The sequence below is a fragment of the Dipodomys spectabilis genome, unplaced genomic scaffold, assembly GCF_019054845.1.
Source record: "Dipodomys spectabilis isolate Male_0828 unplaced genomic scaffold, ASM1905484v1 ptg000436l, whole genome shotgun sequence".
Lineage (NCBI taxonomy): Eukaryota > Metazoa > Chordata > Mammalia > Rodentia > Heteromyidae > Dipodomys > Dipodomys spectabilis.
In genome coordinates this window covers 3,490,781-3,739,538 of record NW_024871113.1, presented here as the reverse complement: position 1 = coordinate 3,739,538, position 248,758 = coordinate 3,490,781, and the positions used below count along the sequence as shown (strand labels likewise).

General features: G+C 42.4%; 1 protein-coding gene, 1 non-coding gene and 1 pseudogene across 4 annotated transcripts; 1 reads left to right on the top strand and 2 right to left on the bottom strand.

The window, feature by feature from the left end:
- Window positions 1–14,338: 14,338 nt before the first annotated feature.
- Aff1 (AF4/FMR2 family member 1) lies at window positions 14,339–230,016 on the bottom strand. 3 transcript variants are annotated; one of them, XM_042668359.1, is made up of 21 exons: window positions 229,804–230,016; window positions 213,570–213,656; window positions 113,858–113,978; window positions 112,637–113,563; window positions 77,375–77,419; window positions 67,974–68,060; window positions 66,741–66,777; window positions 63,238–63,289; window positions 48,889–48,943; window positions 48,724–48,761; window positions 46,014–46,167; window positions 41,114–42,043; window positions 30,820–30,917; window positions 29,253–29,529; window positions 28,253–28,344; window positions 27,867–27,927; window positions 24,474–24,610; window positions 23,798–23,869; window positions 23,283–23,420; window positions 20,095–20,318; window positions 14,339–19,169 (listed from the first exon to the last, which is right to left on the bottom strand). In XM_042668359.1, exons 2-21 carry the CDS (start codon window positions 213,617–213,619, stop codon window positions 19,048–19,050), a joined length of 3,717 nt encoding a protein of 1,238 aa, XP_042524293.1. In that variant the 5' UTR covers window positions 213,620–213,656; window positions 229,804–230,016; the 3' UTR covers window positions 14,339–19,047. The 3 variants fall into 3 exon arrangements, with proteins under 3 accessions (XP_042524293.1, XP_042524294.1, XP_042524295.1); XM_042668360.1 differs by having other exon boundaries at window positions 77,375–77,416; XM_042668361.1 differs by lacking the exons at window positions 213,570–213,656; window positions 229,804–230,016 and adding an exon at window positions 156,295–156,817.
- Trnaa-ugc lies at window positions 123,464–123,538 on the bottom strand. Its single transcript has one exon. It is a non-coding gene; the product is annotated as a tRNA-Ala (tRNA).
- Window positions 186,478–186,576, top strand: LOC122097885 (annotated as a pseudogene).
- Window positions 230,017–248,758: the final 18,742 nt, after the last annotated feature.

Below are 248,758 nucleotides of genomic sequence, written 5' to 3'. Positions count from 1 at the left end.
CAGGCTGGCTTTGAACCGGGATCCTCAGATCTCAGCCTCCTGAGTAGCTAGGATTACAGATGTTAGCCACCGGCGCCTGGCTTGTAAGCAAAACTTTTTATTTGGGAGATTTCTAAATGTGAACCCTTTTTAAATAGTAAATACTTTACTGTCCCAAAGTCATAATTGCTTATAGTTTCTTACAAAAATAAGTCTTGCCATAGCCAGGCACAGGTGGCTCATACCTATAATCCTAGCCATGGGAACAAAAGCTTAGGGATGGCACCCAAGCCCATAGTTCAAGCCTCAGGACCAGCAAAAAAAAGAAGTCTAGCTAGAAACCAATTTCTCACACCTGTAATCTTAGTTACATTAGATGCTGAGATCCCAGAATTGTAGTTCGAAGCTAATGCTGAGATCTCAGAATTGCATTTTGAAGCCAGCCTCGGCAAAGAAACAAACTACCAGTAAAACGAAGTGGAGCTGTGGCTCAAATGGTAGAGTACTATCCTTGTGGAAAAGAAGCTCAGGGACAGTGCTGAGGCTTTGAGCTCAAGCCCCAGAATGGGCACATAGACACAAAATGTTTCAAGAGACAGTTTGGGACCTGGGATGTAATTCAGTATGTTTGTATGTTTGCATAAGGCTCAAAGTTGCTTTGATCCTTAGCAGTCCCCCAAAAAAGTGTTCATAATTAAGTCTATTACACCTAGAGCTGATTTGTGCATCATATAAAACATTTCATTATAATCTCTGCATCATGTATTTATCAACTCATTCTTCCCTCGGAGACTTAAGCCACATAGCAAATTTACAGGTTTCTGTTCTATTTCATTGGCCATTTTGCCTAAGCAAAAGCTACATAGCACATTATTTTAATTGCTGTAATTGGACTATGTGTCTTGTTATTTGGTAGGACTGGTTTCTTTATTTTTCTTACAAAGTATTCTTGGCCTTTTGCTTTTTTATTAAATTACAAATCAGTTTTCTTAGGGATAGTAGGCAAACAACTCAAGAAGATTGATTTATGTTCTTTCCCTTTTTTTAGTCTTTTTTCTTCCTTTTTTTAGAATCAATTACATTAATTGTAGATTAATTAGGGCATACCAACAGTTCTGCAGTTGAATCTTGGTTTTGCTATTATATGTGTTAAAATTTATATATATATGAAATATTTAGTTATGCAAAGGAGTTGCCATTCAACAAGGCAATCTGCAATGCATCTTGGTCGGTGTCACCCCTTGAACATTCTCACCCCTATGTGTTGAACTTTAAGAAACACTTTTTTCATATGTTTTTCTACTTTAGTCTGGTGATATGTTGAATTATGTTTAACCATCATATTTAACTATTGAGTTATCTACATTGGTGGAGTAGACCAAACTTGGGATCATTAAGTACAGCCCACCTGTCTTGCAGATTCATTACACATGCTTTTGACAAAGCATGCTCAAAATAGAAAAAATTTCAAAAAATATTTAAATTCCCACATGCACGTTATTCATGTCAGTTGAAGTGGAGAAGTTCTTGGTCCTGTGTTATTGTAATTTGGGGAGAGGGGGCCGGTACTGGTATTTGAGTTCCGCTTCAGTGCTTGTTAGGCAGGTACTCTGCCTACCCCTTAAGGCACACCATAGCACTCTGATTTAGATATTTTTGAATAGGGTCTCATGTTTATTCCAGGCCCTGTCTGAACCTTGATTCTCCTGTTTTAGACTTGACAAGTAGCTAGGATGACAGGTATGCACCATCATATTCAACCATTGGTTGAGATGGGGGTCTCACTAACTTTCTGTCTAGGCTAGCCTCAAACCACAATCTTAACAATCTCTGCCTCCAAGAATAGCTAGAATTATATGTGTAATTATTTTGTATTATTTTCACATTTGTGTGCTTTTTTAATTCTGTTACTAAGAGAGTTTTGTCCTAGCAGCAGAGAGTTGACTGGACCCAGGAACTTGTAGTCTGAAAAGACCTTGCCTCAGGCCTGCTGTTCTCACCTGCTGCTGAAGACTCAGCCTCCCCATTCACCTGCTGCTCTCCCATTGGTTTCCTGAGCTTCTCAGTGACTCCTTTTACTCAGTGGTTCACTTACCTGGCTGTTGGAGTTCGTAACTGCGCAGGTTTTATACTTGCTCAATTTGGTGGCTCCTGGGATATCTCAAACCTAGTTAGGTTCATATTTTGTACATTCAGAGTTTTGTGTCTTCCTTGCACCAGCTGCGTTTGGGGGAGAGGACATGAGTGGGCTAAGGGAATTCTGAGTTTTGCTAGTACCATTACTATTGTTTCAGAGCCTTAAAGAAGGCTTGATTCCTCTTTTCCCTTTTTTGCCCTTGCACAGGATAACCTTGAACACTTCAGCACATATTTAATTCAGCAATCTAAAGGTAGAGCCGTCCTAAACCTCAGAAGACCTGTGAACACTCCATTCACCTTTCTTCAGTATGGTAGTTGTTTCAATCCACATTTAAACTGTTTGGGGTTTTCTTATGAGCCCATTTCCTTCTAAGGATGTATTTCCAAGGTTATATTTATCTTCAATTGTTTCTGTTGTCTGTTAATGTCCTGACTTTACTGGCCTTCTTAATGGCCTTGCTAGGTACAGTTCTAGTTAATAGTTCTTTCAGTATTTGAACATTTTTCTTCCACTGTCATCTGGTGTCTGTTTCCTTCCCATGGAATCTCCTTTTCTTCCACCTTTGCTGCTTCTAAGTTATTTTAAAAAGCTGTTGCAACTTCACTATTGCATCTCTCAGTAGGGAGTCCTGCTGGTTAGTATATATTGTGATTCATATATTTGTAGGATGTCTTTCTCCTCTAAGTATTTCAGCTGTGAACTCTGGATCTTCTGTCTCCTTTTCCTGGAGACTTCAAATTCTTTATTTATGGTCACTTTTTAAGTCTGTTTGTTATTCATGTTATATCACTGAATTTTTTAAAAATCTCAGTGACCGTATTTATTATTTCCAAATTTTATTCTTGGTTGTGGTTACTTTTTTTTTTTTTTTGCCACCATTGGGCTTGAACTCAGGACCTGGGTGCTGTCCCTGAGCTGTTTTTTGCTCAAGGTTAGTGGCTTTACCACTTTGAGCCACATCTCTACTTCTAATTTTTTCCTGTGGTTAATTGGAGTTAAGTCTTACAGACTTTATTGCCCAGGCTGGTTGTGAACTGTGATCCCCAGATCTCAGCCTTCTAATTATCTAGGATTACAGGCATGAGTGCCTAGCACCCAGCTGTGATTACTTTGTGTGTGTGTGTTGTGTGTGTGCATGCATGCCAGTACTTGAACTGCCAGGAGCTTGAACTCAGGGTCTGGCATGCTGTCCCAGAGTGTTTATTTTCAATGCTAGCACTCTACCATTTGAACCACAGCTCTACTGCTGGCTTCTTTGTTTACTAATTGAAAGTTAGAGTGACAGATTTTCCTGCCCATGCTAGCTTTGAACAACAGTTCTCAGCTTTCTGACTAACTAGGATTATAGGCATGAGCCTCCAGCTCCTGGCCTGTGCTTGCCATTTTTGATTGTCTTTGCCTAATTCTGTTTTGTAGTAGGTTGTTTTTATGCATCTATACACATACACATTTTATACATAGTTTTGGGGTTTTTCTTTAATCCTTAAATAGTGATTCTGATATCTTACATCGCTGAAAACCTAAATCTATCTGCTAAATTTTTTTCTCAATGAGAGCCATTCATGCTGGGTATCAGGTGATTTTTACTTTGTGAAGTATATTTAATTGAATCTGTGGGAATGTAGAGGTTATAATTGGGAATATTCTGTACTTCAGACACATTTTATATTTGCTTCTCTGGGCCAGAGAACACAACTGACCTTAGACATTCTGTCCTCTTGGCTCCTCCCTTTGCTGTGTGGGCTCAGAGTTCAGTCTCCCAGTCCTAGATAGACTATAATGAGATTTGTCTTGAGGGCAACTTTGCTTTCCTGTTGGCTTATTACCATTCCCGCTCAGGTCTGGCTCACATATTGTCCCTTGGGGTTTTCTTTGCTTGCTGATTGTCCAGTAAAACATTTAATAGGATACTGTTTCTAATTTTGAAACTAAAAGTAATGGGAGGTCTCTTAGACCATCTTGTCTTTCAACATCCCACAACCAGAACATCACCCTATACAGAAGGAGGCCAGAGAAAAGGCTATGTTGATGATTCATTTACATTGTGCACCACTCAATTCCTTTCTGAAAATTATCTGTTGACTAACAAATAAGTTTGTGGTCATAGATTTATGATGCGTGAAGTGTCTTGAACTAAAAACAAAGTGTTTATAAAAGACTGATGAAATTGTTACTTGGTATAGACATGCCCATCACTGCAGTCTCTTTTTCCATGATTGTTTCAAGCATCTAAAAATTTAAAAAATTTGAAACTAGTCACTTAGTACATTGATGTGTTACCCCTTCAAAAATAGGACTCCAAAGTACTTATATAGATTCAGAAAATAAAGACATTATACCAGAAACTATAATTTTCTTTTTAGAGCAGATGTTTCTACTTAATGTAACAAATGTAATGACCTTTTGCCAAAAAGTATAAAATTCTTACCTGACCATAAATTCTTTGATTTCCCTGTCCCTGTTGATTTACAAACTGATTTTTCCCTGTCTGGAAACAAGAGCTTAGACTAAGACACAGTGGCTGTTTGTACTGGGCACTGCTGTTTTCCTTTCCATGTTCCTTCATGTTTCAGCACTGAGTGTATGCAGTGCTAAATCAGTGTGGTTTGGGGTTAGCTATGAGGTGGAATTATTTACATAAAATCCATTCCTTATCAGTGCAGTGATTCAGTACATTTATAGAATGGTGCCCATCACTCTCTAATCCAGATTTACTGCATTTATAGCCCCTTCAAAATTCCCAAGAGCCTTTTTCACAGTCGGCTCCCCTTCTCATTAAATTATCCAGCGTAACCACTGAGTTGTTCTTCCCGTGTTTGTCCTTTGTGGGTATTTCATATAAATTGAATCATACTGGTGTTCCTTTGCACCTTGCTTCTTTCATTTGGTGTGATATTTGAGGTTGACCTCACCTATGCTGGCACTGAGAGGTGTTGTCATGTGTCTACACCACAACTTCATCATTCCCCAGTGATGGCTATTTGGATTGTTCTATGTGTGGCAATTGTGTGCGGTGCTGTGAATGTTCATAAGCATATCTTAGTGGGCACATGTTTCCACTTATCATGGGTGGGTTCATATATGTGGAATTGCTAGTGTTGATGACAACTTGATTTTAACTTTTTAGAAACACCTAAACTACTATCCAAAGTGACTATCATATTCTCATCCCAACATAAAAATAAAATTTCCCAGATTCTATTCATTCCCTTTACTTTTTAGATTATATCCATTCTACTGGGTTTGAAATGTCAGTGGTTAAAAACTACTTTAAAATAGCATTTTTTGCTAAAGGAAATGGCTGCCCCCTAGTGTCTAATTCTGCACATTACGCTTCCCTTGGGCAAGTGGCACTAATGAGAAGCCTAAAGCTCAAAATGAGCTTGTTAAAATGTACACACACACACACACACACACACATGCACATATATATATACACACATACATATATTGATGAGGTGCTTGCACTCTTTGCATACTTAAGTGCAACGTGAGCCCAGTTTTAAAGTGATTTCCTCCTTAGTAGTACTAGTATTCAGGATCTTGGCATGTTGGGTGTCCCTTTAAAATGAAAACCAAGTTTATTTTATCTGATTTCATCCAAGGTCTTTGGACCTGTAAAATGGCCATGGCCTGTGAAGATGAGGAGAAAAGGGTGAAGCTGGCTCTGTCGACTGAAATCTACTACCTCCTTTCAAACTAGAGCCAGAGGAGTAATTTTTTACTAATAGAGTGGATATAATGAATTGCACACAAATGGAGAGAGAGGCTGGTGGCTCCTTGGTATTTTCAGGTAACACTTTGTAAATATGTCTGTAGAGGGTTGTTAAATTTTAGGAGACTGGGTCTTAGCTGCCCAGGCTCCAGGGCTCTATTGAATAGAACACACTGCACATATAAAAAAAAGTAGTGAGGTGGTTGGGCTAAAGGCTGCACATTGGTAAGGAAAGATGTGGCTTTAGGATATTAGGCTAGTGTGACTAAATAGTGACTTAATTAAAGACCCACGAACATTTTCATTAAAATAGACCACAGAAGTGATGCTACATATTTAGAAATAGGAGCAAAATTTCCTCTAAGTCTTAGGCCATAGACTTGCAAATACTTAACTACATTTTACTGTCTGGACATATGTCTGTACAGGTGCTTATTACACTGTCACTCACATACCCATTGCTGATTTACTGCTTCAGTCAGTGAGGCAGGCGTGTAGCCACATCCTCCATTGGTGTGAGACCATGCTGGTACTCTGGTGCTTCACTTCACAGTGAATATGGTCCAGCATAATTATTTTATCTCTGGTGCAGACAGAATAGAAGGAAGGAAGCTTACACAATTTCAGAGTAATCACTGGAATGAAGAAGGAAACTGAAATACTCTGGGATTAAAATAATGATTTCAAAACATTCAGAGCCTTTAAAAGCTGTCATGAGGCCAAAATAAATAGTGAAATTTAATATAGGTACCTGAGAGGTGGGTTGCTATGGTGTCTGGATTGGCCTTGAACTCCTGGGTTCAACCTGAGTAGCTTGGAATACAGGTGTGCATTACCACATATGGTTTAATAGGGACATTTGGAAATGTTTCAGAGCAGTCTATTACTTATATGGAAAATAACATTTAACTCTTCCTAGAGAAACTACCTTAAAATAAAAGGTGTATGGAGCCGGGTGCCGGTGGCTCAAACCTGTAATCCTAGCTACTCAGGAGGCTGAGATCTGAGGACCACGGTTCAAAGCCAGCCCAAGTAGGAAACTCCATGAGACTCTTATCTCTGATATACCTCTAGAAAACTGGAAGTGGTGCTGTAGCTCAAGTGTAGAGCACTCTGCCTTGAGTTGGAGCAGGGAAGGTGGCTCAGTGGTAGAGCGCTTGCCTTGCATGCCTGAGGCCCTGGGTTTGATTCCTCAGCACCACATAAGCAAAAAGAAAAAAGCTGGAAGTGGCGTTGTGGCTCAAGTGGTAGAGCGCTAGCCTTGAGCTGAAGAGCTAAGGGACAGCGCCCAGGCCCAGAGTTCAGGCCCCATGACCGGACCCAAAAAAACAATACAAAAATAAAGTAAAAAAAATAAAGTTTATGACAATACTCAAGTTTGAACTCAGACTCTCACTCATATGTATGGCTTTCTTGGTCACTGCTGACACTCTACCACTTGAACCGTGCCTCTTAGCCCATCATTTTTTTTTTTTTTTTTGTCGATTGTGGGGCCTGAACTCTGGGTCTGGGTGCTACAACTTAAGTCACAGTGCCACTTCTGGCTTTTTCTGCTTATGTGGTGCTAAGGAACCCAGAGCCTTATGCATGCAAGGAAAGCACTCTACCACTGAGCCACCTTCCCAGCCCTATCATTTTGTTATTTTGAAGATGGAATCTCCAAAATCCTGCCAAGGCTGGCTTTGAACTGCAGTCCTCTAGGATCAGCTTCTTGAGCAGCTACGAATATGGGTATAAGCCATCAGTGCCTAGCTTGCTCTTTGGACTTTAACCAGAAAATATTTTATTACTATTTTCACTTCATAGGTCTTAGGATATCATGCTTCAACTCCTTTACTACAAGCATCCAGGTAACATACAGAAGGTAGAAGATGGGTATTCAGTCCTTTTTATTTTGGTTTCTAATTTATGTTTTTTTGTATGGTGTGAGGGCCAAGATGTCCATCTTCAGGATAATCAGCTTCTGAACTGAGGCTTTCATCTGTCCATCTTGAAACCTCTCAAATTTGGAAAAAGCTGGGGGGATTTTCAGTGTTGCCTGTTTAGTGACCATTTCCTATTTATCCTTTGAGACTTTTTCCTGTGTGTGAATGTGTGCATGCACGTGCGCCGCATGCATGCGTGTGTGTGTGCTGGGCATGGGTGCTATCCCTGAGCTCCTTTTCTCCAAGGCTAGTGCTCTACCACTTGAGCCACAGCACACTTCTGGCTTGTGTTGTGATTAATTGGAGATAAGAGTCTCACAGACTTTCATGCCCATTCCACGATCCTCAGATCTCAGCCTCCTGGGTAGCTAAGATTACAGGCATGAACCACTGGTGCCTACCTTTTTACTTTTGTGTCTGTGTGCGCCTGTCCTGGGGGTTTTGCTCAAGGCTAGTGCTCTTCCACTTGAATCACAGTGCCACTTCCAGTTGTTGGTTTTTTTTTTTTGTAGCTTAATGGAAAAAGTCTAACAGACTTTCTTGCCTGTGCTGGCTTTGTGGATCCTCAGATCTCAGCCTCCTAAGTAGCTAGGATTACAGGCATGAACCACTGGCACCCAGCTGCTCCATGATTTTCAAATCTTTTTTTCTTTTACTGGTACTGGTTTTTATGTTTGCCTAGCAAGCACTTATCACTTGTTATGTTCATTTTATTTTTTTTTATTTTTTCGGTCATGGGGCCTGAACTCTGGGCCTTGGTGCTGTCCCTCAGCTCTTCATCTCAAAGCTAGCGCTCTACCACTTGAGCCAGAGTGCCACTTCCAGCTTTTTCTGATTATGTGTCACTAAGGAATTGAACCCAGAGCCTTATGCATGCAAGGCAGGCACTCTACCACTGAGCCACCTTCCCAGCCCTAGGCTCATTTTTATTAAGGTTTATTTCACCAAAATTTACCTTTCTGTTAAGCTTGAGTCAAGTGTACTGCTGTCATCACTAGAGTGGGGAAGTTGAGGAAATCACAGGTGACATGTAAAGCATATAGGACAATGTGTTAGAATTTCCCAGTGACTACAGATTCTCAGTTCTCTTCCATCTCCAGTTTACAAAATCTAATGTCAACTCAATCCATAATCATCTAAAACCAGTAAAATGTCAACACTGACAGTAAAGTTGATAAAACTCCCGTTTCCTCTAGCTCTCACAAACAAAACTACTTCATAACTTGAAGTCACCCAGATCTGTATCCCAATATGGGCATATTTTATCTTGCAGTTATATTTGCGTGTGCTGGTGCAGGGGCTTGAACTCAGGGCCTGTGTGTTGTTCCTCAGCTTTTTTGTTTATACTATTTGAGCTACAGCTCTGCTTAGGCTTTTTGGTAGTTAATTGCAGATCCACATTTTACAGACTTTACCACCTAGGCTGGATTCGCATGATCTTCAGATATCAACCTCCTGAGAAGCTAGAATTAGACATATGAGCCACCCAATGCCAAGTTCAAGCTATAAAGCATGCCCAGGACTAATTTGGAAGATAGTTTCAAAAGTCTAAATAATACAAACACATACTTTCCTCTTCCATATTCTTGTTTTTTTGGTCAGTGTTGTACTGTGGGGAATTAGGACAAATATCCAGCCAGAACTACCCCACAGGGTGTTGTTCACTTTAGAATGCCATGTATGTTAAAGAGAAATGGCTGGAAGTAGAGACATAGGAGACATTGCTATTTGAATGGGAAAACAAAAGTGACTTGTTACCTGGGTAGAGAAGACATGAGGCTTTATGCTTACTTCTGAAGCATGCTATAAAGGAAGCCACACTATATTGAGTAAATGTAACTAAAACTCACATATAAGAAACCACTTTGCCCACTTTTCCTCTTTATTCAAAATAATTATTAATAGGACCATCTTCAACAATCAGGGCTATTGGTGGTGAGATTTGGTGCACCTGATCATAGAGATAACCATTATGAAATTTCTATGTAGTAGATTTCAAAATGACCAGTGTTAAAACAGGCCCTGGTGGCTCGTGACAGCAATCCTAGCTACTCAGGAGGCTGAGGCCTGAGGATTGTGGTTCAAAGCCAGCCCAGGCAGGACAGTCTATGAGGCTCTTATCTCCAATTAACTGCCCAAAAGCTAGAAGTGGAACTGTGCCTCCAGTAGTAGGGCACTAGCCTTGAGCAGAAAAACTCAGGGATATCACTGAGGCCCTGAGTTCACACCCCAGGACCCTCACAAAACAAAAGATATCTATTTTATCCAGAATGAATGCCATTCACTTGGTGGAGCTTCAGATAAACTTTTGGGCCAGCAACACACATGAAGACTCTATTATTGGCATGTTACTTCCTGTAGGGTTGAGAGAAAAGCTTGAGGGGAACGGTTGTTAGCAGCTCACAGGTGAGCGACATCCTCTGACGTGAAGAAGAGCCATTTCTAATGGGTTGCTGACAGTATTTAGGCAAACTTTTTTTTTTTTTTTTTGGGTCCGGTCATGGGGCCTGAACTCTGGGCCTGGGCGCTGTCCCTCAGCTCTTCAGCTCAAGGCTAGCGCTCTACCACTTGAACCACAGTGCCACTTCCGGCTTTTTTCTTTTTGCTTATGTGGTGCTGAGGAATCGAACCCAGGGCCTTGAGCATGCAAGGCAAGCGCTCTACCACTGAGCCACCTTCCCAGCCCCTAGGCAAACTTTTTTTAAAACTTTGTTTTAGCTTTTTTTTTTTTGGTCATGGTGCTTGAACTTGGGTCCAGCTTCACTTCTGCTTTTTAAAAAAATTTTAATTTATTGTAAAGATACTGTACAGTGGGGTTACATTACATAAGCAAGGGAATGAGTGCTTCTCCACCATGTGAGGTGGGGCAGCATGTCGGTAATACAATAAACATCTCTTCCTGCCTGAAAGAAAAAGACAATGAGTACAGAAACCAGCATTTCAAGAAATGGCCAGGGGCTGAGAATTACCTAGAATGTGTGAAGCCCTGGGTTCAACTCTCAGCATGAAAGAACCAAATGGCTAATAAGTCTGTGACCAAATAATAAACTTCATTAGAGAAATGCACATTGAAGTAGCATGAGATTGCTTTTTACACTGCACCCATAGTTAAGGTGGTTTGGTCATATATATATATAATTTTTTTTTTTTTTAATGGAGTCAGGCATGGTGGTGGCACACTATTCCAGCACTCAGGAGGCTGAGGTGAGGGTATCCTGACTTGAGGCCAACCAGGGCCACATGGTGAATTGAAGGCTAGATTGGGCTACATAATGAGACTACCTCAACCACAAAACAAGTTGAAATTCTTGTTGAAGACAACGTCCATGGGTACTGTTCAGAAAACCAGAGATTGCACCAGACCATGCCAGTACAGCAGCACTGTAGGAGTCCTGTGGCCAGCCTTTTGGGTACCAGGTCACATTGCACAAGGGGTTTGTTTGAAGATGGGAGGGCAAGCAGAGCCACTTTCCCATACTCCCTTCTATTGTGTGCATTTGACTTTGCCCATTAACCATGTAGAGAATTAACTATGTACACGGACACCTGGTTTTGCTTTTGGGAGTGTGTATTGCAAAGGCACTGGAGACACACCAACCCGTAATTGCTGCTTCTACTTATACATGAAATAAGGTGAAGGAGATGTTTGGGCTGGACCCAGTAACAGAGAAGGGTGATTTAAAGCACTTATCCAGGGCACACACCATGGCTTTTTGCATCTAAAATAGAACTATCTATTTGGAAAGTATTTCAAGACCCACCCTCTAGTCTGTTAGAAGACCTCCATTATCAGAGCCTTGGTGTCTCACTGAAGGCTTACTTGAGCTGAGTGTGGTCTACCAGGAAGCCACAAATGCTGAAAGAGCCCAGTTCTTAAGACCAGACAGTACAATTAGCTAATCACAACCAACAGCAGATTAACGTCGATTCTACTATGGTAAAACTTCACTGGGCTCTAAAGTTGTTTGGAATAGATTGGAAGAATTGAAGCACCACTTGGATGATGTGAAAAGTAGCCTGGACTGTGACAGTATGCTCCAGCACCTGGCAGATGCTAAATGTCTTCAGCTAATGTGAGCTCCCAAAGTGCCTCTCCTCACTGATAAAGCTCCGAAACTCCAAAGCAACTATAGGCTCATGCCTACAGTCCTAGCTGTCAGGATAAGGGCTAAGATTAGAGTGACTCAGAGTCATCCTGGGCAGCTAAATCCTAAGCTACCTCCCTTTAACTAGCAAAGGGCTGGACCCTAGAGGTGTGGTTCAAGTGGTAGAACACCAGTTATGATTCTAAAAATGTGAGTACAAGATCCTGCGTTCAAGCCCCACTATAGCATGTGTGTGCACACACATATGAGAAAGACACAGGGGACTGAGATCACTTACCAGCCACCTCCCAGAATGGCTGTTGCTTGGTGTTAGACTGTGCCTTGCACTGTCTGGGAAACAGTGGTTGAGATACCGAAAGCAGAAAATCATAACACTGGCAGAAGTCTGCCTACTTAGTTTTAAAAACTGTCAAAAAGTATAAAAACAAAACAAGAGAATGTGGAGAGAAATAAAACATGAATATCTTTAATACATATAAGGAAACAATGTCCTTGCTTAGCCCTCATGGATCATCTGGTCTGTTGAACCTGCTTAGCACCCCTGTCCTCCATTACTCAGAGCACATTCCCTCTGATCTCAGTGAAAACTTCATTCATCAGGAGTTCTGAACAGTCTCTAATACAGGGGGCCACAACCCAAGTCCTGCAAGCAACAATGCATGAGGAAAAAATAGTTACCTAAGAGTGTAAGAAGTGGGGCTGGGGGCTGGGAAGGTGGCTTCGTGGTGGAGGGCTTGCCTTGCATGCATGAGGCCCTGCGTTCGATTCCTCAGCACCACATAAGCAGAAAAAGCTGGAAGTGGTGCTGTGGCTCAGGTGGTAGAGTGCTAGCCTTGGGCTGAAGAGCTCAGGGACAGCACCCAGGCCCAGAATTCAGACTCCACGACTGACAAAAAAAAAAAAAAATGGGGCTGGGAGGGTGGCTCAGCCAAAAAAAAAAAAAGTGTAAGAAGTGTAAGCACACAGGACTCCATTTCCCACTGTCAGGTTCTGTTTTTCCATCTTCCAAACAATACCCAGCAATGGTGGGGTTTGAGAACAGATCCACTGGATCCAACTTTTCTCTAGGACAAAATGATGGAAAATACACCTGCTCTCAGCTCCTAATGAAGTTATTTGATTCAAGTTAGGATCACAAAATAGGTTCTAAAAATATGGAAAGGTCGGGCTGAGAAGTTGGCTCAGTGGTAGAGCGTTTGCCTTGCAAGCATGAGGCCCTGGGTTCGATTCCTCAGCACCACATAAGCAAAAAGAAAAAAGCCGGAAGTGGCGCTGTGGCTCAAGTGGTAGAGTGCTAGCCTTGAGCTGAAGAGCTGAGGGACAGTGCCCAGGCCCAGAGTTCAGGCCCCACGACCAGACCCAAAAAAAAAAAAAAAATATGGAAAGGTTTTTGGAAAAACATATAAAAGAGTTCTAGCTGGGCCCTGGCACCTCACACCTGTACTCTTAGCTAGGGAAGAGACCGATCTGGGATTGCAGTTCAGAGCTAGCCTGGGCAGGAAAGTCCATGAGACTATCTCCAATTAACCACCAGAAAACCAGAAGTGGTGCTTGGCAAAAAAAAAGCTCAGGACATTGCTCAAGCCCTGTGTTCAAACCCCAGGACCAGCACCAAAATAACAAAATAATAAATCAAGTACCTTTGGATGGGATAAAGTATGGTGTCCCTGGGGAGGATTCTGGCCAAATATAACCCAATTTCTAGTTGTGACTTTCTGTTTTTAGGAATGAGTTAATGGACACTTCAGTGAAACCAGTGCACAATAGCAGACATTACAAGGGGAGAGAGGAAGTGCTCAATAGACTAAACAGACAATGAACAAAATTAGTGGAGTCCATGTTTAAAAAAAAAAAAAGCTCCAAGACAGTTTGAAGGAAACTTCTGAAATTTTGAATATGGACTATTTAACACTGAAAACTTTTATTAGCTGCTGTAACGGTATTTTAGTTACCATTTACTTTCTCTGGAAAAGCGTCCAGAGATGCATGCTCAAATTTTTTAGGAGAGAGAAATACATCTGCCGCAGAGGAAACAAAGACCAGTTAGTCTTTAGATTCCTTTCAATACAAACCTGCTTACTTAGCAAAGAGGTTGAAAGCAGGTGAACTTGGTCACTGATACACACACCTGGTAGTCAACATTAGGACAGGCCACACTGGTGACATTAGACTAGCTTGTGTATGACTATAATCTTAAAATAGACCAAGCAGGGTAAGTGACCTCATCATATTACTTCCCCTACTTTGGTAATGAACACATTCTGGGAATGAGAGCACATGAGACCATGTTTAATGCGTAGACAGCAATTTCATATAGAGAAAAAAAATTTTTTCCAGATCTTCACAACATAGCCCAGGCTGCCTCAGCCTCCAGAGTGCTGATATATCAAGCTTGCACACAACTCCATATCTGGCTTTACATAGCCATTTTAATAATTATTCAAACTACGAAAAAGTACAGACTCACCCCCAATGATTTCTCTAAATTTTTATTTTTTTTTTTTACAGCTCGATCCTCTTGTGAAAAGGAAAGAATTTGAAGATGAACAATTACACTTTTTAAAAACAGCATTTACTCCTCATTACAGAGAACAAACAAAAGATTTGTGGCACATTTATCTTTGGAAATATCTTTTGCAAATATCTTTTTCCTCTAGAAAAAACTTCAATTCTCTCACAGATCATGTCTGTCTCTTTCAGAGGACTATACAAGGCAGCTAAATTTTCACAAAAGCTCCAAGTTGCAGTTCCATTGCTGAAGTAGAAAAAAAAATCCGTGGAGTTCCCCTTGCTGTGTTGCACGTCTTCCCATTGAAAGCATCCCTGCTTCCTATCGTACATACAAAATCACTGCTCTGACAGCAGTGGCTGGCACATTATTCTACAGTAATCAAAGAAAAATTCACTCAAGACCAACCAGTGATTTTCATTTATCCACTGGACCACTTCTTTTTTTAAACAATTTTAACAATACCAAGATTTGACTTTTCTCTAACATTGTAAGAAAGCAAAAAATATATAATATAATAAAATATATAATGGTAATAAATAAAAAAAAAAGGCAACTCTACTCGGGTATCATCCAAATCACAATCACATTCAGGAAAAACAAAAAAACAAGATTTGGGACCACACATACACTCACACATAACACACCCAGCAAGAACAGTGTATACTCAGCATCTGAGGGGAGGCTGTGAGTGATCCTAACAATACATGCCATGGCCTGAACAAAAGGCAAACTTAATACTGCCTGTAATGAGCATTGCTTAAACATCTACTTTTAAGCAAAGCAAGTTTTATCTTTGTTCGGCCATTGCTGCTGCACCATGCAGCTCAGCCAGCCTTGCTGTGGGCGGTCTTATTTCCTTATCCTTCCAGGCCAATATATTAACATACAGACTCCCAAGAAGCACTAGGTTTCTTTCCTGCCCTCCGAGGCTCCCCAGCAGGTAGAGAAACATGAGTGCTTCTCTGCCCATCACAATAGCTAGTGATGTCTGATACACAGTGGAACAGAATATAGTGTGAATTCCCATGGGACCAGAAACGTGCAGCCACCTGAAAAGTGGTAGATGGTTCTTGTTAATGCTTCATAAATAACTAAGGAACATGGCCAGAAGAGGGATGTGCATTCTCAGTCACCAAGAAGCCAAAATAACTAGATTGCACATTGAAGGCTCCATGGCAGAAATACTACTTGCAGTGTTCAAAGGAAAACCCCAATCCATGCGCTTCTGCCATTACATACTTCCCTCCAACAAGACAACCACAAAGGCATAGAAAAATACGTTATTTACATCTACTATTTCCAAATGGGAACAAAACAACTGAAAAGGATGAAGAGAAAAAATAACACCGTGATTGATGCTGGCATCTCCCCACAGATGTAATGCACCCCTCACTTGTGTTTCCAAAAGCTTCAAGGAGTCTTTCATGATCTAAATATGGCTAATCAGTGGCAGAGTATAACAAATGAAATGGTAAATTTTCCAAGATGCTTTGTAGTGTTGGGAAAAATTAAAAGACAATCAAAAGCCATGAGAAAAAATTTAAATATCCAACTCATTTACCTCAGGATGCACAAATATGCTTCAAATTCCACAAAAGTAGATTTAAGATCCATGTAACAGTCCTTGAAGATGTGGCAAAACTTAGCATTATTTCAAAATTAGGTTTGATCAATCAAATGCACCTTAATCAACTCTTCCATGCATTTGTGTCTACCTCTCTTTTGTGTACATCCAAGATAACGGTTGTGAAGAAACAAGAGTTTTGTTTTTTCAAAAGTTTCCATGCAGGAATCACAGTAAGATTAAACTGCTCTTATGTAAGGTACACCTAATTAAGGCAAATATTTTCAACCCTAAGTGGGTTGAGTTGGTTTCTAAACATCCTGAGTTCTAGAATTAGAATAAGGGAGATAAAGATGGCCCAATTTGTCCAGAACACTTAGTTACACATATCTGCTAAAACATCTACAAAATAAAGGGCATTTTGTTTAAGAAAAAAAAAGTCAAATGTTTTTCTCATTATGCGTTTTATATTACCATCCTATTGTAATTCATTTCTAATAACTGTTCAGTGGGCTCTCCCATCCCCATCCCAAGGCCACCCTGTGGCCTATATGGGTGATATGCTGTTTCAGTAAAATGTTTTTCATTATTTAGAAAGGCTCTTAAATTCATTGATTCACATTTTAACGATCTCCCAGAGCAGAAACATTTGACACTTTTCAAAGACAATGTTCTATTTCCTATTATAGGCAGACACACTCCTCTGTAGTGGCAAAGACAACATTTGCACTTTATTTTCACTTCTTAAGGATACTTTTCTGTCTCATTGTGAAGTGTGTACTATCATTGTTACAGAACTTCACATATCCAAAGGCTTAATTTTATGATCTAATCTCTCAAATTATCTGTATCCGTGCAAATGTTGCCTTTGTAAGCATGCAGTGGAAAAGTGCAAATGTTTAAAAATTCCTTCAGATTTCTATATACAACTGTAAAGCATAAAGACCTTCAGAATAGTACACATTTTACCAGCAACTACGTTTTACGTATTCCATTACAAAGACAGTCATTAGCAATTATCTTTTAGGTAAATGAATATTGCAGTAAGAACTAGAAATATCCAATGTCCAAAGCAGTACAAGCTAATATACCCAAATTCATTGATTTTCCAAAGAATAAATATATTTTTAATAGAGTTTGGAAGGGAGAGAAGAAAAACCCCACAAAGGCAGTCACTGAACAAGCAACCTGTTCTTTTCAAATTGGCTGAGAAATCTGGGGAATGTTTTCAGTCAAGGGTACACTGGCTATCAGCTCAGAAAGAACTCAGCACATAGCGCAAAGCCCTCATAACTGCCATACAGCTTGTTTCAGGAGCCATGAGCAGATGGTAAGAAAGGCATATGCTGCAGCCATCATATAGGCCTTAGGCTAGCTGCTTGCCCCTCTATAGGATGCACAACAAAACTACCAAGGCCAATTACTGTTCACATCAGTGTTCATGTTTTAAAACTAGCTGTTTAGAGAGAGTAGCTGCTTTTCAGGATCACATATGAAGGTCTTCTGCTCAGATATTAACACTCTGTGGGTAAAGCCAGTGGTACAGAAGAGCCAGAGGGACATTGCCACACAGAGTTCCCACTGTGACAAGTGAGCTCACTCCCATGTCTAGGGTCCTCCTAGTCAATCTACCAACGGTGTTCTCACATTCATCACAGGGGCTGCATGTGGCTTCACAAATAACTGTGAAATGAAACACAAAGGTAACAATGTGTAGAGGTGCAGAGGCAACAGGAGAAAAAGACCGATTAGGAATAACTCTAACTCTTCGATTTTAATACATGTTCAAGTTCTACATAAAAAAGGGATATAAAGCACTGGCTTTTAAAAACACTGAACTCAAACGAGTATTCTAATAATAACCTTCTAAGTTTCAAGGAAAAACTGTGCTTATGGGCCTGTGGGAATTCTTTGTTCTTTCATTTTAGTTCTTTCAAATAGATTTTGGTTTAATGTAGATAGCAGGGTGACAGCTTATAGAAAGGCCACAGTTCCTCTTCAACTTAATCAAATCGAGTTGGCCAACAACACTCTGAAGTGAAGGCATGTAGTGGCAATGTTTTCAAAGTCAAATTTATACTCCAAATCTTCACATCTGGTCAGGAAATTAACTTCCTCATGACAATCAAGACACTGGAAAGTTTCATTTTGTTATAAATATAATCTGTAACAGAAAAATATAGCCTAAGAAGATTTCATTTTTCTTTGTTCATTGACAAAATTCTGAGTTCATTAGAATAGTTACCATGCAGCTACAAACCACCCATCAGCACCTTGAATTCCAGCTCAGTTAAACAAAAATTAAAAACCACTTTAGCGATCTGGTCAGGTATAAATGTTGGTTCCCTCCTCCCCCAAGGTGGGCTGTTTAGAGCATCATTGATGTTGTTAGTTATGTGCCTTCCTGGAGTAGGGTAGGAATGGAAGCGCCAGTCCTTTTGGGGTATGAGATGCTCCCAAATGTGGCTGCTCCTCCTCCAGTGCTCCACTTGGGCTGCCTTTCAGCACAGTAAAAGAAATCTTCACGGGGGAAAATGTGTTTAGGGAGTGGGGGCCAGGAGTCACCTTCAGTTGTATAAATACCAATCCTTAGAATCAAAGCCACTGTTCAACAGCAGGACGCGGGGTATAGTGGAGTCCTTCACAACTTATATTTTACAGATGGCCATTAGAATTCATGAAGCAATCTTTCCCCAAAAACGTTTTTAAAAAATCATCCACAAAACCCTTCACCACAAATCATTTTTTAAAAAAAATTCCTTTTGGAAATGGATTAGTATGGCTACTGAGATGAAAAGAACTTGCTTTCAGAGTTGAAATTGCTTCTCCTCATTTCATTTGCAACTTGTATTCTGTGGGGTAAACAAAACACCCAAACAAAACAAAACAAAAGCACAGAAATGTCTCTAGACCATCCATATGCCCATTAGGGCACACTGCACTTCCATCCTTTACTCCGGAAAAGCAACATCATCTCTGGGGCTGGCCTCCATCTCTGCTTCCCTACTGGAGTTTGATGCCGTCTAATGAGACAAATGTCTATGCTGATTTTGAGGCTTCCAATGTGCAAAACAGTTTCCAAGGCATTGTGTCAGCTGGGCTCACGTTAAGGTGTTTTGGTTACTTGTTTCAGCCGCTGCAAACCCTGTCTTGTATAGTGTACCAGGTCCACTAAACTGCTATTGAGGGCCAAGATACATACTTTGGTGCTCAGTTGAGCAAAGAATTCTGAAGGGGGAGAAAAAAAAAGGAAAGGAAGAAAAAGAATGAATGTAAATACATATGCACATATAAAATAGATGTTATAACCCCTCCAAATCCTACAGTTCACCTATCACAGCATACACACACACACAAAACTATAAAACTACACACACACACACACACACACACACACACACACACATCTCACAGACTAATGTAGCTGTCAATTCTAGAAGGGGAGAAACCAGCTTGGCTTTAGAGCTGGCACTTTTTATTACCCAATTTATACATTTGAATCGACTATGAATAAACAAGGGAAAATGCTGATTGAATGATGTTAAAAGCATAATTATTTTGCTAACAAAAATCTAAGAGGCTGTACAGAAATTGAGAGGCTACAGCTAGCTGGCTGCCTTCTCTACAGCTGGAAAAGAACTGAAATGAATGGCCTTCACTAGGCACTCATTTGTGCAAGCTGCCACTGGCACCAGCGGAACTCCAGGGACCTTAACTGCTCCTCAGCCTTGGGTTTCTCCAGGGCCTTCTTTCCCAGCATGTCTCAAGAGAGTTTACTGAGCCTATTTGCTGCCTTGTGGTTCCAGCTATTCTTCTTAGGGTAAACTGCAAACAAACTCAGCATGAGGATTCTGCTACTTCCTATCTCCAATGTGCTGAGCCTAGGAACAGCCAATGCTTTGCCTGGGCTGCAATGATGACAGCAGAACTTGTGAGCAGGCAAGGTGCAAAAGCCACTTCCATTTTGGTTTTGCTCAGATCTAGACACAGAGCTCAAGGAAGAACAACAGCTACGCTAGGAGGCAGAAATGAGAGGAGTAAGCAGCTCTTCATGTCCTTGTCTTCAAAAAATTGAACATGAGACAGAGACAGAGTGCAGTACTCCCTCCCAGTCTCCGAGTCTGTGCACCTCCCTGGTGAGAGAGCCCTTTACCTTTATTCTTCCTCAAAAGAACCTCGGCCTGTTCCCACAGATCAAAGGCGGTAAGGACGTGGGATGTGATGTTCACATAGGAGGAGGTCATGTTCTGGATGGAGACTGGGGTACTGATGGCGGCAGTCACTCCGCTGCTCCCCATACTGCCAGCGCTTGACTGGGACCCTACAGAGCTGGCAGGAGAAGGCATTGGAGAGAGAGGGGATGGGGTGCCTGTGCTTCTGCAAGGCGGGGGGGGGGGGGGGAGTGGGGGGGGAGAGACAAGAGAGAGAGAGAGAGAGAGAGAGAGAACACTGGTTAATCACTTTATTGTCTCCTGCCTCTAGAGTTATGGTCTAAGCCACAGTGCTTCAGTGTACTACTGGCAGAATGATAATCTTTGACTCCCAAAAGGTGAGAGGTATCTCTGTGGACCAGCCTGCTATCCATTGTGCATTCCACTTTCTCTGCGGGAATCCCTCCTCTTCCCCTGCCCGTATCCCATGTACTGCTAGCCACACTGTATTTCACTGTGGGCTTTTTGGGGGGTGGTTGTTGTTTGTGTGGAGTGCGGGGGGTCTGCTACGTCAGCTAGGAGCTCTGCCACTGAGCTACACGGCCAGCCCTGCGGCTCAGCCCTTCACCTGCTATCAGAGTGCTCACTCTCGCCTGGCGCTCTCGCCACCATGGAGATAGCATGGCTTCCTTTCAGACACCACTGCAACTTCTCTCTTTCTCGACTTAACCTCCTTTTCCTGAGTCACAGCACCACAACAGAGGCCAAGCCCTACTAATTCTGACTTACTAGCATTTAACATGTGTTTTCTTAAATTTGTATTAAGTATGCGTACAAAGAAATTCCCATCCCATAAATCAGATTATGAGGACAATGTTTCTTGATCAATGTCACCCCTTCGTTCTCCCCTATTATTCCTCCTCTCATTTCCACCCTCATTTTTTACATAATGTACATCAAATAGAATGACTACACTTGCTCACATTTGCTCCCTCCACTCATGTGGATTCTTGATTAATTCCCAAATAAACGAACAGATACAGAATACAGTAGGAGGAAGTGGACACAAGAATATATCAGGAAACTTCATTTCTCTCTACTCTGCCCTTGGCTTAGTATCTAGTCATCAGATACCTCATGTGGCTCATGTAGAAAAACAAGGAAATCACTTAGACATAAAAAGCAAATGGGGCTGGGAAGGTGGCTCAGTGGTAGAGCGCTTGCCTTGCATGCCTGAGGCCCTGGGTTTGATTCCTAGGCACCACATAAGCAGAATAAGCAGGAAGTGGTGTTGTGGCTCAAGTGGTAGAGCACTAGCCTGAGCTAACGAGCTGAGGGAGGGGCTGGGAAGGTGGCTCAGTGGTAGAGCGCTTGCTTTGCACACATGAGGCCCTGGGTTTGATTCCTCAGCACCACATAAGCAGAAAAAAAAAGCCAGAAGTGGCACTGTGGCTCAAGTGGTAGAGCGCTAGCCTTGAGCTGAAGAGCTGAGGGACAGCACCCAGGCCCAGAGTTCAGGCCCCACGACTGAAGAAAAAAAAAAAAGCAAATGGTATTAGAATGATGTAGCAGCAGCCTCATGATGCATCTGCTTTGTGAGCGAGCTCTGACAGTCCTGAAGCATGCCCAGCAGAGTGCACATTTTCAGGGACAAGAGAGAAGTATTTCTGAGGGGAGCACTCGTCTCTGCCTTGGCTCCTGCTACATGCCCAGGAGCTACCAGGGTTCATGTGAAGAGGTGCTCCAGCTGGACAAGTGGTTGGCTTATCTACGACAATGTGACTTGTGAACAGGCAGTGTGCCTGGTGAAGTTTTCAGCAGTAACAAATTCCTTCTCAGTCAGTACGTTTTCAAGAAGCCATATGGGAGTGTCTTCTTTCGAATTGCTGGAAAGGGGACAGTCTTCTAAGTGATGCTCTGAAAAATGGTAAAACCTTTCAGAACTGGGGAACTTCCCAAGCAATATGATCAAATTCAAACAAAGCAAGAAACCTGAACTGGTGGTGGTGAATAATCCCAGCACTTGAGAGGCTAGCAAAGGAGAATCATTAAGTTTGGGCCCTACCTCTCTACCCCAAGCCAAAGGGACTACACAGTTTCAAATACAGAGATGGAGAGGAGACAAAGGAGGGAGAGAGGGAGACAGTACACATACAACACTACATATAGTTTTATTATGGTATACGGCTGTTTTATCATCATCAGCAGCAGCAGCAGCATTTATGGGTAGAACTGGGAATGGAATTCAGGGCCTCAGAAATGCTAGGCAAACACTCTCTCCAAGTCACATTCATAGCCCTTGTTATTAATCTCTTATTGGGCTTCATTTATAAACTCTTACGAGTATGTATAGGAAAAACATAGTATATATATGGGTCTGGTACTATCTGTGATTTCAAGCACCCACTGAGGGTCTTGAATTGTGTCATCAGTGGGTAAGCACTGTACTTGTTTGGGGGAGTGGGGGGAGGTCAGTCATGGGGCTTGAACTCAGGGCCTGGGCACTGTCCCTGAGCTCTTTTGCTCAAGGCTAGCACTCTACCACTTTGAGCCACAGTGCCCCTTCCAGTTTTCTGGTGGTTTACTGGAGGTAAGAGTCTCTCAGGGGATTTGCTTTAGAAAAAGAAAACAGGACAGTAAGGGAAGGAGTAACATTGTCCAAAAAGAAAGTGTACTCATTCCCTGATTTATGTAACTGGAACCACCCTGTACATCACCTTTATAATAATAATAAAAATGAAATAATAATAAAAAAAAGAGAGTCTCTCAGGGACTTTTCTGCCCAGGCTTCGAACCATGATCCTCAAATTTTAGCCTCCTGAGTGGTTAGGATTACAGGTGTGAGCTACCAGCACCCAGCTCTTATTTTTTTTTTTTTTTAACAGAAAGAAAAATCTCTTTACATTTCCTAAAGTTCATTTCCACATTGTGTTGTGTGACAGAGGCACGGAGACTCTTCCTCTAAGAGTATCCCCCACACTATATACCTTTGATGTCGTCCAGTCAGCCAAAAGCTTGATTCCTAACTAGTTCTCAAAAAGCAAAAATATGCTAAGGACTTCAGTGAAGGAGCAAGTAAGCAAAAAGATAAAGCATATGAATTTTGAAAATCTAACATCAGCAGCTGCCAAAGCAGTAAATGGTGAGATGCATTTGTTTTGTAGATGAATGAAATTAGACTTATCATTACCTTGCAACGCATGGAGAAGGTGCCTGTGTCACTTTGGAAGAACTCTTGAAGTGTTCATTAAGTGTACGAGAATACTTTATTGCTATGTCTTTTTTACAGCGAAACATGGCCATGTTCAGGAGAGACTGGCAACGCATGCTGTGAACAAAAATACAAGTTACAGTGACCCACGTGGCTTCATGGAAAGGACTCTGCCACACAGAAAGGAGCCAATTATCCCTCAAAAGTACAATGGAGTACCCAGGAGAGGAAAGGTACTGGACTGCAGGACGCAGACTGGAAAACACAAATGTATGCGGATAGGATTTATGTCACAAGACCATTGCAGTCACTGAGTCCGCAGTGAAGCAGCAGCAGACGCCATGCGGCCCTAATCACAACCAACCCACCACCAAGAGACTCACATGCCTCTCATCACAATTTTTACATTAAGAAGAAAGCAAATTTCAAACTCGTGTTTCACATCCAGAGAAACACTGACTTGGTGCTATTTAGACAAAGAAAAATGTACACACCATAAAACAGCAAATATTTTCTCTTGTGTTGGCATGGTGGCATCAGAGAAGAATTTTAACGACATCACGAATCTAAGGAGGGGTGTAAAGATACATGAGGTTAAACAAAGGCAGTCACAGATCCCAGCCCGCGTACCTTGTCATGCCAGCGCTGGGCACTGACTCTTCCTGCAGTTCTAAGACTGGGTGCAGCCCAGAAAACAGGGACGCGTTAGAGCAACAACGAGACCATTCAGAAAACCCAGGCCCTGTGTCCTGTCTGCCTCCTCATACCGGTGCCACAGTGTCCTCACGGTCCCCTGCACCGTGAGGTAAACACACACCTGAGCAACAGCGATAAGAAAGCTGAACTGGAAAGGCCAATCTCTCCCTCCAAGGCCTGGCATTTCTCAGCACACCTTGGCAAGATGAGAGAGTGGGACCCAGTCATTCTGTGTTTCATCTAGATCAGATCACAATTTCACCTAGGAAAAAAAGAGTTCTTGGGCAACAACAACAACAACAAAAAGTGCTGGGAACTGAACCCAGGGACTCATGAGTGGCATGTGTGCAATACCACTGGACTGCACCCCTACCCCTGGTAACTTTTCCAAGACTCCCCTTTCTAAACTGTCTGCACTCTAAGGTTCCAGGGGCACAGACAGTCAAGGTGAGGAGAGGAACCCCTCACACTTACTTAATAAGATCCACAGTGTCTGAGTACACCGTGTAAGCTGACTTCGATGCCGGCATTTCTGACTCCATGGCAATTCCACACTCAATGAAGGACAGGATGGCTTCCAAGTACTTAAAGGCCTTTCCAACCTTGTCTGTCTGTAAAAGAACACAGTTATTGTCAGGTTTAAGGCAGGCTTTAGTTTCTCACCCTTGTTCTTTACTGTAACTTGAACTTTGCTGTCTTAGTTTTCTTGTGGTCAAAGAGGAGAATGAACCAGCTGAAAGTGGTAAGAACCAAGGCCAGCTTTTTTTTTTTTTTTTGGGTCCAGTCGTGGGGCCTGAACTCTGGGCCTGGGCGCTGTCCCTCAGCTCTTCAGGTCAAGGCTAGCACTCTACCACTTGAGCCACAGCACCACTTCCAGCTTTTTTCTTTTTGCTTATGTGGTGCTGAGGAATCGAACGCAGGGCCTCATGCATGCAAGGCAAGCGCTCTACCACTGAGCCACCTTCCCAGCCCCAGCCAGTCAGCTTTGAACACAAAAAATGTGTTTCAGCAAAAGTTCATTGAGAGAAAAGAAAACAATTTGGTATTACAACTATTTTTTGAAAACTTCATGGAGCGTACATGTCCAAACTAAGGTATGAAGTACACAGGCTTGCATTAGTGTGCGGTCACTCATTATGTAACTTTCTTGAGAAACAGGAAGTGATGAGGGCTTTCTTATAAGTAGAAAGCATTTATTATGGTTTATAAGCACCTAAAATGATCTCACAGTAATCTTGTATGCATTTGAGAATCCAACAGATTAATCTTCTTTGGCGCCTTGGTTTGGTATTCAAGGCTGTTGTCTGGGCCAACAGGGGCAAAAATCTCAAAGTCCCTTAAAGGAAATGGAGAAATCTAAGTGAAATCACCTTGCACTCAAATACCCGTTTGGTGGCTTAGCCCTATCCTCGATGATTGGCACAGAACCAGTCAGACTAATGAGAGATTGTGGTGAATGACACTTTCTCTCTCCACGTGACATGCACACCACGCATGAAAGCAGCTCGTTAACACTTGCCAGATTGGAATTTCTTTCTAGCTTGACATGTTCAGGAAGAATGAAGACAGTCAAGATGTACATGGAATACAGGAAGACAGTGACATGTTGGCAGAGGGCTTAGCGCTGCTAATTATTCTCAGTCAACTACACTATATATGGTTCTTACGCCTTACCAGTAGATGCATTCATATGCACATATGCATGCATGTGTATAGGTGTGCACACTCATATTTATGTACACCTATATTTATATGTATACACATACCATTTTGACCTTCATTTAAAAATCCTTCCCAAGGTGGCTCAGTGGTAGAGCGCTTGCCTTGCATGCATGAGGCCCTGGGTTCGATTCCTCAGCACCACATAAGCAAAAAAAGAAAAAAGCCGGAAGTGGCGCTGTGGCTCAAGTGGTAGAGCGCTGGCCTTGAGCTGAAGAGCTGAGGGACAGCGCCCAGGCCCAGAGTTCAGGCCCCACGACTGGACCCCAAAAAAAATAAAATAAAAATTCTTCCCAAAGAGACCAGACTCAGAAGATGAGTGATAAAAAAAAAAAAAAAAAAAAAGCCAGATTCACATGCCTTAGCTAATCAGCAATACAGGACAGACTCATTGCTTCACTGATGGGAATCTAATTCTCAAAAAGGTGCTTATTTTTTTTTTCATGTGCTTTTTTGAAACTTTCTCATGAAATTTCCAAAATTAACATTGGCTGAAGGGCAGAAGCAAAGCAAAGCAGAGGATCATAGCGCAACTAGTCAACAATACTACTTCCTTCAGTATCTCACCAAGCTAAAAATGAGATTGTGCCTGGCACAACTCTCCTGAAATGCTGTGAAGTAGCAGCGCGGCAGGCTCCCTGCTCCATATGAGCACGAGCTTGTGTGACACTTGCCCTCTACACTCAGCCAGGCCCTCTGCTCTCTGGAACGCCAAGAGCACAGCTTTGAGACATTATGCAATGGAGAGAAATGACGTAGTGTGATTATACAGGTTATTGGTTGGCCTGGCAGAAGATGGGAACAAAATGGGATGTAATTACCTATTACGATGGAATGCGAGCGGCATACTGTAGGACTAACGAAAGTGCCCCGGGACACATGGCCACCTTGTGAAAAAAGACCTGCCTATACATAGATCGGAAACAAATCTCCCTAGAGTACTACTGTGAATTGAATAATGAGGGAATCTAATGTTGAAAATACCCCGTGTTGGGTTAAGTTTTAGATAACTGGCGGTGGCACTGGTTACTCTCTTCCAAAACTTGAAAGAGACACACGGGCCCAGTCACAATGTTGGCGGTACAAGGAGACAGTAGAGAGCACCATGGTTTGGCGTGGGTCATCCCAACATGCTTGTTCTGGACTTGCTAAGAGCACAAAAAGAGAAACAGGTCATTTTGCCTGTTAGAAGGTAACAGTGTGCCCCTTCCTAGTGTTGGACAAGAGCTGAATGTCTGTGGCTGAGGTGGATGGACAGCAGGACAATATCCTGACACCTGCCATGGCAGCCTCAACCCGATCCCCAAGGGCCCGGCGAGCACAGGTAGGCTTGAATGCCAGAGGGCAGGGCCACCAGGTGCTTGTGTCCTGAGACCAGGGTGCCACACACTGCTCCAGGGAGGGAGGGGTTTGTTCACAGTGTGTTTAGGTTTCTAAACACACTCAGGGGAAAAAGAAAAGCTTTAATCATTGAGAGATGGTTTTAAATATGATAAACATGATCTCTATAAACTGCAGCAGGGATATAAAAACATATTAACCATGTATATAACTTAACCCCAAACCTTCCAGAAAGTTCAAAGGCCAGCGAGTAAGGAGAACTCACATGTGCAGGGCTTGTGTACCAGCAATACAATCAGTACCTTTACCTTAAATTTTCTGTCCTTGGTCAACTATTCCTTCAGGACCAGTCAAGGTTTTGAGATAACCTTGGAATGTAAAAAGGCTTCCCAGAATTTACTGTTCACATCCAAAGAATTAATTCAGCGGGACAAAAAAGCACCCATATATGAACTCTCCACCAGGCAGGCCCATGTTCACTCCTTAGGAAATGTCACTAGGCACTACATACATTTCCCCATGATCAGATTCAGTCAATGGAGCCACAGTATTCCACCAATACCCTTTACCCCACAGTCAGCAGATCTTGCTCACACCTCAGCCAATAGTGGGTCCAAACAACCCTCCCTCCTACTGTCCCTGAACCCAGATCTTCCAGACACCCATCCAACTCTCCCTCTTGCTGACCCTGAACCTGCGCGTGTGTGCGTGCGTGTGTGCGTGCGTGCGTGCGTGCGTGCGTGCGTGCGTGTGTGTGTGTGTGTGTGTGTGTGTATTTCTACCAAGGGGACAAAAGCCAAGACTCACCATAGACTCTGCTTTGTACTTCAACTTTTTTGCTTCCTTCATGTGAAAATCAGCTTGCTGTCTGAAAAAGAAAAGCAGGGGGTCATGTGAACCTCAAGTAGCAGGACAGAGCGGGGTAACTACAGAAGACTCGGTGAAAGAAGATGGCAGGGGGAAGAGCGCAAGTACAGAATGAAACCAGGGAAGTGGCGCTGTGGCTCCAGTGGTAGAGCGCTCGCCTTGAGCTGAAGAGCTGAGGGACAGCGCCCAGGCCCAGAGTTCAAGCCCCACGACCGACAAAAATAAAAAACAAAACAAAACAAAAAAAAAAAACAGAATGAAACCAGACAATGGGACCATGTCCAGGGAAGGATGGAGGGTGAGAACAGAAGCATCTGAACTCTTACTTGTCAAACTTGACTTGAGGCTTCCCTGGTTTAGAGTTGCCATTTGGCAAAGAAGGCACTGGAAAAGGATTTGAAGTATCTCCAGAAAATCCCTTAAAAAAAAAAATAATATGTATTATATGTCCTAAAAGTTAACACACGCCCTTTTTTCATTTGTTTCATAGACAGTCTTTTGGTACAGCCTAGCAGGACTTGAACTCTTGACTTTCCTGCCCCAGTTTGCTCAGTGTTTGGAGTTGCAGGCATGTCAGCATACCTGACATCCCTCTTAACAGCCCAAAATTGAAGAAAAAGAGCAAATCAAACACTACAGTTTAGGAAGTGGCGCTGTGGCTCAAACTGTAGAGCACTCATCTTGAGCTGAAGAGCACAGGGACAGCACCCAAGCCCAGAGTTCAATCCCCACAACTGACCAAAAAACAAAAACAAAACAAAAACAAACACTACAGTTTAGCTTGGTTGAGCAAGCTAAAGGACCTGAAGCTGTAGAGTATGCTGATACTGGGGACTTAATTAGAGTGAAGACAACAATGTACACAAACAGAACTCAATGAAAAGCATAAAATCATCTTTTAGTCAACATACCCCCCCCCCATTAAGTGGGAAAGGGTAATTGATTTGTTTGAGAAATAAGAGGGTTTTTTTCCTCTGATATACAGTAAATGAAAGTATTTGAGATCTAAAAAAAAAGGGCTAACCATTTCTTATTGTTAAACATCTGATAAAAAGGAAGCAATAAAAAAATTATATATACATATTTCCACTTCTGAATCACTTTCAGAATTGACCCCTAGACTTTTGTGCAATATTAACTGCCATTCAATAAGCACATCTTAAAAAAAAAAGTGAGAGAAAAGAAATGGGAGCCATAAGCTCCAAAGTAAAACTGATGAACAAATAGACGGCTGTAGAGTGCATCACTGGGGAGAGTTAACTTGATGGAGTTGGAAAAGACACAGCAACGCATTCCATTTTCACACAGGCTGATCCTGCTACTTACTTTGTGTTCCGTGGAGCTTCCGGAGCCCCTCCCTTGGACTTTTCTGTGCTTGGGAATGGAAGAATCTTTATGGTTGTTCTTACTACTACTGGCACTTTTGGGAGGGTCCTGACCACAGCTGTCTGCTTCCTGCCTTGACCTCTTGTGTGCAGGCTTGGCTGGCTTCTGGGAGGAGGAGGAGGAGGAGGAAGAGGAGGAGGAAGAGGAAGTAGAGGAAGACACAGGTGGAGGAGGAAGCATTTCCTTTTTTGAAGGCTCTGAGGAAGGCCTGGGTGTCCTGGAGTAAAACATCATACAAAATTAAGTTGAAGAGGACCACAAACGACATGGCTTTGTTTGGTTATAAACATCTAAATTAAGGCAGGAAAGATCATGCTGTCCCAGAGCATAAAACTGTCGTAGAAAGGCTGAATTTTAGGGACTTTTGCATGTCTGACAAATCTAGCCCTATCCACTGGTAATAAATGAAGTTGTATAGCTTCTCACTAAGCTAGCAGAGTCTGCCAGAAGTCCCAACTTTTTTTCTTTTCTTTTTTTTTTTTTTTTTCCAGTCGTGGGGCCTGAACTCTGGGCCTGGGCGCTGTCCCTCAGCTCTTCAGCTCAAGGCGAGCCCTCTACCACTTGAGCCACAGCGCCACTTCCTGCTTATTCTACTTATGTGGTGCTGAGGAATCGAACCCAGGGCCTCATGCATGCAAGGCAAGCGCTCTACCACTGAGCCACCTTCCCAGCTCCAGGTCCCAACTTTTGATAACCATGTACCTCTCTTATTCAATTGTTCCTCAGTCCACACCTTGTCCTGACAAACAGGCAAGGTCAACGGCCACCTTCACATCTGATGCCTCCCTTCCCCCCCCCCCGCCCCCATGTCTGGGGGCTCCTGCATTTATGAACTATGCACTTGTTTTTGTTTTGGCAAGCTCCTGGATGCGCATGCCAGAGTAAATAAGTTACACTTTATAATCATACCTTCTTGGCACTACAACTTTCACCTGCCATCCCTCTCCCTAATAAGATGCGAAAAGGCAGTCAGGTGTTGTGGGTCACGCCTATAATCCCAGCTACACAGATGGTTGAGATCTGAGAATCATGGTTCAAAACTAGCCTGGGCAAACAAATTTACCAGACTTATTTATATCTCCAATTAACCAGCAAAAGAGCAGAAGTAAAGGTGTGACTCAAGTGGTAGAGCAGCAGCCATGAGCAAAAAACGCTGACTGAGAGCATGGGGCCGAGAGCCCAAGTGCCAAAGCCACAGAAAGGCTTGACAGACTCTTCCTCATCTCTAAAAAGAGCACTGGACCTTTACTAAAAATTGATTAATTCAGGTGTTTAGGAAACTTCCCTTAGTGAAAATGCTTCTGATATATTGACTTTCTATCAAAGGATCCGTTGATAAGATCTGGGGTGGGTTGGGGGGAGGGGAGGGGAAGAGACTTATAGGAAACAAATGTTACATATCCTCAGAATGAGCCAGAGCAATCCATTAATCCATTGCTCCCACCAGAAGGAAACGCTTTCCTTTGCTGAGACCCAAGAAGACCTGGTTACCTTTCTTTATACTCACTTTGTTTTAGAAGACTCTTTGTGAGAAGATGAAGACTGTGATTTGACTTCTTTCTCCAACTTGATTTTTTTGTTCTCATAATCTCTTTCTGTGTAACCCTGTTATTGTGGTACAACAAGCAAAGCAAGGTATTACAGATGTACAGATAAAACTGAACAGGCAGACAGTAATTCCACTTTTCAAGACATGTATGCTCACAGAGCAACCTTGTGAGTACTTTGAGGTCACGTGTGACACTCAAAAGGTGATGCGGTGTGCAGTGAAACAGATGGTACATGAAGAAAGATTATTCCTCCGCCAAGTGCCAGGGACTCATGCCTGGAACCCTAGCGACTCGGGAGGCAGAGAGCTGAGGATCACAGGTCAAAGCCAGACCTGGGTAGGAAGTCCATGAGACTCTATGTCCAATGAACCACCAAAAGGATGGAAGTACAGCTGTGGCTCACGTGGTAGAGCACTAGCCTTGAGCTAGTGCTTTTTTAAGCCTAGGGCCAGCACCCAGGCTCTGAGTTCAAACACCAGGACTGGCACCAAAAGAAGAGGGGGGGGGGGAGAAGAAGAAGAGGAAGATGAGGAAGGAGGAAGGAGGAGGAAGAAGAGGAAGAGGAGGAGGGAAGGGAAAGGGAGGGGAGGGGAAAGGGAGGGAAGGAAGAGAGGCAGGCTATTCCTCCTGCCTAGAAAAGGGATTAATATATGAAGCAGTAGCTATAGCAAGAACAGTAGGCTTTATCTTGCCATGATATTTTCTAAATATTGAAGAATCAATACTTTAAGGCCCTGTACCAAAACAAACCAATCAATAAAACATGCACATTCACTGGGAATGGTGCATCTCTGTAATCCTAGCACACAGGAGGTTGAGGAAGGAGGATGGAGAATTGGAGGACAGCCTTGGCTACACAGTGAGACTGTCTCAAATCACAAAAAACAGGATCAGAACAAAACAAAAATGATGCATATTCATCTTAACAGACACAGGGGTAACTATGAGGTCTCCCCCTACTTTTTTCAAAAGACCCATCTGCTTATATCCACTCATGTATTGTTTGTGTAACATTCAGAGAGAAATGTTTTTTAACAGTACCCTTATTTGTCATTAGAAGAGATGTTTGGGGCTGGGAATATGACTTAGTGGTAGAGCGCTTGCCTAGCATGCATGAAGTCCTGGGTTGATTCCTCAGTACCACATAAACAGAAAAAGCCCAAAGTGGTGCCGTGGCTCAAGGGGTAGAGTGCTAGCCTTGAGCAAAAGAAGCTCAGAGACAATTCCCAGGCCCTGAGTTAAAGCCCCAGGACTGGTGAAAAGAAATAGAAATAGAAATAGAGAAAGAAAAGGAGAAGAAAGGGAGAAGGAGAAGGAGAGGGAGAGGAGAAGGATGTTTTAAGTCTAGTTCCACTAAAGAAAAGAAGAAGGGAAGAAGAGGAGGGAGGAGGATCAGGGAAGGAGAGGAGGAAGGAGAAGGAAAAGATGAGGAGGAGGGAGGAGGAGAAGGAAGAAAAAAAAGAGGAGGAAGACAACTATAGAAATCAAACAAAGCAATCCTCAAGACAAAAGCCTTTTCTGTGTCAAACATGGGGACTTCACACAGGGACTTGGTTGGTGCAGGAGTAACTAAGGAAGGAGGCGCTCTATCCCTCCAGCAAGCAGCAGCCAAAGGAATGGAGCCCTTCAATTCACTGGCCTGCCCAGTAAGAAATAAGCCCCCAACTGTGAGTTCACTGACTAAGAATCTGGGACACACTTGTCAATCTAGGACAATCACCAACCAACTCTGGATCCTCCTAAGCCACAAGAGAAAAACTATTCATCAAATGCATCCAATTAACTGACAGGGGGAGGTCTCAGTTTTCTCCACAGTGTTTTCTTCTTTCCTGAATGTCTCCAAGAAAAGATTAATAAATGAAGGTGTGTAGGTTCAAGGTCTATCCAGACAACAATAAACAGCCTGACCTGCTCAAAAGAATAAGAAATAGAAAATTTAAAAATCCCTCCCTCCTCCTTGCTCCTGCAAAACCCCTCCAACCAGCCTTGCGTAGACTCTTCTGGAAAAGTGCTTCTGTTCACTCGTGTGCCTTCCTGCTTCAACCTCAATTTACCCATGGTGGCTCAAAAAGCTACCCTGAAGTACTCTGAAGTTTTAGAAGGTGAATGTGTTTAGGTGTTTTAGAAGGAGAATGTGATTTTACATAGATTAAATCGGGCTGGGAAGGTGGCTCAGTGGTAGAGCGCTTGCCTTGCATGCATGAGGCCCTGGGTTCAATTCCTCAGCACCACATAAGCAAAAAGAAAAGAGCCAGAAGTGGCGCTGTGGCTCAAGTGGTAGAGCGCTAGCCTTGAGCTGAAGAGCTGAGGGACAGCGTCCAGGCTCAGAGTTCAGGCCCCACAACCGGACCCCCCCAAAAAAAAAAAAAAATACATAGATTAAATCTTTTGCTCTGTGTGTGTGTGGGGGGGGGGGGGGAGGAGGCGGGGGGGGGGAGGAGGGGGAGGGAGGGGGAGGCCACCCTGGGGTTTGAACTGAAGGCATTGCACTAGCATGATTGTTGTTCTACCACGTCAGCCACACCTCCAACTCCCCATTGCTTAAAATTTTAAGTGACATCTTTTGAGGCAGTAGATAAAATATACAACTGCTATTAAAACTGTCACTAGTTTCATTTCCCTTTGTAAAATAATTTAATCTGTGCTGTGTGCTGGTAGCTCACACCGGTTGAGGTCTGAGGATCGGGGGTTCAAAGCCCAAAGCCAGCTCAAGCAAGAGAACGGAAATTCTTATATCCAACTATAAAAAGAAATAGAACTGTGGCTCAAGTGATAGAGATCTAGCCTTGTGCAAAAAAAAAAAAAAAAATCTCAGGGACAGTACCCAGGCCCTGAGTTCAAGCCCCTGGAGAGGCTCACCACACACAATGTTTTTTTTAAAAATATGACTACTAGGAAATTTACAATCACACATTACTCAGTTACTCATGAGCAACTGCTCTTATACACTGCAGAAGATGATCTGAGAACTGGACTCTAAATTTCCAATTAGTAAATGCAAAGAAGTCACCACAACTACAGGTAGATAAGATAAAAGCAGTTACTCAGAAATGTAACTATTCACCTGTGAGACCGCTGGAAGGAGCTGATAAGGAGACAGAGTATGTGAGATAAGAAGCCCTAACCCTGACTAAAATGCCTTTAGTTCCACACTGATTCTCCTAGGATCACAGGCCAGAGGCAGAAAGAATCCTGGAAAGGGGGGAGAGGGGGGAGAGCGGGAAGGGGGGGAGACTTGGGAAGAGATAGGAGAAAATGAGGGATGGGGTAACACTGTTCAAAAAGAAATGTACTCATTATCTTACTATGTAATTGTAACCCCTCTGTACATCACCTTTACGATAAAATTTTTAAAAAAACAACTCCTGGAGCAGAATTCAGAAGCTAACAGTACTGGCATGAGCTAAGAGCCACACACTGCCAACAGGCCCTGCTTGGAATACAAGCCTACTACAGTGTAGAGAGAAAGACTTATTAGCAATGAGGCTGTATGCACCCAGGGCAGGTCTAGAAACTCTATCAATTAGGAGCCTATTTATGCCTAGGTACCCTGTCACAAAACCCTAGGGAATTCTCTTAAAGGTTGCATAGCTGGTCTATCAAGCAGGGCAAGAAGGTAGGAAATTATCTTTAGGCAAAGTCAGAATCTGCTAAAGGACAGATACCAATTTGTACAAGTGGTAGTAAAGCACTGTTTTAAATGGAAGGTAATTTCCTCTGACACAAAGTTCTCAAGACAAAACCAAACACAGACCACACAAAAAAGTTACTTCTGCAAGAAAACACCAAAAGTCCAGGGGTAAAATATCAATAAATTTTTGTTTGTGTGTTTTTCTGTTGTTTAGGACATGCTAGTTTTGACTATAAACCAAAGCGGCAGATCTTATAAACCACACCCATGAAAATAAGATTTGTGGAGAATCAGTGTTCACCAAGTTGGGAATCTGGCTTGTGCCTAGCTATGGGACTTGAGAGAAGAGCTAACAAACAAGAAATCACCACACTTGAACTTCACCCAGGGTGACCATTTAATCACACTGCCCTTTACAGCTTACTGGAACAATTAGCTGCATGTGGGTATTTAACAACTCTCAGGCAGACACTACTCTATAACTAGTTGAAAGGAAGCCATTAAACTCCATAAAGCAAAAGCCCTTTCTGCGATTCTGCCAGTGCTGAGCTCATGCCCGCAGGCCTCATACACTGAAGCACTTGGAACTTTGTCCTCTTCTGCCAGGGTCAGTCCCAGAGCACTCAGCATGTGTCAGCTGGCTCAAAAACTAAGCCACATAGCTGAAGGCCACGGCTGAGCTCCCTGGAAGCAGGCCTCCTATGGCCTTCAGTGGATGGACCGGAGAGTCACTAAATGGTGGCAGGCAACCCTGACTGTTAAAGAGTTGAAAAGTAATTCCTAGACCAAGGCTTGAAAAACAGGAAGTAAGATGTTTTTTAGGTTTTCCTAACATAGGAGCCACAAGAAAATCAGATACAAGCAACCTGCTCTCTTCAGGATGGGAGAAAGAAGTCCCTTTGCATTTTTAGTTTATTTTTTGTATGTGGGTGCTGGTCCTGGGGCTTGAGTTCAGGGCTTGGGCACCGTCCCTGAGCTTTTTTGCTCCACCACTTGAGGCACATCTCTAAGCTCCACTTCCAGTGTTTTTCTGTGGTTAGTTGGAGGTAGGAGACTCACGGACTTTCCTGCCCAGGCTGGCTTCAAGCTGTGATCCTCACTCAGTCTCGGGCATGAGCCGGCACCTAGCTCACTGGTGTTTCATCCTCAGGTCACCCCACCTCCAACCCCTATTTCAGGGAACCCATTCAAAGGTTTGTGACTCAGAAACTCTTTGTTCCATAAGTTCTCATCGGTGCCTGCTTCTACCACAATGGCAGCTTCCTGCTGCCAAATGGGCCCAATCGTCTTTTTCAACCTGTTGGGTCAGGCCGCCTCAGGTGAGCTGCCAAGTTCTACTCCACCTATATGGCCAAGGAAAAGGAAAACAAAACAAAACAGGCAAGAACCAAGACCATAAAAGGAAGGGATGGGGCCAAGTGGCGCCACCACCTCCAGCCTGGCTGTATGCTGCCCGCACCTGGCTCATTGTAGGAGCACTGTAAGTAGGAGCGAAACATGAAGGTAGCTTTTTCCAGAACGAATACTAATTTGGGGCCATGGAGTTTTGAACTGATGGAAAGATGCCAGGAGTGCGGCTGTAATGGGGGAAGTCTGGAATATCTGAAAGAGACCCTGAAATGGGTGGGGGGAAGGGGGGAAATCACTGGACTGGGCTGGGAAGAGGTGATGCGCTAGACTCACTTTCACACCATGCCTTTCTGTATCTCCTCTATAAAAGGTGGGGCTGAACAGGGGCTGTTGAGGCTCTTAGACCACTTAAAAACCGAGGTGCTAGGATAGTCTCTCAAATGGAAGCCAACAGGCTCGGCATTGCATGAAATAGAGGATAAAATGGAGGAGTAGCTAGTACTTTGGGAAATTCAGGCAATTACCTTTAAAGGCGATGCAACAAGAAAAGAATGTAGGGATGTGAAGCACACACCCCGGCACAGGGGTCAGGGACACACTGGGCAGACAGGTCACGCACACTGAGGTAAGTACTACAGAGAGGGAAAATGAATCCACCTTTCCCTGCTGGGTGAGGGCAGACAGGTATGGAGATGACTTAAAACAGTATCCGCTACCGCAGGCACACGGTGTGATGCTTTTCCTAAGGCAACGGACTGGCATGCGGCCAAGGATCGATGTGGGTTTAGTAAATTATATGGGGTAAGTTTTTAAAGCCTTGATTTTAAGGACAACAATTTCTGGGTGTTGATCTAAAAAAAAACAAAAAAAAAAAACCAAGTCAAAATAAAAGGTAGTTCAATTGTGGATGGAAGGGCAAGATAGAACCAACCATCTCAAAGAATAAAAATGCACTTTTTCCTACCACATACAACTTCCCTTTCTTCTGCAAAACTCATAAATGGCACTGATATTTTTTCCTAAAATATGTTAAAAGTTTCTTGGTTAGTAAAGAGATTACTTAATTACTTACATACTTGAATGAACTCCCTTATTGATTGTTTGCTTGTTTAAATAATCTCTAGGAGAGACTATCCACTTATTTGAGCCAGACATAGTGTCACACGTCTATAATACAGTCCTAGTACTCAAGAGGCTTGAGGCAGAAGGATCACAAGTTTAAGGCCAACCTGAGTTATATAGCTATAGTGTATTTCAAATAAGCAACAAACACAGATCATCTACTTATTGGAAAAGGCAATCTATTAGGTAATAGGCTAGAATGGGCTATTATCTTCAAAAATGGCTAGAAGCCAGTAAGACCCACACTGGAGCTCACTGCCTGTTTAGGTGCAATTTTTACAATGCTCCTAATTGCACTGACAGATCAGACAACTGTGTATGCTATGTGAACTATGATTATACATAGTACATTCAAATATATATTATGGCTTTCATAATATACTACAGTTCTCAAATTTTTCTTCCAGATATGGAAAGCATAAACCTTGTTTAACAATTGTGCAAAAAAATGTAAATTAGTATTTATTTATTTGTTGTTGGTTGTGGGGCTTGAACTCTGGGCCTGGGTGCTGACCCTCAGCTCTTTAGCTCAAGGTGAGTGGTCTACCACTTGTGACACAGCACCACTTCCAGTTTTCTGGTATTTATTGGAGATAAGAGTCTCATGAGCTTTCCACCTGGGCTGGCTTTTTGACCCTCAGTCCTCAGATCTCAGCCTCCTGAGTACCTAGAATTATAGGTGTGAGCCACCAGCACCTTTGCTAAATTAGCATTTAAATTCTAAGCTCTAAACAGATAGTTAAAATTTAGTAGTCTATATCAGGAATCCTATGTACTTCACAATTTCTCACTTTTCCTAACCCATTGCTTTAATTTTGTTTTAACGTGTACCCAATGGCTTTATCTTAGCTGTTAATCACCATTAAGTCTCTTTCCTTTGGTCTTGTTTGGTTTTTGCATTATGGAGGATAAACCTCTCAGAGCTAACACATGCAAGGCAAGTATTCAACCACTTGAATTATATCCTTAGTTTCTACCATTAACTTGTTCTGACTACTTTCATGTGGCTTGCGAAAACCCTGGAAATATTTGCTAAATTTTATACCAGGAGATGAGCAGGCTCTAAAGGACCTTTAAACAAAAACACTAATTTTCAACTGTGTCCCGTCTCCGATGGTCTAAGTACATCTTACCTTTCTCTACTGTTCACCCTAAAACTAACTTTTTTTAAATTCCAAAATCCTAATCTGAGGGGAGCTCCCTAGCTTAGAAAAGGAAGGCCACAGGGGCTGGGCTGCCCACTGGAGCTGCTGCACTAGTCCAAGGGCTAGAGTCTGGAAAGCTGAGGGTCAGGATACAAGCCCAGGGAGGACAGAGATGAATAGTTCGTGCAGTAACATCTCCCACCAAGAACCCAACAGGAAGTAATAAAGCCAAAGGACAAGTGATTCTCAGAAAAAAGTGAGCAGCTTTTTATACTTATTATCTTCCTAAGTAAGGGCTGCTAACTGATGATGTACTTGGAGCAAAGAATTCTCGGCTGTGTGGGTCCAAGCTGGCAGCATGCAACGCACCTGGGGAATTTCTGCAGAATTTCCACAGAAGTAGCAATGTATGAAGAAGGTGGTTTTGCTCCCCTGGGCCCAGTCCCACTAGGCTTTAGGATTTGCCTACCCAATTCCAAAGTTACCAGTGTGAGGAGGGCACCCTGTCATCTGCACTAATTTTTCCCCAAAAGACAATAAAGAAGCTAGGGTTTAGAAGCAGACCAGATCTCTAAGCAGCTTGCTAGACCAGTCATGCACTCAATTGAAGATAAGGGGATCATTGCTTCTCCATGCTTGAAACACAGAGATGATGAGCTGTCCTCAGGAAGCTCAGCCAAGTCTGGGGTTGGCTTCAAGGAGGTACATTTCTTACAGCCAAGGAGGAGAGCTAGAAGTTTTCCTTTCTGGAGCTTTAAGTAAGACTTCTTGATCTGCACAGAGGCCGACTGATCTGGGAACTTGCTGAAAGATTTTCCAGCTTCAAACATTTCTACCTGGTAAGCCAGCATTTTGGAAGAGAATAATTTGCCACACAGCGAATGTAGAAATTAGCACTGGAGACCACAAAAGACCATGGCACTCCGGAGAAACAGGCTTTCCCCGGATGAGTGCACTCTTGGTTTTCTAAGGGACCTAAGTCCTACAATTTCCTCCAGAATTCTGTACCACACACACACACACACACACACACACACACACACTCTCTCTCTCTCTCTCTCTCTCTCTCTCTCTCTCTCTCTCTCTCTCTCTCTCTCTCTCTTTAAAACTTTAAAAAAGCTTTCTGGCACGCAGCCTTACCCTTTCTAGTTGAAACAGCCCCACAGTGAGCACTTGACCCGCCCCATTCCACTTGCCTGTGGCAGATGTGGTGGCAACCGCCCTCATGTCTCAAGCAACAAGGTTCTGGAGAAAGCAATCACCCTTTGCAGTTTGGTAAAGTCATGTTATATTTTTAACCTAGTGGATTAATCAGTCAGGTCTCAGACATGACAGCAGGCTTCATGATCTTTTTTCCTCTGTTATTCTTAGCTCAACTTCCACAGCTGAGTAAGACGTTTTTCATGCACTTAGAAGAAGAGTGTTAAGAATTATATTCCTTCTCAGCAGGAAGGAGTTGGCCTTTCTTGTGACTTTGTCTACTGGCTTGGGAATGACCTTGGGGGAAACATAGGTCTTTCCTCTTCTCAAAGAAGTTAAAAAAAAAAAAATCCAGCTCAATGAATCAGAAGAAGGGAAAGAAGAATATTCTCCCAAACAGCTGTATGTCAAAGGAACAGATTAGAGTCTTAAATAATGCAGGAATCCCTTGCATCCATTCCTCAAATGAAACTTCCAAAATCCCTATCAAATGACAAATTTTCAATACTTTACAATGTACTCTGTCAGGTTATCTTATTCCAAAAGATACCCTAACCAGATGTTTAATAGTTCTAACACAGGTTAGGCACTCCCGAGTTATTTTTAAAATATGGAAATAATACTGGTATTTAGAGGCTCATACTAGAAGAATAAGTTTTTATAGAGAGAAGTTTTTTGTCAGTAATTCCATATACTAATACAACATTTCAACTTATGTAAAATCTTAAGTTCTAGGGCCAAAGTAACTGGTGTTTAAGAGTGTTATCTGAAAACATAATCTCACAATGATGCCAGGCACTAGCATCTTTCACCTGTTATCCTAGCTACTCAGGAGGCTGAGATCTGAGGATGAAGGTTCAAAGCCAACCCAAGCAAAAAAAGTCCATGAGATCCTTATCTCCAATTATCCAGCAAAAAGCTGAGTAACTAGCCTTGAGTGAAAAAAGCTACATGGGAGAGTTAGGCCCTGAATTGAAACCCAGTATCAGAGAGAGGAGAGAAGAAGAGAAGAGAAGAGAAGAGAAGAGAAGAGAAGAGAAGAGAAGAGAAGAGAAGAGAAGAGAAGAGAAGAGAAGAGAAGAGAAGAGAAGAGAAGAGAAGAGAAGAGAAGAGAAGAGAAGAGAAGAGGAAGAGGAAGAGGAAGAGGAAGAGGAAGAGGAAGAGGGAGAAGAGAAGAGAAGAGAAAAGAAAATGAAAGGAAAGGATGGGCTGGGAACGTGGCTTAGAGGTAGAGTGCTTGCCTAGCATGCATGAAGCCCCGGATTTGATTCCTCAGTACTACATAAACAGAAAAAGCTGGAAGTGGCACCGTGGCTCAAGTAGTAGAGTGCTAACCTTGAGAAAAAAAAAAAAAAGCTCAGGGAACCGGGCGCTGGTGGCTCACGCCTGTAATCCTAGCTACTCAGGAGGCTGAGATCTGAGGATCTCGGTTCAAAGCCAGTCTAGGCAGGAAAGACCATGAGACTTTTTATCTCCAATAAAACCACCAGAAAACCGGAAGTAGCGATGTAGCTCAAGTGGTAGAGTGCTAGCCTTGAGCTGAAGAGCTGAGGGACAGGGCCCAGGCCCCGGGGGGTGGGGAAAGAATGCTAAAAGCAGCTATGTTCTTCAATGACTGATGGAGACTCCTGATCTAGGATGGAAACATCAAAGGGCAGACAAAGAGGAACTCTGGGAGGAGGACCAAGGCACATCTCATGAGAGAAAGCATTTCCAGTCCTTTGTGACAATTTGAATTGAGTTTAAGAGATGCTCGGGGTGCAAGCCGCATGTGAAGGGGGATGGCCTCCTTCACGTACTTACTTTTCTCTTTTTGGCCACCTTGCTGGCGTCTTCTGAACCTCTCTTCTCAGACTCGCACTTCTTCCCTGTGGACGGCTGCTTCTCCTCTGCTTTCCTTGGGCGGCTACCCTTGCCTGGTAGTTGGGGTATCCGAGTGAGAAGGTTTAGGGTTATCTTTACCACCAGGCTTTGTGGGGCAGGAGTGTCCCTGAGCGGTGAGAGCAATCTGGTGTCACTCAAAGGCAACAGCAGTCTGTCTTTGCGGCCATCTGTCTGGACCACCACTGCCTGTCGGCAACCACTAGTCCTGCTGCCACTGCTGCCACTGTGGGGTAGGCCCTGGCTCTGAGTCAGGGGGGCCAGAGCAAAGTGCTCCGGGGTTCGAGGCCCCGCACTGTCCTTAGGAGGCGCGGGGCCTGAGAGGGCCTTGGAGGGGGTTGGGGGACAGTTCTTGTGCTTCTTCTTCTCGCTGGCAGCAGGTGCAGTGAGCTTGGTGTCCCTGCTCCCCCCGGTGCGGGGCCTTCCTTTCGTCTTCACCTTGGGCTTGTCTTTGGAAGTCTGCTCTTTTGTGCTGTATGAAAGGCCTGGCTCACTGTCTAGCTGCAAGCTGGCTCTGCAATCAACCTGCCCCGAGGTCTTGACAGGTTTCTTGGGTTGTTTGGTTCCAACAGTTTGTCTTGGAGGATCGTGTTGTGCAGGAGACTTCTGACAAGTCCTCTTCCCAGCATGGGGGCCCTCGGGGGCAAGCCGGGGAGCCTTGGTGGAGGTCTTGGGAGGAGGGTCTTTGGATTCAGAATGCTCCTGGCCCGTGCTACTGTCACTACTTCCCTTGCTGTCCAGATGCCGGTGTGGGGACTCTGTGCTTCCTAGACCCTCAGGGGGCACCGCCGGCTGACTGACTTTGGTCAGCCAGTTGTCCAGCTGCCATTTGTTTGTTGTTGGAGGCTCAGGCTACAAATAAGGAAATAAAGAAAAAAAAATGTTATCGAATCGATGATGATATAATTATACAGGGCTGTCCCTTAGGACAGGCACCATTCCAAACCTAAGAACGGCGATCCTCAGATCTCAAGCCTCCTTAGTAACTAGGATTACAGGCATGAGCCACCAGCACCCAGCTAGCTTTAGTGATTCTAAAACATGACAAACATTTATAAGTGACAAACTTCTTAGTGTATCACAGACATATTCTGATTTTCAGACTTTATACTACACAGCCAAGTGAACTCACTTTAGCCAAGGTAGGATCATATGTTAGAACAATGACCACCTGATTTCTCTTTCTGCTTTCCTTCTCCTGTTCTTTGGATACTATATCTCCTTACAGCTTCCTACACTTATACCCACTCTACTTCTCTGCTGTTATTTGAATTTCAGGTCAGGGAGAGAGAGAAGAGAATCACTATTATGTATCAAGGCATTCTGTTGATAAATCTACATGCAATAGTTTAACAGGGCAAGGTGATTATTAAGGTTAGAGAAAAGACAAGCACATATACTTGTCAATCCTGAGTTCCTACAGAGAATCAATGGAATGTGCCATCAGTGGTGAAGGAATTCCAGAAGGCAGTTAAGATACAGTAAGACTGATCTGGGCAGGAACTGAGCCCTTCGTGCCCTACCTTTCACCCACTAGCTATGCTTACAACTGCAGCTCGAAACTGACTAGCATCTTGAAAGAGTGTTCCTGTGTGAACCCAGAAGTCATTCCTGTTGTCATGTGTCTCTGCTCCCCTCACTCAAATCAGGGCAGTATTGAGATCCATTTAGCAATCCCTAAAGAAACGTCCTGGTTACAGAAATAACACATTTTCTTCCACACAGTCTTACGTGTCGAAAGGGAGACCTATGGCCCAGTTTCAGGGTAAAACTGAGTTGGGGGAAGAAGACAAGAAAAAAGGGAAGAGCAATCATTTCTGTGTACCAAACAAAGCTGCGAAAATGAACAGATCCCTTGGATACTGAGAGGGGGCTGATATTTGGATAAGGGATTAATCAGGTAAGTGCCAGAGAGGATTAAGGCTCTTTTTCCCTCTGCTCTTTTCATTCTCCTCAGAGCTGGCACAACTCACACACTGTAAATCAGAAGGATGAAAAGAGTAAATCAGTAATTTTTTTAAAGCATTTTACTGTTTCGACTACATGTCCCTTTACTTCTCTTAATTGTAAATCTGAAAAAGTTCATTTTAAATGAATTATGGTTCTAACAAAGAACTTCTGAGTCATAGGCAATATATGCCTGGTTTTAGAATAAAATTTCATGGTTGTTTGCAATTAAAAATAATTTTTAAAGAAAATGAAAGGCATTAAAGGGGAATTAAAAGGACATAAAGTTAAAACTCAGAATCATAGTGAATATAGAATTTATACTCTAACGGACTTCCAACAAATGTAGGAATAACAAGTGTGTGTGTGTGGGGGTGGGGGTGGGGGAAGCAGATGTGAAAAAAGATCAGATTTTAAAGTTAAGTGCCACCATCTGAATTCTCATATTTCTACTCTTTACAAACAAGAAAAAAGACAGGCAGGGCCTGGGAAGGTGGCTCGGTGGTAGAGTGCTTGCCTTGCATGCATGAGGCCCTAGGTTTGATTCCTCAGCACCACATAAGCAGAAAAAGCCAGAAGTGGGGCTGAGGCTCAAGTGGTAGAGCGCTACAGTTGAAGAGCTGAGGGACAGCGCCCAGGCCCAGAGTTCAGGCCCCACTACCAACAAAAAAAAAAAAAAAAGAAAAAGAAAAAAAAAGAAAAAAGACAAGAATTTAAATCAAATAGTTTATCAAAAGCTCTAAGAGTTGAAGAAGCAATTAACACAAAAGTAGTTTACTTCCAAACACTGGATAATGAATACATGAGAAAGCTGAGCAAACTCATAAACATCCTAGAACAGTAAGGCATTTTCTGAACTTTACTTGTAAGTAGTTGGGTGGCAATGTGTCCTACTTATCTTGAAAAGCTAAGATCTACATTTTGTCTCCCATTAGAAAACCGACACTGAAGTGGAACCCCTGATGGCTGGTCCCAAGTTCAGTGGCAGCTCTGTGGCATGTGCATGGTGTCCCAGGGCTCAGCGTCCCTCAAACATGTCATTCAATGACATAAGTAAAAATAAGCATAAAAGCAACTTTCCTAGCATTAAAAAAAAAAAAAGTAGGGCTGGGGACTGGTGGCTCATGCCTGGTGCTAGCTGTGAGTGAAAAAGCCAAGTGAAACCAAGAGGCCCAGAGTTTCAAGCTCTAGTACTGGGAATGAACAACGGCAAAAGCATTCTCCTTCACATCTACTTTTTTTTCTTTCTTTTTTTTGGGCTGGGACTGGAGCTTGAATTCAGGGCCTGTACTCAGCATTTTTACTCAAGGCTGGCACTCTACCATTTGAGCCACAGCTGTACTTCAGGCATTTTTAGTGGTAAATTGGAGAGAAGACTTTCACAGACTTCCCTGCCTGAGGTAGGTTTGAACTGTGGTCCTCAGATCTCAGCCTCCTGAGTAGCTAGGATTATAGGTGGGAGCCATCAGCACCCAGCAACATGTACAATTTTCTTTTTAATATATTATAGTTTCTTTTTGGTCAAAAGCCTTGTTGTATAGCTCAAGCTGGCCTTGAGTTCCTCCTCTATCTCTAGAGTGCTGAGATTACTGCAGCACAACATCCTATCTGGCTTTGCTCTAATAATTTCTTGATAAGGGGATATAAATTTCATTATTATAAATACCAGATTAAAGTTGTTTTCAAGTTTCAATTATTCAGCCAATCCACCCTATCATTTTGCATTTAAATTATATTTTTATACCAATAGTCTATTAAGCATGAGTTTTCTTATTGAAGATGGTTCTGAGAACCATTAACACTGAATAACACAAACAAGTTGTCTGCATAGTGTATTCACCCTCCTTTTCCCCAAGACACAGAAATTATTTCAGTAGAAATTAGTATCCCACAAGAAACAAAGACCCCAAAAAACAGAGTTGCTTCTAAATAATGATATATTTCCTCAATGTCCCTTGTCCCCAGACAAACCCAGAAACCTCTCTACATGATGTCAGATGTTTCTAGCCAATGTTCTAGTAGAATCAGCATCTTTCTAAACTGCTGAAATGAATACAGAAATACTAATGACAGTCTCGCCTTAACTGTGCATAGGGTTTTCCCTAGATGTGCTGTGTGATGGTTTTGTTCATCAAAACCAAAACAAGTGTGCCTTCCCACTTCACTAGTGACCTTCCCATGCATGACTTTTATACTGCTACCAGGTTCTGAGGGCACGTGGCCAGCGTGTTAACTGTTACAACTTCTGTGCTCAGCCATCCAGTTCATCACACAAATTTTCTACATACATTTAGTGCTTGAGGTTTCTGTCTCATTGGTTTGTTCATCTTTACCATGTCTCTTGCTGAGAAGCATGGCTATTTCACCTTTACATGGGCAGAAGGGAGCCAAGAATCAACCTTGGCAAAAATCACTTGTCATCAATTTAATGCAACGCTTTTAATGACTCAATAACAGGACTCCCCATTGACTTATTTGTAGTTCACATTCCTTCCCTTGACTAAACCAGGCCTTTCCTTAATTCATGCATTCCTGAAATTTCACAAAGAAATTTCATTAATATTAAAACCAAAAACAAGTTCTCTTTTTCAAAAGAAAGGAGAAGAAAATGGTGTGCAAGCATTCTTAATAAACTGCACTAGTCGCCATCGACAAGAAGCTATGGTTTTAACCAGGGAGAAGATGTATCTCCAAATCTCCAAATATTTGGTAAGCTATTAGCAAACAAACCAGGCACTCCACAGCACCTGGGAGCAGGGAAGTGTCGCCTAAGGGCTGGGTTTCAGAGTCGGGGCCACCTGCACCTCAGGAGCACTCCCCCCTGACAACCAGCATGCCCGCCTGCCATCTTGGATGGACCTTGGGGACACAGTACCTCTGGAGCGGGGGTTTCGAGGGGCTCATTCTCGCTGTCACTGGAGCTGGACTCGCTCTCTGAATCTGAGGAGCTGTCCGAGTCACTGGTGCTCTCTGACTCAGCACTGCTGGAGCGCACCGATGCCACTGGCTCGGGGAGCGACTGTGGAGCACTGTGAAGCAATCAGGGACAAGATTAGAAGACCCCTGCCCGTTCCTGCCTTTTTCGGAAGGAAGCCTCGCTAGTACCTGATTACTGGCAGAGAGGGGGGTAAAAGTGGTTTAAGAGAAAGTGACAAGTCCTTACAAGAGCACATCTGGAAAACAGAAGAGACTTGTTGCACTTACCTCCTGAAGAGCAGGTCAAGCTACACAAAATGTAACTAGAGGCTGGGGGCCTGACATCCAAGGTCAGTAACCAAGGCCAACACAGCTGTCTAGGCCTACATGTGTGTCAGACCAAGAGATGGACATGGCCTAGAAAGGCTAAAATATGGACTACTGGTGCTTTAAGTTATCTGACTCCTCATACATAGCCAAAAGAAATCAAGGTATAAAAAAAAAAACCTTCCAAGTGCAAATCTCCCTGTTTTCTCTGCCTTAGAACTGTGTGCTAGGGAGATACCACTGAGGAGGAAGATGAACTCATGTACACTTCTTGGTGGAATTATAAATAAGCCATACTTTATGAATGGTTGGAGATAAACTGTTCCAAAAATGGACCAATAACTCTAGGCAAATGAGAAAACATACAGACCACTACTAAACACATGGAATTGCAGTCACATGCAATCCTAAAAGCTTGCCTGAGATGCTCTTAGTTACAGCAGCATATCATTAACTATAATCTTGAAAGCTTCCAAATCTATTTGAAAATAATAGTTTCAAAACAAATTCTTTTTTGGGGGGGCAAAGAGGGGGGCCTGTCGTGGGGCTTGAACTCAGAGCCTAGGCACTGTCCCTGAGCTCTTTGCTCTAGCACTCTACCACTTTGAGCCACAGCACCACTTCCAGTGTTTGAGTGGCTACTGGAGATAAGAGTCTCACAGACTTTCCTGCCCAGGCTGAGTTTGAACTGTGATCCTCAGATCTCAGCCTCCAGAATAGCTATAATTATAGGCGTGAGCCACTGGTGCCCAGCTCAAAACAAATGCTTATTGAGAACTCAGAATAAAAAATAGTAAACAAGTAAAAGCACTAATTGAGGTGACTTTAAAACAAACATATTGTACCAATCCCAGTCTACCCATACAGAATGCTGTGTCAGCTCTGGCTCCTTGTCCACATTTCCTGTTTGTACTGTCTGTCCACACTGCCCACCTGTGGCAACTGAACCCAGTGGCTGCAGAGGGAAACACATTTCAAGGAAACTGCCACCCTGGGGGTTTTCTTTTGCTTTTCCTCCACTTTTACATTAGACTAATTTTTCCTGTTGTGAGTAAATATGACTCACTAGAAATGCTAACAAAACTGGATATAAATAAACAAGCAACTTTATGAACCCACAAGTCTGTGTAATTACATGGGCCTCTTCCACCATTAACTACAATCCCAACCATATTAGGCATGCTTTTATTGTTGATCTTGTCTCTGAATGCTTGAATTCCTATCAAGGGAGTAAAGTAATTGAATTCATGAAGGGCAGGAACTTGTCACCTTAAATCCCTGCATTTAGTAACAGGAGAAAATACTGAAAAAATAGTTCAAATAGGTCTCATTAAAAAAAAAAATTAAACTATCATATTTTCTAAAATATGGCTGGCTCACACTGGAAAAAGTGTTATTTCTCACTAAATTTAAATATACCACAGACCATTTTTTAACACAGTTGTAATAATATGAAAATAGGTATAACTAAGAACATAAATAATGCTGGTTATACAAGACTGATGATAAACCATCTTAAATGTATTTTTAAATTCTAAAACAATTTTTTTGTTGTCGGTCTGGGGCTTGAACTCTGGGCTTGAGTGCTGTCCCTCAGCTCTTCAGCTCAAGGTTAACGCTCTACCACTTGAGCCACAGCGTCACTTCTGGCCATTTCTGTTTATGTGGTGCTAAGGAATTGAACCGAGGGCCTCATGCATGCGAGGCAAGCACTATACCACTGTGTCACCTTCCCAGCCCCTAAAACAATTTTTTTAGACAGGGTCTGTCTGTGTAGTTCAGGCTGGCTTTAAAAACCCGTGATCCTTCTGGGTCAGCCTCCCTAGTGCTGGGATTATAGGCATGTGCTACCACACCCAGCCCAAGAATTTTAACAACTAGTTGTGGCTGGGTATGGAGACTCTTCTACTTTAATAGTGTTAATAACAACTATCTTTTTAGCTTCCAAAATATTAAGCTAGCACTTTCTTTTAACTGTGATCCTCCATTTTCATATCCCTAAAGAAGCTATATGTATATTATATATACATAAATTTTATATATATATACATATATTTATTTATTTATTTATTTTTGCCAGTCCTGGGGCTTGAACTCAGGGCCTGGGCACTGTCCCTGAGCATCTCTTGCTACAGGCTAGCACTCTACCACTTGACCCACAGTGCCACTTCTGGCTTTTTCTGTTTATGTGGTACTGAGCTTCATGCATGCAAGGCAAGCACTCTACCATTAAGCCACATTCCCAGCTGGAAACTAAAAATTTTAAAGCAAGGCCTTATCTTCTTACTGAGTAAAACTATATTAATTTTCTACTCAGAGAAGGAGAAACCCACAGACAGTACCTTGGAGGTGCAGCTGAGGAAGGTAGCTTCTCTGTGGTCTATGAATTCACAAAAAGGGGAGAAGACCCAGAAAGAAGAACAAAAATATTTAGGTTAGAATATGCAACTCAGGTATGTGCCTGAGATTTAAAAGGTTCTTGCTATCACCAGATACACAAAACTTACCTGTTCATTCTCACTGTCCTCACTGTCACTCAGCTGAAGGTCATCTTCCAGCATGCTGAAATGGGCAGGGACAGAGTAGAGAATTTCAGATAACTCTGTGTGTATCCTGTGCCTGTGGGCTTGCCAGTAGAGTGGCTATAACGAAGGCCTTTTGCTGTTGCTTAGCTTTTCTGGCTTAGCTTTTCTGCTCAAGGCTGGCATTCTACCATCTGAACCACACCTCCACTTCAGGCATTAGGCTGATAAACTGGAAATAAGAGTCTCCCAGAAGTGGCCTAGGCCATTTCAAACCGGAATCCTCAGATCTTAGCCCCCAGAGTGGCTAAGATTTATATCAGTGAGTCACCAGCCTCAGGCCTTCTAATTACTCATGTATTTGTTGTGTGTGCTGGTCTTTGGGGCTTGAATTCCGGGTTTGGGCTCCTACACTCAACTTTTTTGCTCAAGGCTGGCACTCTGCCACCTGAGCCACGGCTCCACTTCCAGCTTTTTGGTCTTTAAATGGAGATTAAGAATCTCATGACTATTCCTACCCAGGATGGCTTGGAACAATGGTCCTCAGATTTCAGTGTTCCCCTCTCCAACCCCCCAATGGCTAGGATTACCACAGGGACCCAGCCTAATTACTTTTTAAGCATATAAACAGAAATTATGCCTAATGATGCAAGGGAGCAACAGAATAAGAACTAGTTTTCTTCACAAATTTCATAATTTCAAGACAAAAACTGCTTCAATCCAAGCCCTTTCCCATCTTGAAGCCCTGTCTTCCACAGGTCTCCATGATGAAGAGAAATGACTAGAGCAAGTGTTCCTTCCGGCTCTGCAGCTCAGCTCTCCACCCCTTATCAGTGAGGACAGGGTCCAAGTCAACAAAGCAAATAACCTGAGAGAGAACAAGGAGCTAGAACCAAGGGGAAAGAGGGAGATAAAAAAGGAAAGGGAGGGAAGGTGGAAGGGGGAAACTGAGAGGAGTAACATCTACAATACATTCAAACTCAAATTATTTTGTTTCATAGTGTCTAACAGAGGGAGAATGATAAAATATTGAGTGAATGTTGTGATCATTTGGATAGAAAAAGTGCTATAAAAGAATTAAATGCAAAATGAGATATAAGAAATTATCAAGGCAAGCCGGGCCCTGGTAGCTCATGCCTGTAAGCCTAGCTACTCAGGAGACTGAGATTTGAGGATCGTAGTTCAAAGCCAGCCCAACCCAAGCAGGAAAGTCCTTGAAACTCTTATCTCCAATAAACTATTAGAAAACCAGAAGTGTCGCTGTGGCTCAAACAGTAGAGAGCTTGCCTTGAGCTGAAGAGTGCAGGGACAGTGCCCAAGCCCAGAGTTCAATTTATGAATATTGAAGATGCAAAAAAAAAACCTTCTTTTATCTTCTTTGGAATATCTACTTCAACACTAGTCACTTGGAAGGGATGGCAATAGAAACCTTATTGTTCTCCTCCTTGTTAAAAATAAGTCACTTATTTTCTCAAACTCACATTAAGACATTTCTACCAGGGCCAGTGGCTCATGCCATAATCCAAATTGCTACGTAGGAGGCTGAAATCTGAGTCCAGCCAACGGGCAAAGTCCATGAGACTCTTAAAACCAATTAACTACAAAAAAAAAAAGGAAGTGGAGGTGTGGCTCAAGTGGTACAGTACAAGCCTTGAGAAGAAAAAACTAAGGGACAATGAACAGGCCCTGAGTTCAAGTCTCAGTACCAGCATCACACACACACACACACACACACACACACACACACACACACACACACACACACACACACACACACACACACACACACACACACACCTCTAGGCATGCTAACTTATAACACTTTATTATTGAAATTAAACCTTCTTCAAATCTGACTTTTTCTCACATTTGAACATTTCTCTCCTTGGAATATCAATAGATGAATCACTAGTTGCTCCCTCTCACTTCCCCTAAATTTTAGAGGACCTTTTGAGGAAATGCTACAAGTAAAACTGAAAGAGGTATGGGGGTGGAAGGAGTACCTATTTGAATATTACTGATATTCCCCCAAAGGAAATTATATTACAATTTAAAAATCATTTAGTATATTTAAAAATGCCTCTTTAATAATCTGACGACCAACAGTTCTTATGCAAACCCATTACCTACTACTAAAGTAAGTAGGCAGTTATTTGGGGGAGCCTTGTTAAAAATCATTATATTTAAGCTGGGCATTGGTAGCTCATACCTGTACTCTTAGCTACTCAGGAGGCTAAGATCTGAAGATCACAGTTCAAAGCCAGCTGGGCAGAAGAGTCTGAGATGCTGAACTCCAATTAACCACTAGAAAACTGGAAGTGGCACTGTGGCTCTAAATGGTAGAGCTCTAGCTCTCAGTAAAAGAGTTCAGGAACAGCCCAGGCCCTGAGTTCAAGACCCATGGCATGCGCACATGTGCGCACACATGCGCGCACGCACACACACACACACACACATACACACACACACGATCACTATATTTTGTAATAAAAGTGATGAAACTTGGCTTTTCTATAAATGATCATCTACATGATGATCATGAATAGCAGTAACCCTGCCAAATAACTATCTCACTAATAAACATACTTTAAAAAATCCTGTGATTGAGATTCTAAAACAGACCAAAACTTTTAGCTACTTGTAATGTAGACTTTGCTCAATATTTATCAAATAGAAGCTAAGTTATATTTTAGAAACTATACCCTTGAGTCACAGACTTGGTACTTAGCCATCAATAAGGAATGAAAGAACATGTCAATTCACACATTTCCTCCTTTCCATGGTAGCTTGGCTGAGGAACATACCCGTAAGATAAAAAGTGAGGTGAATCTACTATCAGCCACAGACAACAAAACTGCATAAATGGACCCCTTGAGTCTTAGTCACTGTATTTGTTCTGTAACAAATGATTATGTAATCTCACCACACCTACTACCCAGAGGATTAAAAGTCCTTTCATGCTTTCTCCTAGCTACTGAATAACCCTAACTTCCATGAAGATACTCTCCTGAAGTGAATCTGAAACAGAGTTCTGAGTTTCAATTTCTCTTGCTCTTTGGGAATAAAAGGTACCATAAAAAAAAACACTTTTTTTTCCTTCAGAAAATTATGTACACAATAATAAAATAAGCCTCCAAGTACAACAGTTCTTCTAGACCCAAAAGGTAGGGACAGTGCTCTGTCAGGGAAGCTTGCAAAAGGTTTATGTACAAAGAATGCCAAAAGAAATGATAAGCCATGCAAGCTGTGCAGGACACTTATGCTAAGTATTTCACCCAAATAATTTGTGAGAACAATTTACTTGATAGAGAATGAAGTTTATCTCAAATCTCAGCACACATAGGTATAACTGTCAGTGTCTGCGGACCCAACCAATGTTCACCACAAAACATTCCAGAGGTGGGTTCAACATCACTGGAGGGGATTCAATGTAACAGAAGGTACTAGGAGGCGGGCAGCAGGAGGGGACCCAGAAGAAACCAAGCTTATAATAAGAAACACCCATTGCATCTACTGCTGTGATTCCTTCTGAGGCTGGGCACATATGACCAGTGAAGGCCGGGTTCTTTTCTGGTCTTTGAGTATGAAGGGTGAGTATGCAGGCCAGCACCTCGGCATCAGTTTACACTCAGTAATGTTCTCACCCACCAAACTTAGGTAAAAGGACAGGAGCCAGGGCAGGGTACCCTGCCTAGCAACCATGAATTCCTTAAGGGGCCAAGGGGCTTTCACCTTCATATTCTCTAATGAGAACTTAGCAGGTCCTGTAGAGCTGGCTGAGTCAACAGCAGCCACTTTGCTAAATATATAACCATCCAGCAGACTATTGCCCACAGCAGGCACTCCTACTCTCAAAACCAGCCAAAAGACATGCCAGGATCACAAATCTGGCACCTGCTGGAGCTGCATCTCATACCAAATCCCCTTGCCCTGGCTAATATATGACACCGTGGACCATGGTTAGAAAATCTAAAGGACATGATAAAAATCTAAGTTCCAAAACCCACCCTGAGAAAGGCCACTATTGAAATAGAACAACTGTGTTATAGAAATAAAATGAGTATGCTACTTTAGTCTTTTAAGAAAATACTTTAAACCTTACATTCTCTAACTGGCCAAATACCTAAGTTAATTTCCAAATTCCAAGGTGAGGCAAGTATTTCAGAGCCTGTGGTACTGTACAACTGCTATGGCACTGTTCAAAAGAAATCAAAACTGCTTGGGTAAAGCAGGTCTTTGAACTACCACGTAGGTTTAACCACATTTTGCATAACTAGCTAGGCAGGCATGTCACTGAAAGGTTGCAAATGAGCCCAAACTGCACGGATGCATTCTGCAAGCTGCCTGTCATCCTGCCAAGCCTGGAGAACCACACACAGGTTCTAGCAGGCCTGCTCCCATGAGTCAGCCCCTTGTGACAAGCTTTTCATTCTCATCCATTTCTTAGCACTGGGATTTTTCTGAAATTTCTGCTGCCAGGATTCCATCACATCTCAGTTGAAAATCCCAAAATTTTAAATAGACTTACTTCTTGGTATTACCTTTCTTACAGTCATTTTATTTGAGAAAGAGTAAGCAAGGCCAAGGCCACAGTAGTTATTTGTAATTAATAAGTCATGACCGTGTATCAGCTATACTTAAAATGGTAAGAAAACTAATACTTTTCAGAAACCACTAATAAGTAGGTGAGTACGTATAGTTACACAATCTCTACACTTACAGTTGATTTAAGGGATGGGTAATGAGAATGTTGAAAGGAGAAGAAGAGTGAGATACAACGCATAGCTATAATTCCTCAAATTTATACTCTATCTAGTTGTTTTGTTTTGTTGTGCTGGTATTGGGACTTGAACTCTGGGCCTCACGCTTGTTTTTGTTCTGCTTAAAGATATCTTTGTGTGACATATTAACTGAAGTATGGTATATGCATGAATATTCTTATGAAAGTAGACATCCTATTACTAGATTAATAGCCTAGCAGCCCAGAGGGTAAAATCAGAGCATATCATATTTATTCTACAATCACATATCACTGAGACTTGCAGGGACCCTTTAGACTGTTCCTGAAATATAAGCTCCTCCAAAATAATCCTCAGGAAAAGAATTACTCCTGGAATTTTCAAATGCCTTCCACGGGTGTCATCTACAAAGGTCTTCCCTTTCCATCAGTTTGTATGACGTATACAGGGTATAAGCCATTAAATTGGTAAGTGGTCTCCGCTTTCCTCTCTTCCTTCAGGTGACACATCAAGTGGTAGGTCCTAGAGATCTCTCTTGCCTGATCTCGTCTCTGAAGCATACCCTACCTGAAATCCCTCCTCTCCCCACCTTGTCACAGTGTCACCTTGTTCCTTACTAATGCATGCTGAAGACAGGGACCCGGTCTTCCTGACTACACTCAGTACCCAAAGCTACTTTGGGTACTGAATGGCTGAACGAAGGCTATTACTGTAAATATTTCCCAAGTCACGTAAAGTCAAGGCCAGCGAATGTTTGTATACTGGGGGTTAAAAGTAGGTTAAGTAGTAAAAAGAATAATTTCTCTATTGCGGTGCATAAGCCGAAACTCGTTTACTTAACACTTACTTATTACATAATAGGCACTTGACAAATGTTTTAACTTTCATCTAAGACCAAGTACAGTAGTAAAATATATTACTACCCTAGAGAGGGTTCCTGAAGTACTTTAAGCAATGGCTCCGTGCTTCCAGTAAGGAGAGCTCCCGGTGAATTCTCTGAATGAGAGCACAAGCACTTTAACAGTATTTAAAAAATTGTTTAAAATCTGCATCATATCATAGATTCTTCAGAATATCATTTCAATTTATATTTAATACAATGTTATATAAATGGTATAGTATAAGTCATCACAGAATACCATTTACTAATGATAAAATATCCCAGAGTTAAACAGACTACACCAAGACTAATGCTACCATGACCTGAAGTCATGGTGTCCTGTCAGCACTCATGGGAAAGGAAGAGTAAGTTGAGTGTGTTTGTGTTGTATGTGTGTGCGTGCACGCACGCACAAATGTGTGTTGGTCCCACAGGCTGAACTCAGGGCCTGGGTGCTGTCTCAAGGCTAGCACTCACACACTTGAGCCACAGCTCCGTTTCCAGCTTTTGGTGCTTAATGGTAAACAAAGAGTTTCACAGACTTTCTTGCCTGCCTAAACTGGTTTCCTGAATAGCTAGGAATACAGGTGTGAGCCATCAGCACCAGGTGATTCCAGCACTTAAAAAATAAAAAATAAGCCGGGCGCTGGTGGCTCACGCCTGTAATCCTAGATACTCAGGAGGCTGAGATCTGAGGATTGCGGTTCAAAGCCAGCCCGGGCAGGAGAGACCATGAGACTCCTATCTCCAATAAACCACCAGAAAACTGGAAGTGGCACTGTAGCTCAAGAGGTAGAGCGCTCGCTTTGAGCTGGAGAGCTGAGGGACAGCGCCCAGGCCCAGAGTTCAAGCCCCACGACCGACCAAAAACATAAATAAATAAATAAAAATAAAATAAAATTAAAAAACGGCTTTGTTTTACATATAAAGAAATTCGTTAACACTCAGTCTAACAAATTCACTTTTCTACTATTCTCCTTTATTATATATCTTTACTTTTCCTCCTGAGAATAAAACACTTCTGTATATAGCTTACCAAAACAATTACACACACCCATAACCCTGGGTTCCTGATCTTTTCAAAATAATGTATCTCCTTTTCTCTTGCAACATTTTTCCCGCAACATCTAGGAAAATTGAGGACATTTAAGAATGCTCTGTGGCTCACACCAATTCTCCTCCAACTCTTCAATGAAATTGAAAGAGAAAGCTCACTACCGAACACATTCTATGAAGCCATCATAACCCTCATCCCAAAACCAGGTAGGGACTCATCAAAGAAAGAGAACTATAGACCCATTTCTTTGATGAACATTGATGCGAAACTTCTCAACAAAATTTTGGCCAATCGACTTCAACAATTCATCCAAAAAATCATACACCACGATCAAACAGGATTCATTTCAGGGATGCAAAGCTGGTTCAATATACGCAAATCAATTAATATTATTCATCACATCAACAGGAGCAAGAATAAGAACCACATGGTTATCTCAATAGACGCAGAAAAAGCATTTGACAAGATCCAACACCCCTTTATGATGAAGGTTTTGGAAAAATTAGGAATCCATGGAACATTCCTCAATACAATAAAGGCTGTATATGACAAACCTACAGCCAGCATTATACTCAATGGTGAAAAACTAAAGCCATTTCCTCTTAACTCAGGAACAAGACAAGGATGCCCACTCTCTCCACTTCTCTTCAATCTAGTATTAGAATGCCTAGCTACAGCAATAAGACAAGATGCAGACATAAAGGGGATCCAAATAGGGAAAGAAGAAATAAAACTCTCCCTCTTTGCAGATGACATGATCTTGTATTTAAAGAATCCCATAGACTCCACTCCCAAATTACTCAAGCTGATTCAAAACTTTGGCAAAGTAGCAGGTTATAAAATTAACCCCCAAAAATCAATGGCTTTTCTGTATGCCAACAATGAGAAAAGTGTGGCTGAAATTAGGAAAGCAACTCCATTTGTAATAGCCTCACAAAAAATAAAATACCTAGGAATTAACTTAACTAAAGAAGTGAAGGACCTCTATGATGAAAACTTTAAAATCTTGAAAAAGGAAATCAACACAGAACTTAAAAAATGGCAAAACCTCCCATGCTCCTGGATTGGAAAGATTAACATCGTGAAAATGGCAATACTGCCCAAGGCTATCTACAAATTCAACGCAATACCTATCAAAATTCCACCCTCATTCTTCAAGGAAATAGAAGAGGCAATCCAAAAATTCATATGGAACAATAAAAGACCCCGAATAGCAAAAACGCTCCTCAACGGAAAGAATACTGCTGGAGGAATATCAATACCAAATTTCAAACTCTACTATAAAGCCATAGTAATCAAAACAGCTTGGTATTGGCATAAGAACAGACCTCAGGACCAATGGAATAGAATTGAAAACCCAGAAATGAACCTACAGACCTATAGCCATCTAATCTTCGATAAGGGAGCTAAAACAATAGAATGGAAGACAGACAGCCTCTTCAGTAAATGGTGCTGGCAAAACTGGTTAACTACATGTAGAAAACTAAAGCTAGATCCTTATATATCACCCTGCACCAGAATCAACTCCAAATGGATCAAAGACCTTGAACTCAAAGCAGACACTCTGAAAACATTACAGAAAACATTACAGACCTAGGAGAAACCCTAGGTCTCCTTGGCTCAGGCCCAAATTTTCTGAATAGAGACCCGGAAACACAACAAATCAAAGAAAGGTTGGACAAATGGGATTGTATAAGGTTGCAGAGCTTCTGCAGGGCAAATGACATAGCTAGCAAGATCAATAGAAAGCCCACGGACTGGGAGAAGATCTTTACTAGCCATACAACGGACAAGGGTCTCATATCTAAAATATACTTGGAACTCAAAAAATTAAACCACCCAACAACAAATCCTCAAAGAAACAACTGCCCAATAAGTAAGTGGGCGAAAGACTTAAAGAGAAGCTTCTCTGAAGAAGAAAGAAGGATGGCCAATAGACACATGAAGAAATGTTCAACATCCCTAGCCATAAAAGAAATGCAAATCAAAACAACATTGAGATATCACCTCACTCCAGTTAGAACAGCAAAAATCAAGAACTCTAACAACAACAGATGCTGGAGGGGATGTGGACAGAAAGGAACCTTACTTCATTGTTGGTGGGAATGTAAACTTGTTCAACCACTTTGGAAAGCAGTATGGAGGTTCCTCAAAAGACTCCACATAGAGCTCCCCAACGACCCAGCAATCCCACTTTTGGGCATTTACCCAAATGATCACAAACAAGGCCACACTAAAGCTACCAGCACAACTATGTTTATTGCAGCATTATTTACCATAGCTAAGACATGGAACCAACCCAGATGCCCCTCAGTAGATGAATGGATCAAGAAGATGTGGTATATATACACAATGGAATTCTATGCCTCCATCAGAAAGAATGACATTTCCCCATTTGTTAGGAAATGGAAAGGCTTGGAAAAAATTATATTAAGTGAAGTAAGCCAGGCCCAAAGAAACATAGGTCCCATGGTTTCCCTCATTTGCAATATCTAGTATAGGTATGAGTGAAGCGGAAAAAGTCAGATAATGTGATGTTAGGAAAACAAAACCTCAAATATGTATTTTAATGTTTTTGTTTCTTTCATGCATGTGTTTCTAATGCATTTATAAGATTATTTCTTTGTTGCTTTGTATGTCCCTCCCCCACAGTGTAACCCCTGCTTTCACTATATTTGATGTCAGTATAACATGTGGAGGAGACGGGGACAAACAAGTCGTTTAAGGATTCAGGTGGACCTGTTGCAACAATGAGAAGCACAAAATGTCATGTCAAAACCAGCTTTACAATGTCGGTGGGGGGGGGCGAGGGGGGGTATGATTGGGTGGGAGGGAGGGGGGAGGCTGGGAAGGGAGGTGAAGGGTAAACAAAGGAGGAGGATGCAATGCTTGGTAAGAAATGTATGCATTATCCTGCCCATGTAATTGTAACCCCTCTGTACAGTATGTTCTCAAATAAAATAAAATAAAATTTAAAAAAAAAAAAAAAAAAAGAATGCTCTGTGATGAAGGACTAATGTAGATCTACAAATATATAAATGAAATAAATGACCCGCACAAATGTTTGCTCCTTGTTTTCAAAACTGTGAGTGATGGCTGAGCTACACCTCAGTAGTAAAAAATTATAAGCTTTAAATCTGAGGTGATTCTTACTATTTCTTTTTTTTTTTTTGGGTCCGGTCGTGGGGCCTGAACTCTGGGCCTGGGCGCTGTCCCTCAGCTCTTCAGCTCAAGGCTAGTGCTCTACCACTGGAGCCACAGTGCCCCTTCCGGCTTTTTTCTTTTTGCTTACTATTTCTTTTAGTAATATTTGGCAGTAAACATCTGGGGAATGGCTCAATGTTAAGCGTGCCTACTTAGGAAGCACAGGTCCTGAATTCAAACTCCAGTCTGGCCAAAACATGCAAAACCCCTCAGTACTTTCAGTTACAGCTTTCAGTGAAATAAGGTTTCAGAGTAAATAACTTCAAATAGAAGCTAACATTTAAAGAGAAAAAAAAATCCTTAAATATAATTTAAATTAACGGACACAAAGAAACCATTGTCTTTAGACCTAATTCTGAACGACACTGAGGGGCTGAGGGTTAAGACAGTGGTTGTTTGGATCCTCCATACTAACAGCACCACCACCAGTAACAACAGCAAAAGATACTTCAGCCACCACATTCTGATGTGATTCTTTTATATTACAATAAATTCATAGAAATGGTAATCAAGTTCTTTACCAAAATATTTTAAAGCCAAAATTTTTCTAAAGATGAAAACTCAGGTTCATAAAAAAAAAAAAAAAGTATCAGACGATCTCTGGCTATATTAGCTTTCTGTCTTTCCTTCTTGTCCAACTCCAAGAACCATCATAATCCCAGCCTTCACCTTCAGCTATTTCCTCTTTCTAAACCAACTTTCCACAAAAGTAAAATCTTAGGTGCTCACTACAACTAATTTTGGTCCCTTATTCTAAGTAAATGTCAATGATTTCAGTGTTTCAGTGGCAGATACATAGATAGATAGATAGATAGATAGATAGATAGATAGATAGATAGACAGACAGACAGACAGACACACATGCAGTCATAAAACTGGCATAAGGGGGAACATCAGCTACACAAAAGTATTAACACATCAACTCTTCTGAGAGGAGACAACTGCAGAAAGCTGGATATGGAGACACAAGACCTGTCTACCTCAAAGAAAGGGCATGCTAACTGCAGGAAGTAGAAACATTTTGTACTTTGTTGACATCTATACAGATCTATACCTTAGAAAGGAAGAGAATTCCAAAGCTAAGCTTGTTCTTAGACAAGCATGCCCTTACTTCACCTTGGGGAAATAGCACCAGCACTCTAGCTAATCAGTTACATGCAAAGCTTCCGAGTGATCCAATATTGCAAAAATAACCAGAGATTAAAACAAAGATCAAGTTCAATGAATTCATCATATATTTCTCCATCTATGCCTTCTAACCCTTTACTACCCTCACCCAAGTCTGAACAGAGGTATGATATAACACAAGCTGTCTGTTGCATATTCTTTACTGCAGGGCTCTGCTTCATCCTTTGCATGTACTAACTTTCCTTTTCTATGGATTAAGAACTCTGAAAGAAAAAGGTGTTAAGACCTAGATTGATTTTCTAAGCCAAAGTAGAAATGAATCTATAGTTTAACAATAACTGTTCACATGCAAAGTACATTATATTATCTCCCTGGCACTCCTGCCATGCAAATGGTTCAAATGCATAGCAAAGAACCCAAATGCAGGGCTGGGAAGGTGGCTGAGTGATAGAGCGCTTGCCTTGCATGCCTGAGGCCCTGGGTTCGATTCCTCAGCACCACATAAGCAAAAAGAAAAAAGCCAGAAGTGGTGCTGTGGCTCAAGTGGTAGAACGCTAGCCTTGAGCTGAAGAGCTGAGGGACAGCACCCAGGCCCAGAGTTCAGGCCCCACAACCATACCCAAAAAAAAAAAAAAGAACCCAAATGCTGACACCAGATCAAACTAACCATGAGTACTAAGAGACTTGTTATACTAAATCTGAAATAGTAATTGTGCATTATAAATTAACTGGGATGGCACTTTCAGCTAATGCTATTAAAAATTCATGAGAGTAATTCCTTTTTTCCCCAAGGTAGATTTCATTTTGGAACCTATCAATACCACCAATCCCATCCCTAAAAATCACACAAAGTATCGCCTCAGAGATACTTTCTCTCCTCACCTCCCTGAGTCCCCAATTGCACTCCTCCCTCAAGTCTCCTAGGACCACCACAACCCTCTTTCCTACATGATTTTATATACTAGTTAATTTCATATAATGGTTAATTAGCAAGTTATAAAGAAAATACAAAAAAGGCACGAGTGGCTCACACCTGTAACCCTAGCTACTCAAAGAGAAGCTGAGATCTGAAGATCATGGTTCAAAGTCAGCTGGAGCAGGGAAAGTCCAAAACACTTATCTCCCAATAACCACCAGAAAACTGGAAGTAGAGCTGTGGCTCCAAGTGGTAGAGTGATAGCTTTGAGCAGAAAAGCTCAGGGACAGTGCCCAGGCCCTGAGTTTAAGCCCCATGACCAACAATAAGAAAGAAAAAAAGAGGGGGACAGGGAGGAGATGAAACAGGCAATAAAAGAAGTGAATTTCATCAAGGCATATTGTATGCATGTACAGGGGAGTGTCCTTGTACAACTATTATATACTAATACTAGTAGCAGCAGCTCTAATCATATAGCTGCTCTAGTAATATAGCTGCTGAAACAGAGAAAGGAAAGAGAACAGACATAAGGATTTTTTTCACATAAAATTCATCTACAGGTATCACAAATAAAATATATTCTGATCACAAGCAAACACTCCCCAGTGGCTCATTCCTGTGACTCCTTGGAAGTAACTCAGTGTAACTCCCTCCTAACTACTTGGGAGGCAAGATTAAGGTTTGAGGCCAGCCAGGAAAAAAGAAAAGAAAAAAGAAAGAAAGCTGACAGTACTCAGTGCTGGTAACTCACACCTAAAATCCTAGCTACTCAGGAAGCAAAGATCTGAAGATCCCCATTCAAAACCAGCCCAAGCAGATAAATGTGAGAGACACATCTCCAATTAACCAGTAAAAACATAAAAGTACTGGAGGCATAGTTCCCATGGTAAGCAAAAAAGCCGAGCGAGAGCATGAGGCTATAAACTTAAACTCCAGGCAAAGTATACTCTTAACTTGCATGTGTATATGGGCACGCATGCACATGCGCACGTGTGTGCGTACACGCACACACATACACACACACACACACAAGTTCAGAAGACTCAGTCTCAGTGGAAAGAATTGATATGGTGGAGCACGTCTGTCATCCCAGTTACAATGAGAAGTTTAAAGCAGGAACCACGACTCTGTCTCAAAAATAATCAGTCAGAAAAAAAAAAAAAAAAAGGTTGGCAGGCACCAGTGGCGCATGCCTGTAATCCTAGCTACTAAGGAAGCTTAGATCTGAGGATCACTGTTCAAAGCCAGCTCGGGCAGGAAACTCTGTGAGATTCTTATCTCCGATAAACCACTAGAAAACCAGAAGTGGCGCTGTGGCTCAAGTGGTAGAGCACTCGCCTTGAGCTGAAGAACTGAGAGACAGCGTCCAGGCCCAGAGTTCAAGTCCCATGACCAACAAAAACAAAACAAAAAAAAACAAAAAACAAAAAAAGGTTGGAGATACGATGTAGATTCAGAATATCCGCTTAGCAAGTGTGAAGTCCGAGTTCAAACCCCAGCACCACCCCTGCCCCAAACAAGTCTCATTGCATTGTTTCTGGCTCATTTTGCTCTTCCAAATTCCATCAAGGAGCTGGCAGTTGGGAGCAAAGACTTAACCCAGTTCTACATTCAACCATGGCTAGAATATGTAATTATTTAGCTCAGCTATACAGTTTTTAAACCAATCCAAAGCAAATGCTCACTTTCCAAAAGATATAAAACAGAAAAAAATGCTTAAAAGTAGAAACTGAACCTAAAGTCCTGGAGCCCCTAGAATCCTCTATTAGCAACTCAGTGTGTTAGTGATTAGCTAGAGGGGCGTGAAAGGCCTCCAAAGATAATAGCCCTGTAACAGATAGGGTAGTAAGAAGGCAAAGAAAGAGAAGTTGAACATTAAAGAAAAAAACATTAATAAGTTGGGTCAAAATGCTGAATCAAAAATCTATAATACGTTTTTTTTTAAAAAATCCTCAAAAAGATCCAAACCTATCTAGACTTGCCTGGTCTTAATAAAGAACAGGTGGGCAATAGGACTACCTCCTTATTAGTAAAACCAGGCCAAAAAAAACCCAGCAGGAAACCTTAAATTGAGCACAGCTCCCAAAATTTATTTCCAAAAGCTAAAGCTCTTTAAAACTGAAATTTTAAAAGCCAAAGCCCTCTATTTTCCACAGTTAAGATATGTAAATAACAACTCAAAACTTTTCTTTCCAGAAAACCTCTTAGCACAATCTCTTATGGTACATAAACCTTCAACAGGAGAACTTGATCCAAATATAAACGGGTCATTTCCTCCCTGTACAATGCAGTAGTATTTTATGAATGCCATTAATTGAAAGCAGGAAAAAAAAAATCTAAGCAATGGATTTACATGGGAAATACCAACGTCATATTATAAGCTTTTAATAGACAAAAGCATTTTACTTACGATGTTCCTTGCTGAGAATTAGGGTGGGTTTTTGAAGGCGTATCATATTGTTCTGTGGGGAAGGAGACAATGTCAGAGCAGCATAATGACACACATTTATGAGATCATTAGCTTAAGTTCCCCTTTTATCGCTTCCTTCCTTTTCCCTAAACACTCAGTATATGTTCTGTCAACCAGTGTTGCACACTGCTGTTGATGTAATCTCACTGTTATAACATTTATGGTGCTTTCAAGTACAAGGTCTGTTTAGATATACCAAAACAAATTAACAACAAACAATCTTTTAAAACACTAAACCCATCTTGAAGGTAATGTTTGCTAGCCTCTTAAGTTGCCGGGAACTGTCTCAGCATGGAGACTTTCTTGTTCTTGATGACAGTTGACGGGCTCATACTGAAGTGCTAGGACACGGCTGCTGCATTAGTCACCCTCTCCTGGCTTGACTCCCACATCCATCAGCAATTGGCCAACGCTCCCTCTTCACAGCCTCCATCTCACCTGTGCTCTCCCTTTCTCAATCCCTCATGACCCAATTCACTCACTCAGCACCTATTTACAGACTGCCTAGTAGAGTCCATGTGCAAGGCATCCAGTCCGGTCCTCAGTACAGTGGTAGTTGACTGAGGGACATGAAACAAACTCATAAATATCTATCATCCTTGGCAGTATGACGTAAGTACACAGATCAATTGCATACCCAGGAAAACCACAGAATGGTCAGTCTGTTGGTTATGAACAAAGGCAGAAATAGAATACAATGGATTCTGTCACAGGGGACAGGTGGGTTTCTGATGGAAAGCCTGCAAGAGGCCCTCAGGCAGAGGGGAAGAGCAAAGATACAAGTGGGAGGAGTTAAAAGCACTCACGTTTGGAAAGGGTAGCTGTGTGGTTGTGTGGTGGGCAGAAGTGGGAAGTGGGAGAGTCAGGCTCAGAGAGCCCTAAACCCAGGATGGGAAGCTTGGGGACACCTTCAATGATTGAAACAGACACAGGCTATAGAGGGCCTATGAAGATGATTACAGTGATGCTACCCTATGTAACACAGAAGAGAGCAAATTTGAAATGTGAACTGTGGAGCAACACACCAGTTGGCAAGCAGTTACATGTGTCTAGACATAAGGTCAAGGAAACTAGAAATAGAACCAAAGTGGAAAGAAATATGGGTCCTTCTTAGGCGGGTTCATTCATCCCACAACTGTCATGTGGAGAGCCCTGCATATTTGCAATTGGTCTCTTTATCCTCAGGGTGGCAGCAGTTCTTATGTGATATTTCCAATTGCCTCCTCCTGTTGAGACAGCTAGAACCAGGGCTATAGTTTAATCAAAGGGTAGAAGTCCTTCTTCTAACCATTACCAGGAACTACACATAATCACTGTGACTGGGTTCCAGGTTCCAAAAATTCTCAATATTCTCAGGTAGCCATGTTTTTGCAGCAAACATAGGCAAGAAAGTGAGTACATGCTCAAATCTCTACCTATCTATCCTTCAGGCTCCAAAACTAGTTCTATGCATGTGAGCATACTCCACTCTGCATTCACCGCTCCATTCAGCCCTCATTCTTTCTTCATCCAACCAACTAGATCTCCCTTTTCAGAACTTAAAAAACCACGTTCTCACAGGCATCAAGCTCCCAAAACACTAAGAAATAAAGGGGCAGCACTGTGAAAGATCTGGTGCAAGCAGCTGGTAATAGGAGTCCTGTCAGGTTCCTATCAGGGTCTTATCATCAAAGTAACAAGGAAGTGGCTTTACATACTGCACAGGCCAACAGGGTGGTCCATTCCCAGCTTAGAATGGGCTTATGAGTTTGTCTTAAACTGACAGTTTGTTAGCATAGAGAGCCGCTTATTCTAAAGCAAGAGCTAGCAATCCCAGGAGTCATCCACTAGAAGATTTGCATGCGTGGCAGCCCCAAAGCAGCCCTACATATCCATACCTGGCACTCCAACTTCACCCCCTACTAGTCATGTGTTTGAATTAGTGGCCAAAATGCCAACAAAAGGAGACTCACCACTGGGTGCCAGTGTCCCACGCCTATAATCCTAGCTACTAAGGAGACTGAGATCTGAGAATTGAAGTTCAAAGCCACCCAGGGCAGAAAAGTCTGTGAGACTATTATCTCCAATGAATTACCAAAAAAGCCAGAAGTGGAACAGTGGTTCAAGTGGTAGAGCTGTAGCTTTGAGCAAAAGCAGCTCAGGACCAGTGCCCAGGCACAGTGTCCAGCAGCAGGGAAGATTGACCCTGAGATTGTATTGATTTACACTATTCTAAAGGAAGATTTTCCTTTCCTCGATTTTCTAATCTTTTCCCCTCCCCTCACATCCTTAAGATTCAAGCTAAAATCATCAAGAGGAAAAACAAATGTGAAGGAAAAGTATCATGGCGGGGAAATAAATCTGAAGGTAGAAGCAGTTCTTCAGAGATCTGCGAGCTCCCCTTCCCCCTTCTCCCAGCATGCATACAGACACACCATGCACCCAGCTGTTGGCCTCTTCATCCTTTGAAGATTAACACTTCATTCCTGTAGCAATTACCACATCCTGCTGCAGGTTATTTCCACCTGTGCAAGTATCTTATCCCACTTAAGATATTCTGCGGATCTAATTAATTGCAGCTATCCAAGTGATATTTGTAAGGCTGACATGCCTTGCATCGGTCAGAAAACGAAGAATTTCTTGATTTGAGGAATTATTGTTGAACAGAAAAGCTGGACCCAATTATTTCCCTCTAAGTTTTCAAGTATTTTCAATTCTTCAAGCAGGGATCAATAATTACATGGCCAAGAGAGATGGAGGAGCTAGAGAAGCTGTGTGCTGTATTCTTTACAAAAATGTTTGGTTTTAAAATTAGAGAAATCACACAAAAAAGTTTCCAATTTTTTTTTTCTTGCCAGTCTTAGGGCTTGAACTCAGGGTCTAGGTACTGTCCCTGAGCTTCTTTTGCTCAAAGCTAACATTCCACCCACTGAGCCACAGCACCCCTTCCGGCTTTTTTGTTTGTTTATGTGATACTGAGGAACCCAGGGCTTCATGTATGCTAGGCAAGCACTCTACCACTAAGCCACGATCCCAGCCCCCAACTTATTCTTTCTTGGATTATTTTATTTTGTTTTGGGGAATAGTGTCATTTCACTATGTACCCCAGATCTTGAACCTGCCTTCTAGGTGCTAGAATTATAGGGGTATGCTACTGCCAAGCTATGCCAGTCTATTCCTATATACAATTCCTGGGTGCAATATTTTGGGAGCCACATTCAAGAAATAATATGTAAATAATATCTAATTTTGCTTCTTTAATGTTTTGCTAGAACATTTTCATTAACTCTTTGCAACAATCCGAAATAACACCTAAAGACCAAGTTTTTGGCTTTCTTTTCTGTTCTTTCAATATAGGACAGCCTCCTCTCTGCTGGAGCAATTACTTCTGAGGTTTTACGTTAAATCACTAAAAATTATGCTTTGTTCTTCAATGGAATAAACTATTCTAGTCGTTTACTTACTCTGATTTTGGATTGCAGAACAGATGTGCTGAGAATCCTAGGGAGAAAAAAATAACAACTCTGGTGATTAAGATATTAAAGTTTTCCTAAGGGCAAAATCACGGTGCTTTTAACATTGAAAAGATAGTCATATATCAGCTTTCAATACATATTTTTTAAAAGACAGATAGTAGAAGCAATATCCATAGACTCTACAATTATTACTTTACTATATGACACATAACTATTCATCTCTCTATTTAATAATCAATCTTCAATGCATAAACACTGATTTTTACATATAGCTTTATTTTTTTCTGTTCTTTCCTAGTTTATTTTTCAGAGTTTAAAGGTTATGTCAGAGTTTAAAGTTTTATTCCAAATAAATTGCCTTTCTATCAAAGTATCATTATAAAATAAGTAAAATCTACCTTGTGGAAAAATGGGTGTATATAGATAGAATGTTGTGAATAATATCATGAAAAAGAACAACTACAGATGTATATAGATACATAGTAGGCTGTACAGAACACACCTAAACTACATCAATATCCTGAAGGTTACTGGAAAATACAAGACAAAAAAAGAAAATCTGGCTGTATTTTAATGCACCGTTCACAAGCACTGTAGCATATGAGTCAGCATTCATTTGTGTCTCATGAAAACCAGCACTTATGTCACTGATTACAACAAGCTTAAGAAAATTCAGGAAGCTAAGATACATGTGTGTATGCACAAGCATGCATGTGTATGTGCGTGTATGTGTATGTATGTGCAAGCTCCACAGGAAGAACCCTCAAATGAGCTGATGTAGCTGGGCTTAGCTCATGCCTGTAATACTACTGCTCAGGAGGCTGAGATCAAAGTCTGTGAGACTCTTTTATCTCCAATAAATGAAGAAAGCAGCAGCAGAAACAGCCAGAAGTAAAGCTGTGCTCAATAGTAGAGCTCAAGTCTTAGGAGCAAAAGAAGCTCAGGGATAGCACCCAGGCCGAGTTCAAGCCCCTAGACTAAGGGGGAAAAATGTTGTACCAGGGAATCCTGACTGCTTTTATAAGCTGCAAATCCCTGTGCAAATCTAAGATGCTGTTACTAGTAAGTTGGAGGATAAGCTTAACAGCATTATGAAATACTCCAGAAGCTAAATTATGATTTTAACCTTATCTCTAAAGATTCCATCAACATTCTACCAACAGCGCTCACAGCATACCTCACCCTTTTCATTAAGGTGAATGCTGTGCCTGTCATACTTACCTTTGTGGGGAAAGGAAATTTGGATGGCTCTGCTGTACTAGGTGTATGTATTGCTGTCAAAGGAGGAGGCCACGAATGGGTCATTTCCTAGAAAGAGATTTGAAAAGGGAGGAAGAAATAAATTACAACTAGCACTTTTTTTAATCTTAGTTAACTTTTTGATCTTAGTGTAAAGTGGATTGATGATTGAAAGTTATTTACTTAAAAAGTTACTTAAAAAAATCCTACTGGAGGAGAGATACTTGAACTTATAGGCACAGGCAGGAACTTCCTGAACAGTCTCAGGCTCACAACAAATTGGAGAGAGACTTGACAAATGGGACTACCTTAAAATAAAAAGTTTCTGCACAGCTAAAGCTATAGCAACCAAGCTAGAAAGACAACCGAGAAAAATATTTACCAGCAATAAATCAGACAAGGGGTTAATATCCAGTAAATACAGGGAACTCAAGAAACTAATCCCTCCTAAACCTAACAAACCAATTACTAAATAGGCAAGGGAACTAAAGAGGACTTCTCAGAAGAAGAGATAAAAATGGCAAAGAAACACATGAGGAAATGTTCACCATCCCTGGTTGTGAAGGAAATGAAAGTAAAGACAACACCTTACCCCAGTCAGAATGTCCCACATCCACAAGTCAGCCAATGATAAATGCTGGAGGGGATGCTGAGAAAGAGGAACCCTATTACACTGCTGGTGGGAATGTACACTTATACAACCACTTTGGAAAGCAGTCTGGAGGGTCCTCAGAAAGCTAAATATTGACCTCCCCTATGACTCAGTCATACCACTTCTAGACGTCTATCCTGAACAACAGGAACCAGTATACAAGGACATGTGCACCTCCATGTTTATTGCAGCACTGTTCACAATAGCCAGGATATGGAAACAACCCAGATGTCCCACCACAGATGAATGGGTCCAAAAATTGTGGTATCTATACACAATGGAATATTATGCTGCCATTAGAAAGGTCAAAATAATGGCATTTGCAGGGAAATGGATGGAGCTAGAAGCAATCATATTGAGCGAGGTAAGCCCAGAGCAAAGAGATAAACGGCAACTGGTCTCCCTGATAAGTGGATGCTAAATCCAAAATGTAAGGTGATACAACAAAATTAACAAGACATAAGAAACAAAGGACTTCCACTCATCTGGTCGAATCACTAATCAATAACCCCATGCAGCTGATCACATGTATGGTATATATGTGTACACCGGAGGGAAACCAGGAGGATGACACAGAACTTGAAGGAATCAGGGAAAAAAATACAACAGCAGGAACCATCAGCTGCACTGGACACTGATCAAAATGAACTACGCAACTCAATGGCAGTGATGGGAGGGAAGGAACAAGTGGGAAAGAGGGAACAGCTGATGCTATGTAAAACAAAAGAAATGTACATATCACCCAATGTGGAAGAAATAACTGTATTGCTAAGCTCATAGAACTCATAAATGTTATAGACCATGATAGACAATTTGCCCCAGAAAGAAGAATGTGTTTGTGACTTTAACTAAGCATCACTATCCCACAATACTGTGAAATTTGGGAAATTATGTAACCACTTAATCACTATTAAAAAAAAATCTGAAAAAAAAATCCTACTGGAATGGGTTATGTTTAAAAATTGAGTCTCTCAAATGTAACAAAACTTGGTAGAATGCTTGCCTTGCATGCAGAAGCCCTGGGTTCAATTCCTCAGTACCACATAAGCAGAAAAAGCTGGAAGTAGGGGCTGGGAAGGTGGTTCAGTGGTAGAGCACTTGCCTTGCATGAGGCCCTGGGTTTGATTGCTCAGCACCACATAAGCAAAAAGAAAAAAGCCGGAAGTGGTGCTGTGGCTCAAGTGGCAGAGCGCTAGCCTTGAGCTGAAGAGCTGAGGGACAGGGCCCACGCCCAGAGTTCAGGCCCCACAACTGTTGTGACCAAAAAACAAAACAAAACAATACAAAAAATGAGTTTGAAGAATAAGAAGATGAAAGGGGAATGGACTCGGCCCTGCACATGTCAAAATGCTTGTAGACAGTAATGGGTGCTGGAGGCCTGCAGTACAGGAAGAGCCTCCGTCCATGCTTTCTTCCTCCCTCGGCTTCTTTACTGCACTTCCTGGAATTATTGAAGTTCAAAGAAGAACTTTCCTGTTTTACTTAAGCAAACAAGTAATTCAGGCCACTTGTTCCACTTGGGAGGGTTTTAATGGCTTTGACCCTTCCCTGATACATACTATTAGCACATAAGAACTTTTGAGGGAGGAGGCCTTAACAATTACCTTCTTTTTCCATGAAGTTTGATTTTTTTTACTCACTGTTTCCTTGGTTGAAGGGCAAGATTCTAAAAATTACAAATTAAGGGTATGTCTAATTGCAAATACATGTAAGCATACACACACACACACACACACACACATCTGAAAAGGGCTATCACAGCACGAAGATTCACTTTTTCAGATGGAGAAACTCCCAACATTTTTGCAGATGAGAAAATAGAGGCTCAAAACAAGGAAGCAGGAGGCTGAGCAGACGGCAGGTTATAGACACCTCTGTCTTTTCAGCGTTGCAAAAGAATTGCCTTGCCACATGCATCACACCTGGCTGGCAAACGGTCGACTAGCAAGCTAGGGTGCTCAGACTGAGTATAATATGCTATTCCACTTGTGTATCACAACCTCGATCCTACCCTTCATTCTTTCCAAAGTGCTGGTTACTTTCTCTGCTTCTACAGAAATGCCCAGTGATCTTTGCATCCCCTGGAGATAGTATGTGAGCAAAGGCTTCCACCTCCAGCCTTCATACTTCCTCTCCTGCCTTTCCCCCTGCCACGTGGTGGGTGCCTACAACCCCAGGATAAAACCAAAGGGACTGCATACAGCGATGAGCCTATGTAACTGGTGCTGGCTTTGAGGCAGTTTACTGAATGACTTTCTGCAATCTGCAGCAGCAGTTCTATACTAAACCATACCACAGTCAGAGGTCCTAATTGCAATCCTAACGGAATCAGCTGAGACAGCCTAAATTTTGGGTCTCAGTTCTCAAAGTACAGAAATGGCAGCTCAGGTAAAGTACTTAGATACCTGGCACTAAATATATGGGAAAGTTACAATGTTTTAAGGGGATATTTGGGTCTTTAAGATAGGGTCTTGCATGGAGCTGGGAAGGTGGCTCAGTGGTAGAGTGCTTGCCTTGCATGCATGAAGCCCTGGGTTCGATTCCTCAGCATCACATAGCAGAAAAAGCTGGAAGTAGCACTGTGGCTCAAATGGTAGAGCGCTAGCCTTGAGCTGAAGAGCTCAGGGACAGTGCCCAGGCCCAGAGTTCAGGCCCAAACCGACAAAACAAACAAACAAACAAACAAACAAAAAAAGATAGGGTCTTGCAGTATAGCCTAGCCTGTTCTTAAACTCATGATCCTTCTGTCTCAGCTTCTCAAATAGTGGCATTCTAGGCATGTGCTGGAAACATTACAACTTTTGATTCAAAGTGTAGTTTCAAAAGAATTTCTATACTATGCCAAAGAAAGCTCCCTGGTGTTCTATTTATTTGACAATACTTTAAGGTATAGGACCAGTAAACTGTTAATTTTTTTTAAAGAGCTGACATATATAATTGGGTTTGAAAACAGCATCCTTACGTTTTCCCCAAGAATCCTAATGGGATATGTGGCTTTTAGAAACCAATTAGTTCCAAATACCATCCATCCTTACTCTCAATGCCTAAGGCTGTCCCAACAATTAAATTGGGCACTTGAAAAGTGCCTAAATTCTTTCAACCCTAAGTGGTTCCCTGGTCGTCTGAAAGAATTTATGTACTCCACTAAATGCTTTCCTTCCTAGAAGGATTTGGGTATTCAGAGAATTAGGGCTATTACTACAGAAAGGAGGTTACTCAGGTAGTAAATGACTGATCACATGTGCAAAGCCAAATCATATGTCACCGGCACCAGTCCCCAACCCCTTCTAGGTCCCATAGCTGCTGCGCACCCCTGCTCATTTCCCTGTAGATGTGGTCTAGTTCTAGCTGTTCCTCTGAACATGCTCTTCGCCCACCACCATCCATTCCCTGTCCCGTCCTCTGTTCACTGGACTGTCAGATTGTTCACAGCCCATATTATCATCACAATATTGTAATTTTGCCTTTCCTGTCACAATCTCCATGAGTTCTTGCTGCCTCAATTCTTCACAGACAGCCCAGACCTAGAAAAGGTATCTGAAGGTTTAATGGATATTTGCAGACTGAACAAATAATAATGCTACCCCGGTCACTATAAAGGCATTGTTGGAATGTTGCACTGAAGTAGTGTCTACTTACACTGCCTTCATTGCCGGACAGCCTGCTGAGAAGACTCCAGCTGTTTCCATATGCTTTGCTGAAGGTAAGTTGTCCACAGCCCCTCCCCTCCGCCCTCCCCCCCAGTTCACAACTATTTCCTGGTTGCTAGTAAAGTCTGTCTGCCATCTGCTTACCTGGTCAGCCTGCAGGAGTAACAAGCCAGCACTTCTCCATTAGAACATTTCCACCCTAAATACTATCCACAGAGAAACAAACAACATGGACTATGACTGGTTTTTCACTGCTACTGCTATCACCCATCTGTGTTTGGACTCCTAGTGACCTTTGTGAATTGGTGGTACAAGATAAGATCAAGAACGTTTAGACAGACGACACTGTCTGGAACATAGGACTTGTTAAAAACAGAAGGGGAAAGATCTCACTTTTTCATCTACAAGAAGGCCCAGGCCTTTTCAGTCCTGGGCATGCTGTTTGCTGGGCAGTTCCTGATTACCACATGACAATATGCCCTCTTTGCTTTCATTAACTACTCTCATGCATCCCAATGGGCAAGAACTCATTAAAGTGATGCCTGATGAGAGGTAACGGGTTGGGGAACTAAGCATAAAACGCTTATCTGATGCTATAATGCATGCCTTCTACAGAGGGCATGTCTTATATTAGCATACATCAAAACCTAAGTGATATATTTAAACACGCAGATGACAACAAATCCATATTGTTGAAGTTGCTTTTGAAATAGAAACAAACGTTACACAAATTCAGAGAATAATGCTAAGACCATAATTTAAAATTTAGTCATTGATTATTTTTATGACTGTCTAAACTAAAGAATTTCAGAAGTAGAATGAAAAAGATATAAAAATTAGGGGGTTGGGAAGGTGGCTAAGTGGTAGAGTGCTTGCCTTGCATGCACGAGGCCCTGGGTTCGATTCCTCAGCACCACATAAACAGAAAAAGCTGGAGGTGATGCTATGGCTCAAGTAGTAGAGCACTAGTCTTGAGCTGAAGAGCTGAGGGACAGCGCCCAGGCTCAAAGTTCAGGCCACACGACCAATAAAAAAAAAATTAAAATTAAAAAGTTAATTAAAAACTGTAACAGAGATGTTTATCTTGAATTTGAAGTCTTAATGATCTCTACATGTAACTTATTTAGATAGTCACAAAAGAAAGAACAGGCTGTAAAACAAAGATGATGGAGGCTGAAGGTATTGCTACAGTAGTAAAAAGCCTAGGAGGATAGGAGGGAACGGGGAGAGGGTTTAGCTGTAGGGAGGCAGAGAGACACCGAAGAAAAAAGGTGGATGCATTTTCCGAAAATCTGGTGAAATACTAGCAATACTAAAAATCTGGCAAGTGAAATGTACTGTATCTAGTTCTTTCTTCTTATTTCATTTTTCTTTTTCCATTGGTTTATCCCTGGCAATCTCTGTGTTTGATTCTGGTACCCTCCATCTTGTATATGCAATTATCTGATTGGGGGAAGGGAAAGGAAATAACAAAATGCTGAAAGAAGTACAAAAGAAGACCCATGGCAACAATGATACTTACAGGACACTATGTTGGAAATGAACTTTAGGGAAGGGATAGTGGGAGAACAATGGAGTGGGGGTAACAATGTTCAATGAGAAATGTACCTTACTCATGTAAATGTAACCCCTCTGTACAGCATCTTTTTTTTTTTTGTTGGTCATGGGGCCTGAACTCTGGGCCTGGGCGCTGTCCCTCAGCTCTTCAGCTCAAGGCTAATGCTCTACCACTTGAGCCATAGCACCACTTCCGGCTTTTTTCTGCTTATGTGGTGCTGAGGAATCGAACCCAGGGCCTCATGCCTGCAAGGCAAGCACTCTACCACTGAGCCACCTTCCAGCCCTGTACAGCATCTTTACAATAAAATTTTTTTAAAAGAATTCCCAAAGCAACTTGAAAAAAATATTTGACAAGTACAAAGCTAAGCAGTATAGTAACCAATACACTGATGGTTACAGGCACCGTCATCACATAATACTGTATAATGAAAGAACTAATGGGGAAAAAATTGGGTAAATGTTTATTTTGAAGGGAAAAAATTATCAGTAGAGGCACATGTCATTTCTCTATCTTCTACTACTTAAAAAATATATATCAAACTTCACTGTAAGCTAGTAGCTCACGCCTGTAATTCTAGCTACTCAGGATACTGAGATCTGAGGATGGTATTCAAAGCCAGCCCGGGCTTTGAACCACCAGAAAATGAACCACCAGAAAACCAGAAGTGGTGCTGTGGCTCAAGTGACAGAGCACTTGCCTTGAGCTGAAGAGCTGAGGGGCAGCACCCAGGCCCAGAGTTCAAGCCCCACAACCAACCAAAAAAAAAAAAAAAAAAAAAGACATAGAAGCAAATTATAAACCATAGACAAAGGATGAGAATTACACAAAGCCCTCAAATTATTTCAATTACAGTATCTCAGCAATAAAATTAAGCTCCAGATTTCCTACAAATTAAAGCCAAGATAGACAACAGTTACACAAAAAGAAAACACATCATCTCAAGGGGAGAATTTCTTTATCTCGGAACTGAAATCTCGAAAATTCTACAAGTTATCTTGGTTAGGAAAAAAATTCCTGAATAAGCCAATAACATATTCAATGATATATTTATAGAAGTATAAAAACCTCATGATCAGGAAGGAAGAGAGTCAGAAGGGGAAAATATAGGAGAAAATGAGGGAGAGGGTAACACTGTTTAAAAAGAAATGTATTTATTACCTTAGATAACTTTGACCCCTTTGTATATCACTTTTACAATAAAACTTAAATTAAAACAAACCTCATGAACAGACTCAGTAATAACAAAAACTAGCCCTTTAATAGTGCAGCACCTACCATACATGTTATATATGTGTGTTCTTTTGGTGTGCTCATGAGCCCTTTCGTCCAAATGTAAACTTTGTCTTGTCTAGTTAAGGAGAAACTTTTTAAACAACCAAAAAAAAAAAAAAAAAAAGGCCTTTGCCAGATGTCAGTGGCTCACGCCTATAAGCCCAGCTACTCAAGAAGCTGAGATCTGAGGATCAAGGTTCAAAGCCAGGCTGGGCAGGAAAGACTCCGAGACTCTTATCTCTAATTAATCAACAGAAAACTGGAAGTAGAGCTCTGGCTCAAAGTGGTAAAGTGCTAGCCTTGGCCACAAAAGCTTAGAAACACCACCCAAACCCGGAGTCCAAGCCCCAAGAATGAACAACAACAAAACACACACACACACACACACACACACACACACACACACACACACACACACACACACACACACACACACACACACACACACACACACACACACACACACACACACACACACACACACACACACACACACACCACAAAAACAAAAAATCCAAAAAAACAAAACAAAAAAAGAGCCCTTTAATAAAGATAAGTTCAAAATACCTATTTCCTTCCCACTTTTTCTCCCCCAAGTAACCAATGAACATTGTATTTTTAATTTTTATTTATTTGTTGGTCCAGGGGCTAGAAATCAGGACCTGGGCACTGTCCTTGAGCTTTCTGCTCAAGGCTAACTCTCTATCACTTTGACTCATAGCTCCACTTCTGGTCTTCTGGTGATTAATTGGAGATAAGAGTCTCACTGATTTTCCTTCCTGGCTGATTTGAACCTCTATCATCAGATCTCAGCCTGCTGATGACCATGCAAGTGGCAGAATATTGTTTATTAAGTAATATTCCAATTACCATCATGGGGCAGGAGCTATTAACTAACAGGGTTAAGCTGAAGTTCTCTGCCCCAACCTCAGATTTATATGTTCAAATTAGTCCAGTAAAACTTAAGGGTATTACAAGAAAATAGAGAATAGGGCATATCCCAAGGGGTAGATGACCAAAAAAAAAAAAAATCAGGAAGCACTTAAGCAGCTTCAGTAATGGCTCTAACAATTTCCTCACTAAGATTAGTACATACTGGGACTTCTGTCTTTTGACAGGAATTAATGCAAATAATCACACACTCAATCCCATAACCACGCAACCAGGGTTTCCACTGTTATCATTCATACTTCAAACATACTATCAAATCTCCCACAACTAGTCAGTCCCCACAGTGCTCTAGGGTTCCCACAAAGGACAACCAGAAAAACTTGAGGCATATCATGAAACTCTGGTCCAAATGCCTTACAGAGTTCGTTAACTTCATTTTAATTAAGAAAATTTGGCCAGGTGCTAGTTTCTCTGGCCTATAATTCTAGCTACTTGAAAGGATGAGATCTGGGGATCAAGGTTTGATGTGAGCTGAGGCAGGAAAGCCCATGAGCTTATCCCCAATTAATTACCAAAAGGCAAGAACTAGAACTATGCCTCAAGTGGTAGGGTAGAGAGGAGAGAGAGGAGAGGGAGGGAGGGAGGGAGGGAGGGAGGGAGGGAGGGAGGGAGGGAGGGAAGGAAGGAAGGAAGGAAGGAAGGAAGGAAGGAAGGAAGGAAGGAAGGAAGGAAGGAAGGAAGGAAGGAAGGAAGGAAGGAAGGAAGGAAGGAAATCTGATAAAGAATTCAGGAAGAAAATCTGATGAAGAATTCAGTACTTAGCTGACCACTGGTGGCTCATACCTGTAATCCTATCTACTCAGGAGGCTGAGATCTGAGATCACAGTTTGAAGTCAGCCTGGGCAGGAAAGTCTGTGAGACTCTTATCTCCAATAAACTACTTCAAAAAAGCTGCAAGTAGTGCTGTGGCTCAAGCAGTAATGCGTTAGCTTTCTGCAAAGGAAGCTTAGGTATAGCACCCAGGTCTAGAGTTCTAGCCCCAGAGTGAGAAAAGAGAGGGACAGGGTGAGAGGAGAGAGAGAGGTGGAGAGAGGAGAGGGGGGGAGGGGAGGGGAGAGGTGGAGAGAGGAGAGAGAGAGGTGGAGAGAGGGGAGAGAGAGGTGGAGAGAGGGGAGAGGGGGGAGGGGAGGGGAGAGGTGGGGAGGGGAGGGGAGGGGAGGAGAGGAGAGGAATTCAGTAATGTTCTAATTTCCCTTTGTTACTGAAGGGAGCTAAGAACAGCAATTGTCCACTGAAGGGAATGTACACAGACATAAGTTTACTCATTTCAAATGGTAAATAGCAATAATGAACTCACCTTCAGAATTTCTTCAACACAATGAACTTCACTGGAGTATGTCTGCTGAAAGAGAAAAGGAGGAATGGTTAGTTTAAAAACAAACAAACAAAAACCAGAAAAAACAAGAGTTAGGAGTGGTAGTAACGGTGCAGGTATTACCACATGGCTGGCTCAGCTTACCTCAAGGCCTGCCTTTTAGGATCTGAGCACTAGTAAATGTATTCTGGGATGAATAAAACCAAAACAAAGTTACCAGATTTAATCTTGGGGAAAACATGAGGGAAACAGTGAACTAGAGAGCACAGCAGACTAAGTATGACTTTGAGGTCAAAGTTATCAATGGAAAATGTGTATATTAAAGAGATAGTAGGGGGTTGGCAGCATGGCTCAGTTGGTAGAGAGCTAGCCTATGAGCCAAAGTATCAAGTATTGAGTTTGAGTTCTAGCCTTGGACCTTAAAAAGAAAGAACAAAAGAAAAGAAACACTGAGAGCTAGAAACATAGCTGAGTGATAGACCACTTGTCTAACTGCACAAGGTCCTGGGGAGAGGAAAAGTGGAAAGGAGAGAAAGGAAGAAAGGAAGGGGTAAAATGAGAGAGAAGGAAATATATATGAAGTGTCACAGCTGGCCCCCAGTTGCTCACAACTGTAATCCTAGCTACTCAGGAGGCTGAGATCTGAGGGCAGTGGTTGGAAGACAGCCCAGGCAGACTCTTACCTCCAACTTATCACGGAAAAGCTGGTAGTGGAGCTGTGACTTAAGTAGCAGACGGTTAGCCTTCAGCAAAAGTTGTTCAGGGATAGTGCCCAGGCCCTGAGTTCAAGTACTAGAACCAGCACAAAATAGGAAGTGTATAGTCGGCAACCTCACAACATCTGACTGTTAAGCCCCATTAAATGACCACACATGGCGAACATCTGAACACATTAGTGGATCCACCAGGAAGAAGACCAAAGTCCAGTCAGGGAGGTTTCTCACTGTTCTTACTTTTTTCTTCTTCTTCTTTTTAAAAAATCTAACCTGCCAAAATCCATTTTAAAGTTTCAGGCACCTCTCATCCCACTTTTGTCAGCATGGTGACAATTATGTGATACAAAGTTCCATGGGACTAGAAGTTAAGGGGTGAAGTTATTAGTTCCCTGAAGGGAAGACGCGCTAGTTATTTATGCCTCCTCTGGCTAACCAGAGGGCGGCGGCCATTGCTGCTGGCATTCCCACCACAGGCAGTGTTGGGAGTGTCAGTGCAGAATCTACACTTTTTTGGGGGGTGCAATACAGAAAAGTTAAATCTGAAGCAATAATTTTCCTAGAGATGTGAAACATATTTCAGGACTCATAATTTTAAATGGAATAGCAGTTTTTGCTGGGGATCCATTCCTGAGGCATGTACCCTGGGCACAGTCTAGCAAGTGCTACACAATGCACACTGCCCTTCCTGTCCAGGCCACTGCCAATGCCACCACCACTGCAAGGCAGAAAGCACAGCTTTTCCTCTCCCACTAGTCCAATGCCTACTGCATAGCTAGCTAGTAGCTGGAAAGGACTCTTTCCCCTCTTCTTGGCCCCAATTTACATGTAATTTAATACAAAATTGATTGGTAATCTAGAATCCACCAGTTCCCCTCATTCTAATTTAAGGAAAAATGAAAAGAGGTATACACATTCACACTGCCCTGTGATGAAATTTAATGGACATGTCAAAATTAAAGTACCATTTGAACTACCTCGGTGTATGTTCAAATCGGTATTCAGGTCCTTTGATATTTGTGAGGTACGGCCAGATAGTTTGGAAGTACTAGCCAAACAGAACCAAGGGCAAACACAACATTTGCTGTGCCCACTGGAGTCATCCTTAGACATTATGAATGTAAGTCTTTTGCTTTCTAAAAACAACTACTTTAGTTTTTATACCAAAGGTTGAATAACAACTGTATTTAACATTAATGTTCTGTTTTGGCAGCAATGTCAGATACAGAAAGGAGTAATTTCACTTATGGGTAAAATATACACAATATAGTTTCAATATTTGTATATGCATTAGTAGAAAGAAATAACAATTAGAAGTTGAAGGTGAGGTCAGGTATGGTGGTATAGTCCTGTAATCCTAGCACTTAGGCTACCCTGACTAACTAAAGAGCAAGATCCTTTCTCAAAACAAACAAAAAAGTTAAAGCCAGGTACTATTGGCTCATTCATGTAATCCTAGCTACTCAGGAGTCTGAGACCTGAGGATTGTGGTTCAAAGCCAGCCCAGGTAGGAAAGTCCACAAGATTCTTATCTCCAATTAATTATTGAAAAAGCCAGAAATGAGTGGTGCTGTGGCTAAAAAACAAAAAACAAAAACAAAAACAGAAAACCGGTATAACCCCTGCTTTCACTATATATGATGTTGGTATATGTGGAGGGGAAGGAAAAACAAATTGTTAAAACAGGGATACAGGAGGACCCATTGCAACAATGAGATGTACAAGTCGTTATGTCGAAAACGAACTTTACAACTTTGGTGGGGAGGATGGGGGATGGGAGGACAGGGGAGAGGGGGGAAGGAGACAAAGGGATGGGAAGGGGAAACAAAGGAGGAGGCTACAATGCTTGATAAGAAATGTGCTCATTATCTTACCCATGTAATTGAAACCCCTCTGTACAGTATTTTCACAATAAAAATATATTTTAAAAAAACCAACCAACCAACCAAACAAACAAACAAAAAAAACCACTTCAAGGACAGAATGCAGTACTAGAGTTCAAGCCCCGGAACTGGCACTTTAAAAAAAAAAATCCCCAATCAACACTGTCATGGCAAATCACTGGAAAAGATCAAACTCCCAACAGGGGGATCAAGTTAGCATGTTATGCAGACTTCCAGAAAAACTGCTAAAACTTGGGCTGGGAATGAGGCTTAGCGGTAGAGTGCTTGCGTAGCATGTATGAAGCCCTGGGTGCTGTGGCTGAAGTGGTAGAGCGCTCGCCTTGAACAAAAGAAGCTCGGGGTCAGCGCCCAGGCCCTGAGTTCAAGCCCCAAGACTGGCGTGTGCACACACACACACACACACACACACACACACACACACACACACACACACACACACACACACACACACACACACACACACACACACACACACACACACACACACACACACACACACACACACACACACACACACACACACACACACACACACACACACACACACACCCTCTGCTAAAACCCCAAAAGGAATTCTCACAGACCCTTCAGCTAGCTTTCCTACCACAAGTACCCTGAACTGCTGATGTAAGTTACAGAGGTAAAGTTGACACTATCTCTCCTGGAGCCCTTCCATGTGCTCCCACTAGCCTTTGAACCTGTATATAAAAGGTTATAAGAGACTGTACAGTATGAGCTCATTTTAGGTTCCATGTATCCAAGATTCACATCTCCACTTAAAAAAAAAAAAGATCTTTCATAAGGAGTGTTAGAGAATCGGCCATGAACAAGCCAGCCCCGTGGGGGTGTGCCCTGAGTTCAAGCTAAATAAATAAATAAGTAAAATAGGTCTTTCAGGTGTGTTTGCAGAAAAAGATCTGTAAGGACAAGTGGCCTTGTTAATAAAGTACAATGTGGCACCTCCAAGTCTGCCTGCGGAGGGAAGCTTTCCCAAAGGGGAGGGGCAGTTGGAAAACCAGTCCTTCTAATCCTTTACTTAAAACTATCACTAAGCAGACCCAGGCTCTCCCTTTAACTCTGTGACCAAACAAATGAACAAGTGGTCCTAGCTAGTACTCCGCAACACAGCTGAGACTCAACTTCAATTCTTTTAAAAATACTTCAGATGAAAAATGGGGGAGGGGAGGAGAATGGAAAGAGGGAGAATATAACACAAGGGTAATTTGTTCAACATACATTGTACTTTGGAATCATCATAATAAAAACTAATGTGTTTTTTAAAAAAGAGAGAGAGAGATGTTAAAAGGCAACAGTCAAGCCTGGCACTGGTGGCTCATGCCTGTAATCCTAGCAACTCAGGAGTGGAGATCTGAGGATAGTGGTTTGAAGGCAGCCTGAGCAGAAAAGTCAGTGAGACACTTATCTCCAATTAACCACCAGAAAAACTGTAAGTGGAGCTGTACCTCAAAGGAGTAAAGTGCTAGCCTTGAGCACAAAAGCTCAGGGACAGTATCTAGGTCCTGAGTTGGAGCCCCACGACTGGAAATAAAATAAAAAAGGCAACAGTCAACATTTATATTACTACATGATAATGGAGGACATAATTTCCTGGTCCTTTGATGTCTAGTTCTTCAGACAGACCTTACTTGCCTCCTATCCTTAGTATCAAGACTCCCCTCCGATCTGTCTATGATTGTCTCAAACAATTTCCTATGTAGAGACCAATGTCCTCGTGGAGACTTCTTCCCATAATTCTACTCAATAAAGGAAAATGACAGCAGCTACTTATTGAATGTGTACTGCCCTTGACATTACATTGAACTTGTTAGTACTGTTATTTCCTCAGTTGGATACCACTGATCATAAAAATTGATCCCTAGGTTGGCAGGAGAAATGCTGCTACACTAAATGAATCCACTAACTCTAAAATACATCTCTATTAAAGAAACATTAAAGTGAAATAAAAATGCCTTAGGGCATATTGTATCATGCCCTATTTTATTCTCCAGTCTACCTTTCTGGTAGGCACTATCCCAGTTTTTCAAACAGGGAGACTGGAATTGCACATCTGAATCACCCAAAAGCTGGGAAGTAGCCAGGCCTGGTTTCCTAATCCCGTCAAACTGGCTTTCCAAAAACCTCAACATTCTTGCAAGAGACAACAGTTCAAGATTTTAGGAGGGTTGTGATTCCCTTCTAAGGAGCAATGGTTTTCACTTGCTTCTACAAAGAGGCATTGAGTGTCCACATACGTCTCTTAGTGATCCAAGTATTTCACACCAGAAGCAGCAGCAAGGCTGGCTTTAGTCTGATCTCTCACTCCTCTTGGAGCAACACAGGGTAATAAGAAAACTCACTGATATAAAAATAAAATGTTCATGTCTTCTAAGGAGGACACAGTCTGTTTACTAAACTAAAAAGAGCTGGACAGAAGAAATATACCTTACTACTGAGACTGGAAGACTATTACAATGCTGTTTTATATCTCTCAAGTTTCAACAGAGCAGCACTTTTCTAACAATGCTATTCTCAAAAAGGCTTAGTTATCACCAACCAGGAAATGCACTGAAGAGGGAAGCCAGCAGCTGCTGGATTCTCAACCTGGCTCTGCTCGAACTCTGGCTCTGCAGTCTTGGCTAATGCTCAACCACTTTGGGACTACTTCCTTGCTGCGATAAGGGTAATATTGCTAAATCTCACCACTTTGGAGGGTTGGTTTGAAGGACAAATGTGAAAACATGGAGCTTTAAAAAAACACTTACATGGCACCAACATGGAATAACAGTGCCAACATTAATTATGAAGATAGCCTTGCAAGAAATCACAGTAGGTTCTCTGTAAAGTTTATTTTTTAAAATGTATTAACCTACCCAAATGTCCTTTTTTGGTTTTTTGATTTTTAGTATCCCTTGCTGGTTGGTTATCTACCGTATTGGCTTGATAAGTAATACTTTCCCTTACCTGGAACCTTTTACCCTCTTCTACCTCTCACCAGGACTTCAGGTTGCAGATGTAAAACTATCTTAAGGAAGAAAACACGTCTTGCCTCATGGTTCCTTGAGACCATTCAGGTGCAAGAGCTATCTGCACTCTGTCGCATACTTTCTGCTTCTTCTAGGCTACAGGTTCCATACACAACATTCACGCAGGGGTCTGTTCTTCCTCCCTGCTTCACCAACCACATGCTGCATGCCACACCACTTATGAACATTTGCTGGTAGTTTTTAGTTTCCAACCTTGGAATCTGAAATTAAGCTTCTAATTTAGATCATTAGAGGCGATTAAAGGGCTGACTTCAGTAGAGTATCTGCCTAGGAAGGATGGAGCCCTGAGTTCAAACTCTAATACTACCCCCCCCACACACACACAAGATTTAGAAACTCAGGTACTACAGTCTGTTTGAATCAGAAATCAACATCTCAACAAACTATGGGGACATAAAGCATATCAGGGATAAAAGCAAGTTGTTTTAGATTATTTTCTGCTCAAAAACATTGAACTACAGGGAAAACTATTTCTCCTATCCAATTGGCAAAAAAGCAAAAGACAACACTGCATGTACAAGGCACAGGACGGGGAGAGGTATTTGAATAATGAGAGAGGAAGAGGACAAAATGGTGCTCTAAATAACATCAACTCAGCACTAGCTTTCAAATTCTAATCGTAATTGCTCTTTAACTTTGAGCATGGATTCCTACATGTTGGAAATAACATGCACAAAATTTCACTTCAGAAGCTGGGCGCCAGTGGCTCACACTTATAATCTCAGGAGGCTGAGATCTGAGGATCATGGTTCAAAGCCAGCCCAGGCAGGAAAGTCTATGAGACTCTTATCTCCAATTAATCACTAGAAAACCAGAAGTGGTGCAGTGGTTCAAGTGGTAGAGCGCTCACCTTGATCTGAAGAGCTCAGGAACAGCACCCAGGCCCAGAGTACAAGCCCCACCACTGACCACCCCCACACACAAAAAAAATTCACTTCAGTTTGCCAACAGCAAGCTACTAGAAACAATGTAAATGTCCATCCGTAATTAATAGCTAAGAAACCTATAGTACACAGCCCTACAAAGACACACTGGGTAACTATGACATAGCGGAGGACATTCTCTGAGTACTGATTTGAAGGTACTCTCCACGATCTATGAAGTAGGAGGAAAATAACTAGGGTGCATGAAGACTTGTTTACCATATATAAAATACCATTGAGGATAATGCAGAAGAAATCCAGAATATCAATTTCTTCTAGGAAGAACTGCATAGGTGTTTGGGGAATGGAGTAGGGGGAAGATTTCCACTATGTATCCTTTTTATTTTTAAATTCTGAAACATTAGATATGTTACCTAGTCATCAAAGCACACAAATATTAAAACAAATAAAGCATAAGTTTTTCTTAAAGTATGGCTGAATGATCTCAGGTATTTATTGATTACTTTCTATTATCTTTCCTCAACAACTTCCTTCTTCCAAATGCATGCATATAATTAGTCTGCCCCTAACTTGTCCCTGAATCCCTGTTTACAGACTCCTAGACAACCGTGCATATAGACTATAAAGTGCTGGTGGCAAGCCTGACGCAGAGCAAGCTCTTACTCCTCAAGCTTCAATACCAAGTCCTTGAAAAAGAAGAATTTTTGGTTCTATTTTTATCAGCTGAACTTAAATAATAACAGGGAGGAGGAGGCAAAGTGATGGAGGGGGTAACTCTGATCAAGGCATATATGGACATATCAAAATGAAACCCTTTGTACAACTAATGCTAACAAAAAGGGGTGGGGGGAGGGACACAAGGGCTGGAAGCATAGCTTAAGGGATAGAGCAAAAGCCTAGAAAGCATGAGGCCCGGAATTCAAACCCCAGTACTTGAACAGAACCCTCTCAAAGGATTGTGGTAAGAAAGAAGACAATGAATGTTAAGGTTAGTGGTACACAAATAAATGTATGCAATTATATGCGTACTCAACTTTTTTTTTTTCTTTTCTTTTTCCCCCTTCTGATCGTGGAGCTTGAATTCTAGGCTTGGGTGCTATCCCTGAGCTCTTCAGCTCAAGGTGAGCACTCTACCACTTCTGGTTTTCTGGTGCTTTACTGGAGATAAGAGTCTCGTGGACTTTCCTGCCTTGGCTGCCTTTGAACCACGATCCTCAGATCTCAGCCTCCTGAGTAGCTAGGATTACAGGCGTGAGCCACCAGCACCTGGCCATACCTCATCATTTCTAGGAAAGATTACAGGAGGAGACCAAAAGGCCTGGCTGAACAAGGATTTGACTTAACATTAATTCTGTTTTGTGAATACTCAGAAAATTGCCTAAACAGCTAATTCTGTTCCAAGAACATGTTCTAGCTGCCTGGGTGTGCCTATGTGGGCTGGAAAGGGTACAAAAGTATGAGCAGGATTACTTTCAAAAGCACCATGCCTTTGGGCAGCCGTCTAATGTCTACTTCCATACCCAGAATGTTAAGAGGAGGATTTTGTTGTTTTTTTTTTTTAAAGCATCCCTGGTTAGATGTATAGGAAATTAAACCAAGAACAACAAAATCAAAAGGCCAAACCATGCTAGCGACTGTTAACATGGAAGAAGGGACACTGGACTTGAAAATGAGGTAAAATTTGCATTTAAATAAAGGTTAAAGTTTCCCTTGAAAAACTAGTCATCGCCCTTCATCTTCCAGTTACTCTCAAAAAGTGGAGTGTTTTGAACAGCTTGTTTTTTGAGTGGTAGGGATAGAATCCAGGACCTCAAGTAAGCTAAGCACAGGCTCTAACTATGAACCACATCTCCAGCCACAGATCATTTCTTACAAGTGAGAAACTTCAATATGTAGTTAAGAATTATTCGTGTTACCAGAACAACTCTAACTTTATACATCAACAGGTGGAAAATCTAACATATTTAATAGCAGGCTAACTGCAGGGATCTCTATAGTTCTCTAAATTTTTCAGGAGGAGAAATGTTAACAAGAAAAGATTATTCAAAATGAAGAGCAGGAATAATGGAACACTTTATGATCTCAGCATTCAGAGGCTGAGAAAGGAGGATGGCAAAAAGCCAAAATATGAGTCTTTACCATTGTCTACTTGTAGAACAAAAAATATTTGTCTATTTCTCTAAACTTTAACCCAATTATATTAAAATACATTCTTGCCAAAACTTAAAAACAGGACAAAACATAAAGTACATATTTTTAAGCAGTAAAACCTATTTTAACTACTAACCTCTCAACCACCACTAAGTCAGATATTTTCATTTACAAGAGTAGTGGCCTAACTATAGGAGCATGTGAATTCCTTAGAGACACAAACACCAGGTCCTTGGGATGGGACTGGGAAGGGGAAACTGGATAGGATAAAGGTCTCCTTGAGGTAAAGATACTCTCCAGGAGCAAAGCCTGGAGAGAATGCTAGGTGAAAGGAAGAACTCAAGTCTCCAGTGTGCTAGCGCTCTAGTTCTTGTAATAAATGAGTGTCTGAACCCCATTTTTGGGAGGGGCGTTGTAAGCTTGCTCTCTTATAGATAAACTGTTTCCAGTTTTCTGCCAACTTAAGCAAAAACAGGCTAATATGAAGAAAAACAAATCCCAAGGTATTACTGACACAGAAACTTATAGAAATAAATCTTTTGAAATAACAGACTTTATAAATCAATATGAATAATTAGAGAATTGATTATGCCTTTCCAGTCAGTCACTTTGATCACTCAAGTAATTTGCTGTAATTAGTGTCATGAAGATAATTTATTTTTAAACACATACAAAAATTTTGTAAAAGCTCAGTTTGGATTTACTAAGCTACTTGAAACATTCTGAAATTTCTGTTTTGATCTCTGTTGAGAAGGCATCTTCTGTAATTAAGAAAGACTGGATTCTAGTTCTTCAGATCTGGCTTAAATAACTAAAAATGGAATCAGTAAGTAGCTGTTCTCTAGATACAGAACTGTTGTGAACACTACGGGAGGAGTACAAAGAATGCTGCTTTCACTACTTTGTCTCTTCCATATCCTGAAAAGTTTCTATACAGACACATGAGGCAAGGCCTTCTTAAAAACATTATTTAGCAATGATGCATCATCATATGCAGAAATGTTTCCATACCCATTATTTATGATAACATGTTAGCTAACTTTCAAATGAAGAAGAGGAATGGGTCTGCCTGGGATGTGGTTAAATTCTCATAGAAACAAAGTACTTGGATGAACACCAAATGATTAAAACAAGCTAATAGTATTTGAGGATGAGTTTATGTCTAATCTCAGTTACACCCAGATTTCCTAACTACTGACAGAACTCAGTCACTGCCCATGTAACAAAATCAGAAATTCCCACTGGCAAGGCTGGAAAACTCAGTGCCTTTGATGAAAGACCACATGAGGTCCACGAAGCCCATTATGGGCATAGCTTGGGGAGAGGGGCGCTCCACATTCCATCCCAGTGATAATAAACTGATTTTTTTCAACAGATCCAAACTCTAGGTAGAACCTTTTCCTTCTACAACTAAGTCTATGTATTAAAACACCTTCATTTTTTAAAATAAAAACCGAGTGTCACTTGAACTAGAATGGATCACTGCAGAAGAGTGAGAACCTGCAGCATGATGTGTTGTTAACATGCTAACTCTTTGCCAGCTGCCCTGTGTATGTGTGTATACACACACCTGTACACACATGCACATGTGCATATGTACACACACATATGCACACGCGCACACACACATTCACTGGCTCTCTGGCTTGTCCTGTCTCACAAATCATATTAGCAGATGATTCTGATCTAAAACAACACTACTAAATTACTTTGCCAACCATGTCAGAATTTATAGAGACATAAACTTGTATGACTGCTCCCTTTAAGTATACATGTCTATCAAATTTAAGTGGCAAACAATGCTCAGGTCCATGTCTAATTCTATGTTTCACAGGCTGCCTGGACATTTTTTTTTTTAATAGCTGATTATAAGCACCCGGAAGGTGGAAGAAAGTGGGTGGCAGAGACTTTCCATCAGTTTCTGGATGAGATTGAAAGGAACTTAAGTCATAGGAATAATATAACTCATTTAATCCACGCTTTGTTGGAAAAGACATGAAGATTTTATCCTGGGCTTACTCCAGAAGTAATCTCAACAGTCTCCTCTGGGTGAGGTGTTGGTTGTCTCTCTCCTGGCATTGATTTTTTTTTTTTTAAGTGAGATTAGGTGATTATATAAATCTTACAGATTTCACAGTATTATGGAATAGTGATACTTAAAGTCACAAACACATTTTAACCTTCACAAGGCAAATTGTCATTATCATGGTCTATAAGGTTTGTGAACTCTATTTTTAAAAATCCAGCAGAAAAATAGAGCAGAAAATTACTTAAGTGGTAGGCTACAGGCATAAATGCTCTGAGGAAACCAAGCTCAAACTACCTTGGGGATTACTGATAGTATAAAAAACACAAGAAGAAAAGGAGGAGGAGGAGGAGGAGGAGGAGGAAGAGGAGGAGGAGGAGGAGGAAGAAAAAGAAGAAGAAATGAATAGTTTCTCTCTTCCTCCCCTCCTTTTCTCCCTCTGTATGCTAGGTAACAAGTAAGTTGCTAGGCTATAGAAAGATCCATTGTGAGAATGTACAATACATTTACTATCAGAATTTTATGAATGATTATAAACCATTTGTTTAATCCTATCACATCTAATTTTTTTTTTTGGGGGGGGGGGGGGGGGGTCGGGTCGTGGGGCCTGAACTCTGGGCCTGGGCGCTGTCCCTCAGCTCTTCAGCTCAAGGCTAGCACTCCACCACTTGAGCAACAGCGCCACTTCTGGTTTTTTCTGCTAGGTGCTGAGAAATCGAACCCAGGGCCTCATGCACGCAAGCAAGGACTCTACCACTGAGCCACCTTCCTAGCCCTGGAACATCTAAATTTAAAGGTCTATTCTACTCCTTATAATTCAAAGGTAGATACAAAGTCAGGTGCAGTGCTATAATCCCAGTTACTCTGGAAGATAGATCAGTAGGATTAGCAAAACTACACAGAGACTTTGTCTCAAGAAAAAGGGAGAGAGAGGAGGGAAGAGAAGAAAGAGATTTAAAATAAGTTTTACAGCAAGTCTCAAGAGGACATTCTTTTCCTGTACTATCTTGGTATACACATTTGTTCTGGACTACAGACATGATGAATGAGGCTTCTAGCTGTGGAAATCATCTTGATAAAAGTAAATATAAAGTTTCAAATCAATACTGTTCAACAGGCACCAGTATTTTTGTAATAAATACCAAAGGCAAGGTAGATCAAGAGCTAGTCCTACCTTTGTTTCAAGTAGGTATTTAATATGTGACAAGGAGAAAATTGTAAAATAAATGTATTAAAATTCCTAGTGAATGTAAAATATTTATAATATATACTGCAACTCTAAACGTTGAGGAACAACAGGTTTGTCCCCATTTTTCAAATTTGAAGGAATCCAGGTCTCTTCTTGAACATCTGTCTTTACATATTTCTATTTTTGGTTCTCTTCCGCCAAGGACATACATATATACACAGACACTGAGAAGTTTAAAGGGAACTCAGCCTCCATGTGTTATTAAGCTCACGGTAACTCATTCCTTTTACATCCCAATATTTTTACATTTACCACCTTTCTCATTTCGCCTACTTCTTCTATTCTTTTCTTGAATACTGAGTCTAGGTGCTGGAGAAGAGGTAATTTGGAAAATAGGCAAACATTCTAAATATCTCTGGCTATGTGGCACCCTGGCACACAGCCCATGGAAAAGTACTGTGAAGCCCACTGCACTCATTTCCTGACATCATCACCATGCTATCATCTGAGGGGGTGGGAACAGGCACCATTTAAAAGCAAATACTAATAGTGCTTTCATGGGCTGGGAATGTGGCTCAGTGGTAGAGTGTTGGCTTAGTGCATGAAGCCTCCGGTTCTACTCCTCAGTACCACATAACCAGAAGAAAGCCTGCAGTGGAACTGTGGCTCAAGTGGTACAGCACTAGCCTTGAGCCAAAGAAGCTCAGAGACAGTGCCCTGGCCCTAAGCTCAAGCTCCATGAAAGGCAAAAAAATTTAAAAAATAAGAGTCCTTTCGTTTTGGGCTTCATTAACTGGTATACTGTTAACATTCTCCAGAAAATATGAACTGTATTATGTATACAGTCACAATAGTTTTTTTGTTTGGGTTTGTTTGTTTGTCTTATTGTTTTTTACCAAGCTATACTGGAGTAAGCAATAGATTAAATGAAGCTGAAAATATTTAGATTGAGTCCTGGGCAGGTAAACCTCACTTTATTATTTCTCTTAGGTAAATCTTTTCAGAGACATCTCATTATCACATAAGCATTTCCTTAATAAACTTTCTTAATAAATAAAACTCGTGTGTGTGTGTGTGTGTGTGCACTGATCCTGAGCTTGAACCATAGCTCCACTTCCAACTTTTATGATCACTAACTTGACATAAAAGTCTCAGAATTTCCTGCTCAGGCTGGCTTAGAATCATGATACTCAGATCTCAGCCTCCTGAGTAGCTAGGCTTACAGGTGTGAAGCACTGGTACACTTATACCCAGCATTCCAAAGCGTTTTGTATGTAGAATGAAGTACACCAGTTTCTTATGGACTTAACTGGAACTTTGTCTTTAAAAATGCTTTATGAGGAGCTTTAAAATCATTAGGAAACTGTTGCTTCCTGTATCTGCTGGTAACAGGTCCTCCAATTCACTTTATGACATAGTTCCTTCTGAAAGAAACCAAGTTTTAACCAAAAGATTTTCAATTCAGGTAAGAAGAATTTATGTCATAATAACTTGGGGGGGTCTTTTTTTAATGCTTTTTGGCTAATTTTATTACAGCTTAATCTTAAACAAATTCTGTCTTCTGAAAAGAAAAACTGGAGCACTGCCATGTTTTTTTAAGCTTTTTTTCAAACATAAACGTATATCCCAGAAAGACTCAGTTATGTTATCACAAACACTGCTAGTAATAAGCCAGTGAGAACCACAGAGCTAGGAAACAATGAGAGTTCTCTAGCACACCTGCCTATACTTTAGTCAGATTGTCTTATGTTCCTAGACTTCATAAAACCAATACTAATTGTACATTAAAAGTAGGCTAGGAGGTTCCCCAATCTCCTAAAGTCCACTTAAATTCTACTTGCTGCTGGGAGAAAAGAAAAGAAAAGCAGTAAGATTTTGGGAGGAGGGGAAGAGAGGGAAGGAAGGGAAGGAAAGAAATAAAGAAGGAAGGAAGGAAGGAAGGAAGGAAGGAAGGAAGGAAGGAAGGAAGGAAGGAAGGAAGGAAGGAAGGAAGGAAGGAAGGAAGGAAGGAAGGAAGGAAAGAAGGAAAGAAGGAAAGAAGGAAAGAAGGAAGGGAGAGACGGAGGGGGGGAGGAAGGAAGGAAGGGGGAGAGAGAGAGAGAGAGAGGGAGGGAGGGAGGGAGGGAGCAGGGGGGAAGGGGAGCAGGGGGGAAGAGGAGCAGGGGGGAGGGAAAAGGGGAAGGGAGGGAGGGAAAGAAAGGAGAACACATACATATGCATTCATGCTTTGGCTTTTAAACTATCATTATCTTCCCTTTGTAGTTTATATCAACATTTACCAGGTCACTGAAAATTTCAGAGCCAGACTTGAAAGATTAAAAACAAAACCAGAAAATCTTGGTGGTAAGAAATTACCGTGTATAGACTTGATTTCTATAAAGAATATTGTCAAAAATAAATCGTAATTTTTCTACAAATAGAAAATTATGGTCTGTCTTTCTCTCCTGTTACTGCCATTATTATCTCATAAAGGAGGGAGGATCCATAAACCAGACCAACACCACACAAATCCCAAGAGGTATTATTCTGTCTCTAATGGCTGCCAAAAAAAAAAAAAAAAAAAAAGCCACAAACACCACACCACCTGTCTGTTACCTACCAAGAGTACACAAAGGGAGGGGACATGGGAGGGGCTGAATACCTATAGCTAGAAATCTTATTTACCTTGTTTATAAAGTCATACACCCAGCAGCACTAAACCACAGAGGTTACTCTGAATCCTGCTTCTCTGATGTTCACCCCTTAACGGAGGCAGCAAGAGGCGAGGTGAGGAGACAAAATGGACCCAGAGATTTCCTTTTGAGGCCTCACACTCTTGTCTCATTTCCCTACCCTTTGTCTTCCCACCTGAGCCTGAGGCTGTGTACTTACTGTGGGGCAGCTGCACACTGGGGTACTTACCTCTGTGAACATGTCTTACTGCCTTCCTACATGGCCAAAAGGCTTCCCTGTTTCCACACATCTCCTTGGCAGCCCTACTCGGTGCCACTAGGTCACTGTCATTTGTGCTGGTGGTGGCAGTGGTGGCTCTGACAGGGAAGAACTCTCCATGTCTTCTCTGGTACTGAGCCCTAAGAAGCAGCAAGTGCTCCCAGGCACAACTCCCCTGGCTCTGCTCCTAAAAACGCTCTCTCAAGTACACCGTTGCTTAGCAATATTTGCCTTCCCCCTGTACATTTGAAATTGGCAACATCTGTCCCTTTGGCAATTTTGACTTGTACATAGTTTCAAAACATAAGGCTTTATGAAGTGGGCAGGCTCTTTACTCCCTGCCTCCCTGCCAAACTAGGGGTGTGAGCCTCCATCCACAATGCTTTACTCACCACTTTGCTTTCAGGCCCACAGAAATTTCTACAGAATTTGAGACAGCTGGTGGCACCTAAGCAAAATATTCAGGCCACCAGCGGGAGTTCCTATCAAACTACCCTAACTAAGCTGTGTGTCTGCATAATTACACCTGAGATCTGTCTAAAATAAAGATCCCACTTCAGTGGAAATTTCCTTCAGAACTTATTTGCTCAAACGGCATCATGTGTATACAAATATCATTAGTAACATACAATTTCAGGCAATTTGTGGAGTATTCAGAGCTTTCTTCCTTCCCTCCACTTTTGGTTTGATGATGGTGCTAAGAATTGAACCCAGGGCCTCATCTTAGGCAATCCTAGATGATCCATTCCCAGCCAATCTCTCTCCCACCTCCACCCCTCTGCCACACACACTAAAATTCTAAACCTAGAGGAGAAAAATGTAATTTAACTAATTTCAGTACTATGGATTTCACAAAAATAATTTTAATGGGTCTGTTCCTTTATATTACTTATTCCCAATGTAGTCATCTTAACAGTTTACTGAGGTTTACCTATTAACACTGAAGTTACTTATAGCACTGTAACCTCATACAGAAAAAAGACTACATGAAATTAAAACTATTATGAGTAGTAATCTAGTTCTACTTAATTTTACTTCTTTCCTAGCACATTGACAGAAATAAAATTTAAAGTAATAAAAAGTATTACAAAAAACAGTCCACTAAGAATTGAACTATGCTCGGTGCCTTTAAACTTGGCATGAGGACATTTTTCATTCCTTTAAACAAATCGAGCTATAATTTTCTTTTTAGCTTAAGCCAAACCAATTGTGACATATTGGAAACACATGTTTTGAAAGAAATTCTGTAGGAACTGAGTCGCAACTACAAAGAGTAGGGCTGACCTTTCTGTTCTCATCAAGACTCTGTCCAAACACTTACAGATGCAGAAATGACTGGACAATACTGAAAATACCCTGCCACTGAAAATTCATCCTGCAGTTCCTTGATGTTGGGTGTAACAATGTCCCTGAAATTCCACAGCCTGCATAAATTTGAAATCTTAATTAAACATGAACATGAATTCAACACTAGAATTCTCACTTCTCACTACGTCCACCACTCACTACTTGCTACATGCAATCTGCAATCCTTGGAAAGTTAGGCTTTGTATGGGCAAACTAGGAGCAGATTTTTCAAACAGGTCTCTAGAAATCTCAGGTATTTGTCAAGGTCACTTGGCAGCAGCTCTGAACGTTCAGCGCAGGGCTGAAGCAAGACTGTCAGATATGCCAGCTACCAGGCATGCTTCTCTTGAGGACAAACTATGTGTTTGTTGCACTGAAACAGCTTAAACATAGTGCTTGTACACACAGATATAGTCCTAGTGTATGATGAGCATTCACATTTTTATCACTACCTTACTATGACACGAAAGGGTTGGTTTTTCCTTTCGTTTTTTCCATTCTCCTAAATGTTCACACTTTCTCCCAACATCCTCCTCTACGTTAAATAGCCAGTCATTGCAGCTCTGAAGAGGCCATCATCTACCTGACATCTCTGACAGCAGTATGCTTCTAATAAAGCCTGAATTAATTTCTGTGGAAGAAGCACTGTAATTTTGGAGGCTGAAATTCTGGGCTCTAGGGGGATGAAGAGGAAGAAAGCCAGGGCAGGGGCTGTGGAGCTGTCCACTAAGCAAGTGCTGATAAACCCTGAAGTTGTTAAACTGAGAATGCCTCCAAAGACCCCTCATCTTAAGCCATTCATTCATCAAGAGAAAAGAACTAAGATCCTTCCCTAGGAAGAGCTCCAGGGCTAGGAGACAAAGGCAAAACTAATCAAGACAGCATTATCCTTTTTGAAGGAGTAGAGGTTGAGAAGGGGGGGAGAGGAGAGGGTTTTAACTCATGGCCTTGCACTTATTTGGTTTGCTTGCTGTGTTGGTGCTCTACTACTTGAACCATGTCTTCAGTGAGGATTTTTGCCACTTGTTTTGGAGCCAGAGTCTAGTAAGCTTTTCTGCCTCGTCTGGCCTTAAATCATGATCCTTTAGATTCCATCTGTTGAGGATTACAGGAGTGAAGCACTGGTATTCAGCTGCACCATCCTTCTCGGTGTAGTTTTGCAGTCTATAAAGGGCCACTAGGAAGCAAATGTGTTTACTCAGCTAATTACCAGAGTATTTCTATACTCTGAGGCTTTTTTTAAGTTCTACTCTTCAGGATAACTGTTATGCGCCAAACAATAATAAATAAAAATTATTGTGTCTACAAGCAAGGGAGACTTCAATGTAATTCCTTTTTGACAAGGTCATCTATACCTGATGACAGTAATAAAATAGGGTGACTGAGACCTACTCTATGCTGACATCCTGAAGGAAGTGTTTATGGCTCTCGTATATCCTCAGCATTGAAAACATTCATATAGACTACAGCCCATCTCCTTTGAGTCCACATAACTAACAACCTGCTGGAATTGCCACAAATAAATTTAAAACTGTTATTATAGAAACCTTTTAAAAAATAGTCCTCACTCAAGAAAAATTCCTACAGTACAGTTATTAGTGGCAGCAGCTGTCAGTATAAAAACAAGCATTAAAGGTGGTACACAGAAGAAAGGAAAAAGAAAACTAGAAACAAAATTTAATTCTGAACCAACCAAAGGTTTTCAAGCATAAAGAAGCCCTCCAGGGCTGGGAAGTTGGCTAAGTGGTAGAGTGTTTGCCTCACATGCATGAGGTCCTGGGTTCGATTCCTCAGCACCACATAAGCAGAAAAAAAGCCAGAAAAGTCTCTGTGGCTCAAGTGGTAGGGGGCTAGCCTTGAGCTGAGGGACAGTGCCCAGACCCAGAGTTCAGCCCGTAAGACCAGCAAAAAGAAAAAAAAAGAAACCCTCCATTAGTGAGTTGTTTTAAATCAGCTCTGGGCCTGAACTTAGAAATTTTAAGACACTGTCTCAACTCTAACTTGAACTTAAGGTATTGATCCAGCCTTTCCTCCCTCCAAAACAGAAGAAGAGTCCAAAACAATTAAGCTCAATCTCAGCCATTTCCGTAATGCTTCCTAAGAAATATTTGTGAAAACCTACATTGGATATTTTACCATATACTTTTTTCTAATTCATACTAAGATACATAAAGATTGGTGTTTCTAACCTCATGTACAAATCAAATGGATGCTTTGGGACATCTGTTGATGTTTTATATTTTATAGTAAAGGTGTAGTATCCTATTCCATTTGCCTATACAACAAACACTGCCTATCTTCCACCTGAGACTATGGATGCACTCATAAGTAATGTAAAAAGGTACCTATGTTGAGACAGATCCCAAACTACAGACTGAACACCTTACTGTCTTCAGGTTAGTATTGTAAGTTTGTTCCAAGTTTATTGTGAAACCCAAATACAACTCAAAGTTCTTTACTGATTGAAACTGGCCCATGAACTTCTCACAATGACTAATTTTGAAAACCTAACAATACAACAAGTACACGATACTTTCTCAAAGACATAAAGTATTTAAATCCTTTTGTAAATGAGCACCATTACTTTAAAATTAATCTATGACACAGAATTTCACTACTTTGTAACTGAAAAATACTGTCACACCAACCCAAAACAGTAGAATACTTCCCAGGATTCTAGTCACTTCTAACTATAGTAAATACAGACAACTTGAAGGTAGATTGTAAACTATTTTCTCAGTGTAAATTTTCTTTTACTGTCATACATGTCAAAATAATGTGGCAGCTAACCAGCACAACTGTTTATTGCAGCATTATTTACCATAGCTAAGATATGGAACCAACCCAGATGCCCCTCAGTAGATGAGTGGATCAAGAAAATGTGGTATATATACACAATGGAATTGTATGCCTCCACCAGAAAGAATGACATTGCCCCATTTGTTAGGAAATGGAAAGACTTGGAAAAAATTATATTAAGTGAAGTAAGCCAGGCACAAAGAAACATAGGTCCCATGGTTTCCCTTATTTACAATAACTAGTATATATCTGAGACAAGCAGAAAAGGTCAGGTAAGATGGTGTTAAGCAAAATGAACCCCAAGATAAGGACACAAGTGGTTTTTTTCTTCCTTGCTATTATTTCTATTGTATTTATAAGGTACCACGTGATTTTTTTGTTATTTTGTCCCTTCCCCATGGTATAACCCCTGTCACTGTATTTGATTTTGGTATAATTTGGGGAGCAGAAGGGAAAAAACAAATTATTTAAATAGGGATACAGGTTGACCCACTGCAACAATGAGATGTATAAGACGCTATATCGAAAAAACGAATTTTACAACTTTGGCAGTTGGGGGGATAATGGGAGGAGTAGATGGGAGGGAAGGGATGATAGGGGAAAAACAGGAGGAGGCGACAATGCTCAATAAAAAAAATATACTCATTACCTTGCTCATGTGATTGTAACTCTTCTGTACAGTATTTTCACAATAAAAAACTTATTAAAAAAAAGATGAAGAATGTGGCAGCTATAGCCTACAGTCAAACATAGCCTGTTTACTTTTTACAAAAGCCCTGGAGTTTAGGTAACATAGCACTTAAATGTAAAGAAAATGGGGACTGGGAAGGTGGCTCAGTGGTAGAGCGCTTGCTTAGCATGCATGAGGCCCTGGGTTCAATTCCTCAGCACCACATAAACAGAAAAAGCCGGAAATGGCACTATGGCTCAAGTGGTAGAGCGCTAATCTTGAGCTGAAGAGCTGAGGTACAGCGCCTAGGCCCAGAGTTCAAGCCCCATGACCAATCAAAAAAAAAAAAATTTTTTTAAAGACTAGTAACAAACCCCTTCCCTCATTACACATACAGGAAAATAAATTTTAGTTAATGACAAGGAGGACACCGGTCTACTCCATGGCTTTCGATAAAACCATGTTAAGTGCAACATACATCTATCAGTTAACTTTGTTAGTGTTTAGGGGTTTGTTTTCCTTTAACTAAAATATGAGCAAGTTCCTAAATCATAAATTTAAGCACTTATAGGAAAAATATCTGCATGTATTTAAAAATAAGGTCATAAGCAGAATTAGTCCTACTTTACATAATTTCTTTTTGAAATTTGAAAACTAATCATAGTTGACTTTACACTAGTTAATATTAAAAACTTTGCATTAAACACCTTTCTGAAAAGCTATCTCTAAGGCTTACATCACAGAAAGAGAATGCTAGCAGGTGACATAAAGTGTAGCAAGCAGGTGATAAGAAGGATCCAATGAAGAAACAGAAGAATCTGTGCCCTCTAAGAGGTCAACCAGCTACCACTTCGTGAAGAATCTAAATCCTACATTAACAATACTTATAAGTCTTCAGTGAACACCAAAAATTAAAATAAAAATAAAAAACTCAGATGTTGATTAAAGTACACTTTTTTTTCTTTCTGTTCTTTGGTCCAAGACTGGGAGTCAAACATTTTACTGACTGGTGCTTTCAACCCGAGCCACTTCTCCAACCCCAGAACACTATTTTTTTTTTTTTTTTTTGGGGGGGGGTCTGGTCATAGGGCCTGAACTCTGGGCCTGGGCGCTGTCCCTCAGCTCTTCAGCTCAAGGCTAGTGCTCTACCACTTGAGCCACAGCGTCACTTCCGGCTTTTTTCTTTTTGCTTATGTGGTGCTGAGGAATCGAACCCAGGGCCTCAGGCATGCAAGGCAAGCCTCTACCACTGAGCCACCTTCCCAGCCCCTAGAACACTAATTTTTAAATGTGGCAATTAAATACAACTTTCAAAACAGAGCCCCCATCTGGACTGAATTTCCAATGTTGGCTTTAATCCTACCTTCACAATGGAAAATGAGGCAATGTGATTGGGAGATATATACATTTTTAAAGGAATAATCTCAGCCAGCCAGCCAGCCATCGGTAGCTCAAGCCTTTAACCCTAGCCTGAAATCTGAGGCTTGAAGTTCAAAGCCAGCCCAGGCAGGCAAGTCTATAAAGACTTTTATCTCCAATTAACCACCAAAAAGCCAGAAGTAGAAGTATAACTCAATGGTTGAGTGCTAGAGAAAAACCTAAGTAACAGTACTAAGAACCTGAGTTCAAGCTCAATCCTAGCACATAAAAATAAAATAAAAAATATATTTTTATGTTAAACACAGCCCCAGCTTTGTACGGCACACATGCTGTGGTCATCTTCAATTTGAGGAGTCTGTAAACAGGTCCACGGCTTAGTGGACAAATCATGAAGCAGGCAGCCTCATCAGGTTACTGCTTTGGTCTCTGCCATGAGCCACATGACTCTTGCCAAGGCCGGCTTTGGCAGATTGGCAATGCAGCCTGACAGATCATCAAGTAAGCAAAACAAACCACAAGCAGTTACTTCACATGACTTGTGTGGAATAAATGCGTGAACTGCAGATGAGTCATGACATAATGAAAGACTGGGCTCAGAACAATGCACCAGTGTTTTCCCTTGTCTTAGCAACTGGTGCAGGAGAACCTTGAGTGAATATAGTGAGATAAGGGACACTGTTCTACCTTTTATTGCAAGATCATTAATCTTACTAGAAAATGAAGTCCAGGTGGCAGTTAGGCCTTTTCAGACTCATAGTTCTAATTCCCTAAGGTGATAGCTAGTGATACCCCATAGTGGTGAACAGTAGATGCCCCAGGCAGTATAGTTGGCTCGTTCATAGAAAAAGTGATTCACTCAGAGGCAAAACATGTATGACTGAATTCTTTCCTACAATTTTTATATGCAGAACTTATAAAGTATGCACCAAAGGAAATCCCAGGTCTTAAGTATAGTGGAAAGCAGCTCTATACACAACAGGTACATTAAACATCATTACTTTCCAGTTTTTGACAGCATATAAAACCATCTCATTAATCTCTAGACTTCATACTGCAAAGTGCAGCATCTATGAATTGAAAATTCTACTACGAACTGCAGATGAGTAGGTTAGACTGCTTATTTTCAAACTCACAGGAATGCCTAAGATGACCTAAGAAATACTTTGGTTAAAAGTGGTAAAAAAAACAATCCTTCAAAAATGCATTGAACTAAGAGCCAGTTCCCCAGCCAAGGGCCCTGAGGAGAAAAGTCAGTCCCATGCTGTGTTGTTCCTCTCTATCCAGCCAAACAGTTAAGACAGATTATCTTTCACACTCTAATCAAATGTGAATTGGGTTAGGAAATCTTCAAGTTGAGCTCAATGTGGCAAAAATTCCAGTTTGGACTGAGCCTTCTCTTGTGCTCACATGAAGGAGACAAAACTGATTTCTGCACTCAGAATGTCCACCATCTGCAGGAAGATGGGGGCACCGAACAACAAATAACAGAAGGCAAGGGAGAAGGAGTGTGAGCAATCTTAGGCTAACTCGATGCGATTTTCATTTACTAAAATCACTGTCTCATGGAACAGAATGGCAGATAATTTGAAGAGAAGCAGAAGTTGTCATAATTCCAGAGAAATGATAAAGATCTGAATGAAGATGGAATGTGGGGGGGTTGTCTTCTATGGCCATCTATAAAGTGGGTGTCAGAAAGGGGCTTAGATGGACACCCAGGAGGCAACAGGCAACTATGGAAAGTTTCATACAGAACACACTAAATCTGAGGGCAGGTGGTAAGAAAATCTAGAACGCAGAAGACTTTTTAGCATCTGGGGCTAGAAACTGCCATGTGTGGTCACCTGCATTTCAGCAATAGAAACTGCAAGGGAAGGGGAAGTCACCAGCAGAAAGGCTACAGAATTAACCCTCTTCTTCCTTCCTGTCTCTTTCTAGTGCTGGGGTTTGAATTCAGGGCAGTAAGTTTGCTAGGTGGGAATTCTACCACTTGAGTTATGTCTCCAGTCCTGCTTTTTGCTGCTTATTTAGGAGATGGAAGTCTAGTTAACTTTTCTACCTGGGCCAGTCTTGAACCACAGTTTCAGATCTCAGCCTCCTGAACGGCTAGGATATACAGTTATGATAATTGGTTTGATAATGGCACTACTAGAGCCTGACCATTTATTTTTAATGCTTAAAATCAAATGGAGGTGTGTATGAACTTTACTCATCTATGATATCCTAACTAGGAATTCATAGTCTCTTTGCTTTGATCCATCTGTGTGTGGTTCTTTTATCAGTTTACTAACATGCTCACTACTTCATCTCAATTCCAGCATCACCAATGTCCTCTGCCAAAACCGTTTTCTTTTAAGTCCCAGTTCGGATTTCAACGGTAACTGTGCCCACCACATTCTTGTGGACTCCATGTAGAAGGCATTGTTCTAAGCATTTCCTATGAGCATCCTCGGCCTAGTGCCCCTAGCTCAAGGATGACTAAACTGCAGCACTGTACAATCAAGCCCCTTGCCTGAAGTCTCACTAAATTAGAACCCCAGGCTATACTGTCAGGTATACTCTGTCTGTGAGGAAGCCCATTCATTTCTTTTTTATTCCCGATTTTGTTCTTGCCTAAATTTCTCAATAAATAACTAAACAACTTCAAAACTGGTCCCATCTGGCTCCACGGGCTCGTTCCCTCACTTCTCTACGTTGCTTGTACCTCAATTTCCTGAAGCCAACACTCTTCTTTTACATCTTTTCTTTCTCTAAACTTTTAGCTTAGAGAGTGCTTTCACCAACACTCAAAGTGCTTCACAAGTCAATTCTCTAAATAAATTTTTTTTTAAGTATAGTTTCTTCTTCTCAAAGACAGCAGTTAATGCAGATGCTGTAGCTAACGGTACGATCTACTGGGATCTAGACAGCTTGGGTCTTGCTAGATTCCATGTCCAGCAGTGACACCTCACAAAGTTTGACTAAATGACCCCTGTGCCTTTCCGAGTCTCGCAAGATGGTAGATGCCTACCACATATACTGCACTTCCCATTGTTTGTACCACAAAGAGAATGGGGTCCATGGGTACACGGCCATCATCCTGTCCTACTACTATTAATGTATTGTACCACATTATCTTTTTCATACTGACTGCATTTGTTTACATGCTGTATCATAATCAACTTACTGTGCATGTGGGTTCCCTTTATCTAATCTATACCCAAATAGTTAACCATAAAGGCAGAAACCTAAAATGTGAGCATATGAATGGTCTACAACTAAATTAATTATTCCTGACATGAAAAGTTTTGTGTGGGGGCTGGGAAGGTGGTTCAGTGGTAGAGCGCTTGCCTTCCATGCCTGAGGCCCTGGGTTCGATTCCTCAGCACCACATAAAAAAAAGTCGGAAGTGGCGCTGTGGCTCAAGGGGTAGAGCGCCAGCCTTGAGCTGAAGAGCAGAGGGACAGTGCCCAGGCCCAGAGTTCAGACCCCACAACCAGACCCAAAAAAAAAAGAAAAGTTTTGTGTGTTTCTTTTAACATTTGGTAACAATGTCCAGATTATTTGAAGATAGGAAAAAGAATTCTTTCTTAAGCTCTCATGTTCTCAAGCATGAAAAAATGTTGGAAGTAATAACAAATTCTAAACCTACCATAGGAGTCTGTAAAACAACAAAACTCTTTAAACTTCAACAGCAAATACTTGCTTTGAGGTAGAGTATTTTAAAACGTGAGCTGTAGTTATAGCCCCCAAACACAAAGTAATGGCGAGGTAATTTTAAATACTCTGGTGTGATCAGTACACACAGTAAACTTAAATTGAAACAGCATGCTGTACTTCATGAATATGGACAATTATTACATACTAATCAAAAATTTTAAGAAATGTTTAAAGAAACGGAAATTGATTTTATTATTACACATTGTATATTTTGAATGATTAGTTATCTTATGAATGTGCATAATTAAAAACAATATTGTTTTAAAAATAAAAGCAGCTCTGAAAAGAATCCATAAAGCTTAAGGTGGTAAGAATGACTGAGCTGGCTGCCAGTGGCTCACACTTGTAATTCTCAGGAGGCTGAGATCTGAGGATCATAGTTCAAAGCCAGCCCAGGCTGGAAAGTCTGTGAGACTCTTGTCTCCAAAAAACTCAGAAAAAGCCAGAAGTGGCACTATAGCTCAAGTGGTAGAGTGCTAACCTTGAGCACAAAGAAGCTCAGGGACAGAGCCCAGGCCCACCCAAAAAAAAAAAAAAAAGTCTAAGAAATATAATAGAATGAAATGTAAATACAATAGAATGCTTTCCTTCTTTAAATCATGCAGTTAATTTCAAAGCTCCAAATTTTGCATAATGTGAATTCTTGGAATTCTATTATTTGTAAATTGGAATTAGAAGAAAAAAAAAAAACTAAGGTGGTTTATCTAAAGGACAGAACTGGAAATTGGACCTCTAATTACTTAAATACTGAGGCCCTTAGATTAAAACATTAAAACCCAAACGCTTCAGCCAAAGGGATTAAGGAGATTAAAGTGGGCTTGACAAATCACCACGGAGTTAAGGGGAAATGCAGAGGGAAAATAGGCCGAGCTTAACTAGGGAATGCAATGAGGGCAATAGAAAGCTTGAGATGTGTGAACTCTGAACTTCTATGAGGGAAAAAGCTCATCAATCTGGTGGTTTTGACAATAAAAGAGAGTAACAAATCAATGTGAAAACAGCTGCTAAGAGAATGCTTGGAAAATGTGCACCAGCAGTAAAATTAACCTTGGCAAATATGGACTTTCAAATACTGTAGCTCTTGGCAACTAGAGAAATATGAGACTGAAAAAAGTAAGTCTGTTATGATAACAAGAATCAGGATTCCTCTCTTAGGAGGAATTCTGTCATCCCACCAAAACTGCCCAAATCAAACCGACTAACTCAGCCATCAATGGGACACTGCCCCTTCACCGTATCCCACACCCTCCCTCCAATATCTCTGCCTTTCTGTCCCTGAAAACTATCAGTTGGCTCAAAATAAAACACAATTAATCTAGAGAAGCGCTAAAATGACTTGGGTGGCTTTGGGAGAGCGTGCGGTCCAGGCAAATTCCAAAGCATTGCATGTCAGTGTCTTGGCAGACACTCTGCTTGAGAGACCCAGGGGGATCCAATATCCATCCACAAACATCTCAAGTGTGAAAACAACCAGGAGGAACAGGAATTGCTTATCCTGGTACCGAATGTACTTCTGGCATTTTAGAGAAGGAACAGAAAGTTAAAAAACAATTCCAATTAATACCACCCAAAAAAAAAAGACTCCCAGTTTCAATTTTATGCCTGCCTCTTGAGTTCCTATACACAATTCCATTTTTCATGCTAAGTTATTTCCAGCAATTTTAGAACTTTTCAAAATGGTTTTGCTCACATTACTTATTTCCTTCAGAGTTAAAAGTGTGTTTTCTTGTTGTTGTTGTTGAATTTTGCTGGGTTCAGGAACTTAAGGGTGGAAGTGTTAGTCAGCCCAAACTGAAAGTTTCTGAGGAAACCCAAAACCTCATTCTCTATAGTTTGTAAGTACTGGCTCAGAGGAAAACACAGTATACATGCAAGCAAAATGACCTGCAGGCCTAATCCAGTCTCAGGCTGCTTGTTGGCTGCTTCTATTCAGAAGGTCTGCAGGTCACTAGCTATTTTCAAGCTTCTATATTTAGATATTGGCAGATCTAAAACCCAGCTAGTTTCTAGAAGATCCAAGTCCCTCACTCTTAGCTATTCACTGACAAGGGCTGATTAGTCCTGAGCTCAGGCACCCAAATCATCAGGGAGCTGTGGACTCAGATCCGCTTCCTGCTTTTGTAGTTATTTCCTGAGGTCATGCCCTCTGCCCAAGCTTACAGAGCTCTAGCTTATGAATCTAATCAAAATTTGTTGCACAGGTTCAGGAATCCTTATCCTAAATACTTCGCCAAATTTATATGGATATACAAAGATTACCAAATTTACTTAGGGAACAACGAAATTCCCCTCTGTACAACAAATAGAAGCTAATAAAAAGCATTTTGAGTTCATTTATTGTTTCCTTTTAGTGCACTGGAGTTTTGACTGCAGTCCATCATAGGAAGTCAGGGGTGAGATTTTCCTGATACCTATGTCATGCCCATGCTCAGAACGTTCTGGACTTCAGAATATTAAATTTTCAAATTAGAGATGTCCCACTGGTAATTGTTGCTATAATAAAAATATTTTTAGAAAATGGAACTTCTAAAGCTGGGTAAGAACCTTCTAGCCCACTTCCCACAAACTTACAGCAGAAGATATCAAACGGGAGCTGGATTACTGGGAGGACACCCTGGAAATCCCATGCTTTCTTCCCCTGAGACCACTCTGATGTTCTTCCCCACTCCAAATGAGCCGTTTGCCTGGGACCCACCCACAGCCAACTTCCTTGGGTCCATTGGCTTCTGGAACAGTTTCACTTCTAGTCTATGAAACAAACTGTATGAGCATCAGACAGATGTGTCTCAACCTGCCTAACTAAGATATGGCCTGGGAATTTTTATTTCTAATAACTCCTATTTTTAGCAGGCTTTTCCAAATGATTCTACAGTAATGTGCTGGTTGGGTTCCGAATAAATGAAAATTCCTTCTGCTCTAAAGGGCTGCATTCACACCCTGGGAGGACATCTTACAATGGTCTCTGTAGATAATGTGGCACAAGTCTGAGACTCACACTGCTCCCTCTGCCTAGAGACAGCTTAACTTCCATCACCCCTAACATTGTCACCCAGTTCTCTCAGATGTCATTCCGAATTGGAGTCCTTCGCTGAGCTATTTGGTTCTGAGCCACAAGCTCACTACCATTCTTAACCACAGCCTGTAGTTTGCCTTTGAGCATTTGTCAAACTTCTCAGACAATCATTATGTGTGTGTGTGTTAATGGAATGCCAGTTTCAAACTGCACTGTTAAAGTCCAAGAGCTGCACAGTCATCTGCTGATTTTTTCACACCTTTGTAGTCCCAGCCCCAGCACTAGACACAAGGTATTTGGGTTAAAAGTTTCCAAAGTCAAGGGGCATGTGAGAGTTAGCTGCTTAAATATGCCTTGAGGGTCCCCAATAAAGTGTCCATCAGGTATCTTCACAACCAAAAGTGGGTCTCCTCAACCTTCAAATCACTTCATAATAGGAAAGTCCCACTTGTGAGGTTTAAAATACCAGGGGAACTAACTCTGAAAGTAGGAACTGAGTATTCATATGAAGGAAAGTGAATGGCTATCAGACATTTTTCCTTTGTGGGCTAAATCACAGTGGGTTAAGCCTCTGAAATGAATAACTCTAATAATAATAATAACAATAACAACAACAACAATAATAACAATAGAAAATGGAAGGCTCAGCTTCAGGGCCTAACGGCCAAACCAGTCCTATAGTGAATTCCCAGTTATGAGTTGTACTGCATTCTGACCTTTCTTCATAAAACCATAAGAGCCTTCAAGAAAAAGTGTGATTGCCTTTTGGCCACAAGTCCCGGTTAGAACTCAAAGACAGATGTATCTGAAGGAGGAATGAAGGAGAGCCATAAAAGGATGTTTGGGTGCACCTGCCGAGTCCCAAAGTTTTAATTGCTACTATATATAAATAAATCGTGAGCTTATTTTATCCAGGCTTGACATTTTCCCAGATTTGGGCTTCTATACATGACTGCCAACTTGTCATCACTACCTGAATATATAACAGCATGTAACTTTCACTAGAGACCTTGGTTTTCCTGGCCAGGACAATCTCAGTAGCTGATGTCAACGCATCCATCACTCTTACCTTTCAAGTAAAAAACCCACAAGCCATCTTTGATGCGTGATTTCCTCTTCCCCCCAGCTATTCCTACCTGTGGTCATCACAAAGCTCTATCCTTTGCCTGCCAAATAAAGCCAGTGTGCGTCTCACCAAGGGCAATGCTACCTCCCTGCTCCAAGCCACTTTATCTCCTACCTCCATTCTTCATCCAGGAGCCAGAATGATGACTTCCCAAAATGAAAGTGGATGTGTCGCTCGCTGCTTAAGATCGTCTAATAACTTCTATTCATACTTGAATCATCCACCATCTTACCTGACCTACAAAGCCCTACATGGTCTCACTTTTGCCCATACTCTCATGTCATCTCACATTCCCCCCAGCCCCCACACCCTCAGTAATCTAGCTATATTTCCTTCTCTTCTGTTTTTAATAAAGTTATTCCTTTCCCCAAATGCAGCTTTGGTACTACTTGTTTTCTGACCTGAAATGTATCGCCTCTGCTATATCCTGCCTCTTTTGTGAGGCAGAGGGTAAGCCTTTTAAGGAGGCTACCTCTGGTTCTCCTCATTCTCATCACCTTCCTCTCCTACAGCACTCTTGTTAGAGCCTATCATTTCTGTTTACGTATCAATTATCAATGCCTCTTACTAAAACCAGAGGGCTGTAAGACAGACCTTGTCTATCACCATGACTGGTCAGAGTGCCCCCACTGGCACACAGTGGGGGTTCATATCATTGGCTTAAACAAATAAAAACAGAAGAAAAAAAAAAAAAAGATGAAGGGGGGAAATGTGGAACCAAGAAACACATATAAGAATGGACACTAGGGCTGGGAAGGTGGCTCAGTGGTAGAGCGCTTGCCTTGCATGCCTGAGGCCCTGGGTTTGATTCCTCAGCACCACATAAGCAAAAAGAGAAAAGCCGGAAGTGGCGCTGTGGCTCAGTGGTAGAATGCTAGCCTTGAGCTGAAGAGCTGAGGGACAGCGTCCAGGCCCAGAGCTCAGGCCCCACGACCGGAACCAAAAAAAAAAAAAAAAAAAAGAATGGAAACTATAGTCCCCTAGGCTAGGCTGCCTAAATGACAAAGTCCAACACACATGTTAGATGTTTCATGGCGCAGTATACAGTGCTCCCCTACCATGTTTGACAAAAGCAACCAAAGCTAGCACCAGACAGACTGTCAGGCAGAAAGACCAAAGAATTGGAAGCTCTAACTCTGGCCCTGATATTAACTAACTTTTAGCAAAATGAAGTGAATTCATCCTCTTAGATCTTATTTTTTAGAAGGTTTGTTCTTATCGTCAAAATGAGATTTCAAATTCAGCATACAATTTGGTATGTTAATCTCTTATTGTTTGTATGTAATATGGGACATCAACCTAGGGCCTTGTACATTTGAGGCAAACACTCTTATGACAGAGCCACAGCCACCCCACCCCCAGCCCTTGGTGCTGTGAGAAGGGTTGCCCTGTGTAGTTCAAAATTACCTAGAACTCAAGAACTTCCTTAGCCCGGCATCAGTGGCTCATGCCTGTAATCCTAGCTACTCAGGAGGCTGAGTTCTGAGGATCATGGTTCAAAGCCCAGGCAAGAAAGTCCATGAGGGGCTGGGAAGGTGGCTCAGTGGTAGAGCGCTTGCCTTGCATGCATGAGGCCCTGGGTTTGATTCCTCAGCACCACATAAACAGAAAAAACCGGAAGTGGCGCTGTGACTCAAGTGGTAGAGCGCTAACCTTGAGCTGAAGAGCTGAGGGACAGCGCCCAGGCCCAGAGTTCAGGCCTCACGACTGGACCAAAAAAAAAAAAAAAAAAAAGTTCGTGAGACTCTTATCTCCAATTAATCACCAGAAAACTGGAAGTGGTGCTGTGGCTCATGTGGTAGAGTGCTTGCCTTGAGCTGAAGATCGCAGGGACAGTGCCCAGGCCCATCGTTCAAGACCAACGACCAACAAGAAAGAACTTCCTGCCTAAATCTCCCAGGTGTTGAGAGTAGTGGCATTTACGACCATATCTGGCCCACTTCTCTTCTTTAATAAGACCTATCTAACATAGGTTGAGCCTAAAACCTGTGTCTAGGCACTCCTCCCTCTTCCATTCTCAAGACCAATCCACCCAGGTGCATAGCTTTTCTCTTTCATTTGTTCTCTCTAGTCAAAGACTAAGATGTAAAATAACCTTAGCCTTCCAGTTGGGTAGGTCCATCTCTGATCTGGCAACTCCAGTGCTGGAAATATCACCATGAAACTTCACAGTCCTGCCTGGCTCTTCTTGGCAAGATCACTGCCCACTGCTATACATTTTCCGACTGACAGAGACAGACCTCTACAGGGAAAGCTGAGTTCAGTTTTCTGATCTAAGCCTCTATTTAGTAAGAATGGTAACCTTTTAATTATTTTTTCTGGTAGGATCTTAAGGAAGGAGAATGCTTTAACTATAAGAATGATAATCCCAGAAAAGAATATCTTTTTTTTTTTTTAAAGTACTAACTACAACATGAAACTAAATACCTTCCAGGAAGTAAAACAACACAGAGCAGTATATAAGAAATCTACTTACGTGGCTTGACCAAAAGACGAGGCAACTAATTTGGGTTCACTTTTTAAAATATTTTGTCATGGAAGCAACAAAATAAATCACAAAGCCCCTAGAGCTAAGAAAGAGAGGGTAAAAACAACAACAACAAATTTTTAAGCCTTAGGACTAATGAAGCAAATGACTACTGCCCCAATACTAAAAGCACTCACAATACGGCTCAATCTCTGCTTCAATACTCGAAATTCAGAGGCTGGAAGGTGGCTCAGTGGAGCACTTGCCTTGCATGCATGAGGCCCTGGGTTCAATTCCTCAGCACCACATAAGCAGAAAAAGCCAGAAGTGGCGCTGTGGTTCAAGAGTGCTAGCCTGAGCTAAAGAGCTGAAGGGTAGCACCCAGGCCCAGACAGAGTTCAGGCCCCATGACTGAAAACAAAACAAACAAACAAAAAAAACCCCACAATATTCAAAGTTCACCTGCTCTTGAGATAATTCATTGCTTTCCTTATCTCCGGTTTCTTTGAGTTCATCAAAATGTAAAAATAAGTGATTTTTAAGTTTCCCATTAAAAAAAAAAAAAAAAAATTCTGGCCAGCTGTCACTGGCTCATGCTTGTAATCCCAGCTAGTCAAAAAGCTAAGACCTGGAGGATCATTGCACAAAGTCAGTTCAAGCAGAGTGGTCTGAAGACAGCCCAGGTAGAAAAGTCTATGAGAACTCATCTCCAGTTCATTAGTAAAGCGCAAGGCTGAATGAATGACCCAAGTAGTAATGCACCAGCTGTAAGCAAGCAAGAACAATACCTCTGAATTCAAGCCCCAGAAGCAGCCCCTCCCCTAAGAAAAGTCTTAAATACCCATTTTGTTATATGTAATCAAAAAATTAATGCTAAATCTGTGAAACACAAGAACTTTGTTAAAATAGCACAATCTAATTCAATACCTAGCCAGAAAATAAATAAACATAGCCAGAATGCACTAATATCCAGATGCCTCCTGCTTTCTTCCAAGCTTCTGGCTCCTCTTCTCCCTCACAAGAGTCCCCCAGAGTCCTCTAGATGTCTGCCTGACCATCAACTTCATGCTCTGGATCACCAGCCCCACCATAGGGTCTGAGGCAGTTGGCATCACAGATGCCATTGGCATGAAGCTCTAGCAGGAGCCAGAGTGAGCTGTCATACTACAGAGAAAGCTGACTGCAGATGATACATTTACATCTACATAATGGTTAATAGAAGATTCTTCGGTGCCAAGAAAAACCCATTTGCCAACCACCAAATCTATGGTGGACCTTGTGCATTTCAAATGTCAACTCCTCAGAAAATGTGCAAGATTCACCTAACAGAGTCCTGTGTTTGCAATGCCTAATAAAAAGCAGAAACTTTCAGACCTGGGATAAATCTTGACTCAGTTGCTGACTCCTGCTCCCAGCCCCAAGAAAGCAGGAATCTAACCAAGAGCCTCTGCTCTTGAACTGTCTGCTAGGAAACCTGCTGGATGAATTCACACAGGTTCATAGTCAATGCACCTAACACCAGATGGTTTCCATTGAATTACTCTCTAATGGTTTCAGGGATGCAGACTCCTTATTCCAGTAAACTAATGCCTGGGGACAGCACCAATACTTCTTTGGCATCATTTCCCCAAATGTAAGCATATGTTTGGGCATTTGGTAGACTATGTAAGTACTTGCTGATGCATCCTGAAATTGTTTGAAAGCATTTTTTTTCAGTCTTTTAGGTTTTCAAAGAAAAATGTTTATTTTCTTACATGTGTGTGTGTGTGTGTGTGTGTGTGTGAGTGAGTAAGAGAGAGAGAGAGAGAGAGAGAAGTAGGAAGACACAATAAACATAATTTGAAAAATAAAGCAAAGGAATTCCCATTAAGTTCTTCAATGTCTGAATTATAAGATTATAAAGTAAGCTAACAGGCTATATCACAGCACAAATGCTCAAAAAACAGCCCACTGAGTTGATCCCTTTTAAGATGAAGTCAGAGGCCTAGAGTTCTGCCATCTGGACCAGTTCTCCCATTTGCTTAACTCTTCCTTTCTGATTTTTCCTCGGTCCCCAAATAAAAGTCACTTTCTAGAAGACATCAGAGGCTCAAGAGATATCCAACAATAGAACTCCAAGTATCTCCTCTAAACCAAAAGCTGACAGTTACTAGGAACCTTCAAGATCAAGACTAACTTTCCAGTCAAAGATCTTAAAACCTTATTTAAAAAAAAAAATTTAAGACAAAGGAATTTTACCTTCTCCCATTATGTAAAACAAATCTGAGTGACTCGATGGAGATGCAAATTATGTTTATATAATTTGTGGGTCAAACCACAGTCTTTTACAGACAGGTTCTTAACATCTACTTCATTAGAAAACTAAGATGGGAGGATAAATTGTGCAGAATTTCTAGATCAGCCTCGACAACATAGCAACACCCCATCTCAAATAATTAAATTCAATTCACACACAAAATTCTTTTCCAACACTTTACTTTCATCTGTTAACCTTAATTTTACAGTAGCTACTATCACTTAGAAGTTTCAGTGACAGGGGGCTAGGAATGGTAGGTAGAGTGTTTGCCTAGCATGCATGAAGCACTGGGTTCCATCCCTCAGTACCACATAAACAGAAAAGGCTGGAAGTGGCACTGTGGCTCAAGTGTTAGAGTGTTAGCCTTGAGCAAAAGAAAGAAGCTCAGGTCTAATAACAGGATATGTGCTCCAATTCTCCTTTCAAACACAACTCAGTCAGTTATCAAGAAAGCTAGAAAAGGAAATTATTTTTTCTTAGTTAAGAAAAAAAAAAAAAATATTTTTGGTTACTTTTAAACCCCAGAGTTGAATAACATTCTGTCAACATGTGACTCACTCTCAAATGACATGTCACCATACACCCACTCTTCTTTTTCAAATGGTAAATAAAGCATACTGCAACACAACTTCAGTTTAAAAGTTTCTTACCATTTACAAGCAACAAACCTTTAAAAAAAACACTTTCAACATTTGGACATCTTGATTTTACTTGACTCAGAAGAAACTGAGTGAACTAAGGTGCTTATTAATGCAAAACTTTTCCTTTACATTGTTTTTTAAAAAAGCAAAAGGAGAAAGTACTAGAAATAATTCTTAATCTTCCATTGGGGTTGTAAACTATACACAAGACAAATAGTACTCCTAGAATCTCTAGATTATACGTGTTAAATATGGCTCAATAAAAGGCTTTTGAGGTTTTGTGTTTCATTTTGTTTGGGGGGGGGGGGGGGTTGTGGTTGTTTTTGATGATACAAGGTTCTGAAATCAGGGCACTGTGCCTTGCTGAGCAGCATTCTACCACTTAAACCACATCTCCAGCACTCAGTAAGAATTGTATGTGTCCAGTACTAATTCCTAAACTCAGGGTTTAGGCACTACTGTCCCTGAGCTCTTTTTCTCAAGGATAGCACTCTACCACTTTGAGCCACAGCTCCACTTCTGGTTTTCTGGTAGTTAATTGGAGATAAGAGTCTCATGGATTTTCCTGCCCAGGTAGGCTTTGAACCATGATCTTCAGATCTCAGCCTAAGTATTACAGGCATGAGCCACCAGTACCCGGCTTAACAAGACTTCTTTAAACCCTTTTGCAAACTACATTTCAAGCTGGATTGATTCTAACACTTCAAAGGGTTAGGCAGGAGGCTCTCCAGTCCATGGCTAGCCTGAGCCATCTTGATTTCATTAGATTTCATCCTTCCATTAGAAAGAACATCTCCTACCAAAAAGAAAAGTCTTATTTCAGTATCTAATCCACATGCTACCTGAGTTTTTCATGGATGAGCAGGCTCCTAAGCCAAAGCATACACCATCCCAACATTACAGACTTACCTCCCCACTCAATTCTCTTCACATTGGGAAATGCCCTATGTCAGAAATCCCAACTCACCTCCACTGACTGGGAAGGCATCTTCAGTCTGGTGAGCTTGGTTTTGGCAGGCACTTTTAAGTCTGTTTTTTCAAAGGTCTGCTGACGATAGTCTTCTGGCAGCGATTTCAGCTTGGGAGACTCACTCAGTGGAGCCTGGTCCTGGCCATCCATGGGCCGGACATATGCAGTGGGCTTCTGCTGCATTGCAAGACTTTTTGATGGTAGAGAGGGGGGTGGAAATGTCTGAGAAGCTGGCTGGGGAGTGGCGACTCCAAGGCTGGCAACCGCTACTAGATTGTCTTGAGGGGTCTCTTTCTCACAAACCTTCACTGCCAGGTCCTTGGGAGACTTGGCTGGGCAGAAGCTTTTACTGCTGTTGCTACTGCTATGAACCTTGTTGCTTGCTGGCATCCTGGGAAGAGCTTGCAGGTTGGAATGTACAGGTGACAAAGGGGGCACTGGGGAAGGCAAAGATGAGATTAGGGGGGAAAGTTCCCTTTCTGGAGCTGAGTCTGTCATCAAAGTACAATGGCCTCCATCAGGTCTATGGTCACCTTTTGTGAGATGACTAGAGCTGTATCCCTCCTGACCAAGGCAAGCATGGGCCAGGTGCTGGCTTTCCGGTGGCCCATAACTTTTGGCATGGAGATTTGGCAATGGTTCCATTCTTGGCTTCACCATCTTTGGATTGTGGCTAATGTTACTAACAGAAAGTGGTCCAGAGGCAGGAGTGTGAATGGGCTGGTGGTGGACACGTGTGTGGAAGGAGTTGGATGGAATGCTGCTCCCCTTGTCAGGAAATAAAGGGTATCTTGACTTCCCCAACCTATCTTCAGAAGCAACCAAACCCCGAGGATGGGATTTGGAGCTAAGGAACTCCTTCATTTCTTCATAGTTTCCCAACATGTTCTGTATTCGGCTTGACAGCTCATCACCTTTTGCTTTCTAAAAAACAAAAAGGGCACTAGAGTCAGAGAACGGAAGAAAAAAAAAATCTAAGAAGAATAATTACTTTTTAAAAATCGATTACACTATTAAGGAGAAGGAACCTCTCAACTTAATGTGTAGCACACAGTTTAATGGGGTTTTTTTTCCCCTCCAAAAAAAATCACTGTGATAAGTTATTTCCACAGTTGTAATGCTTATCTGAAATTGGTCATGAATGAAATAGAATCATTTCATCACAGAGCACAATACAGTGATAAATCAGACTTGCATCTTCTGGTATAGAGTGAATACCTTGTAGGGCTCTCCAAAAAGGGGAATCTTTTCAGGAAATGCCTCTTTCTCTTGGTGAATTTCCTGGTTGCGTCTTTCCTTCTCCTTAATTCGAAGCAGGTTTCTGTCTTCATTGTACAAGCTGTTTCAGATGCCACAAAGGAACGAAAACAACAAAATTCATCAGTATCCAAGTTTTGTTGTGCACATGTACTAGTGTGGAGGAGGCAAGGCTGGGGACTGGGAAGTAGTGATGACAGGAAGCATAAAGAAAGCATCAGCCCCTTAACCTAGTCCTAGACAGCAGCATCAGATGGCTGTGGCTCCAGCCTGGGGTCTCGGCTCCAGAAGCCCACACTCACTCTGGGCCACAGCATTGTGGTCTAACACTGACTCCAAGTTGAATGGTCTTTTACAGGCTATGTGGCATCATATTTTTACCTCCAGCTTGCAAAATACGGGGTAGAGAAAGAAACTTTTCATCTGAAGGAGTCAACAGGATGTGAACTTTAAAAAGACTTTTCCTGGATCAGTATTGTACACTTTGGAAGATTAAAATCTTCCAAAAAGACAACCGAGCACCTAAAACACCATTTATTTTATTCTCAGCCTTCTCAGCGGGAATATCTTGGCATGCAAATCCAAAAAGATGATTTTTTATTTTTCATCTCAAATGTCAAGGATGAGACTATCCAATTATAGATGTCAGCTCTCTCCCTACTGAGAATGTTCTACAATCGGATTGCCCTACTTAAGCCACACAAAAATGTATCCTAGATTACAGACCTGGCACAAGAGGGGTTAAAATGCATTGGCTAAGAAACAAATTGGAGACAGATGTGGAAAGACAGGGGCTTTTTAACTAGCACATAAACTAAAAGTGAGCTTGCCTCATTGTCACCTCATAGGCCACCCCATTAGACCCTCACATGTGATCTCCAATGAATAACGAAACTAAGAACTGTAAAAAAGACTTCCGTCATCACAGACTGGCTTCTAGGCAATCTTCTGCCTCTTCGTTCTCAATGCTATTTGAAAGAACAGGAAAACATTCAGTTGCCTTCACTGTGTGAAGCTTTACAAACCCTGGCCCTGGTGTCAGCTGCCCTCCTCACCCTTCTCCTGGCCTCTCTACACTTCCATAGCCTCTCCTCTATCCTTTCACAGGAGCCTGCCATCAGCTACCTGTCCCTTATCTTCTACCTCAGCTTTCCCCAGGAAAGCCTGTAATCCTAGCTACTCAGGAGCCTGAGATCTAATAATTGTGTTTTAAAGCTAGCTCGGGCAGAAAAATCTAGAAACAGTCAGAAAAGGCTGGAAGTGGTGTTGTAGCTCAAGTGGCAACTTTGAGCACAAAGAGGCTCAGAGGCAGTACCCAGTCACTGAGTTTAAGCCCCAGGACTGGCAATAATAATAATAGTAGTAGTAGTAATAGTAATAGTAATAATAATATTTTTTAAAGTATCTGCTAGCCAGGCACTAGTGGTGTACATTTGTCACCTAGCTACTCAGGAGGTTGAGATCTAAGGATTGCAGCTTGAAGCCAGCCAAAGCAGAGAAGTCAATGAGACTCTCCTCTCCAATTAATCACCAAAAAGCTGGAAGTAAAGCTGTGGCTCAAGTGATCATGCACTAGCCTTGAGCAAAAAATGCTCAGGGACAGCACCCAGGAGCTGAGTTTAAGCTCCAGGAATGGCATTTATACACATACACACACTCTTTATTAGATGACAAATAACCATCTCAGATTTTATAAGAACTCACAACTACCAAGGAAGCAATTTACTATTTGTAAACATACTGAAAAAGAAGATACTAAAGATGAAACTGGAACATTCTCTGAAAGTCATATATTTTAGACAATTAGACTTTCTTCTTCTGGGTGGCAGTAGCACAAAGAACCTGACCACTCAAGAATTCCTTGCAATTATTTCATAGTGTTGCTTATTCCTCTTGTTGGTTCAAAAGGCCACATACCATTTGCATACAACCACAGAAGCCACATAAGAACACTGGTTAGGAAATAATTTGCTTTTGCCTTCAAAAAAACTTGTCTTCTTGCCATTTGGGGGCCAGGTTTCAGAGAGGATTGGAGCCTGCAATGATGCTCTGCACAAAGGAACTCCTCTCTCCCTTCTTAGGAAGGCCCCAGGTATGCAAGCTTAGCTTCAGTCAAGCAAGATCTCACCACAGGAAGTCTCCCCTTTCTGGTACCACTAGTTACAGCCATGCCTCCTCTTGTCTCCTAACCCCATGGCTATATCTGTTTTCAGTCTTTGGCTCTGCTTCATAAGGGAGAGTTCTGGTCACTTCAGAACAATCTCACTTTTGTCCCAAAACAAAGACCTGAAAACAAAGCTGAGGATGAAAGCGTGAGCAGTAGCACCTCAAATAACTGGTTTGGGGGAGAGGGGGTTCTTGTATAATTTCTCATCAATTCCATGATCAGTTATCCTCACACAAAATTACAATGGTTTAAAATTACTAAAATATTTATAAATTGCTCAGCTCAGGCTTAGCTCAGCAGCAGATAGACTTCACCATGCTTCTGAGTTTTCATTCTAAATTAATGAAAACTGCTACAGAAATAACAAGAAACCCCCAATTAGACTATTCTTTCATAAAATTCCTAACATAGGCTTATTATATGTGATTCTAAAATCAAAGAGCCTCCCATGGAAAACAAATCCTCTTAAATTAAGGATTCTGGTTAATCAGGGCTTTACTTCCATTTGTTTCAAAAAAAAAAAAAATTTAAAGCCATACTAGGAATTTATTGGCAGGCATATGCAGTACTGTATCACTAGAGACTATGAGATTGATGTTTTTAATTCACCACCACTCTTCAACTGAAAAGCCTGTACACATTGTGGTGAGTAAAAATGTGAATAAATGACACTGTTAGATGAGTCTCATGGGGTCAGACATTGTTCGAGATTCATCTCCCCAATTCCCTCACCCTGGCTCCTGCAGTACAGAGGAAGGCTAAAGTCTGACAGACGCCCACAGGAGGCTATGTGCCCTGGCCCTGGCCTGATCCTTGCTCCACTCCCTTTCTCCTTAGAAGGAAGTCTTTTGCCAGTCATACTGGGTAGATCTCAAGCTTGCGATGACTTGGAGAATGCATTATTAAATGTTCCCAAGCACATTTTTTTCCAGGGATACTTTTTCATTTTGCAATTAGAGAAAAGGTAAATTTTAACAATAAATAAATCAATCAATAAGCAATTCACAGCATGAGCAAACCTTTGTGCATTGTTTTCAAACCAAGATCACAATGAGCAAGGAGGGGAGGGGATGGATGGAAAATATTTTGAATGAGGGGATTTTCAGGAAATGGCAAATGTCTTACACAATTTGCCATCTCTGTAATTACCTTTGAGTAATTACAAGGTTACAACTATCACTTTAATTAAGGGTAGTCCCCTCTTTCCATAGATAAACAGTTTCATTCTCATACAACCAGGACAATGTCACCCCAAAATCAGCCTAGTTAGAGGTTCTCAGTGACCCCATCTGCATGTAACAGGGAGTTACCAGCGCTCTCAGCTAATGTCTACACAGTACTTTGCATTTTGCTGGAAGGTTCTCAAACTTCGGTGCACATCAGAGTGACATGAAGGGCTTGTTAAAAGAGTTTCCATTCAACAGACCTGAGGCAAGGCCTGAGATGTATAGGGTGAACAAGGTTTTGGGTGTTTCTAAGGGGTAAAGGGAATACATTCTTTAGAGGGGCTTCTGGACAGCAGCAGCCAGGCTGAGGTCCACCCTCATTGTATTTGGTGGGTACTTGAGCAGTACTGACCAGCCCATACCACACCACTCTCCATTTAGCTTTCCTAAGACTCCAATGTTGTTGTTTGTCTCTCTTCCGAGTGGAAAAAATGAGGCTCAGAGATCTGACTTACTCATAATGGCAGATCTGAACATTCAAAGGCCTGGCAACAAAGCTATATTCTCAAATCAGTTCTCCCAGCCAGGCTTCCAGACTGTGTTAAATAAGGTAAGGATGACAAAAACAAACAAAAACAGCATGATAACTTATAATCACTCAGAATTGCTTAGCCTCAAGGAGGTACCCAACAATGGGTATTATCCTTGCCAGCAGAGAAATCTCAGTTGTCTAGTTCAGTGTAGCCATAGGTATGTCCTTCAGTACACACCTAAAGACCTTTGAACCCCTGCACCATGCCTATAATCTTAGCTACCCAGGAGGCTGAGATCTGAAGATCATGGTTCAAAGCCAGCCTGAGCAGAAAAATCCCACTCAAAAACCGGAAGTGGTGCTATGGCTCAAGTGGTAGACCCCTAGCCTTGAGCACAAAGAGGTCAGGGACACCACCTAGGCCCTAAGTTCAAGCCCCACAACCAACAGTGAACAGCATGGAGCTGTTCTTCAACTTTAAAAAACTGCACTATCACAAGACACTATGTTGAAAAACGAACTTTACAATTTGGGGGTGGGGCGAAGATAGTTGTAGAGGTGGGAAGGAAGGGATGGTAGGGAATAAACAAAAGAGGAGGCAACAATGCTTGATAGGAAATGTACTCATTATCTTGCTCATGTAACTGTAACCCCTCTGTACAGTATTTTTACAATTAAAAATGTATTTTAAAAAAAAGATGTTAAGCAAAATAAACCCCAAGATAGGGACACAAGTGGTTTTTCTTTCTTGCTATTGTTTTTAACATATTTATAATGTACTGTGTGATTTTTTTTCTTTTTTATGTTCTTCCCCCATGGTATAACCCCTGTTTTCACTGTATTTGATCCCAGTGCCCTGCATCTTGTATATACATTTTTACAATTGGGGGAGGAGAAGGGAAATAACAAAATGCTTAAATAAGGATACAGGTTGACCCATCGTTACAATGAGATGTATAAGATACTATGTTGAAAATGAACTTTACAACTTGTGGGGGGAGGAGGTGTGAAGGGAAGGGATGGTAGGGAAAAAACAAAGGAGGAGGTAACAATGCTCAATAACTGTAACCCCTCTGTACAGTATTTCTACAATAAAAATATATATAAAATAAAAACTGCACTAGGCTGGGAATGTGGCTTAGTGGTAGAGTGCTTGCCGAGCATGCATAAAGCCCTGGGTTTGATTTCTCAATACCACAAACAAAAAGGCCGGAAGTGGCGCTGTGGCTCAAATGGTACGGTGCTAGCCTTGAACAAAAAGAAGTTCAGGGATAGTGCCCAGGCCCTGAGTTCAAGCCCCAGGACTGCTTTAAAAAAAAAAAAAAAGACTGCATTACAATTCTTATTTTAGATGCTTTTTTTTTAATTTACAGATTTAGGTCACTGGCCTGTAACAACCTCTGGGCTCACAAGTCCTTTCTAATGTGTTAAGACAAATTTTCACACTAATTTCTCTCAAGGACAGGCTATGAATAATCTTGCACCAAAGTAACCATAATATGGCCAATATAAGGTTCACTACATTTACTTCTGGCTGGCTGACCTAAGCCATGTTCTTAGAGCCTTGCTGCCAACTTTCTGGTCAGTTCCAGAGGCCCCACCTGGGGAGAAAAAAACATGAAGTCATGTGGTGGTTGGAAGTAGCCAGCCACCCTCAAAAAATGCACACAGTGCTGAAGTGTGGGGAGCATGCAAAGTTGATCAGTTCACAGATAATGCAGCAGTTACCAGCAGTCTGTGGAAACATCTTCAGATACAAAATAACTTCAGCAGCCACATTCTGGCAGATCATACGCTGCTATCTCTTTAGTCTTTTATCTCTGAGATCCACCAAGATGTGGCAAACAAAAAGATCTTTAAAAGAATAAGTCAAAATACCTCTATCACCACATTTCTTTTTTTGTTGTTTTTTTTTTAAGGTAAATAAACAACTAGAAAGACCATGGAAGAAACTAGACCTCAACCTCCAGAGCCTGGGTGAGAACTGTCACTGCTTTTGAAGACTCTCTCTGCAGAACAAACACAAGCCAGCTGAGGAGATTGTGCCACCGATGGTCTCACTGACAAAACTCACACTCCAACTCAACATAGAAGCCTGATTGAAGCTTCTGCAAACAGAAAAAGTGTCAGGGTGCTCTCACTTTCAGAGGTGGTAAAAATCCTGAGGAAGTCAGACCTGCTTGCATTCCTAAGTACTGTCGTCTGCCACTGCAGCCTGTCAGGACACATTTACTTTGCTGGTAGTATTGGGTGGCACCAAATATGTTATGGAGGTGTTTAAATATTATGATAAAATAAAAAAAAAAAACAATCAATCTGTATGAACTAGTAAGAGTGATGTCTTTTTCTCTCTCCCTTGCAACAAGGAAACAGCATAAGTAGATGAAGAAAAATATTAAGAGGAAGTCCCAAGTTGGACTGGAGACAGGGCACAGCATGCCTGCTCTGGTATCATCTGGCTGAAGCACCTTCACCCAGGCTGGAGCCTATGGGCCCTGCTGCTAAACTAGGTTAGTCATGCAGGACCGCTGAATGCCATTCGTGCTTCCATGGCAACTCAGGCCTGGCCCTGCACAGCTGACTACCCATTTATCACCCCTGACTGGTCACTTCACGTCTATGCTACCAACTCCCTTAAAATTTTAATTCTGTCCTGCAGGGCTGATGGCAATCTCTCCTATAGATTTATCTTTGTAAGCATGAAAAAGACATATGGCCTGAAGGAAAGGGGAAATCCTAAAATCAACAGTGCATATTAACTCTGGAAAACATCAAGTCTTCTTGGCATTTGAGAAGCACTATGCTGATTTGAAGTTGAGCCACCCAAAGCTTAGAAAATGGAACTACATATGTACCACAGAGTCAGAGGCAAAAAGACAGTCAGATGCTTTTGGTTCTTGCTTGCTAGATAAGTGACTCTTTGACTCTGGAAAGCACGTGTGCTAAAGTCCATCTTCTGGCCTGTTTCTCACTCCTCTACTCCTACCATCTATACCCAGGAAACATTTTTGGACATACGGCTTTACTGAAGGAAAAAAATGTCATATACTTTAAAAGCACAATATTAATTCAACATTAAACTGTATCCCTCCAAATATAATTTAAACACAAGAAATCAAAGTGGCTCCATATTTGAAAGCAAAGTAGTGTTGCTTCAAAGAACGGAGAATTCTTACTTCTGCATGTGAAAAAAAAAATCTGCAGGGCTGGGAATGTGGCTTAGAGGTAGAGTGCTTACCTAGCATGCACAAAGCCCTGGGTTCGTTTCCTCATCACCACATAAACAGAAAAGGTGGAAGTGGCAATGTGGCTCAAGTGGTAGAGTGCTAGACTTGAGGAAAAGAAGCTCAAAGACAGCACTTAGGCTTCGAGTTCAAGCCCCAGGACTGGCCCCCCCCCCAAAAAAATGTAACACACTCACACACACACACAGACATACACACACAGATACACACACACACACACACACACACACACACACACACACGGCTAAATCATCCCAAGATTTCCATTCTTACTACCACCTCCATCACTTCACTCACACACACACACATACCAGGGACTAATTCCTAAAATATAACATCTAATAGTCAGATTACACAAAATAGCATTAACTTGTTTTTCTGGAGGGGACTCCAGGAAATCACCTCATATATATTAGCATACTCTGCTATGCACTTACATTTGCCACAGAAGCCTGTTTATTATAATTTACTATAACAGTTGAAAAGTAATTTTAGATTACCCCATTTTGCTAAATTACAACCTTGAAAACACTGCCAAAACAACCTTTTGTTCACTCATAGTCTTGTTCAAGTTAAGACACAACAGTGAAACAGTGAAACTCTCTCTAGGACTTAGAATCAATAAAATTGTTTTGCATATCTTAAATGATATTGCAAGTTTTAAATGGGGACAGACACTAACTACCTAGGTGAAAAAAAAGTCATGTACCTTTAATAAGGCATCATATTAATTTACCTTTCAAAATGAACCTGCTAGGTACTTCTGCGAACATGCAAGTGTGCAGGAAAGGTCTGAAGGAAAACCTATTACAGAAACCCTAAAGAGGCACATGAGATCAAGGTGAAGAGTTTAAGTGGTAATTAAGTTTAGGAAGCATTTTGTTAGCATTCAGTTTTTAGTATTCCTTTCAAAAAAAAGTTTATTATTTTGGTAGTTAAAAGCTCTAGTTAAAATTAAGAAAAACATTCATATTTACAAAACAAAATAAAATCAGAGTAAAGAAATATTTTTTAGCTGGGCACTGGTGGCTCATGCCTTTAATCCTAGCTATTCAGGAGGCTAAGATCTGAGGATCACAGCTTGAAGACAGGGCAGGAAAGTCCATGAGACTCTTAAACCAAAAAAAAAAAAAAAAAGCTATCAGTGGAGCTGTGGCTCAAGTGGTAAAGTGCTAGCCTTGAGCAAGAAAGCTCAGATCCTAGGCACTGTGTTCAAGCCCCAGGACTCTCACACACACACACAAATACACACAGTCTTTTCTTTTTTTAAATATACATTAACTCCCCTCAAGAGCTCTGAAAACTGGCCTCAGCCCACAACTATTCCAGCTTGTTTCAGAGCCATCTACAGATAGCACATCTTTATATCTACAAAAGAATACGGTTTAGATATATCAGCTGTTTTACTTTTTTTTTTTTTTTTTGGGGGGGGGGGGGGGTCCAGTCGTGGGGCCTGAACTCTGGGCCGGGCGCTGTCCCTCAGCTCTTCAGCTCAAGACTAGCGCTCTACCACTTGAGCCACAGCGCCACTTCCAGCTTTTTTCTTTTTGTTTATGTGGTGCTGAGGAATCGAACCCAGGGCCTCAGGCATGCAAGGCAAGCGCTCTACCACTGAGCCACCTTCCCAGCCCCTTGTTTTACTTTTTTTAAGCGTAACCCCATTTGTTTATCTTAAAGATGATACTAAGAGGTATTTTTAACTACACAATAAAAAGCACAAAAACTTTGCCTTCCTCACTCAAGTTTTTTAAGGGGGAGAGGAAAACACAGGTCAGGCTGGGTAGCTCCAACAGAGACAACAAAGAAAAAAGACAGATGGACCTTTCAACCAAAATCAACAAGTTAAAAAAAAAAAATAGTACGGTGCAAGGCTACCATGCAAACACAACACACCAGTGAGAAGAAGTGACTTCTCACCTCCAAGATTTGGCAATCTGTAGCTAGGGGTTAATGAAATACAAGAAACTACCCCCCCCCCCTCTCCACCCCAATAGTGGAAGCAGGTTCACCTGAGATAAAATCTGTCACCTGAGCAATTATTTATGTCTTCCCTTTAACAGGAAAGGGTGCTGAGAGTCAGAACTGACCCCCAGCCTTGTTGGCACTGCTCATTTGGCACCAATTGGAAACATAGACAGGGCTGCTGGCTCTTCCCCAATCTGGCCTATACTAGGATCAACCAGAACACTGGCCTCATTATTGTGTCATTCTCAGATACTCAACTGACCATGAAGGACCACACTGCGCACCTGTAAAAGCAGGCTGGTGAGTCCATCTTATTACAGTCACAAAAATGTAAAAACTCTAGTCACAACTTTTTTTTTTTTTATTTTTTTATTTTTTGGGTCCGGTCGTGGGGCCTGAACTCTGGGCCTGGGCGCTGTCCCTCAGCTCTTTTAGCTCAAGGCTAGTGCTCTACCACTTGAGCCATAGTGCCACTTCCGGCTTTTTTCTTTTTGTTTATGTGGTACTGGGGAATCGAACCCAGGGCCTCATGCATGCAAGGCAAGCGCTCTACCACTGAGCCACCTCCCCAGCCCCTACTCACAACTTTTAAAAAGAACATAGGCAAGCAAGCTTAAAGTCATGTTTTTTTGTTGTTTTTTGGGGAGGTAAGGGGTGGTCCGGTCGTGGGGCCTGAACTCTGGGCCTGGGCGCTGTCCCTCAGCTCTTCAGCTCAAGGCTAGCGCTCTACCACTTGAGCCACAGCGCCACTTCCGGCTTTTTCCTTTTTGCTTATGTGGTGCTGAGGAATCGAACCCAGGGCCTCGGGCATGTAGGGCAAGCGAGCTACCACTGAGCCACCTTCCCAGCCCTTAAAGTCATTTTTTAATGCTGATTTAATTTCTTTCTCTCCCTCTTTATCTTAATTCAACCTATTAAGTAACCAAAATTCAAGTGAAGTGGACTTCATTCCTCACTTGGCAGTAGTAACTAGACGAGCTTCCTTTTGGGATTATCTGTTCCTACACCACTGATCTTCCCAAAACTCATGAATCTGATCTTTAAGTTCCCCTCCAGAAAGCCTTCCTGAGCCCCCTGCTGCCTACAGAGCCACAGCTCCTGTGGAGAGGGGAGTTGAGCAACATTCTTCTCAGTGGCTTCCCTGCCTCTCCCTGTTCCCTGCTCACCACTCCTCAGGCCCCATTTACTTACTCTTCTCTCTACCTGGATGGGTAGAGAGGCTGGGAAATCAAGCCTAGCCAGACTCACTGCATGATCCCTAATGATCTAAGGGCTAGTTTTTCAATGTCTTCTTCAGCATCACTGCATTTGTCTCTGTGGTCTAAATCTTCTGTTGATGTGGATACTCATCTAGACTACATGGACTCTAGATTTGCCTACAGATCTTGGGGCTTGAACTCAGGGCCTGGGCACTGTCCCTGAGCTCGCTCAAGGGTAATGCTCTATCACTTTGAGGCTCAGGGCTACTTCCAATTTTCTGGAGCTTAAATGGAGTTAAGAGTTTGTTCGCAGACTTTCCTGCCTGGACTGGCCTTAAACACCATCCTCAGATCTCAGCCTCCAGAGAAGCTAGGATTACAGCTTGTTAGCTGTAAACCAGCACCTGGCTAGGTATTCTTTATCAGACCAGGAACTCCTTAAGGTCAAGGTCTCCTGCTGAGAGCAGGAGATTAGTAAAGTGATGCTTAAAATGCATCTCTGACTGCAATGATTATATTCAAGTATTATTCAAAGGAGCCAGAATTCTAACCAACTCTGACAGTCTATTATCTGATGACACTATGTGATTCACTGTTACCTAAAACTGTTTTACCAAACTATTTTGTCCGTCAAATGACTCAAACCTAGAAAGAAGCTGACATCACTCCTTCCCAAATGAACCAAAAGAGCCTTGGCTCACACCCAGTGTTTATCAGTAAATGTGACAGGTTTAATTCTTCAGTTTACAAACATACTAATTATTCATAAAATACTGTACTACACAGTAAAAAGAAAAATGAGAAAGAAAGAAAAAGAAAAAACATAGGGTTGGTCCATATGACTCAAGTGGTAGAGTGCCTGCCATGAGTAAACACATACACACACACACACACACACACACACACACACACACACACACACACACACACACACAGTTGGGTAACACTGAGTGAAAATACACATTTAATTTTAAATCAATAGGTTTGGAAAGTTTTAAAAAGCTACCTTTAGGACTAAAACTTCAAAAATTTCACAAAGAAAAATCTGTGGTACAGCAAAGGGAAAAAAGACATATAAGAAAAAAAAAAAGATCAGAAAAAAAAATTTTAATTACAAACAGATTCTTGCTTTCCATAAGGTCTCGTCCCCAGCAAACCTCTACTTAATTGCTTTGGTCAACCCTCTTGTCCAGCCATTTTTCCACAGATGGCCACACTGGCCTCTTTTCAGACATCAAACAGGTAGAGTTGTGATTTGCTGTACACGTCTGGATGCTCAATCCATCCAGTCACTGGTGATCTCCAATTAAATATCAGATTCCCACCAGGTGTCAGATACACACTACTTCCCTTCACCAGCAGATGCTCTGTAGCTCCTTGCTTTGTTTTCTCTGTCAATCAGTGTCTAAAATTTTTTGGTTTTGTTTGTATCAAAAAACAGGAACTAGCCTGGCGCCGGTGGCTCACACCTGTAATCCTTGCTACTCAGGAGGCTGAGATCTGAGGATTGTGGTTCAAAGCCAGCCCAGACAGGAACATCTGTGAGACTCTTATCTCCAATTAATCTCTAGAAAACTGGAAGTGGCACCGTGGCTCAAGTGGCAGAGCACTCACCTTGGGCTGAAGAGCACAGGGACAGCGCTTAGGCCCAGAGTTTAAGTCCCAAAATCAATTTAAAAAAAAAAAAGAAAGAAAGAACAGGAACTGTCATGTGAAGCTGTGGATGGGAATATAGAGCAACTGTTCACATTTCCATGCATTGCACCATGCTTATCTATATGCTTCTCTGTCCAATTATCACTATCTCTTCAATTGTAGTCTAACTCTCCATATCCCGCCCTAGAAAGAATGTAGGAGCCTTTCTTACCCCTCACCATCCTCCCGTACCAACTTCCTAATGTACTTGAACACTGATTGATACATGGAAATATGCACCCTTGCTCTACATTCCAATCCACAGCTTCACATAACAGTTCCTTTTCTTTTAAACAAACAAACAAAAAAATCAGGCATTCTGAAATTAGGTATTTTCAAAGATGACCCATAGTTGGTTTAAAAAAAAAAAAAAAAACGAGGTAGTTATGTACAGCATTCTCTAAACAACCATTTCATTGTACACCCAACACATTTGCGAGACACAGAAAGCAAGAGAAAAACAAACCATTACCAAATTTATCTGTGTATTATCACGAGACTTCAGAAATGTCCCGGAATATAGAAAAGTAGTTCTCTCAAGAAATTACTCAGGAGTAAAGTTCTGTTTTAAGAAAAAACAATTAATTCTACAGAGAAATTAACTCATAAGTCATTAAATGTACTGAACATTTTTAGAATACACTTTTTTCACTTAACAGTCTAAACACCAGACAATTCCAAACATGCACCAAACTGAGCAAGGCACACTCTGTGAACAGCTTAGGAAAGGGCACACTCCAAAAGGCAGAGTCCGCTCAGCAACTCAACTTCTACACACACATTCTAGAAAACCAACTGCATCACAGACAATATGGAGAATTGTTTGAACCCAGGCCAATGTACCAAGTACAGCTTGGGCCAGAACAAATGTACAGCAGTTAGACTTTCTAGCCAACAGCAAAAAGGGTCGCGGGGAAAAAGCAACAGGAAAAGGCTTCCAGTCAGAAAATGAAAGGAAAAACAGTCTATATATTGATAAGAATGGTGACTGAAGAACAATGGGGTAAGGAAGCTGACAAGATGCAACTTCTCCTATATTGTCAAGAATAAAATGTTAAGCAATATTTATTCTTTAAACACACACAGACTCATGGAAGAAAATGATATAAAATCAAAATTCAAAATTTACCATGGAAGAAAATGATACAAAATCAAAATTCAAGGCTCTTCCATCTCCAACACATGTGATAGTGGTAGAAATCACTGCTGGTGGTATTTCAGACCTCAACAGGCTGCATGGATACAGTTGTAAAAACAGAGGAACTTTCTAGGAGGTTTTGTTGTTGTTGTTTTGGTTTTGGTAGGTTCCTAGCAAATACAGGGACATACGACCCAGCAGATAGCTAACCTTAGTTCTATATCACAAAAGCAAAGGACAAAAGTAGACTAAGTTGTCCATAAAATGTTTTAAAAGAATCAGCGGCAGTTCTTTCTTTCCCTCTTGTATTTATCTCTCCCTTTGGTAATTTAATTACACCCGCCACACTTGTTTTGGCAGAAAGCTTAATGTCATAAAAACTAGAGGCAATTTCTATTCTATTTCATCCCACAGACATTTCAAGTGGGAAGAACAGGGCGATTATTATAAAAGAAAGCTGGAAACATGCATTGGTATTTAATATGGCAACAAGCAACAATTACGTTTCTAAATATTCTCATTTTGATCATAACCCCAGTTCACCTCCTACTACCCACTATAATTGGCATCTTCTTAAAGCTAAACAGTAAGTCATTGTTTTTCTGGAGAAGCCTCCCTTTATTTGACCTCTGTTATGTGGTGTTGTGAGCTTTACAAAGCTTGTCGGGATTCTTAGGATTGGATTTGGGCCCAGCCATCAACATTTATACACAGAATATATCATCCGTTCCTCATTACTACCAATAGGCCACTCACTTGGATAAAACAAATGGCAATTATCAGTCTTAATAAAGCATCTTCCTCTTTCTGCAGCAATAAGAAATCAGAATCTAAAAGTTCAATTAATTAAAAAAAGAAAAGAGATACAGTACATTTAAGACATTTGGGGGGGGGGGAGTGAGGGAAGTAGGAGAGGAAAGGGATAGTAGGAAAAAAACAAAGGAGAGGGTAACAATGTTTGACAAGAAATATACTCATTATTTTACTCATGTAACTATAACCCTTCTGTACAGCGTCTTTACAATAAAATAAAATTTAAAAAAGAAGTCTTTATGGAATGTGTCCTTGATTGTGCATTAAAAACTTTGAGAAACAAACAATATGCATCCAAAATACCAAATATGCTGTGATTACAAGACCTGATTGTGAAATAATTTTCTCCACACAAAATTGCAGTTTAAATATTCTTCATGTCACTTAAACTACTCACTTTAAGTGCATGAATGAATTTGCCTATCATTTCCTGTACCCTAACTCATAAGCCTCACAGAAAACTCAGAAAAATCTATTTATTTCCAATGAAAGCTGACTCCTTATACGGCAGACTTAGGGATTTTTTTTTAAGATCCCACAATCTAGAGGGATGCATATACTTAAAATTTTTTAAAAAAGCAAAAACATGCAGAAGGTCACACGTGCTAAAGGAATAAGGAAGAAATGGAATGAGGAGTAAACGGAAGAGACAGAGGTGATTTATTCACTGCAATGACATCTGAGCCAAGGCCTGAAAGATGAACAGAAGGTTCCAAGAGGGGAAGGGCCCCAGACCCCCTCCAGCAGCCATTTCAGCTGTGAAGCAGTGATCACACTCACTATGGATTTCTGGCACCCCCTCACACCATCCCCCAACTCAAACTTTCCCTATGATGGATGAAAAAAAAAAATCTCTGATAATTTTCTGAGATGGTAGCTTTTAGTAGACACTCACTAGGCTAGGCCATGCACACACACACACACACACTCACTAGGCTAGGCCATGCACACACACACACACACTCACTAGGCTAGGCCACACACACACACACTCACTAGGCTAGGCCACACACACACACACTCACTAGGCTAGGCCACACACACACACACACTCACTAGGCTAGGACACACACACACACACACACACACACACACACACACACACACACATACACACACACACACACACACACACACACACACACACACACACTGAGGGGCTCCTGCCTGAAACAATGTTCTCGGCACAGGGACCACCGTCCATTTCAGGAAATGCACAGTGTGCCTGCTGCGTAGCTCTTTTCCTTCTCCAGGCTGGGTGAATTACTCAGAACTGGGTCTCCGCCACACAGAGGACAAGTGCGGCACAACTTTCTAATTCAAACGATTTCTCACTGAGTGCAAGACTTCCATGTATCTTGTTGAGCCAGCGTTCACAATTTTGCTCACTGGACAAAAATCCTCCTCCCACCGGAAACCTAATGTTCGGAAATTATTAGACCAAAGTGTCACACTTGGTAGTCAAGTAAACTAGTTAAAGAGAGAAGAGGATCAGTGCCCAAAAGAAAATGGACATTTTTTTAAACAATACTATCTCACTTAACACAGCTCAAGAAGGCTTTGAATTCCAGATCCTCCTGCCTCAACTTCCTGTCTAATGGGATTTGCTGACATGTGCCACCACACCCACAAATTTAAAAAAAAATTCTGCATATCACCTTTATCATAACAATCAAAAAATTTAATTTAATGTTCATGCTTGATTTAACACTGAACAAACAATACTTAAATGTCAGCCAAAAAATGAGCATTAAACGAAGTGGGGGGGGAACGGGAGGAGGGAGATGAACTAGACCACGGATTGTCCAATTGACTTGTGGGCCAAATCTGGTCCAACACTTTTGTAAATAAAGATTTATTGGCACACAGCCCCCATCCAATTGTTTATACATTGTTCATGGCTGCTTTGGCCCTACAAAACAGAGCAGAAGAATTGCAAAACAGACCACATGTGCTGCAAAGCCTAAAATATTTACCATCTGGTCCTCCACAGAAAAGATTTCTTGACCCCTAAGACTAAACCCTAAATTATTAAGAGTGTGTGTGTGTGTGTGTGTGTGTGTGTGTGTGTGTGTGTGTGTGTGTGTTGTTTAGTTCATCTCAAGGCCTTTCATTTTAAGAGTCCTTTGGATATAATTTATTCTGGAATATGAAGCCTTTCAGTAACATCAATTTATTATCTACTTTCTTGGGGGGGTGGGGGGGGGGGAGAGGAGGCAGTGATGAAAAAATAAAGCTCCCTGTTTATCTTTATCTCATTTAAATGTCTTAACTCTTTATAATGCAAGGTGAGCTGGGAACTGTGCCAAGCAGGCAGCCTCACCTCCCTCACTACATGACATTACCAACCATTAGCTGCCATCACAGCCTCCAAGGTGCGCTAGAGTGTGTTGGAGGAAGTGGTTCCAGCTACATCTTAAGTGGAGTAATAAACTCCACACTAACATTCTTTATAATTCGAGGATAAAATAAATGGAAGGGACAGGATACAAGGAAGATGGCAGAAGAAAACATTAGCAGAAGGTTTGGGATGGAAACTCTGCAGGCACAGTGAAAACATCCAATCTCCTCGAGCTATCTCATCCAGCAGGCGGGTGTGGTTTTTGGAAACTATGAAGAATGAAGCCAGGGGCTGCTGTGGAAGGTCAGAATTTACTGCTCCTCAAATGCTCCATGTCTGTAAAGTCTGCAGACTTTAAAGAATTGCAACAGGGAACAGCACCACTGGATTTAAATGAATGTATTTAAAGAAAAGAACATCTATCAGGGTGACAGTATGGGAGAAAACAGGTTGACAGCCTTTATAAAAGTAAGCCGACATCTTCAAATGGAAGTGGTGAGCCTCTTAGATATCTTACACCCTAGTTCTCTCATTTCAAAACCTCTTGGCATGTCTCACAAGCAAAGGCTGACAGTCTGTATCTGCCCTGAAGGGAACCCAGTTTCCCTCACAAGCCAAACCAGTCATATATGCCCAAATCTACCCTGCTCACAAAGCTGCCCAGAAATGGCTGGAGTATTTTTATTTCATTTTACCCAAAGCTGGAGAGAAAGAAACAGGCAGTAGAAACTGGGTAATTTGACTGTCCAATTACAGCTTGCTCAGTTCAACCTGGGGCCCTGGGTTATCTACAGATCCACTCCAAGTTATCCAGGAGGGATGTTCATTTATTCCCAGATTTTCTTCATCATGGACCAAAAGGAAGATTCTAAGGGTCCTAAATAAGCCAGGCACTGGTGGCTCATGCCTGTAATCCTCACTACTCAGGTGGCTGAGCTCTGAGGATCAAAGTTCTCAAAGCCAGTCTTACCAGGAAAGTCCCTAAGACTTTCCAATTAACCATCAAAAAGTCAAGCTCTGGCTCAGCGATAGACCACTATCCTTGGTGGGGGAGAACCTTAGGGAAATTTCCCCAACTCTAACTTCAAGCTCAGGAGTATGTGGACATACAAAACATACACACTCCCAAAGAAAAAAACCAGCAACTCATTAAAACTCCATGAGAATTCTTAGCATGAGAGAATCTAGGTCAAAAAAAAAATGTAACCCAATCCAAGACTGGGTCTGAGACCTTAAGAAATCGGGTACATAATTTCCACAAGTCACATGCAAGTCATTTTATAGTTTTTCAAAAAGAAATACCACAAGGTAGAATAAAGCAAGAAAGAGTGTTAATTCGTCTCTCAATGATCCTCCCTCATACACATGCTAAGACTAGCTTCACAGCCACTTGGCTCACACAGATGGCCGCTCTGTAAAAACATTCCAACACAGTTAAAGGTTGGCGCCTCTTTGCATATTTTATGGAAAAAAAAATTTTTTAAACCATACTGCTGAACTTTAGTTAATATACAAGCTAAAGTATTTAGGGAAAAGTACACTGACAACTGCAATTTACAGAAAGCAGAAGAAAAATATTAGCCAAGCTTAGTGGCAGAAGGGTGTTAATACTAACCACTTAGAAAGGTAGAGATCAGAGGATAGCAGTTCGAGGCCAGCCCCAACCTGGTGTAAAAGTTCAGGAGACTACATCTCAACCAATGGCTCAGTTGGTGTTAAAACACCTGTTATCATAGCTGTGGAGGAAGTACAATGGCTGAGCACAATGGTATAGTCTTGTCATCACAGAGACCCAAAACAGCAAAAGGAGGAGTGTAGCACAGGTCAGTCCTGGCATAAATGGAGAAAAAAGGGGCTAGAGGCATGACTCAACTGGTAGAAAACATGCCTAGCAAGCCTGAGACTGGGTTCAAATCCTAACATGGAAGTACAAGGAAAAGAGGGGATCTGAACTTGCAAGACAGATGTCCCATGAAATGGAAAGACATAAGAATGCATGTGGTTATTTGGGGGCTTTTTTACTTATTGTATTTAAAAATACAAGAGTATTGCTGTGAAATTATGTAAGTTTCAAATGCTTATGAATCAAATCATTGTTGAACAAAAGATTTGTTGCTGTGTAATTATTGTCTTGTATGCATCTGAGAGAAATAAATATACCTATACTTATGTTTTAAAAAAATAATGCATGTGCACGTACAAACACAAGCAAATGAAGACCCTCACCTGATTCCTTCAAATGCTTGCTATGGCTTCTGCTTCCCTTTCTCTTCTTTTTTTTTTTTTGGGGGGGGGGAATCCCCACAGAGGAGAGGATAATAGGAAAACAAGGTCTCACTATTTAACCCAGGCTTATCTCAAATTCTTGATCTTCCTGGATTACAGGCATGTACCACTGTGTCTGGCCTTGGCTTCTACTTTTGGCTCTAGTGGGAAACAAGTGATCCAAGGGACACATCCATGTGTTCTAGGAGCAAGTTTCAGATTCCCACCTGCAAAGCTTTCAGGCAACCTCCCTAACAGTCAACGGTGAACACTTAATTCCCTTCCCCTGGTGCCTCCCCCAGTCTTGTTTCAAAAATCATTACTTTCCCCTGCTTGGGAATTAGGTTGTAAGATTACAGAAAATTAATCTTCTCTGGTTTGTGTCCTATTTCAGCATGCACTGATTTCGTGCCTGTAAAACAACCACCAGAATCACATTTCCTTCTTCATATTTCAAAGTGTTTTTCCGGCAAGTTCTTTCCCACAAAATTGCCTAGCCAGCAAGGTTGGGGCTTCAGAGGGAGAACTACTTTATAATTCTAGTCCACTCAGTTTGAGTTACATCTGATATCTAAAATACCAAAAGCCCAGATTTTTCAAAAGCACTTCACACAAGTAAATCTATCATAGGCTAGGTGGTTCCCTTTGAAGTACCAATCTTTCTCTTCATGATTTCTCCCTTGAGCTAGTTCCAAACCTGTAGCCACCCACCCCACATCTGGAGATACAATGACCACTGAATCACTCAGTCTTTCCCAGCCAGGCTCCCTCAGCTGCCTACTGTCTGGGTCTGACGAGCTATCTCATCCTAACTGGAGACTGCCTTGTTGAATTTAAAGACGGCAAACAGGAAACTGCAGAGAATGGAACACTCTGGTAACCTGGCAAAGACCATAGTCTCTTCCCAGCTGTGGTCCTTAACTGGTCTCATCAACTGTTAAAACAGGGTGGTGATGAGCCAAGGCTTGATGGTGCCTGCCTGTAATCCCAAGACTGAATCTGAAGCAGGAGAATTTCAAGTCTAAGTCCAGCCTGGACTACATAGTGAGGCTTCTTATAAAAAGAAAGAAGAAGGGCTGGGAAGTTGGCTCGGTGGTAGAGCGCTTGTCTTGCATGCCTGAGGCCCTGGGTTTGATTCCTCAGCACCACATAAGCAAACAGAAAAAAGCTGGAAGTGGTGCTGTGGCTCAAATGGTAGATCGCTAGCCTACTGTCTCATCCAAGTTTTACTTTCCAGCTTGGCAACTTTTGTTCCATTTATATATCCCACACCTCAGCCTCTGCCCATCCCTCATCTCTCCCATTGAAACAAATCTTTTCCACTGTCACACTCATACGTGTTTCTCCCTCTTTCTTAACGTCTATGGAAGTCCAATTACTTCTCCTTTTGGAAGGGCTGTGAAACCCACAAGCCACCTTCAGTCTCTTCCAAATACCTTACCCCAACCAAATACAAGGTTGAGTAGCTGGCACCTGTACCTGCACTAGTCAGTCTCACGACAGAAATACAAATTACCCATATTCATGAACCAGGGCAGCCTGTAGAGCCTGGGTTCTAGATCATGCCATTAGTGACATTCGGGCCAGACAATCCTTTGTGCAGGGCTGTTCTATGTTGTGGGAAGCTTGTAGCATCCATACTCCCTACCTCAACAGTGGAAGCACAGCCCTCCTCCCAGATCTGACAACCACAGTGCCTCCAGACTTTGCCAAATACCCCCAAGGAAGGGATGAGGGAGGCAGTAGTAACATGTCTCTCCTTCTGAGAACCACCGTGTAAGAGTGAGAAATATTCCCCAAAGTCACTGTGTTACCTTCCCACTGGGACAGCAGCTGCTCCAATAGTACAGGACATAAAAACACAGGGCACCTTTCCCCATAGCTACACGGATGACAGGCCCCTCTGGGAGCCTAACAGGAACTGAGTAAATCCAACAGGGCCAATGACAGTCTCTTTAACTCTTTATCGTTTCCTACACTCCAAAATGGAGATGATAATCATACTAAGGGTTTAAGGTTGTTGCAAGAATTAAGGAATGCAGCTAGAGGGGAGGCTCAAGCAGTAGAGTACCTGCCTACAAGGATGAGGTCTTGAGTTCAAACCCCAAAACTGCCAGAAATAAATAAATAAATAGTACCAAAGCAAAATAGTGCTGAGTTCAGTGCCTGCACACAGTAATTATTGAATAACTAAGCTATCACCAGTAGATGCACTAAGTGTGGGTTCCAAGTTCTGGGCACAGAAGCAAAGGCTTGGCACCCTATTCTCTCTATATTCATCCCATCTCACCTCATCTTTTTCCTTCATGATGAGAAAGAAAGACAACAAGCCTAAACCCAAGACATGGGCCAAAGAAATTCTGAATACAAAGCAGGGCAAAAGAACCAAAAGAAAAGAGAGAATTTCCTATAATATGAAATGTGGTATCTCAGAGGCAAAGGTATGCACACACTTCATTTGAAAAGGGGAGAGTCAAGCTGGGCACTGGTGATTCATGCCTATAATCCTAGCTACTCAGAAGGCTGAGATCTGAAGATGGGGATTCAAACTATCCCAGGCAGAAAAGTCCATGAGACTTTTATCTCCAATTAACTAGCAAAAAGCTGGAAGTGGAACTCTGGCTCAAGTGGTAGATCACTAGTCTATCCCAAGAAGACATTCAAGATCAGTTCCCAGGCTCTGAGTTCAAGCCCGATGACCAGCATCCAATAATAATAATAATGATGATGATGATGATGATAATAATGATAATGATAATAATAAATGGTGGGGGAACAGGTACAAAGAAGGGTATGAATTTCATCATAAAATATGTTTCTACAGAAGTGGCATCTTGACAGAGGATAGAAGGGATTTCCACCTTTTACACAGACTTTTACCCACATCTATACCTCTTCCTAAACACTGGCAGAGTTCCCTGAGTTACACATGACCCTCTGGTACAAGGAAAGCATCATCTCCCTCCAGAATCCCCATGTAATAACCAGGTTTCGGGAGAAAGGCATGGAGCAGTAGCCAGCACTAGGACACACTCACCTCATACTGCTTCTGCTTCACCGGGAATTTTATACACACCACTTGCCTAACACTCTTACAGCCACGTTTCCAAGTCACAGCTTGCTTTAAAGACAGACAGAGGGCTCGCAGCAGGTGCTGATCTCCCCATCCTTCCTTTATCCACCATGAAACCAGGAGCACCGGCCACAAGAACAAGTGCAGGAAGAACAATAAGGCCATATCAAAGTCCAGACTGGATTAACAGAGCTGCCAATCAGCTATCACCAGAGTAAGCCTCAGTTTCTTTCTCCGCACAGAAGGAGTGATAACTTCTTATGTGTAGAGTAAATACAGGTCTTGGTTCCACTCAGGACAAAACAGAATAACAGTCTGCTTGATAAACTGATAGTGTCATAGATCCTAATTATACATAAAAGTTAGGTCTTTCAAAGAATACAAATTCACCAGTAGAAACTAAAGTACTCCCCCACCTCCCATCCATCAGTTCAACATTCCCTAATTAACTTTACAGATCTTTTACACCACTGCTCCTCTCCCGCTAGAACTTTCCTTCCCTGCACCACACACACACACACACACACACACACACACACACACACACACACACACACACACAGCCCTAACATACTCTGGTTTAAGTTTGTTTTCCATGCTGCTCCAGCAACTAAATTGTTTTCTATTACTGCTCCAAATATTTGCCATTTCAGTGCAAGTTAGGAATGGCTTTCATGACTGCTTCTGCAAAGTATTACTAGGATACATTTCCAAATACATTTTTGGAAGAAAAATAGTATGGTGCTGAGAATTTACCCATATTTTTTAGTTGTTTGTTTGTTGTTGTTGTTTTTTTGGTCGGTCATGAGGCTTGAACTCAGCCTGAGCGCTGTCCCTGCGCTCTTCAGCTCAACAGCTCAAGGCTAGGACTCTACCGCTTGAGCCACATCCACTTCCAGTTTTCAAGTGGTTTATTGGAGATAAAAGTCTCATGGACTTTCCTGCCCGGGCTGGCTCTGAACCGTGATCCTCAGATCTCAGCCTCCTGAGTAGCTAGGATTACAGGCATGAGCCACTGGCGCCTGGCAATTTTTTACTTTTTTCTTTTGTCAGTACTGGGGCTTGAATTTGGGGCCTGGGCACTGTACCTGAGCTCCTTTTGCTCAAGATTCGCACTCTACCACTTGAGCCACAGCTCCACTTCCAGCTTTCCGTATGATTAATGGGAGATAAGTCTCATTGGCTTCCTGACCAGGCTGGCTTTGAATATCCAGTCTCAGATCTCAGCCTCCTGAGTAGCTAGGATTACAGGTATGAAGCACCCAGCATTTCCCCACTCCCTTTTAAATTTCCAATTCTACTGAAATTATTACCCTGGATAACTTGATTACAAAATATTGTAAATTTGTGCGGCTAGGAATATGGCTTAGTGGCAGAGTGCTTACCTAGTATGCATGAAGCCCTGGGTTCCATTCCTCAGTACCACATAAACAGAAAGAGCACGAAGTGGGGCTGTGGCTCAAGTGGTACAGTGCTAGCCTTGAGCAAAAGAAGCTCAGGGACAGTGCCTAGGCCCTGAGTTCAAGCCCCAGGACCAGCACAAAAAAAAAAAAAAGTAAATTGTTTAATTAGAATAAAATTTTTCCTCAAACAATTTTAGTGGTGCTGTCCTTCAACTGAAGCACAAATTGTTTGTTTGTTTGTTTTGCAAGGCACTGGTGGCACTGGTGGGAGAGTGCTTGTCTTGCATGCATGAGGCCCTGGGTTCAATTCCTCAGTACCACATAAGCAGAAAAAGCCAGAAGTGGCACTGTGGCTGAAGTGGTAGAGTGCTAACATTGAGCTTTCAGACCCAAAGTTCAGGCCTCACGACTGACAAAAAAAAAAAAAAGAATCTTATGGACTTTCCTGCCTGGGCTGGCTTTGAATCATGATTCTCAGATCTCAGTCTCCTGAGTAGACTGGATTACAAGCATGACCAGCACCTGGCTTTGTTTTAAGTAGTAGTACAAAGGGGTTTCAATCCCAGATGTCAGGTTATGAGTACAACGCATCTGGGTCAATGGCACGCCTCTCATCATTCTTTTTCACATGCCTCCACCATTATCTCAAGCTACATAGTTCAGTTTTTTGTTTTGTTTTGTTTTTTGGGGTTTTTTTTTTTGCCAGTCATGGGGCCTGAGCTCTGGGCCTGGGCGCTGTCCCTGAGCTCTTCAGCTCAAGGCTAGCGCTCTACCACTTAAGCCACAGCGCCACTTCTGGCTTTTTCTGCTTATGTGGTGCTGAGGAATCAAACCCAGGGCCTCATGCATGCAAGGCAAGCACTCTACCACTGAGCCACCTTCCCAGCCCCATAGTTCAGTTTTTACATAATGGACATTGAATATAATGACTACGTTTGTTCACCTTCTTCCTTCTATTCCTACCTCCCCCTTTTGCCCTCCCTCTCAAAACATGTTTCAGTTTCCTGGTGCTCATTTTGATAGTTTGTTAGTTGTTCAGGAGTTACACTACTGAGCTCTTTCCTTAAGTGTACTATCCTTTGTTCAATATGTTCATGTGAATATAGATAAAAGCCTATGTATGTTACCACACATGTTTGTGTTTTAGATCTAGCTTCCACGAGAGAGAAAACAGGTGCTGTTTGTCTCTGTGCCTGACTTACTTCACTTAACATAATTTTTTAGGTCCATCCATTTCCCTACAAATAATATTATTCTTTCTGACAGATGAGTAAAATTCCATTGTATATATGTGCCACATTTTCTTGATCACTCATCCATTGTAGGGCATGTAGGTTGTTTCCATAATTTTTCTATCATGAATAGTGCAGTAATGAACATGGATGTAAAGCACAATTTTAAAAGGAAGTCTGTAAAATCAGGACAATCTGAAATTCTTACTTCTGATATGACCACTCAGAGGATTTTTATTTGAGATAGCACTCTACTATGTGATTCAGGCTGTCCTCAAACTCATGAGTCTTGGCTTTTACAGTTTGCTACCACACCTACCTCCTTAGTTTAAAATGATGGTAGTACTAAGGCTTAAACTAAAGACCTGGGTGCAATCACATAGCTTTCTCACTGAAGGCTAGCATTTTGCCGTTTGAGCCACACCGCTACTCCTTGCTTTTTTGGTGGTTTAGTGGAGATAGTCTCAGAGTTTCTGCCAAGACTAGCTGTGAATTGTGATCCTCAGATCTCAACCTCCTGGTAGCTAAGATCATAGACACGTACCACTGACACCCAGCAGCCTTGTTCATTTTTAACTGAAATAATAAAACACAAATATATATATATACACACACATTTTATATTTGAGTATATATGTATGTTCTACATACACATATATGTTTTCATGTTTATATATAACATGCATATATACAAATAAATTTATATAAGCATATAAAATATATACTTAAATATAATTTATATAAATATACAATTACCAGCTAATTTTTAATTTTAAAATAATTTTAATCTGTAAATGTTTGGCTCTGTGCAAGCATGTCATATGTTTGCATGTGTGAGAAGAGTCCTCAATCATCAGAATTTTGTAGACTAAATAACTAAACTGGGCCAGGCGCTGGTGGCTCACGCCTGTAATCCTAGCTACTCAGGAGGCTGAGATCGTGGTTCAAAGCCAGCCTGGGCAGGAGAGACCGTGAGACTCCTATCTCCAATAAACCACCAGAAAACCAGAAGTGGTGCTGTAGCTCAAGTGGTAAAGTACTCGCATTGAGCTGAAGAGCTGAGGGACAGGGCCCAGGCCCAGAGTTCAAGCCCCACGACCGACAAAAGAAAAAAATAACTAAACGGGGTGTTCAGGAAATATCAGCACCCTAAATAGACTGCACAGATGCCAAAATCTGTGGCATTAAGTTAGTATCTCTAAACACTTTGGCTACCAGCACAAAATATAAAATACCTTCTTATTATTAGTATTAACTGAGCTTTGCCTTTCCAAAATGCATGTTTAGGGCTGAGGGCATGGCCCAATTTGTTGAGTACTTGCCTAGCATGGTCCAGGTTCCTGGCTCAAATAAAACTCCAGTATTACTAAAACATATATATATATATATATATATATGGTTTTTTGCATAACATTTCTAAGCATATAAGATCAGATTTGTGTTTCTTCTTAAACTTCAGACATGACAATGCCTCAAAATATCTTCAGACTAAAATAAACCAACTTATTTTTCTCTATGTTGACTTATAAAGCATATGTAAAGATGATTCAACTATGTGAAAATATTTAAGGCATAAGAATAACACTGAAAGAACAAAAAGAAAACACGTGGACCAACTGTTAAAATTAAGAAAGACATTTCCGCTGGGCGCTGGTGGCTCACGCCTGTAATCCTAGCTACTCAGGAGGCTGAGATCTGAGGATCGCGGTTCAAAGCCAGCCCGGGCAGGTGAGAGACCGAGAGACTCCTATCTCCAATAAACCACCACAAAACCGGAAGTGGTGCTGTAGCTCAAGTGGTAGAGTGCTCGCCTTGAGCTGAAGAGCTGAGGGACAGCACCCAGGCCCAGAGTTCAAGCCCCACGACCGACAAAAAAAAAAAAAAAAAAAAAAAAAGAAAGACATTTCCTCCTGGTGCTGGTGACTCATGCCTATAATCCTAGCTACTCAGAAAGCTGAGATCTAAGAATTGCAGTTCAAACCCAGCCTAGGCAGGAAAGTCCATGGGATTCTTATCTCCAATTAACCACCAGAAAACCAGAAGTGGCACTGTGTCTCAGAGTGGTAGATTGATAGACTTGAGTAAAAGAGCTCAGGGAGCCAGGAGCGGGTGGATCACGCCTGTAATCCTAGCTACTCAGGAGGCTGAGATCTGAGGATCATGGTTCAAAGCCAGCCTGGGCAAGAAACTCTGTGAGACTCTTATCTCCAATAAACCACTAGAAAAGCAGAAGTGGCGCTGTGGCTCAAGCGGTAGAGCACTCGCCTTGAGCTGAAGAGCGCATGGACAGTGCCCAAGCCCAGAGTTCAAGCCCCACGACCGACCAAAAAAAAAAAAAAGAGTTCAGGGACAGTGCCCAGGCCCTGAGTTCAAACCCCATGGCAAAAGGAAAAGGGAAAGTGGGGAAAAGGGAAGTGAGGGAGGAGAGGGAGAGGGAAAGGGAGAGGGAAAGGGAAAGGGAGAGGAGGGAAAGGGAGAGGGAGAGGGAGAGGGAAGGGGAGAGGGAGAGGGAGAGGGAGAGAGGGAGGGACATTTCCCTTTAATTACAATTAACTATTGCTGCTGTAGTTTTACTGAACTACATGAGTTTAAACACCTTGAATCCTATGTACTACTGTGAAAACAGAATGGCTGAATTAAAAAGTCTCTAGAAACCAATGCAACCGCAATACACATAAGACATTATGTTGGAAATGACCTGTACAATTTGGAGAGGGGTTGGGGGAGGGAAAGTAGAAGAAAAAATGAGGAAAGGGGTAACAAGTTTGACAAGAAATGTATTTATTACCATACTTATGTAACTGTAACCCCTATGTAGATCACCTTGACAATAAAAAATCTCCAGAGGGCTGGGAAGGTGGCTCAGTGGTAGAGCACTTGCCTTGCATGCATGAGGCCCTGGGTTCAATTCCTCAGCACCACATAAGCAAAAAGAAAAAAGCTGGAAGTGGCACTGTGGCTCAAGTGGTAGAGCGCTAGCCTTGAGCTGAAATGCTGAGGGACAGCGCCCAGGCCCAGAGTTCTGGACCCACAACCGGACCAAAAAAAAAAAGTCTCTAGGAAATGAGACATTAAAGTGAGACATTAACCACAACAGCAGTTAAGACTACAAACTGTTCTTCTTGTCTAAAGTCAGATGCAAATCACTTATGAAAGTATGGTCACACTGTCAAAGCTGTATTAATGATACAGTCATTAGTGACAAGAACAAAGGTACATTTTCACTTCTTTGTAAGGAAGTCGGTAAATAAAACTTCCCGAAGGTCTCCACAGTGAGTGATTGGTGCTTGGCCAGTGTCTGGAGTTCCTGGCTCTCTACTTCAGGCTTTTCCAGTCCACGAAAACCTACAGAACACTCAGCAATCCCATTTCAAACTTTAATATTCTGAAAAACAGGATGAGGTTTTACAAATCTGTGAGGAAGTCATTCTTGTTAAAAGGCCACAAACTGTCTAACAAAATACTCAACTTCATCTGGAAAAATACACACTAGAAAATGTCCATGAAAATTCTAAAAGTATGCTTCAAGAAAGAAGAGAAGCAGGCACTGGTGGCTCATGCCTGTAATCCTAGCTACTCAGGAGGCTGAGATCTAAGGATCAAGGTTCAAAGCCAGCCTGAGCAGCAAAGTCCATGAGACTCTTATTGCCAATTAACCACCAAAATGCCATAAGTAGAGCTGTGGTTCAAGTGGTAGAGCTCTGGCCTTGAGAAGAAAAGCTCAAGAACAGTGCTTAGGCCCTTAGTTCAAACCTCAGGACACAGAGACATGAATGGACAGACAGATTGACAGAGGGGGCCACACTCGAGCGGGCACACGCACGCACGCACGCACACACGCACACACACACACACACACACACACACACACACAAATAAGCTGGACACCGAGATGCATTATCTGTAATCCTGGCAATTGCAAGGCTATAGAGAAACATCCTCTCAAACCAAAGAAGAAAAAAGAGAAGAGAGCAAGACATAACAATTACACTCACATGTTTGTCAGAAACATTACAACATCTTGGCACTCGTGGCTCACACCTGTAATCCTAACTACCCATAAGACTGAGATCTAAGGATCAGGTACAAAATAGCTCAAGCAGAAAAGTCCACCAGAATTCTTTATTAACCAGAAACAATGCTGAAAGTGGAGGTGTGGCTAAAGTGGTAGAAAGCCAGCCCTGAGAAAAGAAGCCAAGAAAGAACAAGAGGCCCTAAGGTTGAGCCTCAGCTACTACTTTCCCCACCACAAGACTCTCACAACTATGCTTGTAAAACAACAACCTTAAGATACACTATTAATTGTATGAGATTTTTATTCACTTCTTCATCCATGGCAGATGACACAAATGACAAAAACCAAAGAATAGCACTAACACAGATCCAATGCAAAAACCCACATTTAACTTCAGACTGTAAGAAAAATACCTTCTCTGCTATGTTCATGAAATGCTCATTTTTAAATGGTTGTGTACTATGCCACAAAAGGGCTACAATTAAAACATTTATTTGAAATAGTGTAAAGCAAAGGTAAGAGAGATGGGAGAGGCAATAATGCATGCAGGACCAGAACTTTCAGTTCCTACAGCAATGTGTCATGATTACATTTTTTTTTCAAGAAGCCATAAACTCCCTTGAGAAAAGCTACTTAAACCATCTGCTACTTTCTAGAATATCCAAAATGAAAGATTAGTTTTTATTTCCAAATGTATCAACACCACCCTCCTGTGTTTCCATATTTTATTAGTCCCATGAGAAGCTCATTCATGGGCTTGGACTCAACATGGATACATTATATATCTTGGACAGACATAAGCCATATTTTACCCCACATCACATGGAAATATGGATAGAGGAGTGACCTTGTAAACTAGACTTTGTACTTGGGAGCCAGGCTAACTGCCTTTCCTTCTATCTACACCTTAATTTCCTGAGGTTTATTCTCAATGAGCTGGAACTTCTACTTTCTACCACTCCTTATTTAACAGCCCCAAACTGAGGGGGAAATGGAGGAGTTTCTTCATATTGCTTTTCAACATTTGCTTACTAATTTATATTTGCTTACTAATTGATATTCATATATCAATTAAGGCTAACTCCAGCTTTAGTCTCCAGTTTAATGTTATTCTGCGATTGTATCTATTTTACCTGCATTAAAAAAAAAAAGAGCCAGGCACCAGTGGCTAATAGCTGTAACCCTAGCTACTCAGGAGGCTGAGATCTGAGGATTGCGATTCAAAGCCAGCCCAGGCAGGAAAGCCCTTGAGACTCTTATCTCCAATGAATCACTCAGAAAACTGGAAGTGGTGCTGTGGCTCAAGTGGTAGAGTGCTAGCCTTGAGCTGAAGAGCTGAGGGACAGTGCCCAAGCCCAGAGTTCAAGCCCCACAACCAACCAACCAAAAAAAAAAAAAAAAAAAAAAAAAAAAAAACTACATTCCAGGAGGACTGCAATCTACTAAAATAATCAAATTTTTATTTCAAAATCTGCCACGATTAATTCTGTATTCACTCTTTTTAAAAAAAAAAAAAAAAAGTCATCTTGGAATGTGGGGGTGCTGGGAATGTGGCTTAGTGGTAGAGTGCTTGGATGTGGGGGTGCTGGGAATGTGGCTTAGTGGCAGAGTGATTGCTTAGTTAGCATACAGGAAGCCCTGACCCATTCCTCAGTACCACATAAATAAAAAAGTAATAATAAAATTATATTTTTTTTAAATGTCATCCTCGATGAGGAAGCTGAGATCTGAGGATTATGGTTTAAAACCAGCTTAGACAGGAATGTCGATGAGACTCTTATTTCCAATTAAGCACCAAAAAGTCAGAAATGAAGCTGCGACTCAAGTGGTAGAGCACTAGACTTGAGCAAAAAAGATCAGGGACAGTGGCCAGGCCCTGAGTTCGAGCTCCAAGACCAGCATTAAAAAAGAAAGAAAGAAAAGAAAAAGTCATCTTTAAGCAAGGTAGAGAAGCGCATTCTCATAATTCTGGCACTTGGAAGATTGAGGCAAGAGGGTTCTAGTCCAGCCTGGGCTACATAGCAAGACCCTATCTCAAGATCCTTCTCCTCACAGGAAAAACAATCTATCCCTCCTTCCCACCATCCTCACTCATTTCTATGACATTCTGGAGGGATAATTCTATTTCTCTAACCTTCTCCACCTGGGTCAGCCTTCCTCAGGTCATCCTGGTCCATGCCAAGGCCAAATTCCTCACACTCCATTACCCTTTGTACCCTATTTGTGTTTGTCACGGTATTTGTTCAGTTTGCACCTGTTTCATTTCCCATTCTGTTTGTTTACTTCTGTTTCCCTCTCCTAAGTAGAAGCTCCTCCTTTGCAGGAAGGAGAACATGGATCTTAAGCAACTTAAGAGTCCTGCACACACAGCAGTGGTGGGTTTTCAGCAAAGTGCCCAATACATGATACAGATAGCAGGTATTCAATATGCAGTATCTCTTACTATGAATTCGCCACATCCAGAAAACCATTCCAACTGATGTAATCCATAGGAAGTGAGATTAATATCCAGTAATAGTGAATTGCACTAACCTGCCAGCATGTACCAATCCTCCAAGGCAGAAAGAATACTAGGAAGTGTGAGAAAGGAAGAAACAAGGGAAACACAGGGCCTACACCATTCCCAACACAGGTAAGGAGTATTACCAGCACCAGCTTTTATGCACCTAAAGACATTTTCAGAACATTGCACAAAATATTTTGGTTCTGTCTATCTTCTGAAGTTCCCTGGGCAGGGCTCAAGTTCTCCTGATATTCTCCAGAAGTTTCACTTAGATAAGGTATCTTTGCATGTGAGGCCTGAATGAATGAGAACAGCTAATTACTGCCTGAACAGAAGGAAACAACACTAATACATCCTCTGAAGTCAGACACAAGCCTGTAGTCCAAGCTACTCAGAAGGCTGAGTTCACAAGTTTGAGACCAACCTGACAATGTGGTGAAACTCTCATCTCAAAATCAACCCAAAAGCCGGGTGTTAGTGGCTCAGGCCCGTAATCCTAGCTACTCAGGATCTAAGATCTGAGGATCACGGTTCCAAGCCAGCCTAGGCAGGAAAGCCCCGTGAGACTCTTTATCTCCAATAAACCAGAAAACCAGAAGTGATGCTGTGGCTCAAGTGCTAGAGCACTAGCCTTGAGCTGAAGAGCTGAAAGACAGTGCCCAGGCCCAGAGTTCAAGCCCCACAACCAACAAAACAAAACAAAACTCAAACCAAAACCCCAAACAGCACATTGAAATAAGTGACCAGGTCCAATTTGCAATCGTGAAATAAAGGATTTATATTGAACTAATGTATTTACATTTCCTCTATTGAAGGCTCTATCTCCTCAAAGCCAGTTACTTCAATTATAAAATGACAGGGATTTAGCTAATTTTGTACCAAGATATCCCTTTTTTTAAATCAACTTTTAAAAAAAGGACTATTTTTAAAAAGAATATATCTGAAAAAAAAAAAAAAAAAAAAGAATATATCTGAGATGCTTTCCATTAAAGAAAAAAATTACAACAACCAAACTAATATAGTAGACTCAAACTTTTATCAATGTTTTAGTAGCTCAAAGCTATCAATTAAGCCAGGCCTTGTTACTTAGAAATAATAAATAATAATAAATAATAAATAACATCTATGCCGGGCACTGGCAGCTCACACATGTAATCCTAGCTACTCAGGAGGCTAAGATCTGAGGATTGTGGTTCAAAGACAGCCAGACAGGAAAGTCCATGAGACTCTTATTTCCAATCAACCACCAGAAAACTGGAAGTGGTGCTGTGGCTCCAAGTGGTAGAAGGCTAGCCTTGAGCAAAAAAGCTTAGGGACAGTACCCAGGCCCATTCAAGCCCCACAACCAAGAAAAAGAAAAGAAGGCTCTATGCTAGATGGGCAGTGGGTAGACACCTGTAATCCTAGCTACCTGAGAGGCAGAGATCAAGAGGATTGAAGTCTGAGACCAACCATGGACAAAAAAGCAAGACCCTATCTGAAAAATAACTAGAGAAAAACAGGCTGGGGGGCATGTCTTATGGAGGAGATCACCTGCCAGCAAGCTCAAGGCCAGTTCAAATCCCAGTGAAGGAAGGAGGAAAAGAGGTCTAAGTTAAACAGTCTGTCCACTGAGAGACAAAAGAGTAATTTCTGCAAAACTGAGTGAGGCAGTTCTCTAGTTTCTAAAAAAAAAAAAAAAAAAAAAAACAGTTTTAGAACACTTTCCATGAATTCTTCTCCTGAGTAAATCAGATACACCTGTATTTTAAAGCAAGCAGGGGGAGGGAGAAGAACTTAAATTCTCTAGGCATACATTATCCAGGATGAAAGTCACATGACAATCTGAGTTCAGTGGTGACCACAAAAACATATGCACCAAATCAAAATGTAATTACACTGCACAACCCAGTGCAAGTCGTACTTCATATTTTATCCACTGCTTTGCTTTTTGACAGGGCAGTTTCCTGAAGGAAAGTTCCAAGAATTGAAAAGTTACAACATACCACAGAGTGTTTCCTGAATTTTGTTACAGGAAGTGACATCTGCTATAATTTTAACATTTCTCAGTAGGAGTCCCATTTAAAATTTCTTATTGAACATCACTCGCAGAATAAAAATACACCTAAGCAATGCTTTTTTGTTAAGAACAAAAACAAAAGGAAACAAAGAGTGCTTTCTTCAGTTGCATCAAGTTCAGATAGCCTTCTAGACCAATTCAGCTGTAACAGTTCCCAGGGGGAAGGAAGCAGCTGCACCTGATAACCTGGGGGTGTGGTGTGGCTTGGTTTGGGGCAGGAACCCACAGAGCATAGGAAAAGGGTAAATAGACTACAGATCCAGGTATTTGAAAGATCCCTGGGAAGTGCTAGCTAATCTAAAAGTGTACATTATTTCTAGGTACTTTAACACTTATTTTGATTTGCAAACATTGGTACATGTAGGCATTTCAACGTTTATGTCACAGTTGCTTAGATGAAGATAGACTGATGAGGAAGTTAGCAACCCCAGCCTGCTAAAGTAGGAGGGGAAATGCATACATATGAATATGTATTAAACCATAACTTAACTGCATCACACAATGGAGTTTGTAAAATGCCTCCCTCGCTCATACTTCACAATGCTAGTGTGTGGGCCCATGACCTCAGAGTCAATTTGGTCCAGGCTCCACCCTGGTCCTGTCCAATCAGAGTCTCAAAGGGAAGAGAAGCCCAACCTGTGTGCTAACAAGCACCATGGTGATTGTTGTGTTTAACCAGCTTTGAGAACCTTGAACCTACTATGACCACATTATTCCTGAAATGTTCTTTTACTCTCATCTGCTTAACTGCCAACCCAGAAGGAAGCAATACTGATATAGAAGACAAAAATCTCCTGATGGAATGAAAGCCAGAAAGCTTGCTGCCAATAGCTATAATCCTAACTACTCCAGAGACTGCGATCCAGATCTTGGTTCAAGACCATGTGCAGGGGCTGGGAAGGTGGCTCAGTGGTAGAGTGCTTGCCTTGCATGCATGAGGCCCTGGGTTCGATTCCTCACCACCACATAAGCAGAAAAAGCCAGAAGTGGCGCTATGGCTCAAAGTGGTAGAGTGCTAGCCTTGAGCTGAAGAGCTGAGGGACAGCGCCCAGGCCCAGAGTTCAGGCCCCATGACCAACAGGAAAAAAAAAAAAAAAAAACATGTGCAGAAAAGTTCACTAAGACTCCTGCTCCAAAATGACTAGGAAAAAGCAGCTGAGGGTAACAGTTAAGTGACAGAGATCCAGCCTAGCAAATGTAAGCCCCAGAGTTCAAATCCCAGACCAGGAAAAAAAAAAAAAAAAAGAAAGCTAGCAAGTGACCCAAGAGTCACAGTTCTACAAGCCCACAGTCTACACGCACTCTCTCCCACTAGCCACTTGGGAAAACAATTCTTGATACTTTTAAGCATGTGATCTAACTCTGGATGCCCTTTAAAAACATACAGCAGTGGCTCACTCCTGTAATCCTAGGTATTCAAGAGGCTGAAACCTGAAGGATCACAGTGCAATCCCAGCTGGGCAGTAAAGTCTGAGAGACTCCATCTCCAATTAACCAGCTGAACTGAAAGTGTCTCAAGTGGTTGAGCACCAGCTGTTAGTAAGCTTACCATCCTGAGCTCAAGTCAAGATACTGGCATATACACACATATACATACATACACACACACACACACATACACACACACACACACACACACACACACAAAGGTGCCAATAAAAAATATTTTCCCTCCCCAGTTCTTTTACACAAGATAAAGTCACTACTTGGATTTCCTATTAATATTTTAAGTCTTATACTAAACTACTACATTAAAAACTGAATAGGGCTGGGTCCTGGTGGCTCACACGTGTAATCCTCCTCTCAGGAGGCTGAGAACTGAGAATAATGGTTCAAAGCCAGCTCAGGCAGGCAAAGTCTATGAGCTCCTATTTCCAATTAACCACTAGAAAACCAGAAGTGGTGCTATAGCTCAAGTGATTAAGAATGCTATCTTTGAGCAAAAGAGCTTATGAACAGCTCTCAGGCCCCTAGTTGAAGAACCATGACAAAAACAGAAAACAAAAACAAAAACAAAACTGAATAGGAGGCCAAGTGTCTGTAGCCCATACCTATAATCCCAGCTACTCTGAGATCTGAAGATTAAGGTTCAAGACCAGCCCAGGCAGGAAAGTTTGTGAAACTCCTTTCTTTTTTTTTTTTTGGTCAGCCTTGAACTCTGGGCCTGGACTTGTCCTTGAGCTCTTCAGCTCAAGACTAGTGCTCCACCACTTGAGCCACAATGCCACTTCCGGTTTTCTTTTGGTTAATTGGAGATAAGAGTCTGATGGACTTTTCTGCCTAGGCTGGCTTTGAACCACGATCCTCAGATCTCAGCTTCCTGAGTAGCTAGGTTTACAAGCGTGAGCTACCCGAACCTGGCTCAAGAAACTCTTATCTCCAATTAACCACCATAAAACCAGAGGTGGCGCTATGGCTCAAATGGTAGAGTGCTAGCCTTGAGCTGAAGAGCTCAGGGACAGCGCCCAGGCCCAGAGTTCAAGCCCCACAACTAACCAAAAACAAAACAAAAAATAAAAGTACAGCTGTGGGCTCAAATGGAAGAATCCTAACCTTGAGCCAAAAATGAGAAAACAAACAAACAAACAAAAAACAGCAACAACTAAGCAACAGCAAGAGGCCCTGAGTCAAGCACCAATATTAGCACCAGAAAAAAATTTTTTTTTGTTTCATTTGGTTAAATTATAAACAACCCATCAACCAAGAGGAGAAAAGAGACAATTAGCAAAGAGGAGGCTTTCAGGGTCCTGGTATACTGGTGCTGTGGTCAACACACGGAGTTAAGCTTTAACACACTGTGGAGAGGCCAGGAAAGCATTTGCACACATCTGCTCACAGCCAGCACAAAGTCAGCACTTACACGGTGGTAGTTAATATTTACTGTGGCTTTCACAGGGCCTTACACCTCAAAATTCGAAATCTTAACTTTCTCCCAAATACATCTAAACTCCATCTGAGGTGTTTATCCTTAAGCAAGATACTGACTGCACTTTACACATACACATTATGTCCATAACAAAATGAAGACTTCAAAGTAGAGCTTCTTCCAGCATTTTTTCACTTAAATAAAAAGATCATTTAACCTGTAATGTTAAGTACTCACTGAAGACCAGTAAGATGTAACTGAACCAAAATAAAGAAATGACAGCTGGGTACCAGTAGCTCACACCTGTAATCCTAGCTACTCAGGAGACTGAGATCTGAAGATCACAGTTCTAATCCAGACTGGGCAGAGGATTCCCTGTGAGGCTCTTATCTCCAAATAACCAGAAGTGGCACTGTGGCTCCAAGTGATAAAGGGCTAGACTTGAGCAAAAAGCTTACTATGTTTGCTTTTCAGAGCCAAGAAACCTGTCAAAGTAAGATTTCTTCCTAGAGGTACAAGCTACATTCTCACAATATGTAACAAACAGAATTGGAATACATTTATTTGCCGGTTTTGGAAAATAAATGAAGATGTTTGCTAACAAATGTTTACCTAATTTACAAGCAATCCACTTGTACATGATACCTAAAAGCAGTGGTAAAGCTAGTTGACTTCATACTGCTTTTTTACAGAAATCAAATAATAAAGAAATGTGGGTGTTTAAAACAAGTGGCAGGAACAAAGGGAAATGTACTCTTGCATATTTTTCATTATGGAACAGGTTATTTTTTGTTTGTCTTGGTTGCAGTGGAGTGTGAACTTAACCTTGCTAGGCAGGTGCTCAACCATTTAAATTACACACCCCAGCCTTTTGGGGACATTCTCCATTTTTGCTGGGCTCCATTCACAATCCTCCTATTTTAACTTCCCAGAACAGCTGGGATAACAGGCCTGTACCACCATGCTGAACTTTTATGTGAGATTGGGGGTGGGGGTGTCTCTAGAACTTTTTGCCTGAACTGACTTCAAATTTTCATCCTAATCTCTATGCCCCAAGTAACAGGCACTCACCACCAGTGCCAGGATGATTTTGGGGGAGAGGGGGAGTGAGGGGGGGGAGGTGCAAGGGGTTCTGGGGCTTAACCTCAGGGCTTGGGTGCTATCCTGAGCCTCTTTGTGCTCAAGGTTAGCACTTTACCACTTGAGCCACCACTTCTGGCTTTTTCTGAGTAGTTTATTGGAGATGAGTCTCAGACTTTCCTGCTTAGGCTGGTTTCGAACCACGACCCTCAGATCTCAGCCTCATAAGCAGCTAGGATTACAGGCATGAGTCACCGGTGCCCAGCTTGGCTAAAATTTTATTTTAAAAAGCACTCATGAGTTGGGAAGTTGGCTCAGTGGTACAGTGCTTGCCTTACGTGCATGCATGTGGCCCTGGGTTCGATTCCTCAGCACCACATAAGCAGAAAAGGCCACAAGCGGTGATGTGGCTCAAGTGGTAGAGCACTAATCTTGAGCTGAAGAGCTGAGGGACAACACCCAGGCCCAGAGTTCAGGCCCCCTGACCAAAAAAGAAAGCATGCATCAGTGACTCGTGCCTATAATACTCTGGAGGCTGAGATCTGAGGATGACAGTTGGAAGCCAGCATGGGTAGGAAAGTCTGTGAGACTCTTATCTCCAATAAACTACTCAGAAACGGCTGGAAGTGGCACTGCGGACCAAGTTAGAGTGCTAGCCTTGAGCAGAGAGAGGCTCAGGGACAGCACCCAGGCTCTGAGTTCAAGCCCCAGGACTGGCAAAAAAAAAAAACAGCATTCATAGCTGGGTGCTGCTATACTCCTAGCAATTCAGGAGGCTGAGATCTGAGAGTCATAGCTTGAAGCCAGCCTGGGCAGAAAAGTCTGCAGAGACCCTTATCACCAATAAGCTATCAAAAAAAAAAAAAAAAAGCCATAAGTGGAGCTGTGGCACAAGTGGTAGAATGCTAGCCTTCAGAAGAAGAAAAAAAAATTCAGGCACAGCACCCAAAGCCTTGAGTTCAAGCCCAGGAGAGTACCAGGAAAAAAAAAAAATCATTAAGTCTCACTCTCAAGAGGGTGTAAGTCTAGCTCCTATCTCGTGATATGGTATAGCATCTCTAAATCTCTTAAGAGACAACATCATATAAACCAGCTGACTTTAAGAACAAATGACTCCCCATTCTTCCATCTGTAGACCATGTGTCAAGAGCTCAGCTGCAGTTCTCAGGAAGAACTAGAAAGCATACACTTAAAAAAGACCTGTTTGTGCCGAGTGTTGGTGGCTCATGCTTGTAATCCTAGCTACTCAGGAGGCTGAGATCTGAGGATTGTGGTTCAAAGCCAGCCTGGACAGGAAAGTCCGTGAGACTCTTATCCCCGATAAACCACTCAGAAAAACTGGAAGTGGCGATGTGGCTCAAGTGGTAGAGTGCTCTCCTTGAGCTGAAGAGCTGAGGAACAGTGCCCAGGCCCAGAGTTCAAGCCCCACAGCTGACAAAAACAAAAAACAAAACAAAAAAACTGTTCCTATCCGTTCTGTCAGGGTCATTGTTTAAAATGGTTTCATAGGAGAAAATGAGGTCATTCCAGGGGTCAAATCCTCATGCATATTTCCCACTCAAAACTTCTCCCTTGAACTCATATTTAATCAGAGCTGCTTTGTATTCATCCCTGTTACTGGCTGCCCAGGTAATAGGGAGCTGTGTAAGTCAGAGGTAGAGGCACGGGGCAGGGCAAACTGGTTTCATACCAGTTCGCTGTAGTCCTTTTTGCAATGATAACATTTCTCTCACCAGAACCAAAAACCCAGCTTCATTTCAATTTCAGGAACAATCTGACTGTACTTTTTTGATTGGCTTTTTGCATTTTTAACTTCAAAATTAAAAAACTGTGGGAGAGTTGCCTAGACCTAATTTCCTTTTGCAGTTAGTCTATAAGGGCTATCTTTTGGGATGTGAGTTCAGACAACACAGACAAAACTCTCCCAAAGCAGCAAGTTCAGTTCCCTCTGGGCCATCCATCCAGGCATGCTTCCCGGTAGGAAGAGGGCGCCCAGGGCTTCTCAGATAACACAAGGTGCTTTTCAAAACTAGTTAATCCCTCGCAATACCTCCAGGTAGGTATATATTCCTTTCTAGAGTTCAGGGACTACTTCAATGACTGAGTTAAAGAAGTTGGAAATTCAAACAAAGCCCGTCTCTTCATTTTATCCATCAACAATCATCCTCCATATAAAGGAAGTTAATCCACATAGAAAAAGATCTATAAACTGTTTGGCTTACTAATTTAAAAAAAAAAAAAAAAAGGAAGTGCTGATTTACAGACTTATATAAAGGACAGTTTCCAGATTTTAGAAACTAATCTTTGCTCTGTGACTATTTCACTTTTTTGGTTGAAAAAAAGTAAATTTGTTTACAATTCCCTGAAGGAAGTATACTCAATATGTGCTACAGATTCCAAAACCCACCCTTTGAAAGCAGAGGTACAGTACAGAAGCCTCTATAAATAATTTTATATTTTTAGGTGACCAGCTCTCTCCTGAACTCCAATAATTAATAAACCAAATGTTACTTGTTTTCAAAATACTGATCAAAAAGTAAAAAAAAAAAAAAAAAAGAGCTTATTTTTAAAAAGAGTCGGAACTTCACATTGTATTAAACAAGTGCCTTTCATTGCTAAATGATCAGCCATAAAAGTAAAACAAAGGTAATTTACTAATTTTGTTTTAGATGAATATGTAACCTCAATTTCATAAGCCAAGAAAATAGTTCCCCTTCCTTCAAAGTAACTAAGGAACACTAAAAATAAGAAGTAATATTTTGCCCTTAAGAGCCAGCTATAGAAAAGGAAATATGCCAATTCATATGTGAAAAATTAGCATCTTCTACCCACAAGTATCAAATCAATAATGCCAATGCCCTATATACAGCAATAGCATTTAGAGAAAACTTCTATGGCTTAGTTCGTATATTCACCTTCACTGCTGTAAAATTTCCAAGTTCTCACTACAAATAATTTCAATGTACAATGAAACTACTTGTTAAACAATGATCTATGAATCGCTAAGTCTAATGAGTCTGAAAAATCCAAAATAATTGTCTCAAGGGCAAATAGTATATGGGGCAACATGGTCAAGATGTTTACCACTCAAGATTATACGCCACAAACTGCAATGTTTCAGTTTCTCCACTTCTGGAAACTTGGCCCAGCTTTGGGGTTTCCCTGAAATCCAAAAATATCTTCAGTCTTTTCCACATTCACTCTTTGGATCTCAGAGATTATCTACTCTCTCACAAGGCACAAGGTCAGAATCAGCCTGCTCTACATTCCAATACACAATTTAAGGATTTTAACGAGAGAGATACACTCCCAAAAGGCAGGTGCTGAAATCACTCCAGGGTGACCTAGGGGCATTATTTCTAGCCCCAGGGCAGGTTTGAAGGCCAAGCTGAGTGTCAGAAATAGGTTCAGGCCTCCAGTTTCAGTTGCTAGCACGAAGAGCCACCACACATAACAGATTATGACATCTTGCTGCAAACCAGTTTGAGCAGAAATCCCTTACCCTGAGCCTCTGCAGCTCCCTTTCAACAGTTCACCCTGGCATTGAAGAGACAGCAGTCTACTAAGACAGCTATGAAGTACATCAGAGAAGCTCCAGTCCAGCAGGCTCCATTGTGTGACCTCAGGCCAAAAAACTCCCTGGCAGGGCCTCAGTTTCCAGGACTAACAAAGGTAGACAGTAAAAAGCACTTATCTATTTAGGTGACTAAGACTAGTCAAAGAGGTAATCCAATTAAAGCAGCTTAACCTTGTGTTCAAGTTATTACTCATCTCTTTTTACTTTTATCTTCTGTCCTAGCCTTAACATTTGACTCTCCACATTATTTGTTCCAACCCTGCCAAGGCAATTTTCAGGTGAGACTCGAAATTCAATAAATCCAGGAGTTTTTTTTAAAGTGAAATGTAATAAATCTAGGCCTGTGGATGATGTTATAAATGTCCAAATGACTGGGGGAGGAAGGGGATGCTTCAGCATTGGACTCATCTGAACCTGGGTTCAAATCTCAGTGCTAAATTACTGTGCTCTGTCTGTGATGCCACTTAATTTTTTAAATCAAAGAAACTTAATCTAAGGTTTTATGCTAGGGGCCCCTGGAACATAATGGCACTCTGCAGAGAACCTTTTGAAATACATTCCATAAAACATAGCAGAATACAAAGTGAGTAAATTATATAGGAACATAACTATCAAATTGGTTTAAAAGACCAATTAAGGATACAGTACTATTTTTATTATTCATGTAAAACATCATATAAGTTATATAAAATTATAAACATAATTTAAAATATTATATTCATGTAAAATACTATCCATGTAAAAAAGCAACTCCTTAGCTTCATAGAAATAGTAAATGTAACTGTAATGAGATTGCAAACCCATAGGTGGTTTTAATTTTTGGTGCCATACAAAATATCCACACTGGTATTACACTTCTGTGTCTGTCTATATTCCTACAATAATGATCACAACACTAACTAAACCTAGAGTTTAGCCAAAGTAAAAATGCAACTTTTGTTTCTCATTCCGGTTCTACTCTTGGGCCCCAGGCTTGGAAAGCTTTTCTTAAAATAATCAATAAAACGAAAACGGAGGATAAACCACTAAGTTGAGAGGATTAAATATAAAAAGCAAGGAGGTTATCTATGTAATAGAAATTCTTTCCTTCCTAGAAAGTTCTATTCCTTAGGAAAATTTTTCCCAAGTCATACCCACCAAAACTTCAACTTTTCCCCATCTATTTCTCACTATGATCTGAATATGCGGAGATCTGTTCAGCCTTCTGAAATGTTCCCCCAGATCGATATCTTGCATCAAATATTATTTAAGAGCCTCCCTGTTATTGTAAACCCCGTTAAGGACACATTGCTTTCTAGTAAAGGTTTAGGAGAATGCATACACCACGCCTCAGCTTTGCCTCAGCCCCAACGAAAATGAAATCCCTCCGGACGATCTGAATCTTCTACCTCTCCCTAAAGCCTTGCACCTCTCCTTTTTAACGCTCATTTGCAAGCCCAGTCCTGGGAAGCCGAAGCGTAGGATCTGACACCAGCGCTCCTGACAGCAACTGCGGCTCATTATAGTACGGTCTCTCCCCTTCACCGACCTCGGTGCATTCCAGGTCTTTGCCTACTCAGCAGATTCACACAAGCTGTGCCTTTTCATGTGGATTCCTTCATTCTAGCAGGAAAATTCTCACCCGCCCTACCCTAGACCAGTTATACTTTCGACACTCATTGTGCTCGCCCAATTCCGCCCAGGACACCAGCGAGCAATCAAGAGAATCACAGAAGTGGGGGTGCATACAGGAAAACTGGGGCACAGGCAGGCCAAGTGAAATCAACTTAATAAACAAGGTGGTGGTTGTTTTAAGGAAGAAAAAAAAAAAAAGATCTTCACTGGAACCTTAACTTTTAAAAGTCAGTCCCTCTCTGCACCGGGCTTGTGCGCCAAACTGTTTCCTACCTGCCATTCGGTTACGAGCCACAGCGTCAGGGGTGATGAGCGCGCAATGACAAAGCTGCTTCCTGCCGCTCTTCTCCCCAGCACCCCAACTCCCCCGACCCGCGCCCCGCCGCCCGCACCCTGCAAGTCCCCCGGCCACGAACCGATCTCAAAAGTTTCTCTCCGTGCCTGCCTTACCTCGAGTAGGCTGCCATCATTCAGTTTATAGTGCGGGATATCTCCGGTCCATCAGAGCCTCCAACCCGCGGGCGCAGAGGCCAGCGTCGCCCTCACCATTTGCCGGAGCCGGGCGGGGACGGCGCCCGGTGCGACTCCCGAATACCCGGACTGCCAGCTCGGGACCGGGCGTCCTCCGCGCAGCCTCGGCCTCCCGGCTATTGGTTCGCACTAATCCTGATGGACATCCGGGCACTGGGGCTTGCAGGAGAGCTGCACTATGGACGAGCCGGGGAACTCGGCGTCCGGACTCGGAGCTAGCCAGAGACGCCCCCGGGGGCAATTTCTAGGAAGACCAAGCCAAGGGGGCCTGGCTCCAAGCCCACCGGCGCCCGGGCTGCCACCCAGCAGCCTCAAGCGTCCGCCGTGGAGTGCCCGGGAAAAGGAATACCGCCTTGGGGCTAGTTCGAAGTTGTCCGAGTTCTCCGGATGCTCCCCCCGTCGAGAAAGTTCGGATGGTACGGCCCGCCTCCTTAAATGGGCAGGGCGCTCGGCCGGCCGCAGCCCGAGCTCGAGCCCGACGCGGGGCGCGCTCGCCGCGCTCGCCCTCCGCGCCCCGCCCCGCCCCGCCCCGCCCCGCCCGCGGGCTTCCAGCGCTGGCTCGCCAGGTTTGAACAATGTACAAACACACACCGCTGGGACACGCCGTCCCCGGCCGCTCAGAACTCCCGGCTCCGACCGGAGAACTTGTCGTGTGCTGGGGACGCAGTGGATGGGTCACAAAACAGCAGCAGCCAAAACCACGTTGGCTCCTTGAGCTCCTTCCAGGACTGGCACGCTAGCTTTACTTCGCTTTCAGTTTTGATCGCAGGACACTGACACAAATATTTACACCACGTTTTCCCTTCGGGGCAACATGGAGATTACAAAAGCAAACAATAATTCATGTGGGTACTTAGATAATTAAGGGGGTGCCCAAAAAACGGAGGGGAGGAGCTGTAGATGCAAACGTGTGTGCGTGTGTGCGTGTGTGTGTGTGTGTGTGTGTGTGTGTGTGTGTGTGTGTAAAGGAATCGCTGCCTGCTCAGAAGACCAGAAAAGGCGCTATGCTGAATGACAAGCAGTACAAATCTGACATGGACAGAGATGTGGGAAGGTGGTGTTCAGGAAACTTAAGATGAATGCTGAATGAATACCAGGCATAACGGCCTCCCATCTTACCGCGAACCACGACAATGTTTCCACCCTCTGTTCACTCCACTGGCAAAGGGACAGTACAGACTTACTCTCAAAGAGTGAAGAGAGGAGTCCTCAAGCCCTTTTCAGAGGTCAGGACTATTTTTAGAATAAACAAAGGACAGTGTTTGTCTTTTCACTTGCTGCCATTAGCACTGATGGTGCAAAAGCAATTGAGGGGAATTACTAGCGCCTCAGCAATAATCAAGGCAATGGCAGCAAAGGAACCCAAGTCATCACCACCATACATTATAGCAGTTTTAAAAGCCAATCTTCTTCACTAAGGAGGCAACCAGTCAGAATTGCTACTTTCATTAAATCTTTTTTTTTTTGGGGGGGGTCCAGTCGTGGGGCCTGAACTCTGGGCCTGGGCGCTGTCCCTCAGCTCTTCAGCTCAAGGCGAGCGCTCTACCACTTGAGCCACAGCACCACTTCTGGCTTTTTTTGCTTATGTGGTGCTGAGGAATCGAACCCAGGGCCTCAGGCATGCAAGGCAAGTGCTCTACCACTGAGCCACCTTCCCAGCCCTACTTTCATTAAATCTTGACCCTTGAGCATAGGTCTTTTGGATGATCTTTGTGCACAGCACAGAATGCACACTAGGGGCTGGGAAGGTAGCTCAGCGGTAGAGTGCATGATGCCTTGCAAGCATGAGGCCCTGATTTCGATTACTCAGCACCACATAAACAGAAAAAGCCAGAAGTGGCACTGTGGCTCCAGTGGTAGAGCGCTAGCCTTGAGCTGAAGAGCTGAGGGACAGCGCCCAGACCCAGAGGTCACGGCCCAGGACCGGCAAAAAAAAAAACCAGAATGCACACTAAAGTACAGTTACTATCTAGAAGAAAAGCACTTGTGAGCATGGTGTTGGTAGCTCATACATATCATCCTAGCTACTCAGAGATCTGAGGATCACAGTTCAAAGTCAACCTGGGCAGGAAAGTCTGTGAGATTCCTATCTCCAATGTACCACCAAAAACTGGAAGTGGAGACGTGGCTTAAGTGGCAGAGTGCTAGCCTTGAGTGAACTCAGCCTAGGCCTTAGTATACATTTATGCACCCATGCACACACAAGGGGAAGAAAGCAAATCACTTGTGTAAGTGAGTGACAAGCTGCCCAAGCTGTTCCTTCATGGAGTGTCATTTTCTATAGGAAAAAACAATTCATAAACTAGTTCTTCTGTGGGCTGGGAAGGTGGCTCAGTGGTAGAGCACTTGCCTTGCATGCTTGAGGCCCTGGGTTCAATTCCCCAGCACCACATAACCAAAAAGAAAAAAGCCAGAAGTGGCGCTGTGGCTCAAGTGGTAGAGCGCTAGCCTTGAAGAGCAGAGGGACAGCGCCCAGGCCCAGAGTTCAGGCCCACGACCAGACCCCCCCCCAAAAAAAACTAGTTATTCTGACTAGGTTATTTACAGACATTTTCTTTCAAACTGAACAAAGTAAATGAGTGTGAGGTTTCAAGCATTTTGGAAAACTTTACATCGGCTGCTGTAAATCTGTCAGTTTCCCAGTACTTTACAGGTTTAACCAGGGCTTGTTGATAATGTAAATGTGCTGTTAGAAGACAGCAATAGTTTCAAAATGACTAACTCACAAGAAACATAAAATCAGATGTAAGTAGGTAAAAGTTCCATTGAAAGTGCAAGAGAGACTAATGGACTTCTATTTCAATTTGTCGAATGCTGGTATGTTATAGAAGGCAAATGGTTCATGCCCATAATACTAGTTACATGGGAGGCTGAAGCAGAGGATCAAAAGTCTGAGCTACACAGTAGCACTCTGTCTCAAAAATACATATGTATGAATGCACACACATTCATACATATGTGACTCTTCCTTTTTCTATGTATATTAGGGGACTGCATGCCAATACTAAAGCATTGTATATAAGGTACTTATAAACCAACTATTATTATTAATGCAATAAACAAAATGAAACAAGAAAGAAAAGTCAAAAAACTGTATCATATCATTTACTCCAAACTTCCATTTGCCAGCCAGGCACAGTGGCTCATGCCTGTAACTCTAGCTACTCAGGAGGTTGAGATCTAAGGATCATGGTTAAAAGAGAGCCCAGGCAGGAAAATCTGTGAGACTCAAATCTCCAATTAACCACCAGAAAACCAGAAGTTGCACTGTGGCTCAAGTGGTACAGCACCAGCCTTGAGCTAAAGAGCTCAGGGACAGTGCCCCGGCCCTGAGTTCAAGCCCAATGACCAACCAAAAAAAAAACAAAAACTTCCATTTGCCACAGCCTGCAAACATTGATATTAAAAATAGTGCATAGGGGGCTGGGAAGGTGGCTCAGTGGTATAGTGCTTGCCTTGCATGTATGAGGCCCTGGGTTTGATTACTCAGCACCACTAAATAGAAAAAGCTAGAAGTGGCACTGTGGCTCAAGTGGTAGAGTGCTAGCCTTGAGCTTAGGAGCTGAGGGGCAGTGCCTAGGCCCAGAGTTCAAGCCCCACAACTGACCAAAAATAAATAAATAATAATAAAAATAGGAGATAAAGGTGATTTGAATAGAGTGAAAATATGTGGTGATGTAACAACTCTCCAAAATGAATATAAGCCAATAAATAGAAAAATAAATAAAAATTATTTTATTTACCATGGTGGAGAATGTAGCACCTACAAACCTACAGTACAAAGCCCTGAGTCTGAAACCCAGCACCACTTTCTGAATTGGTAGCTGTCTTCATGCTACTTAAATATGTGGAAATGAAAAAACAGCAAATATTTATCTGAAAGGAGCCAGAGTCAACACCAGATTAGAATTACACCTAAGATTCCTGGGCCTCTCAAATTGGTTTGTAATGTAAATTAGGGTAACTGGAACAGGATTACACTGGATTTGTGATCAACAATTAAAAAAATTTCTAGAGGAAGTTCAGGAGAAATCAGTTTCCAGCTGGATACTGTATATGAGTGAAGTACTGTAACGTCAATCCGGGCACTTTATTTCCTAGTGTTTTGAAAACAACATTGTACACAACTACAGTCTTGTTCAGCAATGAAATTGAACAAAAAGGCATTCTTAACCTTCTAGTGTCACAGAACTCTTTGGCTTTCTGATGAAACGTGAGAAAATAGGCCCACACTACAATATCTATCATACTTTAATGTGGTCTGTGATCTCTTTGGATCCTCTTAAGGAGGACCTGAGCCCCTGTGGTCTTCAGGTCAAATATGCTCTGGCTTTGATATAGCTCACATTACAAAATGAGGGTTAAGATCACACTCGCCAATCTTCACTGCCCATTTAAATGTTTAGAATTGTCTTTGTAATCACTCCTAATAGGAAAGAACTGCTCATAAAAGTAACAAAAAAAAGGTTGTCAGGGCTGGGAAGGTGGCTCAGTGGTAGAGGGCTTGCCTTGCATGCATGAGGCCCTGGGTTCAATTCTTCAGCACTACATAAGCAGAAAAAGTGGAAAGTGGTGCTGTGGCTCAAGTGGTAGAGAGCTAGCCTTGAGCTGAAGAGCTGAGGGACAGAGCCCAGGCCCCAGAGTTCAGGTCCCACGAACAACCAAAAAAAAAAAAAAAATGTTTTCAGGTGCCAGTGGCTCATGTCTAGAATCCTAGCTACTCAGAAGGCTGAAATCTGAGAAGCAAGGTTTGAAGCCAGCCTGGAGAGACAAAAGCATGAGACTCTGAATTCCAATTAACTATACCAAAAGGCCATGGAGCTCAAGTGTAAAGCACCAGCTTTGAGTGAAAAAAAACTAAGGGACAGTGCCCAGGCCCTGAGTTCAAGAGCATGCACATACATACACATACACATACACATACACATACACACACACACAGAATAATAGAAAAATGCGGGACAGCATCTTGCATACATGAACATTGCATACATGCATATCCATGAACAGTAGCTCTACATTTCTTAATCTCATGAACCAAGATGAATGAGACCAGTCTTATACTTGCTGAGATGTAATTAGGTCAATAATCCATACTATGTGTAACACATATTAAATATAATCACAATATGTACTTTATCACATATATCAAATAATAATCAAGCATTCTATTGTTCAATTGGCAAAAACAATATATTATATATGCATACAGATAGATATAATACATATATATGCATATTCAGAATATTTCAAAGAATGCAAGCACTCTACCACTGAGCCACCTTCCCAGCCCCAGGAATATTTACTTTTTTAAATTCACAAAGTGAAAAGCAAAAATCTATATTACCATATGCTAAAGGTAAAAATGGACAGGTTGACCTTTTCAGAACTCTGAAAGACTTGAATGTGTGCATGTGTACCACAGTGGTCTTCGAAGGATTCTACTACTATAGTACTTTTGGCCTAAAAGTTATATATCAGGGGAGTATTCCAATGTTGTAACTCCTTTGAACAACTAACTTACATTTTTTTAAAAGAAGAATACTAGGAAGCTGAAACATGTGTTGCTTTGGGGGCAATGGGGAGGTCAAGGGGCGGGGGAGACAAATGGAGAGAGGAAGGATGGGTGAATGCAGCCATCATTAATCAATGTGCATAGTGAAAATGCAATGTGGTAACTGGAGGGGATATGTGGTATTGGGAGAGACGAGGGGAAGTGATCCAAGATCCAATATTGATCAAGATGAATTCTACTTGTAATCTGACTTGTTGAACTGAAACCTCTTTGTACAACTACTTAAAAGTAAATTGTAAAAATATGATGCATTGTACTTACAAGCTGACGTGTTAATTAAAGCCCTTTTGTACAACTAAAGATAATTAAAAAGTTAATAAGTAAAAACAAGAGTTACACAGGTTAAATCTTAAGAACTGTCACTTCATTTCAGTGGACTGAATAAGGACACTGATTTAAAAAAAAAAAAAAAAACCACTTGGCAAAAAAGAAGAAGTTGCCATTGAAAGATCTAAGCAACAACAACAAAAGAAAACAGAGAAGAGATTGGGGGGGGGGGGGGGGAGAACGTGTGAGGGAGATCCATAGCTCCACCTCCCAGAGCAAGACAGGGGGAAAAACAGTACTAATAAGCACACCAGTAATTAACTGGCTCAGCCTTCAGCTGTGGCCTCCACACCAAGCTGCCCTCCTCCCCACAGCCCTCAACAAGTGCTACAGGCACTATTCTAAAGCTTGATTCGGTACAGTAAATTAAAGTAGGTATCCCATAAATGAGAACACCGTGCAGTATTCAGGCAGGAAGAGAAGTTTATTTTATTACTGAACTGCTGCCCTACAGTGCATGGTGGAGAGCACTTGGCCAAAAGGGGCTAGCAGATGGTCCTGCCCAGGTTTAAGCAGGAAAGCGGTGGGGAGTAGGTGTGACCAGGTGTGGCCAGGTGTGGCCAGGTGGGGGGGGGAGGTGTGGCCACACTAGATGTGGATGTGACCTTAGGGGCTGGGACCCTCCCTCTGTCCTATGGGAGCCTGGGGGAGGGGGAAAGGGGGGAGAGAAGGCCCAGGATGTGCCATCAGAGGAGGGGGAGGTGACTGCCTCCAGGTGTGCCGGTTACCTAGGTGACATGGGGGAGGGGGGGACTTAGCCAAGAGTGGGGAGGAGCCTGCCTCGCCTTCCCTGGGCAGACCTTACAGATTTCACCTTGGTCTTCAAACTGGGATAACCAGGACATTCTCAAGAGCCTCAAGAAGGGCAAAGGCCTTAACGTAAATCTACTCTCACTTCCTTAATGTGAGAAAAGGTGTCTTTCCTGTCAAAGTGTGTGGCTTAAAAGTTTATGCTTTGGCCGGGAAGGTGGCTCAGTGGTAGAGCGCTTGCCTTGCATGCATGAGGCCCTGGGTTCGATTCCTCAGCACCACATAAGCAAAAAGAAAAAAGCCGGAAGTGGCGCTGTGTCTCAAGTGGTAGAGTGCTAGCCTTGAGCTGAAGAGCTGAGGGACAGCGCCCAGGCCCAGAGTACAGGCCCCACGACAGGACCCCCCCCACACACAAAAAAAAGTTTCTGCTTTGCTCATGATGGTTAGAATGTTTGTGCCTTTCATAACTATCCCACAAAAAAAAATACTGTGAAATTATGTAATCACTTAATCACAATAAAACATTTGCAAAAAAAAAAAAAAAGTTTCTGCTTTGGCCTGGTGGCTAGGTTCTTGTTAAGGAAAAGAGGAGCTGCTTTGGGATAAGGACGGGTTTTTGAAATGTAAGGTTTGGTCTTAAACTGGTTTCTTTTCAAGATGAAATTTCAGACTAAATAAGAAATAGCTGACAGTGTGGGGCCCAGGTCAGAATATTTTAAGATTACTTGTATACTGCTAAGGTGAACTTTATTTCATCCCCCTTGTATAAATACATTTTACCCTATCAAACTGACCAATCAGCAGCAGATTGTGAACCTGAGTTCAGCGAATCTGAACAAAGGGGCAGGGCCTGCTACACTAGGAATAAGTAAGGAGGCCTGCTCTGTGTGCTTGCTGGCCAGATGTTTGGCTGACAGTGCGCCTTTCTGAGCAGAAGTAACTTTTACTTTGCTGAGACAATTCTTTATGTTTGTGTTCTATCATTGTGACTCCAATGGTTCTTGGAAAGCATATTTATAACATTAATTTCCAAACACCTTCCTGAATATCCAACTTTCATTCTTTCAGCCTCTAACTTTCCACTTGCTTTTCTCCATCAGAAAAAGAAAAGCAGTCCTCAAATCCATCCCAAAAGAATCTTAAATGATGCATTGCTCCAGCCCCAAAGAAACAGTTTTTGGTAGAGAATGCAAGAGTCTGAGAACTCAAATCAAGACATGTTATATGGGCATCCTCACTAAACATATCTAAGTACTATAACAGATACATTGTGACAAGACCCCAAGCCTTACTAAGCTATGCACAAGAATCATGAGATGAGATGGACAGACCCATCTGAAGTCAGACTTCCATTGATAGATAGACCAGATTTATCTCTTATTTGAAGATAAGGATTGTAATATTTTCAGTATTTGGGGGGGGGGAAGAATTAAATTAAAATGTCTAAAGATAGATAGTCTACAAAAAAGTTTAACTTATCCCATTCCCTCACATGTACACACACACACACACACACACACACAGAGCCTTTTAAAATAAAACTTGTGTTTCAGGGCTGGGAAGGTAGCTCAATGGTGGAGTGCTTGCCTTGCATGCATGAGGCCCTGGGTTCCATTCCTCAGCACCACATATGCAGAAAAAACCGGAAGTGGTGCTGTGGTTCAAGTGGTAGAGCACTAGCCTTGAGCTGAAGAGCTGAGGGACAGTGCCCAGGACCAGAGTTCAGGCCCACAACCCAAAAAACAAAAAAGCAAAAAAACAAAACAAAAACTGTGTTTTAGATACAAGGTTTTCCTATGTGGCCTAGGCTAGTTTTGAACTCATGATCCTTCTGTCTCAATTTCATGAGTACTAGAATTATAAGCATCTCCTAACATACTTACCTTAAAACAAACTTTTACTGTGTGTGTGTATATATGAGAGAGAGACAGAGAGACAGAGACAGAGAGAGACACAGAGAGAGAAGGGAAGGAGGGAGGGAAGGAGAGAGAGAGAGAAAGAACGAGGTTTCAAATTAGGGCCTCAATTTTTTTTTTTAATGTCAGTCATGGGACCTGAACTCTGGGCCTAGGCACTGTCCCTCAGCTCTTCAGCTCAAGGCTAGCTCTCTACCACTTGAGCCACAGTACCACTTCTGGCTTTTTCTGCTTATGTGGTGCTGAGGAATCGAACCCAGGGTCTCATGTATGCAAGGCAAGCACTCTACCGCTGAGCCACCTTCCCAGTCCCATGGGCCGCAAGCTCTTGATTGGCATTTTCACTTAAGGCTGATACTGTACTACTTGAACCATACTTCTACTTTCCATTCTTTGCTTGTTAATTGGAGATGAGTCTCTCAGATTTGTCTGCCTAGACAGATCTTAGCCTCTTGAGTAGCTAGGATGACAGGTGTGAATCACTAGGTGCCCAAAAAACTTTTATTTTAGAATAATTTTAGCACTCCAGAAATGTTGCAAAGGATTTTTATATATTTTCTCATCCCGTTCTCTCCATTGTTTATATTTTATATTATCATTCTCAAAGCTGAGAAATCAACAGTGATATCTTTCTATGAAATAAACTCCAAATTTTAATTTATTTTGTGCCATCTTGGGGTTTGAATTCAGGACCTAAGAGCTGTCTTTGAGCTTCTTTGCCCAACACTAGCACTCTTACCATTTGAGTCACGGCTCTACTTCTGGCTTTTTGTTGGTAAACTGGAGATAATATTCTCTCAGACTTTACTGTGATCCTCAGATCTCAGTGTCTGGGTAGCTAGGATTACAAGTGTGAGAAACTGGTGGCCAGCTTCAAATTGATCTTTATTTATTTTGCCAGTCTTGTGGCTTGAACTCTGGCCTGAGCACTGTCCCTAAACTAGCACTCTACTACTTGAGCCACAGCTCCACTTCTAGCTTGTTGTAGTAAACTGGAGATGACCATCTCACAAACTTTCCTGCACAGGCTGGCTTTGAACCAAGGTCCTCAGATCTCAGCCTCCTGAGTAGCTAGGAATTACAGGCATGTTCTCTTTTTTTGTGCCAAGATTCAACACAAGAAGAAAAAAGCCGGAAGTGGTGCTGTGGCTCACAGTGGTAGAGTGCTAGCCTTGAGCTGAAGAGCTGAGGGACAGTGCCCAGGCCCAGAGTTCAGGCCCCACGACCGGACCCAAAAACAAAACAAAACAAGATTCAACACAAGGTATCTACCATATACTTCATTGTCTATGAGAGCTTCTCAAGCTTTCATTATTTTCCATGACTTTGACAGTTCTGATGTCTGGTGGGTTCTATCGCAAAATGTCTCTCTTTTGATTATTACTTTGTTTTTTCCTTCAAGGGAGGGAGAAAGCTCCACCTCTATAAAGAGTATTCCAAATATCCTTTGAGAATTTTTCAGTAAGAAAGGTTTTCTCTTCTCCAGTTCTTTAGTTATTCAATCATTTACTTATACCACCCTGGTGTCTTGGATGTTTGCTTTGAACTCCGGGTTATAATCCAATATTACACATGAGTTACTTCATTGTTCTAGCCTTGGCTGTGGAGCTCCTATAGGCCAGTTCCTTGTCCACTAACATGCTGTGTCCTTGTGTTTTGCATGTTCCTTTCTTCCCAGCTCTAGATGCTGTGGGCTCTATTTCAATTTTCTATTCTCTATTTCTATTTTCTCAAGTCATGGCTCCCAATACACCAGTTTCTTCTGCTTATCACTCAGTTTCTTACCCAACTTCCTGAACCAAGAGAAGTGTACTTGCTCTCTAATGCCAGTGGCCCCATCCTTGAAAAGTTCTCTATAGACTTGTAAGACACTGTTCTACTTTGGGGAAAGGGGATGGGAGGAAACACAACCCACCTTACAATACTTTCTGCTCATACATCTATGATTCAGGATCAAACCTGTCAAGTCTCAGTGTTTCTCCTCTTAGTCTAAATCCTACCTTGTATATCAATGACTTTAGCAGTGTGACTCCAGCCTAAAACAACTTCTAAAATGCCAAGACCATTTTTTTTAATTAATAAGCTTTTTTATTGTGAAAATACCATACAGAGGGGTTACAATTACATGAGCAAGGTAATGAGCACATTTCTTATCAAGCATTGTAGCCTCCTCCTTTGTTTCTCCTTCCTATCCCTGCCCTCCACTCCCCCAGCCCCCCTCCCCTGCCCCCCAAGACCGTTCTTTCTTGCTATCCCAAACACTTCTCTGGATATAAAAGAACACTTGAAAGGTTGTCCAAAATGGTCATTTAGTATATTACTCATCTGGATGCTATACAAAAGAGACCTGTCACCTAGCCCTAGTTGTATCATGAGTTTGCAAAAGGAAATTTCTCCACAGAGGAGGAATGGGCAAACAACATTAGGAAGAGAAATCAGTGAGTGTTTCCCATTAGCAGACCAGGAAGGATTTGGGTAACTCAAAACTAAAATTCAATAATGAACCCTTTAAAGAAGTTTGACCACCATAAGGTTTTGAGTAGCAAAGAGTAGATGACTCTTGATGGAAGAATCTGATAACTTTCTTTTAGGCATTTCACATTTTTCTAAATATTATATAAATAGAATATGTATTGTTTTCTAATCCAAAAAGAAATCACCAATTACCGTAAAAATGAAACAACAGTACTCCAGGAAGGAGACAAGGGTCAACTAATCTACTTCTCCATGCAAGAATGGTCTCACTCTACCACATCAAGCTTGTTTACCTATCTCTGGGGACATCTGCTGTAATTACAAAGCAGCACAGCCCCTTCTACAGCTGGGCAATAATGAGAACTGCTAAATTCTGCCCTCCACAGAGCTTCCCTGGAGTCCTATTGCATGCAACCTACTTATGCTTTCTTGATCCTAATAGAGCTATCTGCTCAGCTTTCTCCTGATTACTATTTGCTGGTTTCTCTTTCTCTAGCCTGTTCCTTATACCAATACACTTCTTCTTCTTCTTCTTCTTTTTTTTTTTTTGCATTCAAAATGCAGCTGAGTGTTGATGGCTTATACCTGTAATCCTAGCTACTCGGGAGGCTGAAATCTGAGGATCATGGTTCAAAGCCGGCCTAGGTAAGAAAGCCTCTTCTCTCCAATTAATCACTAAAAAGCCAGAAGTGGAACTTTGGCTCAAGTGGTAGAGGACTAATCTTGAGTGAAAAAGTTAAGGAACTGTGCCAGGCCCTGTATTCAAGCCCCAAGTACAAACACAAGTAGCAGTAGTAGATATATTACATATAAGAAAATAATAATGTGTGTGTGTGTATATATACATATATATATATATATATATATATATATATATAAAATTTTTTTTTTTTGGCCAGATCCAAGGCTTGAACTCAGGGTTTGGGCACTGTTCCAGAGCTTCTTTTGCTCAAGGCTAGTACTCTACCCCTTGAGCCACAGTGCTGCTTCTAGCTTTTTCTGTTTATGCTACACTGGGAAATTGAACCCAGGGCTTTATGCATGCTACCACTAAGCCACATTCCCATCCCTAATTATTAACAATAATAATAACATATGTACACATACCTATTACAAGCAGATTATGTGATAAGCAGAAGCCCCATCTTTGTCTTCTAAATGAAATGTCTGGTTATTTACTTTAATTATTAATATGGCTACTTTAAATTCTACCAACTTAACCATCTCCTAATTGACCATTCTTTTTCTATTTATTCCTGAGTTGCTCCTTTCTTTCATTTCGTGCAACGTAACTTTGTTGTACAATACTCTGGGGCTATATAGGTGATTTCTTAATTTATCAAGTGCTATAGCTGACATATCTTCCCTCCCCCCCCAAAAAATCCCTTTTGAAGTTGAAAGTAATTATGTGGTCTTCCAATCTTCTTAGATCCTTTATCACTTGTAGTTTGGACTACAAGTTAATGACAATTATTTTTCTTGCAACACTACTGCCAAAATATAGAATGTGTAATTTCTAAAGTACACATCAGATGTTTCTTATTAAAAAAAAAAAAGACATTATACATCCTCTGCCTTCAGAGTGAAAAAAAGAAATTGGTCCAGGGCATTCAAAACCCTTTCTTCCCAATTTGGTCCAACTTCAATAACCTTGTCAATCACCAACTTTCCTGCCAGCTCTTCCCACCCATCACCAGGAATACCCTCCAGCCCCACACTTCCCTCAAGATACCAACCTTTGCAGAGAATATTGTGTATATTGGGATTATCGGATGCCTGGGCCTCTCTACTTCACATACATACACCTATTATCCACACCCCATCAAGTACAGCTCTTCTTAGAAGCCCTAACATTAAGCTTTACCTTCACTTGTACCTACCATAAACTCCCAGGCCTCATACAAGTCGAGTCTTGAGGGTAGATGAGATTAAGGGGAATGTTTGCTCATTTGAGTGGAAAGGCAGCCAAAAGATAATGTTTGGCACCGAGAACTGTTAAGAGCTTTGCCACAGTTGCAGCTGGTTGGATTTCCTCTTATGCTTGTGAGTCTGAGGGTGAGACCTGCCCTCAGATTGGCACACTCTTAGGGGTTGGTTCTCTTGTTATGTAAACTGTGGACTCTGACCTGGGTCCAGCAAGGAAGCAAGTCAGAATCAGTGAACCCTTCTCAACATTACAAAAAGTCCAATGAAAAACCACTTATTTACCCACAGAAAGTATGTGAAAGACTTTCCTCTTTCTGGAGCTTATGCCAACTCAGGTGCTAATAACTACACTATTCTAAGGTCTAATTGGCAATGGCATGTAGTTTTACTAATTAAAATCAAGAAAACAAATATTTGATTAAACGTAAGCAAATACTTAGAAGATCAACTTTGAAAATACAGGGTCTGAAGGAGAAGGGATGAGAAAGCAGTAATACTTAAAACATGGGGACACTTTTACGACAGTTACTTATGCACAGATTTGACCTGCTAAAACTAAGCAAAGGTTCACAGCCTTGGCTGCGAATGAACAACTGGAGAGACTTTCACTCCTGCTGCACTCACCTGAGACACACCCCAGGTCAATTACTTCTAAAGGTGCAAACCAAGCATCAGAGATTTTTAAAATTTCCACAAGTGAGTAAATGTGCTTTCTCATTTGAGAACTTCTGCCTTGTGGCCTGGCTATCAAAGTGAGGACCAAAAGCAGACATCATCCTATCTAACATGGCATGCCTACTAGAAATGCAGTCTTAGACCCAGGGCACTAGTGGTCCAAGCCTATCATCATTATCTTAGGTACCCACAAGACTGAGATCAGAAGATCCAAATTCAAACCAGCACAGCCAAATCCATCAGACTCTTCTTTCCAGCAAAATCCAGAATCGAAAGTGTGGCTCAAATGGTAGAGAACCACCTGCGAAAAGGTTCTGAGTCAAGCCCCAGAGCAAAAATAATAATAAAAGGGGCCTTAGGTTCCATCCAAAGTCTGCTGAATTGGAACCTGTAGTTTCACAAAATTCCCAGGTGATTCATCTGAGAAGCACTGCATTACATAATATATGACATTTTTGTCTGTATATTCTCATAGATGTGTGACCACTGAGCTTGGTGCTGTACACCTGTAACCCCAGTACTTGGAAGGTTGAGGGAGGAGAAGGGAGACTTCAAAGGCAGCCTGGGCTACATAGGGAGATCTTGTCCCAAACAAACCAACCAACCAGTAAAGTACAAATCAAAGATTGCTAATATTGATTTATGTAACTTTAACTCCTCTGTAGATCACCTTTATAATAATAAATTTTTTTAAAGATTGCCAATATTGCTGCACCGTTCACAATAGCCAAGTTATGGAAACAACCCAGATGCCCCACTACAGATGAATGAATCCAAAAATTGTGGTACATAGCCATTGGAAAGGATAAAACAATGGCATTCACAGGGAAATGGATGGAACTAGAACCAATCACGTTGAGCGAGGTAAGCCAAGATCAGAGACAAATGGTGCATGTTCTCCCTGATATGCAGATGTTAAAATTAAAATGCAATGAGTCATGACAAAGTAAAAGATGACTCAAGTTACCCATACACAGTGAGACCAAAAGAAGATAGTCTAGGGAGAAAAGCACCAACTTGCAATACCCAGGCCCCCCTTTATTTGTATATAAGAGACATACTGAAAAGAATCCCAAAGACAAGGAAACAAAGGACCCCTTTTTAATTTGTCATTGTTTTTAGATGGCTATGTTATTCTTTACTTCATATATGGTATATACATGTGCACAACTGAGGGAAGACGAGAGCAGAGCGCAAAATCAGTGGAAAATGGGTGAATAAATACAGCAGCGGGCCATCAGCTGCACTGGACATTGATGAAAGTGAACTAAGCAACTTAAGGGCAGTGATGGGAGGGAGGGAGGGAGAAAGAAACAGGAAACAGCTAATACTAAGCAAAAGGAAAGAATGTACATATCACCTGATTTGTAAAAAAAAAAAAAATAGTTTTACTGTTAAAGATCACCGAGTTCATAAGCAATGTAGATTAAGACAATGATGACTATCATTGTGAAAATTAAAAGGTTTTTGTGACTTTAAAAAAAGTAAATATAAGCCAGGCTCTGGTGGCTCACGCCTGTAATCCTACATACTCAAGAGGCTGAGATCTAAGGATCGAAGTTCAAAGCCAGCCCGGGCAGCAAAAGTCTGTGAGATTCTTATCTCCAATTAACCACTAGAAAACCAGAAATGGCACAGTGGCTCAAGTGGGAGAGTGCTCACTCACCTTGAGCTGCTGAGCTAAAGACAGCACCTAGGCCAGAGTTCAAGCCCTATGACCAACAATAAATAAATAAGACAAAGGAAAAAAAGATCGCCAATATTGCTCTAATATATTAATCGCCAAAGACAAATTTGCACAGTCATGTATGAATTAGGGACTTTTTCATGCCCTCAAACTACCTCATTTCTCTATATACACATTAAAAAAAAGAAATGGAGAACGGCTTCAAAATCAGAAGATAGGAGGTATTTCCCAGTATCTGAAGGTACAGTTTTGTGTCTTTTGTAGAAAAAAAATTACATATACAAACAAGCCACAATGATCAGTAATTTATAGCTTATAAATTATACTAGATCTGCCTTTCACAGATAAAAGAGATTATGTCACCTATTCTTATTTTCCATGATGCGCAGCCTGTCCTAAATGGACTGTTTTTGTGTGTATATGTATGTTTTTGTTTTTTGTCAGTCATGGGGCTTGAACTCTGGGCCTGGGCGCTGTCCCTCAGCTCTTCAGCTCAAGGCCAGCACTCCACCACTTAAGCCACAGTGCCACTTCCGGTTTTCTGAGGGGTTAATTGGAGATAAGAGTCTCTTGGACTTTTCCTGCCTGGGCTGGCTTTGAACTATGATCCTCAGATCTCAGCCTCCTGAGTAAGTAGGATTACAGACATGAACCACCGGTGCCAAGCTTAAGTGGACTGTTTTTATTCCTATCAAATATGTGAATCCAAACAATTGAAAAACTTATTTGAGGCATGACATCTGTTCTCTTCCAAAAAGTCATGTTCTCTACCTCTTGCCTAGGTCACAAATAAAGTAAGATTAAAATAAAATCATCAGCTGGGTGCTGATGACGCATGCCTGTAATCCTAGCTACTCAGGTTGAGATCTGAGGATTACAGTTCCAAGCCAGTGTAGGTAATAGAGCCCATGAGACTCTTATCTCCAATAAACCTCAAAAAAACCAGAAGTGGCACTGTGGTTCACTTGAACAGCACCCAGGCCCAGAATTCAAATCCCAGGACTGGCAAAAAAAAAAAAAAAAATCATCAATATTTATTAAGCAGCTTTTATTTCTCAAGTGCTTTGTTAGGGATGAAACAGTGCTTGCCTAGCATGTGAGGGGTGAGACCCTAGGCTTTAATCTTCAGTACTCTACCTATCCCAAACATCTTTATGTTCAAAGAACTTATTCAGAGAAAGAGACTCCATTTCTAAAAACACTATTTTTACAGTACCGGGCTTTGAACTGAAAACTTTGTGCTTGCTAAGGAGGCGCTTTACACTTGAGCCATTCCTCCAGTTCTCATTTTATAAATTCTAAATCTCTTAGAACAAAAAGTTGATTTTCATAACCAAAAATCTGGAAGTTACTGACCTAATTAAAACGTTAGTTTAATGTTCAAACACTATGCTCAAGAATTCATTTAAGGAAATGAAAAACTCAAGGCTCTGAGTTCCATTCCTAGCAGGAAAAAGAAGGAAGAGGGGCTGAGAAGGTGGCTCAGTGGTAGAGCGCTTGCCTTGCATGCAGGAGACCCTGGGTTCAATTTTTCAGCACCACATAAGCAAAAAAAGCCGGAAGTGGCTGTGACTCAAGTGGTAGAGTACTAGCCTTGAGCTGAAGAGCTGAACAACAGTGCCCTGGCCCAGAGTTCAGGCTCAACGACCAACAAAAAAAAAAAAAGGAAAAGAAGAAAGAAAAAGAAGGAAGAAGAGGAGAAGGAAGAGAAGGCAAGGGAGGGAGAAGAAAGGGAGGGAGGGAGGGAGGGAGGGAGGGAGGGAGGGAGGGAGGGAGGAGGGAGGGAGGAGGGAGGAAGGGAAGAAGGAAGAAGAACTCCATACCAATAGTCTACCTTAATACATAAGGGCAGGGAAGGAATAATTTATTCAGGTGATCTAGTCAGTCAGTCAGTCTCCCTCTGTCTGCCTCTGTGTGTGTGTGTGTGTGTGTGTGTGTGTGTGTGTGTGTGTGTGTGTGTGTGTGTGTGTGTGTGTGTGTGTGTCTGGAAGGAAGGAAGGAAGGAAGGAAGGAAGGAAGGAAGGAAGGAAGGAAGGAAGGAAGGAAGGAAGGAAGGAAGGAAGGAAGGAGCCCAATTGCAGGGCTTTTAACAATGTTTTTGAGGTTCACTACATCCTCAGAAAGACTTCCCTTGCTAATCCAATTAGGACTTGGCCAAGGTGAGAACTTTGCTTCCCACTGACAGACAAGAGTGCCTCAGAAGGCAGCATACCTCAAAGCTGGCAAGCTTCTGGTTTGAATACTTAACATCAGAATGGGCCCCATGATTTCACTTAAAAGTCACAACCAGCCACTTCCTCCAGACCCAGTGAGTAGGTGCTAAGGACTTACTGTCCTCCATAGCAAAGCCCCGGCTCAACAGCAATCAAGGCACTAGGCTAATTATTGGTAGGTAATCTTAATTTACAGAGCACCCACTAAGTGGGTTAGCATATTAAATTATTTCCTACTGCAAGTCTTTAAACCAGGTATGACCACCCATGCTCTAGTAGATAAGGAGAATGAGGCCTAGAATGGGCAATTTTCTTAGTCATGTAGCTGCCAAGTGGTGGGACAGAGGGGACCCTGGTACCCCCACTCCAGGGTCCCTAATCAACCTTTCATGACTTTAATCATTTTTCCTGATATCTAGCTATATTTCACCACAGTTTTCTCCAAAGGTTAGAGCCCTCCTAAACAGATGATTTCTACCCAAGACAAACAGGTATATTCCCATAGGTGGCTGGTTTGGTTTCCCACAGAAGTATGTTGGAGTTTGAAAGAAATTCAATACCAAGCTGGGAATGTGGCTTAGTGGTAGAGTCCTTGCCTAGCATGAACAAAGCCCTCGGTTCAATTCCTCAGTACTACATAAACAGAAAAAGCCAGAAGTGACACTGTGGCTCAAGTGGTAGAGTGATAGCCTTGAGTAAAAAGAAGCTCAGGAACAGTGCCCAGGCCCTGTTTTCAAGCCCCAGGACTGGCACACACACAAAAAATTCAATACCTAGAACCAACATACTTACCATATTTCAAGAACCAAAGAGAAGTGTGTTGTTGTTGTTGTTATTTTGTTGGTCATGGGGCTTGAACTCTGGGCCTGGGCACTGTCTCTGTGCTCTTCAGCTCAAGGCTAGCACTCTACCACTTGAGCCACAGTGCCCCTTCCAGTTTTCTGATGGTTTACTGGAGATAAGAGTCTCATGGACTTTCCTGCCTGAACTGGCTTTGAACCATGATCCTCAGATCTCAGCCTCCTGAGCAACTAGGATTACAGGCGTGAGCCACCGAGGTGTTTTGTTTTGTTTTTAAAGCTATTGGAAGTACACATGGAACTCCAATCCTGTTTTCTATATCAGTACAGGATTAGCCAGTTACATAAAAGATACAGTTAAGAGCTGATGCTGGTGGCTCATGCCTGTAATCCTAGCTACTCAGGAGGCTGAGATATGAGGATCATGGTTTGAAGCCAGATCAGACAGGAAAATCTGGGAGACACTTATCTCCACTAAACTACCCAAAAAGCTGGAAGGGAGGCTGTGGTTCAAGTGGTAGAGCTCTTGCCTTGAGCAAAAAAAAGTTCAGAGACAGTGCCCAGGCCCTAAATTTAAGCCCCAGGACTGGCACAAAATAAATAGTAAAGGGCAGTTCAACAAAATGAATACCAGAAGGCTGAAACCTGTTTCCATAGGGGTGTGGAGGTCAATGAATGGGAGAGGAAGGGTGGACAAATATAGTCATTGCATTCAATGAGCATAAGTAAAACAGGGACCAAGTAACGAGAGTGTTGGTGGGGTTGGGAGTGATTGGAGAGGAGTATGGAAGGGGTGACACTAATCAAGACGTATTGTAGGGGCTGGGAAGGTGGCTCAGTAGCAGAGCGCTTGCCTTGCATGCTCGAGGCCCTGGGTTCGATTCCTCAGCACCACATAAGCAAAAAGAAAAAAGCCAGAAGTGGCGCTGTGGCTCAAGTGGTAGAGCACTAGCCTTGAGCTGAAGAGCTGAGGGACAGCGCTCAGGTCCAGAGTTCAGGCCCCACGACGGACCCAAAAAAAAAAAAAAAAAGATGTATTGTACTCATAAACCAATTTGCTGAATTGAAACTCTTTTGTACAACTACTTAAACATTATTAAATGATTCAAAAATGATAAAGACACCCCTGTTCCTTTTTTAGAAAGTTTGAAGAGCTTTCGAGTGTTATTTAGAACAATCATTTTATGAATTGATTGAAAAACTAATTTACACCAAATCAATTGATATTTCAACTAATAGCACCTCCACATACTTCTTAGTCTTTAAAACAAATTCATAACTGCATGTATGAATAATCACACATATGTAGGATGTCTATTTTTCAACATCCTTAAATGAGCACATCCCAGCCAGAATAGCAACCAAGATAATAAAAAAAAGAATGACAAACATTTCCGAATACTACAGTTTTTTCAACACTCGTGCCTTTATTCTAAAGGTTGTACTGAGTTCCTGAGAAACACTTGCCATTTTGTTTTGTTTTGTTTTGTTTTGGGGTCCGGTTGTGGGGCCTGAACTCTGGGCCTGGGCGCTGTCCCTCAGCTCTTCAGCTCAAGGCTAGTGCTCTACCACTTGAGCCACAGCACCACTTCCGGCTTTTTTCTTTTTGCTTACGTGGTGCTGAGGAATTGAACTCAGGGCCTCAGGCATGCAAGACAAGCGCTCTACCACGGAGACACCATCCCAGCCCACACTTGCCATTTTGAATAGTCTAAGTCTAACTACACACAAAGACAAAGTCCTGGCCCTTTAGATGAATTTTGATGAAAGCTATATGGTATCACTCAAAGACTCCTTTCCTTCTCTACTTAGGTGTCTCGCAGTGCTGCCCAGGCAGGGCGCTTCCCAGCGGACAGTGTGAGACTGCTCCCTGTGCTGTGCAGCTCCCCAGAGATGAATCCTGAATCAATCCGTTATTTTCTTGCTACTTTGGTGTCAACCAGTTCACCAAAGATCTTATGTTGTATGCCAGTGTGGGAGATGAGGGACTGTCTATCTTTGTCTTCCATGCCACTTGCAGACCTAAGGGGTTAAATCATTACTACTCAGTACCTCTGGAGATTACCTGTTTTCCATGAGGGCCTTGATAATCTGTTGTCCCTTGTTGAAGAATGAGGGTTTCTTTTTTTTTTTTTTGGTGGGTGGTCCGGTCATGGGGCCTGAACTCTGGGCCTGGGCGCTGTCCCTCAGCTCTTCAGCTCAAGGCTAGCACTCTACCACTTCAGCCACAGCACCACTTCTGGCTTTTTTTCTTTTTGTTTATGTGCTGCTGAGGAATCAAACCCAGGGCCTCATGCATGCAAGGCAACTGCTCTACCACTGAGCCACCTTCCCAGCCCCCAAGAATGAGGGTTTCTACACAAAAGGCTGGCTCTAGCCAAATCTGACTCATCTTCATCTATCAGCCTCTGAGTGTCAAGCCCCTGGCTGATCCTGATTCTTGATCTTGTCAAGAGGACACAAAGGCCAGGAGGACTGAGAAGTTTCCTATGGTAAATGGGGCTGTCTGGCCCCGAAGAGGCATATGCACCAAATGGAGCTCTTTCCACCAGCAACACTAGTGCTTGCACATTGTGCCAAGACCTGACAAGGAAAACAAGAGGCCATGGATATTACATAACACAGCCAGGGCAATGTGAGAGAAAACAGCCAAGACATTTAATCCTCTTCCTTATTGGACAGGTAAGAAATTCAAAGACCAGGATTTTCTCGTTTGAAAGACTTCCAGATTGAGACTTTTAAAAATAACATGACCAAAATCCTATTGTCTCATTAATTAACATTGTCTCAATATTAACGTTATTAAAATGTTATGATAATTGATTGCATGCTAATATTACTTAATTGATTTTTAAATGTTTGTTAATAGCATATAAAGTTTTCACATTGGTAGCTAAGTATACTTTCCATTTATATCTCGTACTATGCATGACTATGACTATCTTTTCATATGAAATGGACATTTCTAACATGCAACCCTTCTGACAAGTTTGATATTCAGAATAAGCATTCTTCATACAAAATTTACATGAAGATTAAAAACTACTAAACATATTCCTTACAAATCTTGGGTAATTCAGAAACACTCTGTCTCACAGGTCATCTACTTGATGCAAGTTTCCTGAGGCTTTTGGTATACCAGGACCTGCTTTGACACACCACACATTGCTTCCTAGCAATGAGTGCCAGCAACCAAGTGTCATCAGTCCAGGAGTCTCAATACTGCTGGAATGCAAAGGACTTAAGTCAAACTTGCAATGGGAGAGCTTCATTGGGCCACTTGAGGAAAAGCTTCCTAGCCTTCAGAACTAGCCAAAACAAAGAGTTATAAATGCTCAAGAGACGCAAGTAAAGGAAGGGGGTGCAGGTATCAGAGAATTATGGTGAGAAAAGCAGAGGCAAATCAACCAAAAGCTTAAAAATATTGCTGCAGTATGAAGTACTCAGGCTCTTCTAATCAAAGGTACACCCAACACTGATTATGAAGTGAATCTAAGAAAAGGTAACCAGAGTCCATGAAAGTATTTGAGCTAAGAAAATAACCCTACTTTACACAAGGCAGAGTCATACGTAGTTAGGATTAAACTCTGAGAAACAAACGGGCTTAATGGTGAAGCTTCAACACTGTGCAATTTACTAGACAGATCCTATCATGATATAAAAATGAAATGTAATAATGAGAAGCGACTACCAATGGAACATCATAAGAAATTCTTAGATTCTTTGATCAAAATAATTACACATCTAAACAAACAAACCAAATAAAAAAATAAAAAAACCAATACAACTGAACCACTTCATAGGTTGCTTCTCATTAAACCTATCAGCAACTATTTACCATTTCCCTTAAACCCATAATTAAGATGATGAGAGTCAACAGAACCCAAGACACAGTAGGAATCTGACTCATCGTGGCAACCCCACGCAGCCCCATGTGTAGTTGGCACCCAATAAATACCTGGTGTATGAAAGAGTGAAAACAACCTCCCATAGCAACATGCCCAGACTTTTCCATGGGAGGACCTTTCTCCTGAATTATAAGTTAGGGCAACTCCCTGGCAAACCTTTCAATAAATTCAACAAACATTTATCAAGTGCTAGGTATGTGCAATGGCTAGGCACTAGTCCTTGGCACTGGGATATAAAGATGACTAACCCAGTCCCTGACGCCCTGAGGAGCCTCAGTCTAAAAGAAATACAAACCATAAAATACAATGGGAAAATGCCACCAAGGAGATAAAATGCTGTGGGAACCCAGATGAGAGAAGTAATTATGTAGGAGGTGAGGGGAAAAGTGAAGGCAGGGAATTCTCAGAAATGCAACTCCAGCCCTCACCACCTAACACACATCCTCATATCCCTTCTAACGTCCTAAGATGGACACTGATGTCCCAAGTCTGTAATCCTAACTACTCAGGAGACTGAGATCTGAGGATTAAGGTTTGAGGCCAGCCTGAGCAGAAAGTGTGTGACTCTTATCCTCAATTACATAGCAAAAAGCCAGAAGAGGTATGGCTCAATTGGTAGAGCACCAGCCTTGAGCAAAAAAGCTCAGGGACAGTGCTCAGGCTCTGAGTTCAAGCCCTGGTACTGCCCCCCCCCCCCCCCACACACACAAATTCATCTTGCCTGACATGTCAAGAATACAGTTTTGGCTCCAGAGCCCCTTTCTTAATTCCGTTTCCAGTAACTGAACTCCTTGCACTGAAACACATCAGTAACACCAAATGCCTTTGAGTGCTTCTCTATACACAGCCCATAGATAGTCACGAGCAAACCTTTTCACAGCTTGGAAGTAAAATCCTGTGTACCGTTGATGATTCCCTTTTCCAATGCCTTATTTTTTCTCCTTGGTCTACTAAATTTACCCTATAGCAATTAGCCCTTAGTATACTTTACTGTATTAGCTTAAATGTATTTTTTTAAATCACTTGTTTAAGAGAGACCTGCTCTGATTCTTTTTGTTGTTATCTAAAACTGACTTTCCTACCCTTTCACCTTGCTTTTTTACAGTATTTCTCATTGGTTTGTTTAGTGTGTGGATCAAATTCAAGGTTTCATGAATGCTATCCAAGTGCTTACCACAAACATACATTTCCTCTCCTCCCCACCCCCCTTCCTTCTCAGTTAATTTTTTTTTAGGGGAGCAGGGCTGAGGTTTGAACTCTAACCTTGTACTTGCTAAGCAGGTACTATACCACTTGGACTTTTTTTACTTGATTTAGTTTTCAGATAAGAGTCTCACTTGTGTGTGTGTGTGTGTGTGTGTGTGTGTGTGTGTGTGTGTGTGTGTGTGTGTGTGCATGCTGGCCTGGACCACCAGCCTCCTATTTACATTTCCTGCCATACCTGGGGTGACCACATGCCACTAATTGAGATGAGGTCTTTTTTCTGGGATTAAGCTGGAACCATGATCCTTTTGATCTCACTGTTCCAAACAGATAACACCTATGAAGTGCCATCTGGCTTGAGAGGTTGATTTCTTTTCTTTTCTTTTCTTTTTTTGTCGGTAGTGGGATTTGAACTCTGGGCTTGGGCGCTGTTCCCTGTGCTCTTCAGCTCAAGGCGAGTACTCTACCGCTTGAGCCATAGCGCCACTTCTGGTTTTCTAGTGGTTTATTGGAGATAAGAGTCTCTCAGACTTTCCTGCCCTGGCTGGCTTTGAACCATGATCCTCAGATCTCAGCCTCCTGAGTAGCTAGGATTATAGGCATGAGCCACCGGCACCAGGCTTCATGAGGACTTTTTCTGCCCATATACTGCATGTCAGCCTCCTGAGCCTCCAGTACCTGACTCAAACTATTAGTGAATATATAATCACCTGCTTCCTCATGCTGGTAGGTCCTTAAAAAGAAATATACTTAGCCAGGCATTTTGCTCACACCTGTAATCCTAGCTACTCAGGGGGCTGAGATCCGAGGATCACGGTTCAAAGCCAGCCCAGGCAGGAAAGTCCGTGAAACTCTTATCTCCAATAAACCACCAGAAAACTGGAAGTGGTGCTGTAGCTCAAGTGGTAGAGCACTAGCCTTAAGCTGAAGAGCTGAGGGACAGTGCTCAGGCCCAGAGTTCAAGGACCATGACTGACCAAAAAAAAAAAAAAGAAATATACTTGCCTCGCACTGATGGCTCCCACCTGTAATCCGCTAGCTACTCAGGAGGCTGAAACCTGAGGATCTCAATTTAAAGCTAGTCCAGGCAGAAAAGTCTGTAAGACTCTTAGCTAAAATGCTGAAAGTGAAAATGGAGTTTTGGCTCAAGTGGTAGAGCACCAGCTTGAGCAAGAATGCTAAGGGACAGTCCCCAAGCCAAGTTGAAACTTCAGTAGTAGCGTGCACATGTGCACACACACACACACACACACACACACACACACACACAGAGAGAGAAGAAAGCCTGAACCAAAGACCAGAAAAAGGGCAGAAATGCACCCCCACACACACTGACCGTTTGTCCTTTGATGACCTCTGTCATCAAAATGCTCATCAAAATTCTATTCAGAATTGAATTTACATGATTTATGGGGGCTGGGGGTGTAGTTCAGTGGTAGAGCACTTATCATATATATCCAAGGTGCTAGATTTGATCCCTAGCAACACCAACACTCACACACACACACACACACACACACACACACACACAAAACCATTCATGCTTGACATTTCATTGCTCTCTATGATCCCATAGTCCTTCTCTTCAAGCATCTGGTAAGATGCCCCTCTCCTGTTAGTACCTGAATTCTGACTTGATCAACTTTAAGACATCAGATCTGATGAAGAAATGAAAGCACCAGCTCTCCAAGAGGAGGGCTGTCCTTCTAAGACTTCCTTCCTTGCAATTCCAATTCTATTCTAGGATGTAACATCCAGTGATTGTTATTTGGCTATTCCCTTTCTTTTTACCAAATCAACCTCCTTCCAGAATTAGTAAGGTCTAAATATAATACCAGAAACTTCTGACCATACCACAATTTACATATATTTTCCCTACTATCCAGGGCTTGGTAATTAATTTAAGGGGATATTTAAAAATTGAATGAGACAAAAGTAGAAAGCCCAATGTAAAACTGAGCAGAAACTTCAGTTGAGCAAATCGTTTCTATAACATACCACCTATAAGCCATCTTGCCCCCTTCCAAGTGTTACAGCAAGCAAGGAGGATGGGCACAGGACCCAACCTAACTGGTCCTGCTACCTCTGTTGTCCCCACAGGAATCCACTGCCAAGCTGAGCTCCTACAGCACAGACAGTGCACAGCAGTCCCCACAGGAAGTCTTCATAGCCCCTCCCTCCTCCTACCTCTGTTAGTCCCAGCTATTGACAGGTGGTTACAACACTAAGGGCAGAAGCCTCTAGGGTATCTTGGACTCCTCCCACCCCTCCTTGTGCAAGCCCCAGAGATTGCCCTACCCCTTTCATTTTCCCACTTTCTCTCTTTTCACTCTGTCTTCTGAGACTACGAGCCCAACAGAAATATAACACGGACTATTAATATTAATTTGACAATTGCAACTAGCCACACTAAAAAGGTAAAAAAAAACCAGAGTAGCAGGACACCCATGGCTCATGCCTGTAATCTTAGCTACCAGGGAGGCTGAGATCTGAGGATCACTGTTCAAAGCCAGCTAGGGCAGGAAAAGTCCGTGAGACTCTTATCTCCAATAAACCACTCAGAAAACCGGAGGTGGTACTGTGGCTCAAGTGGTAGAGCGCTAGCCTTGAGCTGAAGAGCCTAGGGACAGTGCCCAGGCCCAGAGTTCAAGCTCCACTGCAGATGAAAAAAGAAAGAAAGAGAGAAAGAGAGAAAGAAAGAAAGAGAGAAAGAGAGAAAGAGAGAGAGAAAGAGAGAAAGAGAGAAAGAAAGAAAGAAAGAAAGAAAGAAAGAAAGAAAGAAAGAAAGAAAGAAAGAAAGAAAGAAAGAAAGAAAGAAAGAAAGAAAGAAAGGAACCAGTGCAATCTATTTTAATGTTTTACTAACAATCAAGCTATGACACATCTTCAATTTAATTTATAATGTTCAGTTAGAAAGACTACTTCTTGCATCTTTCCCTCAGATGAATTCTTAGAAATCTACAGCTCAATTCTGACAAGCCACAAGTGTTCACTGGTGACTATTGCACTAGACAGTTCGAGTTTAGGTCTCAATTCCAGTTGCACCCACTTACTTACTACTTCTTTCCTATGCCCTTAGAAATGCTGTAATCTCAGCTGGACCATTTCTGGGATCATGAAAATGGAACAGACCCTTCTTCCACATCACCTGTCCAGCTCTCCCTTAGGCACCGGATGCCTTCTCTGCATCCTTCCAAATTTTAATACCCAGTTCAACTGCTGCCTCATGCACAAAAGCCTTTCCCACACTCCCCAATCCATAATTTATGGCTTCCTTCCTTATAATTTCTTACCATCCTGTGAATGGTCAGTGCTTTTGCCTGTTTTGCCCAACAAACTATAAAAGCCTTAAAGACACAGAATTGCTATTATTCACCTTATAGCTCTCAAAGAATACAGCAAAGTACTTTGCACACAGCAAAGATTCTTGATAACCTTCCATGCTTTATAATAGGCAAGTGTACCCTTAACCCCAGTACATATTCAGGGAACAGCTGGTTCCAAGATAAGCTTAATTAATACTTGCTAGCAACTCAGGAACTGAATGTGTGGGTGCATTCCTATCCTGTCATGGAAAAAGTGACACTACCTCATAATTTAACCCAGAATTCTGGAAAATATCACAGATCAGAAGTGTCATTTTCATATATGAGGAGGATTGTGGCCAGAATCCTGAGATTATCTATATATAGCATCACAAGCAATATCCATAATAACTAACAGAGATCAAACTATTAAAAATAAGCACCAGAACTGGGTGCTAGTAGCTCACGCCTGTAATCCTAGCTACTCAGGAGTCTGAGATCTGAGGATCACAGTTTGAAGCCAGCCCAGGCAGAAAAGTCCCTGAGACTCTTATCTCCAGTTAATACAGAAAAAGCTGGAAGTAGAGCTGTGGCTCAAAGTGATAGCACACTAGTCTTCAGCAAAAGAAGCTTAGGGACAGTGCCCAAGCCCTAAGTTCAAGCTACAGGACTGGCACAAATCAGCAGCAGTAGAACTGGAGACCAGGACAGGCAAAAAGTTAGCCAGACCCCATCTCAACCATAAGTCAGATATAGCAGTATAAACATGTCATCCCAGCTATGTAAGAAAAACAAATGGAGGAATCACAGTTCAGACCAGCTCAAGCAAAAAGCACCAATACCCTACATGAAAAATAACTAAGTCAAAAAGAGCTGGAAGTATGACTCAAGTGGTAGAGTGACTCCCTAACAACATCAAGACCTTGAGTTCAAACTACAGCACCACCACAAAAAAATAACTTAAAATAAGTCATGTATTCCAACATGCTAGAAAGAGGAAGGAGAGTCCCAGGTTAGATTCCCTTCTGAATAACAGACCACCAAAATGACCTAGGAATGCACAGGACCTGGTCCCTACTCTGTTTTAGGACTCTGTTCCACAGGTTTGGATTTCTTCTCTACCTGGGATATGAGGGAGAAGGAAAAGCCCATTTACTACTGAAAGTTTCTCTCACTGCTTTGTCTATGCTCACCATAATGTGAACTTCCCAAGCAGTCCTGTAAATGGCATATTTACATGTTACCTCTCTGGAAACCTTTCAGTGGCTTTCCACCTTGGGTCAAGGCATTTCCAGCAGTCTACAAGGCCCTCTATAATCTGGCTTTTCCCAACCACTTTCCCCTATCACTCTGCTTTAGCCTCATAGCCAACTTGCTAATCCTCAAACTTGCACAACACATATTACCTTGGGCATTTCGTGTGTGCTTCCTTTGCCTACAAAGTTTCCTCTACCTCTAACTCCTATCATCCATCTGGCTCAATATCAAATATCAGGAAATACGCCTTTCCTGATGACTGGATAGAAAATAGCATGCCCTAAAATTAAAAAAAAGAAAGGAATATAGCATGCCCTTTTCTCATGCAACTGATACTAGCCCTGCTTTATTGCTCTGATATGATACATGTTCATTCTGTCTGCCTGTGCACTGTATGTCATAAGCTTAGGTAAGCAAGATCTTGTTTATTTTGATTGCTTCTATGTATAGAACGATGCCTAGAATACAAAAGACACTCAAATAATTACTGGCTAAATAAGTGACTGCTAAAAGTTTGTATGCATATATTGAAGGCTTGGTCCCCAGCCTATGAAAGTATCAAAACTTTCAGGGGTGGAGCCTACTAGAAGGGGATATTGTGATCCTGACCCTTCCCTTCTTGTTTCCTGGCTACCATGAGGTGAGTAACCTCCTCCACCACATGGGTCAGGCATGTTGCATTGTGCTGGCACAGGCCCGAGGCAACCAGGCCATGCCACCATGGGCGAAAGCCTCTGAAAATATGAGCCAAAGCAAACCTAGCTCAAGTATTTCATCACAGTTGACAAAAAGCAAAAAACATTCTAATTTTCTTAAGAAAAGAATAAAGCCTGATCCTTTCACTTTTTCAAATAACATTTAGGGAGTGTGTGCATGTATGCACAACATGATTGGTTGGTAGTGCTAGGGATGGAACACAAGGTTAAATAACATTTTTAGTAAGTAATAGCTCAAACTTAATTGTAAAAGAACCTTAAGCTCACCACTTAAGAGCACACATATATTACCTCTAAATGCATACCTGGGGGGAAATAGTCAACTTATTAAGCAACCTGAGTAATTCGAATTCCTGGCCTGTTTTAATGAACATTTATCTTGATGGATGCAGATCTCTTCCTATCCACAAAAATAGAGTACCTTTACTTCTATCTTGTAATCTGTACACTTGTCATCTTTACTTCTTATTTTGTATATACATCCTAAAATGAAGAGTCCCATCCTCTACTGATGATGTCATACCCAGAAGATGTTCCATGGAGGATACCAGAAGTGAGCTAGGATGATGAGTACAATCTTCTACTCCCTACCAAATGGCCCATCTCTTCTTTTCTCTTTACAATTCACCAACTACTGATGACTCCAAGCCCACTGTGCTATCACTGCCTTGTATACATGATGGCTGGCCCTCCAACCCCTCACCACTCCTCATCTCCCTACATGTGGTTAGGATAAGTGGGACTTACTCTCCTTCACCCACGTGCTGTAGAGAAGATCCCAGAAAGGGTTAGCCCAGACCCTCAGCTGCCTCCATGGTTTATATAGCAATCTCTCCCCATCTCCCATCCCCAGCAGGGATTCCAGAACAGGATGTTGCTCGTAAATCTTTCCTCATAGCATACCTACCACCCACTGGCCAGCTTATTTTTGTAAGAGCTGCTATTTCCCATACTCCCTCAGTGTAAGACCCTATGATAGATCATCAAAGTTGTATTTTGGACATCTCTGACCATCATAAAAAACCAAGTGCAGATGAATGTCATATATGTGCCATTGTGAGTGTAAAATTGTCTACAAAGGGCAAGAAAGGAATGCCAGAATGAGAAGCACACATGTGCACACTCACGCACGCACGTGCATGCGTGCGCGCACACATACACACACACACACACACAATCATGCAAACCACTGAGAAAATGTAAGCATTTGCTGACAAAAGCTAACTCTCATTCTTTCTTAGCTGTGGCTCATAGTAGAGAGGGCTAGCCTTGAACAAAGAAAAGCTCAGAGAAAAGCATCCAAGCCCTGAGTTCAAGCCTCACAACTGATGAGAGAGAGAGAGGCAAAAGAAAAAGAAAAGAAGGTATGGTCCTTTTCTAGATCATAAGCATGATTGGGTTTTCACACACTTGTGACATATGCTTTCCTCAAATCTTGTTATGATGTGGGCACATTACCCATCTGACATAGGGGAAAAAAGTTATGTCTTGGAAGGTGCTGGTAGTTCATGTCCATAATCCTGGCTATTCAGGAGGCTGAGATCTGAGGATTACATCTCCAAGCCAGCCCAGGAAGGACAGTCCTGAGACACTTATTTCTAATTAACCACCAAAAATCAGAAAGGGGAGTGGCTCAAGTGGTAGAGTGTCAGCCTAGTGTGGAAAAAGCTAAGGAACACCACTCAGGCTCTGAGTTCAAGTCCCATTACTGGCACCATAAGTAAAAACAAATAAACAAACACAAATAGTTTGCAAATTTTTAATTGTTGTTGTTTCAGTGGTACTGGATATTGAACTCTGGGCCTTACTTGCAAAACAGCTACTTTATTACTACCACTTAAGCCATGCTTCCAGTCCCTTTTCATAATGGTGGTTTAGCATTCTACTTTATGGCTGAGCTGTGATCCTACTTATGCTTCCCTGTGTCACTGGGGATGACAGGTATGTGACACTGGGCTCAGCTACTACTTGAGACAGAATCTCATGACTTCTTTTTTGCTCAGGCTGGCCTCTTCATGATCCCTGAATCTCATCTGCCACATAGCTAGGTTTATATGTTTAAGCCACTTCATCCTGCTAAAAGGTTGTCTTTGAGGAGCAGGAGCATCACTGCCTATAGACAGGGAGGAAGTTTTCACAGAAGAGATGGGAGCTTGACAGTATTTAATGTTCCCCATACTCCCACGCTAGTGAAGTAGTGTGCTCCTTGATTTTCCTCTCCACATACCTTTTCTCCTCCTCCTCCTCTTCTTCCTCCTCCTCCTCTGTGTGTGTGTGTGTATGTATGTGTATGGGGGGAGGGAGGTCCTGGTGCTTGAACTCAGGGCCTGGGCAGTGTCCCTGACATTTTTTTGCTAGCACTCTATCCATTTATCCACAGTTCCACTTCCAGTTGTTTGGTGGTTAATTGGGGATAAGAGTCTCATGAGCCGGGAATTGGTGGTTCACGCCTGTAATTCTAGCTATTCAGGAGGTTGAGATCTGAAGATCACTGTTCAAATCCTTGAGTGAAAGGAGCTCAGAGATAGCGTCCAGGCTCAGAATTCAAGCCCCAGGACTGGCAAAAGAAGGAGGAGGGGAAGGGGGAGGAGGAGGGGGAGGGGGAGGGAGAGGGGGAGGGGGGGGAGGAGGAGGAGGAAGAGGAGGAGGAGGAGGAGGAGGAGGAGGAGGAGGAGGAGGAGGAGGAGGAGGAGGAGGAGGAGGAGGTCGTAGTCTCGTGGACTTTCCTGCCTGTGCTGGCCTTGAACCTCAATCCTCAGATCTCGGCCCTCCCAAGTAGCTAGGATTACAGGTATGAGCTACTGGCTCCCAGCTCTTTCCTCTTCCCTTTATACTCGCCCCCCCCCCCCCCCATCCCCATGCAAAGGATAGTAAGTGTTGTGGCACTGGGCTACACCTCATTTCCTTCTCAGCAACTTCTCAGCCTTCTGCCACCTTTTGGCTATTTAGTTGCCACTAAGTTGCTACTTAGCTCTTCCTAATCACTCCCTAGAGAAACTCCAGCCCATGAGATTCCTTTTTTACTGAATAAATGAATGAGTATCTTAAGCCCCGCCCTTCACTTCTGGAGAGCTCCAGACTTAAGATAAGCAATGGACTATTTGACTCTCCACTGGCAACGATTTTCCTAAGCATTTCAAGCTTAGACTATTCAGTAAAGTTCCAGGGACAAGGAGGGAGAGCAGTTGTAGAAAGAAGGCTTACCTATCATGCCTGGGGCCCTGGCTTCATCCCTACTAAAGGGGACTTAATCTTTTTTTTTTTTTTTGGTCCATCATGGGACTTGAACTCTGGGCTTGGGCACTGTCCCTCAGCTCTTCAGCTCAAAGCGAGCGCTTTACCAATTGAGCCACAGCACCACTTCTGGCTTTCTACTGTTTTGATTGGAGAGAAGAGTGTCACTTTCCTGCCCAGGCTGGCTTTGAACAGTGATCCTCAGATCTCAGCCTCCTGAGTAGCTAGGATTACAGGCGTGAGCCACCGGTGCCTGACTAAAGGGGATTTATTCTTTTTTTTTTTTTTTTTTTTTTTTGCCAGTCATGGGGTCTGAGCTCTGGGCCTGGGCACTGTCCCTCAGCTCTTCAGCTCAAGGTTAGCACTCTACCACTTGAGCCATAGCGCCACTTCTGGCTTTTTCTGCTTATGTGGTGCTGAGGAATTGAACCCAGGGCCTCATGCATGCAAAGCAAGCACTCTACCACTGAGCCACCTTTCCAGCCCTAGAGGGGATTTATTCTATTTTTTTTTTTCGGTCGTGGGGCTTGAACTCTGGGCCTGGGCTCTGTCCCTCAGCTCTTCAGCTCAAGGCAAGCGCTCTACCACTTGAGCTACAGTGCCATTTCCGGTTTTCTGGTGGTTTATTGGAGATAGGAGTCTCACAGTCTCTCCTGCCCGGGCTGGCTTTGAACCGCGATCCTCAGATCTCAGCCTCCTGAGTAGCTAGGATTACAGGCGTGAGCCACCAGCGCCCGGCTGAGGGGATTTATTCTTGATGGTCCCTTTTATCCATCCAACAAATCCTCTTTCACAATTTCTGGGAATTATGAAGGACCCATTTGGTCTTTCCAGCTCTTTTGGGGACTACTTAATATCAACTCACTCATAAATGAGTGTTTATTCTCTGCCTAGACTATTCTTCCTGCAAGAAATTTGCATCTTTACAGCCTTTAAAGCCCTGTACTTCCCAAACATGGCTGACAGATGAAGAAAAGCACAGGTGAAGCAGGGAGGGCAAGAAAAACATAAACCAAAGAAAGGTACTTGAAGAAAAAGCCTGTACATGGACTTGTGAGACCTTGTATCTAATCAGGCAGCAGGGCTGGTGGAAGAATAGGTGTGTTGGGAGATGAGATGAATCTTGCAAATTGGAGACTGAGGCCAGGGAATAAAGAAGCAAAATGACTGCATAGGGAACATCCTAGCATAATGAAGCCTCTCTCCTAGCAAGTAAAAGAGGGGGAGGAAGTATAAAATTAGGATGAAGAGACCATGATCGACATTTAGAGGGTAGAGGCACATACAGAAGGAGATGATGGTATTTTAGAAGCAGCCTTGGTTTAGAAATCCAGAAATGGAAACACCCACTGGAGGTGGCCAGAAAAAAAAAAATCTGTAGCGAAAGAAGGAAGGAAGTCGAGAACAGAGAGATGACTGCTGTAATCAAGAAGGAAGTTCTGGGAGAAATTGTAAGGACTTGATCAGAATAACATGCCAAGATATAGCCCACCAATCAAGAGGAAGGACGATTTGAGCATACTGTGATTAAAATTCAACACACTTCACCTAGTGTTCAGCATGCATTGAATCGGAATACAACACCTGTTTTTAGGGCTGCATAGGTTTCAAGAAAGTTGCATATTTCTCAGATTTCCAAGTCATTAGCTTATTACAGAAACTATTGCCTTGGACAGATGGGGAGAGTATAACGCACCCAACTCACACTCAACCCTAGACTCAAGGAATGTGAGTCCTTTTGAAAGGAGGTAGAAATTACTTTCATTCATACACTTACCCTCTAGTTTTGTGAACTGTGAGGTTTAATGTATCTTATCCTCCTATGCTTTGCAAAAGAGAATTAGTGGGGGTGGGGAAGATAGGAGGATCTGGGCAGTGACAAACAAGCACTGACAAGAACCTGGTGAGAAGGGAAACCTACAGTCAGCAAATTCTGCCAGGTCTAGAGCAAGCTATACCAACTAACCCTAGAATCCAAAACAGATGTCCTTCAGCCCGATGACGATACTACCAGTCATTTGCTCTGTGAACCAATATGAAGCAAATACCTTCAAAATGCACACACTAGTTGGGCACTAGTGGCTTACATCTATAATTCTGGCTATTCGGAAGGATGAGATATGAGAATCCAGGTTCAAAGCCAGCCCAGGCAGGAAAGTCCATGAGATTGTTATCTCCAATTAATTAGCAAAAAAAAAAAAAAAAGCTGAAAGTGTACATGGGACTCAAGTAGTAGAGAGTGCCCCAGACATGAATGAAACAGCTAAGCAAGAATGTTAGGTCCTGAGTTTGAGCCCACTACTGGCACACACACACACACATGCATACCCACTCACACATACATGGGCGCATGTGCATGCACGTGCACACACACATGTGCACATGAACACAGACACACAGACACACACACACAGACACACACACACACACACACACACACACGAATACAGACATTATTCCTGGGTTTGGATTTACCATGCTTTCCTAGGTACAGGCTTAGATGCCCAACAGAGGAGAAATTCCTCTATAGACTATGCCCTTCACTTGTCTTTTGCTCATGGGCTGACAAAAGAAAACATGTGGCAAACTCGCTAAGGTCTGAATATTAACATAAGTCACATACACTGGCTAAACAGACAAAAATGCAGCCGTGAGATGACAATGACAAATGAGCCTGAAAAGTAAAGCACAGATAACTGTCAGGCATGACTGGCTATGAGGCTTGCCTGTACTTTACAGCAATTTGTTTTGGAAAGGTCAATGAAGACAAACAGGTAGCACTAAATCACTGTTCACACAATTCTGAAGACTTTATATAAATGGCTGAAAACAGTTTTCAACAGTTGGGTCAACAAGAAGTAACGGTCACCACACTCACCCAGCTTTCAAAGAAATACCAAGTTAACCCATTAGGAAGAGAACAATAACTTTAATTATTTTTCCAAGAGAGGTCAAACAAATACCTCGTACAGAATCCTCCCCCTCCATCCATCTATGGCAGTGGCAGTCCTATGCCACATCCCTCGTTTACTGCTGCTTATTAGTCACACACAGGGCTACTGCTGAAGGCTGGAATTGGTCTCTGGTACAAAAGCTGTTTACCATTAAGAGAGATGTGGCATTGAAGGAAATAAATAATGTGAGAAGTATAAACTATAATGAGAATAACTATAGAAAAAGTAAAGAATGCTTTACTTTTTTTTTACAGGCTCACGCCTGTAATCCCAGCTACTCAGAAGGCTAAGATCTGAGGATTGCCATTCAAAGCCAGCCCAGGCAGGAAATCCATGAGACTCTTAATACCAATTAACCATTAGAAAACTGAAAGTGGCACTCTTTGAGCAAAGAGAGCTCAGGGACAATGCCTGGGCACTGAGTTCAAGCCCCATGGCCAACAGGAGAGGAAAAATAAAAGGAAAGTAAGAAAAAGAAGAATAGGCCAGGCACCAGCAACTCATGGCTTTAATCCTAGCTACTCAGGAGGCTGTGGTCTGAGGACTGAGGTTCAAAACTGACCCAGGTAGGAAAGTCCATGAAACTTTATCTCTAACAAGCAAAAAGTGTGGAGCTGTAAACTCAACTGTTAGGGTACCAGCCTTGAATGAAAAGGTTAATGGGCAATGCCCAGGCTCTGAGTTCAAGCTTCAGTGATGGGAGAAGAAAAGAAGGGGAAAGAAAGGAAGGTGGGAGAGAGGGAGGGAGGGGGGGAGATAGAGAGAGAGAAAGAGAGAGAGAGAACTTTTGAAGGTACTCTAAAGACTGGGAGGAGGTACCCAAGGAAGGATGAACTTTTTCTTTTTCTTTTTTTTTGGAGGGTCATGGGGCTTGAACTCTAGGCCTGGGCGCTGCCCCTCAGCTTGTCAGCTCAAGGCTAGTGCTCTATCACTTGAGACACAGCATCACTTCTGGTTTTCTGAGTGGTTTATTGGAGATAAGAGTCTCATGGACTTTTGCCCAGTCTGGCCTTGAACTGAGATCCTCAGATCTTAGCCTCCTGAGTAGCTAGGATTACAGGCATGAGCCACCAGTATCCGGCTGAAGGATGAACTTTGAGAGGAGGTCCCCTCCCCAAAACTAGAGTTGAAATTTCATTGGATAAGGAAAGGAAGCAGCCCATTGAACAACAGAGAAGTTCACTGAAAAGTTGACAACTGGAATTATAGGTGAGCCAGGGCTGATTGGCAGCTACACAGAAGCTTAACATCTCTGTCAGCATGAAGCCTGGAGTATGCTCCGTGGCTGCAATGGGAGGCACCAAAGTGGGGGGTCACAGGGCTGCAAGGTTGCCAAGGGATCCCATGCTTTGAGGATCCTGCTAGGCAAAATAGCAATGGATCTACATACTTGTATGCACATACATATGCAGGCAAGTGTACATGCTTGCATGGACAAATAGGGACAAGAAAAAGCAGTAACCAGAACCAACAAGAGGCCCATCCTAAGTGAGCAAGGTCCCTCCAGCTGACAAAGAGTTCCACAGTGCTCATGGTAAAGAACTCTTTGCAGCACCCAGTGTCCAAAAGGGCAAGCTAAGAGCGGGGAGATGAAGTGGGAAGTGACCAAGAGAGCAATGAATTTCCTGTGTGACCAGAACATTAAACAAGGTGGTGTTTCTGCTGAATGTTAGAGATGAGTAAGACTTTTGCAGACTGGAGGGCTGGGGAAGGAGAGGAAACTCATTCCAGGTTGAGAAGCATTTTATTACTCAGGCCAGGATTATGGTCAAACTACAGGACCTCTTTAAACCACATATGGAAATTCTAGCGTCATCTACCTTATAAGGTCCTCATGAGATTAAAATGCAGCACTGGACCAGGCAAAAGCTTTGAAAAGAAAATCAAGTATTCTATGAAAAACATGTGAGGGCCAGAACTCTCCATAGTAAGGACTCTAGCTCTGGCCTGAACTCCAAAGGGAACTGTCTCAGGCCCTTCCCTCCTACCCCAGAAGCAATCCCCAACCACTCTCCTGTCCCTTTCTTCTTAGCACATATTTTTTCACACTGAAGGCTCCCACAAACTTTTGAATGAATGAATAAATCCTGGATTATACTGAGAACAATATAAACAAGCCTGAAGGAAATATATGATTTGTATTTACTTAAAAATAACAAGGGGAGCCAATGTCAGTGACTCACTCTGAGGCTGAGATCTCAGGAAGCTGAGATCTGAGGATCATAATTACAAGCCAGCCTAGGAAGACAAATCCCGGAGACTCTTATCTCCAATTAACCGGGGGGGGGGGGGGGGGGGGGGGGGGAGCCAAATGTGGAGTTGTGGATCAAGTAGTAAAGGGCCAGACTTGAGGAGGGAAAAAAAACTTAATAAGTAAATAAATAAATAAAGGCTGGGAATATGGCTTAGCAGTAGGATGCTTGCCTAGCATGCATGAAGCCCTGAATTCAACACCTCAGCACCATATAAACAGAAAATGCCAGAAGTGGTGCTGTGGATCAAGTGGTAGAGTGCTAGCCTTGAGCAAAAGTAACTCAGGGACAGTGTCCATGCCCTGAGTTCAAGCCCTAGGACTGGCTAAATAAATAAATAAATGGAAGGCAAGCAAGTCCAGGTGCCAGTGGTTCTTGCTTATAATCCTAACTACTCAGGGGGCTGAGATCTGAGGAGTGTAGTTTGAAGCCAGTTGCAGCAGCAAAGACTGTAAGACTCCTATTTCCCCTTAGCTACCAAAATGCTAAAAGTGGAGCTGTGACTCAAGTGGTAGAGCACTATCCTTCAGCAAAAAGCTCACAATAGCACCCAGGCCCTGAGCTCAAGTTTCAGGACCAGCACAAAAAAAAAAAAAAGAGGATAGGAGAAAGACAGAAAGACAGACAGGAAGGAAGGAAGGAAGGAAGGAAGGAAGGAAGGAAGGAAGGAAGGAAGGAAGGAAGGAAGGAAGGAAGGAAGGAAGGAAGGAAGGAAGGAAGGAAGGAAGGAAGGAAGGAAGAGAAAGAAAGAGAGAGAGAAAAGAAGGAAGGAAGGAAGGAAGGAAGGAGAGAGAGAGAAAGGGAGGGAGGAAGGGGAAAGGAAGGAAGGCAGGCAAGCAAACTAGGTCTTAGTGGCTTATGCTTGTAATCCAAGCAACTCAGGTAAAAAGCCACTCCAGGCAGGAAAATCCATAAGACTCTTACCTCCAATTAACCTTTTTTTTTTTTTAAAGCCAGAAGTAGAGCTGTGATTCACATAACAGCCTGGAGAGAAAATGCTAAGGAAAATAGTAACCCCTTCATACAACTACTTAAAGATTTTTTTTTAGCAAAAGAAAAAGCTAAGAGAAAGCACCCAGGCCCCGAGTTCAAACCATATTTGTACTGGCACACAAAGAGAGAGGAGTGTTATTATGTAAATGCTAATTTTCTGTTATCCACATCTTAATATATCATTCTAGCCAGGCCCTAGCTATTCAGGAGGCTGAGATCTGAGAATTGTGATGCAAGTCACAGCATGAAGGTTTGGGAACTCAGTCAGAGTCAGAGCTCAGGCCCTGAGTTCAAGCCTCAGAACCAGGTCAAAAAACTTAAAATAACTTTTTAACAGGAAACGTGAAATAAAATTTTCACTGCAAAATTAATTCATTGCGCTACCTCCCATTTTAAATCACCCAAACTCAGGGCCCCGAGTTACAGCTCAATGTTGCAATGCTTGCCTGGTATGTTCATGACTCTAAGTTCAATCTCTAGCACCAAAAGTAATAAGATAAATAAATCACCCCAACTTTTCCTATAAGTTCTATAACAACAAGTGAAAATTTGACTCATAATCAGTTGATTGGAGCTTGTCATTAAGAGCTGCTTCCACCCTCTACATTAAGCCCAAACATTTTAAACCCTCAGTCAGTCATTTTAGGAATATCATAAAATTCAAATTCCCCAGGCTCTAAAATTACAAATTATCAAAAGTGGGCCAACAGGAAGGGGAAGAAATATTTATTAAACAGACACCTGGTATTTACATACTGTTTTGTAGAATGGGCACTTCTTTGTACAACTACTTACAGATAATTTTAAAAAAAATTTTTAAGTGGGCCAACAGGAAAGGGAAGTAATATTTATTAAACACTAGCCCCACCATTTGGAGAGAGTGTGTGTGTGTGTATGTGTGCGCGCGCGTGCACACGCGCATGTGTGCATATACATATAAGGGTATATATATATATACATACATTCACACATATTTAATCTTCATTATTATTCTTGCACAAACATATTAAGAGTTTGAAGAGGGTAAGCCCTAGCATTTCAGGTCTAGTGGGGCTAGAATTCAAACCAAGGTCTAACTGGTTTTGAAGCAACTCCCGCAAACACATACACCCAAAGAAATTAGTCAGACTGCTTTTCCAGGTGGAAAGTAAGGGATAGGCTCCAGGGAACAAGTAACATTGTCCCATTGGCACTACTGGAGGTCAAGGACATGAGAAGGGAAAAATCTCAGTCATGTCCAGAACTATTCCAAATAGCTTACCTATTCTCTTTGTCTTAACTCTCCGGTGTCGTCCTTTATAGACTATTGAGAAACACACTGTCCTTTTTGGACATTCTTCCATTCTTAAATTCAGCGTGGTTGCCTATCTCACCATCAAGTACTCACTGGAGGAAAGTGTATCAGCAGGATGTTGAAAGATAATCTAAAACGAGAACTGCAACAACTGCTAACGGTTCTCAGAGGCTGATTTATCAACAGGGCCACCACCTGACATCTGTGAGAGTCTGCACAGACCACAATGTGCTCTCAAAACAGCACAAATCATCTCACACAGGGCTGGAAAACAGCTCTCACAGACGTGCCTTGGGCAGATTCTCACCGAGGATGGGCACTGTCTCTATCCCTTCCTATTTTCTTATTTAACTAATCTTTTAATCTGTTTCCTGCCATATGGCTCATTAGTCACCTCCAGCACCTCCCATCCTCATCTCCTGGGTGTTGTTCTTTCACTGGAGAAGATGCACATTTCTCTACAGTGGCCATGCTGAGGGAAGCTCTCCAAGGAACTACTTTTAACTGATGCCCACTTAAAGCATCAGGGAAGAAACTCCTGGAGTCAGCTCCAGAGAATCTGGCCCAAGGCTCAGAATGTCAAATCAGACCTGAAAGGACTCCCTTGCCACCAACTTCTACCAGACAATGTGATACAGGGGTTGAGGACTTGGAAAGCTGAGACAGAAGGAAGCTAGCTAGATCTTCCATTGATCAAAGCTTAGCTGAGTCTTACCCTGCCCATTAAATACTAGCTGCTCTAAGGCTGGGGGCTGTAGCATAGTGGTAGAATATTTATTTACCTAGCATGCACACAGGAAGGAACCAGGTCCTAAATTTGATCCCCAGCACTGGAGAAAGGGAGGGAGGGAAGGAAGAAGAGAGGGAGGTATAGAGAGAGAAAGGTGATCAGGAGAGAGGGAGAGTGGAAGAACAGAAAGAAGAGGATGGCAGAAAGGGAATGGAGCTCTATTCTGGCATCTGTAGTGGAAGTGTTGTACTGGAAAGCATGGTTAAGCAGTATGAGATCGCCCACATCCCCTCATTCTAATATCAATGGGGCTGGAGGGCCTGGAAAGCTCCCTCACCTATAGTGGAGCGCACACGCGCACGCACACACACACACACACGCACACGCACACGCACACACACACACACACACACACACACACACACACACACACACACACACACTGATTTCCTGCTCCTCTAGCTGTGAACCTTGCTCCTTTCTCAAGTCACACTCAGAAATGATCACCAAACATTGGAATAGTGATCAGTAAACAGGTGGTGGTGGCAGTAAACAGGTTAGAATTCTTGGGCAAGCAAGCAGAGCCTTACCAGTTCCACTTTGGAACTCTGAAGAGGGAAGGCTTTGACCCGAGGTTGTTTAAAATCTGACCAAAACAGAGATTCTAACAATGGAGCCCACCAGGGAAATAACAGTAGGAGATAAACTGGATGAGGAATTTAAAACTTGGACAAAAGCATATAACTACTAGAAGGTGAATCATCAGAGTTGAATCTGAACAGCAGTTCCCAAGTCTTAATTCTATTTTAATAGAGCTGCTCTCAATACTATACTATTGAACTATAGTTCAAATACTATAGTTTGGATAAAGATTTTGATTGTATGCAAAAGCCCTGTAAACTACAGAAATAAAAAGAATTCTGCTTCAAACTTTAAGTGAAAACTTAATTGTAAGGTCAAGTATCATTGGACTTCTTTTATAAAATAGAAAGACTTTTTTTAAAATCACATCCTAGCTGGCCACTGGTGGCTTACGCCTATAATCCTAGCTACTCAGGAGGCTGAGATCTGAGGATTGCAGTTCAAACGCAACCAGTCAGTAAAGTCCACAAAACTTTTTTTAATCTCCAATTAACCACCACAACGCTGGAAGTAGAGCTGTGATTCAAGTGGTAGGCCACTAGGCTTATGTGAAAAAGCCAAGCAAGAGTGCAAGGCCCTGAGTTTATGTACCAGTACCAACACCCCCACGCCACCCCACCCCCACCCCAAAAATAGGCTGGTGGCTCACATCCATAATCCTAGCCAGTCTGGAGACAGAGGTCTGAGGATCAAGGTTCAAAGCCAGCCAGGTCAGGAAAGGCCTTAAGACTCTTATCTCCAATTAACCACAAAAGGCCAGAAATAGAGCTGTGGCTCAAGCACTCAAAAGCTCAAGGACAATGCCTCTGCCCTGAGTTCAAGCCCCAGTATGAGCCAAAAATAAAAAGTTAATTTTAAAAAAAATCAACCACCTAAAAAATAACAAGTTTGCCCCCCTGATGTTAGAAAAAAAGGAAGTAGAGAAGGGCGGTCTAAGCTCCCAGTATAGCCGAACTCAAAAAGCCTACCCTGCTGTTTGTCACTGTGAACTCCACACTCTCATTCTCAATCCTGGACAGGGAGTGTTTCCCCCAGTTTTTAAGAATCTGGGCTGGCCCACGGGTAACTTTAACAAAGATCTAACCTAGGGTAAGGAGTCAAAATTCAACCGATGAGCAACCCCACACTCACCACTAGGAAACCCTGTTTTCTTTTAATTAAAAAAAATTTAGAGGTCATCTCTCAGCTTTGTTTACAAGTAATGAGTCCAGCAGCTCCCATTTATCACCCCTGGAGATTCTTTTACACTTTGATGTGAAAAGAGTCAGGGCCCATTGTGATTTCAACTATTCCAACAGCAGGCCTTTCATTTGCAAACGAATCCCTGGCCCCCTGTAAGAACCAACTGTCAGAAAAAAAATTCATTGCCTTTCCTTCCAGTTATTTATCGGAGACTGGGGAGAAAGCTGCCTTTAAGACATTTCTTTAAAAAAAAAAAAAAAAGTTCCCAGAACACCCCTAATGCATTCCCTACCTTCACTTGGTTCTTTTGCCAAGAATGACTTTTTCCCCAATCCCATCACATAAGAAAAGCAACCTCTTGTTTAAACCATCCCATCTGGAATGACTTTCTCTCCTTTGCACTTTCATAGAAAGCCCAAGCTGCCTTAACAGTTATAAGTTAAATGTTGCTCCCTGGAGCCAACTATGCAATTTTCTCCAAAGCAAAGAGTGTACCAGCACCTTCACTTGGTCAGGACAGAGGCTCAACCGTTCCAACCAGAGGGTCAAAAAGCACCCACTTCCCCCCATCTTTATGAAGAAGTATTAAGTAAGTTTAACAAGGAAAGAGAATGTAGAGTTCTTTAGGTATCTAAAAAGTATGATGCGGTTGTGGAAAAAACAGGATAGTGCCCAGTGTGAAGGGTTTATTTCTTTTAAGTAAATATTTTAAATTAAATTTTCTTTTTAAGTTCATGTGACTAGGGGGCAGAATTCAGAAGTAAAAGGCTGGCCTTGGCATGCAGGAGATCCTCGGTTCAATCCCATGTAGTGCGGAGAGGGAAAGACATAGGCATTCCTAGATTACCAAACTATGTCAAGCAAAAACACTCATCTTGACTCTAACCAGAGAGTTAACTTCCATTTTTACAAGAAATGCAAGGTTATAGAACCATAGGATTTCCCAACCTCAACACTATTGACATATAAAGGCAGACAAACCTCTGTGGTTAGGGACAGGTGGTATTTTTGAAGATGCTTAATAGGTAGCATCCCTGATTTTCCCCTCTGGACTGTGGTAACCAAATATTCCTCCGGACATGGCCAAATAATGGTGGTGAGGGGTGGAGGGCTGTCCCCAGCCATGAGCAGCTGAGAACCCCTGTGACACAGAAATTGGTCAAATACACTAACAGGATGCAAACACACAAATCCTCAGCGTGAGACATCCCTTCAACAGTACACCCCCAACCAACCCACAGCCCCTACCTGAGAAAACCAATAAGGTAATGGATCAAGTTAAAACCCTAGAGATAAAACAATGCCACGTGTAAATTTTGGTTCACTAGATGCAAGATAGAGATCATTTTAAAAGACATGTAAGCCAGGTGCTGGTGGCTCATGCCTGTAAGAATAGCTACTCATAAAGCTGAGATCTGAGGGTTGTGGTTCAAAGCTAGCCAGGGAAATAAAGTCTATGAGAGTCATCTCCAATTAACCACTAGAAAACTGGAAGTGGAGCTCAAAGTGGCTCAAAGTGGTAGAGCTCTAGTTAACCGTGAGGAAAAGAACTCAGGGATCATGCCCAGGCCCTGAGTTCAAGCCCCATGACTGACAAAAACAAAATTTTAAAGATATTTGAAACTCACCTGAAAAGTATGAATCTGAACTAGCTATAAGATAAATCTGCCGGGCGAAGGTGACTCACACCTGTAATCCTAGCTACTCAGGAGGCTGAGATCTGAGGATTGTGGTTCAAAGCTAGTCCGGGCAGGAAAGTTCCTGAGACTCTTATTTCCAAGTAAATACCAGAAAACCAGAAGTGGTGTTGTGGCTCAAATGGTAGAGCATTAGCCTTAAGCTAAAGAGCTCAGGGACAGGGTCCAGGCCCAGAGTTCAAGCCCCACCAAATAAATAAATAAATAAGTTAATTTTATTAGGTGTGATGATGGCGTATGGTTTCATAGGAAATAACCACATTTTTAAAGAGATGAACATAAAGTATGCAGGAGGAGAAAGAACAGATGTCTGGGATTTGCAAGAGAAGAAAAAAAATAGAGAAAGGATAGAGGATTTTTTGTTTGTTTTTCTTTTTGTTTTTGTCAGTCATGGGGCTTCAACTCTGGGCCTGGGCACTGTTCCTCAGCTCTTCAGCTTAAGGCCAGTGCTCTACCACTTGAGCCACAGCACCACTTCTAGTTTTCTGGTGGTTTATTGGAGATAAGAATCTCAGGGACATTCTGCCTCGGCTGGCTTTGAACTGTGATCCTCAGATCTCAGCCTCCTTAGTGGCTAGGATTACAGGCCTGAGCCACAAGCACCTGGCTGGTTTTTGTTTCATTGTTTTGTGTGCTGATAACTAGGGATTGAGCTCAGAGCCCAAGAGCTATTGCTTTTTGCTTATGACTAGTGCTCTACCATTTGAACCACAGCTCTATTTTATACTCCCTCTCTCCCTCCTCCTGGGCTCTGGTGGCTAATTGGAGATGAAAATCTCACAGACATTCTTTCCTGCTCAGGATGGCTGTGAACTAGAGTCCTCAGACCTCAGCCTCCTGAGGACCTAGGATTACAGATGTGAGCCACTGATATCCAGCAGTTTCATTACTTTGTTGTTTTGTTTTAGGGTACTAAATTTTGAATTCGGTTTTGTACTTGGTAGGCAAGTACTCTACCATTTGAACCAGCCCTCAACATCTTAAAATCATTTAAAAGTCAACATATATGGTATCACTCTGTATTTCAGGCTACCCAGAAAGTCATCAGGACTCAGATATTGAAGTAAAGTCAGATCATTACCCTACCAAGATGATAGAATCTGAAAACAGTTCAACTCCATATTTATCTTACATATCATCTGGAGTAAAATATCACTACACAACAGGTTTCATTACACAACAGCTACCTAGACAGTATTCATTATATTAAAATTAATAGATACTAATTCCCAATCCTCTGATTATTAATATTAATATGCTACAGGACTAAAGGCAGAGAACATGCCACATGTAAACCATTATGAAACTGTACCATGGCCACTTGAGAGCCTAAAACGATCTAAAGGTGATTCTAACCTACTTTAACAAATAAGCAATTCTTCTAACATCTACTCTCCCTGATACACAAGCAACATTATTCACAATGGAACAAAGCAGATGAACCATAAATGTCTACCAACTTATGAAAATAAAAGATGCTATGTCAGGTGTGGTGGCTCACACCTATAATCCTAGCTTCTCAGGAGGATAAGATCTGAGGTTTGCAGTTCAAAGCCAGCCCAGGCAGGAAAGTCTGTGAGATTCTTATCTCCAATTAATCACAGAAAAGCCCAGAAGTGGTGCTGTGGCTTAAGAGGTACAATTTTAGCCTTGAGCAAAAGGAACCCAGGGACAGTGCCCTGGTCCAGAGTTCAAGGCCCAGTAACAGAAGAAAAAAATAAAGATATATCCATACAGTGACATTTTCTGGCAATAAAAAGGAATTAAATAGTCCTAGGCTTAGTAGTAGAGTGCTTGCTTAGCATGCATGAAGCCATGGGTTTGATTCCTTAGTACCTCATAAACAGAAAAAAAACAAAAGTGGTGGTGTGGCTCAAGTGGTTGAGTGTTAACCTTGAGCAAAAGAAGCTCAGGGACAGCACCCAGGCCCTGAGTTCAAGCCCCAAGACTGGCAAAATTTATTTAGTTAATTAATTAATTAAAAATTTAATAAAAAGAAAAAATCTTCTTTTTTTTTTTTTGTCAGTCATGGGGCTTGAACTCTGGGCCTGGGCACTGTCTGTCAGCTCTTCAGCTCAAGGCTAGTGCTCTACCACTTGAGCCACAGCACCACTTCCCGCTTTTTCTGTTTATGTGGCACTGAGGAATTAAACCCAGGGCCTTTATGCATATGAGGCAAGCACTCTACCACTGAGCCACCTTCCCAACCCCTTAAAATTTTTTTAAAGGAATGAAATACTGAGATATGCTACAACATGCATGGTCTTGGATAATCTTATGCTATGTGAAAGAGTCCACTCACAGTCTCCATAAACTGAGTTCACTTAAATGAAATGTCCAGAAGAGGTAAAATATTAAGTCAATTAGTGACTAATACAAATAATTGGTTAGATTAGGGGTAGAAATGGGATTAAGCTGTAAACAAGTAGTTCCACTGAAGTGAGCAATGGGAATGTTCTAAAATCTAACTGTTGGGCTGGGAAGGTGCCTCAATGGTAGAGTGCTTGCCTTGCATGCATGAGGCCCTGGGTCCAATTTCTCAGTACCACATAAACAGAAAAAGCAGGAAGTGGGCACTCTGGCTCAAGTGGTAGAGCACTAGCCTTGTCCTGAAAAGCTGAGGGACAGTGCCCAGGCCCAGAGTTCAAGCCCCATGACTGACCAAAAATAAAAATAAAAAATATAGCTATTGTGATCATTTCACAGTAAATTTACTATTGTAGTATATACCTAAGTCACCATTTAAATTATATCTCAATTTCTCAATTTAAGTTTCCATTGTTTTTAAAGATGATTACACCATTTACAAATGAATATATAGTATTTTGCAAATCTTTCTTTCTTCTCTTTTTTTTTTTTTGGGAGGGTCCAGTCATGGGGCCTGAACGCTGTCCTTCAGCTCTTCAGCTCAAGGCGAGCGCTCTACCACTTGAGCCACAGTGCCACTTCCGGCTTTTTGCTTATGTGGTGCTGAGGAATCGAACCCAGGGCTTCAGGCATGCAAGGCAAGCGCTCTACCACTGAGCCACCTTCCCAGCCCATTCTTGAACTTTTTTGCTCAAGGCTAGCACTCCACCACTTTGAGGCACAATGCCACTTTCGATTTTCTGGTGGCTAATTAGAAATAAGAGTCTCAGGCTCTCCTGGCTTCAAACTGTGATCCTCAGATCTCAGTCTCCTGAGTAGCTAGGACTACAGATGTGAGCCACCAGCACCTGAATTGCCAAATTTTCTTATAGTTCTTTTTGTGCAATCTAGGACAGTTCCACAGACAATATTAAATGTAAAGTGGTCTACAAGTAAAGCTTTTAAGTGTGTCCATATGTCAGGTTAGTAAGTGCACTGTTTCTCTATAGATGCTATTCCTGGAGCAGCTCACAAAGAAATTTATCCCTTCAATTCAAAGCCTAGTCTCAAAACAAAGCATTTTCCCAGGGAGGAAAATTAAGGCAGCTAAAACCAACCATTCTACCCTCATCACCTGAGTTGGAAATTAATAATTTACTCAAAGTTTATGATGTTCCCGGCACTGTGATAAGCACTTTATGTGCATTCTTCTTCTTATTTCTATTTTAACAACGCTTTAAAAGTTAATTAGTTTGCCTATATAACCTGTCAGAAAAGAAGTCTCTGCATGATCAAGATTCAGACTGCCCAACTCAACTGTGCCCAAGATTCCAGGCCACATGGATTTTAGTGGGAAATTACTATTTCTGTAGTTTAATCTCTCTCTTCCCCACCTCCCCCACCCTTGCCTCCAATAAGTTTAATTGGCCCTTTGGAAAACAGCTAATTCCAAAAAAAAAAATTTCCCTAAGGTCAGGAACAAGCCCCAAATTAAACCATTCTAAACCCAGGAGACTTGCATGAGTCATTGAAGATTCGTATGACAATGACACATACTTGCCATTGAGCAACCATTTTCTAAAATACAGGAAAACATGGTGTTCCCTATAAGCTTGAAAACCAGGCCTGAAACTACTCCACTTTGAAAATACAGGAAAGCACCGCCGTTTCTTGTTTCACAATTCCAGGCGTGGATTATTTACCAGGCCCTAGCCAACCACTATTTCAGGTAAGTGTGAGCTAGAGCACTAATCTCTGCAGTAAGCATCTGGAAATATAGTCCCTTGATTTACTCACACAAAGAAAATCTGTCCATATAATAGGTGTTAATCTGCTCAACACCTTGTAGCTTCTTCACTAATTGAATACTCTTCTCAATTAGGAGCTTTAAACATCTCTTCAGACTGCTGCAGGAAAGAGCTTTCCAGCCCACTTACAGTATTACCCAGTGATTCAGGGCTGACAGAATGCAATCCCTTCAGTCTTCCCAAGGACTACAAGTTTATCAATAGCAATCCTAAAACATCTGTAAGAGGTGCCTATCCTAATAGTAGCAGAAGACAAAATTTAAATCATGTCATCCATCTGAAATTCCAGTCTGAAGTAAAACTGCTGTCATGCTTTTGTTTTATTCTAACATGTTTTTGCCCAGCCACCAAAGGAACATTCCCCACAAATTACTGCAGCTTTTTTACTCTGAGTTTAATTACCTACCTGAGGCAATTAGGAGGAATAAGTTTGGTACATATTATGAAAGAATTAACTTGCAGTCACCAGTGGCTCCCACTTGTAAACCTAGCTACTCAGAAAGATGAGATCTGAGGATCATGGTTCAACACCAACCTGGGCAGGAAGGTACGTGAGACTCTTATCTCCAATAAACCACTCAGAAAACCAGAAGTGGTGCTGTGTCTCAAGAGGTAGAGAACTAGCCTTGAGCTGAAGAGCTGAGGGACAGCACCAGGCCCAGAGTTCAAGCCCTAGGACCGACAAATAAATAAATAAATGAAAGAATTAACTTAAGTTTTCTAATTCCAAGAGGGAAGATTTTTCACCAATTGATACAGAAGGGTAAGAAGTTGAACATGTTAATAAAATGCAGAAGGTACATTCTCTTTCAGTAAGGAGAAAGAAAAATAGGTAGTAACTCCAGGGAAAACAAACAAAAATATGAAGCAATTTTAAATGTGGCATAAATGTAACCCCAGAGTTTTCTTTCTTCTTTTTTTTTTTTTTGGTTGGTCATGGGGCCCGACCTCTAGGGCCTGGGCACTGTCCCTCAGCTCTTCAGCTCAAGGCTAGCTCTCTACCACTTGAGCCACAGCATCACTTTGGCCTTTTCTGCTTATGTTGTACTGAAGAATTGAACCCAGGGCTTCATGCATGAAAGGCAAGCACTCTACCACTGAGCCACCTTCCCAGCCCCGTGACCCAAGAGTTTATCTGCCCTTATGAATACAAACTTTTTTTTCCCAAGTGGTTGACTTACTTCACAGAAACGAAACCCTGAGACCCTAATTTGCTTTCTGAATAACATAAAGAATATCACTTGTGGGCTGGGAAGATGGCTCAGTGGTAGAGTGCTTGCCTTGCATGCATGAGGTCCTAGGTTCAATTCCTTAGCACCACATAAGCAGAAAAAGCCAGAGGTGGTGCTGTGACTCAAGTGGTAGAGTGCTCGCCTTGAGCTGAAGAGCTCAGGGACAGCATCCAGGCCCAGAGTTCAAACCCCATGACCAACTGAAAGGAAGACAGAACAGAAGGAAGGAAGGAAGGAAGGAAGGAAGGAAGGAAGGAAGGAAGGAAGGAAGGAAGGAAGGAAGGAGAGAAGGATATCACTTGTTGTGAAGTTTTTCTTTGTTTGTTTAGGGTTTTTGTTTGGGTTGTTTTTGCCCACACTTGAGTTTGAACTCAGGATCTTGTACTTGTTTGGCTGGCTGGCTTGCTTGCTGGGCTGGCCCTCTACCACATGAGCCACATCTCCAGACTAATCTTTTTTTAAAAAAAATTTTTTTTGTTGTTGTTAAGAAGGTGATGTACTGAGAGGTTGCAGTTATATAAGTGAGGTAAAGAGGGCTGGGAAGTTGGCTCAGTGGTAGAGTGCTTGCCTTGCATGCCTGAGGCCCTGGGTTCAATTCCTCAGCACCACATAAGCAGAAAAGGCCACAAACGGCGCTGTGGCTCAAGTGGCAGAGTGCTCACCTTGAGCTGAAGAGCTGAGGGACAGTGCCCAGGCCCAGATACTCTGTCTCTGTCTCTGTCTCTCTCTCACACACACACAGATACACACACACAGTAAGGCTTGTTGTATTATCTCTTGGGCTATGACAATTTGATGAAAAACTAATTATTAATATTGGTCCTAATAGAGTTGTATATTAATACAAAACATTAAAGATTTTTAACTTGCTAAATGAACAGAAGGAATATAATATAAACACAAAATGGAGTAGAAACACAAGAATATGTATTCTAGGACTATTTTCAAATAAAACTGAAGCTAGAGGAAGCAAGTGTATGGGGGAAAGGGAGACCAGGGCTGACCTCTGAGGGGGCGGCAGAGGACAGGAGCGCTCTGCAGAGCCGGCATTGTAGTCCCTTGATCTGTTCTGCAAGTGTGTTCACTTTGTAAAAATGCACTGAACTGAACTAATACTGCCTATCCTTTTCAGTCTGTTATAGTAGAATAACAATTTTTTGAAAGAATTAAAGAAAAAGCAGCAGAGGAAGGGGAGAATAGAAACAGGCTCAGATTTAATAGTGTCTAATACTGATAAATCTGAAAATCATAGGATAAGCCTAAGATTTTATAAGAATCAAGGAAATTATTGTTCTTACACATCACATTAATATTCTGTTCATGCTGATGACTTTTGATAGCTTTAAACAAAGTAGGAGTTCATACTGAGACTTCTATTTAGTCTGGGCAATTAGAGCTGCACAGTCAATGCACACATTTTCTTTCCAAATATATCCTAGTGTGGACCAGTTTCATGGGATTTTGGTGTGCTTTTTTTGTTCTGGATGACTAAACGAGTCAATAATTATCATAATTAAACATTTACATAGACTTGTACTAAATATTGAGACATAAAAGCATCAGCACTGTAATTGTTAGAATATTACTTCAAAGAGCAGTTATCCTTCTACATTTAGTAAGGAGCAACAACAGAAAACATACAATTCAAAAACTTTTAAATCTTTCACTGACTATGCTTTTAACCATTAAAATTGGTTTTTCCCACCACAAATTACACTACATGCAATATAAATAAAGTTTCTTTTCTTGCCAGTTCTGGGGCTTGAACTCAGCACATGAGCACTGTCCCTGAGCTTCTTTTTTTTTTGGGGGGGGGGGGGGGTCGGGGTAGGTCATGGGGCCTGAACTCTGGGCCAGGTTGCCTGTCCCTGAGCTCTTCAGCTCAAGGCAAGTATTCTACCACTTGTGCCACAGCACCACTTCCAGTTTTCTGGTGGTTAATTGGAGATAACAGATGTTCCTGCCCAGGCTGGCTTTGAACTGCAATCCCCCTGAGAAGCTAGGATTACAGGCTGAGCCACCAGTGCCCAGATCCCTGAGCTTCTTTTGCCCAAGGCTAGCGCTCTACCACTTGAGCCACAGTACTACTTCTGGCTTTTTCTGTTTATGTGGTACTGAGGAATCTAACCCAGGGCTTCATGCATGCTAGGCAAGTACTCTACTACTAAAACCACATTCCCAGCCTCTAGAAATTTTTTCTTAAAAAAGTTAGCTTTCAGCTGGGCACTGGTGGCTCATGCCTCTGAATCCTATATAGCTACTCAGAAGGCTAAGATCTGAGGATCAAGTTTCAAAGTCAGCTAGGGTAGGACTGTCTGTGAGACTTTTATCTCTATTAAAAAGCCAGAAGTGGGGCTGTCTCAAATGGTAGAGTGCTAGCCTTAAGCAAAATAAATTCAGAGGAAATGCCCAGGTCCTGAATTTAAGCCCTAGGATTAGAACCAAAACAAACAAACAAACAAAAAGTTAGCCATAGGGGCTAGGAAGGTGGCTCAGTGGTAGAGCGCTTGCCTTGCATGCCTGAGGCCCTGGGTTCGATTCCTCAGCACCACATAAGCAAAAAGAAAAGAAGCTGGAAGTGGTACTGTAGCTCAAGTGATAGAGCGCTAGCCTTGAGCTGAAGAGCTGAAGGACAGCATCCAGGCCCAGAGTTCAGGCCCCACGACCGGACCCCCCCCCCCCCCAAAAAAAAAAGTTAGCCATCTACAAACCTTCTCAATTGAGCCAGGTGCCAGTATCTCACACCTTGGGATGCTGAGATCTGAGAGTTGCAATTTAAAGCCAGATAAAGCAAGAGAAATTACATGAAATTCTTATCTTCAATTAACCACCAAAAAAGCTAGAAGTAGAACTGTGCTCAAGTGGTAGAGTGCCATGCTAGTCTTGAAACAAAAAAGTCAGGAACAATGCCCAGACACTGAGTTCAAGCTCCAGCATAAGGAAGAAAAGAAAGAAAGAGAGAAAGAGAGAGAGAGGGAGGGAGGGAGGGAGGGAGAGAGGGAGGGAAGGAAGGAAGGAAGGAAGGAAGGAAGGAAGGAAGGAAGGAAGGAAGGAAGGAAGGAAGGAAGGAAGGAAGGAAGGAAGAAGGAAGGGGCTGGGAAGGTGGCTCAGTGGTAGAGCACTTGCTTTGCATGTTTGAGGCCCTGGGTTCGATTCCCCAGCACCACATAAGCAGAAAAAAGAAGCCAGAAGTGGCGATGTGACTCAAGTGGTAGAGTGCTAGCCTTGAGCTGAAGAGCTGAGGGACAGCGCCCAGGCCCAGAGTTCAGGCCCCACGACCGGACCCAAAAAAAAACAAAAACAAAAAAGGAAGAAAGGAAGGAAGGAAGGAAGGGAGGGAGGGAGGGAAAGAGGGAAGGAGGGAGTGGGGGAAGGAAGGAGAAAGAGGAGGGAGGGAGGAAGGGGAGGAGGGAAGAAAAAGAAAGAAGGGAGGGAAGGAAAAAAGAAAAAAATCAAAAGAACAAAGAAAGGGAAAATTACAATTAAAATGCAAAATTATTTATATCATTAAGTTTTACCTGTCTACAACCTAGGAAGATCATGTACTATTCTATGAAATCAGGAGTTCAAAAGGACAATGCCAACAATAATTCTGCAAATAACTAGTGATGACAGGAATCAATTGAAGTGTAATTAGATTTGAAGGTCTACAAAAATTCTAAAACTGAAAAGTAATGATAATGCATGTGTCTGAATAGTGACACATATGAAAACAATGTGCCAGCTGCTGGTGGTTCATGTCTTTAATCCTAGCTACTCAGGAGCCTGAGATCTGAGGATGTTGGTTTGAAGCCAGATGGGACAGGAAAGGCCATGAGACTCATATCTCCAATTAAGTACCTAAAAACTGGACATAAAGCTGTGGCTCCAAGTGGTAGAGTGCTAACCTTGAGCAAAAATACCTCACGGTTAGCGCCCAGGCCTGAGAGTTCAATCCTCATGACTGGGAAAACAAAAAACAAAAACAAACACAATGGGGCCCAGAGATGGGGGTTTATACTTGCCTAGCTACTCAGGAGGCTGAGATCTGAGGATCAGGGTTCAAAGCTAGCATGGGTAGCAAAGTCCATGAGAGACTCTATCTTCAATTAACCAATCTAAAAGCCCAAAGCGAAGTTATGGCTCAAGGGGTAGAGTGTGAACTTGAGTAAAAACACTAAGGGGGGCTGGTACCAGTGGCTCATGCCTGTGATCCCAGCTACTCAGGATGCTAAGATCTGAGCATCACAGTTCATAGCCAGCTCAGGCAGGAAAGTCTGTGAGACTCTTTTTTTTTTTTTTTGGTGGCTCGTGGGGCTTGAACTCTGGACTTGGGAGTTGTCCCTGCGCTCTTCAGCTCAAGGTGAGCACTCTACTGCTTGAGCCACAGCGCCACTTCCGGTTTTCTAGTGGTTTATTGGAGATCAGAGTCTCACAGATTTTCCTGCCCGGGCTGGCTTTGAACCATGATCCTCTGATCTCAGCCTCCTGAATAGCTAGGATTGCAGGCATGAGCCACCAGCGTCCAGCTTCTGTGAGACTCATATCCAATTAACCACTAGAAAAATGGAAGTAGCACTCTGGCTCAAGTGGTAGAGCACTAGCCTTGAGCTGAAGAGCTGAGGGACAGTGCCCAGGCCCAGCCCCAGAGTTCAAGCCCCATGACCGACAAAAAACAAAAACAAAAAATGCTAAGGGGCAGCACCAATGCCTCGAGTTCAAGCCCTAATACTAGATTGGACTATACTGATGGCATGCACCTGATACAGACTGTGCTTTTCATGGATCAAAATACTGAAAAGTCAAAGATATAAAATGGACAGTAAAGCTGAGTACTGATGGCTCATGAATGTAATCCTAGCTACTCAGGAGGCTGAAATTTAAGTATTGCAATTCAGAGCTAGCCTGGGCAGGAAAGGCTGTGAGACTTTTACTTCTAATTAACTATTGAGAAAAAGCCAGAAGTGGGGCTGTGGCTCAAGTGGTAGAGCACTAGCTTAGAGCAAAAGGAGCTCAGGGACAGTGCCCAGGTGTTCGAGCCCCAGGATCAGCAAAATAAATAAATAAAATAGATGGCAACTTAGGACAGCCAAGCAACTCCTCTTCCCCCAACCTCTCTCCTCTAAAAAGCACAAGAGGCAAAGCAACAAAACAGAAATCTACAGGAAGAAATTAGGTGGGACTTCTGGTTTATTGTAGGCCCAGGGGAGAAAATGTCACCATCTTGGCATACCAGAAAAGTACTAATGATGGCAAACTACTTGTTAAGTTCAGAATAAGGCAACTGACATTCTATATAAAAGAGCTGTGGATGGGGCTGGGAAGGTGGCTTAGTGGTAGAGTGCTTGCCTAGCATGCATAAAGCCCTGGGTTCCATTCCTCAGTACCATACACAGAAAAGGCCAGAAGTAGCACTGTGGCTCAAGTGGTAGAGTGCTAACCTTGAGCAAAAGCAGCTTAGGGACAGTGCCTAGCCCTGAGTTCAAGCCCCAGGACTAGCAAAAAAAAAAAAAGAGAGCTGTGGAGGGGTAGGGCATTTTGCTCAGCAGAAGTATGCTTGCCTAGCAAGTACAAGGCCCTAAGTTCAGTTCTCAGCACCATCACCACCATCACTAATAAATAAGGCTATTCAATTCTGAGAACAGCTATGTCGTAATACATGTTGCTAAATCTTAAATTTTTCAAAAGATAAAAAGTCTGCATGGTTACATAAAACACTGGCAGATCATTTCTTTCATAATGCTTTGAAGAGCCAACCAAAACCCAGCTGTGGCCTAGACCCATTCCACTGGCCACCAGATCACAGTACTGATTTAATGCAAAAAATGAAATCACACTGATGCCAAGAGCGAACTCATGCCATTATTTTCACAGTCTTGGAGTAGGAAAGACCTTTTAAGTACCATCAAAAGCAGAACCCACAAAGGCCACGACATTTAACTATACAAACATTTTAAATGTATGTATAACGGAACCCTTTGAACAAATCTTAAAAATGAGCACAGTCTTCTCCCCAGGCTCTACAAGGATATGATTTCCTGCAGCCCGGGTGACTTAATGTCCTGTGGTCAGGGAGAAGAATGTGCTAAGTTTAACAACCCCTCCAGCATCACCTGAAAATAATTTTCTAAATGACCCCAAAACAGAAGGAAGTGGGAAATATCCAGAAGGTTCCAGCATCATTTATTGCCCAATAAGTACCACTGAATAACTATGTGTCTCAATGGCTTATAAACATCCCCCAAACCTCTCCTTGGGGGACAAAGATTTATGTAGGGTTTGTTTTGACACAGGCTGAATGCATACATTTCTCAGCATCTTAGACACAGAATTACAACATTGACCTATTCTAAAGTTTCCCCTCCCCCACTTTTTTTAGTGCTGGTCCTAGGGTTTGAACTCTTGAGCTCAGGGCTTGGGCACTGTTCTTGAGCTTTTTAATTAAGGCTAGTGGAGCCATAGCTCCACTTCTGACTAGTTCACAGACTGTCCTGCCCAAGCTGGCTTCAAACTGCAATCCTCAAATCTCAGCTTCCTGAGTAGCTAAGACAATAATCATGAGCCCCTGGCACCTGGCCATAACAACCACATTTTAAATAAAGACACTCAGAGATTGTTAGATTGGGGGGTGGGGGGCCAGGCCTGGTAGTATATGTCTGTAATCTCAGCACTTAGGAGGATGAAGCAGAAAGATCTCAAGTTGGAGGCCAACCTTGGCTATTAAAAGCCTGCCTCAAAAAATCAAACAAAAAAAAAGAAGGGTTGGGGTTGGAGGCAGAGCTCAACTGGTAGAGTGCTAGCCACTGAGCAAAATCAACAGGTACTAAGTTTGAGTCCTGGTCTCAGACCTAAAGAGAAAAAGAAGAAGGAGGAGGAAGAGGAGGAGGAGGAAGAGCAGGAGGAGGAAGAAGAGAAAAAAGAGGGATGGGGAGAATGTTAGAGGGTAAAAAATACTCAAACACATTGCACTTATGAATGAAGATAGCAAAATGAAAATCACTGAAAGATGTTAAATATTAGGGATAGGGAGGATGTGAAAAACTAGAGTGAGGGAAGGATCCACATGCTTGAAATACTGTACATGCATATGCAAAAGACAACGATGATAACCCTGTACATAATTACCATACACACACACACACACACACACAGTGTGTGTGAGGCTTAAACTCTGATCCTGGGCACTGTCCCTGAGCTCTCCAGTTCGAGGCAAGCCCTCTACCACTTGAGCCACAGTGCTACTTCCGGTTTTCTGGTAGTTTGTTGAAGATGAGTTTTACGTACTTTCCTGGCCCAGCTGGCTTTGAATTGTGATCCTCAGACCTCAACTTCCTTAGTAGCTAGGATTACAGGCATGAGCCACCAGCACTGGCAATTACTTTTTTTTTTGTTTTGTTTAAGGAATTACAGGAAAGTAAAACACGTCCTGTTAGGGGAATGGGTACTGGTAGAAGGAGAGAGGTTAAACTAGGTGTGGAGGAAAGTGAATGTGCAAAATGTTTTCTTTATGTACAAGTGTGAAATTAAACAATTTGGCTTATGAAGACTGGTTTAGGAGCTGGGAAGATGACTCAGTGGTAGAGTGTTTGATTCCTGAGCACTGCATAAGCAGAAAACGCTGGAAGTAGGGCTGTGGTTCAAGTGGTAGAGCACTAGCCTTGAGCTGAAGAGCTGAGGGACAGTGCCCAGGCCCAGAGTTCAAGCCCCAGGTCTGGGAGGGGGGGAGGGAGGAAGAGAGAGAGAGTGAGAGAGTGAGAGAGAGAGAGAGAGAGAAAGAGAGAGAGAGATGGGGAGGGGGAGGAAGAAGGAAGAGGAGGAGGAGGAGGAGGACAACTAAGACGACGATTACAATGACAAAGATGACAAGAAACAACAAGAAGCCAGTCTAATAGGTTTCTTTCCTTCCTCTCCTATCCTTGTCCCCTCAAACTGGTATTTGAAACAGGGTCTTGCATTTGCTACCCAGACCCTCTATCACTTGATCCATGCTCCAGTCCAAACAATGAAAATTTCAAGTATTTTCCTGCACCAAAGAGTTCTAAATTTGCAAAAATGAAAAGGTACAAATATTATTGAAGAGTTAATTGTAAAATTAAATATTCTGGATTTCACACTCACCTGTTGCTGCTGCTGCTGCTGCTACTGCTGATTCTCTCAGCAAAAGCCATCGCTGCCCAGTCAGAGCAAAGAGTCAGGTCTGCACATCTGGAAGAGAAATGGTAGCCTATGAGCATCAGCCCCTGAATGAAGGTGTAGGTCCACATGGCCTGTAGGAAACTTTCTTGATAATGGAATTCACAGCTCTCACTTCAATTAGAAAACTGTTTTTGCCAGGTAGCAGTGGCTCATGCCACTCAGGAGGCTGATAGAGGAGAATCATAGTTTGAAGCCAGCCTGGGCAGAAAAGTCAGTGAGCCTTACATCTTCAATTAATCACCAAAGCCAGGCGCAGGTGGCTCATGCCTATAATCCTAGCTACTCAGGAGGCTGAGATCTGAAGATCATGGTTCAAAGCCAGCCTGGGCAGGAAAGCCTGTGAACCTTTTTTTTTTTTTTTGTCTGTCATAGGGCCTGAACTCTGGGCCTGGGCGCTGTCCCTCAGCTCTTCAGCTCAAGGCTAGGCGTTGAGCTTCAGCCCCACTTCTGGCTTTTTCTGCTTATGTGGTGTTGAAGAATCAAACCCAGGACCTTATGCATGAAAGGAAAGCACTCTACCATTGAGCCACCTTCCCAGCCCCGTGAAACTCTTATCTCCAATAAACCATTCAGAAAACTGGACATGGCACTGTGGCTCAAGTGGTAGAGTGCTAGCCCCCACCTCAGGCCCAGCCCAGCAGCATATATATATATATATAAATTCTTTACCAAATCTCAAGATACACCATACAAACTGACAAGTGTATATCAAAGACCAGCTCAATTGTGTGTGTGTGTGTGTGTGTATGCCAGTTCTAGAGCTTGAATTTGGGACCTGGGCACTGTCTCTGAACATTTGTTTGCTCAAGACTAGCACTCTACTACTTGAGCCACAGCTCCACCTCCAGCTTTTTGGAAGTTTACTGGAGATAAAATTTATTGGAGTCTCACAGAAATTCCTGCCCAGGCTGGCTTTGAACTGCAACCCTCAGATCTCATGTGGCTGAGTAGCTAGGATTACAAATAAGAGCCACCAGTGCCTAGCAGTAGTTCAAATGTTTAGGCTACTGCTCAAAGACACTTCAGGCAAAAATAAGCATGGGTCTATTATGTGGGGATGAAAGGAAATAACATTTCCCTAGCGTCTACTTTGTGTAAAGCATTGTGTCAAGCCCTTTGAAAAATGATATTTCAAGTAAATATTATGATAAACTTTCAAGGTAAATACTAACGCCCCATTTTGTTAATAAGAGACTTAGTTCTAAGTAATTTTCCCAGGGTCATAGGTTAACTCAGCATCCTCAACAGAAGTAACAAGAGGAAACCAGACCCTGGTGGCTCAAGCCTGTAATCCTACTTACTCAGTAGGCTGAGATCTGAAGCCACCTGAGGCAAGAAAGTCTGTGAAATTCATCTCTTAACCACCAAAAAGCTGGAAGAGGATCTATGTCTCAAGTGGTAGAGCACCAACCTTGAGTGAAAAAACTAAATGACAGCACTCAGGCCCTAAATTCAAGCTTCAGTACTATAACACAAAGGAGAAACAAAGAAAAAAATAGAAAAAGTCATAGCATTGAGCATATAAGAAAACAGTTAATTTTCACACGAGAATTCAATGCTTTAAAAAAAAATAAAGAGGGCTGGGAAGGTGGCTCAGTGGTAGAGCGCTTGCCTTGCATGCCTGAGGCCCTGGGTTCGATTCCTCAGCACCACAATTAACCTCCAAATTAAACTCCAATTAACCTCCAAAAAGCCAGAAGTGGAGCTGTGATGAGAGAGGGGGAGGGGAAAGGGAAAGGGAAAGGGAAAGGGAAAAGGAAAGGGAAAGGGAGAGGGAGAGGGAGAGGGAGGGGGAGAGGGAGAGGGAGAGGGAGGGGGAGGGGGAGAGGGAGAGGAAGAAAGACCAGTGCAGGAGCTGACCTTGATTTAAAAAAAAAAAAAAAGCCAAAATATAAGTCCAAGTAGCAATCTTAATATTTTAGCTCCAGGGCTGGAATAAAGCTTAGTGGTAGAGTGCTTGCCTTGCATGCATGAGGCCCTCAGTTCGATTCCTCAGCACCACATAGGCAGAAAAAGCCGGAAGTGGCACTGTGGCTCAAGTGGTAGAGCTGAAGAGCTGAGGGACAGCGCCCAGGCCCAGAGTTCAGGTCCCACGAATAACATACATACATATATATTTTTTTTTCCAATGATAAAACCCCACCAAAGAAATCCCTCACTTAATTCTAAATAAACAAACAACAAAAAAAAGGTTAGTCTTCTTTTAAAACAACTGGTTTTTGAGAAAAGTTTGTTCTGCAACCTAGGCAGATGGCGTTGGTGTATACTATTTTGTGCCTATCTAGAAACAACTCTGAGCAATACTATCAACAGCTGTTTCCTTTTCCCTCTAGTGTCTCTTTGTAAATTGCCCTCACTTATGCTAACTTGCTTGACATAGTTTCTATTTTGTTCTGCAAACATTTCTGAAGGCAAAGGTATGTTGCCAAATTATCCACACAGATTTATCAAACTATTTGAGACAGATGGCAACACTACATGAAAAAACTGTATCCATTTTAAATTGCCTTCTGAGATTAAGAGGTTAATGGTTACAGTTTCTCCTACAGCTGAAACATTGAACTTCCAAAGTTGTATCACTGCTGATAATATCTTTCATGTCCCTCTCAGGAAATTTAAATTGTCTGCTTGTTAGCTACAATGTTGCCATCCTGGTAGACCTACTGTTATCTCCTCTCCCAGAGATGCAACACTGCTGGGGGAGGGGGGGGGAGGAGGAGGGGGGAAGAGAGAGAGAGAAAGCTAAATTTATACTAGCAGAGCTCTTAAGATTTTTCAGGGTCACACCTCTTCATCTTCCTCAGCTTTGCTCACCTGGTCTTTTACTTTTCACCTTATTAATTACTTACTTTCTCTCCTCTATCTCCCTCAGTGTTCTGTTATGTGTGGGCTGGTATTGGGGGTTTGAACTCAAGGCCTTGATACTGTCCCCTTTCTTTTGCTCAAGGTTGGTGCTCTACCACTTGAACCACAGCTCCACTTGCAGCTCTTGGTGGTTGATTGGTCTCACACACTTGCCCATCCAGGCTGGCTTCAAATCATAATCCTAGCTGCTCAGACTCCAAGTGTGAGCTATTGGCATGCTCTTTCTGACATAAATTAAGTGGCCAATGAAACAATAGTGTATTTGTGTTGGTGTTCTTCTACCTAAAGCAGTAAAAACATTTAAAGTAGTCATTGCAGTCCCCCTTCCAACCACCCCCACCCACCCCATCTGATGCTCCAAAAAAGTAGAGTGCACTGGGCGCCGGTGGCTCACGCCTGTAATCCTAGCTACTCAGGAGGCTGAGATCTGAGGATCTCGGTTCAAATCCAGCCTGGGCAGGAAAGTCCATGAGACTCTTATCTCCAATAAACCACTAGAAAACCAGAAGTGGTGCTGTGACTCAAGAGGCAGAACGATTGCCTTGAGCTGAAGAGTGCATGGACAGCGCCCAGGCCCAGAGTTCAAGCCCCATGACCGACCCCCCCTACCCCCCCAAAAAAAGAAAATAGAGTGCTTGCCTTGCATGCATGAGGCACTGGGTTCAATTCCTCAACACCACATAAGCAGAAAAAAAGCCGGAAGTGTCACTGTGGCTCAAGTGGTAGAGCACTAGCCTTGAGCTAAAGAGCTGAAGGACAGCGCCCAGGCCCAGAGTTCAGGCCCCACAAGCTGCCTGCAGCCCAACAGAGTTCCCAGGGCTCCTTGAAAAGAGAAAACTGTCCAAAAGGCACGGTAGGAAAACAAATCTGAAAGAGTGGTCCTGAGTTGTCTTCACTGACTTACAGAACCAGCAAGCCAGTGTTGCCGGTGCCTGGCAAGAATTTTATTTTTATGATTGTTTATACACATGATAGACCCAGCTGGGCACCAGTGGCTCACATCTGTAATCCTAGCTACTCAGGAGGCTGAAACCTGAGGATCACAGTTCAAGGCCAGCCTCGGCAGGAAAGTCTGTGAGACACTTTTTTTTTTTTTTGGATTGATGGTGGGGCTTGAACTCTGGGTTTGGGCTATGTCCTTGCGCTCTTCAGCTCAAGGTGAGTGCTCTACTGCTTGAGCCACAGCACCACTTCTGGTGATTTATTGGTGATAAGAGTCTCACGGATTTTCCTGCCCGGGCTGGCTTTGAACCGCGATCCTCAGATCTCAGCCTCCTGAGTAGCTAGGGTGACAGGCATGAGCCACCGGCACCGGGCTATGAGACTCTTATCTCTAATAAACCACTCAAAAAACCAGAAGTGGTGCTGTAGCTCAAGTGGTAAAGCACTAGCCTTGACCTGAAGAGCTGAGGGACAGAGTTCAGACCCAGAGTTCAAGCCCCATGACCAACAACAACAACAACAACAAAAATCAAATTAAAAAGAGACCAACACAATCTAGACTAACACAAACCTAGTAGCTTCTCTGAAAGAGAAGAGATTTGGGTGACAAGGCCAAAGCAGGTGATGTGAAAGGACATTTTCACTTATTTTGCTGCATGATATAAATTCTTTATTATTAATCAGAGTTTTATTTATTTTCTTTAAATATGGGGACACAGGGGGCTGGGAAGGTGGCTCAGTGGTAGAGCACTTGCCTTGCATGCATGAGGCCCTGGGTTAGATTGCTCAGCACCACATAAGCAAAAAGAAAAAGAAGCCGGAAGTGGCGTTATGGCTCAAGTGGTAGAGTGCTAGCCTTGAGCTGAAGAACTGAGGGACAGTGCCCAGGCCCAGAGTTCAGGCCCCACAACCGGACACCCCCCCAAAATAAATAAATAAATAAATAAATAAAAACAGAGGGCTGGGAATGTGGTTTAGTGGTAGAGTGCTTGCCTAGCATGCATGAAGCCTTGGGTTCAATTCCTCAGTACCACATACACAGAAAAGGCTGGAAGTGCTGCTGTGGCTCAAGTAGTGGAAAACTAATCTGAGCACAGAGAGCCCAAGAGAGCCCAAGCCCCAGGACCTTCAAAAGAAAAAAAAATGAGGGCAGAAGTGCACTGGGTCCATAAAAACTGAAATCAAAAGCCAAGCCAGTGGCTCACGCCTGTAATCCTAGGTACTCAAGAGGCTGAGAGCTGAAGATTGGAATTCAAAGCCAGCCCAAGCACAAATAGTCCATGAGACACTTATCTCCAATTCATCACTTTTAAAAAAGCCCAAAGTAGGGGTGTGTCCCATGTGATAGAGTGCTAGATTTGAGAGAGAGGTTGTGTGTGTGTGTGTGTGTGTGTGTGTGTGTGTGTGTGTGTGTGTGTGTGTGTGTGTGAGTGTGTGTCAGTCATGAGGCTTGAACTCTGGGCCTGGGAGCTGTCCCTCAGATCTTCAGCTCAAGGCAAGTATTCTATCACTTGAGCCACAACTCCACTTCCGTTTTCTGGTGGTTTATTGGAGATAAGAGTTTCACAGACTTTCCTGCCCTGGCTGGCTTTGAACCAGTCATCAGATCTCAGCCTCCTGAGTAGCTAGGATTACAGGCGTGAGCCACTGGTGCCCTGTGAGAGTTTTTGTGTTGTCTTGTGTTGTTTTGAAGCCCAGTACAGTGTCCAGGCTCTGAGTTTAAGCCCCAGGAGAAGGAAAGGATAGGAAAAGGAAAATGGGGCGGGGGGGGGGGGGGGGGGGGGGGGGGGGAAGGAAGGGGAAGGGGACAGAAAGGAAAGAAAGGAAAAGGAAAAAAAGAAAAAAATATTGTGCATCTCTAAGCTCTCAGCTATCTTATCAGTATATGGACCTTCATAGGGTGATTGTTGGCTTATGTAAAATTATGCAAAATTTCAGCACAATGACTGTCCAATGTGAGCACTCAACCAATGGTTAGCTATTGTTGAAGGTGTTTGGTTTGTTTTTTTCCCAGGCAAATCACATGCACAGACTTCACACTCCACAGCTTTTGAACTGGATTAATAACCAAACTAGGTAAGTCTCAAAGTCCCATGATCCTTACCTAATTTTCAAAGGAAAGAACGAGAAAGGGAGGCCAGAGGACTCTAGGGTTGATCAGTTCCTGGCTATCTCTATTTCCTCTTTACCCACAGATAACTTGCAGACAAATTAACAGTCTCCTGGTGACATACAATGTGTCAGAATGAGTCATGAACCATGCACTATTAGACTGATTCTCCAGAATTTTACCCCAGTCCAGAATCTCCCAGAACTCCAATCTGTCTTGACCATTCAGTTTTTCTAGCTTCCCATACCATAGGGACCTCACAAACACAGAAATCCAAAATAGAACACAAAATCCCTAAATACTTTATCACTACAAACACTTGCTCAATGGGGTCCTGGTGCTTACACCAGACCCCTACACTATGATAACATCTCTCCCTCTCTCTCTCTCATTTGGCTTTCAGCTCAAGGATACATTCTCAGAGAGGAATTCACTGATTCCTAAAGCTAGTATTAACCCACAACCACTCCTCCAAACCCACTCACTCTCTCCTTTCTATGTATTCCAGTCTATGGTCTAGTAGTTATCTGGCTCCAAGTAACAACTGCTTAAATTAATAGAAATTTATGCTTCTCCTATAACAAATCCAGAACAGGGTAGCTCCCAATAATACTTTCAGCCTCTATCTATCTATCTATCTATCTATCTATCTATCTATCTATCTATCTATCTATCTATCTAGATATTTATTTGTGTGTGTGTGTACACCAGTACTAAGTCTTGAATTAGGGCTTCACACTCTGGCTTTATTTACCCAAAGCTGGTACTCTACCACTTCAGCCACACCTTCACTTCCAGTTTTTGGGGGGTTTGTTTTATTTTATTTTTGCCAGTTCTGGGGTTTGTACTCAGGTCCTGAACACTGTCCCTGAGCTTCTTTTGCTCAAGCCTAGCATGCTAACACTTGAGCCACAGTGCCACTTCTGGCTTTTTTGGTTTATATGGTACAGAGGAATCGAACCCAGAGCTTTGTGCATGCTAGGCAAACACTCTACCACTAAGCCACATTCCCAGCCTCCACTTCCAGACTTTTTTGTGGTTAACTGACGAGTCTTACAGACTTTCCTGCCTGGGCTGGCACTTGACTATAATACTCAGATCTCAGGTTTTTGAGTGGCTAGGATTACAGATGTGAGCCACTGGTGCCTGGTCTTTCTACTCTGCCATGATGGCTTTATACTTGTCATCTTGAGGCACAAAAACATTGCTGCCTTACCAGACATCTCTTTAACACTCAAGGCAAAGAAGAGAATGGAAGCCACAGCAGTTGTTTAGAGGTGAAGTGACATTTCCACTAGACAAGATCAGTCATGTGACTTAGTGTAACCATAGGGAAGCTAGGGATCATGATAGAGTATATGAATCTTGGTTGGAAATCTGATTATCTTATCCTCATGGGCTGGTAAAATATCATACAATGCATTATCCTCCATTTTATCCACAATTTTTTTTGGGGGGGGGGGTCCAGTCATGGGGTCTGAACTCGGCCTGGGCGCTGTCCCTCAGCTCTTCAGCTCAAGGCTAGCACTCTACCACTTGAGCCACAGCGCCACTTCCAGCTTTTTTCTTTTTGCTTATGTGGTGCTGAGGAATCGAACCCAGGGCCTCAGGCATGCAAGGCAAGCGCTCTACCACTGAGCCACCTTCCTAGCCTTATCCTCTGTTTTAGAATTGGGACCCATTAAGAGAAGATACTTGGAACAAATTCAAAGTTAGTATATTTAGTCAAAAGAGGGTAATTAAGCCGGGTAGCTCATACCTGTAATCATAGCTATTCAGGAGGCTAGGATCTGAGGATTGAGGTTCAAAACCAGCCCAGGCAGAAAAGTCTGTGAGACTCTTTTCTCCAATTAACCACCAGAATAGTGGAAGTGGTGGTGTGGCCTAAGTGGTAGAGCACTTGCCTTGAGCTGAAGAGCTTGGGGACAGTGCCCAGGCTCAGAGTTCAAGCCCTATGACTGACAATTTAAAAAAAAAAAAAAAGGAAAGATTGAAACCTATAGGCTGAGGGTGCAGCACCGGTGCCTGCCTATCTAGCACAGACACCAAGTCTAATTTGCCAAGAAAAAAGAAAAAAAAAAAGATTCAAACCAGTCCAGCTCAGAAACCATGCTATTAAATTCTGCTACACTGCAGTGGTGCTAAAGTATGCTTCTAGAAATAGCCACAGCAACAGCACCTAAGAACACTACAATGCAAATTCTTGGGCCCTGCCTCAGACCTCCTGAACCAGAAAGTCTGCTGGGTGGGAACATCTGCCTTCCAGCAAATACAGCTGTCCACTTCTAGCCTGCCAACCATTGTTCCACTGCAGGTATTTAGCTACCTACCTGTACAATTCAAAGACATGGCAGTTATACTGGGATGTGTTTTTGGAATTTTATAAGCTGGTCTGGTGCTGATGGCCCATGCCTGTAATCCTAGCCACTCAGGATGCTGAGTTTTGAGGATAACTGTTCAAAGCCAGCCCAGGCAGAAAAGTCCATGAGACTCTTGTGTCCAATGAATCACCAAAAAACCAGAAGTGGCCCTGAGGCTCAAAGTGGTACAACACTAACTAGCCTTGAGCAAAAAAAAGCTCAGAGATTGCTGCTCCCAGGCCCTGGGTTCAAGTCCCACAACTGACAACAACAATAAAGAAATTCCATGAGATCTATTGTTATAGACTGTGTAACTTCCCTAAAGTAAAGGAAGCCAGGTGCCAGTTTCTCATACTTATCATCCTAGATACTAAGGAAGTTGAGATATGAGAACTGAGATTCTCAGCCAGCCCTAGCAAGAAAGTCCCTGAGACTCTGTAATAAAAAGCTGGAAGTGAAGCTGTGATGCCAGTCTGGGGTGAAAAAGTTAAGAGCACAAGACCCTGTGTTCAAGCCCCAGTACCCTCACCAAAAAAAAAAAAAAGCAAAGTAAGGAAGCCAGCTTCTAAAGCCCTGTCTTAATTTCTAGAAAGGTAAAGGATCTTCAGTGCAAATAACCACAGCTATCTGTGAAATAAGTCTGCTTTTAGAGGCACAAATATATGTCCAGAAGGCTAAATGGGAAAAAAAAAAAAAAAAAAAAAACCAGCTTTTTAAAAAAATTCCCATACTGATCATAAAGAATTACTTAGCCAAGGAGAAACACTATTTATATTTTAGAGTCAAGCTGTAATTCTTGAAAAACAGGAAACCACATATCAACAGAGCCAACACAGTGTACCACAGTAGAAAGGGCACCAGGCTTTGAGTCAGAGTCAAGTCACTTCACTCCAACTCAGTTTCCTAATGTTGAAATGGAAAATGAGCTCCAACTTCAGAATTACAATTAGGCTTAAACGGTAAGTCATGGAAAAGCCTTTCGTAAACACCAATATGTTTGGGAATTGGAAATTTTACCTGCACAGCAGGGCCCTAACTCTCTCGATCATGCTGTCATCAGGATTTCTCCTATGCTTAGATTACTGGCTGGCACGTGGAGGATAAGTCTCATGAAGTGTCAGAAATGAATCCAAGATATTTTACCAATAACACAATTGTTTCCTTCAGGCTCCATTTGTTAGAATAATCTGTCTTTTAATAGGAAAAAGTCACTCTAACAAGAAAGCCTTAGTCATGTTCAAAATGGGCCAGATAATTTAGGAGAATCAGCTGACCCCACCCCCATGGGAATACTCCTAAAAGAGTTCTATCGACTAAAGAGTTCTGTCTCAAAACTAAGACAGAAGGGCCTACTAACAGCCTTGATAGCCTTAGCACCTCAGGGTGTCACGTCTGCACCAATGGGTTGTATACATACAGACAACTAATCATAATTAAAGATGTAGATCTACAAAGAATCACATATTTTATATATTTACTTCCCTACTGAAATTATATAACCTATTTTAATAATATCTGAGATCCAAGTCACCTGTGTATAAAAATGGAGATGATCAAGCCACTGATTATTTGGGAATTTATAATTTAATAAAGCAAAATATAATTTATTCACAAACTTTACATATTTAAGGTAAATGCAGTTCCTTAATTTATACTCTCTCCAACACACTTTCTCAATTTCCTGAAAATTAGTTTTACCAGTCTAGAGACCTGAAATAGGGGAACTTTGGGCTTCGGGCTTCAACGGACAGCAATGAGTTCAGTCCACTGACAGCTTTCAAAGTTGGGCTTTACTGGAAGGTGTGGCTTAAGAAGTAGAGTATCAGCCTTGAGAGAAAAAGCTAAGCAAGATACTGAGGCTCTGAGTTCAAGCTCCAGTACCTGTACGTATACACACACATAAAGTCAGGCTTTAGCAGTAAGGACATTCCAGCTATATTTACATATCCTGAGATAGTTGGGGTTTTGCATCCCACCCAAAGAGTACATATAAGTTAGTTTCGCCCTTTAAAAAGTGAAGGCCTGGACTGGGAAGGTGGCTCAGTGGTAGAGCGCTTGCCTTGCATGCATGAGGCCCTGGGTTGGATTCCTCAGCACCACATAAGCAAAAAGAAAAAAGCCCGAAGTGGCGCTGTGGCTCAAGTGGTAGAGCGCTAGCCTTGAGCTGAAGAGCTGAGGGACAGTGCCCAGGCCCAGAGTTCAGGCCCCACGACTAGACCCCCCCCCCCAAAAAAAAAGTGAGGGCCTGTGGCCATTTCAGGATTTGGGATTTTAATATTCAACAAACATAAGGAATTATGCAAACTTGTTTGCTAAAAGGCCAGAGCATAAAACTTCTACTTGCTTTTCATAAAAATACTAAAAAGCCGGGTGTTGTAATCTTAGCTACACAAGAGACTGAGATCTGAGGATCATGGTTCAAAGCCAGCCTGGGCAGGAAAGTCCCTGAGACTCTTCATTCTAATTAACTACCAGAAAACCAGAAGTAGTGCTGTGGCTCAAAGTGGTAGAGCACTAACCTTGAGCAAATTAGTTCAGGGACAGCACCCAGGTCCTAAGTTCAAGCCCCAAGAACAGCAACAACAAAAATGTAAAACAAATTTTATTTTCAAAAGCTTAATTTTGCCGGGTGCCAGTGGCTCACCCCTGTAATGCTAGCTGCACAGGAAGCTGAGATCTGAGGATCAAGGTGCAAAGTCAGCCCAAGCAGGAAAGTCTGTGAGACTCTTATCTCCAATAAACCACCAGAAAACCGGAAGTGGCACTGTGTCTCAAGTGGTAGAGTGCTCGCCTTGAGCTGAAGAGTTGAGGGACAGCACCCACGTCCAGAGTTCAAGCCCCATGACTGACCCCCCCCCCCCCCAAAAAAGCTTAATTTTAAATTAGATGGGTGTGGCCCAGTCCTGTAATTCCAGTATTCAAGAGTCTGAGGCTGGAGGATTCTGAGTTTTAGCCAGCCTGGGTTAAATAGCAAGACCCTGTCTCAAAACCAAACAATTGTAAGCTGGCATGGAGGCACATGCATGGAATCCAGCCCTTGGGAGGGAGGTGGAGCAGGAGGATGGAAAGGCCATCTTTCAGCTGCATACATAGACCCTGACTCAAACAAAAACCTTTTTTATTCATTTATCTTTCCAACTTCAAAGCAATAAGTAACTTTAACTGAGCCACAGTGATAAGAAAGTGCTGTCTGATAAGACTGCAACTCACATGTATATCTTAATATTTTACAAATTTAATTCAAAACCCAATTATGTAAGTATCTTAATCAGAAAAACAAACTGTTACCTCAACCTGTTCTTTACAAATGTCAGTTTAAACCAAATAGGAAGCAAGAGAGACAGCCAATTGTCTGATTATCCCTCAGCAGGATCTAGTAGCCCAGAAAAAATGACAGAAAAGAAAAGGCCAAGTGTTGGTGGCTCACACCAGAAATTCTAGCTATTCAGGAGGCTGAGATCTGAGGGTTGCAGTTCAAAGCCAGCCAGGGCAGAAAAGTCCCTGAGACTCCAATAAACTACTCAGAAAAAGTCTAAACTGTCACTGTGGCTCAATCAGTAGAGAGCTAGCCTTGAGCACAAAGAGGCTCATGGACAGCACCCAGGCCCTGAGTTCAAGCCCCAGGACCCACAAGAAAAAGGAGGAGGAGGAGGAGGAGGAGGAGGAGGAGGAGGAGGAGGAGGAGGAGGAGGAGGAGGAGGAGGAAGGAGGAGGAGGAGGAGGAGGAAGAGGAGGAGGAGGAGGAGGAGGAGGAGGAGGAGGAGGAGGAGGAGGAGGAAGAAGAGGAAGGAGAGGAAGGAGAGGAAGGAGGAGGAGAAGAAGGAGAAGGAGAAGGAGAAGAAGAAGAAGAAGGAGAAGAAGAAGGAGAAGAAGAAGGAGAAGAAGAAGAAGGGGGGGCGGGAAGGAAGGGGGAGGAGGGGGAGGGGGAAGAGAAAATGCATGTATGTTCTGCATACTGTGGCTGACAGTAATATTTAAAGTATCTTCTGCTTGCCAGGCACACCTGTAATCCTAGCTACTCAGGAGGCTGAGATCTGAAGATCACAGTATCACAGTTCAAAGCCAGCCTGGGCATGAAATTTCGTGAGACTTTTTTTTTTTTTGCCAGTCCTGGGGCTAGTCCAGGGCCTGGGCACTGTCCCTGAACTTCTATTCCTCAAGACTAGCACTCTACCACTTGAGCCACAGCACCACTTCGAGCTTTTTCTGTTTATGTGGTACTAAGGAATGGAACTCAGGGCTTCATGCATGCTAGGCAAGCACTCTATCACTAAGCCACATTCCCAGCCCCTTGAGACTCTTATCTCCAATAACCACCAGAAAACCAGAAGTGTCAACTGTGGCTCAAGTGGTAGAGTGCTCATCTTGAGCTGAAGAGCTCAGGGACAGTGCCCAAGCCCAGAGTTCAAGCCCCACAACTGATCAAAAAACAAACAAAAAAACCTATCATGGGGCTGGGAAGGTGGCTCAGTGGTAGAGCGCTTGCCTTGCATGCATGAGGCCCTGGATTCGATTCCTCAGCACCACATAAGCAAAAAGAAAAAAGCCAGAAGTGGCGCTGTGGCTCAAGTGGTAGAGCGCTAGCCTTGAGCTGAAGAGCTGGGGGACAGCGCCCAGGCCCAGAGTTCAGGCCCCACGACCAGACCAAAAACAAAAAAACAAACAAACAAACAAAAAAAACCTATTATATGCTTCCTTCTGCATTATATTCAAATATTGGGGTGATATTCATATCCTAATATTCTAATATTGGGATTATATTTACACATGATTTGTCAAAATTATATTTTTGCACAGGAAAAGAGATAAGTAAATAATAGATGCCAAATGATTGTTTCTATAGTGAATAACACACATTAATGTGTAACAGTTCATTTTCGTCCTGCCAAGTAGAAAGCAAAGAATTCACAGCCACATACCTGCAAGTCCACATACACACCTCACAACTCTCCATATTCCTTTTTTTTTTTTTTGGTTGTTTGTGGGGCTTGAACTCTGGGCTTGGGCGCTATCCCTCAGCTCTTCAGCTCAAGGTGAGCTCTCTACCACTTGAGCCACAGCACCACTTACAGTTTTCTAGTGGTTCAATGGAGATAAGAGTCTCACGAAGTTTCCTGCCCGGGCTGGCTTTGAACCGCAATCCTGAGATCACAGCCTCCTGAGTAGCTAGAGTACAGGAATGAGCCACCAACGCCTGGCTTCCATATTCTATTTCAAAAATGAAACCAATCCCCAATATTTAAAGTCCCACTTTTCAATCCTTCTTTGTCTCAAATCTGCCCAAAATCCTTTCCATGAATCCTGTTCTCCTTAAAAATAGCTGAATATGGGGCTGGGAAGGTGGCTCAGTGGTACAGCGTTTGCCTTGCATGCATAAGGCCCTGGGTTCAATTCCTCAGCACCACATAAGCAAAAAGAAAAAAGCCGGAAGTGGCGCTGTGGCTCAAGTGGTAGAGTGCTAGCCTTGAGCTGAAGAGCTGAGGGACAGCGCCCAGGCCCTGAGTTCAGGCCCCACAACTGGACCAAAAAAAAAAAAAAAAGCTGAATATGCTGGGTACCAGTTGCTCATGCTGTAATCCTAGCTACTCAGGAGGCTGAGTTTTGAGGATCCTGGTTCAAAGCCAGCTGGGGCAGGAAAGTCCATGAGACTCTTAATCTCCAATTAACCACCTGAAGACAGGAAGTGGCTGTGGCTCGGTGGTAGAGCATTAGTCTTGAACAGAAAAAGCTCTCAGAGGGAAGGTGGCTCAGTCGTAGAGCGCTTGCCTTGCATGCCTGAGGCCCTGGGTTCCATTCCTCAGCACCACATAAGCAAAAAGAAAAAAGCTGGAAGTGGCACTGTGGCTCAAGTGGTAGAGCGCTATACTTGAGCTGAAGCACTGAGGGACAGCACCCAGGCCCAGAGTTCAAGTCCCACGACCGGACCAAAAAAAAAAAAACCAGCTCACAGACAGGGCTGGGAAGGTGGTTTGGTGGTAGAGTGCTTGCTAGCATGTATGAAGCCCAGGGTTTGATTCCTCAGTATCACATACACAGAAAAAGCCAGAAGTGGCCATGTGGCTCGTGGTAGAGTGCTATCTTCTAGCAAAGAGAAGCTCAGAGACAGTGTCCAGGACCTGAGTTCAAGCCCCACAGCCACTCAAAAAATAAAATAAATAAAATAAAAAAGCTAAATTCAAACAAATTTCTTTAGTCTTAATTATTACTTACCCATCCTCGAGTTTTTTCTCTCCTAGTCTCCCTGGAATCATTTTCCTCCAATTCTTCCCAACCCTCTTCTACACATAAGTTGTCTCCAAACACAAAACTGGCAAAGAGACACCTTTAAATTAAATCAGGCAGGTCACCCAGAAATTTCAATTCTCCTGTGAATCCATTCCTAGAATATCCAACTCAAGGCACCTTTTCCACTAAAGAGGAAAGGCAATGTACGGAAATGCATTAGACAGAGGAAGTAAACATTGAAAGGGGACCTGCCTAGGTATTATTCTTAAGCCCAAGAGAACTCAGTTCCAGAGTGCATTGGTGTTTTTCTTTTCCATGTGTCTGTTCCCACGAGTGACTCCTCCTCAGAGCTCCAAGAGATAACTCACTGTCCTCCACCTTCTATGCATTCTACATGACCTCTCGCCTTGACATAGTTCTTGCACTAGCAAAATCCACAAACCTCTTCGTCTGATGTGCCTGCGCCTCCTTTTATTGAGCTCAAAATTCTCACTCTGCAACTGGTCCAGGGAACACTGGGTTTTCGCCTTAACTTATGGTTGCTCACTGAAGGTTTAACTCTGGTTCTACAGTGGTATGGCATACCCCCTTTCCTTCCCCGCCCCCCCCCCCCCCCCACGACAGTGCACCTTCGGGATTAAAACTGACCCACCACATCCTTAAAAGAAAGTAAAACAAGGCAAAATCAATCATCCAAGGCCGCAAGGGATTTTACCCCCGGACAGTCAGATCCGTCTTCAACTTCCAAAGCCAAGGGTCTCCGGAGGGTGGTTTGCATAACAATATAGGGGGGAGGGGAGAGGGAAGAAACCTAAGCAGGAAACCGCTCGAAGGTCCCTCCCGACTTCATTAAAGGAACTCCCGGTACACGACGGGTAGCCTCGGTTCAGACACCACCACGGTTCCCCGCTCTCGCTCTAACTCGCGGGGCTCGGGCCCTCGCACTGTCGGAGGAGGGGTCCGATGGCAAGGAGCAGTTATGTGAACAATCGAGAGGAATGAACCAGTCACCCTATTCCTAAGACGTCCCCGCTTCCCGCAGCAAGTCTCCCGGAGACGCACCCCGATGTTCCCTCTCGCCCTCCATGGGGTGCGGACCACCGACAAACGCCCCCCCCCTCTCGCCCACAGTGAGGTGGGATTCAGGCCGCTCCACTGATCGGAGGGCGCGGGGGGGGGGGGGGGGGGGGAGGGGCTGGGAGCGGACGAGCCCGCAGCCGGGCTTCTGACTCCTCCAGAAACTTCTGGGACTCCTATTACGCAACTCAAGAGACCAGGTTTCCAACAACGGGACATCTTTTCCGCAAGACGCGGGGCGCGAGGGCAGAGGCTCGACCTGCCAGGACCGGGTGAGGGCAGAGGCGTCTCTTCCTACGTCCCCATCCCGCGTCCCGATTTTCGGGGCTCTACCTGCCCAGGGTTTTGCACGGAGCGGCGGCGCTCGCGCCGCGTCCCCTTGGCCCGTTCTCCCCGAAGGTTCCCACCGGAAAAAGTGGAAAGGCCAGCAGCGACTTGAGTCAGCGCGCCGGGAAGCGGGCACCGAGGCGGGGAGGGCTTCGGAGAAATCCCCGGCGGCGGCGGCGGCGCCCCGGGACGGGCGGACCCCAGCCGGAGTCGGGGACGGGATGGGGGCGCGCGGGGCCCCTCCGCTTACCTTCCAGCCCCTCGGTCCTGCAATCCCAAATCGTGCGCCTTCGTCACCTCCCCTGACCTGTTGCGGTGCCGGCAGTGCGGGGGAACGTGCCTCCACCCCCTCCCAGGGGTTCGGCAGGGCAGCTCCGGACTCGGGAGGGCGCAGGCGATGGCCGAGGGCGCGAGGATCGCGCGGACCGGGCGCTCCTAACCCGTTCGCTCCTTCGCCAGCGCGGTGCGCCGCCAGCCGCCCCAACTCCGCAGGGAGGCCTAAGCCACGCCCTCCGCCGGAGGGCACGCCCCCGGCAGGGCCACGCCCCTCGCCCCCCACCCCCGGAGGCTCCAGAGAAATGAACCAGTCCCCGGACTCACTGCCGGGCCTCGGTGCCCAGCTCCGCCCCGGCCCACGCCCTCCAGCTGGCAGCACCCAAAAGCTCTGGGAGGATCGCGGCCCCGGCTCTGGGTGGAACTCTGCAGTGGCCGCGCCGACCGCGTGGGTGACCCTGCCCCGGGCTGCAGTGGGGCACGAGAACCCTTCGGCTTCACTGCGAGCTGAAACTCCGGGTCAAGTTGTGACTGAAAGTGTCAAGGAGGTTTTTTTTTCTCCCGTGCAACCGAAACAGATTCTGGGCCCTTTGGAAGGAGATAATAACTAACATCTGGGGAGCATTTTACAGCTTAAAGAGGCTTTCCACGCACAGTCCCGTTTTATCTTCACAACAACCTTGTAAAACAGCTAAATTGTTGCCATTTCCCAAATAATGAAACTGGGTTCAATGTCTCAGAGAAACCGAGCCCCCAGCCTCCGAACCCCTGGAAACTCAAATGGATCAGGGGGCGCTTTAGCAAATAGACCCAAAGAAGGGACAACTTATCTAGTTAAGCTCCTTCATGCTGCTACCTACTATGAACATACTAAGGAAAGTAATAAGCCATCTTCATTCTGCTCTCACCTTCCATCTGAAAGTGACGTAGAAAGATTGTTATCAAATGGCCTAGAAGGAAGCGCCTAGATGCACCATTATGATGTCTTAATGATTTTAACTGATGAAAAATGGATGAAAATCACTTTACTTAAATGTAATATATAATGCAAATTAACATAAGTATGAAAAAATGAATCCCAGCTTGTAGGGGTGTGGCTCAAGTGGTTGAGTGCCAGTGAACGTGCTAAGAGCAAGAAAACTCAAGTTCAAGTCCAGTACACATACACACACACACACACACACACACACACACAATCCATTCTGTCTCTTTCTCTCAGACCTAATACTGCTTTGCCCTTCATGAGTCCTTCATGGTCCACACAATAGCAAATCTGATAGGTATTTGCATTTCCAAATTAAACCTTTGACTTCTTTCTGATATTTCCTATAGATTGTTTTCCAAAATTTAACTGCTCTTCTCTCTACATATCTCTGTAAACGAGATTAATTTAAAGTTAAAATAATTAATAACCTCAATGAAACCTGATGGGTTTTTTTGTTTTTGTTTTTGTTTTGGTCGGCCGTGGGGCTTGAACTCTGGGCTTGGGCGCTGTCCCTCAGCTCTTCAGCTCAAGGTGAGCGCTCTACCACTTGAGCTACAGTGCCACTTCCGGTTTTCTGGTGGTTTATTGGAGATAGGAGTCTCACGGTCTCTCCTGCCCGGGCTGGCTTTGAACCTGGCTTCAGTCATGGGTCTTGAACTCAGGGCTTGCATGCTGACCCTGAACTTTTTTGCCCAAGGCTAGCACTTTGCCACTTGAGCTACAGCTCACTTTCAGCTTTTTGGTGTTTACTTGGAGATAAAAGTCTTAACAGACTTTCCTGTCTGGTCTGCCTTTGAACCGTGATCCTCAGATTTCAGAGTCTGGATTACAGGATTACAGGCAAACTGGCACCCAAGCCTAGGAAATTTTGTTGGTGGGGGTGGTGAGGGTAAGGTGTTGCTTTTTGTTTGTTTCTTTTGTTTTGGTGTGTGTGTTGCTGGGGATGGACTCCAGGGCTTGCCCTACCAAGAGCTACGCCTCCGCCTCCATATCTAATAGTTTTGGGGTTTTTGTTTTGTTTTGCTTTTTTTTTTTTTTTTGCCAGTCCTGGGGCTTGAACTCAGGGCCTGGGCACACTACCAGAGTACCACTTCTGGCTTTTTCCGAGGAATTTAACTCAGGGCTTCATGTATGCTAGGCAAGCACTTTACCACTAAACCACATTCCCAGCACCTCTGATCATATCTTTAGGAGAAAATATTGGAAGTGAGTGCCAGTGGCTCACATCTTTAATCCTAGCTACTCAGGAGGCTGAGATCTTCAAATCACAATTCAAAGCCATCCTGGGCAGGAAAATCTGTGAGACTCTTATCTCCAATTAACCACCAGAAAACCGGAAGTGGCACTGTGGAGCTGAAGAACTGAGGGACAGCACGGAAGCCTGGAGTTCAAGCCCCGCAACCAGCAAAAATAAAGAAAGAAAGAAAGAAAATAAAAGAAAAGATTGGAGATAGTCTCTGAGCAAAATGGACCAGGTGTCACCTGTGGTAGCTGTGAAGTTCTTACAAGTTTCCAACAGGCTGATATCTATTCTCATCAATGACAAATACTTTAACCTTTTTTCTATACAGCTAATACACTTCACTGTAAAAGATAGAAAAAGAAAATGAGGTTGACAGTGGAACTTTTGTAATTTTATTTTCCTGCCATTAGAGTTGAAAATGATACCTCTTTGGTTCAGGAAAGCAATTCATTCCATGTACATGACTTTTCTTAAGGCAATGTACCAAGAAACAGGACAAATCAATGACAAAGTCAGAACTCCTCTCCACTATGAGGCAGAAATCAACAAATAAATGAGTATTTCCAAAGCACACTTCTATCAATTTGTTTCCTGAATGGTGACTGGTTGTAATAAATACTTTAATCAAAATTAATTTTATCCTACTAAAAAGAAGAGATTATAAAGACAAGGAAACAAAGGACCTCTTCTTAATTTGTCTTATTTTTTAGATGACTCTATAATCTTTACCTCATCTATAGTGTATACACATGCACAACTGAGGGAAGCTGGGAGGAGGGCACAGAATCAATGGAAAGTAGGTGAAAAACTGACCAAAACAAAAACAAAAAACAAGGCCCTGAGTTCAAGCCCCAGTACCCACATACAAAGATAAAGCCAAACAGCCACATTTGAGATTTCTTTTGTTGTTTTTCTGTGCAGGCACTGGAGCTTGAATTCAGGATCTCTTGCTCTTGCTCAGATTTTTGTTTGCTTAATGCTGACACTTTACCATTTAATCAATGCCTCCACTTCTGGCTTTTTTGTTGGCTCATCACAGATAAGAGTCTCCCTAATTTGTCTGCCCAGATTGGCTGTGAATCATGATCCTCAGTTCTCAGCCTCCCAAGTAGCTACGATTACATGTAGCTACGATACTTGTGATTGACAAAGGTTTCTTTTCCCACATTGTACTATCTAAATGTTTAATATGTAGACCTTATTTATATATTTACTTACTAGGGATGGAACTCAAGATCTAGAACTTCTAGGCAAGTGCTCTACCACAGAGATATATCCCTAGCCCTCTGTGTGTGTGTGTGTGTGTGTGTGTGTGTGTGTGTCAGTTCTGGGGCTGGAACTCAGAACCTAGGGCTCTGTCCCTGAGCATTTTTGCTCAAGGCTAGTGTTCTACCACTTGAGCCACAACTCCACTTCTGGCTTTTTGATGGTTAATTGGACAGAAAAGTCTCATGGATTTTCCTGTCTGCATTGATGTTAAACCATAATCCTCAAATCTCAGCCTCCAGAGTAACTAGGATTACAGGCTTGGGCCATCAACACCCAACATTATTTTTGTTTTCAAATTCCTGACATAAACAAAAGAAAGGTAATTATGTGCTGGGTGCCAATAATTATGTAGTAGAGCTGCTGATGTTTAACTTCATTAACATTTTCCTGCAACTTTACCTAGTAGCTGGGCTCACAGGCATGAACCACCACACCAGCCTTCTCTTTCTTAATCTTGACAGCATAACCATATACATTTCTGATTATATTTCTTTTAAAGCAAATCATGAATCTAAGATCAGTGACTTATTAGAAACAATTGAAAAAGTAAAACTAAAAATCTTTCCTTTTTAATACTGCAGTGGTTCTTTTGGCTAGGTTTTCACTTGAGGCTTTTGGGATGTTTCCTGATCACAATTTTCACCTATGATTTCATTAAAATTTAAAAACAAACAAGACAAACCCCTGGGACTCAAAGAAGCTTATAAGCTGTATCCCCAGAACACCAGAGTAATCCAAGGGGAAGAGAAGATGACACCAAGATGCAGACAGGTAGGGATGCACTTCACAACACAACATAGATATTTGTCTGCTTGGCTGATGAAGTGCTCTGCCTCACCCCAGGCAGCAAGGACTGGAGACCCGCGGTAGATTATGTTGTTCCAAAAAGGCTGAGTGTGTTCCAAAGAGGTACAAAGTTATTCCCCCAAATGTGAACAGATCTTTAATCAAATTGTAAGAGTAGAATATGTTTGGGGGGAGGGGGAAACATTAGGAAGTTGAAGCAAAAGGATTTCAAGTTCAAGACCATCCTGGACTACACAGTAATTTTGAGGCAAGGAGGAAAGTGAAAGTGAAAGTGAATGTGAACACGAAGGGAAGGAAAGGGAGAAGAAGGGAGGAGGAGGGGGAGGGAGATCTGAGGGGGCGTAGAAGAGGGAAGGGAGGGGAAGGGGAGGAGGGGGAGAAGAATGGGGGAAGGGAGGGAAGGAGAGATCAGAGAAGGAAGAAGAGGGAAAGGAGGGCAGAAGCAAGGAGGGGGAGAGAGGATAGGAAAAGGAAAGGGGAAAGAAGGAAGGTAGCATAGATGAAAAGGACATGCTAGTATTGAAGAAAAGGAAAAAGAAAAAGAAAGCAAAAAAGAAACGAAGAAACGTCACTTCAAGGGAAAGGAGCAGTGATGGAGGAGGAGGAGGAGGAGGAGGAGAGGCTGGGGATATAGCTGAGTGGCAAAGCACTATTTAATCTGCAAGAAACTCTGGGTTGGCCTGGGAATGTGCCTTAGTGGTACAGTGCATGCATGAAGCCCTGGATTTGATTCCTCAGTAGCAGCAGCTCTGGGTTCCATCTTCACACACACACACACACACACACACACACACACACACACACACACACACACACACGAGTGAGAGTGAGAGTGAGAGAAGGAAGAGGAGGAGAAGAAAACAGAAACAGAACTGATGGCCAGGAGTCCTACATTTGTGGGGCACTGTGGTCTCTGTCACAACTATACTTGGTATTATGACACTAAAGCAGTCATAGACAATACATAAAGCATAAAAGTAGCTTGCTTGCTTTCCTCCTCCACCTCCTCCTCCTCCTCCTTACTCCTCCTCTTTCTCCTCTCCCTCCTCCTCTTCCCTCTCCTTCCCCCTTTCCTTCCTTTAGGGTGACAGTATGGAGTCTACCACTTGAGCCACACCTCCTCTTCCAGCTTTATTGGTAACTAATCGAAAATGAGTCTCGCAGACTTTCTTGCCTGAGCTAACTTTGAACCTCAGTCCTCAGAGGTCAGCTTCCTGAAGTAGCTAGGATTACAGTTGTGAGCCACCAGTGCCTGGCTGAAGACAACCATTTCTACAAAATGCTATTTATTTGCAGAGCCAGATGGCAGGTTGTAGTTTGCTATTTTCTTCTCTAGAACTTTACAACCGAACAGACAAAAAACCAGCAGACAAAAAAACCGTGCCAAGCTATGGAATTTTCCTTCCATTCTCCATGCACTGTGTAGGAAAGCCCTTTGATCTTGTTGAGCTTTAGAAAGATTGCTGTGACTGCACCTGAGATGGTGAGGCTGCAGTCCTGATTCCTGCAGGCATGGAAGAAATGTATAGAAATCCAAGTATGGGGCTGGGAAGGTGGCTTAGTGCTTGCCTAGCATTTTGAAGCCCTGGGTTCAATTCCTCAGTACCACATGAACAGAAAAAGCCCAAAGTGACACTGTGGCAAAAGAAGCTCAGGGACAGTGCCCAGGCCCTGAGTTCCAGCCCCAGGACTGGCATAAATAAATAAATAAATAAATAAAATCAGTGCCTGCATTTTCTACTACTTGGTAGAAGACATGGTTTCTTGGGAGCGGACATCTCTTTCTCTAACAAGTATAAGTTTTATATTGATGGTGACCTTTTTTTTTTTTTTTGCCGGTCTTGGGGCCTGAACTCTGGGCCTGGGCGCTGTCCCTCAGCTCTTCAGCTCAAGGCTAGCACTCTACTACTTGAGCCACAGTGCCACTTCCGGCTTTTTTTCTTTTTGCTTATGTGGTGCTGAGGAATCGAACCCAGGGCCTCATGCATGCAAGGCAAGCGCTCTACCACTGAGCCACCTTCCCAGCCTTGAGATGGTGACTTTTTTATTCATTGTTTCACTCTCCTCCCCAACCTTTATGCCCCAGGCCTCCTCTTTCCTCTCTCTAATCTGTCTTCTACTAGGGAGGAGGGAGGGACCCTTCTTTAGTAGGATTTTCTGGGTCTGTAATATATTTGTAATTGCAAGAGAATTCAACTCCTCATTCTAGACTCAAAAATTTTCAGATTATTTCCTAAATTAATGCCTTTGGCTTCACTATATTCTTCTTTCTTTTCTCTCTCTCTCTCTCTCTCTTTCCTTCCCTTCCTTCCTTCTTTTTTTCCTTCCTTCCTTCTTTCCTTCCTTCTTTCTTAGTTTCCTTCCTTGCTTTCTTTTTTTGGTTGGTCCTGTAGCTTGAACTCTGGGCCTGGGCACTATCCTTGAGCCTCTGCTCAAGGCTAGCACTTAACCACTTGAGCCACAGCACCACTTCTGGCCTTTTCTGTTTATGTGGTGCTAAGGAACCCAGGGCTTCATGCATGCAAGGCAAGCACTCTACCACTGAGCCACCTTCCCAGCCCTGATATTTCATATATATATATATATATATATATATATATATATATATATATATATATACATGTATGTATATATACGTATATGTATATATACATATATATACATATATATGTGTGTGTGTATATATATTGTCAGTTGTGGGGCTTGAACTCAGGCCTTGTGTTTTTTTGCTTAAGGCTAGTACTCTACCACTTTAAATCTAAGCTCCACTTGTAGTTTCCTGGTGGTTAATTGGAGATAAGAGTCTTTCCTAAGCCAGGTGCCCTTGGTTCACACCTGTAGTCCTAGCTATTCAGGAGGCTGAGATCTGAGGATAACAGTTCAAAGCCAGCCTGTGCAGGAAAGTCTGAGAGACTCTTATCTCCAATAAACCACTAGAAAAACCGGAAGTGGCGCTTGGCTCAAGCGGTAGAGCGATCTCCTTGAGCTGAAGAGTGCAGGGACAGCGCCCAGGCCCAGAGTTCAAGCCCCATGACCGACCCTCCCCCCACCCCCAAAAAAGAGTCTTTCTGAATTCTCTATGGGGACCGAGGAGTAGAGAGTGGTAGCGGCAATCTGCGCTCTCTCTAGTGTCTCGCTCTCGTGTTTCTATCCAGAGGAAGCAAGAGAGTGTGCCTGGAAGTCAGAGACGAGGACACAGTGACGTTTCCACCCAGCTGTGGCTCAGATGATAGAGCATGAGCCTTGAGCACAGAGAGGCTCAGGGATAGAGCCCAGGTCCTGAGTTCAAGCCCCAGGACTGGGGGGAAAAAGAATAAGGGTTATCAGACATTTTATCTATAAAGGGCTAGATAGCAAACATTTTAAACTTCGTGGCCTTGTGATCTCTATCACAATCACTCTTCTTGGTATTATAACACCAGGAAAGCATGCAAAGCTGTAAAGCAGTAAAGCATGAAGATAAGCACTTCTATAAAATGCTATTTGCAAAGCCAGGTGGTAGGTTGTAGTTTGCTGACTCATTCTCTAAAAACTTACAGTGAAACAGATGGGAAAGCCATCAACAAAGGATAATAAATAAAATACAGGCAAGAGTTACAGAGGACAAAAGTCAAAGTGCCAGCACCTAGGTAAAGGAATCCTAAACAGTAAAGTAAACAAACAAACAAATAATAATAACAAAACCGGGCTGGGCACCAGTGGCTTATGCCTATAATCCTGGCTACTCAGGAGGCTCACATATGAGGATCATGGTTCAAAGCCAGCCTGTGAGACTCTTACCTCCAATAATCCACCAGAAAACCAGAAGTGGCACTGTGGCTCAAGTGGTAGAGCACTAGCCTTGAGCTGAAGAGCTGAGGCTCAGAGCTGAAATCCCATGACTGACAAGAAGAAGAAGAGGAAGAAGAAGAAGAAGAAGAAGAAGAAGAAGAAGAAGAAGAAGAAGAAGAAGAAGAAGAAGAAGAAGAAGAAGAAGAAGAAGAAGAAGAAGAAGAAGAAGAAGAAGAAAGAAGAAAGAAGAAGAAGAAGAAGAAGAGGAGGAGAAGAAGAAGAAGAAGAAGAAGAAGAAGAAGAAGAAGAAGAAGAAGAAGAAGAAGAAGAAGAAGAAGAAGAAGAAGAGGAAGTTGAGGAAGGGTTAAGGATGTAGCTCAGTGGTGCAATGTTTGCCTAGAATGAATAGATCCTGGTTCAAAGCAAACAGAAAGAGAATTAAAAGAGATAATAAAGTTAACTTAAAAAAAAATCAGGGGCTAGGAAGATGGCTCAGTGGTAGAGTGCTTGCCTTGCATGCCTGAGGCCCTGGGTTCGATTCCTCAGCACCACATAAGCAGGAAAAAAAAAGCCAGAAGTGGTGCTGTGGCTCAAGTGGTAGAGTGCTCGCCTTGAGCTGAAGAGCTGAGGGACAGCGTCCAGGCCCAGAGTTCAGGCCCCACAACTGGATCAAAAAAAAAAAAAAACAGAGAGAGAAGCTCAGGGATAGCGACCAGGTCCTGAGTTCAACCCCCAGGACTGGCAAAAAGAAGGAAAGGGAGAAAGGAAAGAAAGGAAGAAAGAAAGGAGGGAAGGAGGGAGGGTAGGAAGAGGGAAGAAAGAAAGGAGGAAGGAAAGAAAGAAGAAAAGAAAAGAGGCTGGGAGCCAGTGGCTCACACCTATAATGCTAGCTACTCAGGAGGCTGAGATCTGAAGACTGTGGTCAAAAGCCAGCCAGGGCAGGAAAGTCTGTGAAACTCTTGTCTCCAATAAACTACCAGAATACTGGAAGTGGCACTGTGGCTCAAGTGGTAGAGCGCTAGCCTTGAGCTGAAGAGCTGAGGGACAGTGCCTGGCCCAGAGTTCAAGTCTTACGACCAACCAGAAAAAAGAAAGAAAGAAAGAAAAGAAAAAGAAAAAGCTTCAGGGCCAGTGCTCAGGCCTTGAGTTCAAGACTCAGGACCAGCATAAACAAACAGTAATTAAAATATAAAATAAATAAAATGTCATTAGGACCAAGAAAAAGAAAAAGAGAAAAATACATGAAGCTGGATGCTCAGTAGCTCAAGTTACTCAGGAGGCTGAGATCTGAGGATCCTTATTCAAAGCCAGTCTGGTGGTGGTGTGTGTGTGGGGGGGGGGGGGGGGGAGGTGGAGAGGAGAAGGGATGGTATGGGGAAACAAAGGAGGAGGCAACTATGCTTGATAAGAAATGCACTCACTATCTTGCCCATGTAATTGTAACCCCTCTGTATGGTATTTTCACAATTAAAAAAAAAAAAAAAAAGCCAATCTGGCCAGAAATGTTGTAGAGTCTTATCTCCAATTAACCAGCAAAAAAGCCAGAAGTGGAGGAAACCAGTCTTGAGCAAGAAAGACAAGCAAGAGCAGGAGGCAGAGTTCAAGCTTCAATACTTGTGCAAAAAAAAAAAAAAAAAAAGGAAACAGAAAAAGTAGATTGGTTGTAACTCAGCACTGAAATCCTAGAAATAACAAATATTGATATAATGGGTACTTTAGGAAGAACTGAAAGACTCGTGAGAGGGTGTGTACATAGAGAATATGTGTATATATGTATGTGCATATGAACATGCATAGTTATTTATATTAGCAGTACCGGGGATTAACTATAGAGTTTGTTTAGCCCATGCTAGGTAAGTGCTGTACCATTGTGCTTCACTCTCCACCCAAAATTTAACAAATAAGTAGGAAGGAAACAAGTTACAGTGGTATCAGTCCAGGAAACAAGAACTATACTGAGATATATATAAATTTGGTGCCAGTCCTGGGGCTTGAAACTCTGGGCCTGAGACCTGTCCTTGAGCTTTTGTGCTCAAGTCTAGCATTCTAGCACTTGAGCCACAGCTCGGTTTCCAGCTGTGTGTGTGTGTGTGTGTGTGTGTGTGTGTGTGTGTGTGTGTGTGTGTGTGTGTGTGTTTAATTGGAAATAAAGTCTCACCACAGACTTCCTGTCTGGTTTGGCTTCCAAATCCTCAAATCTCAGCCTCCTGAGTAGCTAGGAATACAGGCATGAGTCACCAGTGCCCAGCTTATACAGCTATTTTATCAGGAAAAACACTAATATACAGTTTATTAACTAATAAAACTTAGTTAATTATTAAGAGGGATCAAGAACAACTCTAAAGAATAGCAGCAGTAGTTTTATATCTGCTTTTAAAGCTAAGAATTACCCAAGGGAGGAGCACAGGTAGAAAACATGAGAACTACAGGATTATCCTTTAGGCGGGTGGTATAGAGTGCTGAAGGCTGAGGTTCTCTCCTTAGTGGGCCTCAGGAAAGCCTCTGGGAAGCATAGCCATCACCTGGCTTTGCTTTACACTGTCCCTCTAGTGTCCTCTGCTGGTGAGGTCTAATATTGCACCAGCAAGCAAACGAGAAAGGTGCTCCAGATCCAGACTAGTAACTCAAAGTAAGATAAGGAAAAAAAGGGGCTGGAGGGGCTGGGAAGGTGGCTCAGTGGTAGAGCGCTTGCCTTGCACGCATGAGGCCCTGGGTTCGATTCCTCAGCACCACATAAGCAAAAAGAAAAAAAAAGCCGGAAGTGGCGCTGTGGCTCAAGTGGTAGAGTGCTAGCCTTGAGCTGAAGAGCTGAGGGACAGCGCCCAGGCCCAGAGTTCAGGCCCCACGACCGGACCCAGAAAAAAAAAAAAAGGGGCTGGAATGTGGCCCAGTGGTAGAGTGCTATGTTCAAGCCTCAGTACCAACACCCGTCCATCCACCCCCCCCACCTCCCCCCCCCCCCCCCCTCCGCCACATTTATATAATCACAAAATGGCTAGTATTGCAAGAGTCTTCGTGAGGTCTCCAGAAAAGTCCAGTTCATAGAGATAGAAGGTAGAATGGGTTGGGAGGAGGACACAGAATGTGGCTTAGTGGTAGAGTGTTTGCCTAACATGTATGAGGCCCTGGTTTGATTCCTCAGTACTACAAAAACAAAAATAAAACTAATAAAAGGAAAGGAAAAAAATAACCATAAAAAAAGAAACTAGGCCCGGGCACCTGTGGCTCACGTCTGTAATCCTAGCTACTCAGGAGGCTGAGATCTGAAGACCGCAGTTCAGAGCCAGCCCAGGCAGGATAGACCATGAGACTCCTATCTCCAATAAACCACTAGAAAACCAGAAGTGGTGCTGTGGCTCAAGTGGTAGAGTGCTCACCTTGAGCTGAAGAGCTGAGGGACAGTGCCCAGGCCCAGAGTTCAAGCACCATGACTGACCAAAAAAAAAAAAAGAAATGTACATATCATCTGATGCAGAAGAAATAGTTGTATTGTCAAAGCTCATAGAAATAACAAATACTTTTGACCATGATAATGACAATTTGCCTTGTGAATGTTAAAATGTGTTTGTAACTTTAAGCATCACTATCTCACAATATTGTGAAATTTATGAAATTTATGTAATCAATCTCAATAAAATTATTTTAAAAAGTAGAGCTGGGTTTAATCACCAGCATTAAAAAAGGTTAAAATTATAAACTTTATGTTATGTACATTTTATCAAAACGTTAAAAGTAAAAATATACTTTAATATTGGGTATATTATTTGCTTTCTTAGTTCAGTCACAGTTCTACTAAATTCTGTTATCCAAAGTCTAATTGTAGAGCTAATATCAACAACTTGTATATGGAATCTTCTTTCTTCTTTTTGCAGTCCTGGGGCTTGAACTAGGCACTGTTCCTGAGCTTCTTTTGCTGAAGGCTAGCATTCTACCATGTGATCCAAAGTGCCACTTATGGCTTTTTCTGTGTATGTGGTACTGAGGAATCAAACCCAGGGCTTCATGCATGCTTCAAGCACTCTACCACTAAGCCTCATTCCCAGCCCTGGAATTATCTTCTCCTTTTATCCATATAAAAGAAGACAAGCTGGGTGCTGGTGGCTCATGACTATAATCCTAGTTACTAAGGAGAATAAGACCTGAAGGATCCTGGTTTAAAATTAGCTGGAGCAGAAAAGTCTTCAGGATCCATCTCCAATTAACCAATAAGCTGGATTGAAGATGTAGCTCAAGTGGTAGAGCTCCCGTCAGGAGCCAAGCACACATGTGGCCCTGATTTCTATCCCCAGTATGAACACAAAGACACAAAAGCTTACTCTGGATGGGAATCCCAATCTGGATGGGAAGCTTCTATCAATGTGTTATTTGGTACAGTAGTAAGATGAGCCACACCCTGTTATGACCCTTGATTCTTGGACCTACATGTCCTTCCTGTGGAAGAGATGACTGTATATAATGGTCTCTGACTTAAATCCCACCCTTCATCTTGCAAGACAGAAGATGTCTTACTCTGAGGAGTGAGGAAATGGACACTCTTATCTCCAATTAACTACCAAAACTCCAGGAGTGGAGCTGTGGCTTAATTAGTAGAGTGCCAGCCTTGAGGGAAAAAGCTAAGGGATGGTGTCCAGTACCTGAGTTCAAAACCCAGTACTAGTACACACACACACACACACACACACACACACACACACACACACACACACAATTGTCTCAAATAAAAGGAATACTTTTATTTATAAAAGAGACTAATAGGGCTGGGAAGGTGGCTCAGTGGTAGAGCGCTTGCCTTGCATGCCTGAGGCCCTGGGTTCGATTCCTCAGCACCACATAAGAAAAAAGAAAAAAGCTAGAAGTGGTGCTGTGGCTCAAGTGGTAGAGTGCTAGCCTTGAGCTGAAGAGCTGAGGGGCAGCGCCCAGACCCAGAGTTCAGGCCCCATGACCGGACCCCCCCCTCCCCCCCCAAAAAGAGACTAATAAAATACAACAAATATAATAAATATTACATTGTTAATAATAAAAATATTATAATAAAATATAATAGAAGAGAGCAATACTTCCCTCCTGTCAGCATAAGAAAATGGAGTCAATCTGATGGCATCTTGCTCTTGAACTTCCCAGCCTCCAGAAGGAACTAAGTAAAATTTTCTTTTCTTTTTTTGTCTGTGCCAGACCTGGGGCTTGAACTCAGGTCCTGGGGACTGTCCTTGAGCTTTTTGCTCTGTGTGTGTGTGTGTGAGAGTGTGTGTGATTAATTGGAGATAAGAGTCTCACTGAATTTCCTGCTCAGGCTGGCTTTGAACCACAATCCTCAAATCTGAGCTTCCTGAGTAGCTAGGATTACAAGTGAAAGCCATTGGCACCACACCTAAATAAATTTGTGGGGTTTTTTTGTGGGTTTTTGTTTGTTTATCTGTTTGTTTGGGGGGGGGGCAGTCCTGGGGCTTGAACTCAGCCCCAGTGGTTTTTTCTCAAGGCTAGCACTCTACAACTTGAGCCACAGCACCACTTCCAACTTTTTCTGTGCATGTGGTACTGAGGAATCGAACCACAGGCTCCATGCATGTGAAGTAAGCACTCTACCATTAAGCCACATTCCCAGCCCAGTTTGTATTGTTTACACACCACTCCATCTATAATACTTTTTCTACAACACTGTAAACAGACTAAGATAACCATCATAAAATTTCAGTCTGTAATTTTTCTGGCTTTTTTCTGCTTATGTGGTGCTGAGGAATCGAACCCAGGACCTCATGCATGCCAGGCAAGCACTCTATCACTGAGCCACCTTCCCAGCCTTCAGTCTGTAATTTTATCTTTAGGTTATGGGGTTAGTCTCTGCATGTGCATGCATGTGTGTGTGTGTGTGTGTGTGTATCTGTGTGTGTGTGTGTGTGTGTGTATGTCTGTGTCTGTGTCTGTGCATGCATGCACTGGAACTGGGTCTTGAACTCAGGGCCTTCGCACTGTCTCTTAGGTTTTTTGCTTAAGGCTACTGTTCTACCACTACTTGAACCATTGCTCCACTTTTGGATCTTTATTGGTTAATTTAGAGAAGAGTCTCATGCATTGTTTTTTTTTTTTTTTGTGTGTGTGTGTGTGTGTGTGTGTGTGTGTGTGTGTGTGTGTGTGTGTGTGTGTGTATAGAGGTCCTGGGGCTTGAACTCAGGGTCTAGGCACTATCATTGAGCTTCTTTTGCTCAAGGTTAGTGCTGTACCACTTTGAGCCATAGCACCACTTCTGGTTTTCTGGTGGTTAATTGAAAATGAGTCTCACAGACTTTCCTGCCTGGGCTGGCTTTGAACTGTGATCCTCAGATCTCAGCCTCCTGAGTAGCTAGGATTATAGATGTGAACTACTAGTGTCCAGCTTCATGACCTTTTCTTCATGGGCTAGCATTGAACTATAATCCTCAGATCTCATCCTCCTGAGTAGGTAGAATTACAGGCATGACTGCCACAGAGTAGTCAAATAGTATAAGCTTGGGAGTTCACAGCCAGCTTTCCATTACTGAGAAATGAGTTTGTTGATCAGAAGCAGCAGTAGAGTGGTAATACTACTCCAGGACTGAATAAAGTTCTCTGCGTAGGTGTAGAGACCATCTTCGTGGATAGACACAGAGCAGAGTTGGTTCTAATGAGGATGAATGTCCAGTCACTCTGCAGTGAGAGTTTCAACATAATCAGCCCAAATGGCATGGCTGATGATCACCCAGGCAATGGCAGCATATCAGTGGACCTTGCTGGTGTCTGCTGTTGGCAGATATGACACTCAGCAACTGCATTGCTGGTCAGCCTTGATAGGCAAAAGTCAATGTCACGGAGCCCCTGCCCAGCCCCACCACCCCTGCTCACTCTGTTGGATAGCTGGAGCACAATCGATGCTTCCACATTCGCAGAGTATGTCATTTTGTACATTCAGTTGAGAGCTTCCTGTGCAGTGAATCTCCTTTGCTGATCCTTGTGACGCAAATAGCTTGGTAGTTGTGGCCTTGCCAAGAGAGCCCTGCCCCCCCATACCTTTTCTTACTTCTTTTCCTCCAAAATGAGGCTTAAAATCAGGTCCATGAGCTCCCACTTGACTTTTTCAGTCAAGTCTACCACTTGAACTACACCTCCACTTCTGGCTTTATTTTCCCTAGTCCTGGGACTTGAAATCAGGGGCCTGGGCACTGTCCCTGAGCTTCTTTTTGCTCAAGGCTAGCACTCTATCACTTGAGCCATGGCACCATTTTTGGCTTTTTCTGTGTATGTGATACAGAGGAATTGAACCCAGGGCTTCGTGCCTGCTAGGCAAGCACTCTACCACTAAACCACATACCCAGCCCCATTTCTGGCTTTTTGGTGGCTCATTGGAGATAAGAGTCTCACAAGCTTTCTTCTCTAGGCTGGCTTCAAACTTTGATCCTTAAATCTCAACCTCCCGAGTAGCTAAGATTACAGAAGTGAGCCATGAGTGCCCAGATTTTCCAAAAGTGGGTCCACTGACATACTTCCTTCCTCCTTCTTTGTCACCAGTCTGTCAGCCTCCTCCCTTCCCTGACCACATGCATCAGGCACGCGCATCTGCCCTCTTGCCTAGACAAAGTAGACATACTACATTCCTAAGCCTTCCATTACAAATTATAGTGCCAACACAATTTTTTTTTCTCACTTCTGCAGTCTAGAAGTCTGGCATTTATGTGAGCAAGGACCTGCTGTCTGTGGAGGCCATGGGAAAGGATTGATTCTTGTCTCTCCCAGGCTTCTGATGTTGCTGCAATCGTTGATGTCTCTTGTCTTGAAGAAATACTACTCCAGTCTGTTTCCATCATCACATGGAAACTTTGCTGTTGCGTTTGATTCTAGATTCTCTTCTTAGCAGGACACCAATCACTGAATCTGGATGCACTCTGTCCACTGTGACCTTATTTAACTTGATGATGTCTACAAAGACTCTATTTCCAAAAAAAAAAAAGTTGTATTGTAGGTAGGCATGGATGTGAAGGGGGAAAGGACATTGTTCAACCGCATGTTGAACTCAGGAACAGAGCCCAGGCCTTGAGTTCAAGCCCCACAACTGAAAAAAAAAGTTCCATTGACAATAGAAATGAAACTTTAATGGAGAAAATTATAAAATGAAACCAAGAGAGAAGATGATCTGAATTAATCATCTTTGAATCAATGAGCAGACATCTCATGCTTTCAGATGAGATATTCTATTATAAAGATATCTAATTTTTCTTAGCCAGGTGTAGTGACTCACACTTATAATCCTAGCTACTCAGGAGGCTGAGATCTGAGGATCGTGGTTTAAAGCCAGCCAGGGCAGGAAAGTCTGTGAGACTCTTACCTTCAATTAACCACCCGAAAACCAGATGTAGCTCTGTGGCTCAAGTGGTAGAGTGCTCACCTTGAACTCAAGAGCTCAGGGACAGTGTCCAGGCCCAGAGTTCAAGCCCCATGACTGACAAAAATAAATAAATAATAAATAAATAAATAAATAAATAAATACAAATTGCACCTAGAACTTTAATGAGCTTGTTATGGTTTGACTCTTCCATGTCCCCCACAAGCTCATATACTGGAGGCCAGGTTGCCTGGTACTGGATTTCTAGGGAAATGATTGGATGGTGGGGGCTTCAGTCTCATCAGTTGATTCATCTTCATGGCCTCATGATCTGATGAGATTCTTACTTTTTGTGCCAGTATTGGAGTTTAAATCAGCCTGGGTAATGTCCCTTAGATGCTTTTTTTTTCTTCTTTGGCGGTCGTGGGGCATGAACTCTGGCCCTGGGTGCTGTCCCTCAGCTCTTCAGCTCAAGGCGAGCACTCTACCACTTGAGCCCAGCTCTACTTCCGGTTTTCTGAGTACTTTCTTAGAGATAAGAGTCTCATGGACTTTCCTGCCTACTGGCTTTGAACTGCGATCCTCAGATCTCAGTCTCCTGAGTAGCTAGGTTTACGGTGATGAGCCACCAGTGCCCAGCTCCCTTAGCTTTTTTATTTGAGACTAGTGCTCTACTTGAGCCACAGTTCCACTTTCAACTTTTTGGTAGTTATTACAAATTAAAGTCCCATAGACTTTCCTGCCTGGGCTGGCTTCAAACCTGGATCTTCAGATCTCATCCTTCCAAGTCACAAGAATTACAAGAGTGAGCCAGTGGTGATGGCATTACTGAGAGGAAGGGGGAAGTAGGAGGTGAGGCCTAGCTGGAGGAAGTGTGTGTTGGGGGGTGCCCTGGCCACCACAAGGGGTGCTGCTCCACCATCCCCTTTTCTCATAACAATGGACAGAAACTTCTGAAGCCCTGAACCAGATAAAGCCTTCCTTCTCTTGTTTATTCAGGTAGAGTCACAGCAACAAAAGAGCTCACTAACTCAGAATTTGACAAATCTTCACAGAACAGTGAAAGTGCCTACATACATAGCTAAGTCAACCCTGGAAACAGGATGAAAGTAGATCTTGGCTGGGAATGTGGCTTAGTGGTAGAGTGCTTGCCTAGCATGCATGAAGTCCTGAGTTTGATTCCTTAGTACCATATAAACAGAAAAGGCCAGAAGTGGTGCTGTGGCTCAAGTGGTATGGTGCTCTAGCTCAAGTGGTAGAGTGCTAGCCTTGAGCAAAAGCAGCTCAAGCACAGTGCCCAGGCCTGAGTTGAAGCCCCAGGACTTGCAAAAAAGAAAAAAGAAAAAAAAATTAGTAGTCCTTACACTTTGAGGTGTTAGGACATATTGCAAAGATAGAAGAATAAGTACTGTTATTGGCACAGAGATAGGTATGTGAGAAACTGGGTCACCATATGGAAATCAATCTTCTTAGACCTATGTACAGAGGCAGACTGTAGATGATTGAAGACATAAATGTGAAAGACAAAACTATACACAGCCATCCCTCAGTGTCTTAAGGTATTGAGTTCAGCTCCACCCAACCAAAATCAACAGATGCTCAAGTGCCTGACAGAAAATGTTGTATGCATTAAATCCATTCATATCCTCCCATTTGTTCTAACCATCTCTATGTTTTTGTTTTTTTTTTTTTGGATCCGGTTGTGGGGCCTGAACTCTGGGTCTGAGCGCTGTCCCTCAGCTCTTCAGCTCAAGGCTAGCGCTCTACCACTTGAGCCACAGCGCCACTTCTGGCTTTTTTCTTTTTGCTTATGTGGTGCTGAGGAATCGAACCCAGGGCCTCAGGCATGCAAGGCAAGCACTCTACCACTGAGCCACCTTCCCAGCCCTCTATGTTATTTTTTTTTATTGTGAAAATACTGTACAGAGGGGTTACAATTACATGGGCAAGATAATGAGTACATTTCTTATCAAGCATTGTAGCCTCCTCCTTTGTTTCCCCTTCCCATCCTCCCTCCACCCCCCCACCCAATCTGTTATTTATGATACCCAATGCAAAGTAAATTCTATAGGAACAGTTGTCATATATTGGTTAGGCAAGAATGACAGGAAAATATACATCTACATGTTTAGTACAAATGCAATTTTTCTGAAGTTTTCTTTTATTAGCATTAATTGTCCAAAAGGGTTTTACTGGGATATTTACACACATGTGCACAATGTTTTTGGTTCAATTTTACCCCTGTCTATCTCTCTTCCTTATTCTACTCCCTTTTCTTAAAATGATTTCAATAAGTTTCACTATTCTATTTTCTTTTGTTTTTGTGCCAGTCCTGGGGCTTGAACTCAGGGCCTGGGCTCTGTCCCTGAGCTTATGCTCAGGGCTAGTGCTTTACCATTTTATCCACAGTGTTACTTCCAGCTTTTTCTGAATAGCTTCTTGGAGATAAGAGTGTCACAGACTGCTGGGCACCACTGGCTCACACCTGTAATCCTAGCTACTCAGGAGGCTGAGATCTGTGGATCGTG

Excerpts from the sequence above, each read along its gene's own strand:
- Aff1 (XM_042668359.1), bottom strand. The coding sequence starts at position 213,619 with ATGGCTTTTGCTGAGAGAATCAGCAGTAGCAGCAGCAGCAGCAGCAAC. Across the intron at positions 23,870-24,473 it reads GACACTGTGGATCTTATTAA|ATTCGTGATGTCGTTAAAAT; the intron begins GTAAGTGTGAGG and ends ACCCCTCCTTAG. Across the intron at positions 20,319-23,282 it reads CCTTCTCCATGCGTTGCAAG|AAGCACAGGCACCCCATCCC; the intron begins GTAATGATAAGT and ends CCCGCCTTGCAG.